The sequence below is a fragment of the Agelaius tricolor genome, unplaced genomic scaffold, assembly GCF_023055355.1.
Source record: "Agelaius tricolor isolate 1412-34295 unplaced genomic scaffold, bAgeTri1.0.p SCAF_8, whole genome shotgun sequence".
NCBI lineage: Eukaryota > Metazoa > Chordata > Aves > Passeriformes > Icteridae > Agelaius > Agelaius tricolor.
Window position 1 is genome coordinate 32349471 of NW_027269268.1, and position 288358 is coordinate 32637828.

Genomic DNA, 288358 nt, shown 5'->3' on the forward strand with positions numbered 1-288358 from the left:
ACATCCGCCATCGCACTTCTCAGGCACATCGGCATGCCGAGGTCCAAAAGTCGTCCCCATTAATCCCTTGATAAATGCTCTGTGCGTTGAGATGTAGAATTTAATTCCAGGTCTTTTTATTTATGATAAATTATTTCTGTCCTCCTCGCAAATAATGCTAACTAGCTTCAAACAGTGAACCCTTAAACCGGTTTCCAAGGGTCAGCTTTTGGTCATCTCAGGTCGTTTTTTTCTTGTCACCTGCGCTTACCCGATGTCAAGATCTCCCAACAGTTGAAGAACAGCACTGAGGTTGCCTGATGAAGTGATGATGTGTTTTACACAGTGTGAACCAACACATGTTGCAAAAACCCTCCCCCAAAATAACTAAAAAACTGTGAGCTTTTTAAAACTTAGTCATGCTGTCTGTTCCACATGCTAAGCACAAGTAAAATATGGCTCACCCTTCCATTCTACAGTGTTCCAGCATGTTGCTTTTTACAATAAAATATATAAAATCTATTTATTGGTGCTATGCTACTGCACTGCTGTGCTGCCACAGCTTTTCTATTCTGCATCCACATGCCAGACAGGTCTAATGTGTGATATCCATCTCTTAGAGCTTTCTGTTGGAAATTGTGGTGGTTTCACCCCAGGCAGCAGCCAAGCCCCATGCAGCCACTCGCTCAGTCCTCCACCAGCAGGACTGGGGAGAGAATCTGTGTATATACAGATATACAGGGGGTAAAAACCAGAAAATCCATGGGGTTGAGATAAAGACAGTTTAACAGGGAAAGCAAAAGCCACACAAACAAAGCAAAACAAGGAATGAATTCACTGCTTCCCATGGGTAGGCAGGTGTTCAGCCATCTCCAGGAGAGTAGGGCCCCATTACACTAGCATTACACACAGGGCCCCATTACACTAGCAGTGACTTGGGAGGACACAGCCATCACTCCAAACATCCTCCCTTTACATACTGAGCATGCTGTCACATGGTCTGTGTGAAATACAAAGCTGTGTTTCGTGTCAGGCGCAAACAGGCGACCTGTGTATTTGTGAATGCGAAATGTGTGGACCCCAACAATGGGAGAGCTGTAAATTCTAATAATAACTGAGGAAAATAAAGCATGGAAAAAGGTCTTTGAACCTATCTTTTGTTGGCAATTAGCCCTGGTTGATTTAGGAGCATTGGAATTAAAGCGTTAAGGATGTTGCTTTTTGCTTGCAGTTAATCCATAAAGAGCTCTGCAATAATAACCTTTTGAAGTATAATTTTAGAATATTACTTGTATCCTTGAAACTGTAGCTTTGGAATATATATAAAGGAAATATGCTTATCTCACGCCTTATGGAAGCAAACAGCTTGAGAAAGGAAGATGAACATCACCTCAAGGATTTATGGTTTTGACCAAAGGGAAGCTGGACATCACTGTTGTTAGATTTATAGTCTCTGCAATTAAAAGGTGGACCCACATCTGGGGAGCTGGACTCCACCAGATGGGATTTGTCTTTCTTCTTTCGGAAACTGGACCGCCACCATCTGGGATACTCCTTTTGAGATACATCCTGAGAAACTAAGACCACAATAGTGTATAGAATTGTGATGTAATAATTTGGAATAAAAATTGCTGATGAGTAAAAAATTGGAAATAGAAACTGCTGAAAAAGCTGATGAGTACCCCTATAAATACCTGTAACCCTCAACTATCGGTGTGCAGTTGGAGGGAAAACTTCCCCCACTGTACCCAGCGCTGTATTGCTCATACTTTACCATATTAAACAATAAATTGATTGCTGCTTGAATATTGGCCTAGTCAAGCTTCTTATTCATAACATCTGGAACATCCCTTTGGTCAGCTGGGGTCACCTGTCCTGACTGTGTCTGCTCCCAGTCTCCTACACGCCCCCAGTCTGCTCTGCAGTGTGGCAGTACCAAAAGCAGAAAAGGCCTTGGCTCTGTAGATATTGTTCATCTATTAGTTTTGGGTGCTTTTTTGAGACATCTGGCAGTATCCCACACAAGTTCTAACACTCAGGATTTGACCTTCATTTTTTATTTGGAGGTTTAAGCAAGAACACAATTGTGACCAAACAGTCACAGTGGAAAGCAGAGTCATACTTTTATGTTGTCAGAAGAATGGGACATTATCCTAGGTGCTATATAAAATCCCCATTGTTCCTTTTCTTGTGTAAGTTCATAAATCTAAGAAAACTTGTAAATTTGCTTGCACTGGTTATATTTATCCTGTATATTTTCACCACATATAGTGAAAAATGGCAGCCAGGGGACATTTTTGGTCTAGGGTAAGAAAAAGATTTGAAGAAATAATTAAGCTCCCTGCAGCTGAGACAAATTCAGAGTCAAAGCTAAGCATTCAGGGCAGAAAATGAAAACAGAGAAAAGGTGGTATGATTTCCACTGGGAATAAAAAAATGGAAAAAAAAAAGAGGAAAAGGATGAAACAGATGGGAATAAATATCTGTGAAAGCATAAGAAATAAAGCCTGGAGCTTGCATAAGGAATATATAAGACTTCATTAGTTGTTTCTTAAAATCTAAATGGATAATATTCCATTCCACAGAGCATTTCATCTTGATACAGTTTTTTTAAAGATGCTAAATTTATGTCATTCCCTTTAGACTAAACTTTAATTTCACTTTCAAATGGGTTTATGATGCATAAATATCAATTCAGTGACTCCAGATAACTAATACAGTAACACCCCTTAATCTGTCACTTTCCAGCTCTTCAGTTTGGAGCTCTGTCATCAGTCATTTAGTACTGTGCTCTGCTAACCACTGTTTTCCTTTTGTTATGTTCTTTATCCTTGACTTAATTGACTAACATTGATTCATCTGAGGAAGATGATGAGAGCAAGGAAAATGTAACTATTTCAAAAAATGCTTACAACTTATTACCGTGCTGGGTGGTTGGCCACAGAGATGAAGCACCTGAGATCTTTCAGAAGGGAAATCTATTCAGAAAAGTTAGCTTCTAGAAGGTCAGGCTTATCAGGCTGACAGTACTGGTGATCCCATGGCACCCATGGGGAGCTCCAGGCTCCCTATCCTTCCCACTATGAATGCTTTTCCTTTTTGTAACATATAGGTTACATGTACTTCCTAAGCTACTGCACATTTCCCTTCTCTGCTATATAAATTATTAAGTGGAAAATTGCTTTATTTTTGATTAAACTGCTTAGAGCTTCACTTCTTTGGAACACAGTCTCAGCAGATTGGGGTTTAGCTGTACTTGGAGATTACAAAGAACTAATCAGATCCCTTAATGTGTTTTAACTAAAATTTGCCACTCTTGCAGTAGTGGTGGACATAATGTTTCAGGAAAAGCCAATGTTGTATTCAATCCTATGTGTTAGAAAGCTTATTGTCAATGATGCCCAAGCTCTGCTGTCTGTAACAATCCCTACACCACTACTGGACGTGGTGGCATTTACAACTATAAACTGCAAGTGACATAGGAATTTCCTTATTTTTTGCCACAATGCAGCTCATTTTAGAGTTATGTTTTTACTTTTTCTGCCATATTTTTAAGATCCTTTCCTCAAAATTCAGACTAATTAAAGAACATTTAAAACTAAGAATTCCTCAAAATAATGACTGAAATTTTCCTTAACATTTCCTTTGAAAATTTAAGGAATATTTGGGTTTTTATATGTATGTGTATATATATATGTATATACACAGATGCATATGTAGAGATATATATATATATATACATAAAAAGGTGATGCAGTCTGCTATTCAATATTATTACTTGCTTCTGCATGAAAACTATTTTCATTAACTCAGTTATATTGTAAATTGGCACTTGGAGAAGGTCTTTTTTTAGTCAGGTGGTATGAAAGGAGGCACATTTGATTCTTACTCAAGGCATTCTGACCTGTGTGTAATTAAAGTATAATTTAAAAATCGAAGGATGTCATAAATAATAAAGAATGACTGATTTTCCATCATCGTCCTGGACCAAAGAGCAGACCTGCTACAAGCATAATGACAACTTTAAATGTGATAAAATAAGCTGCTCTGAGTTCTTGTTTTGTATATGCTGTCTATCAAAAGTGATTAGCACAGTTCTTCACTACTGTCTAAAATAATTGAATAAATGAAGAAATTAGTTATTTTTAAAAGGGAAAGAAATGTATGTGATGCCACAAGACTTGGCTTTCAAAATTTATTCCTACTGTCATCTGAAATTCAAATGATAAGGCTATATGGGTCACAGAGATCTTCAAGATCATGCTATACAGATGGCATGGAAAATTTATTATATTTTATTCTTTTCTGACTTGATAAATGTAAAAAGACCAGGAATGTTCCTGTTCAAAAATGCTTTCCCCCTATCTTTATGGAATAAAACTGGCTCCCTCTGCTGGCAGACACAACATTCGTTAATTTTAACCTCTGAAGCTTTTGGACAATGGCGCTCAAAATGAACTCCGAACTACAAACAGTGCAATGCTGGAAGACATGTGTTGTACACAGTGAATACATATAGGTAGATATGCACATACTTTTTTTTTTTTTTTCTTTTTTATCCTTCTAAGCTTTTCAGCCTTGCTGTTCAGCCTGAGGAATGACATGACTGCTCCTTTCTCCTGCTCCGGATTGTCTGAGCCTGCTGCCGCTCCTGGCACGGGACAGAATCATCGGCAGGAGCATTAGCGCTGGGAAGGGTCCCTGCGGGAGCAGCCGGGGAAGAGGCGAAGCAAACCTGGCAAAACACCAACCTCGGGGGACTTGGGCACCCCCGCGCCGCCAGGGGCAGGCGGGACAGCCTTTATTCCAGCACCGGCTCCCTCCGCTCCCTTTTCCTCCCCGCCGGGGGCTGCCGTGGCTCGCCAGCCCCGGCGCCGCCCGCAGGGTGGCGGGGGAAGGCCGCAAGGGAGGGCCGGGAGGCCCGGCCGCCCTCAGGGGTGGTGGCGGCTTCTTCGTGCGGCCCTCAGAGCTATTGCATAAAAGCTACAGATCTGGCAGGATCAGAGCTATTGCATAAAAGCTACAGATCTGGCAGGATTTGTTGGTGAAAGAACAAGTTCAAGCTCAACCTTTAAATTTAACGTTCAAATTAAAAAAAAAAAAAGTCTGTAATATGATGACTTAGACTCTGCAGAGCGTTTGCTGGACAAGGACTTCTCTGGCTACGAAGGCAGGCACAGGGAAGAAATATCTCAAGGGAACGCTGGTGGGACATTCCCAGGCTTTTGGAATATAATTGCCTGGCTAGTTCAGTGGTGGGAGATGTTGAAGAAATTTGGGCTTTTTAATATTCAGTCGTGGGACTTGTCATTCAGTGCTGATGCTGGAAGTTTACACGTTTTTGTAGCGTTGGAGGATCGTAGTTCTGCAGACTGACAGAGACATTGATAGTTGTCCATTTGAGCATCATTTTGGTGGGCAGTTGCAGTTATGTAGGTAGTCCAGGTGGGGTCATGACTCTCATTCCTTAAGAATGGTAATGCTCAAGGTTTTCAGGGTCTCTGAAGAGTTCTAATGTGTTTTTGCAGAGGTACAAAGTTAGTGAAACCACTTTACACCTGTTGAGGGACAGCTGAAGAGTTTAGTGTCTGGAATTAGGCCAGCAGTATTACACAACACCAACAAACGTAAATCTTATATTTAGCTACTTACCAACTGAGAAATAATTTATTTTTGTTTTTAATTTTTGTGGCATCATAAGGAGAAAAACAAATTTTGGTTTATATATGCAATCCATAATTAATACAGCATAAAATCTGTCACTGAAATCTGTCCCTTGCATACAGTTTTGGAGAATTTTATGGATCCTATTCTATGATTAGTGACAAAGTTGTCTCCAGAGATGTTCAGTGCTCTTCTGTTCACTAGAATTAGAACCTTTTACTGGGAATCGCTGATAGAGAAATTTGCCCTTAAAGTTTTAGGAATGGCTTTTAACAATTACTGGTCTTGATCTTTGAGTCAGGGATTTCAGCTTGTCCTTAAGCTATGCTAGCAAATCAAGTAGGATTTTTTTTTTTTTTTTTTTTTGTTCTTATATTGGGCTGTTTTGTCAAAAGTAACATACAAAATGTTTGTTAAGTTGTAAGCAACCTTACTATACCATGAAAGGTTTGGGGGACAGCAGAAAGCATTTTTTCCAAGGAATGCAAGAGCAAGAAGGATGAACTAGTGATGCAAGAATAATTAATCATTTGAATTGAATAAATGTTAAATTAATTTACCAGTTCCTGATACAAGCCCTCCAAATTGTGGAAATTTCTCAGAATATTGCATCTTCTTTGTCATTGAGGATACAAACATTGAGAACAGTGAGTTCTGCCACTATACATGGCACAAATTGATATACACATCAGGTTAGCATTACCAGGGTGATGTGTGAATCCCAGCCAGGGAGAGAGTTAATCCTGTGGTATACTATCAGTTTACAGATCAAATAAAAGTTCTAAATAATGAAATTATAGATCTACCCTGGAAAAGAACATTTACTTGGAAATTTCTTCATAGTACTTTCCTGACTGTTTATGCTATCATGGGGTTTGTGTGCAGTGGAGACTGTTCTTAGTTTATCTGTGTTGTGATCTTCCTGGATTCCTGAAAAGTCAGTAAGACAAGGAGGGATGACAAGAAAAGCCTTCTGGAGTTGTCAGCTCCTATTTGCTGTAAATAAACAAGATGAGCTCTTTGAAAATACCACAGCTTCCTAAATAAAGTGTTTAGTCCCATATTTGAGACAAACAGGGAATGGGTATGGGATTCTTCACCTGAAAACATAATGGAAGTCTTGGCTTGAAAACAATAGAATCATTGCAAAATTCAGATGTACATCTTTATCTGAAAGAAGACCAGTACATTGCTTTGTTTAGAAATAAATGACATTGTGCATTTCATTTTCTATAAACACATCCAAATATCGACCCATGAGAGACCATTGGTATTTCTTCAACAAAAAAATAAATGAAAAATAATGAATATTCTTTTTTGATTTCTTATGAAATACATGAAAATTGTCCAGTGCAGAAAGACATTCCAGGAAGTTAAACACTGCACAAAATCACAGAAAACAACAATGGGACTCTTAGTTAATAGTCTGAAAATGAAGAATTGGTTTAGCCAGTTTTAGTTTTTTTGTGTTTTAGCAGCCAGTGATGATTTATGTAGCTGTTTTTCCTTCTCTCATGAGCTCTTTCCCATAATATCATAGTTTTCTGTTGTTAACATAAGGACTCATCCAATTTGCAGCTCCATTACAACATGCTTCTTATGGAAAACCACCCAAAAATATTTACAAGAGATGTGGAGGGAAAAGAAACTGAAAACCAAGAACAAGAGTAGATGAAAAACAGTAGAGCAACACTGTGCATCAGAAAATTGCCAGAAATTTAGCAGTAAGTGAACAAAATTCAGGAAGTATTAACAAGTAAAATGAGGAAAAGCATAGAAAGGATTCTGAAATGCATGATTTGTTTAGTGGCATCCAGTTATCTGAGTAAAGACAGGGTGATTAGTGATGAGATTGTATTACTAATTTTGAGGAATAATATGATGCTTGGGGAATAACCCCAACCCCCTAAAAGCCCATTTCCAAAGGGTATCAAAGTTATATAGCAGATTTAAAGTGTAAAGAATTTTTGAAAGATTTTCAGGCTGTTGAGCAAGTTTGGAAGAGATTATACACACTGTAATTCAGCCTCAGATTTTAATGGTGAATTGAGAGTAAAAAATGGAGGAAAAGTTGAGAAGAATAAACCTAAAGTTCACTTCAAAGATGCTCTTCTGGAATTTGCTAAACTTCATAAATTAAGTTTATCAGTAGTTTATTAGAAAAAAGGAAGAAAAAAAAATCTTCTGGAATATGCAAGGGCAAATTGAAGTTAAAATTATAGGGGGAATATGATAAAATGCCTGTAAGGAAGAGCAAGGCATGGACGAAAGAGAAGTAAAGAAAAAATTGTAGTGACCAGTTAGTATGGACAAGAGCAAAAACCACCATAACAAGGCCAGCTAACAGGGACAGTAAAATCTGTGAAGAGATGATGTCCAGCACCTTGTGTGATGAAGAGTATTTTGAGAGTAACTTCCAAGGACTCCCATTTGCTTTTGTCTCTTCTGACCTGGGGCATGCAGGCTCTTCAGAGCTCTTGCCAGACCAGGACTTCTCTGGCTACCAAGGCAGGAATAGGGAAGAAATCTCTCTGCAGAGCCCTGGTGGCACAGTCCCAGGCTTTGTGTATAGGTGGTGGAGGTCCCCTGTGTGCCCTAGAAGATGGTTTTGACATCAGTTTTTGAATGGGACCATGTAGAAGCTATTGTGCTCATGTGGGAACCAGAGTGGCCCACTGATCTCATTCCCCACTGCTATGGGCAGCTGACTGGATCACTTTTAAGCTGGAATTGCTGCAGCATTTTAGTATGAAACCTAATATTAAAGGTTTTGGTGAAAAAAAAAGTTATGGAAAGAAAGTTAATGATTCCTCATTTACTTGGGAGAAAATAATTTCTGTTTTCTGGATAAGTGAATTGGATGTGAAGGTAAAACGTGATCTTGAAAAGATCACAAGTAAATAACCTTTTTTTTTTTCTTTTTTAGAAGAAAAGGCCTCAGGAAGAATATATAAACCATAGAACAAATTCCAGTAAAGAAGAAAGATCAGTTTTTGGGGGGTAAGTTTATGAGTTAAGGCTTTATCTTACATTTTAAAAGGTAATAATTTTAAGGTGGAAGAGACATTCTCTGAAGATGAAGGTAAATTGTTTTTTCTCAAAGATATGAGGAGAATTGTCTCCCTTCCTTCCTTCCTTCCTTCCTTCCTTCCTTCCTTCCTTCCTTCCTTCCTTCCTTCCTTCCTTCCTTCCTTCCTTCCTTCCATTTTTATTAGATACTATTGTTAATAAAATCAGAACTGGCATATTCTTAAAAACTGCTGAATACGTTCTGAACCCTTAAAGTACTGATTTATTTTGCAAAATGCTTCAACTTATCTAATGTAAAGCTTTAGGAAAATGTCTGGCATTGCTCTCTCAACATGAAGGTTCAAGAGGTGCCAAGGATGACTCCTATTTTCCTTAATTGGTGTTTGACATTGACTGTTCCCTAAAGAAAGCTTTCCCAGAAAAAGTCAGTAACAGTTATTTGCTGACTGGTTTTAATAAAAGAAGGAAAAAGAAAGAAAATAAGAGAGACATATTCAGAAGCAGCCCATTGTTCTCATAACTTACAGTATCAGATGGCAATCTGCCTCGAGAGTGCATGACTCAGGTCTTTATAGCCTCATGAATCTTCTTAAAGAAATATGGACTGAATCTGAACAGCTAATGAAATTTGTCTGTGTCCCTCATTATGATAGAAATGTTAGAATCAGCTATGGGTACAGCTGCCACTTGTTGATTATTGTGAGGTGATCAGTAGACATGTTCCACCAACCTTTGAACAGGTGCAAGCTTGACAGGTTTATTGAAACATGATAGGAGCAAATATACAAGTGTGTGAGGCATTGGGATCTGACCGGGTGATCATAGAGACAAAATCCGTTAAATACTTGGAAATGTCAGTTTGATTCTCTAGCTGGAAAGGCAGTGTATGAGTCAGAGCTGGTGATGTAAATTGACCTCTCCAGCAATGTCTGAAGTATCAAGGGCCGAGTCATTTAAGGGATACATTCAGAACAGGATTCTGGTATCACCACTGTTGGCAAACTTGCCCATTTTCAAATAGGAATCTGTATGAGTGTAAATATTCATACTGTTCTGCTCTACTAATTATTTTGTACCATGTATCCAGCATGCTCTGTTATTGATAAATTAAATATAAAATTAGACACAACATTTTTGCCTGACACTGGAATTTTGGGAAAAAAGAAATTGTCCTACTTTTCTGTATTATGTCTTATATTGTGTTGAGAACATGAATTTGAGCCCTTTCAGCATTCAAGAGGAGGCTTTGTTTCCAGGAGATTTAATTGCCATGAAAAGCCTTTTGGCAAACAGCAGTGAGACCTAGTGCAACATTGTGTTCTGAATGCCTCAAAGGTTTTGCTTTTTCTTCCTTACATGCCGCAGTAGACCCATGATTGTTTTGACAGCTTGTTATTTGCCCAGATGTTACCAGTGTAAACCACATTTTACTCAGTCCTTACTGAGCCTAGAGCAGCCTAGAGCAGGACAATAACTGCTGCAATTTTTGCTAACAGACATCAAAAGCCCCATCTCTGTTTAGGCATGTTTTTCAAAGAAAAATATCATGGGGTCACTAAAACCTCATCCTTAATAAAGGAACTTACCTCGTTGGCATTTCTGTGGACATGTAAGGAAAAACAGCCCTGTGTGTCAGTGTGTAATTTCTGAAACATTACACTTTCATACTTTGTCAAGGGTGAGAGTAGTTCTGGATTCAGAAAGGCCAGTTGTTAATAAGCAGAGAAGAGGAAGTATGTAGGGAAGGCCATTACCAGGGCTGGGTGATGCATGTGCTCATAGAGAAGAATTTCATAACAAGCCAGAATGGAAACAGTTGGATGAACGATGAGTCAGAGAAGTAACAAGTACATGTTTTTAGAATTATACTCCAGTATTAGGATTAAGGAATCTTCTGAAGTTCCTGAGAATGTATAACCATACATTAATATATACCCAAGCAGAAGTTTAAAGAACTAATCCTGTTAATACAATGCAGGATCCTTACCTGGCTTCTCTTTTTTCCAATTCATTTTTACTTAGGGAAGAGAGAAATTGTTATGAGCCAGCCACTAATTGGATCAGCTGATAAAAGATCTTGCTGGTGTTTTGGTGTATGGCTAGTTTTTACACTCTGTGTGTTCTTTCTTTGTGCTGAGTGATTACTGTGCATTCTTCTCACTTTGCAATTCTTAAAGCTTCTTTATTTCAACTTCAGTCCACCAACCTTGTGTGAAAAAATGTTTATAAGTCATCATGCCATTTTTGCTTCTGTACTGTAACTACCTTTTCTGCTTAGTCTGAATTTTAAACTGGGGGCTACCAATTATTTTTAATTCTCAATACAGTAGCTGATAGAGTTGGACCATTTCTGCTTCTCAGTGATCTTGGAATATGCTTTCCTTGTAGGATGAGGTAAGGTAATCAGTGGAAGAATTTAATTTTGAAACAAGTAGAGTTTTCCTATATCCTGCTTGTGTGTAGTTTTGAACTGGCTTGCTGAAAGAGGTGCAAGAGATCTGGAGCAGTGAACAGAAGCTCTCTGTAAACATGACCATGATTTGGAATATAGGGATATTCTTGCAGTGAAATTAAAAGGAAATTGAGGGAATTTGCAACAGTAGAACAGCAGAAAGGAATGCAGTTCTTGGAAAATAATAGAAAGCCAGAATAAAAGTGTCTTAGTTAAGTGTCTCATATTTGGCAGTTTTATTCCACTCCCAACTTCCTTAAATATGCAAGATATGGAAGTAAAAATGTGAGAAGTCCAAATTGCACAAAGTAAAGAAGTGGTGAGAATTATTTGTGACACTGCCAATTATAACAGAGAAATTTCATTCAAAAACATGATTATGAAATAGCATTAATTTATTAATAATGCATTGAATAACTTCTACACAAATGGGATAGTCAATATATGAAAACGATTTTTTGTCTGTAATTAGAGTGAAAGACTGATTGTCATTTGTTCAATCATAGATTCTCTTTGGGATTTACTCTTCCTCACAGAAAACTACCTATTCCTATGCTTCCTGTGCACAGCCTGTGAGCACCTCATAATTACCCTGCAAAGCTGGTGCTGGGAAACTCAGATTCCTTTCTCATTGCAAATGAACTAGATATTTCTGTGCTTTGTGCCAGGAGTGTAAAGTGTTGCTACTGACACCCTACAGGTTTTGCATAAAATCAGAAGATTATTCTTTGTTGTAATATAGAAACTTGGTTCTGGTCTGAATGTGTAGAGACAATTGGCTGCATGTATTATTTTATTGCCATTGAACATATTATTCCAGTCAAATCTCCTTGGATATCTGGTCTAATTAATATTTAAATTTTTATAAGCTCCTATTTTTACAGGATAATTAAAAATTTCTCAAATCAAGAATATACTATTTTTAAAAATAATTTTACAGAGAATGAGTCATCTATATAAATCTGTGTTTGAACAGTAACATGAAAAGAAAAATTGTAAAAACCTTGCAAGAGATTTTTCCTCTCAGAATCCTGTTGGTATTTAGGGAATATTTTGTTTTCTGAGTAAAAGTAATAATCTTTAACTATTTTACAGCTTCTGTGTTTTGTGATTTATCACTGTAACACAGCTGTAATTTTGTCTACCCTGTATAAACCAGTATTTCCTTAAAGGTTCATTTTGGACAACTGTCCCCTAGTGTGCCAAAGAGAGTGTTTTTTTTCAAAGTAATATAATATAATATACAATCTTTCAAGACTCTCCTAAAAGCTTTATTGATCTTTGGATCTTGCTCTGGTGTGCAGAGAAGGAGGATTAGGTAGAGTGCATGTAACTACAAACACTCACTGAGAACTGTAGATCAAACGTGCTTTACCATATATAGAAAAAAAATCCTTTGTGAATTAATTGTGTAGATAACATTTTTTATTCAGCATATGCTGTGGAGGCAAAGATTTTTGTTGATGGTGCTGACCATAAACTGAAGACTTGCATTTTATTTCAAAACTTCATGCACTTACAAAAAGATAGGAATAATCTGTGTGTGGAGATTTCTCGCTAACAGTTTCAAAGAAGCTATCACAGTAGCTTGCTTGGATGGCAGGAGCAAAAAAGAGAAAGAGAAATGGATAAATCTGCAGAGTATGCTTGCCTTCAGAGAGAAAATTTGATGGATACATGCCAGCAAACATGTTTTATTTCCCACCATTTAATTTATAAATTTATGAACCCACTAGGAAAATAATGGTCTTATCCTTGTGAAAAAGATCCCTAAAATGGAGTTTAAATCAAGTACATGTCTTTTACAAGCAAGTCAAATCTATACCCAGCTGCAGAGTTATTCTCCTTGATATGGTTTATAGAAATTTGAACCAGAAATCTTGATCAAACAGCTCTGAGCTTTGAAACATCTGAAATCAGGTCCAATTTCTGAGACTGGATAAGCAGTCAGTGATTTAATTTCTGTTAAGAAGCCTTTTCTCTATGAAACTTGCAAGCAATTCTTGAAGCTAGGTGTGTTTTAAAAGGCAGCAAGATGCAGTAGGAGCAGATCAATTGGTATTGAGGCATCTGCCTTAACACAGGTGTCAGGCATGGTTTATTCAGCTCTAGTTTGATTCTATGGACTGAGTTCCCTTTAGTGGTTGGTGTGCATTAGCAGTGCTCCCAGATCACAACTTCTGGTTGAGTTTCATCCTGAAGGAAACCACTTTGTGCACTCTGATGTTGTGTGATGTGAACCAAAATGCAGTCCTTGGGAACAGTGGGGGGTTTGCATTCAATAGCCCACTTCTGATCTGAACAGAAGTGTGAGTCTAATTTTTTAGGTGATGAAAGGTAGTTGAAAAAATGAAGGAAGCTATTTATTTGATGGTAAAAGCAGACTCTTTTAGCTACTCTAGAGTACTTTCTAAGATTTCAAATTTTTTTGCAAAACTGCATTATTTAAAAGACCAAAGGCATTTGTCTTGGAAGAATTGATTCAAAAGTAACATATAAATTAATTTATATATTTTCAGAAGTAATTCTTGGCTTCCTCATTTGGAATACTGCAGTTTCTTATAAGTTTTTAATATCTCCCAGAACAGCCCTGATGTTTATGTGTCAGTAGCATAACTAGGGAAAGCTTTTCCCACTTGTTGATCAACATCTGGAGAGTTGAGATGAAAAGCATATGAGGTCACACTTCTGCCTTTTTCTCCAGCTAAAAATAAATGCCATGCCTGCCTTTGGCTTGTAATATATGTAGGAGTCCAAGCACAGCTGAGAGGCACAGTAGCATTAAGCTACCATCAGGATTGAGAGGCTACACTGTTCTGAAGCCAGCAGATACAGTGGGTAGACCTTTAGGTGGCCACCTTGTGTGCCAGGAACCAATGACACCCTATGGAGATAAAGAATTCGACCTTGAGGATGCAAGAGAGAGAATTGGTGTATCTTCCTCTCATATTTAAAACTATTTTCAGTTCTCCCAGAGTGAAGTGGCTGGGGTGAGATTTCCTACTTGTCTCTTCTATCAGGATCAGAGATTTCAGAGTCTGCATTAACTGAAATAAGGGTTGACTTGATGTTATAGTGTTGTACAGGTTTTCATCTAGGTCAGTACCTGCAATTAGATAGGCTTACCTTCTGATTCTATCAAAGCCACATCCAACTTCAAATCTCCCAAAATAGCACTACAGGATGATGCAATACCACTGAACTTACCCCAGAGTTTCAGCATCAGGACATGTTCTATGACTTCTTGTGTCTGTATGTCCAAGAGTTTCCCCACATTAACAATTGGTGTGTTTGGTGTGTTAAAAAGAGTTTTGAGTCTTTAGTTTGGAAAGCGCGTGATCTCATTCTGTTTTAGAAAGCCCTGGATGTGTACTCCAATGCCTAATATAAAAACTGTCTTTCATTCTTGCCAGGGATCTGATCAGTCCAAAGCACACTGCTCTCTCCGACTGAAATCCAAACCTCTGTTGTTGTCAGGTCACTTGACACTCACACTTCCTCATTTTCCATACCAGATGAAAAGAAACACAGAATATGTATCATATGTAGTAGATTTATTTTTACTTTTAGTTACCTCACAAAGACATAAAAATTAAACAAACATTTGAAATAATGAATGACATTTTAAGTTTGTAAAAATAGACATTATGCACACTTTTATTTTCAAAAGGATTTTCAAATTTATGAGCTTTATCAATGAAAAAATATTAATACTACACATTTCCTCCATGATACCTGAGGAGCAGAATTATATTTTGTGCCCAAAAATAATTCAGGAAGTAACCTTGAAAAGGGTGCAACGCTTTTTTTTTTTTAATCTCTGCTTTTGATATGGAAATGTAAGTAATAAATGCAGTGACACACACATTTTAAAACTTTTGAGTTCTGAAAAAATACTTTAAGACATTTTGAGAAGTCTTTGAAGATATGGACATTGTATTTAAATCTTTGGGACCTGTGAATTTTTAAAACAAATTTAAAGTATGTATAATTTATTTTGATTCCACATTCTACTTGTATTATAGGCTTACATTATAGAATGGGTAAAGTACATGAGATTGTTTGTCTCTGGGTTGTTAATTTTTTGCTAGTCTTGTGGATTTGATATAAAATTTTGTAGATTTTTCTACTTTAGAGCATATTCAAAATACCCCAATAAAGAATTTATGACTTGGTTTGATGTTTTCTAAAAGTGCTAAGTATGGTTTTCCCATTACGTGTGTTTATGTGGCTGGCACCTACCAGAAAACAATGTAGTCCTTGACAAGTTTCAGAAATTGATTATAAACCCATATTCCTTCAGCTTTTTGGTTTTTTATTCCTTAAGACTTCACCAGGCTTTTTAATAAAAGACCTTGCCTTTGCATATTTTAATTAACATTTTATTTTAAAGTTGTCCAAGCTTTAATTTATCAGCAATAAAGATATTGTGATGATATTTCCCCATTGTTTCTAGTATGGAAATTTAAATATGGAGATACAAACATCCACTATCATTTTCTGCAGGAAAGTTTTAAAATTTGTTTTCATTATGAATTCACAATTCTTATTAGAGTGTGAGGTTCTTTTTCCAAAAAACAATTTACATGTGTGCATGCCTTAGAACAATTTTCTGCAAAGTGATGTGAAAGTTGATATAATTGCAAAATCATTAAGACAATGTAGAACTTTTGCTTTGCTTCATACTAACCAGTCTTTATTATACTAACCATTTATTGTGTGATTTGACATTTATTTTTTATCACAGTTGCTGCATCAGAAAATCAAGGCACTATAACCCCAAATTCAGAGCAAAGTAAGCAAAACATGTTTGGGGCATACATTAATGATAGTTGAATAATAGCAGACATGAACAACTGCTTGTTTTGTACTAAACATGTAAAATTGCTGTTTTTCTAATCTGTCAAGTTTCTACATTTATAGCGGCCCAGCCTGTAAGACTTTGATGGTGTTGGTGTTTGCACAAATACCTAATTTAAGTTAAAAGTAATATCTTGCTTACAGCACTTATGTATATAATATATATATATATATGTGTGTACATAATGCTGTAGCATTCATGTAATACCTCGGCTGTTTCACTTTTTGTGTTCTGGAGAGCTTTTTTAGTTGATACTTCCTTGAGTTATACTGACAGTTTCAAAACCAATATTTTAGCAGAATTTTGGTGGTATAATAATCTATTGCTGGCTAACAAGGACTTCTGCCTCTCTCAGAATCCCACAGGGAAAGGTTTAAAAGCTGCTACTTTGGATTTAGGCAGAAGTCTTGACACTCGTACTGCAGTTCTAAGCTGGTAAAGGCTTTTTGTGTGCATGCATACATTTGTGTGTTAACCTAGGACTAGCATTTGGGGTAAACCGTGACTGTTTCGTATCCCTCTGGTGGCCTCATGCGGGCGCGGGCGTGAGCTTCACAGTACAGCTGGCCCTCCACAAAGAAGTAGCCTTTTTGTTTCAGGTTGAGATCGCAGTCAGAGCACACAAAGCACTCCGGATGCCGGTATTTATCACGTGCCTTCACCACTGTCCCTCTATTTGGAAACAAGGAAAAGAAAAAGGCCCAATCAATGAATACGAATTCAAAATGAGAAAAGAAACTGCAGCAACCCGGATTATTAGGAGTTGTCTCTGCCGATGGCAGGGGGGTTGGAACTAGAGGATCTTTAATGTCCCTCCCAACCCAAACCATTCTGATTCTATGATACAAGGTATGTTCTAGGTATTTATTTTAAGGCTTTACAGTTGTTCATCTTGTGGTTTTGGAAACTACTATATAATTTAAGGTTGGATGTTGAGTTTGAGTAGGTGACATGAAATGCTGTAGAGTTGATCACATAGTTCACAAGCCCTGGAAAATGAAGAGTTTGAAGAAACATGTTGGTTTGGTTACAGGACAGAAAGCACAGCCTAACTTATCAAAAGGGTGACAAAATGACTTTCAAAACCACATTGCTTTTTCTTCATGTGTGTGTTTTCTCAGTTCATCACTATCTGTGTTCTTTGCTGAAGTTAGTGATGTCAATCAGGTAGAAATCTGATAGTTTTAAAACAGGACTATAGAGCTTTCTGAATACTCCCACTGGGTTGGGAAAAGGATGCTTTGCATTAGCAAGAAATTTTTGGGAATTCACAGCCTGACACAGCACAGCATGGGTAGCTGCTGGTTTCATTGTGTAATTGTTAATAGTTGACTTGCAAAAGGTCCTGAGAAATCTCAATTAAAACCTCAGTGGTACTTAGTCAAAACTTATATAATCTGTATTAAAATTGTTGAAGGTACAGGTTATAATTTGACATTTGGAACAATGTATTTTTATATCTCTATTCTCTAGCAGCACTTCTGTAGTTTCCAGTGGTGTTTGAGGATGATATGTGCTTGAGCTGGGGATTTCTAAAACGAAAAATAAACAACTTACAGGATCCCACTCCCACATTTGTCACACTGTGGCACTTTCTGGACACCAGGCATGGCAGTAGGTATCTTTGTTACAGGTGCTTTCACACTTCTTGTTCCCACAGGGCGCCCATCTGAGAAACAAAACAATCCTGTTATGTACAGAATAATATAAAAGCATCTGATGCAGTTAAGTACTTTTCTGTACTTTCTGTACTGTATGTACTCTTCTGGATGTTTTTACAGGCTTTCACTTACATGAACAAACAATGCAGTCCCACTAGAAAAGTTTAGTAGGCCAGATTCCACCTCTTTGGAATCAGGAGAAATATTTTGTAAGCTGTAGCCAAAAGCAAGTCCAAAAGAGTTTGCATATGCAGTGCTCTCTGCCTCATGGACATCACCTAATTCTCTGAGATAGGTCTTGGATATAGCAGAGAGGGAGAAGGATTGGACTTTAACACAGAAACATGACATAATCCAGACCTATTGTCAGAAATCTTCTTATTTATATAACTAACTGTACAACAATTTGGAAAGATTAGTAACATGATATGAATACAAAATAATAGCAAAATACAAGAAAATGCTAAGTAAAATCCCACAATGATATATATGTAGACAATTGGATGACTTTATTCCTTCTCCAGTAAATATTGATATATAAACATTAAAATTTAAAATATTACCTTTTAGGTTAATTTTGGTTCTATTTTGCTCTTTATGCTCTTTTTGCTCAATATAATAAACTTGCTGCCTTTAATAATTTTATTTTCAAAATTTCTTCATGGAAATATGACTATAAATTATATTGTCTTCTTCAGTTTTGATTTAGAATGAAGAGGAAATAAGATTTAAGGGGATTTCAGGATTAGTTTAAATTCCTCTTTTCCTGGATGTGGAAGAGAGTGTTTTCTTTCTTGGTGTCATGAGTATAAGCATCTTGTCCCAAAAATGCTCACAGAAAAAACTTTATGTTCAGTTCAAGTCAACTTTGGATATGAAATATCTTAAAATCTGAGAGGAGATTCTGGAAAATGTGATCAGCACCTGCATTGTATTCACAGAGGAGACTGCTTGCTGTAGCAAGGAGGGGAAATGGCAGGAGACTGGTGTGGCAGCTATAAGGTCAGGAATTATTTGGGCTTTCAGGAATTCTTGTATCTCTAATCTTTCTTATTTTCTTCATGGATTACCCCCTCCCACAAACATTTTGAAAGTATTTGAACAGGTAGAATATGTTGTTATTAACCACCTTCCTCGGAGACTAAATTCTGGAGCACCTTAAAGGAGCCAGACTGGCGCGGCTGACTGGGCTCCTCCTGGTTGGCGTGCAGCATCTTGTACACGTCAGACTGACACACTGAGTTGGGAGATGGGTCACTGTGTTAAAGAAGGAAGAGCAGATAAAAACAGTTTATCAAACATAACTCTAAAGCAAGGTCTCTACCAGGCATAGAGTATGATTCAAGAAACAAACATAAAGACATGTTCCTACGACTATTGAGAAACTTTCTTCCCAGGTAGCATTGCTTTATATGGCCTCTTTGATCTAAAAAGTAATGAAAATAATTAAATCAGTGCAAGTGTTACAAAAATAAATCTAGAAACTCATTTACATATTTCCATAATTACTGTTTTGGCTCTACTGGCATTTGAGAAAAGGCCATTTAATCTCAAAGTAGTTTCATTCCAGTAATCATCTGCTGTATTACCAGGTGCTCTCTGCTATGGTATCCAGAAGTTCCCTTTTTGCAGCAGCTGCTCTCAAGAATGTTGTTAAAATCACAGCTCATGCCTTTACATAAGGTCAGCCAAAACCTAACCAGTCAAATCTTTTGGGAGAACATGACTTCTAAGTTAGCTTGATCACTAGGTAACGTGGTGATTATTTGGCTAAGAGAATTGTTATTTATTAAACATACAGAGATTACAAAAAGGAGTGAAATAAATACTGCAAAATAGGAAACACTGTAAGGTGAATACTGAAAAATGGATGTTCTATTTCTTAATTTAATAAAAATAAGACAAGGATTTCTTTTGCAATGGCAGTGTTATAATAAAAATATAAAGCAATTTATTGCCCAAACAAGAGTTCATGGTTGAATCTCAAATGATCTGTGAAACAAAGATTTTACTGAGAATATTTTCAGAGGCATTTTAAACTCTGCTGAATATTTCAAATTGTTCATGATAAATGGCATCCTAAGTAGTCAAGAGGAAGAGTAGAGGTCTATAAGCACTGACAGGAATTAGACTGAGTATGTAGCATTTGTAAATTTCATATACTTACTGGGGGTAATCAGAAGCATCCAAATTTACTTTGATGAAGTCTGTTATCTTACAGCTACACACGCAAATGTCCAGTTTAAATTTCCTGTTGCAACTGGCTTACTACTGTCCACAAAGAATTAGACTGGGTTTTTCTTTAAATGGTTTAGTTTGTTTCTCCCGGTAGCATCCAAGCTGCCAAATGGCCCAGTAAAAGCAGCAGCAGTTGGACAATGACCCCTGTTGTTTAAGTGAATTTTTTGATCTTCATCAATCAGTAGATTTCTTTGAGCCATCTTTAAGCTGGTGAAAAAACTACCAGTTTCTCCTGTGAGCTTTTAATGAATAGAAGTAGTGTAATTTTTACAATTCTTGGCAATGTTTAATTAAACCCCTGAATTCTCTCCTCTTTACTAAACTATTTATAAATATAAAGCAGGTGATAATGCAATTACATAGAAGGCAAAAACCCCAGACACAAATGTGTCATTTTACATTTCTTAATGCATTCATAGTGAAAACCATCCCAACAGCAAGAGACATTTCAAACCTGCATAGAGAGAGTAGGTGATGTCACAGGCAGTGTGAAATCTGATTACTTTGGGCTTAATCCATTATTTCACAATAATGAAGCAGCAAATTTTTCTTTTATTGTTCTCTAATTGTTCTGATTGAGCATAAATATTCGAGCAATAGAGTAACTTCACTCTGAAAAGACTTCATTAACTACAGTTTTCATTAAATAGGATGAACCTAAATATTTTTATATAGATATGGATTTTTTGTTAGCAGCAGCCAAATTCAGCAAGGTGCTGAAGAAGGCTCATTGGTGCCAGGGATTATTCTTATTTAAAATATTAGTACTTAGCTTTATTTTATGCCATACATATTATGAATTATTAACTTAAGTACTGTTGTAAAACAGGAAAATAGGTCACTATTATGCAAAGGTAGAGATAAAGCAACCTAAGTGGTGAATTGTCTCCTAAAAAATGAATAGTGCTTTAAATTTTTTTTATTGTATAATCATAATTGTTATCCATATACATAAGGTTCCTATCTGACTTTAGTTGTGCACTGAATAAATTCATAAGTCAGACAGGAATTGTAGGCCTACAGTCAATTCTGTCTCTTTTTATATGAGATTTAGTTGTACTGAATGAGTCTAGAATGGGAGTTAAGTATCTAGAATACTATAACCATCTATACTATTTCCTAATCTTCGTAACCTGAATTTCAACAGTAGATATAAATTTTATTTATTATTATTTTATGAATTATTAATAAGATGAAATGTTTAAATCATTATTAGATAAATATAACAGTTGATTAAAAAGTTTTAAATTTTGGAGTGGTCAGTCAGGCAGTAGTCCAGGCAATATCATAGTTTTTATTTATTAGCTGCAATTCTAAGATTATTACTTATGAAAAATTTATTTGTACATTCTGAAGGACTCCTTTAATACTTTGGGTTAAAACCCAGAAATGACTAATATTTTAGTGAGTATTGAATGGTTTTAAATTACTTGGTTTCTCTCTAACCGTTTTCCCCCTTTTCATAGGAACAGTGTGATACTATTTTTTTGGTATACTTTAAATTAGTGTATTTATAAATATTATAGATGCTGCTCTAATTACCTTATGACAGGTGTTTCCCCCAGAGCTGTAGAAACTTGGCCTTGCAGTGTTTCCATGATATTGTCATCTGAGTACAACTGCATAGGTGTGTTAAACTGGGCGTGTACAATCTTGACACCGGGAAGCTCCATTTCCAGGGGCACATTGGGGGCCATCTTAGACACCGCTTTCAGCTCCGTGGGGCAGATGGAGCTGACTGTGCTAATGGAAGAGGGGGTGCTGCGCCCACTGCCACAGTCCAGCCCCGAGGGAGTGCTGCATCCACTGTGTTCATGGCCACAGGGCAGGAAAGGGTGCAGTGTGCATGGGATTACAGAGAGTGAAGACAAAAGGACAGGGGTACGGTGATGTTAACAGCGCTGAAAAGCATAAGTGGAGCGAGCTCCGAAAAGCAAAAGTACAGAAAGTAGAGAAAAGCAAAAGTACGTGTGGTTATTGATGATAGTTTTCCTATAAAAAGTATCAAGGCCTGTTATAAAGCAGTCCTCAAAATTCTGGCATGCATTTTCTTTAAAGATAGTAAAAATCCTTTGATAGATGAAGTAATTCAGTATATAACATTATTTTACATTTTTAATGCTAGGTTTTATTGTGGAATAATGAAGCCTCCCTAAAATTCTCTGTTCTAAGTGAGTAATTCTCATAATCTATAAAAAGGGTAGGAGGCAAACTTTATGTAAGTTGTTCATGTCAGAGACAGAATAAACACCTGCAGCACTGGAAGAATCCTAGACACATCATTCCAGTTCTGTACCTCACAATTATCTCACTTCACTGCCAAAAAAATACTATGAAGTAGTGTAATACAATGAATGTGACATTTCCTAGTTTTACTTAAATTCTAGAGTAAAATATTTCTGTATCTTTTAAAACTAGTTTAAACAAATTTAAAAAAAAAATATTTGTTGATCATTGCAAAGAAGAAAAGTTAATAAAACATCCAGGCTTACTTTTGCTTTTCTAAATTACAGTGTTTCCAGTAGAATATAAAGTGGTCCTCCACAAAAGCAATGGGTTAATTCAGAGAATTAGTCTTATGGCTTTTGAAGTAGATGTTACATATAATTTATATATAAAAAATAAGAGGTACACTTTTAAAAAATATTAGTGTTGCTTGACATGACTGAAGTAACTGTACACCAATTCAACATACCTGGAAAAAGATTAGCAAAAGAATGTGAATACTAGACCTGAAGTCTTTTTCAGTATCACTATTTTGAATACTTCAATCTTGTCTGCATGGTACCTCAGAGGATTTCTTTGTTAAGGGGTATTTCTTTGGTGTTGCTGTGTAACAGCACATAACCAATTCTTTCTACAGTCATTGGTTTGCATTTATGTGATATTCTGAGCTGTGGGACAATAAATGCTTCGTCTCTGTCCTCCACCCTGATATCAGGGTTGTGGGTAGTTCTTTCCAAGCTGTGTAAACCTGGGACAATGCTCTGTTTCCCAGTTTGATAGTACAGAACTCTGCCCAGTAGCTACTCTTGGGTGAAGTAGAAAACCCAAAATTCTCCCTTTGATTCAAAGCAGAATTTGTGTAGGACCACTTTCTCAAAGTTTTAGAGGGAACTAAACATTTTTTCATCAAAGATATGTCAAACAAAAGCATTCCTGAAATAGTAGGCAAGCCTTAATGCAAATATAGTTGTGCATCATCACCAAGCATGAGCCAGCCAAAAAATTCACACAGGGCAACATACATATTTGCAGTATTTTCTTTTAGAAGAAACAATACCACCCCATTAGATCCTGCAGTAGAATAAGTTCTGTCAGTGCTAATAATGTTAGTAAATGGAATGTAGCAGGAAAAGACTAGAAAAAGCACAACTGTCACTCTCACTACATGAAGCCAAAGTAATATTAAAACAGAATAAATTATAGGTAAAAAATAAATAGCATATAGTTAAATATTAAAGACAATTTCCAGTTAGTTTCACCAGAGTGAAGTCCCAAATTCTGTCCAATGTCCAATCCATTAGCTCAAACCCACAGTCCACAGTCATGTCTTCTTATAGTCAGAGTCCTGTTTAGCCTCTGCTATCTGTTCTAAAGGGATATTTAGAGCTGAGGTGGTTTATTTTTTGCTGTGTTTAGCAGTGGATTAAGTCCAGCTGATGAAAATTAGTAGAAAAACTGTGACTACCAAGGTTTTGTAAATGTAACACCCTCTGTCAAAGATTCTGCAGTTTGCAAGTGCAAACCTTCCCAGTGCTAGAATTCCAGATAGACCTTGCCCAACTGAAGTTCTTAAATTTGTTGCATTGCAGTTGGGGTAGTTTTTGCAGTTTATCTTCTTCATTTTATATTCTGGTAAAAGGCCATTTACTTCAACATTGATGTCATTGAAAACACGACATCATTTTCCTTTCTTAATTGTGAGATTAGGCTTTTGATACTCATTTGATTCTTCATAAATCTAGGCACTTGTAAAATGGTACCTAGTGGTCCCACATACTGCTACTGCTAGAAAGGAAAAAGGATCACATCACAATATATTTCATCCCTCAGGCCCTTTTGAGCTTCCTTGTGGTTTTAGCCACAGAGCTTGCATTGGTTTTGTCCCCTCTGTAATAATGAAAACAGTAGTGAGGAATTTCATCACCAGTTAAGACAGAGGTTTATTACACTAAAATAATGGATCTAAATATATAAGACTTTCTGCTTTGGAACTTTACAAATCTGTGGCATCAGTTTTACTACTTTTAGCTCAGCAGTAGGTTGTCCTCTGGAAAGAGGTCTGCTGAAATGCAAATTTGAAATCTCTGAAGGGCCTAGCTTATAACTTTCTATCTTTAACTATCTTTTATTTATATGTAGGCTATCTTTTATTTATATGTAATATGCAATATATATGTACTATGTAGCTATGTTTTATTTACCATGTTAACAAATTACACTGTGTTTGGTCAGAAGAAGATATCATAGTGGCAAAGATCTGTAAGTGTACAAAATCTGGTGCTGCGCTGTAAACTGAATCATGGCTGCAGTTACTTCAGACTCTGAGCAGTATAACTGAGATGGTAGTGTAGATCTACTTTGCTTTGGAAAGAGAAATTGGAATTTCAAGCCTGAGTTCTGAAAGACAACCATTTAATTATTTTTGTTTGTTTGCTTTTAATTTCAGCATTAGACTGTCTAATACTATAAGTAAATTTCAAATGTATCAGAATGCTTAGTTAATGTCAATGGTGAGTATCCATCCATTAAAAAAATAACACCATGCATCAAATCCAGCACAGCACTCAAAGTTTATAACCTGCTTCGGCCTGAGATTATGAAGGGTTTGGGCCGAATATTATGCTTGTGCTCAAAGTAGTTGATATCCTGTAAAGCAAAAAGAGATAAAATAGCTTTCTTTGGCCTACAAATCCTCATTCAGTCATAATGCTTTCTAGTTTAAACATAGCTAGCAATGTTTACAAATTTTTACCATGAAGTAACCATGTTTAGTTTGTTCATTCCCGGTGCTCAAAATACAATCACTGTACTGTTCAGAAACATGCAGAGTAAAGTGCAGTTACAGGAGAGAAGGTTGGAAGGTAGTGTGTTGCAGCCCAAAGCAGAGGGCAAATTGTAGCTACCTGCAAGAAAGCTGAATGGATAGTTCTTGGTGTTGGAAAAAAATATTTCTTTGATCACCCTTTTTTTGGATAATGAATAATCTCCTGAGTCTCAGAAAAAAAACAGCAAGAGCTGGACTTTTAAATTGAAACCAGAACAGATAATGACATACCAGAAATGACGATGTATCGTAAGTAAATACCAATACTCACTTTTGAGCTGAGTTAGGAATGAGACCCCTCAGTTGTCCATGAAGCGCATCTTGAATATTGCCAGATGAATAGAGCCCAATTGGAGAGTTATAGGAGGAGCTCACTACCTGTCTTTTGTCATCAATATTTGCTGCTGCAACAAAAGGCTGGGCCCTTCTGTTGTGAGCTGTACCAATAGGCTTGAATTCCTGTACATGATAGGCAGACAAAACACACAGAGCTACAATGCACACCAAAGCTAGCAATGAGTAAATCTGACAACACCAGTATTGTTAATAACTGCATTTTTACTTTTGCAACTCTGTTATTTTTTAACTGGTGCAGGCATATTATATTTTTCCATGAATTTTGTATGTCCTACTTGAGCCATAAACATTAATTTGTCACCTCCAGGAAAACAGAAGGCTTAGAAGAAATGGGAGGGATGAATATTATAGTGATCTTTCATATTGGTCCCCAGATTTGACACAGTTTACGTTATTCTTTTAAAACATTAAATGTATGCTTATCTTAATTTCTTTGCTTTAGTGCTAATCTCTAGCTTCTTCATTTTCATCACATAGTGATAGATGGACTTCCAAAAGTATGATTTTATTGCAAGTGTCTTACCTAGAAAACACATAATTTTTAATGCTTATTTTAACTGAAATAAAATCTTGAACACACATCAGATTGAGGACATTCTTCTGAATGTATTTAATTTTTAAAGCATATCTGTGTATCAAAAATTTCACTGCTCTATAATTTAATGTGAAGTCATCATAAATAAGTAAAACCCAGAAATGGGTAAATTTGAAATCATTCTGCCTATGTGCCCATATTCTGCCATACGTTTTTTTGTCATCTACCAGGATAATTTCTTCAATTTGTGGAATTTGAAACTATAAGGTCTGGAAATAAAATCTCTGATGGTTTATCAGATATCTTAATATGTCCTTCTGTAGTGGTTGGCCAGGAATGATAAAGATATTTGACTGCATGAAAATTCACTTATTTGTGTTCTGCAAATTTATTACAGTGTGCTTTGAGGCCCTTCCAGCTCAGGTCCACTCCTAAGCCTCAGAAATAAGGACTTTGAAAAAAACTAATGTTTTCATCTGCCGAGGGTTTTTTCCCTTTTTCCATAGTTAGTGAAGGACATGAACTGCTGCAGTTCATCACCTTGTCCTGATGGCATGTGGCACTCTTTGGAAACAGTGCTGCGAGAGGAGAGCATTTGAACTTTCATCCATATGGAATAAAAAACTTCTGTTTCTAACAAAGAAGTTTCTATAACCTGAATTGCTCTTTTCCTTAGAAACTTGAACTTGCAATGTTCAGATAGCAGAGGTCATTAATACTTCAATTTTCATAGAAATTTTTTCCAGTTCTCCAGTTGTGTTTGGTATTGAGTACAATTGTTATACAACAGTTTAGGATCAGACTAAAGAAAAGTCATGGATATATAGAATATGCAACCAGAAAATGCAAACAGTAAAAAGCAGTTTTATTAAATGAAAATGTTGAGCAGCATTGCACTTTAAGAGGCTACTGAAAGCAGTAATCAGATAAATGAGCACAAAGCTTTTACTTGCAATTCCTTCTTTCTGCCTGATAGAACAGAGTTGCAGTTAATAAAAATGTATTAGTAAATGGAAATAATCTAATGGTTTAGGATCATGGCTACTTAATGAAAGATATTAATGTCAAAGTATTTAAAATTGATTCAAATCCATGTATGATGCAAAACAAACAAAACCAACTGTGAACATTGTAATTTCATCCCCATATTTCATTTCTTATAGAGAAATGAACAGAAGATGTGGCACCATAACAGCATGTTTACAATGTAACAGTTTTGAAACAACTTGCAGTTAGTGAGACTTAAATTCTACTTTCTTTATAACTCATCTATTAATATAAAATGTCAGTGACAGAACATACAGCAGCAAAAGTAGTCCAGCTCTTGTGTTTATTTGATATCGTTGAGTCAGTGAAAAGTCCTCTTTTAGTTCAAAAGCTAAATGAGAACTGGAAGTTGTTGGAATTTCAAAATAGGAATATTGGAGAATTACAGTACTTAATTTATTAATTATTTTTCCCAACTGACTGATTTTTTTGCAGGCCTAGCTACATTTTTGCATTGATACAGGTGTCAGGGATAGAAATAATGTAGCACCTGTAGAAATGCATCTGTCACAGTTTATATGATGGCATTCCTTGGGGTAATTGCTGTGACAAAACACAAATGTGTACGTTTTGGAGGTATCATGTGACTAAGATCTTGATCTTTGAATGCTGTTAGAAAGAGGGGTAAGTCTTTAAAACTAGCCCAGCACAACTGTATTGTTTCAAAAGCTGATTATAAATGGTAATAGACTAATAACTTCTTAGAACAATGGGTTGTGTTTTTCTTAGATTTTTATACTTATCTACATGCATAATATATCTCCCAGGAATGCATAATCTCCTTCATGGCCAAAAGTCTAGTCTGACTGAATGTTCAAAGTTCAAAAGCAAAGGTAGAAGTAAGAAAAAAAAGTTCAAATAAAAACAATTCAAGAAATTGTGACAATGAATACAAAATTATTTTCAATGAGGTTAAAGGGATCATAACAGAAAACATTTAGGAGTCATTAATCTTTTACATTGACAATACAGCAGAAAGCATTTTAAAAGTGATTTTATGATAAAATTTGCCATGTAATGGTTTTGTTTTCTCTTTCTACATATATTTGTTGAGAACCTTATGTTCTAAATTGCCTTTATGCAGAATACAATGTGATTGTACTAGTAATTCTTCAAGTGGTCTGCTATTTCCTATTATTTATCCATCACACTATAGGTTGCTCCAGTCTATCAAAATCAGGGGGGCTGTTTTTTTATGTGGGAATGTGTAGCTTTCAAGAATGACTCTCAGTCAGCCACTTAGTGCTGTGAATTAGAATTGTTGCCTCAGTTTCCTCTTCCCAGATTTAAAAATAGTGAGAAATTTTACTGTGCTCTGACAATTGCCTGTATCAGTCTCCAGGTACTTTTTGGGATATTCTCAGGCTAATATCTCAGGCTAAACCTTCACACTGTAGCAAACTTCTTAACTTCAGAAGTTTGCTACAGTGTGAAGGTTCCTTGTTCCATACTGTATGTGGGCACAGTATTTAATTATCAGGTTTCACATAGCCATCTCCATGAATCTGTAGAATAATTCTCATTCATTGAAGCTAAAGTAAGCATTCTTTGCCAAATATTTGGCCACATTGCTGAACAATTTAAAATAGGGTTTCCATTCATTTGTAAGTATCTTTTATTAGCTTACAAACTTGAATTAGATACTTATTAAGAAGATTGTGTAAGTCATCATTTGTTATTGTTATTTAGTTGGCTCATAATGTATTTTAAATAACTGACTTCTCTTAATGTTCTCAGTGAATTTTAAAATGTCTATTTGATGAGAGTGAAAAAAATAGATACATTTATAAGATCTATGACCTTTTGAGTAATTTCAGTTATTATATATATATAGAAGTCAGGGGTTTTCCATTTCTGCACACCAGTAAGTGTATGCAACACTTTTGGATAAAAGTTTTCTATATTTGAAGTAATACATTACTGCTTTTGCATTTTTCTCCATTCATCTTGGCTTCAGTGCCTATCTTTATTAGAATTCAGCAAACTTTTAAAAGATTTGGACAGCACAGGTTGTAGTTGTGCAAAAATTTGTCATCTGAGATTCAAGAAACTTTTACTGTTTTCTATACTGCTGTGTCTTGTGATGTGACTAAATATGCTGTAAAATTTCATATTAAGTTCCAGCAATTGTAGAAAAATAGGCTATATGTATTTTTTATTCCACAGGCAGTGGTGGACACTCAGATGGAAGAATTTAATCTAAAATGTAAAATGTTCCACAAATGATTTAGTATATTTGCTTGCAAGCATTGCTACTTTTTGGATGCCTACTATTTATGAAATATACTCAGTACTCCTGAACTTCCTAGGAATGAAAAAGAGATATGCTAAATGAAAATTCTGGCTGTTTAATGTAGGAGAAACAGTTTTTCTGATTGCCCAATGGAGGCTGCTTTTCAATAGTCTGCCAAATAGCACTTAGTGAAATCTTGTGATCTATTTTTAAGGAACTGTCCTTTTTAGGAATGCAGCTTTCATGCAGAGGGATTGCTCTTGTGTCATGCATGCCTGCATGGTTTTCTCTAGCTTTTGTAGTGAATTTGTTCCATTGCTAGTCATCTAATGTGTATCCTAGCACTTCCACAAGAATATGCATTTAAAATAGTTTTGTTTCTTCACTATAGTATTTCTGCTGCTGAAGAGGCTATATATTATTTCTGATGGAGTTTGCTGTATCACTTAGTTTTAGATCAGAAAGAAGAGAGAGAAATGTAACACTGAAATGCTGTATTCATGTTTGGGAGCATCTCCGTGAAAACAGAATTGGTGGAAGTATTTATTGCACAGGGTTTACTGAAATGGAATCTAGACTTACATTTTTTTTTTTCCCTAGGATATCACAGAATAAATACTTTGACATATTTGCTTTGAGCCTGGCCTTCCAGGATCAGCAGAATATTCTTCCCTCCCTGCTCTTGAGATAACAGCAAATGTTTATATAGGTTAAAGAGGAATGTAGGTTAAAGAGGAAAGAAATAAAGGATGAGTTGTAAGCAGTGGCTAGCTAATTTGCTATTAGCAATATGAAGGCTTTGACTGATAGTAGCTTTTCTTTTTTTGAGTTTGAAAAGAGAGATGGCTTTCAATTGATTGGATTTGCTTTAGTCATATACAATGATCAAGACTTTCCTAGTCAGAAGTGGTGAGTGATTTGCTTATTGACCTGTACATGGATCTTGTGTAAATATGTAAACTTCAGTTCTGTGGCATAGTATAAAAATGTGTGGAGGTAAAGAGATTCAGGATTTAAAGATTTCTCTGTTTAACTGACTACATCAAAATGAAGTTTGTGATCTGATGAGTTCATCACTTAGGTACTTGATATTTATTCTGAATGAAGAACTTCCACCTATGACGAAGAATCTCTAAAAGAGTTAAAGCAACTTGAACTGTATCAGAATAAGAGGACATCTTTTATTTCTATAATAAAACTATGGTGATATGTAGACTCTTAAAGGAAAATGAGAATTTGTTGTAGTTTTTTAATGTTTTGTTTTGGTTACAGCTGAAAAATCAAAAACATTGAGTCAGATAAAATGGTGTTCCTGGATGTCATAATCATGGTGGTTCATATGAGCTTAAGCTGGCCAATTATGGATGAAGTTCTAGTTTTAGAAGTTCTAGAATTTTAATGACCACAAGAGAGATTTCTTTGAGTTTAAAAAGGCAAATGAAAATGTTTGGGTAACTTTTCAGAGTTCATACCTGAGGTTCAGCTTCCAAATTTATCTTGAAGGGATGTGCTTTGCCATCTTCTGAAACTTGTGGGGACCATAATTTAGTTCCTGCCCTAGAAAGAAAGTAAGAGAGGCAGAATTTAAATAATTTGAATTCCTATAGAGTTGTGTATGTCCCCATAAATTATAATGCAGCTTGTAAATCTGCAGGCCTTTTCTATGCTTTTTAAGTATTTGACATAAAAATATGTCAATGATATGTAACTGATATCTATTAAATGTATTTACTTTAAAAAAATTATGTATGCTATTAACAATGGGAAATAGGTTGTTAATAGTTATCAAATGCAAAAGGAAAGGGAGATTAGTGCCATTCTGATCAAGCTAACCAAAGTTTTTAGTTGCTAGTTTTTAATGGTTGCTAGAATTTATGTTGGGTCCTCAGAATATTTTATATGAATAATTGAATATATTAGTAATAAGCCTAAACATCAATTTCTTTTTTTTTTAAGACCATAATTTCCGTGTCAAGCCTGCTTTTCAATGTTGAAGTGCAGTCTAAATATGCAAAGTATTTGCAAGGGGAAATTGAAGTTGCACAGATGATTCTTTCACTCATGTAGGCAGAAGTAACAAACATGAAAATATCAGTTACAGTTCTGTTTTTATTGACAAAGTGAAATGTGTCAGCTAATTTTAAAGTAGGGTAGTAGTAATGTTAAATATGAATCTGGTGCTGCTTGTTGTATATAGATTTATCACATCTTGAAACTGACTTCCCAGGATAGTTGTTAAATGGCATATCAATCTGTGGCAGAATATTGAATTAACAGAAGGAATTTTTAACTATGGTGTGTGCTCTAGTAATTCAACAACACTCCTTAAAAAAAAGGAAACACTTTTGTATTTCAAAAGAATTATTGAAGTCAGCTACCATAAAGAGCTGTGCCTCCTTGAGAGCCTCAGGTTAATCAGCCCTGTCTTAGTTTTGGAGACAGCTGAAAGAGTGTGCCAAGTGATTCTGATTACAGGCTGAGCAAATTCAGCTGGAGATGTGAAGCTGCAGGTTGTTTCTCTTCCTGGCTCTAGTAGAGAGAAGTAAGCACAAAAGTTTCTGGATTACTGCAGTTCAGGTAAGACAGTGTTTCTCTGTTTTGTTTTGAACATTGCTTTGAGAGTAATTTTTAGGCTTAATATGTTATGACCAAAGAGATCGATTGGCTTTAAACTCACTCCTTATGAAAGTGTGATGTGATGTTTTCCCTAACTGGGATGATGCAGTGGCAGCTTCATATGTGGTTGGGAGAAGGAGGCAGTGACAAGCACATGTGGCTGAGGGAGTGTTAGAGCAGAGAGGTCACTGAACAACTGACACTAGATGGCGGTTTTATTATTTCCCCAAAACATGAAGAACTGCTTGCTTACTGACAGTAAACAGAAGACTTGTGCAGTCAGCAGAATTACAGAATTACAGTGTGAATAACATGGGGGAAGCCATTCTTTTTGTGCCTACAAAGATGGGTTCTGGGGAGTCTTGCTTGATCTGGAGTTTAAGAGGTAGGCCTGGTACTTGTAATTTTAAGGATCTTGGAAACTTCCTCAAAATATTTTAAATAGTTGCACCATATAATAATTGTACTGTTGATTGAGTAATATCTTCTTTCAGAAATAGGCAGATGTGTACACGTACCTCTCTATTTTCAAAGAAAGCTGATGTGTAGCTGCTTTGATTCTCTCCTGGGCATCATTATGTGTCATGTTCTCTGTGCCTAGACCATCAATAGCTATAATAACATCACCAGGGCACAGGTTGGCGGCTGAAGCCTTGCTTCCAGGTGTAATCTGAAAAGACCAAAATGTAACTGCTTAATCACCATTCATGCCCAAAAATTGATAGAGAAAATAAACTTCATCACATTCCCCTATTTCCTATTGGACAGGGGAGGTACTTTGCCAAGGCTCTGCAGTTCTATTGTCAGGAAACCATATGAATGTTTTACTCATCATAACTCTGAATTAAAAAGAAATTATCTTCACCTTTCTGCATTAGTCTCTACTTTGATTTCTGTAATTACTGTAACTCATCTTTAAATATTATTGCTCCACTGCCATTGTAAATATAATTTGCTTGAAAAAAAAGTTATGTTTTCCCTTTAACAACACCAAGCAGTAGAAAAGCACTGGTATTAAATTGTGTTGCTGAACTCCTTAAAGTGCTTAGTTTTAAATCCCACGGCATTTAAGTACCAGTGGCCCTGATCCTTCATGGTGGTTTGTGTGGTGCAATTCATACCTTATGTACATGTACCACTATCTGTGACATTCACAGAAATAGCCCTAAACTTATCTTTCTATGCTTGCTTTTTTCTTTTTTTGTCTAGCTGACAAACTTCTATATGGTTGTGAAACTAATTGAAATGCAACATAATTTTGCTTTGAAATAACTATTGTAGAGAGGCCATGACCTTAGATGTTACTGAAGCTTGTTCTAGAATTACAGGCCTCTATTTGCAAGAGGTGACTTCTCCTGCCACTACAACACTTACAAATACCACATACACAAGAGGTCTTAGGTCACTGAGTGGGATTTCCGTCCCTTACGTATGTATTGCCATTTTGGGCAACTCTTGATTACATAGACAGCAACATGAAATTGATGCCTGTAGCACATAAACTTCTGAAATTCAGCTCTTAAAGAGCAGAAGGGACAAGTTGGGTCATGCAAAGTAACATTAGCTGCCTATTTGTAAGTAAATGAATCCCAGTGTGAAGGCAAAAAAAAAGTCAATAAAGTCTTATTTCCAAATGTAATTCTTTTATCTGTGGTGTATATTAAATGAAAAAGAATATTGGAGAAAATTTTTCTCAGTATGGGTTGTGCTATAGTGAAAGTAAGTGTTGTCTTGACTGCAAAACAAGCTATGGAGACATTATTCAGCTGTGTTGTTTCACGGTTTTCTAGCAAAGGAAGAGAGTAAGCTGCCCAGTGTACTTCCAGCATGTTCTGAACCCCTGCTTTGGTGAAGCTGGAAGACTTGTCTCTGAAGGGGACACTACTGTCAGCATAAAAGCCAAATAGAAATTCTTTTTACTATGAGTTGCGCTGTATTAGTGTTGAAATAATGGTAAAAATCAGTGGAGTAGTTCTCTCCTCTTTCCATCTCCGCTAGGGCAGTCTAAATGATCAAAGAGATTGTTTTGTGAGCTCTTTTTCTGCATTCCCACATGTAAACTTATTTTTCATATCACTGCAACAAACTGCAATGCATGTGTTTTTATCAAGTCAGGCAAATTTTTGAAAGGGGTGCTTATGGCCAGCTTCAGACTTTTACACCCTCACCCTTCAAAAGAATGGACTAGTGTATTGTGTGCTTAACAAAATGTTCAGGTGCCTGAATAATCTCTTTGTATATGAATTGAGGAAGTTATAAAGTCTAAGTCTGAAATCTCTAAAATTGTCTACTTCTCAAACTTCAACAGCTGCAAGTGTAAATGATCAGCATTGAGACCACTTATACCACTATAATAAGACAGGGGTTAGAGGTATGATCATTCTTCTTCCTTCAACATGGAATTGCTCCTGATTTGGCTTAGCAGGTTTGAATATCTCTGCAATGACAAACTGCAGCAGAATTCCTCGTGTTCCAATGTGACTGTTGATGCTTTAATACCTAACTGGGCAAACCAACCATTCTTGGTTTCCTCTCAAGAGTAACTTAGCTTGTATAACCCTTATGGAGGTTACCCTGCAGCTTATGTGTTTTACACATCACAACAAATCATCTGCTGTACCTGTGACATACTGCAGCAAAGCCCTGAGATAGTGATCCTGCCTTATAAAGTAGTGTGTCTGCCTAGCACAGTACATTCCCCTGCAGCTCTGCTGCTAGCAGAACATGCCCTGCTCCCTGTTGCTCCTAAATCCCTTGGGTTTTGTAAGTTGTCAGCAGCTGCAGTGATACCACATAGATGTTTGAATGGGGTTACCATCGCTTGGTAGGAGCAAGGAGGGAAAGGCACAGGAGTCTGTATTTCCTATTCCTTGGCTGAACTGATCATTGCCAAGCTCCTGAGATTTCCCTTGGGCCTTAACACCTTGATGGGGGTTCTGTGCTCTACATGCCCAGGCCTGCTAGGCTGCAGAGCAGGCACCTGCCCTGCAGACTACATTTAGTAGGAAGGGACCACGTTGTGCAGTGCAAGATATCATGGGTATGATATTGACATTGTTCTTTGTATTGACATGATATTGACATAATTTAAGTGGTGCTGTTTCTTAAGGACTTACTAGTGACACATTATCTGTGTATTTTGAACACTTAGAATTGTGTTGTGACAGTAGTGCTTTTGCTTGCTCACCCTGGCTTCGTGAGGTAGATTCTAGTCTTGCTTTGGGAAATTTTTGCCTTGCTTTTCAGGCCATGTCTGCATGGTATGCCTGTTACTCCTGTATCCTGGGCATCTTGGATGTGGATAAATACAAAAATATGTGTTGGTCATTCAGATGTTACAGACTATTTAGACACATGAGGGTCAAATGTCTCCAAGGAAACTCTGAAAAAATTTCTCTGGATCTGATAATAGACTTGTAAAGCTTATCACCTTACACCATCATAAATATTTCAGGCTCTGTGTTTTTTGAAGAGCGCTATGAATGTCTACAGACAGAGTGGCTAAACATAAAATTGAGTTAATATGAATACTTGCACTGTGATTGGTAAAGGTCTATAAAATAGAACTTAAATCTAGATTTCATAATATTTTACCATTCTCTCCAAACTGCACAAGTTTCAATTGTTCCTGTAATCAGTTTCATTATTGCAATTTCTTTGCATCTGTACAAAGTTCCAAGTATTCTAATGTTTTCAATCTTTGTAGTTAATTTATTGTTTTTGACAATAATAGAATTTGAATATGTTGATTTTTACTCCCCTCCTGTGTTTCCTTTTCCTCTCTTCCAGTGATCATGGCCTGTAGGTTTTCATTTGCTTGAAACAGTCAAAACAACAGAACAATTTTCACATGATCTTTTGAAGTGACATCTGTTCTTTAGACAGGTGGATAATGATCTCTTATGCCGTCTGTCTCTCTTGACAAGTCCTGATAAAAGCTGTCTCGTGTTGAACAAGGACTTAGCCAACCAGTCTTAACACCTGTCCAATTATTTTATTCAGAAAAAATTTTAAAATAATTTCTATTTATTTAGTTTTTCTTGTCAGGACAGTTAAACCTAGTGTGAATGGGCTGCTTATGATAACCTTTACAAAAGGAACACCTAGACCCCAAGAGGCAAGACTGGTGAATCTTTTGAAATGCTCTCTATTTCTTAAGGGGTATTGCATGAATACTTTATGAGGGACTCTTCTAAATGTGTGCAGTGGCAACAAAAATACTAACTTTAAACAAATTTACTGTTAATATTCTTAAACCTGAGCTAAGCAAATGTAACCTTTTTTTCCTATATATATGTATTTATATATATAGATATATTTAATTGTACTACTTGAAACGTGATTTTGAGCATTTCTGCAATGGCTTATGTCTAGTGAGGCATTTGGTAGGTATGAGTCAACTGCAAAGTAATTTATTCTTTAGAAAGTTATATTTATAGTAACATCCTTTGTTATTGCAGTTTTAAACTTCATTGCACTTAATCTAAACACAAAGAAAATACAAACCAGACACCGCTAAAATATTTTTCATTAGAGATAATGGAAACTATTTTTCTTTTAGAGGCCCATAAAAGGCAAGGAAGGCCCCAAAACATCCAGAGATTTTTTTTTTTTTTTTAATTCAATGTTTCTGTCTCCTCTTTCTCCAAAGGCTTTGCTATATTCTATGAGTAGTTGTTATGTAGCTTCATTCAGTCAAATAATAGCTTTTAAATTTACTCTATTTAAAAGAAATAATTTTTTAATGCTTTTATAAACCTGGAATGAATCACTAGGTTAATTTTTACTAGTTACTATGTGAAAAGATGGTCCTTAAACTTTCTATTGATTCTTGTTTGGAAGCATATTTACTGCAAGATATCACTAGTGGTATCCATCCTTCAAGGCTTTTGACATATACTCAATACCAGGCAAAGTGTATATAGTAAGTTGTAGTGTAGGGCTTAAAAAAAAACAACCCAGAAAAAATGAAACAAAAAACCCCCGTAGCAATTAGGAGGCTCGTGGAACACGTATTTGGTGTGTCTAAGGTCCTGAAAAGCAGCAGAAATATAAGGAGAATGAATTCTAGTCTGCTGGTCATTGAACACAATTTTGAAAATACAGAAATTCTCCAAATATGTACCCTGTATTTTGAGCACATCCACATCTGTAGATGCAGGGCAGCTGACAGTGTGTTGTATGCTACATTGATGAGTCACTGGTTTCTTATATTGTAGCTCATATCTCAAAATCCATGAAAAAGAATCAAGGCTCAAATTCTTGCCATTTATTGGGGGAGGGAGGGCAAGGTAAACTTTTAGTTTCTAAATATGGCAAAACCCACCAAATAACCCACCCTATTTCATATGCAGGACTGGATAACTTTCTAATAACTCACTTTTTTAACATTCATGAAAGTGAAAACTTTTCGATGTGTAAAAACAGTTATTGTTGCCTTTGCTGGCAATAAACAGAACTTGGTTTAATTAAATAAGAGTCAGATTAATCTGCAAAGCACAAACTGCCAGGCATGAGGAGCTGCTGCCAAGCAGTTTTCTCCCCTAGTGATCAGAGAGGCTAGTTGTGGAAAGCATAAAAGTGAGGTCTTGCTTTTAGTTGGTTTAAATGTAATTTTGAAAGCCTAGGAAATAATGCCAAAGTTTTTCTGCTGCCAACGCACTTGAATTTAATTTTGACACCTAAGTGCAGTTAAAGTCTCTTAGACCAATCACAGAAACATGTCACACAAAACTTGTAAAAACTCTTAGTATTCAGCTGGCTTTCCTCAGAACTAGCAGCTACTTTTTTATCAGCTCACAGCTTTGTCTGCATCTCTGAACTCCAGAAAAGTAAATGACAAAAATCTACAGCAACTATTAAATGGAATAAGTAGAAAGGAAATTGAAAGAGTACATACCCTGGTTATGATTAAGGGTTGGTTAAAATCTATTCCTCCTGAGAGCCTGAATCCCCAGGGTGATGGTCCTTGGAGAACAACATTTTGTGGCATTGTGGACGGATTTTCCTTGTTACTGTTCTCGTTTCCTTGGGTCTGTGTGAGGAGCTGAGCTGTAGGAGGAAGGCTGCTGTCAGCAGAGCACCTGCCAGACAGGGCAGCCGACCTTTTATACCTCCTAAGAAGTTTTACTCATTCCAAAGCTGTGGGCACTGCACTTTATCCCTGCTCTTTGGGTGACGTCAGCCAGTCCCTCGGCTTCTCCACCCACAGAGGGGAGTATCAAACTCGGACAAATAAAGCTTGAATGCTGGAAAGTTTACAACAAACGCATCAACTTTATCTGCTGCTTCAGCGTCCCCCTCAGCCCGACAATCAGTAAGCTTCAGGATGCAGCGTCCTGGTTTCTTAAAGCAACCTTGTTGCTCACTTGATATCTCGCTGTTTATGTTGCTGGTGTTTGATTCAGCTTTGCAATGCAGTGCTTTGATTTTGTACATTACTCTGGTTCATGTAAACAGAAGTACTAAAAAGGAGATTTCCCTCTCAAGGTCTTGTTTCACATCTTGTCTTATTTGTAATGTAACAGGGTATTGCATTAAAAAGTCCTTCCAGCCCTTCAGCTGCATTTTTTTAGATAGTCACTTGAGACCATGGCATGCACCAGTCCTAATGCCTTGAAAAATCTGGACTGACGTCATACATATTTCTCATACTGTAGAAGAGAAATGCGGTATTAGGTGATGATGTCTTTTTCCCTTTGTACAAATCTTAGCTTTTTAAAGACAGTTGTCCTTTGCTTGTGACTTGCTAGTAAATAGTAGTGTTCATCAGAGGTTTTTGTAACTGTGTTCTTGTCAAGAATATTTGAAAGATATCCTCTGTTATTAAAGTATAATTCACATCCTGATCAGAATGAAACACATAGTAGTGGCTCTTTGAAAGTAAACCATCAGAAAGGGTATCTGTATCACAAAGAGCTTGCAGGGTGTCAGTCAGCTGGTGGGGGCACAGCTTTCATTAGGAATGTGAAGGAAGATAGGCACATTTAAAGAAATAAGGCAGGTGTTTAGGTTAGTGGTGTATCAGTCTTGGTGGCTGAAATACTTTTGTGTATTTTGAAGTTGAAGAAAAGATCCTCTCATTCTTTCTGAGTGGTGTACATACTCTGGTACATCCTAACATTTTGAGATTGGTTCAGTATATATACCTTCAAAATATTGCCACTATATAGTTCATCCTGTCAGAGTACACTGTGTGTGTTCAAGGTCAGAACTTATCACCAAGTAGTACTTCAGTTTCTTACCTTTTATCCTCTTCCATGATTATCTGTTTTGAGTGAAAACACCTTGCATATTTGGTACTCTTTTGTTTTCATTCCTCTTCTGCTAGTGAATGTAGTGTGTTTTGATTTGTAGTGGGAAATGAATAAGATATTAGATGTATTTATTTAAAGAGTTCTTTCCTGTGCAATTTGCATTATCTTTTTCTCTGAACACTGGCAATGTCAAATATTAGATTGCAAATCCTGCAATGCGCTTCAGTAGAAAATGATTCTGAAATATAGGAATTTCAGTGTCAGGTCAAACAGTATAATCAGGCTCTGAGTTTCCTGTGTCAAAAATTATGCTTGTATAATAACTTGTCCACTGGGGAAATTCCTTCCAAGTTCCCATTCTTAAGTTACTGATTTATATCTTAATGTGCAGGTTTACTTTCTGGGTGTGGGGTTTTTTATTTGGTTGTTGTTTGTTTTTTTTTAAGAAACCCAGGTTTGTGATTGCTTAAGTGTCTGTAAAGTTTGTTCATGTTTCTGTACTATACTGAAATTTGCTCATATGTCCCTTCTAATCTTGCTAGATATATGTGAGGGCAGGGTGGTTGCTAGGCAAGTGATAGCTCTCAGTTTCAGTGGAAATCATATGCATCTATGAAGCTGAGCTCTTACTTAAAGAATAATTTTTTTTTTCTGCCTGGTTTACTGGAAAGGTGACTTGCTCTCCAAGGTGCTGTTGCTCTGGAAAGCAATTGTGAGATCTGGTTTTATTGATGTTTCCCAGGTTCAGCTTTTTTTTTTTTTTCTTTTCTTTTTCTTTCCTCTCTCTAATTAGAAAAAGGAAAAAAATAACCAGAAAATTGGAAAGGCAATACTGACTTGATGCTTGTCACATAAGGCTGTTTTGTAGTTCCTTTTCAATGACTGCTTTTAAGAAACTCCTTCACCCATTTACGTAGTATGTGTACATTTTTTGGCTTATCTACCTAGACCACTTCTGTTTTTACATACTAGACCAAAATGACCAGCTGAGCTGGATTGAAGCCAGAGACTTTTATCCACTGGACAAAGGTATATTCCTTTCAGTAAAGTAAAGAACATGTTCTTTTTCTTGTCTGGTTTTAGGGCATCATATTTTCTTTCTTAATAGTTGTAACTATGAAAATAGGTTTTTGTAAATATGAAGCAGTGTGCTACTTCCTCTTTTTTCCCCCTTGTATCATTGAAACTTCCATATAATAAACCAAGCATTTTTAATAGATTTTTAATAGATTTTCTTGTTTTGTACTATGGGGTCACTAGTGTTACAACTTTTTTTACTTGCAAATTCTGCTGTGAATTTATGTATAAACTGGCCTCCCCAGAATAATAATGTAGTCTTTTGGTTTATAGTATGACTACCCAAATGTTTGAAGCAGGCTTTTGCTTTCCAGGTTGATATTTCATTTGATTTTTGTGCCAAATGTTATTTTTCTATCCAATACAACCTGAAAGTATAACCACCATTTTCCACCCGCTTCCTCCCCCAAAAATGGAAGGTGGGGGGAAGCTGTGTCAAATTCCTTTGTGTCACTCAATTTGTGGAGATTTGGGAGCTGGGCTCTCAAATTAGGTATTAGAGTGGTAGCAAGGTACACAAATCTGTCATTGCACACCGTGACATCTCTCTAGCTTTCAAACTCCAGCAATCAAACTCCTATGCCCATGGCATGGCATTGTTTTCCATTTTGCTAGCAAAAGGCGAACTTCTTACTTCACATCAGAATGTTTTGGATGCAATTTTCTTGTTTCTTCTCCCAGTATGTCCCTGCCTTGATGGAAGAAAATGTTGTTTTCCTTACAACTTGGCAGACTGAGAGTTGAAGAAAAAGGTTTTAAGGAGCAAATGTTTAAAACCAATTCATCCTTCTGTAAACTCATGGAGTGCTCTGTTTCAGCTGCAGAACCAGAATAAACCCTGGTACAGGCAGAAACAAACAAAAAACCCCCAAACACTTCAGAGTCCACATTTTATGTCATAAACCTTCTGTTTTACTTCAGAGCTTAGTCTATATCATAATAAACTATATTGGACTTTACTGTTTGTGAAGTTTAGACAGTAAGAGTCTAGGATGCTAAATGGAGCCTGAAAATCACTTGCACATGTGGAACAGCATGTACTGAAACTGGCTGTCCAGAGGTGAAAGGTCATAGTGTTCCAAACAGCCTGTTTTCTATTTCAAAACTCATGGGTATATGAGAAATCTTTTTATAATAAATACTACTTATTTTAAAAGAGTTCCCAAGGCAAGAAGACTGATTGTATGCAGATTGTAGTTTTTCCTAATTCCATTGTTTGAGAATGATTAATAATTTGGATACTGGTGAACTTTTCTTATCAGCTTTTGGTTAGTGGATGTCTGACAAATTAGCAGTACCGTTAGTTTTTCCTGGCAAGGGAGAAATCCTCTCTTCTTTTCCTAGGTGGTATGAGAAGCACCTCTGTTATTCTTCTCATGCATCTGGCAAGTAAGGGGGGAGTGGAGGTCTTGTACTTTACCCCTCTCCCAGGCATTAGAAATTCCTAGGCTGGAAATACAAGTGAGGTGGAGAAGGACATTCCTACAACTCCTCCCTCCCTGCCCCAGCTTTGTAGATGTTTTTAAGCAGTGATTTAGGTCAACTGACCTCTCATTTTAAACCTTTGGTTATCATTTTTACATAACTCTGGTACTTTTCTCTGCTGTTAAGATTCTGAGTAGTAAACTGAAACTGATAAGTATTTTCTTAAAATTTTTGTATGCAGAGGATTTGTTCTAAATTAACAAGCCAATAAGTGTAATTTTTTTAGTGAAATAGTATGTTTCAAAGCTGTTTCATAAAACTCTAAGCAAATTGAAAATAGAAATTGAAATATTTTATTTTTAAAAGTTGTTTAATTACCGATGTGCTTGGTTTTCTTCTTAACTGATATTTGTGCACTGATTTTTTTCCCCTTGGTTTTTTTTTTATTTTTAAAAAAATGTAAAGGAGGAGTTGGGGATATTTATAAAATAATGACAAATGTTTTAAAAAAAATCTAAGGAGTATATTGAATAGAATGAGATGCTGATGTCACATTAAGGTATTGAAGTACTGCTTACCTTAATTTTGAAAACTCGTGTCTATACCCTACATTTGCAGCTCTGTGTTTGCAATCTATGCATGTATTGACTTTCAGTCTGTGTTGCTAAGACTCTGATTACTGCACTGGTTTTCTGAAGTGTTGCTTCTGTCATATTAATTCAATTTTGCCTGTTTTGCCAGGGGTTTGATATGGTTATGACTAGGAAAGGAATTTGTTGTCCTTTATTGGTTTCATTGTGAGCCTGATGTGTCAGCTCATTTTATCATTATGACTCCCGGCAAAAAAGTTGCAAAGCATTTCTCAGATTTTGTGCTTAATCGCTGCATTTCTCAAATTTCACAATTAATTTTATGGCTGTTTTTTTCCTGTTGTGTATGGAAAAGTGTTTGCCTTTATGTTCTGACAGCCTGTGGAAGTTCTGCTGGAGAATCTTAAAACTGAGGAAGGATTTGTTTTTCTTTTCAGCTCATTCACTCATCTGTGGTTCTGCTCCCTTTAATAGCTGCAGTCAAACGTCATGTCCAAATTTGGCAAGCTGATGCCTTTTTTGTTTAAAGTTAAAGCCATTTTGGCATTGGAAATGAGATAAGCTCATTTCAAAGAACTGAAGTTGGAATAAGTTAGCAAGGCTTTGTGCCAGCAGATAAGTCCATTATGCTTCATAAATTAACATGCTGGCACTTACATAATTTTTGAACATAAGTTGGCTGTTACACAACTCTCTGATGTGTTTGCCATTCGACTTTACCTGAAAAAATAATGCACAGCAGTTGTTAGATTTATAGAACCTCTTTCATGAGACATATTATACTGCAGCATTTAGGAAATAGTCCAAATACTTCATTAGGTGTGCAATGACACGTACCTACAGAAAAGATAACATGCCTCTTCAGACACCCAGCACTGCCTCTGTTAAAGGCCAAGTCTCACTTTTCATTTCTACAAGAATTAGTCCTACTTCTTGATTTCATGTGTGATTTTATGTGTTTAGCTATGTAATCTTTTATTGCTACATGGAAATTAACTGTATCTTTTCAAGAGAAAAGCTTATTTTGCTAAAGGGATAGTGAAAAGATCAAGTGGCATCAAGACACTTGACTCTTGTTCTTTCCAAGCCTTAGGTGTAAAAGGTAAACGTTTACCACTAGATTATTATTGCTTGTGTCTGTGTAGGCTAAAATACATCTCTGATACTGTTAGTATGCCAGTGGTGGCCAACCATCTTTTTTTTGTGTATCATGGGTTGCATGGTACAAGTCAAGTATTGGCAGGGCCCAGAAAAGAAGACCCTGGAGGAAATAAGGTGATTAGGACCAGGGAAATGGGCAGTGGAAGTGATGGAGGTAACGTGAGGCCTTCCAGAGGGGTATGTTAAATTGTAATTTAGCAGATAGTTATTTTAGATACTTAGAAGCTGTTGGCCAACTGTGTTTCAGGCATGACCCAGTCAGCTTCTCCTGTGGACATCTTGCTTAGACATTGCATCCTTTCTTTTCAGACATGTATTTTTGAATTGCTATTCAGGTCTCATTCATGGGATATGAATTACTGTATCCACGCAACTCATAGACCAAAACTGGCACAAAATGCTGTGGTATTTCCCTTCTATGTTAGTTATAATTAACCTTTTTTCTGCTCCTTACCTAATCAAGATAAAAGGTTATAGGCAAGTGAATGTATTGGGATTACATATGCTGCTGCTGGAGAAGGAGCTATTCAGTAGCACTAGATGCAACAAAAATTTAGAATTTTGCAAAACTCAAGGGTAAGAATAGATCCCTAGTACAGCTTGTGTGACTACAGGAACCCATCAGGCAGGAGGGAGTAGCAGTGCTTTTTTGGATTGCATTTTGTCTAAAAATTAATAGATGACAAGAGAGAGCTCGTTCTTCTCGGAGTGGTAAAATTGTCAATGAAGATCCTGTCTACAGTGTATGTCCCTCTCTATGGCAACGCTTATGTGTATGTATGTTTTCTCCCTTCTAATATATTTTTGTCAGTGAAAGTTATATCTAGAAAAACATCTGAAGTGTCAAGAAAAGAACAGTGATTTCTTGGTTAAAAAGAAAATGCTTATCCCTGTATGGTTGTGATTTGTATTTTATTCCTGCTCCAAGATTTTAAATTTTTTCCATATATAGTTTTTAAATGATTATTATTGAGAATGTCTTATATTGTAAATAACAAATAATAAAAGTCTGGGAATGCTATGACTATTTACAAAATACCTTTAGGAGAGGCAGAAATAAAGTGGGACGCAAAGCTGCCCATGCTGTCTGGATCTTCTTCTGAAGTTTCTCTTAGTTTTCATTCTATGCAGTTCTTTTTAACCACACTTTTATCCTTGGCTGTAAAATACTGCTTTTGCGTACGGCTCTTTGAATATAGCAGAGCAAACTGCTTATATGCAACTGTACTCCAAATGAGTGAATGCCACTGAGAGTGTGTCTGGTGTTTCCCTGGGGCTGGCTACAGGTTTTTTGGAGGCATGTAGGTAACAATGAACCATAAGGATTTGAACTGTGGTCCATGGTGGCTCATTCTGTATTGCTGTACTTGGCAGGTTTTTCTGTCAACCCCTGTCTGTGAGCATTTGTGTCTATGAGAGAAAGATATCCTTGGGAACAGGTATTTACAGTTGTTCTGTGTTAGTCTACTGATCCAAGATTTCTATCTAGGAATCTTAGGAAGAAGGGAAAACAAAAGTTCATTCTGCCTTGAGCCTGAAAAAATATATGTTTTTTTTTTCTAAGTACAGAGCAGTCAGGTGTTTCTTCAAAGCATGTGTCAAACTTCTAGATCAATACCTTGACCTATTTTGTGGTCTCCCGAGAGATAAGACTCCATACACAAACAAATTATGAGATCACATGTGAGATCACATGGTAGGTCATAGTCACTTGTAGTCCTAGTGCCAAAACTTGTGGGTATTTTTCTCTTAGAAACAGGCATCAGAATGTCTTTTAATATACAATTGTTTTCTTATGTTCCATAAAGTACCGTATTCAGCATCTATTTTTCTTTCACTTTGTGGCTTGGCTTCAGCATTTTAACAGCAGTTGCTATGGCAGAGTTAGCCATGTTTATTGGGTCATGACAAACGGCAACAGCTGAAAGACAAATATCGTATTCTGTTTTAAGTATAAGGTGGGCCCTGTGCCAGAGATTAGCAGCTTCAGAATATAGCTGGCCACAAAGCTGGATCCTCGGGTCCTGACGCACACTCTAGTTACTCAAGCAGAATGCTTGAATGTGGCTAGATACTGTAAATATTTTCCCCATTACTATCTCGATTAATCTCTTTCTGCTTGTTTAAAGGACACTGGCAGCTTGTTCGTGTCCATGAATTAGTTTTTTATCAGCAAAAAAAAAAAAAGCTAAATGAAAGTAACTAATTATGTATTTCACACTTTGCTCTGACTGGAGTTTTTGCTTGATTCTGTTCAGTGAATGTAGGGGTAAGTGCACAGAATTGAGAAAACATTTGCAAAAACTGGCTGTATTGTGAAAAATGGTGAACTGCAGCAAGGATAAAAACAGCAGAAACTTAAGCAGGACAAACTTCTCATTTTATCAATCACTTTATATGAAATGGTAGATGTGAAACTGTCAGATATCTACAAAGAGTCTTAAAACTGGTATTCATATATCCACTATTGCTATATCCCAGCATGTGGAGAGTTAATGTAGTTCGTACCATAGCTGGGAATTTTTGTTCTTGAAGTTTGCTGGTATTGTGGAAATCCAGGCCGGAATTTGGGTGTAATTCCTCTAGGCTTTTCAAAGGGTAATCCTCATTCTACAATGTGAAGTAAATAATGGTATTTACAGGTAGTGCTTTGAAATGTGAGTAAAGTCTCCTAACAAAAATCTCTCTGGAAATAAAGACCTGAAAACGGTTTTGCTTGCAATCCTTTTTACTGTCTCCCTTCAGCTAAAAAAAACCCCACCCAACAAACCAAACACCAAAACCACTGAAAACTACAAACCTCTTCAGAAATGCAAAAAAAAGTCTCCCTAAGACTGATTTTTTTATCCGCTCTTACCTGACCATTGCATTTCAGCAATTTCTTTAGCATTTCTCAGAGCTTAAAAGTAACTTGCTAAAGTTCTCTTGTTTGAGGGAATGCCAGAATGTTTAAAGTCAGGATCTTCCAGCAAGCTCCAGGAAATGTGCTGTGGGTGCTGTTAGCTAACTTAGGTTTTATGGTCTGATGCAGGTGACCTTCTCATCTTTGCAAGTTCTGGATTTCAGCAATGATGTCAAGTTGCTGAGGTCTTTTGGTAGACGTCTGGGTAAGGCAAGAACCAAAGTGTGAGAGCTTGAATGGAATAAAACAGAATTGCAGTAATTTGCAGTAGTAAAATGATTCATATTCCATAGATGCCTTTCCCTCAATAGTAGTTTTGCCTCTGGAGCTGACAGGAAGAGGAGTGGTAGAGCAGGAGGAAAAAGTAGGGTAGGTCACTCATATGTGGGGGGGTTGAGAGAGCAGCTGCATGGTGCTTACTTTCCAGCTGGGCTTAAAACCAGGACAGTCAAATTTCCAGCTGGACTTAAAACCATTCCCTTCAGGGTGGGCAGGCCCATACAGCCTGAAGGATTTCTTTGGGTTTGCTGTAGCTGTTAGTATCTCCCCCTGTTGATCTTACTCTTGACTCTTTTTAGTCTGGTCTGACTATAATAGTTACCATTTTGTGGCTTTCCTGGGGAGCTATCATTCATGGAATCACAGGATGTGTGTGCTGAAGGTGATGCCTTGTGAGGCACCTAGAACAGAGGCTAGACAGTGTTAAAGGAATAAAGCAGGTATTTATTACAAGGCCTTCAGAGGATACACCTTGGGCAGTACAAGAGCCCGGCTGTGGCTCCACCCAAGATGAACACTGATTCATGAGTTTTCACACTTTTATAAGTTTTGGTCCATTTACATATTGGGGTTAATTGTCCAATTACAGCTTCAGGTTATGAAGTCCCATCCTCCCAGATTGCTCTCCTCATTTATCTGTTGTTTATCTGTTTGGGCCTGAAGCTACAACAGTGGCCTTTGTTCTGAGGCTAGAAAAGGATTGTTTTGTCTAACTAAACTGAAGAGAACTTGCTAAGACTTTATATGAAGTTCAGAATTATATATACTAATGTATACAGAATCTGGAAAATATGAAAGCTAAAACTTAAGGCATCAAAGGAAGAAGGCTGACAAGGCTGGCTCCATAACATGGCCAGGTATCCTGTTTCTAGGGCCTGAAACAGCTCTCCCTGGTTTTGTCTGCCTCTGATGTCCCAAATACACTGCTCTTTCTTCAGTAGTAGCCACCCCACCTCTCTGGTTTTGTTGTGTATTAGGGGTTTTTTTTGTTTGGTTTGGATTTTTTTTGTGTTTTTTTTTTGGGTTTTTTTGAGTGGAGGACATTGAAACATCTTCTCTTTCTGTAACTGAGGTACAGATGGTGAATGTATGTCTGTAATGAAACAATTTATTTTAATTTAGTGCTGTTTTTCCTCCTGCATTAAAGCAATGGTTAAGACCTCAAAGGACAAGGACATCTTTGCATGAATGCTGTACAAATAAGTTGCAGGTTTTCTGCCTTGAGAATTCTTGTCTTGAAGCTTGTGCTGTTTGTGACCCTGAAATGAAATAGATAAACAAAGGAAGTGTGTGTTGCAAAGAATGGAGAAAGTTTGGATAGTTAGCAGTAATTTTATGATTCTGTGCACAGAATTTATCCCTGGTGTGTGCAACTGAAAAGTCAATTTTCTGTAACAACTCAAACTGCAGAAGTTTTGTAATTAAAGCTGCAATGGTCAGAAGTTATGTGATGCTGATATAGGTTTGGGACAATTTCTTTCTTCCAACACTCTCCTTTAAAACTCATTTTGACTGAAATGGTAGGTACAAATGTTTTGCACCCCTACGTAGCAGCATGCCTGTTTCAGAATGCGAGTATGCATTGGTGACTAGCAGAGGGGCTTCTTGTGCGTCCTTGGTGTTTCCCTGTGGTTTTGATGGCACATGACTTTCATACTTTGTGCTTCAGATTGTCTCATGTGCTGCTTTATGTCTTGTACCTCAGAGCTGGCTGCAGGAGCAGTTGAAATGAATCTATAAATAGTTCCTTGAACTCTTCCATGGCATATAAATATTGCTCTCTACTACCCCAGACATCCTGGGCACATTCATTTGTCCTCTTTTATGGTGTAAGGAGGGAAGGGCTCATTCTCACCTGTTCAAATATTTCCAGTTACTTGTGAAAAAACCCCCTATCTTTAACAGATGAATCTGTGGTAGTGTAAGAAAAGCCTCTGGTGAGTATTAAGCCAGCTGGTATTTGTACATGTTTCACATTACAGTTCAGAGCACTAACCCAGGGAAGCATGAGTTGGGTCATTGCATGCTTGGGGTTTATCTAGCAAATCACAGTGACAGAAGCGGTGCAATGACCCACTTAGAACGACATGTTCAGGCTTCTCAGTGTTCCCCATCTGAAGTGCTGGTTTCACTTATATGCTTAACTCAGGAGTGAGGAAAAGAATCACAGTGCAAAGGACTGAAGGCTTGATTATTTTATTGAGCAGTTTATTTCTTTGGTCCTTAAGTGGCACTTGTAGAAAGTCTTGAGATAACATAACTCCATTTTATATTAATGTAAGATGGCCAAAACAATCTTAAAGGACCAGATCCTTTAAGATATTAAAATAGCAAATTTCTCTTCCAGTTGGTTGGAGCTAAAGTTTGGACCCCAAAGTGGACATAGGTGAATACTGGGCCCTCTCTTGCAAAGGGAAACGTTGGCTTGTGAGAGAGAAGTGAAACCCCTCCTTTTGGAGGGAACTATCAAGAGCCACTGCTTGTAACTCTCTGGTAATTCTTCACTGATAGAAATAAATAATTACATTATTCTTGGGATGTTTTTAAAGTGGTTTACTGGTTTATCTGATGGATGGAAAATGTAGGAGGATTACTTTGCTATTTGTTTATGGGGGTGATGAAATAATGGCTTCCAAGTTTGTTATTTGTGTTGGCAGCAAGAAACATGAATTGTTGAGATGTGAGTGTCTGTACTGAAGATAGCAACGCATTTTGTGTTGTCAGTCAACACTTCCCCCCCTCCCTGCCCTCGTGTCACTTGTGATGTAATGCCATTCTGATCTAGTGGAACCCTCTGTGCTCCTGATTTGTAATTAGATGTGACATCATGATTTAAAGGTAGCTCAAAAAATTGGTATGGGATAGTTGTTATAGGCATTAAAGCTATTTTAGTAAGAATGCTTTCTGCTTTTTTGTGGTATAAAACAATTGGTTACCACAAAACTTTGCTCTTTTGTGACTCCTGAGGAAAGAAAATCTAAATATCAAAAGTCATCTTTCTTAATACATTATATATGGGATTCTCATTGATGCAAATGAAACAGGAGCTGGGAGTCCCGGGTGCAGCTGCACAGTGTAACTATTTGCATCACATTTGCACTAGAAGTTGCACCTGCAGGATTGTTCAGGTTCTTCCCTGGTTTCATCACCACATAATAACTAGAAGCTTTTGTTTTTTTTTTTTAATGTTTCAGAGGTGACATAAAACCCATAAATGAAAGCCTAGCAGCCACCAGTATCACTTTCTTTGGCCTAATTAGTTTCTGACTTAGGGAAGTGCAAGCAGGAATTCATTGTGGATTTCTGTCATATTCTGCATAGATATGTGTGAAAATAGTTTTAATTTTCAAAGGAATGTGACTTCACTATATGGATGAGAACAATAGATTCTATTGGGCAATCTTTAGCTAGGACTTGGGAACTTAACTATCTGGCCATTACAGGGTGGATAACAGTAAAATGGCAATTTTTGCATCCAGTCAGATAAATGGCATGATGTTGATTGATTATTGATAGACTTTCTTCTTGCAGAAGAAAGTCTTGTTAAATTCAGCATCCCTATTTACTGTGTATGGATAAGGTACTGATTTCCTTTGTGTTGGTCTGGCAGTTCCCTGCTGTGTAAAATGGATGGATTTAGGTGTTGGTCTGATTGGTATTTGCTGGTTGTAACAATGGATAAAAGAATTTTTTTTTAAGCTAACTTGTCAGTTAAGTACAAAAAAAGGGAACTCTCTGCTCTGCTCTGTGTGAATGGTTAAAGAAGTGGATTCTGGTCTCTGTGTGCACTCACACTTTTCAATATAATAAAACCAACCCAAACTGGATGTTCAGTTGTTCTAGTGATTCTTTCTTATGCAATTTATTTTCATGCTAACACAGAAATTATTACCAATACTGTGAGATTTCTTGACTTCAAAGGAGCTTGCTATTAACTGGAGCAAAGGCAGGGTTTCACCCTGTAACTATTAATGCTGTAAGAGACTATACTTAGCAATGACCTAAGGTCTTTGTAGGGCTACTGACTTCATGTTTCCAGCTTCCCATGGGCTCATGCACTGCTTTTTCAAATGCACAGGAAGCACCTCGTGTTCCTGTCCGGGTTCTGTATATCAGCATTTAAAAGGCAACTAGTAAATACCAGGCATGGCAGAATGACAGCGTGCTTTGCTTTGGCACGGGTGACAGAATGTGAGACCTGCTAGGGTGACCCTTTGCTTAGTTTGGGATATAGATCACTACCCTGAACTGCTCATGCATTAGTCTCCCTGGCTTGTTGATGTGTTATGGGCTGTCTTGTTTTAGGAAGCCTTTCCTCAGCAGCAAATACTCTCTGTAGGGTAGGGACTGAGATCAACTGGTTTTTTGGGATGCTGTGGTTATATTACCTGTTTGTCTGTAATGTGCAACTCTGCAACGGACTTCATTTTATTGCACTGGCACTGACTTTTCTTAGTCTGCAAATCCAGCTGCCAACTCATAGCATTAAAGCAAATCCTAACAGAAATCAAGAAGCATGCTACATATGCTGACAAGAGAAAAAGAATTTGGTTTGATACATAATTTTCCAGAAAAATCAGTGAATATCTGAAGCTTTTAATTGATCTGTTCTCATCTTTTCCTAGATATTAAACTGGCTGGCTTCTAATTGCCCAGACCTCTCTTGCTCTGGCTTTTTTTGGATGAAACACCAAAAAAGTGGTGATGGGGTGGCCTTCTTGGTTTTATAGGGGCCTATCCAAGGAAACTCAAAAAATCCCTTTTTTTTTCCTTCAATAGTATAGTTGGGATTTCAGCAGACTTAGCAGATTGAGTATGTTTGGTTTACCTGGACATACTTAAATATTTATCTACTTTTTGATGAAAACATTAAGAACTACAATCTTCTCCTGAAGTGTCAATGGCTTGCTATTCTCATTAAAACGGCAAATATTTTCCCTGTTTTCATTCACTTTGCAATTAGCAGAGGATTCTATTTCATCCCTTAACCACTCAGACCCTTAACAATCCAGAATTTCTTTATATTAATGAGACTATACTAACCAGCTGATGTTACTAGGCTAGTTTTTATAGAAGACTATTAAAGCACAGCACTGCCTGTTTCTGACAGTTCTCGCAAGTACCTGGCATAAAGCAGGACTTCAGTGATGCCCTAAATGCCATGCTGGGTCACCCAGCAAACAGAAAGGGCAAACCAAACCATGTTGCACTGCATATGCTAGAATTTGGTTATTGGGCTGTGAGAAGAGATGCATGGGGTGGGTTTAAGCTAAATTAGCAGAGGAAGGGAATGGTCACTTCAGTCATACAGACTAAATCAGGCCTTGTCCTGACTGAAAGCACTCCCAGAACTGACAATTATACTGATGAAGGAGTTTCTGCTGGAGTTTAACAGCAGTCCTTGGTCTTAGCCGCCCTGTAGACAGCTATCACTTTCAGCTACATATTTATTATTTATTTAGAGATTTTGGTGGGTTTGCATTTTCCAGCCCAGCAGTTGTGAAGACAAAACAGCATACATCAGACTTGAGGAAATGGATTATTCCTGTCCAAAGGCAGGTTGCTGCTCTACTGGATTCTTTAGTGGTAGAAGTAAACCATGCACAGCATTTGGGAAGAAGCAGTCTGGCAGGAATGGCCAGTGTGGCATGGTGAAGAAGGACTAAAGAGCTACTCTGAGGCTCCAGCAGTATCTGTGTGACCAGGCAGTGAAAAAAAATTCAACAAAAAATCCAAACACAAGCCCCCACCCCAAACCTAGAACCTGCTTTGCTTCTTGCTGCAAGTTTTTTTGGACAGTTGTTGCCAGGCAGAGATGTCCCAAGTGTAAAATGTTTCCCAAAACCAGTGTTTTCTTCAATTCTCGTTCCTATGCTGTCATTTACCATGGGAGTTCTCGTTTTGCTTTTGTTGAAGGATTAGGATGTAAGAACTTCTGGCATGTATAAAGGGTTTATACATTGTGTTTCTCTGTGAAGGGTGGTTCTGGCAAGAGAAAAATCATCTCAAATTATGGACTTTCTATGCAGAAAGTCCATAATGTTGCTTTTGCATTCAGGTGTTTCAGGCATGACACAGAAGTGGACCAAGTGAGAGCTGTGTGGGCAATGCTAGTGGCACATATATATAACTGGTGTAGGCTTGATGGGGGGTGTGGGGGGTGTGTGTAAGTACAAGGTGTACTAATATTTGCATATAAGCTTGAAGAGTTAAGCACTTTGCAATACTTAAGTGATAAGCTACTTGTATTTGGAGAAATGATGGGGGAAACAGTTTTGTACTCCAAGCAAAATTTATTAGAAGTCTATTCAAGAAAAAAAAAACAAAACCACAGAGACCTTTTGCTTGTAGGAATTCAAAGTCAGTTACCTGAAACTCAGGTATGAAAAACCTGCATTTTTCTAAAATCAGATACAGAGTAGAAACAGTACTTTTTAAATATCACAGGCAACAGATATTTAAGTCCTCAATCATAAATGGCATCAAAGATAGTATTAATCTCACAGCAAAGCTGCATGCAGATCTAGTTTAAAATTGAAAGCCTTTGAATATAAAGCTTTTGCCATGAAATCTGCAATAATAAAGGTATGCTGCACAAAGATGTTTCTTTACCTTTGCCTTAATGACCTTTCTCAGTAATAAAGACATATGTACATTTAGATTTGGCTGGTAAACCATATTTTAATTAATAAAATTTTGCATAAAAGGCTATCTTACAGAATTGCACTATCCAGATGTGCTTATGGTAAACAGAGAAAGAAAAGAAAAAAATGCATTGAAATGTTCTGTATGTGAAGAGGGCAAATAAGAAACTTAATTTTTTAAAAATCAACAACCAAATGGCTCTGTACAAAAAAGCAAAATTATGTACAAAATGCTACAGAGACTACATACATTTTGATAATTTTGATCCTTTATCCATGAAAAATGCAGCAGAAGCTTTTGCCATCTATAAGGTGCCAAAGAAACCAAATCCAAATTTTTATTTTCATAAAGCCATAGTCATTATCATCCTGTGCCTTAATTTCATTTGCTATTTATGCTTACCTTTGCTTATGGAAAATGTATGTTTTCAAACACTTGTTCATTCAGACAAAAAAACAAAACCCAACACCTCTAAAATATATTTGTTTTAATACTTGTGACTTCTTTTTTCTGTCTAAATTCCTAAAAAGAATGTGTAACTTGGGTTTCATTAACATACATACACATATATAGTGAAATAAATCAGTACATGATGCTTGTGAATATTTTTCAGGTGGCTATGTTAGGAAAGAAAAAAACCAAAATCCAACAACCCTTTGCACTAACACTGTTTACCTTCCTGCTTCTTTAATTTCCTGATAAGTAAAAACACTACCTCTTACACTTCATGTTGCTTACTATTACAACATTTTGATTACAACCATTTAATATCAGACATCAATAGCAGGTTATTATTGTCTATGCTTACAGCACTGTCTTGCTCTTCCTTAAATCCTCTTTCCCCAGTCTTTGTGCCTTTTGCACTTCTTACTTTTTAACAGAAAACACTACAGGTTCACTACAGTTTTTCATTAGGGAAAAAAAGATAAAAGATTTAGCCAATACCATTGCACCCGTTCAGAACACTTGCAGTTCTTCCATTTTTCACTTTGCTTGCTTGAGATTTTACAATCACTGTGCATTTGTTACAGCATACAAGTGCAGGCAAAAAGTCTATATTATAGTTTGTCATACATTGTAAACCAGTACAATAGGCAAACCCGTGACACAGCAATGTGGAAGCAACAAATGCTACCAAGCTAATAAGAATGTGTAAAATCAAATTTTTAAAAAATAGTAAACAGCAACTTTCCTCTGTATTACATGCATGCTGAAAAAATCCCACCAGACTTCATGGTAGTACCACAAATGTTCAAAATAAGAATAATTTTTTTTCCCCCTTCCCCCCTACCCCCCCATGGCAACTCATTTATGTACCTGTCATCAGGCTTTTTCCTATTGTGTTTCACACGGAAATACTTTAAACCAGGGAGTATTTAAATGTTGAAATGCTTCCTCTTGTCTCAGAAAAGCTTAGTTATTCACACTGTGGTCGTTGCTGTAATACTGCTGGGACGGTTTGGCGGGTGGGATGGGATGAGGGTGAACTAGATGGCCTCTATTTGAGACTGCAAGCGAGAAAACAGAAGGCCAGCGTAGCATGTTTTCTAGCAGCTTTATGCAGATGTGTTGCAGAGATGCAGCATAAATAAGTAGAAAAAAAAAATTTCACAGCCTCTTGACATAGTTTCCAGGGAAAGTACCAAAGAATTTGGTTCTTCTTGAAGTTCCTGAAATTAGAAGCAATAGATGAAAGATGGGAATAACAACAGAAAATCACTATGTAAGCATGGCCTTAAAATTTTTTGTGTTTAATATTGCACAAGCAGAATGATCTAGAGTTCCTTATACTATATATTATTTGTGAGGTTTAACAAAGTGTAACACGGGAAGCAAAATGCAAATGAAGAAGCATAATTGACTAAATTGTTAGGCCTGATTAAAAGCTGTGCTAAAATTCTTGGTACATAGAAATAATTTAATTTCATCAACATAAAGTCTATGAAAATAATGTGAATTTTTTAAGTATTAAGAACTTGTCTGTTGATTAAGTTAGCTGCTGTGTGCATGAGGGTTTATGAAATGATTAGGTCACCATATCTAGGCCTGGTCATGAAATCATCATTTGATCAGTAATACTTGGGTTTCACAAGTGGTCAGTGCTGTGGATGTATTCCCATGAGAAGGTTTTAAGGTATCTGGCCTTTATAAAGAGAGAAGTAATACATTGTCCATTCTGTGTCACAAATGGCAACAATGCTGTACAACAATCAGGAGCTGTGTGTCAATTTGGCATCTATCAATTTTAAAAGAGAAAAGTGCAAAATCACCTGCTAATTTCAGTGGATTTTGGTTGGGATTTCTCCTGATAAAGCCAGGTTCAGATTTATTACACTAAATGCCAAAAATCAAGTTGTTTAAAAGACACTACATGAAGAGGGCAGCACAGGTCAGGGGGAAAAAAAAGAAGAGCAACCAAATCAAAACATACCCACAAACCATCCATCATCACATTTTTCCATCACATCAATGACATCTCCCTCTCTGAGCTCCAATTCATCTTCGTTCCTAGGGGTATAGTTATATAGAGCCTGAAACCTTAAATAGGACAAATGAGTCATTTTAAAAAGAAGTAAGAGTTCCTTGCACTTTTGCTCAAGTAATGGAGCTGGTTCAAACATTAAGAAGAAACACTTCTTGCAAATAGAGGGGAAAAGGAATTCTTTTTGCCTAGTGGACTTGAGGGTTAGGAACTTATAGTAAATAAAATCTTCATTAGAAAGGCAACTCATGAGACATTGAAGACTGGGTTTAAAGGCAAGTCTGATGGCTCCTCAACCACTTGTTTCAAAAGCATTTTTTAAAAAACATTTTAGTGTTATTTTATAGTTCAGTAACCTAACAGAGGACATTTAAAGGAGAGTCTAGATGCGCTAGCCATGGTCAGCACTGTGGTTCTGCCTTTAAGCTCCAGAGAAGGCAGTAGCAGCACAAGTGAGGGTACCCAGCACAGCAGCTCTCACACGCTGTCACTGGGGCTGGGGGAGCTCCCTGGGCTCTTCAGTGGCTACACAGATAAGCCATCTGTGAGAGTGAGGGAGAGGCCTGGATCAAATCAGAGGACATAGGGATGGAAACTCAAACAATATTCAAGCCCTGAGCTATGCTTCTACACCTGGCCAGGGCTGCAGATTGCAGGATATAAGTGGATAAATGGCAAGAGGTGTGCAATTACTAAATACATTGTATTTCATTCCTTGCCAGCTTTTAATTAAAGTTTTTTGAATTGAAAAAATAAACTCTCAGTAGGGGGAACTGAAGGTTCTTGGGCTGACAGTCCACAGGAAGATTGTTGTAAAAGCCTTTGAATCCTATATGGTCAGAATTGGCCTTTTTTCCTAAGCAACCGTGCCTTAGATATGACTGACTGTCTAAATGAAGCAGGGCAAAACTGCAGAAATTGGGAAAAGGATATAGTTTTAATTTCAGATTACTGAAGCAAAACATAATTGTATCCATTCTTTTCTCTTAGAACAGTTCACTGAATTTTAAACCTTATTACCATCATTACACTTTCCCCAGTACTAACAAGATAGGTTGCTCATTGATGTTTTTATCATTCTGGCTGAGTTTTCATGGCTTAAATAAGATGTTTACTTCAGTAAAAAATTCCTGCTCCTGAAAGGCCAATTTGAAAATCCTATATACAGACTGGTGCTAGGTTTAGTTTCAGGATGTTTATCTTAAATAAACTACACTTATTTTTCACATTGCTGGTTCAGAGATTAGAAAAGAAGAAAATGTTCCAAGAAAAAAAAAGAAAACCACCTTAATTCCTTGTCACTGGCAGTCATCTTCCAAGCCCCAAAAGTATCTTTTTGTATTTTAATTAACAAAATGGAAAGAGACTAGTTGTTTAAGCAATTACCTTTGGTAATTTGTATAGCAGTAGTAAGAACAATCTGTGCAAAGAGCTAAGTGGCAATAATGTTTTCTGTTATGCTTATCATCATTCCAGGAAAGCAGAGCTATGGTGATATTCCAAAAAATAATTAAATGCAGCTTCCAAAGGGAAAAGCTTTGCAGATGCAATGTGTCATGAATAGGATTCAAGCCAATTACTTACTCAAGTACAGTAACAAGAACTTACCATGAGCTCTCTTTGTACTTTAAAAATTGAATCTTAGTAATTTCTAGATAATCCATCTAAAAAACTCCTTTGTAGTAATTTCATTCTCTCTATGCTAATCTAAGACTTTTATAAGTATGAAAACTCTACTGGCATTTACAATACTGACAGAAAACATATTCAAGAGAATTTATATATAAATTTAAATATAAAATGAATATATTTATATTTTTAATTTTAGGAGCCAAAAAATTTAGTCATGAACTACTTATGATATGTCGAACAAAATGAATTAGAAAATTATTGCTTTCAAAACTGAGTTAGGTGCTTCAGTATGCTCAACTATAGCAACAGGAAGTTGTGGTTTTAGTGAGATTGAATATCCCAATCTTATTATGTATTTGTGGTATATCTATCTGGTAACTTTTTGCCCCTCTTTTTAATCTTTAAATGACTAAGGAAAACTTAAAAATATTTTTAGACAATATTAGAATATATTAGGTACATTTAATGAAAAATTATCTAATAGGGCATATACTGAAGTGCTCTGATGCTAAAGGAAGAATGGCTACTGGTTTCAGTGATCACTGAAGTAGGACCTGAGTGCAAGGCTGGGGGGGGGGGGGGGGGGGTGGAAATCTCAAGACAATCTTGCATTTTAACTGTCAGTACTGAAATATCCCAAGCACTTCAAATAAGACTTGAGTTCTAGGTTCTTCTCCAGTTTTCAGAAAAGCTTTTCTTGTATCTCATATTTGAATTGCACTTGTAAATCACACCAAAAAGTGTGAGCCTGTGTTCCTGTGATCAACATTATCAAGTTACTTTTTTTTCTCTCTATTCACATCCTGAACTGTTTCTGAATAATTGTATCAAGTCAGTGAAGCAGATCAGTTGAATCAATGTTGAATCTGTAACTGTCATTTTCCTGAGATGTAAAAATGGAGAGAATAAAAAAAGTCAAAATCTCTTCTGTAAGTACAGAAAACGGAGAGCTGTTAAGTTGCCATGTCTGGCTGCACTGAATGTAAAATTAAACAAATAAGGCTTTGCCCTCTGGGACATTCTTGGCTATCTTCCTACATCATGCAGTTATCAATAAATCTGTGAAATCTCTTCATAATTGTACTTGGCAAGTTAAAAAATTATCTGATGATGTGCTGGCTGTTACTTAAACGTTAGGTTTTGGTTTAGTAGACAAGAATTATACTTACGGTTCCCCCCCACCGTGTATATTTTCATGAGAAAGCACAGGGCGCTGTGGCTGAAATGAAATGATTTGAAATGTAATAAAGATTTGCAGTTTAAGGTCCAAATAGTTGGATAGGGGTGTAACACATAGTTGCTCAAGAGTCCATATTCTACCTTGTGTATAACCATGGCCCGTTATGCCCCCCTTCCAACTCACAAGCAATCCTTAAGAGACACATCAAACAACTGAATCTCAGCACGTTTAAAGATCTGATTTTTGGAGGTCATAATAAAAACTAAACAAAACTGTGAACTTCATCAACAGTCCATTCTATTTATAGCATAGTACAAAGCTGGAATAGAACCCTGCTGCCTCTTCACTGTGAAACAGAAATAACATTAGAAAAATCAGATGCAACTGATGAACATCATACATTTTTTGGGTGAAATATATTTTTAGATAAGCAGATAAAATCTCCTATACATAATGGCAGAATCTAGAATATTCACAGACGAACAACATACCAATTTACATTACACACACAGAGTACTAACTTGGCAGGCATAACATGCTATGCTTTAACTAATTCTGTTTCATCTCAAGCCATGCAGGCTATTGGGAGGCAAAGAACAGAAAACAATTTTGAAAGAATACATTTAATTGTGTGACTATAACAATTATCACTTCAACAGAAAAAAGTAGTCTGTATTTCCAGTGCAGAACTTTTGAAAGGAACTATGTTCCTTCTTAATGGAGCATTACTGAGCAATAATATCCAATACATCTGGATGCATGTAAATGAAAAATACTAACCTTCTACAGAAACCATATCCTGCTTAGAAAGTTATTGACTTATACTGATTATAATCTGGCTGGGGCCAGAAAGTGCAGGAGCAGCTGCTTGGAAAAGCTCTTGATATGAGCAGGGATCGTATTCTCTGTTGACTGAGGATGCCCTCTGGTCACTCTGTAGAGACAAGTCTGGGAACCATATCTGTTTTGGGAATGTGGATATCAAACACTGCTCATAGCACTTTCTTTCATGAATTGAGTAAACTGCAACCTGATCTTTAGCCATGGAATTTTTCTTATTGCCCCATGGTTCTCTCTTGGTTTGACTATTTCAGTCACCCTTGAAGATGATACAGTCTTCCAAGAGAGAAGGCAGCCGTAAACAATCCACAGGCTGATGGCAAAAATTGAACAGAAAAACACGGGATGTAGTTTGTTAGGTTTCTTTCCCCTCTTTTTCCTCTCAGCATCTCCAGATGGAATTAGTTAAATTTCTTTTCAGCAGTTTCTATGAATATGTGCAGAAAATATTGTGAACAATCTGTACTTTACAGTCTATAGAGTATATCTTTTAAAAGGTGCCTAAATTTGCAGGCAGGTAGATTACAGATTTTTTTTTTAATTCATATTATTGAATGCTAGGTGGGAAATAGATTTTCAAAGTAAAAAAAAAAAAGTTTATACTCTTTACTGTCTTCTCTCCCTCTTAACTCTGCCTCTGCCCATGTACAAGATGGATAATTTTTACTCAAGAATAAACAGTAAAGATTACAAATTAAACAGTTCTCAGTAAACCTCCTTCAATGGCTGGCTTGTCTAGCAAGCAGAGAATAGTCAAAATTCTTTGTATTTAGATTGAAATCTGCCCTGATTTGCTGCTAATCTTTCATCAGGTCTGTAACTGAGCTGAATGTCAGAGATAGAGATGCAAAAGAACTCAGCCAAGGTTAAGGACTTCTCCTATAAACAATGGAAGTAAAAGTCCTAAACAATGCTACAAATGATTTAATGCTTTGAACATAATACCAAGCCAGGAAGAAACTGGGTAGGTTAGTATTATCATCTTTTTCTGCATACGCTTCATAAGAGGTTCTATTGCTAATTAACCACTGTAGAAATAGATAAGAATCAAGACTCATGATTTAACTCTATGTTATTGCTGCAGAGAAAACAGTCCGGTGACAAAATTACAATCTTGGAGAAATAAGGTGAAGTGATTGGTGGTATGTCTGAGCAGGGGGACCTTGGTGCTTGCTCTCTATTTGGAGGCATTCCACAGTAATACCCCAGCTGACATCCAGAAGCTTTCTCCCTGTTTTCTTTCCCTAAGCTCTCATTCCCATATACAGCTGTATTGGCTGGACAAAGGACTGTTAACAAAGATTCCTAGTTTTCAACTGCAACTCAGTTTACCAGACTGTCCTATTTCCTGGGAAATATTGCAGGACCTAATCCCAAAAACATTAAGGAGTGTGCAATCAAGTCAATGGTCCCAGCTGTAAGCCTGATTTTCATGCATGACTGATACTGCACTTACATATAAAAGTTCTGTAGCATCCTAAGAATGCAAATTAGGTGCATGATATGTGCTCTTGTACTTTTGGAATTAAAGTAATAAACACTACACATTAACCAATACACTCCTCTTAATATACTGGTTACATTTCATTCATTTGGAGTAATGTGCAAAATTGAAATAGGGCTTAATTCCTTTTTTACAGCTCTCATTCCAAGTTGGCCTTTGTGTTAGATGGTATTTGATTGCTACTACAAGAATTCTGGCCTTCCTAGGATTGAACTGTCTTTCTTCATTAGTGAAGAAAACGCTGTCCCCTTAATACCTGGAAGCAAACAGAGGCCTGCCAAAAAGCAAAGACTTTAGAAGTTACACAAACCTGCCTATCTTAAACTAAGATTCAAATTTTAAAAAGGGAGACACCAGAAAGATGATCACCTAAAATCAGCAGCAACAGCATGGAAAATAATTAATCCCATTACCAGTTTTAAGACCTAAAGTTAAGAAACCAATGCGAAGGACAAATAAATCCTGGGCTGAAAGTGAAGCATAAACCACAATTTCTCATTCTCATATTGTTTAGGTTGAGGGTGGGGTTTTTGTGTTTGACGTTTTGCGGTTTATTTTTTTTTTCCCTTTTTCATAATGTAGATTACCTTTTTGAGCAAAATCCATGCAAATTCGAAACAACCTGACTTTTTGGCTAAGTGAAAAAATTAGAATTGTGTTACAGTTACATTACAGATAAGAAGTGAAAGGTTAAAGAGTATTAAAATCTGGAATGCTTGGATAAGGAGGACAGTATTGAGTGAAAAAAAATGTAGCAGGAGCAAAACATTTTGAAAAGAAGGATGTGGATTCAAACCAAAAAATTCAGCCTGTATACATGCAAAAGCCTGTATATATGAAATAGAGAATAATTTTTTTTCTGTTAGAAGCTGTAATTTTAATAAACTAAAAATACTTTGAAAGAGACAAGTAATTTTAATAGAACTAGACTAACTATAAATAACTAAATATAAACACCTTGTAGCACTGGAAATACCATGCAGTACTGCAGAGATGCAATACACTAGTGGATTTATATAAAAAGTTCAGGCACACACAGACCTGTTGCCTTTACTCAGTCATAGCACAGAAGCACAACAGGAAGAAAACACAGCATACTGATAGTATTGAGACACTTGGATAAAAGCAAAATACTGAAAGACTAGACACTGAGCTCCTTGTCCATGGAAAAGCTGTTATTGCACACTGGGCATCCAGTACCATACCCTGTGTGAATAGCTGTGACCTCTGACAGGTGAGCTGCAGGATCTCTTAGTCATCACTGGGCTACGAGGAGGTTTACCCATAACAAATAGCTCCCTCTTTAAATTAGCCTAGAAGAACCACAAAAACTTTGTCAAGCGAGAGTTTAAGAATGAAGCACCATGGGATTTTTGTTGCTTCATTCCTACATGCAAGTCAGACATGCTTTTCCTGATAACAAAAAGCAATTGTTACAGGTAGGAGGAGTACTGTTAGTACACAGTATTTTCATTGCTACCACTGTATCTTTTTTTCCCAAGGGTTTCCTGCTCTGGTACATGCCCTTACATGTTACAATTATAAGATGAATCGTGTATAGCATATGCAATTGGAACAGTTATTGCATGTGTACCCCCTGAAGTAGCTCAGATAATAACACAGAAAAGCTCAACAGCATAGAGCAGAAATGCTACCTTAGAAATACCAATGGTGAATGTAATTCCTTGCTGTTAAACAGAACACACCCCCTGGATTTGCATTTAGAAAGCAAGTAAATACTTGGTGGAAAGTACTTCATGGAAGTATCCTCATTTTGTTAGCATCCCTACAAATCAGCTTCATGTTTGTCAGAATTCAGTTATTAAGGAGTGTGTGTGCAGCCCATGTGAAATCTCATGGGCAGGAGTGAGCTGGGGGGAATGTGAGGAGAGCAGAGTGCTATATTGGAAACCTTTTCTTAGGTATTTCTGACTGTCAGTAGAATGTGACTAAACAAAAAAAACAAACATCCCCCTCTTAGGAGAGGGGTGAATAAGAACAGCAAAAAAAGATACCAAGAGAGGCCAAGGAGGCAGAAAAATGTCAGCATTTCTCCTTATGATGTGTCTTCAGACTTCTTTTTTTGGAGGACACATCCCTCCCACCAACAAAATGCAAAGTGACACTTCCCACCCATAGCTCCTTGTATTCCATTTAGTTTTAAGCCACATAGCAAATATATATATATATATATATATGTGTGTGTGCGTGTGTGTGTACATATGTATTTTTAAATTAACAAAAGTTACTGAAGTATGCGTATACCGTTTCAAGAACATATATTCTTTCTATGTATTTTCAGCTTGGATTAACACACCTTGCTCAAATAAGGGCAAGGAATATACAGGTCACCAAAAAGAATTTCAGTGTAGATGAGGAATGTTCTTAATTTTTCTGGTTAGGCTAAGCAAAAGCACCAAAAGCACTCTACCAACTGCTACATTATTAAAAGCTGCAGACACAAGAGCAGCACTCTATTTTACTCTTCTTTGAGATGGAGCAAACCTAAGCTCATGACAGATTCATGCCCTGGAAAGAAGCCTTATGTCTCTTCCCTGCTTCAGAAAAAAACCCTGATTTTTCAACAGATTTGTTGATCTTAAGACTTCTTTAAGTCCATTATGTCTGTTTTTTCTGTGAATGCACATTGTAAAATGGGGTAGATCTTAAGAAAAGAAAAAAAAAGGAGGGCATTTATGACATAGATGTAATGATGGAATGATCACTTTTCTAGGATAGTTTCTCTTTACGTTACTTTTTCTCCTATTCATGAGCAGACAAATTTTCTGGAAGTTAGCACTGCAAATTAACTTTGTCTTTCTAGAGCAAGTTTTCATTTTTCTGCCACAGAGCTTCAATGCTGACACAAAATGTAGTCCTGAAGAGGGAATAATCTTTGTCAAGTCCTTGACAAACAGAATTGGTATTTAGAACATGACCCTCAGCAGTGGTGCTTTCCTGTGAAATTTATGACTTTTCTCCCAGGCTTTGGATTGAAATTGAAAACAGGAACACAAATGTTATCTAGTTTCTGCATAGTTGAATACAGTTCTGTTTCATTCAAGTAACTCAGTTACACTGCTGTCTTAGTATGAACCTGAAATTGAGTAGAAGGCTTTCTGCTTTCCTATCATTGCTATCTCCTTAAACTATTGAACTGTATCACAATGGTTATAGCTTTACCTTGTGTTTCACTTGAAAAAGGCCTATCAATCCTCCATTTCTTATGTTATTTAATATTAGTAGAGAAAGCAGTACATCTGAGAAGATCAAACTCAGTGTTAGCCTTGCAGTTATTTAATAGACACGAAGCTTTACAACAATCCATATTCAAGGGGTGCAGTTACCTTTAACTGTAGTGAGTCTTTCTCCTGCTGATGTAAGGGTTTAGAGAGGAGAGGAGCTGAGAGGGAAGCAGTAGACAGGGATATTGTAGGAACGGAGTGGGAAGTAGGTGCCTTGGCAGAGGGAAATGGAAGATTAGAGGAAAGATGGAAAAGAGGATCAGTCTCTTGATGTTCCAGCAGAAAGCAGAGCTGGCTTAAATGTTTAAGAAATATGAAAAGTAGCTCTGCTATAAAACTGTGTTCCAAAATCAGCTGAAGGATGTCAAATGCTCAGTAAGGGGGCATGTAACTAACCTCAACAATCACAAATCTCACGCTAATCTTATTATTAGTCATCTACTTTTCTGGAAGACATCTCTTGCCTCAGAAAGCATTAAAACGATGCCATTTGTGGCCATGGATTTCACCTCTATTCTTAAGTTTTTCTTTTTTGTTTTTCAGGTCATTTAAGGGTAGAATGTAATTAAAGGGCAAAATGTAATTAGATAGTTTAACATTTGGTCTAAAACATATTGTCCTAAGCACCTGACATGCATGCTGTCAGTGAAAGCAACTACCTGAATAGTCTGTTGAAGTAAGTGCTGAACAGAAAAAAGAGCTATGCCTGGGAACCACACAAACTGTATAGTTACATTGTGGCATTTAATGGGCAGCACACACTTGGGATAGCTCAGTGATGTAGGGTCCCAAAGAGGAACAGGGAGGGCTTGGGGAGGAAGCATTTGTGTAACTGCCAAACATAATCTGATCTGTTACTGTTAGTCAGATCCTTGTAACAGAGCCTGCTATAAATACATCAGCTGTGAGCTGACACATGCCAAGCACAAACCGCAGAGTCTCTGCAGCAGGCACATGTCCCTCCTCTGGAGGCTGCTGACAGCATTTGCTTGCTGGGGCCTGTCTCTCAAAAGGGGCAGCACGCAATGGGCTGGGGAGGGAAATGGTTCACTGGCTTTTCACATCAGAAACTCGCAAAGAGCAAGGGCAGGAGGGAAAGGACAATTGATACATCATAGAATTTACAATAGTGCATATGCCTGCTTCTGAGAAGGGACTGCCCCCTAACGCTGACAATTTTTAATCACAGAATCATAGAATGGTTTGGGTGGGAAGGGATCTTAAAGATCATCTAATTCCAACCTCCCTTCCATGGGCAGGGACACCTTTCTTCTTAAATCAGCTTGCTCAGAGCTCAGTTTTATCAAATGCAATTATATAAAAGTGTGCCTGTGCACAATACAAACGTGTAGATACAAGGCAGAGAACAATTACACTAAGTTATCTGAACACAGAAGTCAGGGTTGTCAGAAATTAAAATACCTTAAAAATATCTGGTGAAGTATATCCTTCATAACAATCCATAGAATCTTCTCCACTTGCTATTGGGAATTCTAAATTGTCATGTACCAGATCCTCCTCTATGTACAGTCTAGTCAGTTCTTCTGTTGTGTCTTGTGCTTCTCCAGAGAAATCTGATTCTTGAGATTCTGACTGATCCCCTTTATTAAGTGACAGGTCTGCAGTACAGATTTCCTCTTCGTTTTCAGCAGCTAGCACACTGGACAAGGAACCTTCTTCATATGGCAAAGGGATGTTATGCATAGCACCGTGTTCACCTTCTCTTGTAGCATCTGACAAATCTCTAGGTACTTCAATAATTAAAGGATCAATTATGCTTTCTAAGTCTTTATCTTTTCCTGATTTGGTATTGTTGCTGACATGCTTATATGTTATGTCATGAGATGAGCTGGCTGAAGATGTGACAGAGGGAGATACAAGAGAGGACAGAGGGAGATCTGTAGGAGAGCTGAGAAACACCTCTGTATTTGGCATAAAGTGACCATCCTTAACATGGTGAATGCTATTACCTGGGGGGATTGCTACAGTCTGGGAGGTTGCTAATGCCAAAGAATTGAGTTCTTCTAAGTCACAAAGAAAACTGTCTGGAACTGATGGAGAAGTTAAGCTGCACATGCCTGAAGGTCTTGAGAACCCAACAGTCCTTGAGAACAAGTCACTACAGTCAACCTGGAGACTCTTTTGATCAATGTGTGACCAAGATGACGGAAGTTGTCTGGAAAGTGGGCTCAGTGCTTGGGAAGGCAACTTCAAAAATAAGAAAAACATGGGAATTGAAATAGATAAGCATGACAGAGAATTAGGATATGAGTAAACTGGAAAATAAAAATGTCTGTGCCATCATCTGGATTACAGGGTACAATTTCAGTGACCATGGGTGTCTGAAATCACTACTATATGAATCAGAACAGCAGGAAAGACATTTGAAACATGAAACTATCAGGTTCTGGCTTAGGGCATAAATGTCAAACATGAAGACAGATCTGAATCATTACATTCATGAAGGCAACTGCATTTGATCTGCTGAAGTTATGTTACTCATGGTGCTCTGTTAGTGAGCCTGTCACAGGTTATTAAATCATACAATTAATAACAGTAATAATGAATTTTTCCCAAACCATTACTCTTATTTTGAGAATAGAATTTTCAGAAGTACACTTCAGGTATTATTAAATACTTCTTTCTAAGTACAACAACCGAGGTAATTTCTAATTATTAAAATGTTAATACTTCTATTTTTTCTTAGTACTTCTGAGTAAATGTTTAAGAAACATCTTTAATACATTGCATACTTTTATTAAGGCATGAGCTGCTGCTCAGAATGAATGAATTTGAGAATTCAGAATGAATTTTTTTTCAAAATTAACCCCATTAGTTCAAAATTATGTCAACATTTGTGAAAGGTACATTCAGTTCAAACTGGACATAGGCAGTCAACAATGCTTTTGAAATAGTGACAGCACAGTACACAAGAGTATGCTTTGAGTACCATTGCACAATATTGATTGAAGTATCCTTCTGGTAAAAGAAACGTCCTTTTCTAAGAACGAGAGACTGGTGAGTCATACGTACACAGCATCAGTAGATATCCATTGCTTCAGTAAATACTGAAAATGCATTTTTATTACTATAAATCCTCAAAATTAAACTTGAGCAAAAAATATTTTGATCTCATCGTTACAACTATCCAAAATAATTAGATGTACACCTCTAAGTTATCTGGACTACTACACACTTTAATTATTAATGTAGTAGAGAAAAAAAAATTCAGAAGTCTACAATAATGTTGCAGAATAGGGAGGTTAGTTTACTTACCTTCTGCTTGAGTTTTCTTGAGGCAAACAGCTTTATATTATAGTTAGACAAACCTTTGTTACAGAGTCAGTCTTCTGTACCAAAGTAAACAGTATAGACTGATACAATGCAGTCTGCTAAACAGAGCTAAGCTGTTACAGAAATACTCAGTCTCTTTCCCTCATCATTCCTCTTAAGCAAGGGTCCCTAACCTGTGGTTTTAAGGTCAATAATACTGCTGAGGAGATTTCACCATTTTTACTTTCCCATGGCTATAAGCTGCACTATATATCTATATCTAAAGATATAGATGGATTAGGCCAAGTTACAGAGAGCAAAACTTGCTCACAACTTGTATTGCTTATTTATCTTACTGCCATTAGGTCAGAGAAGTTTAGTACAATTGTTCTAGCAACAAGGAGGGATATGTGGTAAAAATCTCCAAAGGAGTAGGGAAAGTGGTATCAGAAAGTGTGGTAAACTCTAGAACACCTTCAGGACTGATGAAATTCTTCCAGGTAGCCAGGAACAACATGTCTTCTTCATGGTATTGCCATTTCTGAATACAGCAGAATCCAGAAAAAAGATGTCTGTTTAAGAGTCTCAGTGGAAGGTGGTTTTGATTTTTTTTTTAAACCTGATTGTTGAAGAAGTATCCTATGTTAAAAAGAAGGCTTCTACTAGTTTCCTTCCCTCATGAACTAATTTAGTAAAAACTAACTTAATAATAGCAGCAGGATACTTTTGTAATATGGATGTAAATGCTGTGAAGCATCACCTGTGCTCAACAAGAGCTACGGAGCTTTGGCAGGATACCTTAGAGAGAAGCCTGCTCCATAGAAAACAGGGAGAGGCATCTCTGGAATAGGGAGCACTTAAGCTGCCTCATAGTCTTGACTTGCCTTCAGGACCCTCTGGAGTCCTGTAACAATAAGGAGCCCTGGCTTATTAATACCTCAGTTGGCAGCTACAGAATTTGATGTTACTTAAGCAGTTTTGTGGGAATAGAAGAAATAGGATCTAGTTCTCTGTTGTGACACATTCTGAAAAACCAGACAAGACCTGTTCTAGCAACTGTCCCAAACTAACTGATACTTATTACTAAGAAATATTTTCAGGGGCTACTGTTGCCTATAAATGACATCTTTGGATAGCTTTTTACAACCCCAAAGTAGTTAGTAAATGTGGAACTTATTTCAAAGTTGAAGCATGTGGATGATCACCAAGTATGGAAGTAGATAGAAGTAGAAAAGAGGATAAACCCAAATAAAACATGAATTAATAGCAGGACAAAGAAGTTTATAATTACACACAAAACTCACTGCCCACGCTGAAGAGATAAACAGCAAAGGTAAAGAGGAAGATCTAGAAAAGTTTCCATCTTGAATGTTCAAAGTAATTGATAGCAAGTTAATTCTTAGTTTGTATGCAGAAACTTCCTTAGTTTTGATCACTGCCAAAAATGTTATGTTCCCCACACAGGTGAGTGCAAAGCCTCACAAGTGAATGATAAACCAGAACACAGGAATCTTTCTGCAGCATCCTGTAGTATGGTTTGTGGTGGTTATCTAGACTAGGAAGGAGAACAATTTGGAACCTATGATATGCATCTGGTGTGAAAAATATACAAGCATAAAGGTCTGCATTCAAGTTCATTGACAATGTGATGACAATCATCTCACTCCTAAATGAAACAATACTGTCAGTTTGTACCCCTCCAAGGAATGTACCAACATTCTAGCCTCCTCATAGACTGTGAATGGTAAAAGGAGAAAGGTTTTGGTACAGAATCACTGGCTGTTCTCCTTTGCTTTAAAGGTACAGAACTGGTCTTGGCAAGCTGTGTCCTGCATGCTTATGGAACCGTAGGCTTTTAGGACAGCTGTGTTATGGGAATGCCTTCAGATTGTATACTATTAGAAATCTTCTAGACATACCCTTAATGCTCAAATTCTTGCTAAGATTCCCAAATAAATTTTTCTCTGTTGACTTGACTTTTCTGCCCAAATTTCACCTGTCTCTACTAAAAATAATGTAATAGCCAATTAAGAACAGAGCATAAATCCTGGCAGAATATGACACACTTGTCTATTAAAAATTATTTACTAACAACATAGTAATGCAATTCTACCTGTGCGAGAAAGAAAATGTTGTGTACTTAATCCCAAGTTATGTATAATGTTAACAAAACATTACAAGTCCTCCTAAACCCACTCTAGGGGTGGCAGCTAACATCAGAAAATCCTTACCTTAGTTGAACTTAAATGATGTATTCTGTCACTAGAATAGCTTTGGGGTATTGGAGGGTCAGGATAGTCATCTACACCTTTTGATGGATTCTTTTTGATGACTTCTACATAGGAGACAGGGAAGATGCCTTGTTTGTTGGTTCCTGGTATTTTACCTTCATACCAGTTTTGATCAACTCGCTTAAGAAGAATTACTCTGTCTCCCTGAAATGCATTATGAAAATGAGTTATCGGCACATACATTGAAAGTTAATTTTGTACATAACAACTATTATTTTAACACATAATATTATCTTCCCTACAGTGCTGCTTCTGATCAGTCTTGAGCATCATCTCCATTTTCCCATTTTTTCCTCCCGTTGATAACAGCCATATATAAAACTATCATCCCAGTAAAAGGAGGGGTTAGGCATAGACAATAAATGCTGTTCTTTTACTGGAGGGGAATCTCATCTAGTCCTTTCCTCTTGCTTGGGAGATTAACATTAACACTTTTCTTTGGAACATAACCTGTTTTAATTGTTGGCCAAACCACTAGCTAATGCCCCAACCATAGTATGCATTGACTGATATGCCCATTTTTTCTTAAGAGTGATAAAAGTTCAACAGTGAAATCCGTGCAAGTGCTTTGTCATCAGTAGCAATTCGAGTAAGTGAAGGTAGAAAACTAAAATATGTCAGTCTGTTGAAAATATGAGAGAAATAAGTGTTTTTCCTATGTAAAATAGGCAGAACCTCACTGTTTTTAGGGACTGTAGAAATTGAAATGGGAAACATCAACCTTATATTCAAAGCTTGTACTTTACGTGCTAGACCCTTCTTTGGTTTGCATGATGTTCTTTTCACCATGTCTTTCTGAAACAAATCCTTGCCTATTAGTTTTGCATTCTTTTGGGTTTCTTCAATTTTGTTTCTGTAGCTGATGTGTGGAGTTCACTACAATTGTCCTTAGTGAGATGGAACAAAGGAAAACCAATGCAAATCAGCTTTCTAAACAAACCAAAACTGGGCCATTAAGATTATGATCACCTCAATAAACACAAAAGCTAATTTTAGAAAGAAATAAGACCCCCAATTATCCCCAACCTCTGACTTCTCTAAGTTCCACTTCCTGGGGTTTTTTTAGACCTCTCTGACTTTTACAAATTTCCAATTAATAAAAAAAATCCATTATTTTCAGTAGTGCTGGATTAGGCTGTAGGTCAGCAACAAACATCTCTATCCTTACTTTTTTGCTTAAAAGAAAAACAAACCACTGAAAAGCTTCTATGAACTCTAATTCTTAAAAGAAAAAAAAAAGTAAGGGGCAGAACTTCCCAGTGGATGAGAAGTAACCACTGCTTACAACTAAGCATTTAATGTCTGCAATAATAAAGTTTTTCTACAGTATTAATATTTCAATGTCTAACAAACTTCAAAAATTAAACAGTTATTTTGTTCATGTGCAATTCAGTATAGCCAATAGGATATGCATAGGAAAGATAATAGAACATTATAAACAAAGAGCTGTTATTAAGTAAAATATTTACATTCACAAAAATATCTCTGAGGCTTTTTTTGGTATCTTTTATCTTGTGTAATTTTCTATTTATTCTGCATTAAAATCCTTACTATGATAATTGTGACAGCCAGAAATAATTTAAAAAAGGAATAGATAATTGAAGTGAAAACTCAAAATTTATCTGGGCAGTTAGCAGCTGATTGCATATGCTACTCTGCCACAGTCCAAATTAAAGGCAAAACACATTTACAGTATTTTCAGGTAGCTGAGACAGACTGCAAGGCAACAAGCTATTATGTTAGTGTTTCCTACCATGGCACTGCTTTGTGCATTGCAAATCTAGAATGCAGAGTGTACAAAGAGCAGTATTTACCTATATATTGATTCTGTGTAGCAGGAGACATTATAATGGTATTTTGATGGAAGATAGTTCTCAACTGTACCTTTCTAAGTGATAACTCCACATTTGTGTCTGCACTGAAATTATATTTGGCAACAGCTTCTCCAATCTCTCCAATCTGTGCAGGGGGAGGTGGCCTGGCAGGCTGTGCTTTTTCTGGGGGAGAAAGTTTCTAAGGAAAAAAAAAACACCGGATTTTCATCATTCTCATGTGGTTTGTGGACCTATTACCCAAATTAATTAAAAGAATTAAAACAAAGAACAAACCTCAACATAAGAAATTGGGAATATTCCAACTCTTCCATGGTGCTCACCCTCATACCAGTTTTGATCAATTTTCCTGAGGATATAGACAGTATCTCCTTTCTTAAAGGACAGCTCTCTGTAACAAATTTATTTATATCAGATGTTTATAGCTTTACATTTAACTCTTCTCCCTGCATGGTTCCTGAGATCTTTACAGTTTGGAACTTAAACAGAATGTAACAACTAAACATTTGAAGAAAAAGTGTCACAGCTATGGTACATTTATCAGTTGATCATAACATATAAAATCAAATGACTTGCATTGTGAATCCCCATGAAGTATCTATAGGTTACAAAGGCCTGTCTTACATTGTGATTTCAAGGAGGCATTGCTGGTTACCACCAGAGAACTTAGTATGATGTGTGCATGCAAGTATGATGATCTTCATGGCTTATCACTACCTTTCTGCAGCATAAAGCTTGGTGTGCTTCTGCTCTACACATTTTTTCTTTCATAACATCTATTCAGAAGCATGAAGGACACAGGATTATGTTCTCACCATTTCTCAATATCAGAGACAGTGGGTTGTTAAATGTTGGATACCAAAAAAGGGACTTTAACATCATTAAGAATATTTTCAGATCCTGGCTTGGGAGATCTTTGCAGTATCATCCATTTGGTTTTTCAAGAGCTAATGTGCTGCTCCGGTAATTTCAGTTGTGACTTTTGTCCTGACACAGCTAATGTAATTCTACTGTCAATGTTTGGTCATATCTAAAGACTGTTTAAATGTCTTGAATCATTAGAACAACAGCAGAACTTAATTGTAGACATTCTACTTTGTCTCATATCCTAAATTAGTGGTTCCCAATATTTTGCTATGGACCACTGCTTTTTGTGTTGGTATGTGGCACGTTACATCCTGCAGAAAGCCTGTGTGTGTTGAGACAGACAGGAAGAGGCTGAAGCATTATACAGACTTTTGATAAACTCATTATCTATGACTCTGGTTTTAGCAATTTACCCTCTGTCACCTAAATGTAATTCACAACCAAGAGCCTTCACAACCTGTGCTCTAGAAGGTGGAAGATGCACAGCTATTCATGTGTTCAAACAGATACAATGGAGAATATAATAATTTAAGATAATTTTTTTACAAAGTAACTTCTCACACAGTTTGCAAGTGCAGGGACTACTGTGGCAGCAAGCAGGGTCCTCATGCCCATGGCATCCACTGTTGAAACTGGCTCGAACACCACTTAAGTGGTAGAAAGAGTTTGCTTGAATTATGAATTCTTGAATGAACAAAAGTCTAGTACTTACTTAGAAGTCTGAGCTTTAAAGTCATATACAGCTCTAGCTGGCAGTTTCTGAAAAACAGGTGAAGTGATTAATACATTCAGGTAGTATTACTGTATGATAAATGTGTTTCAATTTTTAAATGGTGACCAAGATCCAAAAAGAAAAGGATGAGCTTTACAGTGGTTCTTGAAGAAATAGGCAATAAAATATACATCTTTTTTTTAAGGTAGTTAGGTGTTTGGGACTTAGTGTTCTAAAACCAGAAATAGCTAAATTTTAATGCAGACTACTGTGCAACTTGATGTTTAAGAGAAGTACCAAAGTAAATAAAAAAGTCACTTATGTCAATGTGACTTGTAGGCAACTAGATCTCTAGGTACAACATAAATACACATACTTAATATTCTGTAGTATTTTAGGTGCCTTTAATGTAAACTTGTTATCTGTAGGCTAATTTCAATTGCAATGATGCATGACATTTATATATATATATTTATATATACACGTATTCTCTGACAGCTGGAAATGGTTGGAATATTTTTAATTTCTATAATTACATTCATAGTTTTAAGAAAGCACAGGACTGGAGGTGATCTGGGTCATCTGTGCAGCTCTCTTGCTATCACAGGCAATCACATGATAACATTTCTTTCATACATTTATCAAGTTCTGTCACCAAGTACATGTAAGCTCAATAGGACTGTCTGCATCTGACAAGTAGCCAGCACCAGATACTTCAGAGGAAGTGAAAAGCAGAACCACATGAGGGCATTTGTTGAAGTGATTTAGTCTTGCTCTGCAAGTACTTGCACAGATAAGATCACCCCATTCTAATAAATTCCTCTCTAGGACGTCCTAGTGACTAGAATGAGCTGATTATGCTATTCTGAGAGATACTATTTGTCATGATGTAAAGGTGCACATCTTTTTATGACAGGAATAAAAAGGGACACTTGTAAATTTTACATTTTAGCTTTATTCCAGGCCAGCTGTTCTTGACTTGGTTCTCTCTCTTCTTGTCATTTTAAGACTAGCAAATCTAGCACACCTACAGAATTGTCTTCAATATAATAAAAAGCCCCTGAAGTTATTATACGGATCCTGTCAATTTGAATTTTGCCGTACTAATACAATTTTTATTACAGATCTTCTTCAAATAAGATAGCCTAAATTTAAAAGCATTTTTCTGTTCCTTGCTCTTATTAAAAACAGTCTCTTAGACAGGAGGGGATATTCATATCAACATATGATTCACATCAACTGTAACTAAGCCCTATGCAGTCTTTCCTGATTTTGGTACAGCTGGTATTGTAACTCTTAAAGCAAATAACAGAAAAAGTGGATATGAAAAGAACAGTGGAGCTGTTTAAATACAAAATACTTTGAAATGTACAAAACATACTGGAAATAGACATGCCTTTTCTCTTTAACATTTTTAAACTTTTTAAAACGATCTTAAAAATGTCTTGTAATTTAAGTATTTTATGTATTTTCAAATTGAAAGATGATTTTCCATGTCACAGGATTCTTTAAAAGAAACATACAATATGGCTCCTATGGAACTATGGAACTCCTATGGAACAATATGGCTATGGAACTTCTTTAGACTGTATTTTGTAATGAGAAATCTTTTTTTTAAAAAAGCAGACTTTTAATCAAATTGCAGAAATATAAGCAAGTCAGTGGGGTATAAATGGTTCTGAATTCAGTTCTAACCATACCACCATTTATCAAGGTGTATAGCCCAGACTAAAATCTTATCTATTAGCAATTAAAATATAGTAATCTTTTATGTTGTTTGGAGAGCATTTATAGTTCTAGACCTATAAGCATTCTTAAGATACAGAATAATATACGTTATTTTTCAATATGTACTTTTCAGTGATGCTTTGTGTTACTTTAAAGGTGGTACACTTCCATTTTCTGGTGGCCTGCTTCCATTTACTCTTCCAAAACATAAAAGCAATCAGTACCTAACCATAATCACCAACTGCTACAGATGTTAGAGACTCCTCTTAGGATAACTGGTTTTGTCTAATCCACTGACAGCAGTGGTTTGCTTTCCAAACAAAAATAACAGTGAAATATAGATATTTTGTATCAGTTTTGAAACTACCAAGGTAGTTTCTTTGTGTAATACTTCGGGTTTCTGAACAGCCTTTCCCCAGTCAAGTCTGTTATTTTTCTCTATTCCAAACACACACTCCAATCAGTTTTGACAGAGCTGATCAATAACTAGTGAATTTATGTCCATTTCTATTTAATAAGGAACAAAAGAATGCAGCTTATCTTACAAAGCCTGATATTATTTTAACTTCTTGAAATACCAATCTCCTTAATGAAAAAGGAAGATGCTGTTCCTTTGGTCTGCATCATTATATAGTCTTAAAACCAAGACAAATCTTGTCTCAAATATGTTTCCAATTTTCCATATGGATATTGCTGTGTTATTTATTGTTGTTTCACTACCTCTTTGTCTGTAGTTCCTCTTCTCTCCCTTGGAGTACATCGTCCCACATCAGTGAAAGCAGAAGAATAGCTTCCAGGAGACTCCTGGTCTACTGAAAACAGAAATTATGTGAAACTACGATAAACAAAACCATTAAAATCTGTAATGCTGCTTGCTTTCATTTCGGGGGGTGAAGAGATATTGAAATCTATATTTTACATTTAATAGAAAGAAAAGCACATGGTATGATGGTTAAGAGCACCTTTAAAGGAAAAAAAAAATTACTAACTTTAAGGAAAGGCTAAGGCTGTCCTCTGATCCAGAGCAGAAGGAACTCTATGACTGAGGATCAAGAGAGTGTATTTATGCCTCACTGTGAAAAGGGATGCTCCCCTGCTGGGCCAAGTGGAAGACATGACAGCAGGTCTCAGACTCCACCAGGTTGCAGGACATTGTTTGGAATGCCAGCAATGTAAACACATAATTACATGCACAAGACATGATTCAAGCATGCTTCAATGAGAAAATGTGAAGAAACATTGTTTCCTCCTAAGTGATCTAAGATGCATTTCTACTTTACCAGGGGCACATGTTAGGCAGCACAAGGGAATTTAAAAGGATGTTACTTGATAAAAACAATTTTGTTTTAAGAGATGGAATACAAATCATATTAGTCACCAATCTATGTGGCAGACTTTTCTAAAGCACAGTTTGCCAGTGTTTATTAGAGGATGGTGAATATTTTCTCATGTTTTGATAAGGATAAAATCAAAATCTCATACACTCTATAGCTCTGCAAGTTGCAAATGTGAACTGAAAATAGAACTATTTAATGAACTGTCTCTTAACTTCTAGAAGTACTGTTTTAGTTTCCTACTACCACAGTGGTACTTTCTAGTGGAAACGTGATTTATATTTGTCTTCCCTTGACTTCATTCCCACAATCTGTTGTTACCAACATTTCTAAAGAAATGCAAGTGGAACAAAGAAAAGAACTGAAAGCATCTCATCCATTCTAATTGGTTGTTGGCTAAGCCACAAAAAATTGAGGCTATTGATAAATACAATGGAGGTAAAGAGATCATTTTATGATTTATGCCATTGGTTGTAAGCATGTCATTCCCAATAAGTATATCCTAGCCCTAGTTCTGGACAGCTTTTTTGATACGGCATGTGTTCCTGAATGAGGATGTACACCTACTGCATAAACCTAAAGATACAATGAATGACTCCAAACACATCTATTTTTTTTTTCTTAAATTTCTAGCAGTAAGAGAAGGATTTGGAAAGGAGTGAAGATGCAGAAGCTTTAGGACAAAAAATTCTCCTTTTCTCCACAGCTCCTTATGCAGTCAATACTGGTAGCTTTGAGTCATCTGCTATGACCTTCAGGTCTCTGTGTGGTTCTAAGAGATGCACACACATCCAGCAAAACACGAAAACTTGATTAGAAGTAGAGCTCAGCTATGACTGGTGCTGATGGAAACTAATTGAATATTCTGCTTTACTCGTTCTCCATGCTACTTTAGGGATATTAATGTTGACAGAGTGTATTGCTTTCCTCATGCCAGGCTCCTTCATAACTGCAAAAGCTAATAGAAATCCACATTTACTTTACACTATGGATTTCCTTATTTTCACAGACTGGAAAATTCTCATTTAGCAACTACAATATGTGAAAAACACATTTTTCAACAACTTGAGTCTCATCATGTAGTACTGTGTGCCAGGGTTAATTATGATCAAGTATGACTAATTAAATTCTAAACTGCATTTTATAGCTGTTTTTTTACCAAATTTTCTATTCTAAATATGCCTGTTACAACTAGTTAAGAAAAGATGGTAATAAGTTCAATTCTGATTTCTCTTGAAATACATATTTATTATTGTGCTACTTGCAAAAGTTACACAAAAACATGTGAGAATAATGATAAGATGGGTTTGATCAAATATTGCATAATTTCTATATTAAAGACATTCTCTCTTACATCCATTTGGGATTTCAAGAATATATTTTAACTATTTTTTTATTTTTAAAATTGAAATAAAAGAAATATCAAAAAAAGAGGCAGAGCAACAAACAACTCAAAGCAGTAACTTTAAAAACAGATTGGTCATACGTACCCTGACAATTTCATTCTTGTTTTGATTATTGAGAAATTCCCTTCTAAGAAGACAGGAAATTTCTCAAAATTTATTTTGAAATTCTATGGAAAGAATTAGTTTGGCTGCCACAGAAATTGGAAATTGTTTGAACAGTGGAAATGGAAACTTCCTAAAATGACCTTAATATCTATTCACAAAAAATAACACAAAGTAGTGGATTCATAAGAAAACAGAACCATCTGTCTATGATACTGGCAGCATTAACAGCATTTTTATCACTTATATTTAATAAAATTATATAGTAAAATATATTTTAGAGTCACATTCTTTTTTTCTTAGTGATAAAGAAGAAACCAATATGCAGATAATCCTAAGTTTGACCAGCATCTTATGATGCATGAATTCACTGCTTAATAACATCATTATAATTTATAGAACTAATTTAGTTTCAATTAGTTGAAATGCACTGCTACTTCAGTTGTCCTGGTTACTGTATTTTGTGAATAGACAGCAAATTTATCTATCCTCAACACCTAGGTGAAAATGATGTCCTTCACTAAGAATTTTGTGGGATGAAAGCTTCTTATAGACAACACAAAGTGGAATGAGAAAGGGTGGGAAACACAGGGAGTAAGGTTGGATAAGTCAATAACAAGGATAGAGGAAGAAAGTAAATCCACCTTGGAAACACAGTGCACTATCATTGTTGTTAGTTGCATCCATGTCTGGAAAAGAGGCACTAAGAGGTAATCTTCCACAATCATTCTGGTACAGTGGACAATGGATAGCACCATCTTGAGGCAGTGGATGAAAAGGCTGGTGCGTGGGACTCTTTTTCAGAGCTTTAAGAGATGAATTCCTTTCTGGAATGTCTGGAAGCAGCTCAGTAATAAGTCTGTGTAATATACTGTTGTCGGGCAAGCTTCCCCGCCTTTTTTCAGCTTTAATTTGGTCACAGATGTCTTTAAGTGCAGAATCTAGTGCTTCAAACACAGATGACTTGCATTTTTTCTTTTCAGTTTGTTTTTTAGGAGCTGCACTTTTTTTCCTCCGGAAAGGCACTGGACTGACGAGGAATGCTATCTTAGACAGGCCGGATTCAACTTCCTGTCTCCTTGGATCTTCAGTGGTTTCTTGCTTAGCCCTTTCATGTTTTAGCATGGTGGTGAAGCGGGTGTAGGATGCTGGGCATCGCCCTTTGCAGGAGCTGATGAGATGCCTGTGGTGGTGGTGATGGTGGTGGTGGTGATGGCCTGATCCATAGAAGCTTTCAGATGAAGTGAAGGAAAAGTGATCAAAGTCACTTTCACTACAAAAGGATGAACCCTCTATCTGGATAAAGTCACTGAGATCAGAAACCACTCCGTCTTGATCGCTGTCTGAAAAATCTATATGTGATCGTTGTGGCTCATCACTGGTCACTTCAATATGAATTGGCACCAGGGTTTTAGACTTGTAGCTCCGTTGTACCTGAGAGGGATGTCTGACTGGAGTTTCTTCTTCCAGCAGGGATTCGATAGAAAACCGCCTCTTTGGACACAAGCCATTTTTAGGAGGCTCTAATGTAACTGTTGACAACATGTCATCACCAAGGTTCGGCATTGATTTTGACTTCTGAATTAACTTTTCAAATTCAGATATTCTGGTTGGCACCATGTCTCTGGGCACCTCCTCAGTAGATGACTCTCTCCAGCCTTGAAGAATACCTTTGTGCTGTTCTTTTTCATATTGCAGTATTCTGGACTTGACAGAACAAATCACCTCAGAATTCATCAAGTCCTTGCGATTGATGCGGTGCATCTTTTTGTACATCTTGAGGAAACCTGGAGCATCATGCGCAGATCTGTGACGAACTCTTGACCTACCACTACCACGGCCCTCAGCGTATGGGGAGTTCCAGTTCATTGAGCAAATTTCTTTGGAGTCCTCCTCACATAACAGAGAGCCCATGCTTTCGGCCTTGGCCTGTGCATCAGGATAGCTATCATGATCATCTGTCAACAGGTCATCACAGCTACGAGATTTCCTCTTTGGAGAAGCAGCTTCCTCTGTGCTACTCCAGACTTCTGCATTTTGGCGAGTCATTTGCCAGCCATTCTTGTAGCTGGTTGCCCTTCTTGAATCATTTGGAACAGCTAAATGTTGTCTGTAAGTGCTACAGTAATCTAATTCATTTGAGGTGTTGTGGTTGTGCACTGAGTAACTTAAAAGGGATGGATATACTTTGCTAATATCCCCACCTTTATAATCCATAGAGCAGCATGGTAAAAAAGAGACATTGCCAGAAATTAAAAGATTCAGAAAGTTGGAATTAGCATCAGTAAGTATTAGAAAGACTAGAAAAGAGATAGTAATTAGTGCATTTATCAGCTTAGGTCAGTACATAGTTTGTTACAGACTAGGACTGCAGAGTTAATTATTAAGTTATTTTCCAGCTGCTAAAATGCACTCATGATAATCTGAATAACAAAAAGAATTCCTTATTAATTATAGAGATGTTATCTCCTCTACAACTGCTGCCATCAAAACAACATAAGAAACCAGGCATTAATTTGGGATTAATTGGGATTTTTAAGCAGGTCAACAGACAATAAAAACTGCAAAGTATTTAAAGATGAAGTCACACAACAAATCTAGACCTCAGGGTAATACTGACTTTTCCAACGGAGCATTCTGAAAAAGTTGTTTATGATTTTTAACCTGTATAATACCCAGAGTTCACAGCATCCACATATTCTAAGATAATTAAAATAAAGATAAATCTTTGTATCAGATCAAATAGGAAATTTCTCCCTGTTATTCACAGGTAGTCTGCTCCTTCCCTGTGTGGCAGCACTGAAGGGAGTAGTGTTTTGTACAGCTTATGCAGGGCAGAGGAAGGCAGCTCAGGAAGTGCTATGCAAGTGTAAAGGAAGGTGTATCAGTTTACTGAGCCTAACCACAATGTAGAAGTAAAAATAACCCTTAGATTGACTTCCATAACAAAAGCCTGATTTTTCAAGCTTTAAGACATATTTTTATGTGCATGGTAGATCTAGAAGACACTACAAGACAAATCTGGAACAGTGGTCTTTCATAATTGTACTGAACTTTCAAAAATAGTCTCAAGTGGCAACATTCAGTTCAGGAAGATGCTTCAAACAGCTCAGTCTGCTTTCTAAAAGAAATGGAATCTAGATCTGAAACTGAAACACTTGAGTTCAAAATTCATGGTGATCAAACAGTTTATAATGTGCTCCTTAACAAATTGGTTAATTTCAAGAAAAAATTAAAATTCTACAGGGGTCATAATGCTGGGACAGAACAGTGTCACCTTCTGAAAGGTAATTGGCTGTGGAAGATATTCTTAATGGAAGGATTTTCAAAAACAGGAAGTGTTGAAGTCATGCTTAGTACTTGTTATTGGTGGCGGAGTCAAAGGCACGTGCAGGCAAGTAGAATCTATTAACTTTTTACTGCCTGGCCTAGTAAGCCAAATGGATGAGTTATTCCACTTTTAAAATTACTGCTGTAACACTTTAATATTTTAAATGTTTAAAATACATTTGCTTTTCAATCACTTCACTCTCAATGTTCCTCACTGCTTTTCTTAGACACTTTCTGTTGCAGTCTAGATATTATGTTCTTTTCACTGTGAATTTACTGTTACAAAAATTTACTGATTAGTTAGTATAGCTACAAAACAGAGCAATTAAGAGAATAATAAAAATAATAATTCAAAGAGATGGAGACATATTATATTCAGTATTATTCTATATATTACTTCCATTTTATATTTTACTGGAAGCTTTTTTGTTTTCTAGAAAAACCCATCCAAATCTCCAAAAACCCAAATAAAGAACTGACTCTGTGATCTCTTTCCTGGAGAGACATGGAAAACAGTAATAGGATGGTGAGTTACTTGCCAAAAATAAGCTAATTAGATTGCATCAGCTCTACTAAATACTACCAAGGATTTAAAAAGTAAGAAATCAGACTATGGATGCTTTCTTGATTAAATAATGTCCTGATAACAATGGATATTTTCTTGATTACATTAGGTCCTAATAATGGACAACTAAGACATCCCCTATGGATTTAAAAGGTCTACTATCCTGGACATACATCTTTAATCTTACAGGTAATTTGTCTCAATTTACTTTCTCAATATAATAAAACTAGCTTTAAAATCACAATAATCTAGTAAGAGAGTAGTAGAGTTAATAAAAATAATAGGGTTTATGTATTGTGGTAGAATTCATAGTCTTCTTTTAGTCAATTCTCTTTTGTCAGAACAAGCAGTTGAAACTGGAAAATCCTTGTTACAAATCCAGCTTTCCAGCTTAAAATTACACCTGTAAGAATAAAGAAGTCTGCCTTTCAGGAAAGGCTCAAAGCTGCTGACCAAGCCGCAGCAGGCAGCTGCTACCCACATGCAGTACAACACATCAGCAGCAGTTTTCTGCTAGCTAACATGGCCTCCTCTTACCTTTAGCTCGTGATGGAGAAGAAGGAGATGAGCTAGTTAAAGGCTTCCTAAGGGTGGAACATGAGCCCTGTGTGTCTGTACGGCCCAGGTTAGGTCTGTTGGCGTTCTGGTCACTGTGTGCCCTCTGGTGACTCACAGCGGGCTCTGACTTCCTTCGCTTTCTGTAGTCACTCGCAGTACTTGCAGAACTACAGAAAAATGCAGGATCAGTCTGACTCTGAGATCAGAATTCAGGAATTTAAGAAGTAAGGTCATAATTATAATATTGGTTTATAGATGAAAAACACATAAAGGGAAGAAGCACTCGTCTCACATATCTTACAGCCTATTTCCCAGTGAAAAGATTAATTTGTTCTTAGCCTGGTTGTTTTAAAACTGTACACAACATTACTATGCCATTTTCTTTGAAATAAATGCATCAAGATATGTTAGACTATTTTTTGGAACTAGAGTTTAGGTGCAAAGATATGAAAAAGATAGAGACTGAGAACAGTCAAGGTATCATGCTTAGGGAAACAGCACTGAATACAATGCAGGCAGTAAGGGTAAAGAATAAATCACTGCTGCTGAGAGAGAAGCTCAGGGATGTTAGTGGAAAGACCCAGAACACGGTGTGATTAATTTAAATGCAAACACTAAGTCCTTGTAAAACTAAAATAAAATCTACACATCAGTATCAAAATCAACACTTCAAGCATCTAATTTGCCAGTAGCTCACAAGGTGAATGTTAAAATCTGACTCTTCACAAAATCTGCTGGTGTCAGGTCCCAAAGAAGACCCTCAGGCTGGATAATCTGTGTCTGCTGAAGTATAGATAGTGCTTCTTACCTGGAGGGCCTGTCCAGGCCTCTGTCTGTTGAATAGTGATGATATAAGGAAGCCTGTGAAAACAAAAACATGGATTGTTATGTTTGTATTTGAAGAAAGAGTGACAATTTTTTTTATCATATTTGATGACTCCTTGTTACTCTGTGGCAAATCCTATAACAACAGCCCATGATAATTAACATCCTGAGCACTCCATCATAGACACAGCAACATTTCATGAGAATAAATTATGCAGCTTTTAAAAAGCATTGCTAGATTTCATTACCTATTCTACTTCAGGAATTTTTTTCCTTTAAAGCACTGTTACATAATGATCCCTAATCATGCTTTTTTATATACTTTTCAAAACCAGTCACAGAACAGCTGAAACAAATCTTTACTGTAAAAACAGAAAAATCTGAAAATTATTCTTTTATGTATATGTGAGGTCTGCAAAGCTTCTCTTCATCCCTCAGTTACTCACCAAAATCCTACAACCAATAATAGCCAGAAGCTTTTGTCAATCCCATGATGTTTGTGGTGCACAACTGGCCTTATATACCTGGTAAGAACAGTTCTCATCACAGAAAATGAGTCATTGCTTATGGAGTTACAGATGCAGCTACTGGGAGATGGAACTTCCATAATTACATTATTAATTCAAAGTCAGCCTTAAATGACTACTGATTTTAAATCAACCATTTTAAGCCTTTAGTCAGAATTAAGTAATATTACAGTTCTGGTACCCAGGTATGAATCTAGAATGAACTGCTTGGTTCCTGGGGTATTTCTTCATGGGTATAAAGCAGTCAGGTTCAAGAATTGAACTTCTTTCAAGTTCCTGCCATGTCACTTCAGCTTTCCATAACCCAATGGACTAGAAATAGAACTATCATACAAGTTTCTAAGGTGCAGGAAATATTTTTTCCCTTTATAGAGAGCCTTCTTGGCTTTTTCTGTGCATGGAAAAATCTTTGTCCTGAAGGACTGCTGAAGTAATGCCACTCATGGGCTGTACAAATCCTTTCTTTTGTTGGATTTTTTTTTTCCCCAATGATTTGATTTGCAAGCTCATGAACAGAACTTCACCCAGATCTGTTAACTGACACTTAGGTAGAGAAGTCACCAGTAGTCTTAGAATATTTGGGAACAGATTTTTTAGGACTATGGGGTGGGGAGAGCCACACAAACATGCCACAATATGAAACAAATGTTATCTAAAACTTGAGCTATTTTCACATAGTTCATATTTTCAAGTTTTTCTTTACACCCTCTGAAGGCTTATAAGTACTTTGTGACGATTGTCCCATCACTCTCCAAATGCAATGATTTTAAGATATATATCAATACTATGAGGTCTATCTGCAATAAAACCATAGAAGCCAGACACAGCGTTGCTCACACCACCAGCCAGTATAACCACAGGACGCAAAGGCCTCATGTCTGTGTGCTTCCCTGCACTACCCATAAAATACACATTCAGCCTGTCCTGGAAAACACTCGAGTCTCATTTCAAAACTGGCCACAACCATCTTCCTTCTCTTGACCAGTCACTGCCATGGTCTGGAAGCAGCCAGGAAGGACACTCAGGACCACGGGTGATCTCTCAGAAATGTTGCACAAGGTGGTGCAAACGCTGCAGACAAATTTTCATTGAGGATGAAATGCAGATGCATTTCAGGTGCAGATGCCAACCACCTCCACTTGCTACCACTGACCACATCGGAGGGGACAGTGGCCAAATGGCCCTGAGGCACTGCTTGCTTCCCACCACCTGTAGTGGCTCCATGTCTGTACAGACCATGATGTCACTCCCAAGGGTGGAGCAGATCCTCACTCTCTCCTGTGGAAGGCTATGGGATCACACAATGGAAATCCCACCAGAGGGAACTTCTTTTCACAGCATTCCCCAGGCTATACACAGATGGCTAGAAGTGCCTATCATGCCAAAATTGCTTGCTGGGTTACTGGCTTTCACTTTACATCCTTTAAGATTCTTTTACCACCTTGAATGCAACTTACCCTTTTATCCTTTATTTGATGCTGGCTTTAAAGTTTTTTCTCTATGACAGATCCTGTACTTTGCCCATTCTACAACACTAATTTCTACTACAGGCATATATTATTTTATAGATTGTGTGGAGTTTATACCTTCTCTCCACAGGAAGAGCTTCATTGATGTGACATATAGAGGAAAGGTGAAAGTAAATGCTGTGTGTGGTTGTTTTTTACTACTTGTTTTACTGTTTGCAGCTGTCCTATCAGCTCTTGGGTGTTTATTGACCCACTTTTAGATGGCCCAACTGAACACATCTCTCCCATCCCCAAAAATAATTAGCCATCTTCCACAATATTCAACACTGCTCTATATGAATAAAGGCAACTTGAAAAAAAATTAAATACTGGAGATGACAACTCCAAATCTTTTTTGAATACTTTGATTTGGTTTTACTAAAAAAAATGATATATTTATTTAGAATTTATCCAGTATTTTAGCTGTTTTCATGCATCAAGGCTTTAATGCTGATTAAAAATGGAGCTAGGGAAAGTAGGCAAAAGTAAAACGAAAATAACAAATAGGCTTGTTTGTACGATGGTTATAATACTTTATCAAGTTATTTTGAATAGTCTCCTCCTTTGGAGAAGTATTAAGTTGCTGTCATTTTTGAACATGATTTATCATATTTAAAGATTACTAAAATTTCAAAATTAAAGAGAGGACTTTGTAAATTAATCCAAGAGAAAACCAGTGATACTTAATAGCCATTTTACCCAGACCTACTGAACATGGGAATATTTCAAAGTCATGTTAGGGCTTTTAAATTGTCTTCCTTGATATATTGAAAACCAACAGGAATTAGAAAAGGCCTAGAAGCTTTTTCTTTCAGAGAACTGGGCCCAAATTTCAAAACTATGAGCTTTTTCTAGATCTATAGAGAGCTTAAAATCAAACGAGAGTAAATTGCAAACAATTAACAATTTAAGACCACAATTTAAGTTTAACTTTTGGAGAAACTACAGAAGATGAGAGTGAATCACAAATATGGATGAATTAAAGCCACCATATGAAGCAAAGTTGCCAGTAGAGAGGATTTGCTGACTTTTGCCCTAACGCTGTAAAAAAGGGGAGGGAGTGGAGGAGGAATGAAAGCCTGAATCTCTCCCACTCAGAGTAGGGCAATGTCAACCCACTACCTGATCTTGATTAATTTTATTTGCAGTACTGACAGCAACTGTCAACCCTGAGTTATAAATTACAAAAGTACTATTAATTGCTGTTTTACCTGATGAGCAACCTTAATTGGAGCAATGACAGCTTAGCCACAAAGGCTTTCACTTGACAGATAGAATTTGCAGTCAGATATTTTAATAAAAAAATAAACTGTGCTGATGGATTAATTGTGCAAGGCACATGCCCAACTCTGAAAAGTGGGAATTTGTCAGTTAGAGACGTATGGAGTGTTGTGTAATTCTGGGTATTAATCTCTGAGAAGTTTTGGGTATAAGGACTCACAGTTCCTAGGATAATAAGATCAACATCCAAATGCACTAGTGATCTGGAAAGATATGAAGACAAAGATACAATGATTGTGAATTAGAAATGTTTCATAGCTATCAGAAGGAAACCACTAAATTTTAACAAACCAAGATATAAATGGTGAGCATTCCAACCCTTCTTCCCAAGAGAATCATCTGAAAAAGAACCATTCATTTACCTCATTGGAAACACCAGAAGAATTGTCTTGAACATAGTCCAAAAGCTTTTTAGGTGGCTGCATCATAAAAGCAGAAGTGTAGAGATGAAATGAAGGAGGATCAATGGCAGCAAGGAATGAAACATGTGGAAAAGGTGACACAGTTAGAAATTAAGTGTTGACAGCGTCAGATACAAAGAGTGACACACACAGGTAGAATGGAAGGATAAATGTGTTATTTTTAAAATATCTTAATAAAATGTTAGTAACTTTAGGTGGTAAAATTTACAACTGGAATGGTTGAATAAATACCAGCAAGTTTTAACACTGAAAGAGAAAGGTCTAAAGCATCACAGTTATGCTCTGCTGGAGGAATTTCAATAGATTTTATCTTAAAAGCTATTGTTATCTGTAAAATATTGTTTAGATATGGTTAATCAGAAGAATTTATCTGTACTGTTTCTGCCCACATAGAAGGAGAAATGATAATACCACTTGAAGGGCAGGATAATGGAGATAAAATGTAATCCATAACAATGTGATAACAATATAGACCACTGCACAAGAAATTAAACCCAGATATATTTACCTTTATTATTTTTTAAAATTTTCATGGGATATTCAATGGGTAATTTTTAAAATGCTATGATTAAAACATTAAGGTTTTAAAAGAGTGTATATCATTTGCTTTCTCTTCTGCTCTCCCTGAAGCAACAGGGAGTTTTGATTTTGGCTTATGGCTACAGAAAGGGACTAAGGTGCCTGGTTCCAGGGTGTTCTCCAAGGCCCTGTGTCTGTGCTCAGGCTCCTCATGTAGCTGGCATGTCACTAATTAAAATTCTGATAGGCCTCCAGAGAACTGTTGGATGACAGGGAATGAAAAGAATGGGGATATTTTAAATCCTGATACTCTCAAGCTCATGTCTTTAGATTTCCTGTCTGTGGCCTGTGGCTTCTGCTTTTTAAACTCAAAAAATCTCGGGGAGGATCTTGGGGAGCTATGAGAATGCTTAAAAAGACTGAGGGAGTGCTTAGGTTTACTTCCCTCCTTTTTCTAAGGGGATTTTAACTTCTTTTAATTTTCTGCCTGTCTGAATATTGCAGACTTAGACACTCTTTTGGGATGAGGATATTTGCTATCTTTTTTCCTAAAGATGTTAGAGTGTACAGGAAAGAATTGGAGCTCTGTGGAGCCAGACAGGGAGTGTGCAAAAGCAAGAGCGGGTGCATCTCCAACCGAGTTGTTAAGGCGTTGTGCAGGGAGGAAGTGAAATCTAGTTCTCAGTCTTGCCTCAAGGACAGTGTTACTGTTTTACCATTGTAAAAAACATACAAACAGCCTTAGGTGCTTAGATACAACTAAGCCTATGGTATTTGCAGAAGAACTGCACGTGCTAAGGAAATTGAAGGTGAAAATTTGAGATATTTCTGATTTTTAGGTGTTTTGGCCAGATGCAACTATTCAGGTTTATAATTTTAGACGTAAGTGCTGGCAGCAGGTCTAAACCAGCACCTGTTTGCCAAAGCCCTTGTTTTGGGTAATGGCACTCTGTGAAAATTGGAGCAGAACTGAAGTCTGTCAATTCAAACAGGTGTCCAGCTTGAAAACAGAGCAAACCCATATCTCTGTGTTCAGGTAAAAAATACATATTCTGCATGTATGCATATAAGATATGAAGAAAAGGAAAAAAAATTCTCAGTAGTTCCTGCTGTAAGAAATTTGTTTCTGGCTTCATACATTTAAATTTAGATCTGGTCCTTTAAGTAAAAGTTATGATCTGTAACTTAGCTTCTCTAATGCAAACTGTCATATTTTTCTGTCCTAGAAGATTGTTCAAAAATAATCCAGCCAAATGAAAAATTTGAGAGAAACCAGCAAACATCCCTGTTTATAATGGAATTTGTCTTGTTATTAAATACTTACACACTACTATTTAGCTAATACCTACTCCTTATTAAAGCTATTACTATAACTACTCTAGCAATTTAAGAGTCTATTTGAAAAAAAAATACTTATATTTATGGGACTTTACTGCCTTTCCTCAAAAAAAACCCCTTATATTAATTTTACTGGCTTATACTTGGTGAATTTGGTAATTTAAATTCCTCATTCTAAAAAGATTTTTTTCCTAAAGTGGAAATATCAATATTCTGTCCTCACTTACCGGACGTCCAAACTCCAGCTCTGAAAAGAATTTATACCAGGGTTCGTTTTCTAAATCTATGTCATCTGGGGTTATGCGATCAGTCTGGAGCAGTTGTGAAGGAAAAGGGAAGGAAAAGGCACACACTGAGCAAAGTGCTAGAAATGCTGTATCACTTTAACAACAAACACACAGACATAGAACAAATATGGGGAAATAAATGGAATAAAATCAAAGAATGAAGATGGTATTTAAGATAGAGGATATTCGTGTTCAAGAGCTGTCATTCACTGGTAGCTTTAATACTTTTCTTTTGGTTGATGTTCTTCCAAGGACTGGAAGATGTTAAACATTTTAAAATTACACTCTTAAAGCTAAGAGGGCTCTTCGACCTTTTCTTTAACATCACTGCATTAGTTAATTACATTTAATGCTGCTAAAGATTCCTTGTTAGGAAGATGGTTTAAATGATTGTCTTCTCCAGCATAGGCAGGAAATTTCCCATCAGATCAGCAATAAAGACACAACTTTATCTGTATTGTTTTTGGTCATTCTTTGTCTTCTCACAAAGCATGTTAATTCTGAATCTTGATGTCTTGAAGCAAGCACTGAGCAGAGATAAGGAATATGCATCATGCAAGCATCACTATGTTAAAAAGCCACTTCAGCCTATGAAAAGGAACTGATGTATTTTAAATCCTATGGTCAAAAGATAGGGAACAAAAAATTATGCATTCCATTAATATTTGTTTCAGCAGTACTGTGAAATGCTTTATCTTGCATAGCCTTGTTGACATAATGAAGCATTTTTTTCGACAGTGGAATACATTGTTTTCATCTGAAAATTCTCACAACCAAGGGATAAAGCAATTGAAGATAGTATTAAGGAAATTCTTCAGTGAACAGAAGAATAATTGACAGATTTATTCAAGCAGCATGAAAACATGATGGTGCAAAACAGTACAGCTCTCAATGGGATATCTAATCAACTGTAAACTTGGCTGCATAATTACTTTCTAAATAGCTTCAGTTTCTTTGTAGCATCTGATGTAGGCTTTCATGCAGCACAGAATTACAGTGAACTGTTGGCTTAAATATCTCTGAAACAGAGAAATCCTCTTGTTAAAGACATTTCTGAATTTAAAATTTGCTTCTCCATAACTGTAATTATCAGAACCTAGACACTAATTATGGTGTGCCCTAGAAAGCAATCATCAAAGAAGACAGGGTCTTGCAATAAAGAATGACACTGGTGATCAAGTATGTGACACTTTTTCCTCCAGTTGAACTGTCACCAGTAGACTGGAGCAATCACACACAGCTATTTCTGTTTTCTGCAAAATATAACACTGTGCTTTTGACCATTTCAGGTAATTAAACATCTTACAGCACTTTTCTTGCTGCTTTTGGTGTTACTGGGACAGCCTGCCAAGACTGCTCTATTGAAAAGTCAACAATCCTTCAGAACTACCTTGGTGCTCACATATCTGGGAGCTGTTCATGCAATATCTGGACCCCAGCTGTTGTTTTATACACTTATCTTCACAATGCCCTTTCAAGTAAGAGAAGTAGTATTTCTGTGAATGCAGAGGGAAGTAAATGTCACTGATGAAAAACTTGCTGTGTTCCACAGAAGGGTTAGGAAGTGAAGATCCTCTGGAATTTTGCCCTTACATTTCTACCAGCCACAGCTGTACCTCAGCAGTACAGCTTGAACTCAACTATAGAAACCCAAGTCTTTCATAGAGAAACACTACTGAAATTAGTTTCATGAACTGACTACTAAAATGTGTGAATTTAATAGAGACTAGGGCTAATTTAAGAAAAAAACACAGGATTCTCTTCTACAGAGATAAAAAGGCATGAGGGCAAAAAATGACAAGATGCAAAATGCAAAAGATAACTTTATTGTATATCAACTTGATATACAGGAATTATAGGAAATGCTTGCCATATTTAGAGGGTTTTTTTGCTTATCTTAAAAAAAATTCCACAATTTGCATCTGAATAGTCTGAGAAGACATTACTAAACAATTATTTTCCATTCTTTCTCCGAACTAAGTTACTGTATGTTGAAATATTGCATGTTTTTATCTTTATATTCTATAAAAAAATTAATTTTCCCAGAAATGTTGATATCAACAACATTTCTGTGTATTTACAGAAAACAAACAAATAAATAAATAATATAAAATGTATATAGGGTTGGAATTGTGGAATTTTTTGCTCTAGAAGTCCTGGCCTACTGACATTGCTCTGAGCCTCAAGGTGCCCTGAAGAGCCCCACACCTACCCAGTGATGGAACCATGTCCCTCCTTGCAGGGAGGCAGAACACACTGACAGATCACCTGGGCTCCCCTAAACCAGCCAAGGAGATAAAAATGAGAATGGGAGTTGCCTCCCTTTTCAGCTTCAGGATACTCTTGCAATTAGCTGTAAGCTTAAAAACCCTTGTGTTTCTGCTGGTAAAGAAGAAGCTAGAAATCATGTATTTTATCTAGTTTCTAAGTTTTAATTTCTTCTTGGGTAGCACATAAAACGAGGCTGTTAAAAAGTATGTAAAGCTAGCTCCATGCAGCCAAGTCCACTTTAATTTACAGCTTCAACCGCAGAGGGCAGCAAACAAAAAGAAACTGTGCACTAAAGTCTGCAAATTCCCTGCTGCTGGCAGTTCTGGAGACGACTGCAATCCCTGTTCTGCCAAGATCAATACACAGGCAATTGATTTTGTTGGGCTTTTGGATTCAGTTGTGCTGACAGAGCTTTTTCTATTATCTCCCTTTCTAAGAGACTTAAAATGAATGAATAATTTTGACTTAGAAGCTGCACTTGGCTTAGTCTCACAAAGCATCTCCCAAACTACTGGAAGAGAAAGTAAAAGCAATAAGGGAAAATCCCTTTTTTCGACTTGCCAGTCAAATAATGTTCCTACAATCTATCCTTCATCTAGAAATTTAGTAATATTTTGGTTATTAATTGAAAATATACTACTGAAGACCACTAAGTAACTTCATTCCTTTCGCCTTTTGCACCAGATGGTCAACACAACACTGCATCAGCATACTCAAGTATAGAACAAGGACAATGAGCAAAATTACATCTCTAGTATTACATGTAGCTTTGCCTGTTCTTGGTTTGATACACAGATAGACATCCACAGGTAATAATCAAAATATATATAAATATATATATATATATATATATATTTATATATATTTATATATATATAAATATAAATATAATATTAATATATTAATAATAAATAAATATAATATATTTATATATATAAATTATATATATATATATATATATATAAAATATACATGTAGTATATTTATATATATATAAAATACATGTAGTATTTTGCATTTGCAAGTTCAAACACCAAACTGAAGCCTGTCTGGAACAGAGGGCTGAGATACCTGTTGTAAATTTGGCTTTGGCACTTTATTATCTCTAAAGAATTTTCTTTCACTTTTTAAAATTTATTTTTGGACTACTTTTAAATAGCTGTGGTAACTCCAAGTCTACTACAGATGGACTTAGTATATTTCTTCATGAGAAGAAATATTTTATATTGCCATATTAAGAATATCAAGCAGAATATTCAGATAACCAGATTGAGATGTCAAAAGCAACCAAATATGCATGCTCTAAAGAAAATTTCCAATTTTTCACTACACTAAAAACCAAACCAAACAAAAAACAACAGATGTACATCATGGAACAAGCCCAGTCTATTTCTGGTATTTGACAAAACAGTAATTTAGAAACATTTATTCTAATCATGAATTCTTCTTGAATATAAACTCAGTACAAAATTTGTTTGTTGAACAGAGATTAAAAAAATGTAGAACTAAAATTTAACCTCACAGTTTTATTTGACTACCACATGTATACTTTTATGCTTAGAGTAAAATAACTAATGAAAATAGAGGCATTGCATATACGAGTTTTATGAGGTCTTTTTTTACAGCAACACTGAGATTTTTCCTTACATACTCTACTGCAGAAATAGATATATGTACATGTATGGAGGAATTGCTTCTCATATATACAGGGCAGAAACTAGTAAAAACAATTAATTTCATTTACACATGAGTAAGATTAAGTTGTTACATTGCCATTTAATTATTAATGGAAAGTAAATATTCATTTTAGGAAACAAGTCCATTGTTTGGATGATATTGGAGAAAAAGAGGAATATTTAGCTGAATTGCAGACACTGGAGATAGAAACACACATCAAAACAACTTTTGTACCACCCTATCAGTGGCTTCTTGAAATACGACAAAAAGGAGCTGTATCACCATGTCTGGTAAGACTATTTAATGCCTTAATATCACAAACTTTTACTGCAGTCTCAAAGTACTCATCCCAAACCTCTCCTTTATGCTGATGTTTTATACTCTTACAAATTCAAATTATGGAAGAAACCACACTAATTTCCTGTTTCATGGAAGAGGATACTACACAATACAGCAGTTTGAAACTACAGTCATACTTCTGCATCTATAACAATTAGTGATCCCTAACCAATCTATCCATTTCATGTTTCTTACTAGGTCAATGTTTTAGTTTATTATTTCTTACATTGTTTTGATTAATGCAGATTTTCTTTTCATCAGTGAGGATCTGCTGCATAGTATTACCCACTAAATGTTAGCTTCACACTGAATCTCAATTTCTTTTATTGCTGTGTTCTCATCTCCCCATTAATCAGAACTAAATTCCAGTCTGCTACCTACACCAATAAAGGGAATGCTAATCTCTCAAGTCTGATTTGTCAGACTTGACAGATTATGATACAAGGCAGCTGTAAATATTTTATATTTTTAACAGATTACTTTGCCATCAAAACTACAATCTTGTAGACATGGAAATTATTTAATTAAAAAATTGGAGATTTAGGGTGTTAGAAAAACTCCCTTTGGTTTCTTTGATTTATACAAAACTAATAAAGTATGACTTTCTAGTTCAGACACTATAAATGTCTGTCTTTTGCAATATTAATTTACCACATTTATTTTATATTCCACATTTTTATTACTACTTTCCTTCAGTATCATAAAAAAAAAATTCAGACATTAGAAATAAAATATTTTGAGATTATTAAGATAGAAGATTTAATTCATGCAGTACTGATACGTTTGAGAATTTGGAGTTTTCATCTGAATTTGGAACCAGTGCATTATTTTCAGAGGTCAGCTTTTCCTACACACAATGAAAAGAGCTTTTGACTTGCTTTGCTGATCATCCTTTAAGAAGTTAAGTTTTACTTTCTATATCCCATTCAGTGAATACAAGGCGAGCAAATACTTCAGTGAAAACAATTAATTTCCTGTTAGTAACATGGTTCAAAGGTACTATGTTAATTATATAAAGCTAAATAGCATCTTTATCAACAGTAGACATTCCAGATTGATGAAACTGTGATAGCTTCCTAATTTTTTCAACCATGTTACACTAGTGTCAGCAAAACTTTAATCTCATAATAATTTCCAATTTTTTACAGCTCTGAATCATACATAAACAAAGAAATCTCTCAGTTCTGTACATGAATGTACTTTCCTCAGCTTTAAAAATTTCTTATACAATGAGATGGTTCCTTGTATGTACATCGGCTAAGCCTAAACTTTTAGTCTAAGCTTCAAGATGGCAAAGTATGACCTTACCCTTGATGGATATTGCTTAGTAAGTAACATGACTACAACATGACTAATGCTTTTCTGCATGAAAATATTTTAATGACCAAAGCTCAAAATTCCATCTCTTGGTTCAGATTAGCGAAAGTAAAATGCATAAGCAAGTGGGAAAAAAGATTCAGCAACAGTCAGCAAACCTCATTTTCTTGTTATTTCATTAGTTTGCTAGAATTGAAAAAATATAGCTCTGAAAATATTCATCAGCACTGCAATGGTTATATGAATTATTTTTGTTCACATTACATTAGCAAAAAATATAATTTATTAAAAAAGTGAGGCCATTATTGGAATACACTGAAATCAGTGTAATTTTCTTATGTTTAACTTGAATCTGCTATTACACTTTGGCATTGGGAAAACTGGAAAATTACCTCAGTGTTTATAATGCAGCCTTGGCACTCAAAAAGTGCTCAGGAAAAATGACACTGCCATTTAGATAAAATTATTTGTTAAGTTCATCTGCACTCAGATACTAATTATATTTATTCATTACCAGTTCCTACAGAAATGCCCATTTCCTCTTTGAAAAGCACATTGATTCTGCAAGAACTCAATTTCACAGAAAAAGAGCTTTGTGTTTTCTAGTTAACAAAAAAATAGATTCCTGCAAAGACCAGAAAAACAAAGGAAAAGGTGCTTGGTTCAGGTGTTTCACACAGTTGATACACTGCATATTCTGAAATTCAGTCATTTCCTTAATTTGCTTTAAATTGGCAAAATCAATTCTGTGAACAAGCATGTAATACAGAAGCAAATAACAATCCAGCACTCATTTCATAAACCTCTTCCTTAAAACTGGACTCCCTCAAACATTTCAACCTCAAAGCAAAAGACCAAGAAAAGAAAATATCACCATTGATACATAACAGCTTTTCTAAAATAAGAAAATGTTAAGATAGCACAAAGTTAAATAAGAAGAGCTGGGTGAATGTGCCTTTCAGCAAATGAAAACTTCTGTTAATTGTCATTTTGCAAGCATTAAGCATAGCTTTATTCCACAATTGCTATAATTATTCAGAAAGCAGGAATAAAGACTTCTAATTACATGTTAATGTATACTCATTCATAATGTACATTCACTCAAATCACAGAGTATTTGAGGCTGGAAAAGATCCCCAGAGGTCATCTAGTCCAACCTCCTGCTAAAGGTAGGAATAATCATATCAGTTTGCTCCGGGCTGTGCTCAGGCAAGTCCTGTCTGGGCAACCTTGGCCAGTATTTGACCAAAATCTCCTTAGCTATACAATTCAGCACATCCTGAAAATGCAAATATCTTCTTTTTATGCATTAATTATTCAGATATCATATGTGCTGTTAACACTACTGAAAATAAGTGCTGTAGATGCACACCATTTAGAAAAAGCAGTTTCCATCTGTTTTGTCTATCATCCATGAGGTTTGCATGGTGGTGATTCCTTGGAAACACCAGAAGATGTAAGTTAAGCAAATAAGCCAAACCAAATTTTTCCATACAACCATCAGATAAGAGCAAAGACAAATTGCTGCAAAATTGTATTTGAAAAAGGATCTTAAATATTCTTCCAAATAGCAATTATTAATAGTAAGTAATAAAAAGATAAGCTCTTACCAAATCGCTTACTGTACTACCCATTTCATTTGTGTGTCTTACCGGTCGTTCGTGCTCAAGGATCGATGACTTTCCCGGCTCATACTCAAAAATACTTCTTGGTTCAGAACGGAACTTGCGAGTATCTACCTTTCTGTCAGGAGGGTCCCAGTCGTTCCTAAACAACAAATACAGGTAACTGAGCTAATTTACTGTCACCACCTTGTGGTTTGCAGCCCTGTACAACAGAAACCTGCAAAGCCAGATGATGTCCAGAACAGCTCATATTTCCAGATCTCAGCTGTGGCATTGCAGTGTTTTACTGTAACATCTTAACCTGTTTACAGCAAGTATGCTCAGTACAGAAGGAAGAATACTAGAGATGTCCAATCTGTGATCACTCATATTTTTCTTTTAACTAGTAGAGCAGTTTAAAAACTACCCTGGCATACCACGTCAAAAAGCATGCAAACCATTGCAAATAACTATACATGTTTTGTGCACTATACTAATATAGGCAAGTGGTAGATATTTTGTCATCACATAGTATGATAATAAGGCCATATTGAAAAAGTTATAAAATTTTCTGAGGCAAAAAATGAGGAATTATTTTAAAAGACCGCGTGATGATCAGTATCCTGATCATTGTAGAATTACTTCTGAAAACCTTGTAAGCAGCATATTGCTTCTCTGTCTTGAATAGATACACAAGAGGAAGAATTTTGCAGTTGAATTTGGAATAGAAATGTAGCCATTTTCTCTATAATTACAAATTTGCTTTCAATTTAATAATGCTATGCAAAGAATAAAAAGTAACCCATGCTACCATATTTTTTCAGTCATTTATGTCATATTACTAGGTACATATACATTTTGGGGGAATACTTAGCTAGTTACAGTGGGAGCTACCTTTGCATGGCAGTTCTTGTAGTACCTCCCTCCATTCTACTTGGAAAATTGTAGCTCACACATATTTTTATTTAACTCTGTGTAAAATGACCCACTAGTAACTCAAAGGTTGGAGGAAAGGGGAGGGGAAATACTACCAGCTATTGTCTGTATTTGATAAGAAAGAGCACACACTGATTAAATTTTATCAGTTCTATTGGTCTTTCTGGCGTGACTTGGTTTGATGTGACCTGACATAATAATGCACATGTCATGTGCCTTAAAAAGATCTATGGGGTAGCTATTGTTTATAATATGCTTGCAAGTGCATTTCAGGGACACAGACATCTCTATTTATAAAATGCCCTACATTTAAAGGGAAGTAGTTCTACATGGCTTTATTGTTTATTTTCACTGAGGAAAAAATTATTTTCAGAGCAGAAAAGGTTACATTTTTTGAGAATGAATAGGAAAATGGAAATATTCGGATGAAGTTGCATTACACTGTAAGCCACTGAAGAAAAAAGGATGCTACTGAAATTCTGATTCACACTCAGTTCAACTAATTTACAGTTTTCAGCCTTTTACCCTGTAAGGACTATATTTTGAGCTCAACCACTAATGCAAAACATATCTTGCCTCTCAGGTATAAAACATGTGATATATGTGGACCTAAGCCTCTTAGGTGAGATTTTAAATACTCTGGCTTTCTAGGCAATTAAAAAAAGAATCTCCCAATGGCAGGAAAAGATTGATGAGCTATAGCTTTCAGCAGTGGGCAAAGCGTAGCTAACGTTTTTGGCATCTCTTGGCCTGGAGAACACAGATTTCCACTGAATGTTGCATCATGCAGAGATTAAAAGGGGAGGTTAAATAGCCAAATTCAGTGCTCAGCAGCTGTTTCCAAGCTTGACAAGGTGCACTGCAACAGGCCTCAGTTTCTGTGACCGAGGCATTTGGCCTAGCACAGGACAACAACTCACACAACTTCAGAGATCAAAGCTAAACAACTCCACATTTTGGTATCCTGCTAAAAAAATCTGCACTTCTGTATGACCTGCTAACAAACCTCAAGCTTCATGGCCTCTGTGAGGCAGCCCAACTGTAACCTTTAGCATTTCCTCTGGACAACCTGCCCTGCCCTTGGAAGCCAAAATCAGTAACCATCAAGCCATCTCATCTTCCTCTCCAGTATGTGTATCTACTGATCTACACTTTGGATTGCCACTAGCGAGAAATTTTTCAAAAAGCCATAGTTGTGTCTTAATTTTCAACACTTAGTATGGTTTTTCCTCATAATATTTTATTCAAATTGCTAATTAATTGAACCTGTTTAATATAATTACATTTCTACATATAAATATGTTTACAATATCCAAGCTGACAGAAATGGCCAAATTCTCTTTTGTTGCTTGAGTGTAATCAAGAGAGAGGAGCATGTAGGCACAGATGAAAGGAAAAATATTACTCTTTTAGTATATAATATATACATAGGCACACATATAGATTTATAATAGCATATTATTATATTAACAGGTAGTATTAATTAATGTAAAGAAGATTTTTTTCTTGAGCTAGAACCTACAGACATGCTGAAGTCAACACAAGAATTTGTGTGCAGGTCTCTTGCAAGTATCAAAAGGGTAAGTACTTCTTTCCTGAGTTATTTATTATTAACTTTTTCCAGACTGAACTCTAAACAGTGGGACTTGGTTTTGTGCAGAGAATTTGGGTAGAGAACTATGAGATATCCAAAATGCCTCTTTAATCTGTAAACACTGCCTTGGTCTACCAAAATAGAGATTGAAAAAAATGGGGGTATAAAGCACTTCTGAACTCTGGGGAAATGTGGGTTGACTTCTATGCTCTTGTACAGCTTTGCTCTCCCTTGACTTTTGAATTACATCATCTTTTTGATGCTTTCTCTTTGGTGCTGGATACAATAAATGGCTTTCCCTACTCAGAGACTAACTATTGAAGACAGCTCCTAGAGCACAGACTGTTCTGAAACTCAGCAAGCAGGACAATACCACTAATGAGAATAAAAATCCTTAATGATGCTCATGGGTGCATCATGAATAAGAAAAAATAATGCTTTAGCACACTGAAGAAATGAGAGCACTATGCATGATGCCTGGACTCCTGGCAAAGATCACCCCTCATCACCTGACTGGCCCTTGAATAAAGCCCTTGAAGTCATATTATTCTAGAGCTGCTGTTTTATCCCATGTTATTTTCTGCAACTGGAGTACTGTACTTATCAAGAAGACCTTTTGAAAATGCACAAACTTACTTTTCTGGTGTAGAGCGTTGCCTCATACGATGTGGTGGTACTGGTGGTGGCACGTGGGGTGGCAAAGGGGATGAGACCTTAAAGGCATCGGAGCTACTGTCAGAAGCACTTTTGGACAGTGGTCTGTACGTCTGTGTCTTTGCAGCTGGGTGTGCCTGAGCAGAGAAGGATGGACTGTAGCTACCTAATATAAAACAAAACCAGAAACAGTCATAACATGAGAGTAAGTCTTAAAAAAGCACAACATGGACTGCTACAAGAACCCACAGTAACTCCATAAAATGGCAAGATTACAAAAACGTGCAAATGAGTTTTAAAAGTACATTGCTGTGTATTGTGCAGCTCATTAGAGAGCTTCTTATACATTTTTACACAAAATTACAAAGACATAGGCAAATTTCAGTGCAGTTAAAATAAATTAATTTGATGGAGAAGTTAATGGGTGTATACATCCATCACATCTGTTAATGACAGCCTGTAATTAATCTCCAGGCTCATCCTGTTGCTCAGTTGTTCCATGTTCAGAAGATAGAGAAGAGGCAGGAAACACACCTTTTTTGATTGTTTAATAACTATTTGATTTGTTATGATGAGGCAATAGCATATCTTGAAGAGGATCACAAGAGTACAAAGAGATGCCAAACCACTGACCCACAACAAGTCATCTGAACAGCACAGAAAAAGGCACTATTGAAAGCATGTTTAATGCAACAAAAACTGAAATGGAAAAATTTTGAATGGCTGTTTTGCAGAAGGCACTATAGCCTTTTTGCACATAGTCTATTCATGCTTTCATTTTTGCTTTCTTTGGAAATAATTTTACCATATGGGTATAATCTTCTTAAGACACAATGATTATATCTTAGATGAGTATGTCTTTTCTTGTGGCTAAATTATGTCAACATGAATGCCTATAACAAAAATGGAAAAGTTTGTAAAAAAATCATTTTTATTAGGCACTCTCGCTGCATATTTTTAAAGTGTATTCAGTACATTATTTTTGTCTTTCCATGTTAGTAATTAGTATTTTCATTTTCACACAGTAGTTCCCTTTCCATTTCTATAAAGGAAAGGCTGTGTTACTAACAATCACTAGTGAAAATAAATGCAATGTAATCAAGAAACCACAGTGTTAAGTGTATCCCTCTACAGTAAGAGGTCCACAGCTGCAATTAATTTCTGTAGTAAGAATGAAACTAAAACTTGTTTCATTTGGGGAAAAAAGGCATGAACAACTGAGATCAAACGAGACACTAGAAAATGTGTCTACAAGCATTACAAAAGCGAGCGTGAAGAGTTAACTACACCATCACTTGCTGACATTAACAAAGCATCGTTTTGAACACGGAGTAATTCCTACCAGTATTGTATGCATATGCAGTATTATACAAGTCTGTGTCGTCATCTACAAAAAGAAATACATATGTTACAGTAGTGCCATACATGCCAGTTCATCACAGAAAATGAGCTTTGTCTTTGCAAATACAAATCAAAGATTGGTAAGCAATCAAGCACTGTATTTCTTTTCCTTGTCTCATAGGTGCTTTTGGAAAACTCTGTCTTCCCATTATACTTAGGCTGTTTTTACCATCTTATTGTGTTGTATCTTCTGGTCATGTCACTCATATTGCATACTTACTAAGTTAGCACTAAACTGCAAATTACTTTTTGTCTGATCTTTTCCTCTTCCCAGGCTTGATTCCTTCCTTTTGTCAGCGTTCCTCTGCTACAGACTGTTAAGTTGTTGTTCCTATCACAAAAGGCAATCCTAAATATCTACTATGCGACTAGTGTTCAAGTTAGAGCCTGTAAGCCAACATTCTCCTGCCTACATTTCTTATTCTCCCACTAACATTCTGTGTGACCATACTGAATGTTAGCTCTACCTGAGATGAGTAAAGTCTCCTTCCTTCTGGAGGTATAATGAGCATAATTGCCATTTACACAGTTTCCTGACATCATTGGGGCAAATCATAAAGGACATTAAAGCTAGGAATGTCACCAAAGCTCAGTTTCAGCAAAACCAAGTAAGATATTCTATGACAATAATTAAATTCAGGCACAAAATTTTTCCTTAAGCCAGCCTGTTTACTAGCCCACGCTGTTCTAACACTGGAGTTCTCCAAAAGAATGGCAGATGGTAGGAGATCTACAGTAGAAAATTTCTCATCCCTCAAACTGGACATGAGGAGAAAAAGACAAGAACAGACTCACCAGGCTTATGAACCATATGGATTTGCTTGAACATTGTCTTGTACCAATCCTTTGGCCTGTCAACTGTCTGAAAAAAATACAGTTTTAACAATTAACAAAAAATAAAAATACCCATGTGTACAGATCGAATCAGACATTTAATGTTCTGTGGAAAGAAATATTATATGTTATTCCCTATTTAATATAACAGTTTGCATTTATTTTGAATTAATTTATGCATTTTATCATGGAATTCCTGTAACAAATTCTGGAAGACACTGAAGACTGAGTCTGTCTTGGACTCTGATCCTGGGAAGGTATAATGGTTCAGAACATTGGAATTATTGCGAGATCAACAGTTCATCACCTTAGTGCTCTATATCTTACAATGATGAATGCTAGATTCTATACAGAAAATAGAAACACCTCAGCAGTTATGATTACAAACATGTAAGAATGCTTTTTTTGACCCCCTGGCAATTTCTGGCTTACATGACTTTCTAAATATAATTGTTAAATAATGCAGAAAAACTTTGTAATACTACTGAGAAAAGAACTAAGACCACACTATATTACAGACTTAATGTTTGGATTGTTGACGAAGAGTATTCTTTTTAACAGTTTTAAAAGCCCTTTCCAGACAACTTTTTTTAACTTATTTAATATTCACTCATTAAATTATATTTATCCTTACTTTTGCAAACTAAGTAATCCGAATCCCAAGGTTCCCAAACTCTGTTCATATTGACTCCTGCTAGTGCTTCTTTTTATCTTACCCTTCTGAATTTTCTCTTACTGCAATTTTCTTTGAGAGGATGATAATATTCCAGGAAAGGATTAACACAAAGGCAAACAGTATTATCCTTCTTAGGTGCTAAAATTTTACTTGTTCCACAGTAGCCATAAAAGCAGAAGTTTTAGTGCAAAGAATCATGGAATCATAGAATGGCCTGGGTTGAAAAGGACCTTAAAGATCATCAAGTTCTAACATTCCTTGCACTGACAGGGACAATGTTCACTAGGCCAGGTTGCTTGGAGCTCCATCCAGTGTGGCCTTGAACATCTCCAGGGATGGGGCATCCACAAAAATCACTATGTTCAAACCTCATGGTACACAGGGAAAATTCAAAGGACCTCTCTTGAAGTGCATTATTTTGCACCAGCAAATACCAAATTTGCAATCACTTTGCTTACTCCTCTTTAGCACAAAAAGCAAAAATCTATGAATTCTTCCCTACAGAATACTGGACAGATGTGCATGTGTTCACCATCTTTACTAAATCCCACTTTTGCCATGATTACTTGTTATCTGTACATAACTAATATGTTTTGTTTACAATGGTGAGCTCTTACTATGAGGGACTAGGCATGTCTGCCTAGTCCTGTATTCTGAGGACTTATATTGAGTTCTCATAAAATTGCTACTATTATTAGAACAATGTTTAAAATAAGAGCAGACAGTCAGTTCCCCAAAGAATTTGGGGATCTCCTGGGTAAGAAAAAAATAAAGCAGAGTTATGCTTTTTACCTAGGCCTGCCTTGCAAGACAGAGGTAAAGGAGGTTCAGTTTTGTCTCAAGATAAAATAGGTCCCTTCCCCCACTTACCAATGTGCTGAGTTCTGCCAAGTGTAAGCTATTCAGAAGCAGATTTGGGTCATATTCATATTGTTTCCCAAAAGGTCTTAAATATCTACACTAGTGGAACTCTGATTAGAATAATTTAGCTGGACTTGAAACAAGTATGCTGTTTAGTGCTCCAGGATGATATATGCTCAAAAGTTTACAATTCCAGGAAGTCTGACGCAATTCACACTGATGGACATAACCTCCCTGCTTCTCCTCATTTCCCACAGCAACAGTCCCATGATATTGTGCCTGCCTTTCTGATTGTATTAAACCAAGGAGAGTCTTCCAACCAGTGGTAGGTGAACAAATCACAAATAATGCATAAATACTGCTGCCATGTCCCTGCTGTTTGTCAAGCATTGTCAGGTCCTCCACAAAGTCAAAGGAGGCTCCCACACAGAGATCAGGTATGAAGAAGCTTCCATGAGTAGAGAAGGTTTCCCAACATCCTTCTGGGTATTTGAATGTTTCTTTCTCTCATCATCTTCCCAGCAAACCCTCCTAGGAGTTTCAGCCTCAGCCAGTAACTTGGCTTTATGTTATAAACCAGACAGGATTAAGAAATAGAATACATTAATTTTGGAATTCATTTTCTCAATTTATATTCACTAATCCCACACACCAAAATTGTTTGAGGAATTAAGAGTATTCACAATGCACAAAGCCATTCAGATGCCATCCTGCTTTGCATATATTACAGCCGATGCAATTAAATGTTGGAACACGGCATCATCGTATGTGAAAAAAACAATCAGCCAAACAGCACGTAGAGGACATAAGAAGTAACTGCAATTGCTCCTTTGGAGAGTCCGTAATCCCTGCACTATTGTAATCATCCATCAGGAAGTATGCAATTAAAGGAGGCCTCTCTGACCCTGAGATTAGTTCAGCTGGTGGGAACAGGGTGCTAATAATGCTTGCATACCCATATGGGCTATTCACTTAGAGCTGGACTTGATGATCCTTGTGGATCTTCCAACTCAGAATGTTCTGAGACTTTCAGTGGACCTCTGTTTTTTTGTGGTTTTTTTCCTGAGCTGAAATATTACACCACTAAGTATGGAAAAGAAACCTAGCAGGACTTGATTTTTTTCCGTCTTACTAAGTAGAGGCCTTTCAGTCTACCAATTTATTTTTGATAATTAGATATAAATATTCATTTTGGATGGACTGAAACAGTGTAGCGTTACTGCATACCATGAATCTGGCTTTTCCTTTCCCAGGTCCCCATCAGTGGTAAATTGTGCTATATTTGACTGAATGCTGTTCTGATTGTACAGAATTTTATCCTCTCTTTTTCAGGGACTTCATTTTTAGTGTCTTGGAATTTTACCATCTTTGGGGCAGGGCTTGGCACAAAGGCAGAACCTAACAACAATCTGAATTTTCAGACTTGGCATTTCCCAGAGCTACAAAGAGCTAAAGTGGCACAGAAGGAACATGTTAACATGGGATAGGGGTTCTGAGTGAATAAAAAGCTTTATAGGAGTCCTTCCCTTCTCAGAAGCCTGATACAAATGGGTTAGCAGGAATAGAAAGAACATCTTTCTGTTTTCCTTGGCTAAACAGCTGTCTCGAACCATGATCTAAGAGTAAAGACAGACTCGGAGGAGACGATCACATCTTGCAAAATCTCTTTACTCCTAAGAAGCACTCAAAATCTGGAACACAGATGCTCCTGAGTTCTTAATAACATGCTAAACTTCGAGCAGCACAGCATTTTGGAACACAGTGAGTGTTACCTATCACCCCTGAATCTTCATTTACTGCTTTTTCGAGAGACTGTTGCCATTTTTGCAAAGAGGGAAGAGTGAAACTTCTAAACTTTATGTGCAATGATAAATTGAATTAATTTGAAAACTTCTCTCTTCAGATGGACTGAGGGTGAACCTCCTGGGAGAAGATTCCTATTTGGATTGCTCACTCACCTTGGAGAAAGGGCAGGTGATATACTCTACCTTCTACTATTAATGGAAAATGCAGTTTTAGCAGTTTTGCAAGGTGCAGCATATTTGAGTCTTGCTGACAACTATACCAACTTTGTTCTTGCTCAGCTGGGATACACAGGGCTCAAATATACTTGTGCACACTTATAAAGTAATCTCAAATAAGTATCTTGAAAACAAATTTACTACCAGCTATGCCTTAAGGAAGCCGAATAAGGATGCAAAATGGCACATCAGATACACTCATACATACACACGCTAGCATAAAGCTTTAACTTCTATCTGATTGTGAGAATTATTTCTATAATAGCAAGATTACAGGCTATAAGATTTCTTGAAATTGAAACACACCAAAAATCAAAGCAAAACCAGCAGGAAAATGTCCTAATTCAAACTGAATTATATTTTTAGGAGAAAATCTGAAAAACTCAGATCATACAACCTGAAAGTTAAATATAGTTTGGCAGATTGCCAGCTTCATTAGGCACACTTAAGGGGGATTTCTGTTATAATCTTATATAACTGATATGCACCCTATTAGAACAATCTGCTACTAAAAAAGCACAAAACCAATTACCATATCCAATATAAAGCAAAGGGACTACTTAAAAAGAGGACAGAAAGCTAGAGTACTGCTGGAAAGAAATGTCTTCATTTTTAAAAGATTCTGATCATATAACTTTTTAATGTCATAAATAAAGCAAGAAATGCCAGAGTTTCTCCCCCATTCCTATAAAAATTGTCCCCATCTTACCACTTATCCTGATTTTTTCCTAGTGATTTTCTCCATTAATTCCTGGTTTCCCCTCTAATTTTTCAGTCCCTTGAAGCAATTCTTGGCAATACAACATAGCCCCCCGTATGTCAATATTGGCAGACAGGATACATCCAACAGCTGCTACATCCCTGCACCTCACTAAGACTTCACCTGCAAGGGCTCTGCCGCTTTCATCCTGGCTCCCACTCTTCTCCCTTTGTCCGTCCAGCACAGCAGTTCTTCTCTGGCTGGGGAGGCCAGCAAGTGCTGCCTTTACAGACCTAGTGCAGCTGCCTCTGCGCTCTCTGGAGCGGCCAGAAGAGGCTGCCCTGACAGCAGAGTGGAAAGAATGCTTCAGCATAGTGAAAACAAAACTCTTCAGTCTGACATCCTGGGACCACTCAAGCAGTGACCAGTGGCAGATGATTAGAACGGGGCTGCACAATGAAAGGGCTCCCCAGCTATTCGCTTATGTGTCACTCAAGGGCACAAGGATTATTTACTGCACTGTCACAAAAATGCTGCTCCCTTAGATTGCCAGCAGAACAAAACTGCACATTTCTACACTACCCTGATGACATGAGAACACTGCCCCAAAAAATGCAGAGGTGTAAGATTTTTGCATATACACACAGATGTACATATGATTATTTGCACACACACACACACATATATACATATATATATAGTATGCATACGCTTTATTTCAGAAATAAACCAAATGCAATTACCGTGCATCTCCAAAAGGCAAGAACTACAAGAGACACAAGAAAGACACAAAATTTTGGCTACTTCTAATTAAAACTAGAAACATGAGGTTGCCCAATTATGCTCCCATCAGCATTCTCCTTTTCGTCAACACACAATATTATATTCACAAGGCTGCTGATTACACACGCTCTATTCCAAATTATATAAGAGTAGAAGAATGTGAAAAACCCATTACCAACAATCAGTTCATTGTATGAGTTCATACACAGATTTCCCAGAATTTCCTACCGTTCTAATTGCTGTAGGGATTCCAGATTCATCTACCGGGCCAATCCCTGCATAATGTGGAGCTTTAATTACTGTAATTTTTTTTTCTTCTTCTGAGGATCTACAGATTGGTATTGTACTGGTGGTGGTGGTGGTGCCAACATTCTGAACATGCTGTGAGTATGTCTCTGTGGACTCTGTAAAGATAACATGACAGAAAATTGTGTAATGACTCAATAATCATACTTGGCAGTTAAAACATACTTCCCCATTTCAGTACACTGTACAAAGGCTGACAATCTTAATCACATACATATACATTTTTTTAAAGAAATATCATCTTAACTCGGGATTTGCACTACTTAATGCACTACTTTATGCAGAATTATAAACTTATTTAAGGACCAGACAAACTTGCTCAATAAAAAGAGAAAAAAGCCCCACAAACATAGCAAGATCTGTTGAGAAAGGTGCAGCAGCCCTTCTCCTATAAATCAAACTTTTGCACCTTTTCTACCCGTTCCTTGGAAACCACTGACATAATTTCAAAACTTCCACCCACCAAGCCTAGCAAACTATAGAAATTGCTGCTCCCTAAGCACAGAAGACAGCCTTGCACAAAAACTTATGTCATACATGCTAAGAAACGTGAAGTTTTGATGCATGAATATTTTAAAGCAAAAAATCCTGACATATAGTGTTCTCTTAACATGTGTTGATATGTTTATGGGACTACATGTATAATCCATAAAAATGGTTTTTGTAACCCAGCACCTGTAGAGCAATCTGATGATCCACCTACAGTAATTCAGGTGAAGTGTTCAAGCTGATACTGTTTTATGGTGACCTGCAATATTTCTACCCTTCCCCCTTAAATCTTCCTTTATAACTAATGAAATTAATACATCACTATTACCATTTCCTTCTAAAATGCAGACCAAAACTTAACAAGAAACACCTCAGTGCTGGGATGTGACATGAAAATTTGTACTTCTGCAGACAATACACTCTTTCCTGTATACAGGAAAAAGAGCCCTCCTCCTTCAAGCAGCAGGTTTCAGTAAATTAGTGGGCTGCTATTACAAAGCCTCTATTTTGCAAATTCAGGTAAAGTGAGATGTTTCCGCTGCAGAATAAATGAATGCAGGAAGTAAAAATATATGTTCTATATATATATGGTGACAATAAAAATTGACTTTCATGTGGCATTAATATCCACTGATTATTCTGAAGAAAAATATGAGTTGCAATATGAGCCTCAGTGACTCCTCAGTAAAAGGAGCTCCAGTGACTGAAAGCTCTAATTTTAATTTGAATATTTCTGCTCACTCCCATTGCAGTGCTGGATTTGGCATGGCTGTTTCAGCTGTTTACTCAAGTCTGAAATCCTGTAAATAATTCAGTGCTACACATATATGGCGAGGGGCAACTCTGTGTGGCAAACGTCTGAATATTTGGAACTTTTTCCCAAAATGCATGATGTTAAATTTAGAAAACATTTTGGATTTGATCCTTCATTCTTCATAGGCCTCAAACTGAGGCCATCAGGGGGATTTCTACATGAGCAAATAGAATTAAATCAGGCTCTTACTGTGGAATACTGAACTTCAGCATCATACAAGAGTGAAAGTCTTGGGAAAATACATATTTTAAGAACATCCAAACCAGTACTGATAGATCTTTAGATCAGCAAACTGGAAGCACTCAAAAACTCTAGAATTCTGGGATTTGGAGTAACCCATGTATACAGTTTTTGTACTTATCACTATGATGACAGCAGCATTTGTCTAAGATGTCTCAGAGCAAGAACTGTCACCTAATTTCCCTGCAAGCACAAAAAAAAATGTAAACTGTGGGACCACATTCAAGTTATTTTGCATGCATAATCTTTTCTAAATATGCACAACACTGGTAGAAAAAGCAAGTAAATTATTCTCTTGGCAAAATGGGATAAGACTGGCAAAGAGCCTAAGGCTGATAGTACTTGGTTTGTGTTTAATTTTTACATTAAAGATGCTCTAAAAAAATACATAAACAAGTTTGAGATTGATGTGGCTTTAGGTTTTTAACAGCCCAGAGCCTCTCCCTTTGTTGACAGTATTTCTGCTGAAGAATTAAGGAAGTTGTAGGGAGGAGCAAAGTACAAAGTGGGCCCTCAGTTTCTTATGGCAATATCTGAAAGGGCTGGACAGGTTGAGTGATTTGGATAGATGCCCTTTCCTTGGTAAAGCCAGTAGAAAATTGGCAAGAGGTTAGCTCACACACCTAGGTTATAAAACTTAACAGTAACTCCAGTTCAGGATCACTGCTGTACCTAACAATGAATGCTATTATGTTTTTGCATTTACTTCCCAAGGTAGATGAATAGACAATACCTTCATTATGGACGTGAAGCACTCTGCAATTGTTTGCAGTCTTTACCACATGAATCAGAATTCGTTGTGTAATGTATAAAGCAAACATTCTGTGTGAGGCTTACCCATCATCCTGCCATGCTGCATGATAACAATGTTGGAATTGAGTGAAGCTGGTGGAGGGTAAGCTGAAGAAGGGGAAAAAGGCCTTTGAAAGTGACTCACTGGGCTGGCAGCAGTGCCAGAATTCCCATTCACTGTGATCTGAGCCTAAGAGAGACAAAACAATATCCCATTAAACTACACACAAAGCTCTCCAACTGCAATCCCAAAGAAAGAGTGATGCAAGACTGTCATCCACGCAACAATTCCCAGTTGTCAGGTACACAGCCTAATCGCATCTGCATTCACTGAAACACAAAGCTTATCACAAAGGGAGCAGAGTGTGGCCCTTATATATCTTGTACCTCCCCTCTTCCCTCCTTGTGTGTGCTGGCTGTGACGCATGCTGTTTTGGGAAGGTGACAGAGATCATGGTCAAGGCAATGAAGATGGCACAAACAAGGTTTGCAGATGTCTGACAGCAATATAAAATGAAGATGGCAGTAAAAGCTCCCAACACTGTGTGACAAAGGCTGTCTGCCACAGATTCCTCACACCAAGAGACATATTCCCTTAGTGCACATACTCAAGCACTATGGATATTAATGGGAACTTCTGTGCAGACTGAAGGGAAAAGTCTCATTAAGACTAGCTGAGAAGAATGAAAAAAAATTCTTTAAAAAATGGAACTCAGCTGGAGTGACTGTGGCATGCTGATATGTAATCTATCACAATAAAAATAAATAGCACCAATTAAAAAACCAACAACCCACAATCACAAAATGACAGAACAAAATCAAAATCAAAAGTGGGAGAGCTAAGCAAACTGGAAAAAGCAGAAAGCACGTAAAGCCATTTAGGCTTTAGTCACTAGAGGCACTTCACAAGAGGAAACTATCTGCCCCCAGGTTTAGAATCCTTGCACTGGGGCTGCATCACTTTTACAGGGAGTATTGAAAGAATCAAAACTGAGATGCTGAGAAAGCATTGAATGAAGTAAGAGGGTAGTGAATATTTCAGCAGAAAAGCAAGTGAAGCTCTCTGCAACATCTCCTTTAATGCAGAACTGTTCTTTAAATCTGAATTAGAAGAACTACAAAATTGGCTCAATTTTATATAACAAATGAACTAAAACATGCTGCAGATGTAAACAAGAGACTACCTGAAGCAGCAAAGCATAAATAAAAACATATTAAAATGCATATTATTTTTACAAATAAAAACTAAAATATTCATGACCCTCTGTATGCATTTGTATTCCGGAGATTACTGAATTGATTTGAAATTTTTAACATCTTGGCCTCTCATAGCTAAGGGAGAAAAACCATTTCTGGGTCCTATGCAGACATTATGTGAACTCCTAGATGCATTCAGGGGTTTGTCATTTTAAGGATGTCTGTTTTCAGAAATGAGCTGAACAGTTTCTGTCGTGGTGATGTCTCCATTGAAAGTTTTGTGTGTAAATGTTTCCTCTCTTAATAAACTCCAGAACCAAAAGTAAGCTGGCTTTTCTTCCATGACCCTCTCCTGCAAAAAAACCCAGCTTTGGAGATGGAAGAATAGAAAAGCTACATAACTCAAAGACAGCATTTCAATGAAGGCATGTTTTCAGATAAGTTTTCAAACTGAGGCCAGCTATCTCTCCTCTACTTCAGGGGTTCACCCATTCTCTTCTCCTACATATTATCTTTGGGAAAGCTTGTTTCTAGGGAAGGCAGGGTGCAACTACATGCAGAGCCTTACACCCTCTTACTTATTTACCATGGCTTTTGCTTCTCTGAGCAGAACTGGTGTGAGTTCTTTGCAGACTCCTATGAATTTTTGTAATAAAAGACTGAGATATTCCAGAGAAGGACTTTACCAAATAGCTCAGTTAGACAGCAAGGCATTTACACTAAGTAGTACAAAATATCATGAAAATAGGACCTACACAAGTAGTGGAAGGACATCAGTCATATATGTGTATGTGGCATGTTCATGACATTTCTGGGTTTGCTTCTGAAGGTCTTAGATAAGATCTCAGCTTAATTATAATTTTTTAGTTTCTAATGATTTTCTCCTTGAGGAAAATGTCTGTGAAGGTGGCTATTTCATTTGTTCATCTGCTGCATCTTGCACGGTTTACAAGGTTAGCTAGAGAAGACAGTTAAACAAAATTTCAAAGGCCTTTTCTTCCCTTGGAATAATTTGGTAGTTAATGACATTTCAATCTGAGAATGTGACACTTTAGGTCCAGGTGACAGAGTTTATTCCCAGATTTTACAAGGAAGTAAAATCCTTCAAGATGTTTTTCATTTCATGGATGCATTTTTAGCCATCTGGACTTTCTCTACAGAGAGTGGGAGATGATGACTTTTCTATACTGCAGAGTTGGGTTTTGCCAGCAGTTTAATTTCTGTGGGGTTCTTAGGACTACTTGGTGATTTTTGCTCTTGGGTGAGTGTTTTTTCATTTGGCTTTGTCCATTAACAGTGAATAAACATTATGCTCATCACTGCCATGTGTAAAAGAGAAAGTGATGGTCAGACCTGACCATTACATAGCCTTCTACTGGGACACTAACCCAAAAAGAGACAGAAGGACCAACTGCTCACTTTAGCTTGCAAAAAATGATGCTCAAAGAAAACAAATACAATTAGCTGACAATTTTAGAAGTAGGCTACAAGAAAATATAAACATTCCATGCTTCCCATAGCTAGTAAATGGTCATGTGGTGACTCTGTCTGACCAGTCTATACTTATTATGGTATCTTTGGCTACAATTACTGTGTTTTATGCAGATTCATAGTAATGATTCTTAAGAAACCCCAGTGTTTTCAGAGCTGTGTTACAGAAGTTAAGAATTAAAGTTTTTACATGACTGCTATTAATATTTTTTAGCAGCATCCAGAGCAATGACAACCAATCATTGGCTTTCCAGGTGACTATGTGCAAGGTTGGACTCAAAATACTTTTTATAAATTATACACAAAGCTTAAAAAAATATATATACTGTTTGTTCTTTTCAGGCTTGAAAATTACTGTATGCTGAAGAATTTATACAAAGTTTGAACACTGCTGTGACCCAGTAAAACTTTGGATTCAGAACATCTCTCTGTTTTGCAATTCAGCAATGAATTGCTCAATTTAAATGAAGGCTTTGTTCTGACTCATTTTAATCATGTGGATAATCTCAAAAGAAATCAAAAGTGATCTGGGTTTGACCCAGATTCCATACCTTCTTTCTCCCCACATATGAGTATACTAAGGTACAGAAAACTGAATGTATCTATAAAGTGTCTAACTGCATACTGGTTTTTCCCTTGACTTCACCAAGAGAAAAGTAACAGTACACTTGAATAGTTCAAGATTATTTATGCAGTTCAGTCCTATAAGAAACTGTATTTATGAAAGGAAAAGGTTAATTAGAGGAGAGAAAACCAGTTTTGTGCAGTCATCATGGCTGGGGAAAAAACTGCATTAAATACTGTGAACATTTACTATGAATTTACAAATAACATTATTGAAGTCTGCATCTCAGTGTAAGTCAAAAATGGTGGTAGTCCAGACTCCAAAAACCTGTAAACCGATAACAATATTTTAAACAAATTTCTTCAAGCTCCATGGAATGCTTGCTTTCAATACTTTGGAACAAGTATTTCTTGAATTGATTTTTTTTAAGCAAGGCATTTGATACACCTTAGCTGACCACTCACAACTGTGCAGCAATCATTTCGTACTCCCAAATCTGCTATGCCAATGATTTTTTTTTTAACAACTGTTACAAAACACTGTCAGACTGTGACCATGGAAAATTACTACCAAAATACTTGTCTGTGTAATGGGATAACAGACAAGGTCGAACTCTGTTCCCCTCTGACAACCTGTTTGAACAAAATGGAGGAGGAAAAAAGGAAGCATAATTACATGAGAGGTGGCAGCAGTGTTGGTTAAGGTGGTGCCATCTGACACAGCAGACATCTGGCTCAGGGTTGGGGAAGGTGTTTCAGAGCAGTCAGTGGTATCATAGCTACAAGTCTGCAGCTCATCTAGGATGGCAGTGGAGCACTCGCTCAGCGTGCGCGAGGAGCACTCGCTCATGGCAGAGTCTGTGCTCACAGAGGCTGCTTCGCTCCTGTTCCTGGGGGCAGCACTGGCAGCAGCCAGGAACGGGCATTTGTATGGACACTGGGACAGGGCTGGGCTCTGATCAAAGAGGGAAGGCAAAAAATCATCAAGCGTTGGCAAGGAATATGGTACTGGGTGGGTGCCACTGTCTGGTGAGAAAGAGGCTCTGTTAACTGGTACCACAGGAGAAGGAAGAGGCAGTGGAGAAGCTTCTGTTGCTGTTTGTCTGTGTGTCTGTGAAGCATTTACCTCCATCACAGGGGCAGTTACTTTCTGGTTTCCAAGCTGAGATTTGAGGGAAAAAAAAATAAGAAAAGAAACAGATTACTTAATGAATAAAGAACTTTTCCCTTTGCCTCTTGCTGGGTGTAGGGAGATTACAGAAGTGTAAGGTTTTCAGCCACCCAAGGAAGTTCACATTTACAAAGATTAGGAAATAAATCAACCATGCTCTATATTAGAGTAGGACAACATGAAAGAAATGAATGCATAAAATACTAGTGGAAGCAATGCCAGAAACCATAGTGTGCTGAGGATGAATATTCATAATGTACTGCAATATTAATGATCTCCATTGTGCATTGAGGGGGTCACACTATTTTATTCTTCACATATATATGAGGCTAGAGAATGTCATGTCCATGTAGTTTTCAAAGTAAAAATGTATCTGCAAGTCTGATCTCGGTAAATGTGACACTTATTTTGTCAAGGATAGGCATGATTTTGAAATTAACTGTAATATAAAGATGAGCAGGACTGCCAGATATACAGGAACACACTTAATGACTATTCATATGATCTGCAAGTAATAGCTGGTAGAATTTTTTGCCTCTTGTGACTGAATACAACTTCTCCACTGCCTCTCTAATGAAAATATTTGGATGATCTTAGAATTTCCAAGCACCCTGGAAGCACCCTGTCACAACCTACTCTATGAAGTGTATGCATAGAAGTCTTTTCAACATTAGAGGACATAAGGATTGTTAGGGTAACTGGTATAAATCTGGGGAACAAAGACTGGGAACACAAGAACAGGACATACTGAAACAAAACATGCCAGTTTGGATTCAGCACAGTTCCTTAAAAGTAGAAGGGAACAATCTCCTGAGAGTGCTTCTGAAAACTGCCACACAATGTGTGAGCTTTATGTTCTGTCATTTCAAATCAGTCACAGGCCACTCAGTTTAAACTAGCCCTGCAAGTGGCTTTTTGCATCTGCAACTTCTTTTTGAACTAAAGCATGTTGGCATCTAGTATTTGTTAAACAGCTACACAAATCCTTCTATACTGCCTATTAAACCACAAGCTTTCCATTAATTCCTAAGTATTAAAAATGCTGCCTACTTCAGCACTAAGGGTTTCACTGTTGATAGGGCTGAGGACATCTGGAAAAGCTATTGGGAAAGATTGTTTGGGATTTTAAATTTATGTAAAACAGAGGACAGTAAGACACTATATGTAGTAAATACCACTATAAAAAGAAACATTCAGTCATCCATATCACCTTGTTATCAGTAATATGGATATTTCCTATGCTTAGACTAGGCAGATGTCTTTAATCATTCAAAAAATGTTTCAAGCCATCAGATTAAAATGCCATTTTGGCATTTTAATCCAAAATCTGAAAATATCTTCTAAAGCCCTTGTGGAAGACTTGGAACACAACCCAGATTATGCTACTTACAAGAGGTCACTGGGGTTCCAGTTGCATAATTCTTGTTGAGATCAACTAGAATTTACACAAATAACCTTACTGAGGTCAATGGGACCATCCCTATAAATAAGAGTTACAGAAAATAATCTTAAGTATGTGAACAGATATCTATTACTATCAATTGTTCCAATTGATTAAAAATAAATCTTTGGCATCATTGGATCTCTAGGGTACACAACAATAGGCAAAAGCTGCTGTTAAAATCTGCAGTCAAAACAGTGAAGAAACTTAGTCAAACAGCTTAAAATCCAAATCTTATTCACAGCAATGTTTCAAATCTACAATTGAACACCCCCCAACTTAATCTTTTCATAGAGGAGATCTGAACAGATTACCTCTTAATTAAAATAATCAATAACTGAGTGTATGACTGTAAAAGGACACAGTATTTTCATAGAGAACTAATTTGCCAATGGAAACTTCAACAGAACAATGGACTACTATTAAAAATGATGTCATGAAAAATTAGGATGATTATGCAGCATAATATATTTAAGATGTTAGCATTTACACACACATATAAGAAACTGCAATTTCACCTCACAGGTACATAAAGGGGAGACAGAATCATCATTCATGATGATTTTCAACATCTATGTCATCAGATAATCATATCAAGATCTCCAGCAAAAGACAAGAACCAGATCATGCTGTAATTATGAGGCAGAGCCAAAAAGAAGCTCTGAAGTTCTTGAGACCACTTATCCTCTCAGCATCCCCAGAAGAAAAGTTACATATGACTGAGCCAAAATGTGTAAATTAATCTCTATTTGTTAAAATAGCAGGAAATCTTGGGGAGTTGAGAAATCTAGTAAACCGTCTGGCTCTGAACTGAGGAGATTTCTTGCATGCTTGAGAAAAGAAGGGATAGACAACACAAGGACAGATATTCAGGGTGCATCCAGAGAGCTAATGAAACTGAGATTTTAAAGAATTTAATTCGTTGTGATTGGCAAATAATAGCTGATTATTTGAGCCAAATTCTAAAAAAGAATATAAAGTTGTTATTCTTACAATGCAGACAGAAGGAATGCAGCAATTCTAGGAGCTGATTCCCAACATAAAGCTTCTAGGCTTTATAGAGTAGAACTTCTATTCTGCCTGGCTCTAGAATACTTTCATATATATAATCATCTCTGTGGGAAAGAGTGGCTGAAATTGTGATTTAAAACAGCCTTGTTTTTGAAAACTGATTTAAATCACTTAAAAAGACATGGAATGTTGGTAATCTCAAACACATACAACTGGCTACTACTGATTCATACTTTTCACTGTGCATGCAATCTCAGCTATGAATCATATTTTCTTATATTTTTCACTGTGAAAAATATGAAAAAGACAAGGCTGAAGGCATTTCAGAAAACTTTTAATACTGGCTCCATTCAGCATGCTTCAGATTAGATTTGTTATTGATATAGCAGCACAAATGCTAGCAGAAGTCAGGCAGATTAAATGCCCAACAAATACTTAATCAAATGATGAAAAACCAGCTAGACTGTGGCTGTCTTGGGTTGTGGAGCAACACTTGAGAGACAGATAAATGTCATCAGTCTTGATGTGAATTGAAGGTCTGAAGAGCAGCCTTTGCTGCCGACATCTGCTGGTCCTTTGAAATGCTTCTTTTCCATCAAATAGTAAAATGTCAGGCCTGAAGAGCACAGCTGGTATCCAATTCATATAAAGTAAACAGGTGACCCTAGTATGGGTCTCAAAATCAGTCATCTCTTGTTTTAATGCAAGATATGTGGGGAGTGGTGTGAGATTAATGACACCAGAGTCCTGGCCTTGCTTCAACAGTCAAGACACAGATAAGGAGACTCAGAGATAAGTGAATAAATTCATTGTGTTAATACATAGCAGAGTTTAGTAATCAACAATCAAATTACACCCATACATTTGCATAAATGGGTAAAAATACCTCTATTTTTAATTATTAAAAGCTGATTTCAAAATGTCCAAACTAATGCTGCAAATTATATTCCAATGCCCATTTTTCTACCTAGCCGTCTTATTCTAAACTCAGTATAAGGAGGTGTAGTTCAGCCCTTGTCTAAAGCAATACTAGTAATGCAGAACTTAAAATGAAAAATACCTGCCAAATTTTCTTTACTTCACATCTGTCCCCAGAATACTGAAACCAGTTTTCTCTTTGTTCCATATCACTCTACATATTGCCAATACCTAAAACTCAGAAATGTACTAGATGAATTGATTTAGATTTTTTTTTTAATTCTGAATTTATTTTCATTGATGCACATTTCTACAGCTATAAGGCTGTCAAAAGAAACACTTTCATAAAAATCTGCTATAGATGTTTTACTCGTCCAGGACATCAGGATTAAACCAAGTGTTCAATTCATCCGGGGAATTCAAATAACAAAAAAAAATGCTTTGCAACCTCAGTTTCAGAGAGTAATATCTAGAACACCAGGACACTTAGGAACCCAGGAACAAAATAATTAAAAAAAAAGAAAAAAAAGGAGGTGATTATTTCTGAAGATGCAGTTCAGAATTCTTCATCAGTTTATAACTTCTTCTTATAAGAAACTTGGACAATAAAATTTACCTCTACTGGTTTCATACTAGGAAATGCCAATTTCTCTGTTGAGATGGATACAGTCATTGCTCCTATCTGCAGTGTGGTGCAAAGAAGCAGCATCTCTTGGGACTGTAATAATATAACAATATTGAGTAACCTGAATGCTTCTATTTTCATATATACTTTTAAGGGGTTTAACCTTTCTCTGAGTAGGAGTGTTTACAAAATGTCACTCAGTGAGTCATAGCACACTTCTGCTTGCTCCTAAAGTTTCAACAGATAAGCACTGAAATTCAGTGCAAATGGGAGCACAAACAGCAAGATACATTAACCTGGACCACACAAGCTCCCTCTGGGCTGTATATTTCCATACTTTGTGACAAAATACAGTTGTACATGTTGGCTAGACACAGATAACCCACATGCACAGTATTTCTTCTTTACTACCTCTTAAGAAGAGATAATTACCTGATCTTACCTCATTCTCCTTCACATACATAAACCCAGATGCAGAGGGAGAGTTGCACCTTTCTAAGTCTATTTGGTTTTTGAGAGTTACTCTGGCAACTTTAAACACTGCTGACAGGCCTAATCTACAGTCTGAGAGCATCCTCTGAGGACAGAGCTTGACATACAACCTATAAGCTGCAGGTAAAAAAGTATTTTAACTCCTACACAAAGTCCTGTAGAGCTTACAGATCTAAAATAATTTAAAAAATGAAAATACTATCCTGCATGAAAGTTAATTTTCTATGTGAGAGAAATTGTGACCTTTGCAAATACTATGATATATAGCACTAAAGGGATCTTAATATTTGGCATTAGCTAGAACAGTTTCAAGGTTTTAAACTGAGACCTGAGTCAGAAAATAAATATTTTTTAAACATATAGCTGCAGCCTTTATTTCTAATCTTAGTTCATGGCATCTTCATTTTTGGAACTCGCCTGATGCACATTTTTACACAATCTCACATGCTGATTTGTACTCTAGTTTTTGGTATGTATTTTAGCAAGGAGCTACAAAAACCCACTGGCTCCACCACTCAATTGTGATGCCAAATACGCCCCCTTTCATTAGAATTTATTTCAAAATTGAACACCACAGAAAATGTCAGCTGCATTTTGCAGATAAGAGATCCATAAAGGGATACAGCTTGAAAAGATGGCTACATGACTTAATGATCTCTGTGATCAAGTGAAATTTTTCTCCTTTTATTCAGAGCAACCCAGTCACCAAATTTCTGATAGTGCTTCCCACATCCTGAAATCAAGGAGAAAGCAGAAAACTAAGTGCAGAATTGCCAAATAAGCCACAGATACTTTTCTGATTTTACAGCTTGAAGTGAAACTAAACAAGATTCTAAATTAATGTGATTCTAAATTAATGCAAAATGTGTTTTGACTTTTAAAATTCCAAAATAGCAGCTAGAAGATGAATTATTTTTAGTTTTTTTGATTCAACTTTGAGTATTATTCTTAATCATAAAAAGATATTTCCCCTAATCTTTATTAGCGATCATACTTTCTGTTTGAGAGATTTATCTGCCCATATATAATGCATAATATTCTAACAGGCTGAGCAACTATTTTTAAGTGAAAAGATAACAGATGCAAAAGTTGAATTGGCCACACCTACACCTGTTCTGCTGTTTGACAGTATCCTTTGATACCCATATTTAAAAGACTTGCAATATCTTCATATCTACCCTATCTAGCAGAAAAAGCTGTGGCTCAGCTTTCCTTGCTGTTTCTGACATGGATTCTTTACTTGGCTCTTGCTTGAACTGACTTGTCTTACCTGACAAAAATCACTGAGTAGCAGACTGGTTCTTCTAAAGGGTAAAGCAACTTGTTTTTTCTCAAAATGTTCTAAATTTTATGCAGTCTAAAAGAAGGATTTAAGATGACAGATTTGTGTCTAGTCTTGAGGAGGAAAAATGTGGTTATTGCTTCTGTGCTCCTATTTTTTAATGGAGAGAATTCAAAAGGAGCATTGCAGACTGTTGCCATATAATTTAACAGAGCTCTGTTCTGATTAAAAATTTTGCTTGGCATTTGAAGAGGGAGACAGACATATCACAACTTTAAAACTACCCTGTTTTTAATGCAGATACTTATGTCTTCCAGAGTAGAAACCTGGTTAAATGTGATGCTCTGAAAGAACCTCAGTCTGGAAAAGCAGAGGTGTTACTATTATTGACAACAGGGCTGTAAATGGACTTTTTAATTTACAAGATAGTGCTGCATTTACTTCAGAGTAGCCTCAATGATTCCAGCAGAACTAGATGAACACAAATATGCCATGATGGGATTTTCCCTCAGACAAAGCTTTGAGGCAGACATGCCTAGACCTACAGCAATCTGTACATCCATTTCAAACACAGATAAGCTGTTATATTGGTAGATGTACTAGAATAATTATCTTTTTAAATAGAAAAACCCTAATGTGGCTAGGTACAGCAGAGTAGAAATTAAAAAGCCTATTCAGAGCTCTTCTTTTGCCTAGTATGTATTCACTGCTGCTTTCTTGTGCCCAGGCTTATTTTATTTGACTCAGGCAGTTTCTGAATGGTGACAAACCCTGCTCAGCCTCCTCTGGTCCTACACTGTGTGTCTGATACTCCAATTCCTCCTAGGTGAGATCAGCACAGTTAAAGAATTTTCATTTCAGTAGGTGTAAGGTATAGGGGAAACAGATGGACCTAGAAGTTCAGTGCCCCGTGATGTTTCATATGGAGGTTGTTGACAAAGAATTTACAGACCCATTTTCTTTAAAAAGCTCTTTTGCACAGGACACATAGGAGATGCCAGTGCCCAGCCTTGCAGAAAGCACTGACTCACAAAATTTACTTTTTGTGGCCCTAGAAATCTGACACAGCTGCATTTAAGATCCCCCCAACCCCATCCAACCCAACCTTACTTGATCCTTCCAGCATCTAAGGCAGCATAACCCTCTAATGCAATCCTCTCTAGGAAGAGCCACTTGAGCAGATGCATCACCTACAGTACACTAATTTCCTATGTTGCATTTGCACTCTGTAAAGTGCTCACAGATGAATAAAGAAGTCTGCCTTCCATCTCAGCTAAGTTTTTTTTTTTCAATAACCTTCCAAAACCTTCAGTTTTTGTTCATTTCTGTTTTGGTCCACATGACAGGTAGTTTTACCCAGAAAACACAAGATCTAACTTTGGTAATGTAAGTATAACTAAACAGATGGTTATTAAGTGATTCATGAAGATCTAAAATAAAAGATGGAAAAATTAAATATACCACATGGCATTCTGCAGCCTGTGAAGAAGGAAGAACTGTAGACTTTTGTCCCAAATCCTTTGAAGACATCTTTGAAGTGTCTGGAGAAATACTAGGTGGATGATCTTGGATTTCAGGCTCTGCTTTATTGTCAGGGGTGGGAACTATCTGAACGGAAAGAGATGCTGTGTGTATCTCAGGCATGGGGTTACAGGCAGGTGAGACAGGCCTCTGTGAAAACCCTGGCTCTTCAACAGGCTTGAGCTGTTGCTGTGAATGACAAGGAATGCTACTTGCTGGGTCACGTGTCCGGGTTAATTTCAGGGTAGATATCTTACGTTTTTGAGACTGCTGCCTCTGGCCTTGATGGAGAGTGGTGCTAATGCCAGCTACTGTGCCTGTGTCTGCACTGGAGACTGAGGGCAGGGGTTTAATGATTTTCTGTGCATAGGACACACTTGTGTTAGATATTTGAGAAGACATTGTCTCCTGCACAAATGTCTCACTAGTGTAATAGGCAGTATCTGAGAGGAGGTGTTTAGCTGGGCCAGCAGTTCCTGCCTGGAGATTAATTTCGTTCTCGGGATTAGTTACTCTTGCTTTCCGAAAGCTTTCTTTTCTAGGAGGTGGCAGAGGTGCCTTATTTGCCAAAAGCATCCACACAGAGCAAAATAACATTGAAGAAGAAACAGAAAGAAAGTAAATGTTAGTAGGAGATATAGTTCAGTTTTACTTTTATATTTAAACAAAGGAACTAGCAAATTAAAGGGCTTCATCTCAACATTGCTAAAGTCAATGAACAACTAAATTGGTCAGGTTCCCACCACCATTTCCTGTGCAACTTCTGTTTAAAAAGCCACATGTTCCGTTTACTCAGACCAAAGTGGGATCAGAAAGGATCAGAAGGAAGCCCACAGTCATTCGTTTTCTTTTAAAAAAACAATTCTTACACTGAAAAAGAATTATTGCTGTGAAAGCATTCAGGTATGTAAGTACTCCATGATCTTAGATAGCAAGCAATTATTCACAGGTAACACACATATATAAAACACAGAGCCTCTTAATCTTTTGAATTAAAATAGTACCAGAGAGAGTATTAAAATTGGTATGCTGATTTTTTTTTTGACAGATAAAGATGTTCCTAAGCATGGAGGTGGTTTTTTGTTTATGTTGTGTGGTTTTTTGGTTGGTTTTTTTTTTTTTTGTTTCTGTTTTTAGTATGCTCTAATTACATTGTTCTGCAAAACAGGCAGAAGCATTTTCTACCATATAATTAATACATCTTAATCCTCAGATATTTTGATGACCGGTGGATTTTTCCAAATGTAAACTGTTAATAAATATTCTTTGAAGTCTGGGAACACTCCTAGAAAGCTTTTACTTGTGTATGACCTAGTTTTATTTAGCAGTCTTGCTCACTGAAAGCAAATTCTGGTAATTAACCTGGGGGCACACAGCCTGTGTGGGGTATGCTTTATCTATGCAGCAAAGCAGCCTTTAGTGACCCACATGAGCAGGTGATTCACACTGTCTGCAAGACATCAGGCAATGTTTCATAGAGGTATACCATCCATATGTGCTAACCCCCAGCAGTGGTGTAGCATTAAATGTGGTGTGTCCAGTTTTACCTGAGTTGGTGATTTTTTATCCTGTAGGTTTGGCCGCACGCTCCTGAAGCCTTTTGCTGAAAGAGATGAGCTGCTAGCATCTCCATTCAGGGTCTCTCTGCTGCCATCATTGTAAGATCGCCAAGCTTTTGCAAATAGAAAAGAATGAAACCATTTTTTGGGTGTGATTAGTACATCTGCACTGCTCTCAACATAGCAGCCCACCTACTAAACAAACTGCACAACTGACAGTGATGCTGTTTTACCATGGAAGTTATAAGAACATGGCTAAAGCTGCCACTCTACAAAATATTAATCTTTAAAAGTTCAGAAAATTCACAATTCATTGACAACAGTTCTGGTATTGGGCAGGTAGACATCTTCCCACAATTTTCATACAGACTGTGGATTTTTAACCTTGAGAGTCCTTTTGAGGTGCTGGTGCTTCAGCCCCTGTATAAATCAGGCTCAAGTTTCTTCACTTTCAGATTACATTCTTGAACTTCATGGCTGCGTTAGATTTTGAAAAACATCTCAACTCATGTAAGGTTAGCTGGTCATGGCAGTTTCAAAAATTTCACCACAGTACCCTAGTTGTCCCAATAGTGTTCCAATCTTATTGCAAAATCTAAATTACACCTCTATTTTCCTGCCAACCATGTTTTTTTTTTTTCTCCATCCTCAGACCTGGAATACCCTCAAAGCGTTGGCCAAACACAGAGGGAGATGTTGAAGACAAAATACCGTAAGAGGCTGGGAACAGTGACACATTATGTGAGCAGGCTGCTAAGTGAAGGTGGGCAGAACTTGCAATCCTGAGTAAGGCACTAAAAAGGAAATAGCAAGTACCACTGAATGGTGCCACAGTGATGAAGCTAAAGGTGGCAAATTAGCAGTCTGGTTTTTTCCCACACATTTCATTTTTCTGACAACATATTCTGTGTTACATGAAATTACTGCTTTCAAATGAGCCCTGAATTTGAGGTCTTAACCATTAACAATTAGAATTACCTAATTTCAGAGGTGCTTCCCTTGAAGAATGAGGAAGTATGGAATAATGAAATCAAATAAATAGAAGATTATTGCAATTAATCCACTTACATGGTATTACACTGATACATAAATAATACAGTGTTTCATTTACCTGAATCTGGAGACTGAGAATCAGACCCTGAAAAAGAAATATCCAATATTAATTTGTGTTAGAAATAAATCAAATTTGCAAAAAACACACAGAAGTATTGATAAGATGCAGTTCTGCCTGTCTAATGAATATTTAGTATGTTTTACTTGTTATGAATATTTTTAGGTAAACAATCTTCATAAATTATTTTTTAAAACTAATCTAGCTTCTGACAATCATTTTAAAACAACACTCAGATTCCTTTCCTTGAGAAGAGTTTTTAAATCAAGTTTCAGTAAAAAGTTTGTAATAAGTAAAACGTCTTTTTCATGCTTTGTTATCTTGAAAGAAAATACAGGGGTGTGAGACCCAAAACACAGATCAAAAGCAAAATTAATTTACTAATTTATTAATTTACAAATGTAATTAATTTTTTCCTAAGTATTCCTGATTTTTTTCATGAATGACTACTAAACATAGGCAGAGAGGAATTAAGAACACTTTCTAAAAAGCACTGTAGAAGTAATACATCTGTCAGTGTGATGGGAAATAGTGCTACCCTTCTCCTCCTGGCAAAGTAATATGGCAGAAATGCACATTAGCAGAAAAAAAGCCATTCAGCAGTTTTTTCTCAGTGGTTGGTGGTGATACCTGAGGCCAATAGGTTTGGAGAACTCTGAACCCTCTTCACAGCTGTTAGTGTGACAGACATTGCAGCACGTTTGCGAGCACACCCACCGCTATCTGGAAGCACAAAACAATACAGACAGCAGCCCCAGACAAAGGGAGCAAGCACATGCAACACATCACACTGTGAGATATGCCAAACACACATGAAAATAAACATGCAGTTAAGGAACTGCTGCAGAAATCTCTGAATTTGCAGGTTTGGCAGATTAGCAGAATACATAAAATTTCACAGGCTTTAAATAACGATAAACCTCACAGAGAATAAGTGAAGAAAGCTGTGTTTAATACTTAATCCACTAGGGAAATATATACACTCTGTTACCTGAAAGACTGCTTAATTACAGCTAATTAGCAAAAGCAAACAAGTAATCAAGATAAAGGCTTAAGCATTTCAGAATAATATTAATCAATAATCTGCACTGTAAAATAATTTCATTGTAGGCATTAGAAAGACACCATTCATAAACTAAGCTCATGTTTGATCAGCTGACAAAGTACTTTTGTTCCTTTTGGATCTTTTATGCTCCAGAAACAAAATTACCAGTGAAGGCATAATTTTTTTTTTCATTTTGATGAAATGAACTGGTTGTCCCTCTTCCCCTTTTTTATCTAATGTAAGTTAAAAAAATAAAAGAAATATATATCTGGAACTGAATAACATTCTGAGGAAATGACTAGAAATCTAAAATAATTTTTAAAAAATGAGGTATAGAAAAAAACCTTCCTTCTGGATCTTGCTCAACTCCCTTCTTTATTCTACTCCTCTCTCACTGGAGCTGCCATTACATTTTATAAATACTCTCTTATTATTAGAAGACAGAACTTAGCTTTTTAGCAACTCTAGCATAGTTGTAAAATAAACTTAATAAATATTCTTTGCAATTATATTTAACTAGAGTATTTTTCTGCTCGTCACTAAAAGAATTATTTTTAGTATTTGATACTACTGAGATTTGATTTAGTGCTTCAAGGAAGTCAAAAACTACAAGTATGATAAATGCCTTTTTATTTCTGTAGCCTATGACAGGGAGTTTTATAAAATTAAGGTGTTTATGAAGACCTGCAACCTATTTGCAGAAAGTATCTTCCATAATAGCAGTGATTTGAGCCACAGAGTCATTTCTAACCCAGGTCTGCAAGAGAAGTAAGCTCCTGGTATTTCTTTGCTCATTCCAATATCCCCCTGCTACTTCAATCTTTCCAATACTCCCCTGGCCACAGGCCCTGTAGGATATGCATTAAGAAGTTGTTAACATTGGCAAACATCAGAGCCACTGCCTTAAAGTGGTACCAAAGACTCATTGCCAATTCCAAGGTGCAAGGCAAAAGGCCAAATCATTTCAGCCAGCAGTAGTTGAAAGCACTACATTACCTGCCATTAATTATTGGCATTGTACGTGTGACACAAAGGCAATGGCTATCAAATCTGTACATGTGTTTTAGTTTGCTTACATAAATACAGAATGGAAATGGTAATTGAAATTACATTTTCCCTTCTTGTATTCCTTTTCCTCCACCATTGACATCCAACAGAGGTAATTCCAATGAGATTTGGTGATGTGTCAATACTGGGGTTCTCTTCTAATCTGAATATTGGCAGACTTTGAAAGCATACACTTAATATAAGCTAATGTGCAAAAAAAAAATTTTATACTGTCACAGCTCTTATTCAAATTCAGTGGCAATTTATTTGTAACTTTTCAAGAGATACCTTCCTGAATTTTATGATAGAGAAAGTGAAGACCATGACAAAATGACTACAAACATTTAATTATTTTAACTTCAGAAAATTCTGCTTCCATTTAGTTTTTAATGTATACTTCATGGACCCATAATCTAGCAAAGTGTTTTACCTTCATGCAAGAGAAATAAAACAGATTTTAACTGACTACATACAATATTTACCCCTATATATATAATTTATATATTTTCACAAGTCTGTTCCTGCATTATTTATCAGTATCTGTAGAAAAAATAATGAGATCTAATTAGCATTCAGTTAAGACATAACCTCACATTCATATGATGTTGAGTTGTGCAAAATTTCTAGTAGAATAGGAATGTGTGTGGCTAAGCACATATTGATGCATGATGGGTTCCATCCTCTCATCTCTGTTCAGGCCAGGCTCCCATTAAGTGGAGTGTGGAGTATTAAGAAACAGTAAGGAAGACTGAATTAATGATCTTCTGCTCATTTCACTTGCAAACTATAAGCAATTATATCACATAGCTGTTACTTAAGGAACAAATGAGGTTATATGAAACATTCTATACAAAACGTTTGCATATATAAAAAATGTGGGCACAAATACGCATACACACACTCACAATTCCTTTGACCTGAAAAGTTCTTCAGGAAGGAGTCCTGTCTAACTAGAAATTGCTTTAACATTGAAGCAAAGGAGACCCAAACCAGCTAAGGTCTGCAGGCAGTGCTAGAATATGAAGTCAGGCAATAATTCACAATCAAAACAGCTGCCTAAAATGTAATCGCAGCTTCTTTTTCTCTTTCTCTCTTAATTGTTTCCACATTTAACCCTTCCCCCTAAATTCACAGCCCCAAGAGCTGCTCCCACTAGAGACAGCATCATCCTCAGTGAGCTGTGTATCTGTATTTGACAAATGGTCTACTGGTTGGGTCCTGCCCCAAAGCGAGATGGAGACGATTCAAAACACCACCATTTCATTTGTAAGAGCAAGGGGTGGGTTTCTTAAAAAGACTGTTTTGGAGAGTTAGTAAAAGCAGGGGCATGAACAAAGAGGGCAAAGACGAAAGGATGCTGACCTTGTGTGAAGGGGTGAGAGAGAGCAGCCAGGGGCAAGAAATTTTTAATAAGCTCTTAAAGCTTATTAAAGAGAAGAAAAATGCCATCCAAACATTAGGTTTGCTGATTATTATTCTATTCACTGAAATTGCGAATCGTATAATTTTTCCTTTTGTCTGCACAGTGAATTCTAGTTTAGAAGTCTTTAGAGCAGGGCTTCTTATTCCTTACTTGCATTCTGACCTTTTGAGGTAAAAATATAATGCTGGGTCCAACCGTCCAGGACAGACCAAGCTGCTGCCTCTTTATGTCCCCAGGTCCAACCAGGAGGGAGATTGGAAATGCCTTCCTAGCAGACAGATGTACACACCACATCCATACATGGCCAGACACACAGCCCCAAGCCCTCACACCAACATGGCACAATGGCCTCACACCCTCTCCTCTCTGGCTGAAGCTCCAACAGGGAGAATGGCACATGTGGACAGAGTGGATCCTTCCAGCAACTAACTGGGCTCAAACATTGAATCTGCCACTCATTCCATGCCTGCTCTCCTGGGACAGCCCTGGACAAGGGAAACCCTTTGTTCCTTGGATCACCCTAATTCGTGTTCTTGCCTGCCCTTGTGTCCCTGTGCTCTTCCAGGCTTATGGAGACAGATAGGCCTTTGATGGCTCCCATGATGGGTCTGGGAATATCCTGGCAGGGCAGGCTATTACTTGGGCTTCTACTCCTTCCACTCTTTATCTGAATTCAGTTTTGCATGTGCTGATGAGTTTTTTACAACATAATCTACACTGACAGGTAAACTTATTATTTGGTTCTTTCATGCTGCTAAAATTTAAATTTTTTGGAACTCAAGCCCACCTAATTTACTTCAGTGATTTAAAAGTGGCTTAATAATCTGCTCAGGAACTCTACATGGACCCAAGAAATTATGTTCTTGTCTCCCAGACAAAATGTAAGAGAATAGTCCATGTAATGACTTCCATTAATAATTTTAACAAACAGATAATATTAGCAGTCCTCCAGAATTGAATACTTTTCACTCTTGGCTGTTCTTTATGTGCTTCATCTAATGCAAACAGCTAACTTGTTTAACAGCTTTAAAATTAGATGCATTTATCAAGAATGATCTGTGTGAAATTCAGCCAAAATATTTACAGATGAACACTAAGAATCTGTTTTAACTATTAACTTCTATCCATTTCTTATTCCTCAATGCAACTACCTCTCCTCGCCATTAGCTATGCATGCACATATGCATAATGAACAATAAGGACATCTATCCTGTGTTTTAATCTGATGTGAGTTTCAGGGGCAGCTCATATTTTCTGTGAGTTAGTTAATCAAGCAACCAAGCTAATGATGTTCATCAATCTGTAAAATACTGAAGACTTATTGAAGAAACCCCCTAAATATAGGTTAAAATATGATTCTGTTGATGATTGCTTACTCTGGGTTTAAAAACACACACAAATTCTATGAGACTATTTTAGATTTATGACAACATTTGAACTCCAAAAGGAAGCAGAAGCCAAAGTACCCTTGATACTTCTGAAAAACCTTATCTGTATCCTACCTCTGCTTCTTTGCTTTTGCAAAAATGTTTCATTGCTTTATGCTGCTGAATATTCCTTCCTAACATGTGGAACAGAATTAACATCAAATGCTAAAAGATCTCTCCCATATATGGTAGAGTATTGCAAACCAAAGCTCTTCAAAACATTTTCTCTGTAGACAAAAATATCTTCCGGAGGGTTTGCTGAGACAGACTGCCAAGTCTGCAGCCACAGGGAAGGAACTCTGGATTAGAGGAACCCAGTCTAAGCAGTAGATTTACTTTTTATTTTTAAAGCTGCATGCACATTAGCTTTGCCACTCCACCAGTTACTGGCATCAAACTAGAGAGCTCATTTATCGGCAGGAGTCATTGATGAAAGGCATATTTTTTAAAACAAACTAGTGGCAAATCAATAGCAACTGATAACCTACAATGGCACCATGTACAAATTTCTGTTATAAAGCAGTGAAATAAAAAAAAAAAACACCAACCCCAAACCAAAGCTGTAGCACTCATGTTCAAAAGACAGCATACTGTAGAAAGAAAAAAGGTAAAAAAAAAAAGGAAAGAAAAAACAGAAAAAAGGAAATAGCTAGACCAGAACAGCCCATAGAACAGCTTCCACCTGAGTCACTCTTTCTTAATGAAGTAATGCTTTAGATAGGTGCAAGGATAGGTGTAAAACATCCACTTTTACACCCTACTCACATGTTTTTAATTTTTTTTACAGTCAGAAAACAATCTACCTCAATAAGATAATTGATAAGAATTGCCACATTTTGTCAATACCTTCCTTTCAGTGCAGCTGATAACATGCACATTAATATCAAGCACATAGAAGATGAAAAAAATGTTTTCACTGTCCAAGTGCAGAGTAGATTAAAGTTCAACCTAAAATCATGGTATCTTTAGGTAACTGGAGAGGATTTCAGGTGTGTTCAGGACTTTAAGGTCTGTTTTTAAGGCTCCTGTCTGATCAGAAGACTCCCAATCCCCAAGAGAAGTCATTCAGCTGCAGATTATTTAAATCTTATTTCTTCTCTCTTGAGATTTCATAACTTACATAAAAAATCTTAGTACAGCATCGAACAACATCAAAGTCATAACTTACATCAAAAATCTTAGTACAGCATCATACTTTGGGGCCACAGTAGCACAAACTGGCAATTTACCTCTTTATTCATATTTTTTGAAGTAGAAGCTATAAAATTACCTCTATCATGTGATTTTGACTCATATGATGGCAATGCACAATGTAATTATAGTATGATGATTAGGAAAGTTACATCTGAAATTACAGTTCCGTGAAACGAGTCGTATTTTAGTACTACCTGGATTATGCAGACTGACACATTTAGAAAAGACATCTCCACCAAAAATGAGAAAGGTATGGGAAAAGTTTCAAATAGTATTTTTATAAATTAAAAATACACCACTTTGATTAGGATTTGAAAAACAATTAAGAACAACCAAAACTTTGGGGAACAAAACACGCTCAAAACACACTCAAACGAGAAACTTAATTTCTCCTGTTTATTCTATTAACAAATGTAGTGGTTTCAAGTGAACCGATATATTTTAACTTTGAATTAAAAAATATGCTCCAAAACTGGATCCTACTGAGTTTCAGTTGTCTGAGACAACAGGAAGCCATGAAGCTGGATTAATACAGTGATCTAGATAATGGCACCTATATCACAGAAAAGCTAATCCCTTTGACTTAGAGCATGCTGCCGAAATTCAGACTTCAAAGGTAGTTCTGGTCCTCAGGTCCCACATATCATGACATGGTGAAGCACTGTGGTTAATGATAAAGCCACTGGTTTGGAAAGGATGGATAGGTCTGTCCTTGTACCACACTTAATCTGCAAACCAGACAGCTCACCTATGGAGCCTGAAAGAGCTGACTCCAACTGAAAATTTACACCTGAGTGAGGCCACAATTTCAGCAGTCTGCTTTCAAGAGGCATATTCCCTCTTCCAGCACAAAGAGCAGCGCTATCTTATTGGCTTCAGAAGTTCAGGAGCAAACATTAGTATACTGTCATAGATCATGAAGATAACTTTCTATAGAGTCCTTAATTGGGTGAATACATCTGTTACAGCAACTTGAGAGAAAATACAAAGCACTCTAAGTATAACACATCCTCAAGATTATTCTCAGCTGATATGCAAGTACAGTTTACAATACAGGGATTATATGCCCCTTAATTTAGTGACAGTACAGAACAGAAATAAGGGATTTTCAAAGCATGTGCATTTTCTTAGGAAAACGTGATGATTTAATAACACTTTTCCACCACTGTTGTATCCTCATACTATGTATTTTCACATAAAACACACACGCACAAAACAGATACTATTAAATTAAGCACAGAAGTCTAAGCATGCACTTTTATGTATCCATATATGTCCATACATAGAAAAACATGTATGTAAATTTTATATATGGGATACAGATACACATAAGCAGGCATACTATTAAAATATCCAGCTTATTTTGAATTCAGCACCAACTAAAGTACAATTTGTTTATGAAAATTCTAGTAAATTTGGGATCTTCTCTGCTCACAAAAACAACACAAAAAATCTCACAGATGCAGCATACCTGTGTTCATTTTGACACTGGAGGATTTGCTATAAAAGTCTTCAGATTTCCTGCGGAAAACAAAACGATCTATTAATTTGCACAGGACAAGAATGTGTGGTACAAAATGGCAGCAGAGCTTTTTGGAGGGGTGGAGAATCACTGTGATACAAATGGCAGTCCTATTTTAACACTGCTTTAATTAAATTGGTATTGCTTGTCCTTCCAAAGTTAAAGATGAGCTGTCACTTCCATTATAAGTCACCCTATCTTCAAGTGTTTAGTAGCTTTCTTGTAAATATTTGCTGTAGGATAAAAAAACCTAGTGATTAAATTCCTGGTCTTGAAACTATAAACTAAAAATATTTTCCATACGGGAATGTGGAAATATTTTCAAAAGCTGCTTACAAGGTTTATTCACTCCTTTGCGCAAACTAAAGGATGTGAAGAGTAGATCTCTCCAAATATTTTCTAAGCAGCCGAAGTTACCAAGTCTTTTTCAACGATTTATAAGCAGATGTTGTTGTTTTCATCCAGTGATTTAATATGTCTACCCAGACAACACTGACATTCCTAATCTTGCTTGATGTATTTCTATGCACAGAATCAAGACACGTGTCTTGGCACTCACAGGAATCCTTATGAAAACTCCTAATGGAGCAGTGAATCAGGTCACTTTTTACAGATAATAACTTGCACCAAAATAATGTAAAGTGCACACGAAAGTTGAATCTATTTAGATATCCCAACTCTATACATTACTTACAAAAAAACAAATAGTAAAACACAACCAGCCAAACTACAACTGCAGAAATCTCATAACATGCTATATAACAGCCAACTTTAACCCACCGATGTCATGGGACGGAGCAGACACTATTTTCCACCTACTGCCAGTTTATGTCACAGCTTTATCTCAGGATAAAGTGGGATCTGCATACTAGGCATCTGTATTGTCACATATACACTGTCCAACAGAATCTACTTTAGCAAACGTGCAGACACACCAGAGGCCAAAATACTGAGGGCTAAAAAAAAAAAAAATTCTCCTACTGCCTTATTCCCACATCAAGTCCAAGATAAAATAAAGGTAAAATCAGATTTCGTAATGTAATACAGCTTCAAAAAATAAATTAAAAATATAAACTGCCTGGCTATGTTGGAGTAAGTTGGAATGTATGCATGAGGGGCCATTTTTATGATGGGAGATTAAGGTACTAATTAATACAAGTAAACAAAATATCAAAATAATTCCAGTTTCACTTCAACTCAACAGGAAGCCTAAATTAACTGTACCTCTAAGGTAATATGTATATTGCCATATTCCCTTGTATTCCTAACAAGGCCAGACATTCCACTGCTTGAAAAAATTACTGTTTTTCAGCAATGATCTGATCTCTGCTGCTATTATTCAGTCAGTTTTTTGACAAAAAAATATGTATTTTTTTGAGATTTCCTGATTTTTTTTTTTTTTTTTATTTCTTGAGATCTATGGAAATAAACAACGGGCAGTGAATGAAGTTTTGTTATATTATTTTTATGCTGCAGTTATCAGTAAACTACTGCTGTGAATTTTTAAAAGCTCTTATAAAAACTAAGAAAATTTTTTCTTTTTTTATATATGGTCTCTGACTGAAATGTTGCATTTCTTTCACTGCTACAGAACGTTCTTACAGCCTCAAATTCCCACTGCATTTTCAGACTGCTAGCGGAGACACCATTTCCATGCCTTCTTTTAGCTTGGAACTGAATTGCTGACGGTACCACATATAAGATACAAAATGCAACATGATATTTATTTTCAGACCCAACAAGTACAGGACTCCAGGAACACTGCAGAGCTAAAATGATTTCTAGCAGGTGGCTTTGATATATTTACCCAAAGCATGCTTAACTCTTACTCAAGTTTTAACAGACAAAACTCAGTTTGAGCACTACAGCTCTGTACTCCTGACAACTTCTATCTGAACAGTTTAGGCCACATGGCTGACACTCACTGAGGGGCCTCATACAAATCACTAATTTTTCCACATTAATCTAATTTTGCTGAAAAACAGCGTAGTCCTGCATACCTAAAAGATATGCATGTAAATGAGGCAATCCAAATCTGACATATGCAAACCACAGGCCTTTAGTATTTAAAACTAAAGTAATTTTGAATTCTCTGCTTCTAAAGAGCTAAAGCACCATTCAAATACTTAATGATACTGGGGTAGAAGCCAAATGAATGCAATGAAATTAAATGCCATATGCCTGAAATAATTTTATTCAACATTGTTTCAATCAGCCTTTAAGATCCTTGCTTCGAGAAGGAAGTGGTGGGGGAGGAACAGGGAGCAAAGGGCTGGTTTTGTTGTGTAATTCAACTCCTTCTTAATTTCCTCCTGAAAATTGTTTTTTGGGAATGGGTTTGCCCCTGACAGAGGCAATGAATGTTGCACTGGAAGCATCAGACACTTCAGTGCCAAGATGCACACCCGATGGCCAACTGAGATACTCAGCTCTCAGCTAGCCAATGCTGTGGTGGAACAAAAGCCTGCAAGGGTCTGTGCACACAAAGCACCACTGCAGTGAGGGAGATTTCAAAATCAGTCACCTGGATTGGGCTCACACCTCATCTTTGATGCTGAGGTAAAAGAACACTAAGTTTAAGCACAGTAGCAGGCCTAACTTTTGCAGAGGGAAATCCTGGATTAATCTTCATGACATTCTTCTATAGTTAACTTCATCCGGAAGAGCTAACGCATCAGGAAATGAATGACTGTTAACGCACAAAAATGGGTCTGTTGGGTTGCATACAACTGTAGTTACCATTGCTACATTTAGTTCCACTAAATGCATATCCTTGATAATATTACAATGATTAACAGCTCAGAAATTCTTTGCATTGCAAGAGGTTACTGAAAAGACTTGTGGGAATCTCATTGACATCTGCTCTATTTTCTCCAGGAGACCCTGATATCTACTTGTAATTACTTCTGTTCCCGGTAAGTTCTGCAGTGTGGGGTGCTGAAGGAAAACATTCTGTCACCCCTTCTGTTCCACATTCATATGGAGCTATAAAAAGGGTTAGTGAGAAGTCAAGGAAGGTTTCCCCACCCTCAGTTTATTCATGAATCAAGATGCATGACTTGACTGTTGGGATTTAATTCCATTCTTTTTCAGATCTTCAAGCACCTACAAACATTAAGGCAGAAGAACCATTTAGACGCAGTTCTGTGCATTGTGCTCTCAGATGACCTTGCCTGAGCAGGAAGGTTGGACCAGGTGACCCAATGTGGTCCCTTTCAACCTTACCATTTTTGTGATTCTGTTATTTACTCTTTGACATTTCACAAAAGATATTATGAAAAGCTGATTTAAATGTAATTTTCTGATAGAGTGTTGTTTTTATTAATTCTAAATCTAATTCTAGTACATGCTCTTTACAGTTACAATCCTTTGTATTGAATTCTACTCCAAGGACCTTTGGTGAGAGGAGTGACTGATTTAGAACACAGAGTGCAGATGGATCAACAGCAGGATAGATAAGTGTGTCTGGCTGGAAAATTACAGATTTTCATTTTCTTAGGAAGAGAACAGTTCCCAGATATTTGGAGAGGACAGGAGCTTTCCTGACTTGCATGACAGGGAGTGTCAGACTTTCATTAATGGTGCTTGCCAGTGTCATAGTTTGAGCTTGAGAGAGTAATCTACTTGAGAAAATATCTGCAAAGTTAAGGAATCGAATCAGTGGTGAATTTACTACAAGGATTGTTTATTCAGTCAGTTTAAACATTGCAGGTGATTTATAAACACACATTTATTACCAGGCAGGATCCTATTTTGCAGGAGGCAGTAAATTCTTTTAATGCACATCATTAAGACTCTGCAGAGCATTCCTGCTCTGCAACGAGTCAATATACCTCATATGCCAACTCATACACTCAGTGATGGAGGGTAAAAAAAGCATGAAGCTTTAGTTCTGAAGGTATGGTGAAGCTGACTATTTTATTTCTCTCCCTATTTAAAAGAAATTCTTTCAGATGTTTACTGTTAGCAGGAAAATGATGGCAATAAGAATGCAATGAAAACTTGATAAACCCCAAGTGTTTAGATTGTGACACCAACACTTGCACAAAGGAACAGCTGTTCTGAGGCTTCCTTGCTAGAAGTCTCTTTTGCTGAGCCTATATAAGCTGGTAGAAATCTTATATGGAAATATACTCTTTGTATGAGAAAATGTTTGATGGAGCACAGGCAGATGATGCCTGCAATGAAAATGGCTCCCCCATGTTTCAGTTTTATTAACATGCAACAAGAAGTCCCCAAAATGGCAGGGGATCTTTACTAAGATCCAACACAGCAAGGCATATGCTGAGTATATGCTTTAGTATGTGCTTTATGAAACCCTCACAGAAATATTTTTATGCTTTATGTTAAACACAAGCATAAATACTGTTTGCCCTAGACCACACTACCTTAGCCTACAAGGATCTGAATACTCAGAAGTTAGAAGTCTAGTTCTAATTAAAGTGTTTTCAGATAGATAAACAAAGAGAAAAACATAGGCAGACAATTGACATCATAGTTTCTGTAATTTTAACTTTAAAGTTTTTCTTAAAAGAAGAGATCCTCATGCTAAGTGCAGTGCCATTGTACATATTACACATATGCATATTATCTGGAAATGTACTGGTCAGATCATTAAACAATTGGGATGGTGAATAATTTGTACACGGTCATAAATTTCTACTGGAACACAATAGAGAAGTCACATTGTACTCAGCAGCAGTAAGTGTGTGACCAGGGAAATCTCTACAGACAAAAGTTCTGTTTCCTGCACCATCTGCAGTCCTACAAACAAACTATCTTAGGCTGATATCTAACTTACAGCAGATCAGATATTTGAGCCTATTCCTCAGCAAATACAATACTAACATTGTTATTCAGTATACTGAAGACTTGGTGTTGGACAATGGCAGTTGGCTCTAATTCCCATGTACAAATGTACAAAGAGTATCTGTACAGGAAAATCCACCACAGGAGTCTATGGCTGATCAGTCTCTCTAAGCACATCAAGATTGGATGCAAGTGGAGGAAATAAAAGCCCTATTAACCATTTAATGTACCTTAAATGCGAGTTGAAAATCATAAGGTAATTTCTATTCATGAGAATCATTAAAGTCTGAAGCACTTGTCAGGAGTGATGTGGTCAGACTTAAGACTCTTAGCTTGTCAGATGTAAGTGAAAAATGTGACAGTCTAAATGCAGGGGAATAAATCTGATGACACAGGAACTTCTTTCCAGACACTTTTCCTAATGTAATTTCTCTGGGAATGCTATAAATGCAAGATTAAGAGAAGCTGGTATCATCTTTTCCCATGTTTCTTCATGCAACATAGAAAATTTATTAATTGTCTGATAGGAAAAGCAAAGGCTACATGTTTCTAAACTGCAAGTTTCTAACAGCAATCTTTGTGTACATAGCATCAGTAGAAAAAGTTCAAACACTTGCATTTAAATTGGTATCAATGTGAGTCTCTCTCTCTAGAGGAAACATATGAAGCTCAAAATTTTGCCTGTTTGTAGCATGATTTTTACTAGATACTTATTTTGACTTGGTATGTAGTGAAAAACAAACAAAATTTCTGCACTTGGTTCTAAATAGGCACTTGCTGGCATGTCAAAATACTTCTCAGATACTTCAGTAGCAGAACATTTTCCTAAAATGACAGTGCAGCTATACGAGGATACCAAGAAAGTTATTCAAGCCGACAACATTCTGTACATTTTACTGGTTATTTTTACAGCTGCAAAAGGAACGAGCAGGACAAACTGCTGCTCTTACATTCTGCATCTCCTCCTCTACCACTACAGTAAATTTAATTAATAATTCCAGTCATGCTTGTGGTGTTTATGAATTTTTTTTCACTAGTTTTACTACTTCAATATAAATAAAGAAGGAGAAAGGTTCCATTAACTGAATAAAGGTTAAAAGAAAAGTTCCATTAACTTGCTGACTCCAATTCACATTTCTTACCCTTTTATCCAGGCACCTACTACTGTTTTTAATACTACCAAATTTTAAATTTCTAGCTTTTAGTGGTGGTTATTTTTGTTCCCTGCTTTTGTCTTCCACATCTGCTGTTGTTTTACAGGAACTGTATTTGATCAAATAGAATCTTTCCATAGACTGGAAATTATTTAAGATTACTGTATGGGAGCATGTCACTGAAGTAAATATGCAGTGGAATGGTGTGCACACATGTAATTACAAAAAACGCCACTGTAAGACAGATGCCTTAAAGGCATTCTGCATGTTCTTAGTACTTCTTAAAGTTTTCATTTTATCATGATGAAATATTTGTCTTTTAGGAAATACAATTTTTAAACAATGGAACCCAAAATTCACCTGTCAAATCTTTTAGACAGCCTTTAAAATTTTATTTAAAATTTAATTTCCCAGAAAATACAAATAATCCCAGAATATCCAACTATTTCCCATCTTTTTCAAGACAAATATCATTACAACTATGTTCCTGTCAAAAACTCATCATTGAAGGGTTAAATCTGGATTCTTTAGATCGCAGTAACTACCAAAGTCATCAGGAACATAAGACACTTTTAGTTTAATTTCCTGAACTTTGCAAATTACTGGTCACTTGAATCTTCAAGTATTGTCTAATTTTCTGTTTCTATACAGTATGACAAACAATGCATTCTTGCTCTTGTCTATTAGGTATGTAATATGTATCAATTTCAGACTAAACATGCATAAATCTCTACCTAAATTAGAACTCATTACAATAGGGCTTTTTTTCCCCCCATGAGCCAATACCACTCCCTATAGAATCAGTGGAAATAGTGTCAATTCAAAAAAGAAAAGTCCATTTCTGTTTGCTTCTGTTGGTTTTGTCTTAAATATAAAAATATGCTTCCCTGAACTACTGGGTAATGTCACATATAGCTAAGAGAGTTGGACCAGTGGGTGAGGTGATACAAAACTCTTTAATATATTCTTTTAAGTGTGCTGAAGGAGCAGCATTTTGCTTTAATCTTTCTGTAACCTACACATAAAACCAGAATGAATAACTATAACTTAAAAGACTAACTAAGAAGATACCAAGTGAAAGATTTTAATCCTTATTATTTTCTAAGATATTAATTTGAAGGGACTGTACAGGAAAACTTTCGGTACCCCTCTATTGAGTGCTTAAAACTTGTGACCAATTTTGGCTAAGCTTGACAGAGATGCAGAGGTCTTGGGAACATTGAAGGCTTACAAGTTCCATGAGGAATTCTCATAGAGAATACAGACTTTACCAGAGCCAAGTGGGAAACATACTCTAGCATTGTTAGATAAAGGTGAATTCATACAGGAAGGCAGACTTAGGAGCTGTAGATGGATAAATGCATAGACCTTCATTAACCCAGCCACAAAACTCTCTCCCACACAGCATCCAGTTTAATTTGCCTTCTTAGGCACGAGGAAGACAACAAAAACAACCAAAATATTTCTGCTGTCAAAAAGGTGAAGAGTTGAACCCAAGATTTTTCCATTACATTCATTCCAAGCTCTGCATGGATTGATGACTAACACAGTTGGAACTCTGAACTGCCTCGGTGTGATTCAATTCCAAAGGGTGTTTCAGCCTTTGCAAGCAGAAGGAACTTTCTCCAGCAAAAGGGTAAGTGTCAAAGCCTGACATCCACACAGGGGCTTGACTTGAGGTCAGCTCTACTCTGGCCCTGCAGACCAGAATCAGAACTACAGACACACCTACTTCAGTGTCCTCCTGTCACAGGAACGATGTGAGGCTCCTTCCTTGAGCCACATCTTCCAGTTTAGGTTTGTTGGTACATCTGCAGATCTACCCTATGAACCCAAAATGACAAATACTAAAGAGCAATAAAATGGGGGAAAGAAAGATCATAAGATTTTAGTTTAGATTAAGGAGCTGTGAAGCAAAATGTAGAGTAAATTTATTCACTGTTGGTCTGAACAGACATATGGCTTCTTCAGTTCTGCAGCACAAGAAATACTTCTGGACTTTCAGTCCTCCTGCTGACTTACAATGCCTCAATCCCTAAATGACTCATCAGTGACAGCAAGTCAAATGCTATAAACTTCTATCTTCTATCCCTGCTATAAAGCCTGCCTTATACCATGCAGTGTATCTCATTACCTCCTAGCACATTTTGCCATTTCTCAAGAATCATAGCACTGCTTTGCATAGCTGTAGTCCCATTGGAGACTTAACTGTTCAGAGGAAAGATATTTAACAGCAGCAATACTATTGTTCTCTCAAAACTAAGGGTAACTCCTTATGTACAACACACAAAAACCAGAATAATCAGCCTTGCAAGCTTGAATTTGAATGTTTTGCTGATACTGCATTTTCCCCTGGGGCACAATCATCAATTTTCATTTCTTAGAGTTTCACTCCTCCAGATAACAGACATCAAAATAATGCCACTGCTACTGTTTACAACACGAGTATGGCAACTGTACTGTCAGCTGATTTCAGACCTCCAATAATGAAATCCAATATGCCTCAATGCTATATAGAACAACAACAAAAAAAGCTACAATTCTTCCTAATATAAATAGCCAAAGAAAGAACTACCAACCATTACGGCTGGGAGTATAGTTAACTCATGTAAATAAGGAGTGTTAATACTAACTATCTGTACCTGCTAGCTGAATTACAAAAGTTCTAAACATTTGGTAAATTTCAGATTGTATGCTTATCCTTCTCTCTCCCTCTCAATACCTTATTCTTCACCAGCACATTTAAGATTTCTGCTAACGAGCACATCCTTTACTGATTCTAGAGCAAATCAGAAACCGTCAAAAATTAACCTCACAAAGATTAAGCAGAATGTTATTGGAACAATTGTGAGATGGCACAAAAAAAAGGTTCCTTCTTCACAGAAGTGTTGAAAGAAAACACCAGAGGTTTGTGCCAGGCTTGCAGCAAACATGGGACAAGGTTAGGGATCACCTGAGAGGTGACTGCGTGCCTGTACAGCACTGCCAGGTGTGGCCGTGCAGAGCATGGTCTGAGAGCTTTCTGTGCTCTTCCACAATAATGTTCCCTTCCCACTACCACAGGAATAAAAAGGGAGAGGCACAAATCAGCATGAGTTTTCACTCTTTTAGTTCCCTACTACCAAAGCAAACTGTGCCAGCAAATGGAAGAAGCACCCTGAATAGCCTACTACTGACTCCATTCCTTACCCCAACCTTCTCTCACATCCCATGAAGAGATCCAGTTTGTATTTTGGATGAGGCCACAGATTTGCAGAAACAAGTGATAATAAAATGATTGCAAGAACTACATCCACACAGAGGGAACAAGCTGAAGCAGTACAGGTAGCATCAGCTGGCATTTCCTACCACAGCCTTCACAATGCTAAGGTAATTCCTTTGCCCATCACCCTCTAGATTTTCTTTCCTTCTGAAAGAAAGGGGAAATACTGAAGTCTCATTATCTGGCACAACAGGGACACCCAAATCACTTCTCTAGAGCCATTGGACAAACATCTGCCTTCTAAGCACTCAGCCCTAGATCCCTTCCTAGCCAGTCTTATCTCTCTTAACTCACTCAATTCCCAGCTTGTTGCCACTACTCTCCAAACCAAACTCCTCCTTCCCCTGCCAAAGGTAATTTGTCACAGTCTACTGCTCTTATTCCCTCAGTCTTCAAGCCAGGCAGCCTTGTCCTCTGCAAAGACTGGTCTGTAGTGGGTCTGAAAGAATAGCAAACACCAGCATCTCATTTTCAGATTGCTCTAGCATTCATTGCAGTACCAACTACATGAATAGTCCCACTCATTGCGTATACTAGCCCTGGCACTTAGAAGCATTCAAGTACTCAATTCTAATTTTCCATTCATGTGCAATGGGAATAGGTTTTCAGATTCTGCTTTTGCCAAATCTCTACCGAGCACCTGCAAACAGATTTTTTGGTGAATTTTTGCAATGAGAGGGAAAAGTCACATTCCTATCAAAGCTGTGTTAAAGTTTTTCACTGTATTCCAGCCAGTGAGTCCAAATTTAGCTAAACTATAGGTGACCAGAATTTTTAATGTAAACAAACATTATATTATATTGTAGAATCATGATCTCTAACTTTTGACAAGAAACTTGAAACAGAATCTTAAATGAGCAAGTTATGATAATAGTTAAACAGACAATGGGTCTGCTGCAGCTAGTTAACAGAGGCTACCAGTGCAGTTCTAAACAAAATGATTGAATATTTTAGTTTTAAGACAAGGTTTGTTTCATTATTACAATGATATATGACAGTATATATACATATACAAAGCCTTTTCTGCTTTCTAAACCACCTAGTGACATCTTGCCACGGGTATGTTCCCAGGAGCACTGATGGCAACAGGATTGAGTGGGTTTAGCACTGATTCCAAATGTGTTACATTGAGGTTACCAGATTAGTTCAAATGTACCTGCAGCAGCCCCAGCTCTGACACCACCACGAGTGCTATTTAGGGCTCATTGTTCTGCTTGGTGTCACTCAGCTAACTCAGGGAGTGCCTGCACATGGGATGGTATCTGTTTCAGGAAAACACATAGATCAGTTACATGCCTTGCTGTAACACCAGCTGTTCAACCTCATCAACTGCGGGATGAATAACAAAAAGGGGGATAGATGACATAATGCAGCATGACAGAATATCTTCCTTCACATACTACCCCCCAGATTACTTAATATAATTATTAAAATAATGGTCTCATCTTAATCTGGGGTACCCAGTATCTTAATGTCAGTTTTACAGCACTAGACATTTTTATGTGTTTATTTATTTTAAATTGGCAACAGTAAGTGCCATTCCCTTAGCAGATGTTCTCAGTTCCCACACTCTTAATTATAGTTTTATAACCACAGCCACCTACCATACAGTGCACTGAAGCAGTGTGTCATTTTGAAAGCCACTGTTACTTGCTCATTAAATTCCCCTGCTTTGTAGAGCACAACTGATTTCAGCTGAATGCCAACCCACATGCACCTAACAGAGACCAGGCTTCAACTCCAGCACATGTATTTCACGTGAACGTGCACAAGTTAACATGGAGGCATGCTAATTTTGCTTAGGAGTGTTCTGAGGAAGAAAATATCATTAAGGTAAATGCATTTTATGATTTTAATTAATACACTACACTGATTGTTAAGTGGCATAACAAGCTACAGTAATTTTTTCACTGAAGAGGAAATTTATTTAAAATAGCTTGAAAAATGGAAATTTAACTGTAAACAAATCTTACTATCAACAAACTAGACAGAGAAATGTGGATAACACTGTTACCTTTCTACTGCTTTCACTCACCACTGTATGAAAATCTAGAACTTTAACCAGGATTCAGACCTCACACTGAACAGTGATGGGAACAGTGTATGTTCCAAAACTGTCATTGCAGCCTGTAACCTCCTCCTTTCAGCTTAGCCATATGAAAACCCACAAGGTTTTTGTCAGGAAGAAGTGTCAGGGTGCTCTGTCAGTTCTTGGTTTTCTCAGCAGCTTTCTGGGATGTTTTTCAGCACTCAAAAGTTACTTACAAGCTACAAGCAATAGCCCAGCAATCCTCACAATGGAATACAGTATCTTTAAGGTTACCATTTCCAGAGTTTTCTGCCAACAGAAGAGTCTGCAGAGGCAATTGGTAAATTTTAATTATCTTACAAACTGCAGTCCTAAATAGTAGATTGGTAAAATTTTTAAATCTTTAAAAAATCAAGGGGCTATAGGCCTGAAAATATACTAACTATGGAATCCATCAATATCTGCTTTGTAAGGATTTTTATATTTAATAGTCTGGCTTATAGCAATATTATTTAGAACTTGTTATTTCACAATCATTCAGATCCAAAAAAGTATAATTAGTCACATGAAACAGTAAGAGAGGACTGTATGGCAGATGGGTATAGAAGTAACTGTCTTCTTCTTTAAAAAGATTCAACATTTAAAGGACCAACATTAAATCAGATTTAAGAAATTTATAGTGACTCAAATTATTGATATTTCACCCGAACTTTCTGAATGAAAAGGAGGAAGGCTTAAACTCGCACTGGATTTTTAAACATGCATCTTTCTCATCCAATAATGAAATTATGCTAATTAGTCTTGAAATTTCCTGAAGTCATGAAATAGCTATCTGTGAAAAGCTGTCAAATTAATAAAGTTAATGAACTGAAAACACAATTGCTTTTTCATTCTTTACAGCAGTTACTGGAGCTGCTTACAAAACACACTGCAGAAGAAAGCAGAAGCCTAAAAAAAGGAATATTTTTTAAAATGCAAAAAGCTATTTTAAAAAAAGCCATCACCTTAAATTGGTCCCAGGAGATGTAAATACCTCCCCTGAAAATTTGTAACATTTGAGGTAGTAAGATGTTCCTTCTCCCATCTAAATGAAATGGTATCAGAGTTCTTCCAATCAAAAGATGAGATAACCCTGAAGGTCCTCACATAAACAAAGGAATGTATGTAGGAATCAATTTGCCTTTAAAAGGAAATTTTTGACCAGGACAGATTAGTGTTCTGATTTCTATTTCACATAGTTAAAAATTATATACTTGAGAAACTAACAGTTTTAGAGAATAAATGACCTGCATTATTGCTGATGCATGTCAATTTTTTTTCTTTCTATTCTACTGTCTTCCTGGAATTCTCTACTTCCCTTTTACAGTACTATAATTCTTTTCAGACTCAGTTGTCACCTGTGTGTCTAACCCCACACAGTCCCACTTTCCTGGCATCCTATCCTCATTTCTGAAGGTGATCTAAGTTAATTTTTCTCCTCTCCACTTGCTCTAAGTACTATCAATGTCATAGATTCAGAAGTTCCTAAATTAACTCCTTTAATTTCAAAGGTATGGCTGTGAACACCTCTCTGCTTTCTGGTATTTTGGCTGTAATTTCATCCCATTCTGTCTTACCTCTTGTCAGCCTCCCTCTCACTCAAAATCCCATTCTGAAGCACTGCCCCTGTTGCTGAGGCATGTGCACATCTTTATAGGGTTATTGTAATGAACACTATGTATGAACACTCCCTTGTAAACTTGATGAGGTTGAAATTACCACCCAAACACAGCATTTTGTAGGAAAATACTTTTTCATAGAAAAATGTTCATAGAAAAGAGTAGCAATTATGGAAAATGCTGCAGAAGTTGCAAAATTGTTAAGTGGTCCTGTTTTGCTTCATTTACTTGTAAGCTTTTTTCCAAATTACATGTTTGATTTTTTGGCTAGTCTAAGCTTTTATCTAAATATAAGTTAGTTCACTGTAAATTGGCTCTGACGAGCAACACAAACTAAATGTTTCCAAAAATTATCTTAATCTGAATTTCCACTCACAGAAATTTGACATTGATGTTCAGGTTTTGATTTGCTTAGAGAGTCTGGAATACTTTCTGTAATTTCAAAACAATCTCTGTAAAGCAAAGTAACAGTTTCCTATGTAACTCCACTCAGTTCTTTAGCTCTGCCCTATGATTCACCTCAATTTAACTACTGACACAGCAACAGTGCCTTGCCTTCAAGCATATTTTAATGTAGTTTTAGTTACCTTAAAGAAACCACAAGGCAAACACCAGATTTAAGTGAAGATAAGATTCATCTTTTTCTCCTTCTCCCTTCTGCTATATAGCTATAATATATGAATTCTGCTCTTATTTAGAATAATTTATACCTCCTTGAAACCAGCCATCTCATGATATCATGTTCACATTTACTCTTTAAAAACCTTCTATACTGCTCCTACCTGTGATACACTGTTTAGAATTAATTTCATTGATATAGCACAGTATTTCATTTTGATATAGCACAGTAATCTAACTCGTTATTTGCTTAGGTAAGAGATGTCTGCTTATATGTACTTTCCAACTCATTTCTAAGCGTCTGTCACACTGTTTTTCAGTATAATTATTTTATTATTTCTTACTACTTTACAAAAGTGGCAGTTTCAACACAACCACTACAATGAAAGACTACAAAAGATAAATCACTATTGATAGAAATTTTTACATCACATGGCAAGCCAATGCTAATACCAAAAAACATTGAGCATTTTGAAAATCCAACTGTCATTCCGTGGTTCTGTAATTCTGTCTTCCCAAGTCACTGTTAGACATGAAGGGTCCCTGCTCTCCTGGGGATGGCTGAACACCTGCCTGCCCATGGGAAGCAGTGAATTCATTCCTTGTTTTGCTTTGCTTTGCTTGAGTGTGTGGCTTTTGCTTTCTCTATTAAATTGCCTTTATCTCAACCCACAAGTTTTCTGTCTTTTACCATTCCAATTCTCTCCCCAGTCCTGCTGGTGGGGGAGTGATGGAGCAGCTGTGTGGTTAAACCACAATATGCACTCTTAGTTTGCTTTGACAACAGCCATCAAATTTGATCCATTAGTAAAAGCAATCAACACTGCCGAATAAAATGATTCATGAGGTGGGAAGCCTTTTTATTGTAAAACATCAAAGCCAGTAGAATAAGTACCAAATAAAAAGAAACAAACACTTTGCAATTGTTCAATATGTTACTATGATGGTAAAGAAGTATACTGTACAATCAGGACAATCAGTGTCTAGCAATCGAGGGTTCTTGACTATGACTTTGGTTTGAGAATTGCAGACTATCTTACTGGGAGAAGAACTACGTCAAAAACGACATTACTAGACGTGGTAACAGATGTGATTACAGGCTTTGTGGATGGCTAAAGAAAGATATAAGCTGCATCTGTTCTCTAGTGCAGGACCATGCTGCACTGTCTTTAGCTGAGGGACATCAGCATGAACAAAACTTAGAGTGGAAGATAAGGCCCTATGAATGTATCAGCAGTGAATTAGTAACTAAGGCCATGCCATCCACAAACCACTGAATTTTTATGAAGTGCAGAAACTCTGAAACAGCAAATGCTTCTGAATATTAAATGAACCAGAACTGTAGGTTTCAAAAATTATTAACTGTTCTCTCGTGCCCTTGGTACTCTTATTTTGTATTGAATGTCCCATTGTGTCTCATGGCCTCTGTGCTGGCTGGCAAAAACCATCCATCACTCTACCTAGCATTTTTAGAAACTGGAGAATTTGCTTCAGTTTAGTAGATTTTAGCAATAGTGATACCAGATGAAGCTATGGCCTGAGCTAAAGAGCCATAAAGACACGAATCCATACCTCAGTCACATCTACCACAATTCAGTGACTGTAGACAGCTGCTCTAATGTACCCCATTTCCAGTGGGTTTCAGGCACAAGTCTTCCAAACACCTGAACTTGTACAAAAGCTGCCCATGCATGCATAAAGCCTCTTCATTTCCACAAGCATACAGAAACTAAATGCTACATGTTATATCCCTCCAAGAAGAAATCTTGCACTTAGTATGAGCACAAATTCCTCAACTTTTCTGCTAAAAGCAGGGAAACTGTGCTTAAACTTGATGACCTCTGAAGTTTTGTATAAGTAGGGTATCAGCTTCATTTAAATGATACCAAACAACTACTTAAATTAACTGAAAGTAAAAGGTGAGTCATCAGAGTTAATACCTTTTTGCCTAACATTTGCAATGAAAGTCCTACTCCAAACTAAAATGTACCATTTTCTGTAACACTTCATAATTTTTTCTATTTGCCCTCTGGTCAGCTCTTTTCTCTATCCTCCAGTCTTAGAAATAGTGAAGAATGCAAATACTTCCTGCTATTTCCTCTGCTGTTATTAACCAGTGAAGTTCAACTGAGGTCAATGGTGCCCTTTTACTACAGCTTAGGACCCAGCCCCTTAATTATTTCACATTTACTAAAACCTGTTTCATACAAGGAAGTTCTATGTAAACAGACTACAGACTATGGAATTTCTTCCACCACTTAAAACATCAAACACAATACAGGCTTTCTTGGTTTGTTGTTTTTAATTTAGAGACTGTGTAAATACAAACTACTATTATGCATTAATAAGTCACCCACAAGTAACCACTACATTGCTACACTTAATGTGCAATAAATCACAATTTGTATCGGCCTGTACACATTAATGGTCAACAATATATACTGTTGTATTACCAAACAGCAAATAGAAGGGGACAGAACAACTACTACGATACAAAAGTTTTGCATTTTGCCTCTAGAAAACAGATACAGAATGTACATGTGATAGTTGGAATGCTACCATATGAGGACTTGCTTGCAGAAGCACCGCAAAGCAGATCTGTTCAGTGGCTCTAAAATAATTTTAGGGCTTTTTCATTTCACAATTTTTGTTTTGTGATAGATACACTTACAAGAGACCAGCAATTCTGTCATTTTTTCTTCCCTATGCATCACTTCAGTTTTTAGTATTGTATATAAGAGAAAAATTCATTGCACATAGTCATGATTACCATACCATCAAGGACATGTAATGGCTTCCTGACTTCACAGCATTAAGACAGTCTGATTCAGGGGCAAAATATTTTTGTTTGTGCTATCTCAAAGGAACAAAACCTGTCACTCCTTTTGGCCCATGAAATATATAATTACACAACTAAAGATTTCTATTCTAAAAGAGCACCCACAGTGAACGCTGTTGTAGAAATAGGTATTGAAGCAAATGAGTAAGACTCCTGCATTGACTGAGTAAGATTCCTACATCAACTTCTGTGCTTTGAAAACCTGACAATAGCAACTTACGTTAAGAACTTCACCTTAATGTTTAAAATACAAAATATTTCCTTTTAAGAGTTAAGCATTACCAGCATATTTGAACCAGGTGTATTGAGGACTTCACCATTACAAACATTATTTTATTGAAGTAACCAAGATCAATGTTGTCACCTACCACATAAATATCGCCACATACACAAGTAAAAACCACATTTTATTTTCAAGCCTTGTTTCCAAGACATGGGAGGATGAAGAGCCCTCCTCTCCACCGATCTCAGTTTTTCATCTGAGAATTTTTGTACTGTATATGAGCTGATATGTTATTCAAGAAAGTCGCTGTCAAAAAGCCACACACTATCTACCAAGCTAGATACTAGAGATGTTGAGATTCACAGAAAAGCAGGTGTGCCTTTACTAAAATGATAATTTTGAAATTTGTCTTATAAGAAATTATTCAGCACAGGAGTTTGTAGTTCATCGACACTCTGTCCAGAAGGTTATCAAACCATTCACTTCTTTCTCCAAGAATGCTAGGCTGAGTGAATAAAAACCTAAATTACAGTGAACTGCCACACTCCAACACATCTCAGCTAATTATGTTTAGCAACTATTTTATTCCACAGAGTTTTGCATGTATGGCTCACACAAGAAGATGATGGGCATTAACACCAGAAAGCTGCGTTGTTTTCAGCCACTACCGTTCAGCGGCTGCAGAGCCTTTTACACCCCCCTGTCCCACACAGACTTCCTTGAGGTATGACAACAGGAAACAAATGTGGGTGTAGCTGGACAGGCTGTAATTGTTTTGAGCTTCCAGTGGATGTAGAGTTAGCAAGTCACTCAGAGGTCAGAGCTGTCACAGCGTCCCACTGGCTGAGCAGCGCTGCTCTCCATGGAGCTCCTGTAGCTGCTGCCAGGCAAACAGACATGGGAAGAGTTTAATAACAGAGAAAGCAGGCAGTGGTGTTGTAAGAGTAATTTTCTCTGCACTGCTTTTGACAAGTCTTTCTAAAAGGAATTTGAGAGGAGCCTGGAGAATTCCTCCTGGGAGGAAAAAGTGGAAATTTTGAGACATGAACTAACTCACAGTAGCCACAATGGACACTGTGGAGCACATGCTAATGAACTTTCTGCTATATTAACTTAGACTGCTAAGGCTTCCTTTAAACAAATAATCTGTAAATGACCTCAGAGTAAATTAACCATATGGTTTTAGGTACTGGACTGCACCTCAGGGCACTTGGACTCATTTCTCAATGTGAGAACAAAGAATCAATATGAACTCTGGCAGTATCATTTTGTTAAATAAATGAAACAAAATATTCTGTGAAGGAGCGAGAAAAAAATGCCTGCCAGGAATTTTTGCATTGAACTTTCTGAATTTCATGTACATTTGGCACAAAAAGACAGGTTACCAGACTTATAAGTTTGGCTCCTTATTAAAAAAGTAAACATTCATTGAAACAGTGCATTTTATGGGTCATTAGTACCAAGCAAATTCAAATTCATGGAGATCACCAGCCTTGGGAAGTTCCTGTTACAATGTAGGGACTCCTCAAGTGCTGGAGGAAGAGGCTGATAGGAAACTCATGAAATTCACCAGTCTTGCACCAGGGATGAAATAACTCCAGGCAGCCCTTACAGTCCAAGGAGCAGCTCTGCAGAACAGGACATGTGAACCCCCCCAGAGGAACAGAAGTGGATTGCATGCCTTTAGAGCAATGACGGCCACCTGCACAGGAGCTGCACTAGCAAGAGTATCACAGGTATGTCAGGGGTAGCTACAGGTTGCCTCTGCAGCTCCATTTTAACTCTTCCATACATTCCATTTTTGTACTTTGGAAATAGCAGTGGACAGCCTGTCTAAACTCAGGCAGTTCCAGAGTTTCCACTTTGAATGCCCTTATTTTTGCATATCAAGAAAAAACATGCAGTGGTGAAAGGGGCTCTTTTGTCTTTTATATATTAAAAAAAAAGCCAAAACAAATAAAAAATAAATAAACTAAAAGACCCAACACATTTGGGTTGGGTACAGGAGGAAATGACATAAAATGACCCTGATGAGATCACCAAGAAAATGATGGTTAGAAATAAACAGGCCTGGGAAGAAGAATGGGTTTAGCTGTTCTCTGGAGTGCATCTTGATCAACAAGCCTTGTGTATAATCAATAAAGTGAGTGAACATTGCAGAGGTAAGGGAGAATTGCATTTTCTGTAGCTCAGCTTTAGAAAAAATAATGTACCTGTTTAATCTACAACTAAATGTACTGAGTTCTTTTTATAGTGTGTTGACACAATTTTATTATGCACAAGCTCATTTTTGGCACAAGCTTAAACTTACTGTAGGTAAAATGGTGATTTTTTTTTTTAGAGCTGTTTTTGCATTAGCCAACAAAAGTTCCTAAAGAGGTGTCCATGAAAAATCATTATACAAGTAAAGACTCAAGATCTGTAATTACAGGCTAACTTTTTGATAAATTATTTCTGGCCTCTGCCACCTGGACCACTCTAAGCATTACAGGAATTTCATATTTTAGCTTTTTAGCAGAAAGCTCGTACAGATGTATACACATAATCTATCCATTACTCAGAGTAAATTAAAAAATATTCTCATTTTACCCCATAAAGAAACACAAATGCCTTAGCCATGCTAACACATTGGCAAATAGCTTTTGAGACTCATGTTCCACACCTATAGCTGATTTATTACCTGCCAAATCTATCCCATAATGTAAACAGTTCCCAATGCAAGTAGTAACACAGAGAGGCAAATGGCCAAGGATATGACAACTGTCTTAGCTACCTTTTCACTATACGTTTTCACTAGGCATTTGTGATGAAAGAAGTTTGGTTGATTGTTTGTAGTGACTATTTTACTATTTTCTTAAAATAAGTTGTGAAAAAACCCCACCACCTAACCACAAACTGGTAGCTGAAAATGGATACAAAGCTTGAGTCAAGGCAAAACATGGCTAAAGCACAGGTCTGAATAGGTTCTTTTCATTTCCATAAACACATCTAAAGCACTTATTAATTATGAAGCAAATTTTCCTGCTTTTTATGGCAGATGTGTTGCATTAATTTTTTCCAACCTGTTAAAACAACGTTCCAAAAGAGGCTATGGGACAACCCATCAGAGGTTATCACGTATATCTGAAAGCATCAAGGACAAAAATAGGTACTTCACCTATTTTTACTTTCCCTCAGTAGAATTGTCCAATGCTTTAACTCACAATTCCGCACCCTCCCCAGCTGGGATCAGTTTTTGCATCAATATTTGACCCAGTTTGGAGTTTTTATGGGACCTATTTGCTGCTGTGAGTTCAGTCTTTAAATTTGTGTTCTTCTGTTGCGACTGTCGCTTTTCTGAGAGAAAAATTATCATCCAAAGGCCATCCCGAATCTTCCTGACACCTTTATTTTTACAACTATATTTTGCTATCTAAAAAATGGTGGAAGAGCCAGCAATTGCAAAGACCTGCATTCCAAGAAGTAAAAATTATACATACCTATATTAATTTGCTTCTTGTGTTGTAAAGATTACACAAATACCCTCCGAGGATTTTCTAAAGCTCATGAAAGTTGACATGAATGGCAGCTAGAAGGACAGGCACCTTTAGGACATCCCAGTGTGTGGTTATATGACTCTTGAGCTAATTACAGATCTTGAAATAACAGTCCCTGTGCATTTATAACATTTCAGAATAAACCTTTGTGAAATTGCAAACATGGCACAGACAACTATCAGTAATTCTCAAAAGATTTATTCTGTTCTTGGTCTGTCTTCTCAACTGCTCTTCCCAACAAGCACAAAATCATGCTTGACATAAGTGTACTGACCTTTGCACAAGGATGTGCATGTGGCAAGAATCATCAGCTGTCAGCTATTCCCTGTGAAAGGACCAGGAGTTCTCAGGTCCAGACTCTGTCCTCCTTGTGACCCCCAAGCCCAGCCCAAGCAGTTCAGTACTAGGTCTGTAACTTGCTATTCCTGTACCAGCCAGAGATGGAGAATTGTATATCTTTGCTAGGTCCAACCTGCAATAACCATTTGACTGAGAACTTCTACAAACCACAAGCCATGTATTTTGTTTTTCTCTTCCAGCCCTTGCTAAGGCCTTGAGAAGCAGATTTAGTTTCCATTCTACAATTTTGCTGAATATACTTTGAAATCCATTTGTCATTCCTCAATCTAAGGTGCCCATTAAAAATTATTTCAGTAAGCATGCTACACACTAAGCAGAAAGAAAATGTAAAGAGCTCAAACATATTTAACAATATTCTCTAAAATTTCTTTCTTCTTCATGGTATTATTACGTCTTGCAAACATCTCACAACATGTAAGGTTTGTAACCAAACACTTTCATCTGTGCATGATATCTTTTTCTCATTCCCTTCATAACTAGGCTACAGCTAAGACTTTACATCTCTTCCTTCTTCATGCTGACCAAGAATAATGGATTATTTCAATGTAGTCTGTATCCCCTACACTGAGCCCCTCTATTTTTGCTGAAATTCACCAGCAGCCACGGCAGCTACTGCAAAATTGAGCAACTAAAAAACCTAAAACAAAATGTAGGTTCCATCTAAATTTTATGGTAAAAGTAACCACTCTGTTGGTTGCTCTCCAATTCTGACTGAAAATGTGCAAATGCCTCTTTACCCAGTTATAGTTACTCACATTGATGTTACCAGTGAAAACAACTTTTAAATTATTTCACCAGCATTTTCACAGTAACACTCTGCTGGGTTTTTTACACAGTTTTTTTTTTGTTTTTTTTTTTTAAAGAAAGCACATTACTCCCACCTAACACACAAACCAGGCATTTTTTGGATCAGTTCCTGGTAAGGGGCATACCTGAGTGACCTGGTGTTCTCTCCCTTCATCTGCTTTTCACACAGCTGAATCCAATAGGGTGATGGTAGAGAATAAAAATTCCTAGAAATCTCATCTTAAGAAAAAAGAACATTTGGACACTCCTGGTAGTTGTAGCACACACCTAGGTACTCTAGTTATTAACTAACCAGATGTAATCTGTCATAATGCATGCAAAATATGAAATAATTTATCCATGTATGCACCAAACACTCAATTCTACCAGGATCATCAGATCATAAAACTATAAGCAAAACACTGTTTTGAATCTTTCACAATTCCATAGTCACTGCTGGCATGATTAATTCTACTACCTACAAAAGTAAATTCTTTTTCTATTTTCACTCTATTTAGATCTAGATCTCAGAACCTAATTAAAAGCAGGAAAAAAATTTAAGCAAGGTTTTAGAAAGACCTTGTGCCATGCAATTATCTTTTTAATGGAAATTTTCAGCAGGGATCCCTTGTCCTTGTCCTGTGAGTACTACAAATGCCTACTAACACCATGCATGTCTAATTAGATGACTGTGGGTCCTATTTAGAAACATTCCCAGCCCATATACATGAAAATAGCTTTTTGTATATAAACAATTGTTTCATGAGATTCATTAAACCTGTTCATTAATAGCTTTTTGTATATAAACAATTGTTTCATGAGATTCATAAAACCTGTTTCATCCTGCTTGCACTAAGAGGAAATATTCAGTTCATTCTCAAGAAAGGTGTATCAGAAAGCATGTAGTCCTACATAATATTAAAAGTTCATTTAAAATAAAAAGGATAGAAGCCTATTTTGAATTTTTGCTTTCTCATGAAAGAAGAAAATAAATCAATGTAGGGAAAGGCCACAAGGAGCCAGAAGCAAAATGATTAGCCATGATAAGGTATGTAGCCATATTTTATAACTTGCTTTCCTTCCCAAAGTAAATACTGAACTACAGAAAATGTATTAAATTCCAAGTCCTACAGAAACTATGCAGTGACACCTGACCTTGCCTGAAATGAGGGAATAATTTACAACATTATAGCAATTTCCAGACCTTTTTGTTTCAACAGCTTCATCAGACATTTTCCCTAAGTGAGCACCGACCAAGCAGTGCAATGCTTTCTGACACGCTGGCCAAGGCAGGTGAGCTGAATGAAAGGCAGCAACATTCTGCTCCTGCCTCTCCTCCAGCCTGCATGGCTCAGGCAGCTCAGCTCCTGTCAAAGGCATGAAGTCTCAGCTCATCTTAACGCTCTGTCTTCAGTCATCTTTGCTGAAAATAAAGCCTTCCCTAATAGCATAGGTACACAAAGAGGATGCTTTGAGAGCTGGATGATAGAAAAGCCTGAAGCAAGTTTCTTCTCCTGTCTTAAGACAGATGAGGCTGTTACACATCTCATAAACCATATCTGAAGCATGCAAAGGTCCAAAAATAACCTTAGATTTTCACAGGTTCTCAAATGAGGACACTTGCTTCAAGGCTTTGTACTAATACTGTGTCATGCTGCTAGGATAAATTATGATGCCACAACCTTACAGTATCCCTACAGCACTGAGGATGCATCAGCTGTGAAGCAAGGAAACACAGGACTGTCTTGGGCTTTGCACGTCCTCTGTTTGGTGTTTTGGTCCCACTGCAGATACCAATTATTCAGGCACAGTATGTGGAATTTGCACACAGAAAAGGAAGGCCAAGGGTGAGCTCTGCTCCCAATGTGTTAAATAGAATCAGCAGCCCAAGAACTGCCTACTTATCAATTTTAGCCTTGAATGATAGCATTATTCCATATGATACAAGAGTTTTCTGACATGAGACAATCTGCAAGCTGAGAAATGATGGAAAGCAAGGCAGAAAACTGCTGCCATAATAATAATTTTTTCTTCTACATCCAACAGTGTTGATGTATTCCCTGTAACAGACATTGCTATGGTGTATTTCATAGACACAAATCTGTGCATATTGTGGAGAATTTAAACTTTCTGATTCGAATATCCAAAGCTGTAATTACGGCTAATACCAGGCTTGTAGTAGGATTCCATTCCTAGCTTTCCCCATTTAAAAATATTAGGACTCTGAGTCAAAGTCTTTAATATATACTCACAGAATCCAGAGCATTCTTTGAGATCTAAAAACAGGCTTTTCTGGATAAGGATGGGATTATTCCCAAGCTACAACTAACCATGCACTGTAGAAATCTGCTGGATTAAGCCTCAGAGAAAAAAAAAACCTCACATGAAACAGATTTTTAGCACTGATTTTGCATACTAGAAAGCATACATTTTCTACTTGCACACAGTTAACTGAACTCAGTTAGCTTATATTAAAAGCAGCCTAAACAATTTTTTGGCTACTGTAAGAACTGGAAAAGCAGCTTTAACTCTGCAGTTTTGCAATGCAGCAAGTACAGGGATATTTTTATGCTTTCTGCTTTTTCGAACTTTTTATAGACTATTTCTTTTCTTTAATTCATTCCAAAAATGTCCCCTCCAAATATTTTTTCCATATCTAGACACAAGATGTTGTTTCTTTTCTAAGAATACACAATACTTCAGTTTACAAAACTGCCAGTCAAACTCCTTGACGTGAACATATCTTTATATAGTAAAAGCATCCAAAGCCTTCTTGTGTGGTATGTGGTTACAAAGGGACAGCCCTATTAGGTGGGAATCTATAAGGTCAGATTTCCCTTCCTACCTGATTGGTCATTCTTACAGAAATTTCCAGTGGAAACCACAAGATTATTTGTCTTTTGCTTCTTTGCTCTGTTTTTCCTGTTTGCATTAAATGAGAAGTCATGCATATCTTTGGCCTCTAATATACTGAATATTTTTGCTCATGTAAAAGAATCCTGATTACATCTCGTTGAATTTGTGTTTCCAGCTCTGGAGGCAGAAGAGTCATCCATACTAAAAGTTACAGCATCACATATAGTGGGGGAGGGGATTTGCAAATTAGCTGTCAAGTTGAATACCAATATGAAAAATTTAAGAAGCTGACAGTTACCATTTGACACTGAATTACTGATCATGCCTTATGGTAAAGATTAAATTATGTTAATATTGGAAAAACTGCAGCTACTGCAAAATTGAGCAACTAAAAAACCTAAACCAATCTATTCACCTCTGAATTCAGAAGGTTACAAGTCTTTCTCTCAGAATAATAAAAATGTTAGGAATTAAAAAATTATTGATGTATTTTAATGCTATCAAACATTTGACACAAGGAACAGGTTATAATAGACGGTTTCTAAAGCCAGATTATTTTTGTGTTCATAGCAATTCTCTACTGGAGAACAAACTACAAGTAGTATTTTTATAAATTAATAATTTAACATACACAGTGAAATAAAGAAAAATTATACTAAATTTTGTGTGAAATAAAGAAAAATTATACTAAATTTTGTGTAGATTCTTTTATTAGTGTATTTTTCCCAGCACCTCTCAAACACAAAGCCCTTTGTTACTGGTTTGCATGGTTTTGCCTTACTTCTGCATTATAAAGTATATGAAAGGTTGTATTTATGGTAATAGGAAAAGAAGACAGCAGGTCTAGATAAGGGTGCCTCTCTCACTTGAAGAGCTGACAAAAAAATCCAAATCATTTTCTTCAGAACCTACCCCCACCTTATTTCACACACAAAGTATCTGCAATACCAAGAAGCTCACATCAGTGACAAGGTGACAAAACCTTAGGGCTGAAAAGGCATGGCTTACTAAGATTTAATATTCTCTGCCTTTGATAAATTCCAAATGCCAGATTTTGTTGATGCAATCACTTTAATCCAGCCTCTTAATTTGTCCTTCCTATCCTACATATAGGAATTGCTCATTATACATTTAAATGCCATTAACTGTATGTTGACTGCTATTTTGAATTACAAAATGTGAGCAGTAAACATTTCAGGAGAGGAGAAAGCATCTTGATGGCTACAAGAACAGACACCTTCCCATCCCCCTCTTTACCCTCTGCAATGGGTTAAGTAACAACACTAATAAAATATAGATGATGGAAAACTCAGCCCTTGAGAGAACAAGATGAAGGCATCATATTTGTGGGAAGAATGCACATAAACAAAGCTCATTCTATATATTCAGTATTTTTATATTGCAAACAAGTATTTCACTGGCTGCTCAAAGAAGAGAAACAAAACTGAAAATTATTATTAATTTTAAAAAAGGAAAAATACCTATAAAGATAATAAACATTTTCTTGGGTGTTGGCTTTTCAAAAAATGGGATGTGTGACTTGAGCTTTTATATATCTTCTTTTGGTGCTGTTTTCTGTAACTGATGAATGTTGTGAATAGCAGATATGCTTGGGAGAGAAACCAAAGGGAACAAATACACAGACCCCTGCAAATCTCTACTGAGTAAAATCAAATTCAGAACACAACTGCCAACATGAGTAAACAGACAAATATTTCACTAAACTTTTACTAATAGTAACTTAGGTACTGTGATATCTGTCAATGAGACAGAGCATGCAGAAGGAAATTCTCCTTAACAAGAGATGTATGTGTGAATGCCAACACCTGCTATCCAATTTCTTGCAGAATTCCCAGGGAGGCCATGCATGTAAATAGAGAAACACAGAATTAGGATACAATCTTTAGATTGGGATACCAAGCTGACTGAAAAACCCAGACATATAACAATCATACTGCTGAGTTTAGTATATCCAGCTTTCTAAGTGTATGTTTATAAAATTCAATTGCCATTGCTTCAAGATCCCAAGCTGGCATCATTCCAAACTTCCAGGTTTCTAAAGCATAGTACAGCACAAAAGAAAATTTAATCCTAAGAGTAGCAAGGGTCCCACATTTTCCCACACAAATCTTACAAGCTCAGGTATGGTGCCACGTTTTCATGTCTGTTCTAGAACTAGCACAATTCTGCACTGCTTGTTTGGGTTATCTGAATTCTCATTGCACATACACTGTCTTCCACAGGCCCTGAAGGAATTCCAGGGATTTCAAGCTCACTGTCCTATCTAGGTTCCCTGTAGAATACAGAAGAGTCTGAATTTCTAAACTGAAGTAAACTCTAACTGGGACCCTGGTTTATGATGTTTTGGAAGCAGTTTGTCCTATGTCATTCAGGGAAGCTTGCTTTTTGTACTTTCCCCAAAACCCTCTGATTTTATAAATTTCCACAGAAAAGTATCTCTGTACCCTAAACAGTCAGTGCAACCCAAGAGGAGAAAGCATGCAAATGCGTCACAGCTTAATTGTAGAGCTCCTTTTTCTCTTCATTTACATTTTTTGTTAAGGCTAATGATGCAGATGTTCAACATCTAGCCAAATTCTCTATTAAGCTTGTAGCATCAAAGGCAAAGTTATGAACTTGGACAAGTGTTTCTAAAACAATCTAAATCTGCAGCTCATTCATCTTCTCACACTGCATGACTTCTTGAAGCAAGCAAAAATTACGCATCTCCCTGCATACAGCAGAAACACCAAAATGTGTGACAATGTAAACAAACTCTGTTGGATGATTACATGGATTTGTAACAAGATCTCATCTCAGATTTTTTAATTAGACTTCTTTGAAAGTATAAATGTGTTTAACTATACACAATACCCACTGTAGTTAACTATATGACTACTGCCTCCACGTGCACCCTGCAACTACAAGTATATAAAACTTCTATAAACATTTTACAAAAGAAATGTACATATAGACAGTATAATAAATTGACATACAGCATACCAACATCAGACTAGCAGGAAAGATTAGGACCAAGGTCATGGTTTACCTACTAAAATGCATCTGGTGTTCAGAAGACAAAGATGCCACGTATACCACAGTATTGAAGCAAAGAAACAAAACTCCAGTTTCTTTCAGAAAATCTCTGGATACAATTATGAACTCTAAATTATCTTTTAACACTTTTACAGGACAGAATTAATTGACATGTTTCATATCTTCCAGAACAGGAACAACACACAATCACTAGCACCTGATGGTTTCCACTTACACAACAGCATCCAAATCCCCTGGTGTGGTTAAACCTGGGACTAACCTCACTTTGCCCCTAAAATGCTAAGAGTGATGAATAATGTGGTGAATAATGTGAAAGCAACAGATCACCTAATGAACTGGTGAAACAAGTAAGACTCAGTTTCCACTGCTTTTTCCAGAAAATGTGATCTCAGAAAGACAAATAGGAGTAGGACCAAAAAGTTTGCTGAAGAATAAAAGAAATCAGCAACTGGAAAAGACAGATAGTTAGAAAAGGGCAATGAAGCCCTAAAACAAAAAGATGACTGGGCAAAGAGCTGACAAAGAGGCCAGGCCTGCAGACATTTTGGCCTGATTGGTATATTTTTGGGCTACCCTTGCACCCTACTGAGATTAGGAAACATTTAAAAACCTTGCATAACAGAATGTAAAAAGAGTAGTATAATGAAAGCCTTGGTAGAGCTTGTTGCAGTAGCACTCTCTGGGAAAGCAACAGAAGCCTGAACAGTCATCCCTGAGCACTCATGTGCATCCAGCTAGGCAGAAGAGTTAAAGCCAAATCTGCCAAGAAAAAGTACAAACCTAAAGCTTATACCCAGAAGGCAGTGAGAAATAAAAAAAAAGTAAAATAATAATTATAATAATAAAATACAACCGCAAAACCAACACACATTACCTATTACTGTAACAAGCTCCACGATCTCAACAGCACAGCTAAGGTCAAAGTACACATCCAATTCTGAAAATGGGAACAAGAAACACACAGAAAAATAATGGCTGGATTTTTTTTTTGACTGATCTAGATTGTAAAGGAGATAAGAATCAAAGTCATTGACACAAACTGAAGGGAGGCATTTAAATGGAGGCAAGGTTTTTTTAAAAAAAATTTGTTGTTTGTAACTTCTTGAGCTATGTAATTTTTGACTGTTAAGAATTTCACATTATTTCAACTATAAACTGTAGTGTGGTGTCAAGAATTTTATTTAAAATGACATATTTCCACTACAATTAATGTATTAAATCCTTGTCATTCTAGGAACAGAGACATACTTCAGAGGTTAAATACATTTTATTTTAAAACTATCCATATAATTTGCAAGATATTTTGGAACTGAACTTGGAAAAAAGATAATTTCAGATTTAAAGTTTTACAATGAGACAGCAATTTCTCATGAAAAATAGAAATGAAAAGTTAATGCACTACTCCAGAGCTGCTCCCATTGTTTGCTGTAGTTATGAACATAAGCATATAAGTTACATATATAGGCCTCAATTTTCAACATCAAAGTTACTTTTTTCCCCCAAATTTGAAGCAACCTTCTTTGAGATGGCCAGGAAATTATCCCTCAAAGACAAAAGGCATTTCAATGAGCTGTATCTTTGTCAGAATCATATCTTACTAGAATACCTAGCATATTATTGCATCTGTTCCACTAATCACTTGAAAAGAGTGTCCAATCACCTCAATGTAAACATAGCTTGTCAACAAAGGATATTTTGTACAATAGGAAATGGAAATGTACAGCTTGGATGTATTAAGAGTGGTAAGTCACTATCTTCAGCTTTTACTTCTCTTTGTGTTTGGGAACATAATGTGCATTTACTCTGTGACTATATGGGATAAAAAACTGTGGTCATTTCCTATCGACCACTTCATTGTGCAGCTCAAAGAATGTCAAGGTCATATTTTTATTCCAAGCCATAGTTATAGCCCTGAAGGTAGCATGCAGTGCTTCATTAGTCACATTGAATTGTACAGAGCATTACTAATACCTAGATGAGCAATCTGCTTTAATCAATGCAGCATCTGACATACTCTTTCTGTAATACAGAAGAGCTGAGAAAACACAACTTAGTGTGATTTGATCACACTAAATATTTTGCCCAATAATTTCATTCATAACCAAAACACATATTCTTTCCAAACTAGAAGTGTTTGGTATGATTTTGGGACAGCCTTGACTCAGCCCACAGATGAGTACAGCCTGGTGCAATACAGCAGTGTGCCCTCATCTTTTCAGATGACTGCATGTGAAAATAAGTGAAAAAATTTGCATATGCACAAAGAAAAGTCACATGTAAATTCCATAGCTGGGTAAACATGAGGACCAGCATGCCAGAAATTATGTATGCAATTAGTATCACACACATGAAATGGTGCGGATAATTATGGACCGAATTTGAAAATGCATCCTGTGTCATCTGTACCCTGCCATGCTCCCCATCTACTCACCAGGATCTCAAGTGCTGGGCTTTGCACAACACTAGGCATGAGTGTCTGTATTAACTGCTCCAGCTGTCAGGAGTGTTGCCTTCCAGCTATCATTCTCAGATGCTCATCAGACATGCTTATTCCAACCCAGTCTACAGAGTGAGTGGCTCAGCTGCTGTCTGCAGAGTGGAGTTTTTAAATAGCAGCTGTTGGGGAGTCATGATATCAAGTCCATATTTCTAATGGACAAGACATTCTTGCAGAAAAAATGACATATCTGCTTTTGGTTTTACAGAGGTCTTAGTTCTCACATTTTTCTGGTACTAGAGCTGCAATGCCAGAAACTTTAATGCATACAATTCCCACAAAGAAGGCAGAAAGGTATGTTCACAAATGTGGAAAAGACTATTTCCTCTTAATTTGAAACAAGGCATATAGTATTTGTTTGACTGTGCAATTCCAGTAAGAAATTTATATTATTTTGACAGTTAAAAAAAATACTTATTACTATCATCTACTAAAGGACACTTTCACCATAGTGACAGGCTCAATGTTATCCACCTGTATATAATTCTATTAAAAGTACCCAAGTACTCTTCTGACACTATTTTGTGATTTTTTTTCTCCTTGGTTAAAACTGCAGATTACTCACATTCTCTTTAAAGGTCAATACAATTAAATCTAATTATAGGATGCCATATAGTAAGTGTATAAGTCTGTAGCTAAACTTTCTTCTGAATTACTGTCCCAGAGATCATCTCTCTGATCACAACAATTGCAACTCTGCTACTAAATTTCAATTGAAAGCTTAATTAGAAAGAAACTGTTTCCAAAACCATTGGCTGGAGAATTGGAGGCCTCATAACCAAAAGTTCACTAGAAGAAATGAAAAAACTGCTAACCAACATAATTGACACAGAAAAAACTCATTAGAGTCACTCTGGTAAACATGAAACAGAAGGTAAATCTGGCTGTAGACAGCACTAGGCAGCCAACAACCCCAATAGGAGGAGATTCCAGGGGCACTCAAAAAATGCTAAGATTTGAGGCATCACTTTCATCCCAAAATCAAAGATGATAGACAGGCCACAGGAAACTTCAAACTTCTATGCTTCTGTTGCCAAGTCCAGAACAGCATAGTAAATGGAATTCTTGCCATTACCAGTAAAAGAAGCAGGCCAGTTAACCAGTAACAGTACTGGTCTGTTTTGACTGAATTCATAACATTGACAGATTAACAATAAATTCCTGTTTCTGCACACATATCTGCTTTTTGGCTGTAAAAGTAGATCCTGAGTTTGACACCAGGAGCTGTGAAATATTTGCCTAGGCTTGGAGGAGGTGGCAAGCTTCAGAGTAACTGCTGGTTTGTATTACCCCAATGCTATCCCCAAACACCCCCAAATATCTGCCCTTATTACCGTGCAGCTCCTGAATGTTCTTATTTTGTCTCCTAGAGAAACTCACAAGCCCTGTTTTGAGTGGCATCACTGCTAAGTTACAAAGTATACATCTGCTGTTATCTCAGGTAGAGTTTTCCAAGTAGAATAATATTTGTATAGAACTTAATAAAATATATAAATATTTGTATAAAGCTTAATAAAAACATTTCCATCCTGTGACAGAACACTTTGTGGAAATACCTTTTCTTCAACAGCGACCAAAATTAGCAATTACCTTATTTGACCAGGTTTAGTTCTGAGGACATCTTCATTACACCAACAGAAGTTTACAGAATATTCTGAGTTAGAAGAGACCCAGAAGAATCATTGACTCCAGCTGCTAAATGAATGGCCCATATGGGCATTGAACCCACAACCTTGGTGTTCTCTAACCAACTGTGCTCATCTCAGTAGGAGAAAGTTAATACAATTAACTGGAAAGCACTCAGGAATCGGGCACAACGGGACAAAGGGCACTATGCAAAAACTTGGGTTGGGGTTTCTTGACCATTTTGGAACACCCAATTAAAAAAGGAATCCTCAGTGGCTAACACTGCCAAGCCCTTTTGTTGTGGCTTGTTCACAATCACCTTCAGCAAGCAGTATGCCTGTCCCTGTGCTGAATCAGTTGTCAGGCCCCTACATTTGAGGGATCTGAGTGCAAAGAGCTTGGCTGCTGTGACAGACTGCACAAAAATTTTCCCCAGTCTGAATGATCTCAGAGTTTGTGTGCATTGATCCATTCAAAGACAGCAATTACAGTGCCCTGACTACACCTGAGAAACTGCAGTTTCTTCTCACTTGTTGCTTAAATGCTGAAGAAGGCTGGCCATTGCTGGGGCCACCACTGAGCAGTATGGGCTGCTGACAAACAAAGATGTTACCCAGAGATCTTAGCCCAGCACTTTGGTGTCTTTCATGTGTGGATCCCCCCATTTTCAAACTCCTCACTTCATTAGCAGGGATAAAACTACTCCATCACATTTTTTAATGACAACTGAGAGACAGGAACTGAAATGCCATCAACATGCTGCACTCAAAGCCATGAGGCCACTCTCAAACAACCTTTTCCTTCCACTGCTCCTTGACAATTTCAGAGAGCCAGAAACTACTGCTTCCTACAGTTTCAGTAGTACACTAGGCACCATTAGAAAAATATATCCAGAAAATGGTTGACCTAATTCCAACTCTTACATTTACATTTAAAGCTTTGAAGGAGGTGCCACAGGCTACAGTGCTTAATTTTATCTTCATTAGTTTGCAAGGATAATTTCTTTGGGGTTTAGAGACTAAGTGCAGAAATGAACTCCCTTTGAGCAGTGCTTCTTGGTTTTGGGAAAAGGCCAGCCTTAATTTCAAATTTTTTTTCTAAAAACAAGTCAGATTACCCTATCAGAGCTTACTGTTATGAATCTTGATAAACTGTTCTAGGATCGAGACTCAAGAAAAAATTGATTGTCATTCTTCCTTCTGAAATCCAGTAACATAGGTAAAGCTTTTGCATCCACCTAGAGGTCATACAGCTGATAAATAAGTCCAGACCACTGCTACTTAATTTCCTCCATTCAGCTTATACATACCATCTTGTGCATTTACACTTAGTTTTACCTGTTTGTCTCTACTAAAGACAAAATACAGCACTGTAGCTTCAAAATGAGACAACTCTGAACCTGAATCATAAAGAAGGTCCTTAGAAAACATTCAAAGTTGCACCTTTAAGCTACAGAATTAAGTTTTTTATTCTCAATAGTGACTGATTCCCAGTAAATAAAGAAGAAATACATCTCATGGACAGGCCCAGAATTTAGCCAAAAGGCTGTAATGCAAAAGGCCTAGGCCATAATTCATATTCTGTTTTCTTACCTGGGTTCTTGTTTGTTACATTATCACAGAATAGTAGACTCAGACACTAAAAATGCATTGCACAAACTCTTCATGGGTTTCTCATCATGTCACTTACCAAATTCTGCATACTTGCATTTGCTACAAGTGAAAAATGACACCTAAGAATGTATGAGGAGATATAATACCTTTAGGAACCTTAACCTATCAATTTAACAAGTGAGGCTTCAAAATAAATTTTCATTCAGATATCTAAGAATGATGGAAAAATCATATATATGTAAATAAAGCTGCTGCTCTACAGAAAAACAACTCCCTATAGAAAAGATCTCTGTGCAGATTTATTCAATCATGCATGCCTCATGTGTTACTACTACAGCAAATTACCCAAAAACAATTTCTCTGTTACTGAATAGACTCAATTCATCTACCAGTGCTTAACAAATATTTGATCCTAATTAAACTTAATGATTTTCTCTGCTTCTGAGATGGTGCTGCAGATCAACTCTTTTAGAACAATACTTGATTTAAAAGCAAAATTCTGACAACCTGGTGTGAATTCTGTTCAAAGATGAGTTAACATGGAAAAACTGTGTCTTCTCTACCAAGAGATTCTAAAAGTGGAAAGTTGATTATTCAAACTATGTTGCTTCTCAGATAACTAAATTAGATACATTCCTGTCACCAAAAACTGCTGATAATGAAAAGCCACTCAGGACTCCAAAACCATTGGAAATCTATTAATACATAAAATAAATAGTCAACATACCCTACACTTGATTACACATTTACAACTGAAGAGATAGCTTGTTATTTTAACGTGTTTTGCCAGTTTGTTTCCTTTAAATAAGGAAGAAAAGTTAGAGTCTGCATGTTTATTTTTGTGTTCACTTGAAATTTCAGTGTTCTGCTCTATCAGGGTATTAGGGAAGTCATCTTTTGAAAGATTTCTACCACTGCATAAAAAACATTATGAATTTTCTTTAAAACTAGCACATTCAGCAACTTTTTTTGTTTGTTTTTTAAATTAAAAACCTTGTTCCAACTTTGTCAAAATTCACCTGTTATCCCTTAGGAAGACAAAGCTCATTTAGCCAAGCCATGCACACAGGATTTAGGGTGGCCAGCACTGATTCTAGAGACAGCAGTGGGGAAGAGAATTCCAAGGTCTTTCTTCTGTCAAAAGAAATATTAAGTTTTGAACATCTCCCATGGATGGCACTGGTGCCCTGAAGTGAAATATATTCCAAATAAAGTATTCTGTCATGTACAAAGCTAATTTCACAGTAATTCCTTTGTTGTCATTTTACACCTCACACTCAGGTTAAGAACTTCTCATTTTAAACAGCTACTGTTACCTCCCTCACTTAGGAGTACTCATAATTTTTCAGAGTGCAGAATGGAATTGTCTGTGCATAGCTTATTTACTAGTTATCAGAAAAAGCAGAACTGCCACCTTATTTGGCACTAACTGGTGGCCTCAGCACAGAAAGGATTTTCGTGCTTGCCTAGACAAAAAGTCTCCCCTGAGACGTGCTCCGTAGTTGTGTCATGCCAAGGGAAACTGAGCATGTGCTTCTGTGAATTCTGGTGTTGCCCAAGAAAACTTTTATTTTTGGGGACTCAGTCTCTTCCAAGAATGTCTATTTCACAGGTTTTCCTCCAGCCATGCAAGGAAGAATAGCAGAGGCAAACATTCCTCCCTCAAGCTGAGCCTATAAATGAAAATTAGAATTGAAATCACTTATGTAAAGTAATACTGGCAGGAGTGGGTGCTCAGAACTAGTTTAAACTAAACATTCTAAATTGTTTCATCAGACACCTGCAGGAATCCTAATTTATTTTAATGCATGCAATTTAGCAGTTGCAGAAACACTACATTTCAGCAGTATTGACAGGATCAGCTATTTAGGCCAAGGCAGTTAAAAACTTCAAAATAGAAATTTATAAGGAATTAAAATGAAATACTCTATCCTCTACCTGGAGCTAACCTACTTTTTAATTTGGGGACAACTAGAATGTCTTTTCAAGCTTTGGGTGGATATTTCAAATTTAGGCAAAGTAGAAATTTTTAGGAGATACAGAAGTGAGACTTCATGACACACAAACACTTGTGCATAAAGTGAGAAGAGATGGTAAGAGAGACTAAAGGCCAGAATCACTGCATTTACTTAAAGTTGAATAATTTCTTTTGGAAGTCCTATTTACATGAGCAAAGCATATGAGTACTTTCAAGGAGTGATTAAACCTATTCCAGATCAAATTTCCTTCTGACTAAGCTGCTGTTGACTCCATATGGAATCCCAATTCTGGCACATTAGTGAAGGGCCTAAAGTTCAGTGGGTCCAACCCAAGTCTTGTGGAAATACTGAATTTCAGATGTATTATTTTTAAAATGTTACTTCACAGGACTCTCAATCCCTTTCTAAGGAGCATCTTTGCTCATTGTAATGGTTTGAGGTACAGGTTTAGTGCTTTTGAAGCTCTGCTGTACATCTGCCCCAAGCCCGAATGCATATTATCATTATGACCTGACTTGAAGAGTTTACATTTCTTTGAAGTGCTAATGCAACAGGTTTCAAGTTTCTACATCACTTGAGTACTGCCAGGTTTCCAGCAGAATTTGAAGTCTTCACCTTAGTTCTCTCCAGGAACACCTGTACCTTTCTAAGTGAGAGTAAAAAATATTTAATGGTACCATCTACGTCACTATTTCATTTTCCTAGACAGACTGGTTTTTTATAACAATCTAAACAAGTGCATGGTTGGTTTTGCTGATAATCTTCTGACAGAAATGCTGGACATGGATAAATGTTAGGCTAGCTTCCATAGCATAGGAGAATCCAGATGCATTTGCCTCCTTGTGCACTGGGAATAAGCTTGTTTTGTGCCTAAGCAGCTCGACTGCAACAGGAGTACACACATAAGATGTAGCTTTCAGAATTGTGAATTCTGTTAACAAGAGCTCAACAACAACATAACCACCTAAATTCATACAGGAAGGTATTTTGCTAATAAATGGAAACAATCTGAAAATGTACTCTCTAATTAAAAGAAATTCATAAGGTAGAAGCTATTACAACATCAGTAGTGCTGCTGTTGACGCATGAAATGAGGTACTGAAATTAAAAAAGTAATGACTAATTATTTCTACTTACAAAACCAATATGAAGAAGGGAGGTATGTAATTAATTTTTAGCCTTTAGAACACAGGAACTATCAAAAGATTAAACTAATTTTGTGAGACTTCTTTTAAGACAATGGCTGAGACCATCTCTTGGACAATAATCTAAGTGTTTAGAGGCCAAAACACATAAAAAAGAGGTCTTGCCCCTAGTATATTCACAACATGTCTATACAACAGAGTTCCAATTTTTCTTTTTTTTCCCAAAAGTGAAAATTAAAGCTAGTTTTCACTACACAAAAACCCCTCCAAAACTAGTAATGTGCAGATTGCACAGTGAAATCCCTAATCTATTCCCTCTTGCCAGATACAGCTGAGATCCTGATGGGATACAGATAAATCATCATGGATACTGCTCTATGGAGAATTCAAGGAACAAGCTAGAACAACAGTGGAGGAATTCTCTTTCCTTAGAATCCTTATGATCACAGAACCACTATGTTTGGAAAAGACCTCTGAGATTGTTGAGCCCAACCGTTAACCTCGTGCCACTGTGCTCATCACTAAACCATGACTGCAAGGGACACATCGACACATTTTCTGATTACTTCCAGGGATGGTGATTCTAACACTTCCCTGGGCAGCCTGTTCCAATGCCTGCCCACTCTTTCTGTAAAGAATTTTTTTCTAATGACCAATCTTTAGTACTGCATTAAATATTATCAACAGTGCCATCATCTTAGGTCTTTCACCTGCTTGCAGGACCTGACAGATTTCCTACTTATTGCATCCCAAGTTTCTGTACTCTCCAGGATTTAAGGCTGCAGCAACTATGATAGATATCAATAAGCAAATTCCATATGCAAAGTACAAGTTTTAGAAGTTCTGATTACCAGGATCTGACATTAAAGATGATGTGTGAAGTCAATATTTGAAGATACTTTAATGTTTAATGAACAAGGCAAAGTACAGTAAAACTTGAGATGCACCCAATATAAGGGGTTATGAAAATTCCATATAAGCTATGAATATTTTATATTCTGGGAACACTCTTGATTTTTAAAATTCCAGTGCAAAATTATCAAACCAGTAATTTGCATCTGTTTGTTCTCCAGTTTTTGCTGTATAGTAAAATTTAATTTGGGATTTGAAGTGCACTACTATCTCTGTGGTTTTAAGCTCGTATTTAACTGATTCTGCTTTTTAGGGTAGAAGGCATGGGGATGAATTTTTTTTAAAGAAAGTAATGGCTAACCTTATGTCATGTTAGTGAGCTATTCCTCAAGAAACTATACAGCTAAAGACCGTTTTTGCATAAGTATTTTAGGATTTTATCCAAAATCCAGCTAAAATCTTGTTGTTAAGGAGGAGCATAAGAAAGTCACATTTATGATTAAACAGAAGCCTTTTAAATAACTTATTATATATGGGAGTATATGGTTGCCTAGACAGAAGCAGAGATGGATACTTATCTCTGCTCAGGGGACTGGGAGAGCTGACAATCATCTGCTACCTGCTGTGATGAACATCCCATTGCTTACCACATGCCTACTCATTTTCCAAGTGCACTGATGTAAGATGACTGTCTAGACCAGGTTTTCTTCCATCATATTAGTTCGCTCCGAGTTCACCTGAGCAGCTAAAAAAATGCACTTCATATTAAATAAAATCACTTTAATCACCCTTAATTTACAATTAGAGAATTAAAAACAGGGCACCTCAAGAGTATGGGAAGATATGATTTATTTAAGAGATTTCTCTACTTCAGTGTGCTTTTATTGGCTTTATGTAATCCTTTACCTCATGACTGCTTGGGTGCTGCTTGTACTGAGACAGAGAAAAAAAATGGTGTGTGTGGGCCATGCAGTGGTATGAAGGTAAAGTAAATCAGCCTAACTTTTAGTGATGACAGCTTATTTCTCCATATTTCATCCCTGTCTATTGAAGGATACCAACCAAGCTTTCTTCAGAAGGCAATGACAGGCAAATATCTGAACCTGCCTGGGCCTTTGACAACACTGATCTGTCACACGTTAAAGCAGTCACAGGGAATGGCCCAGGAAGGCTGAGTTATCATTTGTTAATACCACCCTTATCTTCTGCTCTAAAAGTTAATGGTATGACTTGTTTAAAAATACTATTGGAATCTATTGGAAACCCAGAAAGCAGATTATGTAAAACTGTACATCTCAGAGGAATCTTAAAATAAACACTCATGTCTACTCAATGTTATATTCAAAGGTAAGACTACTGGTCTGGAACTACTAGGGTATATTACATTTGAAGGCTGTGTACCAACCAGTCATTTTTCTCCATTTCCTACAAAGGCTACCAAAGACAAGTTACACAGTTCTAAAGTTGGTTCAGCTCAGTCTGGGATCCTGCCTTCACCATGAAAGGTGCATCTCCTTTCCCTGTCATTTCTGCTTTCCCTGAGTAAGGTCCACTGATCACTTGACATGAGATAAATGAGAACTAATCCTGCAACTAGGATCAAAAATAATGCCTGGTTTTGCATACACATTTTCAGTTAGGTAGGTTATATTGATTTAAACATTATTTTGAAAATGTGAGCATAGTCGGCCTGCAGTTCATAAGGAATTCATGTGCAAGGTGCTTCAGACTAACAGTTCACTGCCTAATGTCCTTAACTGGTCCACTGAAAACAAGCAACTAGTCAGACAAGCTTATCTGAGACCTGGTATCAGCTGCAAAACTAGCACCTCTGTCTAGGCCAGAAGAGTTAGCACACTAAGGAAGCTAAGGAATGACAACTGATTAACCACATTAGCTGCATTACATGGTGATCTAGCACTGAATAATTCTGAGTTTGTCTTAGTATTTCTACTTATACCATTTCCTGCCAGAACATTCTGTATTTTTTTAAATACTATAATGTTTTGCAACTTGTAGTTTCAAACAAACAGTAAAAAAAGATTTTGCTCTTAGCTATATAACCTTTATATAGCTATATAACCTTTGCTCTAGACACTAACATCAATAATATTCCTACTACTATACTATTTTGTAACAGCAAAAGGAGAAGATTAAGAAATGGCCACAAAGGTGAATGATGGTATTTAAATAAATTATGGCATTAGAAATAGGGACAAAATAAATTACCCATTCTCAGAAGAAAATGTCATTTCCAAAGAATGGTCTGTCCATTTGTAACAAACACTATGCTTTGTATCACAAGGGCAAAGCCCAAAAGAGTAACAACTGTTAAAATTATCTATTCAAAGTTAGTATTGATTTTAAATGTGCCATTGCTGCATTAAAGCTACTCCCAGTCTCTAAAATACAGTAACATAAAATATAATAACTTACCATATAAGAGACAATTTAAAAGGTAATTTGAAATTTACTTGCAGTGTTAGCAGTACAGTATGAGTTCATGTACACTGCCTGGTCTAAACAGAACTAATTCCTCACAAGGACTATTTTAATTCCCAGTATTAAGCATCTGTCAATGTGAAAGGGAATACTGCTGAAAAAAAAAAATTTGTAATAGAGGGCCAGGCAGAAAAGAGGGATGTTACACCTGCAAGAATTTACACTGACAAAATCTACTTTGCAACAGCATCTCTGTTCACCCAAGCTTTCCTGAAGCATGTGAAAAATTCCTTCAGATATAATATCTTGTCTACCACAAGGCTGAAATCCCCTTACTTTCAGAAAAGTAAATTCAGTCAAGACTGAAGCTGCCTTAGGGTTTATGTTCATATAGAGTTAAATGCCCATTTGACAATCGCTGAACTATTTGCAACATTAAAAAAAAATGAGACAACTTCCTGCTTCCTTCCTTTCCTTCAATTAGGCTTTCCTCACACATAGCAAACTTCACCCTTTACACGTACTGATGGATTTATAGGAATGGCTCTTGGTATTGCCATAAGGTGATGTGTGAGGATACACCTGCTTCCTGAGCACAGCAGCAGCTGCCACGCCGCAGCCACTGAGGGAGCTGCCCTTCCCTCACCTTTGCAGAGCAGCTTGTAGCATCCCAGGGTTCTCCAAAACACAGCCCTGGAAAGCCACTCTGAAGCTTTCAAGCTCACAGGCAGAAAACATCAGCAGAGAAAAACAGATGACTGTACCAAAGGTCTTAATGAACCCTTAGAATTTCTCCACCCTTTCAAGCATTGAAATTGTATCCTAGGAAGTAATGAACAGAATGTTTGACTCTAGCATGACCTTGGTCTACCACATTTTAAAAAAGCTAGCAGTAACTTTTCTGGTAAAATCCTTTATTAAAGCAGTATATTTTACTGGGTTCCAAGAAAACGTTTTACTGGAATCTTAGTAGGCAGGCACGAACAATAACCCTGTCCTCACTTGCAGCTGAATTGCAAAAAGCAATGTACTTGCAATCCAACAATTGAAATTGTCACTGAACATTCAGCAATAGTGCTGGGAGAATATGACAAAGTCATCACTAAACTCAGGACACTCCAGACTAGAAATTTTATAGATGTAGTTTGACCTATCACAGCCCCTCAGCATGATCACAGACTAACTATAGAAGTTCCAATATGCATCTCCAATGTAGATGAGAAAACACAAAATAGAGTTGAGTAAGAATATTTTAATAGTGAAAAAATTGCTCAAGTTCATAATTAGTTACAAAAACAATTTAGGAAAGTTTTTTAAAGTTTTATATTTCACCCTCATGACTGATTTTCTATTTCCTCTATTTCTTTAGCTAACCTATCTGTGGAATGATAAATATCATGCAAACAGCTGAGCCTTTACCACATGCACTCACAAAGTTATGCCTTGTTATGGCTCCAGCTAGTCAAGTTATTTTCAGCAAAGGTCATCAAGTTCTGAAATCCATTTGAAAGCAAGAAAAACAAAAAAATTAAGTTTTATATTTATCACAGCCATCAAGGCAGAATTATTCCAAAAAGACAAAATTTGATAAGCAGTGAATTAAGTTTTAAGGTAACACTTTAACAGATTAAGTCTTAAGACTGAATTAAGTGTTAAGGTAAGTCCACTACAGAGGGAAAATATTTTTGTTGTTGTTACAGCTTGTTATTCTTTTCTCTTTCCATCAATTCATATCCATAGCTAAGTCAATTATATAATTCAGAAATCAGATAATTCCCATTCAGGTCATTATGGTCCCAAATAAGCCTATTTTAAAAAGCCAAAGACATCTGGTTCAAAAGGAGGTCTTTTGTACCACAGATTTTGAAGTATGACACATCAACTTAATTCTTTATACTCTATCATTAACTGAGCATCTTCCAATTGAGTGCTAACCTAGTGTGAAGTTTTACCTAGTCACAATTAGTCAAACACCTTTCTTGCAAATATGCCCTTGAATTCTGAAATATAATTATGCCTCATATACTGCCTAGGAAAAAAAAAAAGTAAACCAACCAGTACTTATTCCACAAAAAAATGTTTGGAATGAAGTGCAAAACCAAAACCATCCTAGCGTCAATTGATAAATGTATCTTGGGCTGACCCTGTAGTGACAGAGAGCTAGAGCTGGGTAAATGTTTTGCTCATTCCAGACATAGAAGAAGGCAGGCCAGACTGGAACATGCAAGGTTTCATCTCAGAAGATACTGCTTTGCCAGCAGAGAGCTGCCTGTGTCAAATGGACTAACGCATTTCACTGACTTCACATAGACAAATTTCTGTGACTGAAAGCCATGTGTGAATACACCCTGCACAGAAGATAGTCACAGTGACATTTACTGATGCCAGTGTGACAGGCAATGACACTTTGCCAATAAAATGGAGTAGCTGTCAGAGAAGTGACTGAAAGCCCAAGGTTTGACATGTCACAGCTCATGTCAGTAGCACAGCTGTATCTGAAGGCCAAACCAACTACCACTGTCTTAACTCAGTGGTCTTACACCGAACTTTGAGGTTTTTTTCTTTATTTCACTTGCCCACAGCAGGACAGTGATTTGCATGGTTACACTAGCAATCTTGGCATGGAGTTTTAGCATGGACGGGTAGACAGAGCTTGTAGCAGTGAACAGACAAGTATTCTGCAAGTGCAGAGCTGTCTGTGACAGTTCAAAGGCTCAGACACATACGCAAATCTTTTAAAACCTTAAGAATATGAACAACCTTTGTCCAGGCCACTCTGCTTTGTCAGATAATTGACAGACAAGTTAGTAAACTCAATTAAAAAACATGTTGTAATAAGTAGTTCAAGCAGCTGACTCAAAAGTCTTTCAAACTTACTCTGTTGTGTTTGCTGGCCTATAAACAACTTCCTCAAAGGAGCCCAGATTTCAACTGGAAGCAGCTCTCCAGCTCTAAACTAACATTCTGGTCAAGCACTTAAATATTACTGCTAAGAGTAGAACAGACTGCAAGTATTAGAACATTACTGTCACACTATTACTTTTCACTCTACCTGTTCCCAAAGAATATAAAGACCTGAAAATTTAACAAAAGCATCTCCTTACCTATGTCATATAATGGTATTTTCAATCTGAAGTAAGCTGAATGGTTTTGTTCAAATTCTGATTAGAAGTCAGCACTCTGTTGATTTCAGCCGTTCTACCCATTCCTTATTAATAATATATGTATTTTAATACTTATAAAAAAAATGTAACTTTTCTTCATGGATCATTTGGTTTTACAACCAAACACTTGGCACACCTCACTGCAGAAATCTAAGCACTCTAAATCATTTGGATGAGACTTCCTAGACTCCAGGAAGACAGATCAACACCATGCTGACCTGCCGCCTGTCACTTAAGTGTTCTTCTAGAAAATCACCATGCAGTCAGCTGCTACAAAGCAAGAAACTGTACAATTATTTCCAAGCCACTGGATTTATGCTTATCTATTTACATAAAAGAGGGAAATCCAGATAGGGGTGGAGAGGTCAGTGTATAGCAACCTTTGCACCAGCATACACAAACTACAGAGGACCTAAAGGTCAAAATAATTCAGACAGCCCATTTGCAATACATCTTTATGCCTTTTAGGATTCAGATGTTTGCTTAGTTATGCTTTTCAGCCTTTTAATTCCAAAGATTTGGGGTTTGTTGGGGTTTTATTAATTTGGTTAGTCTTTGGATTTGTTTTTAAAAATGGTATTTGATAACAGTGCTTTTCAGAAGTTTGGCCCTCAAGTCAAAACTGAATTTCAGTTCAAACAGTAGATTAAACTGTACATCTGCTCAATTTTAATAAAGAATCTTTCCTTTAATGCAAAGCCATTACTCCAAAATGTTTTGTGTGAACATATTATTGAGGTATCAGGAAGAAGTGGTGATACAGCTTTTAACATCCAGCTGTTGCATTGCAGGGAGGCTTTTAGGAGCCTGCCTGCAGATGAAGTCAAGACACACTTTAGGGAAGATTGTTCAGAAACTTTCAACACTAGCTTAATTCTGCTTACAGAAGTTTCAGATAATTTTAAAACACTGTTTCTGTCACAGTAAAAAGCAGAATCTTTCAGTACATTAGAATGTCCACAGACTTTAAGCTATAACATCTAAATTTCTAGTTTAAAGCACACATATTTCATATCCTTGCTTTTAACCAAGTCTTACATGGGTTTTATTCTCACTTTTAAACTATTACTTTGGGCCTGTGCTGTAACATTCCTAAAATCAGCCATCAGGTTCCCTTTTCAGCACTGGAAAGCTCTGTGCAGGACCCAGAAGGGAAGTAGGAACCAAAAGGTGATTTTACACATTTAAAGATCCAACAGACCTCTAAGAGCAAGTTCCAAGTGCCTTTATTTGACTAACCATCCCTGTGGAAAGATTAACTAGCTAAATCTATATATTGAAGGCTGTGAAAACTCTTGAAAAATTCCATCCACTGGTCAGAACTTGACTGTTCTGAAAGACTAAATCTTATCAAGACAGACAACTCGTTCTCCAGATCAACTGTCCCTTTACATGAGCAACACAGCTTACCTTCCCATTGGTACCTCCTCTGCTTCCTTCCCTCCCAGGAATTAAATAAGACACTAGGACATTGTTAGATACATAAACTGTTTATATCTGTGGATCTTATTTCAACCTCTTTTGACTTCAGAAAAGAAATCTACTGCTTTCCAGGAGGCCCAGAGGCCTCACAGAGATTCAGGGTCACACATACAGCTCTGCTGCACTCAGCTGCACCTCATGCCTTAGCTCACTAGATCCATCCAGATAAATCACACAAGTGAGTGAATCCTATGCAGGTGCCTCAAGGAGCAGTTTCAAAGTCAAGAGGCTCCTCACATGGCAACTTGGTGCTTGGACTTTCAGCTTCAAAAGGCTGGAGCTGATACTGCCTTTTTCACCTGTTCTTTTTGCACAGACTAAAAGTCTCCTTTGCACCAGGACAGTTCCTTTCTAAATGAATTTGTACTAAATGAGTGTTACAGGGAACCTTTCTGGGAAACAAGTCATTAGCAGTCTCAAGTGTGGAAGGAGCTGGGGTGCCCAAGTCATGTCCAGCACTAAAGATGACACAGGATCAAACATTCTAACAGCATTAAACATTTAGGGACATATATCACTAAGGAATTATACCAATTCTTGAGACACTAATATTATGGAGACAAATGCAGTCTTACAAGTATAAACAGATAATGCCTTATGTGAGCCACTTGAAAACAGATTAAAGCATACTTATTAGATTACTTAGGAAGAGAAAGTGCTTAAAAGCATGCTTTTCTCAATAAAGTACAACCACACAAGTGGAGGGATTTTGGACCAGATGACCTCACTGTGCTTCCTTCCAACCTTACCCATTCTGTGGTTCTGTGGCTAAAAAGGTGAATTCTCTGCCATGTATATGCAACTTTATTCCTAAACCAGTACTTTTCTAACTTATACAAAAATTAGAATCAAATGAAACTCAAGGCTTGGAGCAGAAGTGAAAATTATTCATTGTTTCATATGCAAAAGTACTTGCTTTTCACTTGCAACTATTATTTTTTTTTAAGATGGAAAATTAATACTTCTGAAGTTGCAGAACATGGAAAATGTTTATCTAAAAGACAGTGGTTTTCTTAAAAAAGTTAAGCAACCAAAAGCTTAGACATTATAGTTAAAATTACTAATTCTTACAGAAGATGCTGACTACTGTACTTGAATATTAATAAAGTGATTAATTTTACTCTCTTCCCCCAAACCACAGATTAATGATGATGAGCAGAGGCTACTGTGAGAAGCTGGGAATCCTGCCAGCTCCTGTTTCATTTGGATCAATCGAAAGGTTAAGCACAGCCAAAGCTCCAAAGCCAACAAAGAGGCATTGCAATTTTGCACTGCTGCAGACACGAGATAACCAGGATGCCATAAAAATTGCAGCCCTCTATAGCAGCTGGTTACATACAGAATCACATCACAAACTTTTTCCAGAGCTATGTGTTGCTATCTGAAAGTACCACATGGCCAGGTAGTCCAGTGCAGACACAGCTCATAGATGTCACATATGAATGTTCTCAGCATCTCCATTTTGGTATATCCCCAGTCTGCAGTTAATGTGAGGAAGAGATGACTGCACCATGGCCTTTTACTCAGATTCATTTACTTTATCACCAGTTCTCAATTTCAAGTTTTCAAAACACCTTTTTCTTCTCCAGCATTGTCATATATTAAATCCATGCACTTTCACCACATTACCATGCTCTGCTGTAATGCTTAGATCATAAATTAAAATCCCATACAGAACAGTTCCCATAAAGCTCCAATGCCATCAGAATGAACAGAAGACCACACCATAGAAGTAACATCATGACAGAGCAGCACATTAAGCTAAGGTCTTTCTCAGCACAAAGCTTTTAACAAGAAATCTAAGTTACCATTATCCTCTGTTTCTCAAGGTAACAGTTCAGTAATATGATATTTTGTTTGGATAACACTTATTTTGGCAAAAAGAAAATATTTTCTGAGACACTTTGATAAAATAATTCCATCATAAAATGCTGATAGATACAACTGCCTCCTACCCTTATATTCAAGCTCACAAAGACACTAAGGAGGGAACACAGTTGTGTAACCAAACTGCACTAACTGAGCCTTTTTTCTACATACACAAAAAGTTATAAACAGTGGTGTTAGGCCATCCCAGATTTAATGGGTTCCTTGGGACCATTAAATTAAGTAAAATGAAAAATTCAAATAAGAAAGTTGTTGGCTTTTTTTTCAGTGTATTTTGACATCCCTTTTGGGAAGTGAACAAAGACACATTGTCAAAAGCAGAAACGTGCACAAAATGTTACCATTTGTTCCCCATGAATGCTAAGGTATACTTATTCAAGGAAAGGAATTCCACTGCTCTCCTGAGATTTTCTCTCTTATGTTCAATTTTGTGCCAAGTTCACTCAGCTAAAGTTTGGGATGTGCTAGCGTGCCAGATACAAGTTCCTCTAAGTCAGCCCTGCTATTCACTCAAAAATTGCAAGCAAAATATACAGTAAATTCAAACTTACATGAATTAAGAAATTACCATTAACAGACCATCACTGGTCCTTACTTTGAACAGTTCAAGCAGTGTTTTTAATTGAAAATAATTGGTATATATTTTTTTGTCTATTATCCAGCATATTTATGTGTAATTTCTCCTCCAGCTATGTCTTTGGACATATTAAGCGATCACATATTTCTAAATTTCTCAAAGAGTAATTGCAGCATGGCCTCTGAGGTGTCTTAAGTTCCTTCAGAAGCTTCAGCTTTTTGAGAAGTAATTCTCAGGTGAAAAACTCCTTCAATATGAAAACCATCAATGTAAGACAACTAAGATATTTTTTATGGAATCTAGACATCCATTCCAGCTTTCCTCTTTTTATCCAAAAATAAGATGGAAAACTTCTTACTAAAACTTAAATTAATTAGAAAGCCTCCAAACAGTTTCTATGTAAGAATGTTGATCCGTTTTGTTTGGTTTTTTTCTATGAAAAGATAACTATCGCTTTACATTAAATATAACACTTATTTTAAATATGACATTCGGTTTTCAACATATTTTTGGAAATAAACTGATGCCAGGGCTATAGCAAAGCCTGCAAAATGAGCTGTGCAGAGCCAGGGCATGCAGTATGTAAGTACACAGTAACTGTGGCAAGCCAAAGCATTGCAGCATAAGTGATCAGATGGACTGGGTATATATAGGGTGCCATCTAATGCCAGCCAACTGCTTAGAAAAACCTCAGCACAGAGAAAAACATTTTCTGCTCTTCCAAGAATTTCTTCATTTTATTGCAATAAAGAATAAAAATAGAAGGTAGAGGACAAACTTACTTTTGTTTGGGTCAAACTCAGTTAATACTTCATAATCAAAGGAAAAAAAAATGTTTCAAGCTGTACAATCAAAACCCAGGGAAGCTATTATACATAAATACCTTTAATAGAACAGTTACAGAATTATATGATCAATTAAAGACTACTGATAAGTATGCTGACTGTCCCATGAAATAGGCACATCAAGAAAAATAAAGCATTGTACTTAATAACATCAATCTACTTTATCTAGAAGAGGTGAAACCAAAAATCAATGAAACATGAATGAATGTTGGGAAAGTTTATTTTTAAACTCTGACTTGACACTGAATATACTTTGCAACACACATTCTTACATTACTTTATGAAATGCAGAACATTCAAACAGGTAAATCCAGGAGAGAATAATCACCACTTTTGCTTTAAAACATTTAATGCCTTCATTATAGCAAAATTAGAACAAAGCACTAGATAAATGATTAAACCACATGTATACCAAAGTGCCATACAGAATAGATACTAATAGATACTATTCTGAAGTTTGTAAAAGCAGCTCAGAAATGCCTTTGGAGCTTGATCTTTGTACTTCATATACAGAATGCACCAGTACCACCAGGAAGCCAAAGCTGGTTTTCTCTGAACACTAATTAGAAACTCAGAAATGCAAGTCATAAGGGTGGGAAAAAAGACAAATCCTTAAGAAAAGTATGACTTACCAGACAGACGAGTTTAGCTCTGTCTCAAATGCAGCAGAAGAAAGAAATTTCTGTGTATGTAGACCTTGTTTATTTAGCCCTTTATGAAGGTTTCTCTCAAGAAATTAACTTAACTCACGTGCAAGAGTCTGCAAAAGAGAAAGAGAAAGAGTCTAAGCTGCTGGCTTTTTTCCCCCTAAGAACATTTGAGCTATTTTCAGCAGTAATGGGCTTGCCTACTATCGAAATGAAAATGTACTACAGCACAAGCAGCCTCCCAACCCAAGCTAAAAAAATCAGGAAATCCATAGCAAAAAAAACTTTGTTCATTGTCCAATTTCTTATTTAAAGAAACAGAAGGAGCGGGGAACAACCACTGTTGATGAAAAAAACCAAACCAAGCTACTGTTAAAAGGAGATCAGGGACCTTGAAGATTATAACTTTTAGCTTGGACAGTGAACCACCATGGATATTTTTCAATGTGAAGAACACCTTTTGAGTTTGGTTATCTCTGAAGATATTTGGCCTTCTCTACACAGCATTTCATCTGAGATGGGAGTAATTCTATTTGCATTAAAGTCCATCATATCTGACTGGTAAACACATCCAAGGACAGGACAAATCAGTATACCAAGATTGAAGGCAGTAGTTTGTTTCTAGTCTGCATCTCAAGTTTCCAGTTTCAGCAACAGTACTATTCTGGAAGCCTAGTGACCTGAAGCTGCTGGAATTCCATATTTTTTGACCAGGGCATTCACTGACATGATAAATACCTTCCTGTCCTCCTCTGTCATGTTGCAAACCAACCAACTTTCCATCCCATAATGTAAAAATACTGGAAAACAGAAAGTATAAATACAAAGTAATGACTCTAAGAAAAGACCCTGAACAGCTTCACAGGTACATAAAAGCTAATTACTTTGAAGTTTAAGAAAACACTGATAAACTGAGTCAGTGAAAAATTATCACTGTTTAATTTTTTGCAGCCTCTTCTGGTAGAGGAGAAAGCTTCCATCATATCCCTCTCTATAACTTCCCTCTGTATATCTCAGCAATTCTTGGTTTTGTTTCCTCAGAAAAAGTTCTCAAACATCACCACACTGTTAGGTACTGCCACTGAAAAATTTTGTTACTTTTGTTCAGGGAAAAGTTATGAGACTTACAGTTACTTTCACAGCTCAAAACCTAGAACAGGCTGGTGTGGTAAGATTGCAAAATGTTTCAATATCTGCTACATTTCTAGTCACATCTACTTAAGCACAATGATTTGATAACATTTTAGAACACCTTAATTTCTGATTTATTCATGAACAGTAGCTGTTTGGAAGTTATATGCACACATGAAACAGGATGCCAGACACAAGCTATTTATTAAACTGTTAAATGAGTAAATCAATGCTCATTGTTATAAATAAACATGAAAAGCACATTTTCTCCTGAAGACCTGCATAAAAATCATTAGCTATAGAACACTTAAAACAATAACAGAAAAAGCTGCCAAATGTAAAAATATAGCACAAATTCCTTCTGTGTTAGCTCAAAAGCATCCTTTCCATTTGATCTCAGCTATTTTTAGTGTTGCAGCAGTTAAAAGAAACTACAACAAAATCCACAAACTCTAAATACCAACCTGTTAAATTAATCATTATTGCTACTTCATTCCTGATGTCTAGTTTAAGACCATAATTTTACCACAAAACTAGTCCAGCAAAGATAAAAAGCTCAGTTTAGATTTGAGATTCATGAACAAAGATATTCAAGGACTCCAATAGCTTAAATTTCAGATAATGTGTGAGTTATAGCCAGCTTGAGAGCTGTAATGCCAAGTGGAACAAGCAGTATAGTTTGTAAATAAATACAAGACCTGTATCTTGCAGACCACTAGTGTCAGATTCTACATTACCTTGCCATCCATAATGCTTTCATCTGGTGGCTACAAGCTAAATCAATAAATATCCACATGCTGAATACTAATGCTGCACAAGTACAAAACTAGAAGTATGTGTTAAAGTCATTATTGGCAGTATCAATTTACTACTGACACAATTTAATACACAACACTTGGCAGCTCAGCATTTCTTTTCAGAGGCACCTTCTCAGAAGACAGATTTACCTTAGCTGCCTCACCATCAGCAATTAACCTATCTTGGTACCTGGTTTCTTCACACACTCTCTGCAACTGTACTTGTGTAAATAAATGACAGTTTACATATTAGTATTTATAGCATTTACTAAACATGATATAAGCACTGTTTCAATATATACTAAGGTGCTTTAGCTACTGCATACAAATCAGATCATCTTTTATCCACAGGAAACATGAGATGTCAGAAATATCACATATATCATCTAGGTCTCAAAGATAAATGTACATGTATGTTTATTAGTAAAACAGACAAATATGTCACTACTACCAAGACTGTCACCTTATGCTTTTAAGGGACTGACAAAAATCTCTTTCATTTTATGGCTATTAGCCATACTAAAATTAACAATATAATTTCTTTAGTGACCCACTCCAGTGTGATTTAATCAATTTTTAGCAAAATTGATTAGAACTCAAACACGACCAAGAAGTGTACTGCTCTGCTGCTGCTGTAGGTACTTGGTGCAAGCCTCCAGGACCTCTGTAGCCAGACACTATAGGGCAGACACTACAGAAATTTCCATAAACCAGAGGAAACAATCTTGATTGGTAAGAGATCCAGAAGGTTGCTCAAAATACTGAAAGAAAATTTGCATACCTGTTTCACTGCACAGATTCACATAAAGGAAATCTTTATTTTTCTAAGCCTAGCCTTTCAAACACAGTTGAGTCACTGAAGTCACTGCTCACAGCTTCATATGGAAGGGCTGCATGAGAATAATCCTTTTGAGAAGTGTCCCTGTACATTTCAAGATATGCAGGTGAACACTGCACAGCCAGGTGTAATGACTCCTTTTCCTTGTATTATTCTATACATGAATCTATTAATATACTTTAAGATTGCTGGAATACCTTTGAGTAATACGACAGTATGTCTAAATGAATTGCATGTTACCTGCCTCAGGAAGAAGCCAGGAGTATGGATAGGATTTCTTTAATTTTTTTTTTTATTTCCAAATAAAATTTGAATTTCATTTGAACCATGACAGGTAACATAAAATGAATTTAATATTAGAGAATGGAAGTAAAATGGATGTAACTGTTTTCAGAAGTCTCCCTTGAGAGTGTTCATTCATAGAACTGATCATCTCAATTGCTGAAATGAGTATTTTTTAGAGTGCAGGAAAAAAAGAAATCTACAGAAGGAAAGCTATGGATCACATGCTTTGTCCTGGACTTCACCTAGCCTCAAAAGTGTTTTAGACATACAGGAACTTGAAGGATCTTACAAATAAGATTTATTTTTCAATGTCACGTGTGTTTTCAGTAGCCTCCACTGCTGAAAAGCAATGGAGCTATGAAGAAGGGTGGCCATGCTCCTGGACAGGATGGAATACCTTGCTACACATAGGTCATATACAACATTATTTGTGGTTAATCTTGCATAACGTAACATAAGTAAAAATGCACGAACATGTGTTAACTGAACGTAGTGCCAGGGATGCCTATACTCAAACAAGCATCAAAGCAGCTTCCTGAATTTGTCACAGAAGTGCTCTACAGATAATTCATACATTTGAAAGACAGGGATCAAGATAGCAAGTAGAAAGAATCACACTCTCACGTTATTAGCATGAACTGGTCTGCAAAATGGCACATGGTTCACAAAGCATTGGCTCTGCTGTTGCTCTGCAGAACAGCAGACCTGCATTCTCTTTAAGAGACCAAGTGTCTTTAGCTATATTGAGGTCTCATTTTTGACTTCAAATTTATGTTAGACTGAAACCCTAGCCATGTTTTGTAAGTCACTTTACAGTTATAATAAGCAGCTATGTTATAATTTTTAATATGTTTAATAACACCATTATATCACACAGAATCCACTAAAAATTATTATTATACCTTTAAACCAGCACCAAATAACTACATTAAAACATAAGGATACTCTCAAGTTTGAAGTGAAATCACAGGCATTTAACACCCTCCAACTATTGAAAGCACATTATCTAAATATTTAAATGCTCTTAGTCACCTGTTAGAACCAATTCCAATACTTTAGCCAGTTCCATATAACTGGGTGCAAACCATGTAACTGCTCTCATAATGATGTGAAAAATGACTACAGCCACTACAGCTATCATTCTGAAACTGGACCAACAGGATAATATGCCTGCCTACTTTGTTAGTAAAACTAACTTCCTCTGTTCCAAGAGCAAACAGTTAAAAATGAACAGGAAAATAAATATGAGAAGGCCTTTTCAGGAAACGGGGAACAGGAGCTTATTGTTAATCTCACTCTTAATATATATTGTTAGGCCATTGTTTCAAGAACTTGGTACAAAGTTCTTTGTCCTTCAGGTCTGTTTTCTGCTAGACTGTGCTTAACTCTTGTGTAAGACTGTAGTTGGTTTTTGGGAGGCTGCTGGGGGCATTACAGAGTGGAGTTTTCCTAAAGGCCTAAACCTCAGAAATGTAAACAAGCTAGGACTCTCAATCTGGGATTTACCAATGCAAGTAACAGGGTCTTTTGAGCCCAAACGAAAAGGGGCAGTTTCTAAAATACCCATTTTATATATATATATATACACCCAAATTTCTAAGCATCTGTATATCTTTTAACAGTTAGCTAAAATTTTCCTCCTGAACCAAGCAAGAAAAACCTTGCCTTAATGAAATGACTGTGGGGTGACCACTGTCCTGTGCAACCTTGTGTTTTATCAGTCTTAAATCTGAGGCACAAGTATGCAAATGTTCTCAGGTTTTTTCCACTCCTTAGCAAAACCATGGAAGATGATGTTATGCCACCACATTATTTTTAAAACCACTGTACTGATGGACATTAGAACATCTGCCACGGATATGGAAAACCTGGATTAAACTTCCAGAAGGATTTGCAGTCACATCTCCCACTTCCGTGACACAATCCCAAGCCTCATGCTATTGTCTGGTCTTTTGAGGACATTGGTCTTCTTTCACAGAGTAATCACATACTTCATGTGGCTCACAGAGCAAGAATTGTGAGTCATAAGCTTAAGAAAGGAAAAACTTATCTAGAAAAAGGAAAGTTTGAGCAACTGTTACTCTGAAATATTTACAGCTGAGCCATATACTCTGAAACATAAACACCTTCCCAAAGTTATCTATGGATAAAACTGTGCTCACTTCTCAAGGGAGAACTGCCACCACCAGGCTCTGGGGCCATGATCCTGTGTGCAGCTGGCACTCTCAAGCTGCTGCTCCATGTAAGGAAAAAAGAAATCCACAGAAGTAACACAAGTCCCAAATCCTTCCTTCCGCTTCACAAAGACTTACGTTACAGAGCACACACGGCCTAACACCATTCTGCTTTTTCTTAAACCACCAGATTATGGCCAGGCCAGCTTTACACCTCCACACTCTGTACTGAGCTTCTATTCCAATTACCAGGACTAAATCCACAAAGGAATTTAGGCTTCTCAATAATTAACACAATGGTTTTCTGCCAATTTGCTAAGCTGCCAGGCTAGTAATGAAAAAACAAGGGACCTATATGAAAAACAGTCCTTATTTTTATCAATTAAGTAATTTTAATGTTTTCTGCTACTCACAGCATAGAAGGTAGAAAACAGCTGAACTGCTGCAGCAGAAGCTTTCAGGCACTGAACCCTAGGGTGAGCATTTGCCACCTCAAATGAGTACAAAACCTCTCACTACAAGGCAAGCAACAGTGTAGAGAACCATCTTTCCATCAGTGGTCCTTTAGTCAGTTTATTCATTTTACTACTATGATCCACCAACTGAAAACACACCCTAATGAGATAGTTCTTCAGCATTTTAGAATACAAAGTAATACTACCAGAGTCTAGTATTTTTATGACATCTCTTTCTTTTTACCCCCATTAGCCAGATTTCAAAGGCAATATTTGGTTTTCAGCAACCCAACATTTGTATTTATGTTTCCTACCTCTAATGGCAGCATACAATATTGACATAATAGAAACAGCTGAAGTTAGACAAAGCTCACCAAGACACAATTGCTTTGGCAAACTCTTTGCTGCTCACAGTTTCACATACTCATGACAACTATCAGTCCTTCAGGCTGCAAAGAAGGTAGTTGCTTCAAGAGCCCAGGTACATGACACCAGCAGACTGAACCTACTTGCAGCTATACTGCCTCCACCTTTGTCCACCTTCATGTTGCTTATCAGCAAGAAAAGGTGCTGCCAAAATGCCTGAGCCTACCAAGCCCGTTCCTGCTCCCTACAAAACATCTCCTTTCTGCAGTATGATGTAGCACACAACAGGAAGCTCCTAAACCAGAAAACTGACCCCTTCCTGTTCAAATCTCTTTGTTCCTGAAGATCATAATTTCCCCAAAGATTGACAAATCCTCATACAGTAGCTTGGAGGGAAAGGAACTCCAGGAAAGGTTTCCAGGAAGTCATACAGCTCCCAAAAGCAAAGTTAAAGCACGAAACCAACACCTGCCAGTGGGAATGGCTCAGGAAATCAGTGCTGAGCTTGTGTTTGTTTTGTCTTCTTGTTAACAGAGGCACATGATAATGGAGTCATCTATCATGTATTGCTTCAGCTAAGTGAAAATGAGAGCTCTTTCACAGTTTTTGTTTGCTGTTTGTGTTCTTTACAGGACTATTAATTGCAGAACAGGCTATTAGTTTGAAACATTTGTTTGAACTATATTCATGTTTTTCCTAGCTCAGGAAAGTCAATTTGATATTTGCTGTACTCAAGGCAATGCAGGATGTTACAGAGGTGCTGCCAGTTAATTGCTCTGTGTTGAATTATCTGTAGGTCAGAACTAATTTTCCAGCTAACAGAATTTACCCTCATTTAAGTGGCAAATAACAGAGACAAGAAGAGCATAGTCACCATGGGTGACATTACTTTAAGGATTTTTAGAAATTTCTAATTCTTCTCCACCAGTAATCTTCCACTGCTGATCAGTGAATATCAGTAATAAAGAATTCAAAACTGCAGCCATATTTTCCACTGCAAACTTTCTCCCTGAATGGAAAAATTCTTCCACAAGGAAGGGTGTCTACAGACACAACTCTAAAATAAGACTTATTTGCTATCTCTGTTTTTAGTAGCCAGTATGACTACACATTTTATGAGATGCAGTGTATACTCCTTAGGAAAATTAGGCCATTAATGAGACCCCAATTCATATGACAAAGGCCAGTGCCACCCAGGAAGGTGGAGAGAAAAGATCCTTAAAAATATTCTTAAACAGCAACAAACTGAAAGCTGGAACAACATGATGTACATATTTTCCACATTGGGTGGAGGAAGGAGCACCTGTCATACCATAAATGTAAGGTGGCTGAAGTTGCACAAAAGAAGGTTGGGAGAGGGGTTCTGAAGATAGGTGAGAACTGGAAGTCAAGAGTAACATAATCTGAAGTAGATGTCCTATTTTGTATCCATGAAGTTTTACACCTATTAGGTAGTTTCCTCTCTTTGAAAAATAAATACTTGGAAAGGTGGATTTCCCTTCCTAGAAATTGTTTACTTCCTCAGAACTTTAACATCCTCTGTTTTTCAAATTCCTCTGCCTATTAGTAATAACAACTCAAAAGACCCTTCTTTCCCCTCAATGCTGTTTACTGTTCATCAGCTTGATGAAATGACTGTTCAAACCAGAAAATTTTATTTTTAACCCTTAAACAATGATCACTACAAGCAACAATAGAGTTGTGCACATTTGCACTTAAAAAAAAAAACAACTGAAGGATGAAGTCAGTGACTTGTGGTATCCTCTGCTTCAAAAGCGGCTTGAAAACTTAACGTAAATGGAAAAACAAAATTGAAAACTTGAAAGATAAATTTTTTCTACAAAATTTATACAGAATAGCTAATCACACAGTTTTCTATCTTACTTCCCAAAAGAGATGGTAGAGATAAAATAGTTGTCAAATTACAGCCTTGTATAAAGCACATCAAAAGCAGACAGCAGACGTATCTTAGCACAAGTTTAATTATTACAAATTTAGTGTCCAAAAACACATCAAACTGCTTGTGTTCTGTTTGCCCTGCCTTCTGCTTTGAACCCATTCACTTAAAATTTAAGCTCAGGCACATTTGATTCCTGCAGCAATTAAACAAATTGCTCATAATGAGAACATTGGAAAAGCATTTGATGATATTTTTTGTCAGCCTTTACATTCTGATCAGCAGGGTGAAAAAAAATCACATGTGATTGACAGTTATCTGAAGACTAGAGTTTGAAACCAGAGAGCAACAACAGAGGGGGGAAATCACTAATAGTTTTACACAGTGTCTGTACAGCTTTTGGTTATTTATAACAAAATCAGCTTATGATAGATGGGTGGCATGAACTAGAAACATGTGAGTTAAGATCAAAGTCTAAACTGTCCAGAAGTTGAGCAGTTCAAATCATTTTAATAGTGCTTTCAAAAAGAGAAATAGCATTGAAACTTAAAAAAAAAAAATCATCAAATCTCTATGCTAACTTTTATGTGATCCACACCTAAAGAAGTCAACACACAAAATCTTTTTATGATGCAGCATTGAAACATTGCTGCCTTTGAAATGACAACACAAAGACATCTCTATTTCCTGATTCCTCCTCTTCATGAAACTAGTGACCACTTAGCCTGGTTTTGATAGTGACATTTCAAACTCACAGGTGTGTCTGATACAGTCAGCACAGAAAGTACAAGATGAAAAAATATCACAATTGCACTGACCTCAGTTTGAAAATCTGGCTAGCATTTGCAGGATTCCAAGTTGAAATGCACAATTTGAACATAACTTCTGATGTTCATCAAGAGGCTGGACTATTTACTCAACAGAACATCTCCAAAATATGGTAAAATTTGTCTATATAAACATGTGAAGCTATTTCCAGTAATAAATACACTGTAAATAAGGTTAGCAGATTCATCCAAGATGGTGTCAACCTTTTCAGCCCAGATCTTACTAATTATAGTAAGACTTAAATGTTGATGTAAGTAATGACAATCAGAAAATCTATTATATCAAGGTACAAAAATAAACTTTGTAAAGAAATAAGATTTATCTTTTAGATAAATCTTTCCAGTATTCTTCAAAAGAAATTTATAGGCACTTTGGGCTGAACCTAAAGTTAGAATAGCAAAAAGCTGCATGCTAAGGCTTTTTCAATGGTATTTTAAAAGCACACATTTACTGTAACTACTTTTAATTAATTCAGGGAGGATTCCTACCATTGCATTCAAAGAGAGAAAACATCGATAAGAGCTTTCAAAAATACCAAAGTCTATAATAATACCATTTGTAAGTGTCATTTTGCTAAATTCCTCTCTGCCCTCTTCCAACAAACCTTTAAATGAATTCTAAGTTCCTTGTTTAGAAAATGTCTTGGTAAAGAAAACACCCAGGTTTAAAATAAGTCACAGAAGAACAACTGCCTTGAAGTCATGCCCTTGCTTTTAAAAATATTATTCAGATCGGATTCTTACAAGGCCAAACTTGAATCATCATTTCAGCACTTAACAGCTTAAGATACTAATTTAGGATTATGAGAAACAGCAAGTCAGATTTCACAGTTTTGCAAACATAATGGTAAGAATTCTACAATTGTTTATTGTACCCACCAAAAAGGGTGGACACCTCAGAGTATAGTTCCAAACCCACCCCTAAAAAAGTTCATTAAAAATGATCTGCTTCTGCGCAAAGCAAAGCTAAAAATCCTTTTAGTTCTTTAAGAAAGTGCTTAGTAAAAACTATCCACATGTCCTCACCAGAGAAAATAAGTCCAGAATTCAAAAGAAGTGGTTTATTTTATGAAGATTTAAATTATATATATTATTAGATTGTTTTGACAATTTTAGGTATTGAATGTGAAATTTTCAAAGCATTATCTGCAATTAGTTCAGAACCGCCCCCCCCAACTTTTTAATGACCATAAAGAGAAGCTGTTCCTAAACATGCTGGAAGATAAAGTCCATAGAAGTCTAAATACAATATATACAATACTGAAGATGACAGTAGAATTACACAGATTTGACAGGACTACACACAAGAAAGCTTGCAATATAATTATTCTTTCAAGTCATGTTTGAACTCAAGCCACCTCCAAGTTCCAGCTCAGCTCATCATTTTAAAACCAAGTAACACACTGAGAAATGGACATTTTCTATAAAGACATTTGCAGTCCCAATTCACTTGTGTATAAAGCAAAACACATTAATTACCCCATGAACATTCTAACAGACTTTGTCCCAGTTAAAACAATTTGGTGCAAAACCAAGGGACAGAAATTAGAGCTCCTTAACACCTGATCTCACCCTCAAAACTGCATTATTCCATTGCTGGTGCAGGACAGCTAGAAAGAATCCCATTTCCATAATGGGTAATCACATTGAAAATGTAGACTTCTAATGCTTCATCTAAAGCACTTGTGAAGGGACAAGACTCATTCATCTGGGTCTCCCAAGAATAAAATACAACATGAAGAAAAAAAACCCACAGAAGGAGATCAATTTGTTTTCAAATCTGAAAATTTCAATTGGAGTTACTATGTGTGCAGATGAAGACTAAAAATCAATTTAAAAAATGAAATCTGTAGTTTGCCCTGGCACACTGTGTATGGGCTGGAGATTTGACTAGAATGCAAATATGACTTTTTGGTTTTGGTGTTTTTTTTGTTTGCTTGTTTTGTTTTTGTTTTTTTAAATAAAAACCCGAAAAAAACCCTGAATGCTCAGGTATGTGAACTCCTCAAGGAAGTGGCTCATGTTTCTTCACACTTGTTTCCCCTTCACTCTGAGTATGTGTTGTAGCTTTTCCTGAGAGGATTGATTTCTCCACAGTACTTTTGAAATCTGATTTCTAATTTTGTTTTGGTCCCCCCATGAGGAATGCTATTGTTTAGGCCTCTTGTCAACACACAATTTAACCACAGTATCTGAACCCATGGTTTTAAGTAACACATTCTGATCTATGCAAGATGCACCCCATGAGACCACTGTAAATTTTTTTTTCTTTGAAGCCTCTGTAGCTGTCCCTGCCCCAGAATAGAGGGCACATATAGATGGCTCGTTGTCTTGTCACTGCAGCAATTATATCTATCTTTTCCTTTTCAAGCACTTTTGTAATTCTTTTCCTGTCACCTCTTGCAACTCCCAGAAGTCTCTTCACAGTATCTGCTCAAATTTCCCCACATACATTTCATCCACTCATAAGTAGCAGTAATCTTTTATCATAAGAACACTTCCCAAGTTCATCTACAAAGCTACTATTTGCTTCTTCCTCAGATACCCTTTATATTTTCACTTCTGCTGCAGGAAATCAAGAAAGCCACTGGTGTAGTCAAGCAGAGGTCAAAGCCATGAGCCATGTGTTAATAAACCTGCTTTTCAGTTTACCTTTGCATCAAGCCTGCTCCATCTTTCACATTCAGCACATATTGCAAAGAGAACTTGACCCTGCTGTACTTTCTATAGCTCTTACTGACATGTTTATTTTCATTTGTGTTCTTTATCTAAGCAGTGACTGATTTTAGAGAATTATGTTTAAGATAATTGCACCACTAAATACAACAAAAAACAAATTCACACCTGAATTAATTTAGCACACAATCTCTGCAATTATTATTGCCTTGCTCATAAGAGAAGTACTTCCTCAAGCTGGAAGGGATCCTCCTACTGCTTTGTATGTATTAATTATAACAGGTACTGGCTTTTCAACAAATTCTGTAGAGTTTGCAATCCTGACAGTTAAAAGTGTGTCCTGAATTTGGCCTTTGCTCAAGACCATAAATCAGTCATCTGTGAATCAAATGCCAATGGCAAAAACATGTGAATGTGTAAATCTACAGCTATGCAAATAAGGAATTAAAAAGCTCTCTCTTGTACATGTTTAGAAGTAGAATGATAATCTGCAAGGCTCAGATTACATGATCCGTATCTGTAAAGTGACCCTTATAGAAGAGGTCTCTTAAAAGACTTGAATTTGCCTGATTATCTGAATGTATGTCAAAACAAAGCCTTTGGTTTGGTCTTTATTCTACTGTCAAACCTGTCACCCTTTCGTTTGCTCTCATACAGTAGCACTTCATTTGATTAGCCTCTTTCATATTTTACTTATTCAAAGTAAACCATTTGATTGCACCAGTCACACTGAAATAATTATTTCCTTCGGATTCCTAACAAATACAGATTTCTCCAAAAGAAAAACTGCAATTACCATGAATTTGATTATCTGGAGAATGTCACTGCTTAGAGTTCCCTGTTCATTAGAAATTCACTAGAAACTAAATTAAATTAAATTTGTGCTGGCAACTGCTGTCTTCTGTCAGGATTTGCTTATTAAAATGTGTAACTGTATAACTGGCTGGAAGGAGCAGTGTGACGTACCTGATCAATATATGAATTAAATGAAACATAAACAGTGTTTTGCACTGGCAACCCTTTGGGTTGCTACTGCTTGCTTTTCTTTGAAATCTTTACTGTTAGTGGGAAGAAAGAAAATACAAGGTTGATGCTTAAATCAAACAATAACTGTGCAAGATTTTAACAAGTGCAAAGCACAAAATACACAAAAGTCAGTAGTGTGTGACCTGTATGTTCAAAAGGGGATTATTTCTTGGATACTTCAACTAGGCCAATCCCTAAAATTTAGGATTGTCTCAAAGGCTGAAGCAGTTTGAAATTCAAAACTCACATGATGTTTACAAACAGCAGCTGAAATACCAACAAACTTGGGCCATCTAATCCATTAACCCACTCCTTATGAAGGTCCATGATGGTTGCTTTATTGGACACAGCAAAATATCCTGTGCTGGAGATTTACTTAATAACCTTCATGAAATACAATTTTTTTGTAATTCTCACCAATCAATAATTGCCTCATACCAATTATTTACTCTTCCTTATTTATCATAGTCCAATGTACTAGAAAAGCTCTCATTTCAACAGATAAGAGAATTTGAAGTTCTCAAATGAACACAAAATTCAGTGAGAAATAGGCATTTAGTACCTTTAAAATGTCATTTTGCACCTGCTTGATGCCAAGATGTCAGATTACATTTATGTTTTTATAAATGTTTATACATATTTATGTTTAAAAATGAAGATATTTTTTATTTTATAATTGTGCATAATTTTTTGTTATTAAGAAAAAATGAGTACTAAAAGAAAAAAAGTCAAAGCACCCAATTTATCTAATCCATGCTTTGTTCTATTGCCTGAATCACTACTTTTCACTTGTAGTCACTTCAAGCAGTGAAAGTACTGTTCCTATGCACAGAGACCCTCTGTAATAACATGTAATTTCTAGTTCATGCATTTTTCAGACGTGAGAATTGATCCAGATAACTGAATCTTGGACAGCCTCCCCCACCCCACCATGCTAAAACTAAACTCTGACAAAGCATTAGTTTCCAGCAAGTTAATCCCAGTGAGAGATATGTGGCTTTATTAAACACTACAGCTCTCAAGGTGCACTGTGGTGACGAAGCTCCATGTTCAGGCTATGGTTATTAGGAGTCCTCAGAACCCATGGCATCATGCTGACAAGAACACTCTGTGGCTGTCCTGCTCTTGACATAGCCCCTACCCCTTCTAATCACAGACCACACCATCCCACCTAAGCCTCTTAGGAAGGGTTACAGTCACCTTTCTGCCTTGTTGCCTGCTTGAACTGGGATTTCACCTATTGGTGCTGTTCAGAAAAGAAAAAAAACAAAAAAACCACCAAAAAACCAACCAAATAAAAAAACAACCAACCAACCAACCAAACAATCAAAAACCCCACAAAACCAACAATACATTAAGGAACCAGACATGTTACTCTTAAACTGTTTGAAAAAAACACAAAGACCCTTCTACCTATTTTGACCTTCAGTCACAACTACTGATTTCTGAGTAGCATAACTCATCATCCTACAACTAAATGCAACCCTTAGAAATCAATGCATTTTACTATTTTCACAAACATCAATGAATCTGATTTTCAGCTGTGAGAACTGCAGTTACTGATTCCATTTCCATTTGGTTTCATCATGCATTCCTGCATATTCTTTTGGGTCCTGAAGAAGCAAAAAAGTAAAGCTGCTACTCTTGTGGACAAATTTAGTTGATAAGCCACTGCTGCTAAACTAAGGATAGCTTTAGGTACCTGACAAACAGTTCAGTTGTACACTGCTTTGACACTTGTACATAGAGTGCAAGATGAGTACCCTTAAAAGAAGTAGAGCTTTCATTATTCTATCTCTCAGCATTATTTAACAGCTGTTTTATGAAAAGGCTAATGAAAAAGCTTGGTGTATAGTTTGATCATAGTAATGATTGAGAGGAAGAATGTTTGCTTTTCCTTTTAGTGTGTTTTTCCCACTATTCTCTGAGACTCACGACCTTCAGTATCACCTCTTTAAAAGTGCACTATGTTACTCAGGTTACTTAAGAACACAGAACCACATCTGTGCTATTCAACCCCCTGATGGTGGTTGGTGAGGTTTTTAAGGGTGGATGAGTCAGAACACTATCTGTATTCAGTACAGAAAGACCAAAAAAATCAATCTATTTAGGGAAAGAAGTTAGAAATAACAGAAGAAACGGGTCTGCCTTTGGAATTTCCTACTTCACAGCAGTATTAGCTATGATGTACCACTGTTATGGAACAATACATCTGAACAGAAAAATACATTACATGCTTCAAAAACACTGAAAGCAGGAGTAGATCTAAAATGTCGTCATCTAGCATGCCTTTACTCAAAGATACATGCTGCCCTTTTAAGTACTTACTTCTCTCCCTTTTCCCTCCCATACATGAACTTTTCCATTACATCAGTGCCTTTAAAAGTCTTTCTAGTTTTTGTTTTAGCTTTTAAATGTTAAGAAGCTTCATAATTTTAGAAAGGTCAGCTTTTGTCAAAACACTTTCATGAAAAGACACAAGACTATTTGAATAAAAATGAACACAGGGCATCTATGGCACAGTCTTCTCTCATATAGGAAGCTACATGCTACATACAGCAGTAAAGAAAGGAAATTCAGACTGGCACCAGTAACATGCTTAATCCAATAGGAAATAATGACATGAGAAATGACTGGTATCAGAACAGTAGGACACAACAACAGAGCGTGCATTTGTATAATTCTAGTTTACAAACAGGTAGAAATTGACAATTTTTATTTCTATTTTTGTTCAGACAGCCTCACCGGAGCAGAAATACTGTTCCAAGGTCACACCTGATGGAGGCTGTGCACTCCAGACACAACCACATAATTGATGCATTACATTCAATACCTGATCCTTCAGGTGCAGAAGTGACATTCAGCCATTTCACAGAGTAACATCATACAACGTACCCTAACTCCATAACTGTTCTTCCCTGGGCACATCCCTTCTGTATTGCTGTTCACAGGCTGGTCATGTCTGTAAGTACACTGAGAAGAGTCCACAGGCTGAGGACAGACAACACATTTCCACACTAGCTCTTGTAAGGTTACTGTGCTCTACACACCCCATGATCAGTTGATGCTTATCACTGGTTGCTCAAACCTGATTATTTTTAACAAACAGCATACCAAATAAGCTGTCACACCACTTCATTTTACCTCCTTCAGTCATCCTGGTCTCTTATTTCTATTACTGTTTGCACCTGCTACTATGACACTGCATTTTAGGATTAATCTGCCTGATTTTGCTTTGTTGGTATTCTGTTTAAGAGCTACACATGGACCCAGAGTCACCTTCTAAGGTCATCTGTCTAAAAAATGTTTGAAACAACTGTAATGTTAAAGCACGACAGCAGATGTTATTTACATCTCTGCTGACCAAGAGAGAGCCTGACTTTGGATAACCTAGAGGCTTTCCAATAATGCATAATCACCTCTTGATAAAAACCATGGCTCCACTGAAACCTGAAAAACTTCTAGACTTAAACTAGAACTCTATGTTACCATTTCTAATACCAGGCTTTCCGATTTGTCCTATGTCATATTATTGTCAAGGTCTTCTTGTAAACCTTCTGTTGATAAATACACTTCAAATCATCATGAGAGGAAAAATGTCCCTCTCCATGCATGCCCATTTAATTTCTACATCAGTGACCCAATTCTAGGCCTTTAAAACTTACATGATGTGGAATTAGTTTGCACTGGATACGCTCATTACTTAGTTGCTGTTTGTTACCTCTAACTCATTTAAATTCTTCCTCCACATCAGATTCTATTGCAGTACCTCCATGACCACTACTGACAGTCACCGATTTGATTTACAAATAGCTCTGATGGGATCAGATGTTGCCAAAGAGACAGTAAGGAAGCAGAGGGAAGCTGGGAATCGATATGAGAAAAATAACAAAAGGAGAAAAGCAGAATGGAAAGAGCACAGAATATTGGTTTAAATAATAATGACTAATAAGATGCATCTATCAGCACCTAATGGGTGCACACTGTTTACTGATTAGTCATTGCTAGTCTTCACTTGTTTTCCTCAAACCATAAATTCTTCATAGCGAGAAGAATCCACAGTGAGAATCAATTCACCTTGAACAGCTAGATCCTTTACTTTGTATACTGCTACATCCATGTTTCTTATCGTTGTAACAAAATCTCCCTCTTTGTTAAAGACTTACCAACATCTTAAATACTATCTCTGCGTGTTTATAATTTTCCTCATAATTACAGACTCAGTCATAAATATAAGAATATAAATATTCATGCAGTGCCACACTGTAAAGGCACTTCCACTTTATAGATCACAGATGAAGGCGCCTCTCTAAACCACTTATTGTGTGACCCCTGCCCAGAGGCATAAAGAACTTGGTGCGTGTGCATTCACCAAAAAACAGAATCCTGAAATGGCTCAAGTAAGATGGAGCTTTTCTCAGGGGAGAATACATAGTAGCAATTCAATTATATACTGCTGTTTCCAAATGCAATGTCTCACTTGAGGGACAGTTGCTGATCATGCTTGTTCAAATGCCTTTGCAGGATATATACAGAAACAACACTGGAATTTGGCTCCTAGTTACAGAGTGCTGGTTACTAATTTAACTATAAAGATACCAGACCTCAAATTCTTGATTTCATGCCCACTCAACTGTCCAAACAAATGGCTCATCTCAGTGGGACCTAAATCCACATGAATATTAAAGAAGGCTTAAAAGCAAAATATCATCTTATTTTCTATAGATGCAAAGTGAATCACAATATTTAGATCAGTTTTCAGAATAATATAATAATAATGCATTTCACTATAAGAGAATTCAGAAATTGTATTAATGCATAAGAATACAGTTGGTAGTTAGGAAAATGCTACTTTAAATAGAAACGTTATCTGTCCTGAGGGATTGAGGTTTTATTGACCCAGGTTTAACTAAAGCAAATGTGTTGTGATTAATAGCTACTCAGAACAATTCATTTTGCACTGAAAAATCTCCAGCATTAATACACAGTCCCTATCAGAAGACCTCTCCCATTTCTACTAGTTCCCGGTATACGTCTTGGTGTTTTTATTGTCTGTTCCTTCACTAGATTATCTCAGAATCCCTGGGATTGTTCAATAAAGTTTAACCGTCTTGTGCTATTAATGTGCTGGTGCTCCATGTGGAGTGCTCGTTTCCTTCCTTTTATTGAACGCCAAACGGAGGGACACAATGGGTGTGTTGTGCTCTGTCTAGCACGGAATGTGTGATATCTTTAAAAAGGAGGTGTGAGCTGGCTTTAATACCACTGCTCTTAACAGCACAAGTACCACAAACTAATCAACCACAGCACTGGGGCATGCAGTCCATTGAAAGCTGGTGAAAAAGCTGCTTTTTATTATGACCTACATACTGCACAGCAGCAGTTGGACAATTTAAATCTAACGCTGTGGCTGAGCACAATGCATGGAATCTACTAGTGATGAACTCCGTGATGTAAGGCAAACATGCTCACTAGTTCTATAATATTGTATTTCACCCACGCTATCCTGATAATAAAAAACACAATGACAATCCAAACAAAAATATAATCCTTGCCTTTCAGTAGAATTTTCTGCTAAAATAATTATCATCTATTGGAAGCATCCTTCTGAATCAGCAACCATATGGAACAACATTCGCATCGAAACGTTTAAGGACAACGGCAGTCAGATCAATGAATTCAGCAACCACCCTAAACCAGCCGCTGACCGAAGCCAAGGCACAGGCACTGAGAGCAGCTTGTTTCCCGCACGAAGTTGTGCCCAGCTGTGCCACAGACCCGCACCAGCCCGTGCCCAGGTACCTCTCCCGCAGCAGCCGAGGCGCACAGCGCTCCCTTTTGTGCCCGGGTCCGGCGGCAGCAGCTCGCCCGGCGGGAGCAGCCCGGGAGCCGCAGCGGCGCCGGGCCGGGCCGGGCCGAGCCGAGCCGCACACCTGCTCCTGGCAGCGCCGCGCCCGGCGCCAGCCGCGCTCCGAGCGGCGACTCCCCGGCCCTGGATCCCGGCTGGGCTCCGAGCGGCGGCTAGCGAGCTGCCGAGACAGCAGTGCGGAGGAGCCCTGCCTTCACAGGACAAGCCCCCGCTCCGCCGCCTGACAGCAGATATGCAGCATTATCGCCCCGCATTCCGCCTCCCCCGAGCAGCGGCGGGAGCGGCAGCCGCCAGCCTGTCAAAATGGCAGCTGGCGAGCCCGCTCCGCCGCCCGCATTACTCACTAATATGCCCGCTTCTCCTGCGTCCCCCGACGGGATTGTTGTTTATTCCCCGGTATAGCACAGCAGAATATGTCACATTGTTTTCCATAAGCAAAATGGCTGGTCCCCTCGGCACCGCCGCAGAGCGCTCATTGGGCTCCCCCGGCTTGCCGGAGCCATGGCAACAGCCAACAGCGGCCCGGCCCGCCCCGGCGCTCCGGCCCCGCCGGCACCGCGCCCGCGGAGCGCCCGCACCGAGCGGGCACCGGGCAGCGCTCAGAGCCACCCGCGCCCCGGCGCTGCAAAGCACCGCGCGAACGCGGCCGGGGAAGCGCCTCGCTGCGCCAAACCGAAGCGCCAAAATTGACAGGGAACTGTGTAAGCACTCAGGGTAAATAATCGTCCTTACCTAGGAAATAGACATTAGGGATAGCCATTATACAATAGTCAGCTGGTTTTTCAACAGGAAAGCCTAAGTCCCCATTCATTCACAATAACCTAACCCCTGACATCAAAATTCTTAAAGGTTAAAGGTTGCTGCTTGTAACACAACTTTCAAAGGTTGCACATTGAAATTACCATGTAAATCAATTTTATTCTATTTAGAATAACATTTTTTTTTAATTTTCATTTTAGTTAGAAGTAGGAAGAACAGAAGACATTTGTGAAGAATTTAAAACTGCTCATAAAAAATTCTGCTCTTCAAGACCTGTCATGAACATGTATCTCAACTGCCTAAGGAGTCAGGAATATAAGATAGAGAGCACAAGCAACATCCATCAGCCTAAAGTTCTCAAAAAGTCACTTAGAAGCATTAAATGTATCTAAGCAAGCATACTGCATTTCATACCCAAGAGTTCTGAATATTGGTCAGAACTTCCCAGTTGTTAGCAGGGATTGACTTAATACATGTATGAAATAATTGCATTTCCTTGTTCAGTTTTACTTTTCTAGGGCTACAGCAGATTTTTTGCCTCTGGATACAACTTGTAGACAAAGCTCTGCTGCTCCACCCCTCCAAGTGAATTTGCCCCTTCTCAGGATCCAAGGGCAGTGGTGTCACTGTGGAGTCCTGGGCAGAGAACCAAGGTCCACTTGAGTGGATTTTACACATTTCTTCCTTCAGCATTCTTCACCCTCTTTTCCTTGTGTAAATTTCTCTGAAAGTGAGTACTGAGCTCTGTGAAAGTGACCTGGGAAGGGCTCACAAGGAAACAAGTAAATAAATTCTGTTTAGAATTCTGAGGTGTTGGAGCTGAAACATTCCAGTATATTTATACAGGTGCTTCAACACAAATGCTAATTTAGGCTTGTTTCTTTGTCTCGTAGCCTTCTTAAAAAAGATGGGTGGATGTCCACATCTCTCAAACTGCAGCTGGGGCTAAGAGTCTGTTCTAGAATGTGGTGAAAGTACTCCCTGCTCCCATGACTCAAACACATACTTTTGGTGCTATGACTACTGTTCAACACTCATTTTTGATCGAAAAGGGATGTCTGCTGATTAGGCAACCCAATTCTGAAGCTTTTGCCTGGAAAACATTAAACTACTGAAGTAATTATTTACATACTAGGTAATAAAACAAAACCAGCCTGCATTACAAGAGCACTGTTTCACCATGATTGGTTCACTAACTTTTTTTGTTAATAAGCAACATGAGACAGACTTCACATCCATCTTTCTTTTTAATGCATTGATACAGTCACTGACTTTTAAAAAGATTAAAAAAGCTCTTCAGTAAGGGAAGACACAAACAGGTTTTCTATCACTTTATTGCACTAAGTGCAGTTACTATCACAATACTGTCGACAGACAGGCTAAAATAGCTTTTGGAAGGCTATGAGTTTTTAAACAATATGTTACAGCTTGGAAAGGTTTCAGGAAGTTTGTCCATATCTCTGTACCTGAACATATGCAGGCACCTGAAAGTACAGTAGAAATACATCCATTAAAATGTTTTTGAATTTTTCTTTTTAAAGAAAAAGCTGTTTTAAGATTTCAAGTTCATAATTCAATATTTAGGGATCTAGAACTCTGTCTGTAGTGCAGGCACACTTTTAGCCAGAAAAGGTGGATGGAGCTTTTTCCTGCAGTATCTCACAGGACTTCACAATACACATGTACATGCAACTGTTCCTTCTCTGCAGTTTCATAAGTGATTAGGCAGAAATTAGAAGAGGCTTAACCCAAGTGCAGATTATGGCTCCAATTCAGCAAACAATTAAAGCACAATTGTGAGAAGCTAACCTGAGTTTACCTAAAAGCTCCACAGAAGTCCTTGAAACAGTTTCTGATGCATGCTCTGTACAGTCCTATAATTTCTTCTGGCAAAACCCACTAAAACCAAAACGTCAAAGAATGTGAACTGGACCCAGAGTGAAGCTGTGAGACTGAATAACCTCTGGTAGTCCCCCCCAGGCTCAGTTACACTGGTATGTCTGTGCTTCTAGGAAAGCTCCAGAACCAGGCAGCTGAAATTGGGGCTGCTAACATGCTCCCCTTACATAAAAATGCAAGTGCAAGGCATAGAGTCATACTGACCCTACAATGAGTATTTAAGTGCTTAAAGATAACCACTTGCCTGCTGTATTAGAACAGAGCTGAAAATAGAACACATCATTTGGTATCTTTGCTCAAATCCTACTCCCACGTTAATTCAAATGAGCTTCCTGATCTCACCTCTAGTACCTGGAGAACAGTTGCTCATACCAGAGCAATCAGAGCTTAAAGAAAACTAGTATTCACCAATTCTTACCAGAACATTGCTAACAGTCTTCAGTTTTGGGACAGAAGTAACATTATTCTCAGCCTTATCTCTAAATACTTGTATCAGCATATCATTCACCACTGTAGTTTAGCCTGTCCTGCTATTTTCCTTCACAAACTGGTTTGCAGCTGTCTCAAACCAGCTCCATACAATATAAAATATATGCCTCCATCAAGGCAACATTTAATTCTTAAATCAACTCAAGAACTGTGATTTGCATACAATTCATTAAAATTCATTGGTTTATGGATAATTAATTTGCATTCTAACACTGTTTTAAAAGCATGAACAGTAACATATTAAAAGGCATTGTCATTCTTGGACAGGAAATGTCAAAAGAGTAGATCCTAAGAAGCAATTACTATATTAAAATCAGCATTTCATTTATTGAATGGCATTGAAATTATTCCTATGGAAAACACCTAGTGTTCAGCCATCCTGAATATCATTAACAATTACCCATCTTTCTGACCCTCATTCAATTTCTGTAATCACTTGATGGTATATTGAAATGAGAAAGACTTGTAAAGGCAAATTGGACTGTTATAATCATAAAGCAATCATCATCTATCAAAGTTCTCAAAACTAAAGAGACTGATTTTTGGCTTTTTAATACTGTTTGGTCAGCTTGCTTGAATGCAAAGCAGTAGATAAAACAATGAATACCTGTAGGTGGGCATGCTGAAGTACAGGGTAGTTAACATTGTTTTTCCAAGGTACCAGGTGAAGACAAGCCTATGAAAAAAAGCACTGATAGCCAATTCCCAAGACATTACTATAATTAACTGCCTGAGACACAACCTGTAGACAAGTAAACTGGAATTCAGAATAAAAAGAGTTCATTTTATCCAGGGTCAAACTTGTTCGCAGCTTCTCCAGCTATTGAACACTGAGTGCAACTCCAGTTATTGGCTTTGCATTTTCAGGTTCTCACCAATAACAACTCTGATGAATTTTTCTGTGCTGTGGATTCAATGACATACTTGGCAAAGATGCTGACAGAGAATTCTATCTAGATTAAATAGAGCAAGGTGTTGATTTAAGTATTTAAGGTGTGTCATGCATTTAAATAAAACAATCACAAGAGCATTGCAGAAACATTTTCCTGAGTCTATTTGGGAAATTCTTATCACAGGAAATATATTTTTTTATTCATAGTTGCCTTTTAAGACACATTCCTCACCACATAAGTACAGCCATAGAAAAAGCAGAGAAGAGAGAACTAACTTTGATTTTCTTAAAAGCAAATATTTAAAAATTTTAAAAGGAAACCCTGAAGCCCTTTTGTAATTAATTAGAGATGAAAGAGTCTTAACCTAATAAGACTAGTTCCCTCATGTTTTATACCAGGGTTAAAAATACTAGTGAATTCCTAGAGCAATTTCCACACTATTTCCTATCCTACATTTAGTATTTTACTTTCTGATGTAATTTAGTAAAAAGGCAACAGTGAAAGTATAACTGCCTCAAATACAAAATATTACAAAAATTAAATTAAGGTGCTTTTTAGCTATTTGGACATACAGTTTTGGATTAATTTCTGCTGCTTTTCAAGTAAGATAAAAAAGAATATAAAATAGACTTTTATTTTTCTGTTTGCTTGGCTATGAAATTGGATTATTTAATGCATTATATAAGTTAAAAAGCTATCCACATATATATATATACACACACACTGTAACACATATATAACTTTGTTTCCATTAATCCCAAGAAAACACCTCAATTTTTACGGTATTGAGCAGATTTTAAATCAGGAGAAGTGTAGTATGGATAAATATTCCATTTTCAGATCTTTAAGATGGTATTTGAGAGATTAAATGTGAACCTGAGCTCAAAAAGACTTAATATTCAATGTGCTCCCAAAAATGAATGCTTAAACATGCAGTTTTAAGAGAAAATAGCAAGACTTCAAAGCAAAACTAACACACAGAAAGGAAGTGTCTTAAGTGGCATCCTCAGAATTTTGGAAATAGCACCAAGAGGTCAACTGTGACCTAAAGCAAAACAAAAAATGAGAAACTGCTGCTGAAATGCACTGTGCTTTCAGAAAATGCCAAGGATATTGTCAAGACAAATAATAGTTTATCTGGTCAATTTGTAATTGAAATATTTCCAGTCCTGATTGTGTCATGTACTAACAGTTCCATTAAATAACTACATTAATTCATAGCCCTAAGCAAGAGTTCAGATGAAGTCCTGAAGAGCACCCCAGGCCACCTAGTTTCCAGAACCCAAAAAAGCAAGTTTTGCCTCTGTTATGCACTGGAGAACCCTACAAGCCTGAGTTCCTGTGAACATCAAATTCCAGACTCAGTGCAGAGGCCTGAATTGCTGACAGTGCTAGAAATTTTATGCTTCCCACTCTATTGGAAAACCAAACTTGGCAGCATACATTATGAAGTCTTATTGCACATTCTACACTTGTGTAGAGAAATATAAACTTGAGATTGATAGCTACATAATGAAAAGGAACTGTTTTCTCATCTTTTCTCCAAGAGTAGGGCAAACAGAATTCTTAAGTGAAAATTTTATTAACTTCTCAATAAGAGGTTCCTCACATATTGAATTTATAGAGGAAGCATAATGAACAAATATCCAGGACAAAGGTTATTCCCCCTGCTTAGACACCAACAGCCAACTCCTCTATGCTGAAAATTTGTGAGTATTTCTCAAACATCACTTTCAGATATTTAGGAAGATAAGCTATCAGTCTCCAAGCTTCCTTTTTTCTCCATTTATGATACATACATCTGAAACTTTTACCCACCTCTCTATTGTTATTCTTCATCACCCTCTCCTTCCCTCAAACCTGAAGCCACATCCCTGGGCTATTGCCACTGTCCTGCTGAACTGCACCTTCTCCACTGGCATCACTTCCTCTTCCTTAAATCACTGCTTCAGCTTTTAACTCCTTGAGAGCAGCTCCAGTAAGCCTCAGGCCCTGGTATTCCCAATTTGCTGTCCCTTCATTTCAAAAGCTTGCTTCATACCATTTCATGGGCTGTTCTTTCATACTCCAGCAATCAGGATATGCATTCCTCTCCTCCATTTTGAGAAACAATTCTTAGCATCTAATCACTACTTTTATACAATATCAATTGTAAGAAATGAAAATAAAAAATGGCAGGAAGAAGAGTTTGTTAGTGGAAAAATGGGGCAGGAACATCGATTTTCACATGCTGCCCACAATTCTTGAAAATGCTTTGCAAGAGACTTTTACAACTGACCTAGACCTCCCCATGAATCCTGCCTCAGGTCTGCTTGGCACAAAGACCTAAACCAACAAGAATCAATTCAAACTGTTCTATTTCTGTAAAACTTGAACTATCTAGAGATAGCTGAGTCATTGCTAATAATTAGGATGGGGGTTGTTACGCTTTTTTTTTAAAGATTTGTTTGTCCATATCTATATTCTTTTTTCCCTATAGCCTCAATCTCTTTCAGCCACCTGCATTTTGTGTTCTTTTCTACCCCTTGCACTACTACCCAGCAAAAAGTAAGTATTCTTCTTAATATACCTCTGACTAATCAAATTTCATTCCATCTGGCAGAGGAAAAACAAAGAAGAAATTAAGTAACAAAATCAACCCCAAATGATCTCTTTCCAGCTCCCCCACCCATTACTTTCAACATTGCACAATGCTGAGAATCAGCTTACTAAAAATAGAGAGCACTTCCCTAGACATGACCATACTTGTGGCTCTCATCTCAAAAGAGTTGTTCTTGCCCGATTAGATTGGCTTATTATGTGATAGAGAGCATGTTGGGCTAGTCCAATCTGTCTCTGACTCTCCTCAGAGCTAACCAGAGAATATTTAAAGATCTGCCCTTCATTGCAGTTAGACTCCACACACCTTGAATTCAGCATTTTCTTACCTTCACATTTCCCCCTGGAAAATTTACTATTTAAAACCTAAGCTCAAAAGTATCAGAAAGAAATGCCAGTACCTGTGGTATTTCAGATTATCGTTTGTTAAAAGCAATAAGATTTGGAAAGAGCAGATGAATGGGAACATCAGAGCAAATAAGTATGATAAAGGTAGCAAACCACCTTATTTTTCCAAGTTCTTTGAAGACAGGAAATTTTAAATAAACTTGGAAAGGGGACTTAAATTTTATCAATTCTGAGAACTTGGCAGCATCTCCCTATGCCAGCTGAGGTCACAAATCAATCTTAAAACACTTCTGACAAAGTGTAAATGCCATAGCAGGGTATGTCTAAGTCACACTAACATGTCTGGCTGGCATAACTACAATAGCAGAGTTGATAAGGTAGCAACCAGCTTATCCACTGCATTCTTTTCATGAAGAGGTCATTTCTTCTTTTGTGCTAGGAAGTGAAACAATGCCAAAGCATTCCAGAATTTCTTAAACAAATAGCAGCATCTACCTCCACTTAGAGGTTAACAGTTTGTACTTTTTTGGTAGCTTATTTATTTTCTCTAGGGGATAACATAACACATTAGGAACTTTAGCAGACCACCTGCCAGATATATCCTTTATTCTAGAAAGTGAATCAGCTTTTTTGTTACAGTACTTCTAGATTACAATTGCCTTCTCATTTGGTGTGGCCATGGATTGACTTCTTAAACTTAATTTAACACTCACTTCCTTTTAACCTGAACTGACTTTCAACTCTGTCTTAAGTTTTGGTCTTGAGCCCTGTTCAAGCAATAGGTATAAAATTACAAAACATGACTATATTAAAAAGTCTGCTGCCAGTTTTCCATCAGGTACCTCACTTACATTAAGAGTTTATTATAGAAACTTAATCTAGACTTCACACTAGAGTGAGGAAAGGTGAAATATCCTAATAGGAATGTGATCCTTCTCCACAGTGCTGGTGAGGCCAGCACTGTGTCTGGTTCTGGGCTTCCCTGTGCAAGGAGCCTTTAACTCCAGAGTTAGGGACTACTGCATGCAGTAGTATCCACGATCAGAGACAACAGGCACAAACTGAAACATGGAAAAGTCTGTCTGAACATTAGAAAACACTTTTTTAATGTGAGGGTGAGTGGGAACTGCCACAGGTTGGCCAGTGGGTGTTGCATTTCTGTTATAGACGAAATTCAAAAGCCTTCTGGATTACACCCTGGACAATTGACTCTAGATGGTCTTGCTAAAGCAGGGGGGTTGGATCAGAGAATCTCCAGAGGTCCCTTCCAACCTCAACCATTCTGTGATATAAGAAAAACCAATTGTCTAAGTTTTTGTTTTTCAATTACTATAGATATTTATTACTCTCTGGCACAAAAATTTAGATCTTTGATTTCTCCAAATAGAATCAGACTCAGATCAGCAGAAACACAAAAAGTAGTATCAGAATCTCGGATATAAGAATGGTTGGATACTACATACTCCCAGCATTTAACTTTAGGGAAGCAGCAGATAAGAGTTTGGTCAGCATCACTTTCTGAAATAAGCTGCAGATTTAGAGTGGGAGGAAAAGAACCACTGTATATAAACAAGAGGAAAGAAAACAAGAGACTCAAATGTATTCAAGATTTAGAAGCTCACAACACTGATGTTGTTTCCATAGCAACTAATATACTTGAAAGCAGGGAAAAAACAGGGTGAGGATTTTAAAGAACAGCATCACATACAGATTAAAAGCAGATACTGCCCACCCATGATAATCTGAGGTTTGGACTGATGAAAATTACAGATTTTATAACAAGAAGTATCACTTTTTAAGGGAGTCAAGTCCAATGAAACTACCCTACTGATAAAATAAGAGTGAAATAATAAAAACAGCACAGTGAAACACCCCTGGTACTTGACAGCCTATCTTCCAACTCTTTAGCAGGCTAAAACCAAGACAAGCAATACACTCCCAGTTAATGCAGTTGTGCCTTGGGCACTCATCACTCACTGTCAAAGGTGCTGTCCAATGTTATTTCCTTCATTAGTCAGAATAAATGACCTATGTGACTCCAAGAAAAGACAGGATAAAGTAGATAAGGAGAAACATACATTGCACTAACCTGAATCAGATGATTCAATTGGTTTGCAATGTTTATGTTTTTATATCTTCTTGTCCATGCAGTTGATGGCATTGATATAATTACCCTTTTCATAAAAAAATACAAACAAAGAAGAGAATTTATACTTTTTGAGCTTAGGGAAGACAAAGGAAGACAATGTCAGTTCTAGAAATAATATGTAGTAGTGGAAAAATGCTTGGTAATAAAGGTGCTATAATTCTGCTGGATCAAGGCCTTTACTGGTCTCTTTTGCAGCAAATACTAACAAAAGGCATAAAACCCCTGAAAGAGGAAACCCCTGTATACAATTCTTCCATTTATCAGCACTTCTGAGAAATGCAACAGCATAAACCTCTAATTTAAGTGCTGTCTATGCTCAATAAATGGCTTTTGCATCAGAGGCAAAAAGCCTTATGAACTGTATATTTCTACACTACATCAGGCTACATCTGATATATAGCACAGCCTCAGAATTTTCAGCTGCATAAAAGTTACTTGGAAAGCAAAATCCAATTTCAAGCTAATTAGCCACATAGCACAGCTGCATGCAGTTTCATCATCACACATGTCCAGGGACACGCTCCAAAGGAATTCTGAGTCCCTAGTGCCAGGCTCCTACCCTTTGTAACTGACTTTTCAGGAGCAGGATCACAAAGGCATTCTTGCTTATCAGAAACAGGGAACGTCATGGAAAGATCAGTCTGAAGCAAAGTTTCAGAAGGTAGTTAACAGCACTCTTGGGATCTTCAGAGCTACGTAGTTAATGTCTATGAAATGAAATGAGTTCAGTGTACTATTTTCAAGTACTTGGTTTGGTGTAATAAAAATTTTCAAGTGTTCTGCCAATAATCAACAGGTAAAGTCAACATCTACCCAAGACCACTTCAGTTGATTTGTTCCTCATCTGGAATTTCTTTCAAGTACTTTATCTTTTTAGAAATCAGTGTCCTAACATCCATAAAAGAGGTAGAATACATAACCAAACAAAGTCTACAGTAGTTTCCCACATTGATATATTTCAATATTCAAATTATGCAGAAAATTCTGGCACTGGATCGCTAAAATTTACTTTTGTTCTTAGAACAAAAAAAGGAAAAAAGCTTGATTTTTTTTCCACCCCAGTGGTGAAAAGGATGTAGGTGGGGACTATAATTGACACTAATTATTTGTAGGAAAGGTCAGGGTTACCTTTTACCGACACCGTAAGGCAGCTGATTATCTGCCACATCTCTGGAACACAGTCACGAATTTGTCAGTGACTAAAAGACAAACAGGCTCTGGCTAGCAATCAAACCTGGCAACGTTCAACAACACAGCACAGCAGATGTCTTTTTAAAATAGGTAAATGGTAAGGCACTAGATAGTGTAATGCTAGATAGCTGTAATGCTGAAAAAACCTTGATAAAAGCTCCTGTTTAAGCACTTAATAGGTGATTTGGCAGTATGAGGTTCTCAGCATTTGAAGAGCTAAAAAGAACAACTATATCACAAAATTCCAACTCAGTTTTGAACTCCCTCAGAAAGTCTTCAGTTTCTACAGGACACGTAATTTAATTTATTTGATACATTGACACCATTTTGAACAAAAACTGCGCATAAAAGGTGTAAGACAGACAGCTATGTCAATATATCTGAAAAAGAAAGACTAGATTGGGTTGTTTAAAAATATACAGTACCTCAAAAATTAGGGAATTTTGTCTCAGAGTCTCAGGAAATACCCCTTTAAAAACTGAAAATTATCATCCCATATTACAATTATTATTGTTGCTGAAAAATCCAACCAGAGACCTGATACATATTATTTGATAACTGATTTGTTAACGGGATACTCAGTGCACCAAGAAAAATGTTGTTTGTTATTTAGTATGTCCCTGGAGAAGTTTACTGAGCGTTAAGTGAAATGAAAGTTCCACCACTGAGATCCTCTTACTGGCTTTTCAGGGAGTGGAGTTTACAGGGATGAGGCAGCCCATTTCCAAGAAGCATTGCTTCAAATTTTAGTGTCAGAACCACGAGAATGGAACAAATCCATATGCCCATGCACTCCTACTTAACAAGTTAGCTTTTCCAAACAAAATCCATAAATGAAACAGTATAACAAATTCAGTGAGACTTCACTGTGTGTCATTTTGGCTGTATACGTTATAATAGCAAAAACCCCTTGTTTTGTAGTGATTACCAGTCCATAATTAAGGGTATGTATAAACTTAATTTTTTTGGAGTAAAAAGAGTTCATTTACAGTTATGCTATGCAGTTCTGCAGCAGCCAGTTTAAATGCCATCAGCTCCAGCTTTTGCCTACAGCTACAGACATTCAGCAGTCAAACAATGCTGAGAGACTGCAGTGGAGAAGACTCTTCTTGATGCTGAGGAATGCTACGTCCAGGGGATCATTACACTCATCTGGGTATTTCCATTCTCTGAAATTCTTTAAGAAATACCACAAAATTTCATGCCAAAACAGCAGTTCTGGGGAAAATTTCTGATTTCCTCAGATGTTTCAGGGTCACATTTCTAAAAATGAATTTTGATAGGGAAAGAAATCGATCACTTGGGCTCTCCAGATAATGGTAGTTTTGATTAGTAAGAGTTTAGACTAGCAAAACAGGGAGAAAGATAATTATGCAGACTGGTAGTCCTGGTGCATAGCAGTTGTCAGCTTTCCTTCCTTTTTTGCCCAAGAACACTGCAGAATTGTGCTGTTCAAGCTTCACAAAGCACACCAAACCCTGGCTCCTGGTTTTGCAGAAGTTAGTAAGCAGTACTTTGCAACATGATACTTCCCAAGGGAAACACCAAAACTTTTCTTAGTTCTCCTCACCGGAGACAGAAGGATATTTGTGAATCAATCCAAAAGCATTTTGAAGCACAAGTGTCAATGACTGCAAGAAGCAAACTGAAAAAAACCTAAACTGCTTTTAATTTATAACTGACCACCTCTCGCTGACAGTGCTTTGCTCAGTGCAAGCCACAGGTCTCTCATGCTTATCAGGTAGAGTGACTACTTTTAATTCCAGTGCAACCACACTAAAGCTTAAAAGCAGAAGGGTTAACAAATCTTTCTGACTGACCACAGAGCAATGGCCCAGCATGACACTACTGTTTTGTGACAGGCCTATAACTTTACCCATAACTAACTGTAAATGTCATGTTTTCATCTGGTTTTTGCTGATTGTATCTGAACAAGGAGGATGTTATTACGTCTTCTCTCCTCGAGGAGTGAGAAAACAGGACAAGAAATATGAAAATTCTAATATCCTTTCTGAAGGATAATCTTTTATTTAGGAATAGAAAAATGTCTCAGTGCCAAAAATAATAGAAAAACCTGACTTAAAATTCAGAGATGGCAACCAGGTTTTGGGTGCAAGGTCTATAAAACATCTCTAGGATTATAAAGCTGGCTGTTTTTCATGCAATTCACCAGAGTCAGGCTAATGTCAGTAATACTCAATTTACCAATCCTATGAAAGGGTTTCACTAGATGTGCAAATGTATGTATCTACAACATACTTATAGCTGTCAATGTCTGGAACTCAATTTTAACATTCATTCAAATTTTTGTGTTTACCTAGCTAATATTAAAACATCTCAACTTTTCTAGAGCCAAAGATTTTCAATGACTTCAAAGTGCCTGAAGCTGAAGAAAATCTGAACAATGTTAGAACAATGAAGAAGCCCTTCAAAGATAAAAATACTGCCACTTTTGAGGTAGGTAAGCAAGCATAGACAAGCAACTTGCCCCCAAATCATCTAATGGGCCAATGGCTACAACATCAAGAAATTTTACCTTCCTGCTTTTTTCACAATTTTTTTTCTCTCCAGCTTCCCAGACATACCCTATGATCTGACATCACACCAGTGCCAACACCAGTTCCTCCATCACTCCACATGGTGAGATACATGATTTTCACTGTCATTGGTCAAGGCCTTAATCAATTGGTGCACTTGCTTTCCTTTAAACCAATCATTGATTCCAGTGGCAGCTTTTTGAATTTTAACTTCCTACATGGAAACTTGGATATACAGTCAATTAGCTTGACTTTAGATTCAACATGACTAAAGAAAATAGTCAGGAACAGACAGGAGAAATCTTATTGCATTTTGGTATGAAGAAGAATTCCTAATACAGTCCTCCTTTTTAATGAGTTATCAGAAAACTTAATGACTTATCACTTTCTTGTTCTCCAGTGGCATATATTTTAAATAGAGAAACTCTGAATACACTATTACATTTACGAGTACCAAGCTGGGGATTTTTTTCATTGGCCAAGGTCAAAACTGAGGAAATGTTCAAGCTTCTAAGTAAAACAAGAGCCCAGAGTTTTGAAAATGTGTGAGGAGACAAAACTGGTATTTCTAGTGTACCTGTCCAAAATGAAACAGAATTCCATTTCCCAGTTAGGAGCACAAAACCAATTTTCGTTTGCTCAGTTGACTGTAAGGTGCAATCCTAGCTCCAATTCCACTGTGCAAATCCTCACACTACTAGGTTCTGGCTCTAAATTCAGGGATACAGAAGAAAAAGACAGGGCACGCTCTCTGTCCACCTCTAGCCTGTGCAAGTCCTTTATCCATACACAGAAAACACAAAACATTTATTTGTCCACCTTTTGTGAACATTCCAGAAGGGGGAAGAAGAGAGGCATCATATAGTAACTGCTCATCCCAAATTTGGCAGCCAGTTCCAATCCCAAATACTGAGTCTTCTCTCAATGGCAGCAGCAAATCACATGACAGTACTCTGTCACACTGCCCCTTTTTTCCTGCAAAGACACAGTAATTACCAAGCTAGCAGTACCTTTGCTATATCACAGCTTCAGGACCTGAACCACAGCTTTACAGTTCCAGGCCATTTACTGTTAGGCCAGGAAAGCCCCAAAGGCTGATGACCAGAGCCAGAGCTACTCTTGAAGAAAGAAGTCTAGAATGCAGGATGCACATTGCCTACCCATATTTATCATTCTCTTCCCACTTATTAAATCCTAATCTACTAAATTGCTCCAGGCCAGACCAGATCATCTGGTCAATGTGCTTTTACAGAACAGCTATGCTGACATGTAAGCTTCCATTATTTGTCTGAGTTCATCCAGAACTTATTTACAAATGTAAAGACCTAGTTACAACCATGGAAAACAAGCTACAAGAATTCAGGAAAAGTTAAAAAATCTCCTGCTTTTAAAAAACATCAAGTAATCTTTTTGGAGCAGATTGGCCATGGCTCTGTCAGAATAAAGAGATGGTGGTGAAAGTTGAACTGTTCTTCAACACCTAGTATTCCTGCTAAGAACAACTTAATACACAACTGGAAAAATAAGACATTATTAATACTATGAATTATTAGGAAATGAAATTCAAGTCCAATGAAAATTTTATTCTTTATAGAATGAGTCCTGGGATTTGAATAGGGACAGATCTCTGTTTTCAGTTTATACACTCTGTGGTCAGACAATTTAAGACCTGTAGTATCAAGAAGTGGCAGTGAGTCAGTCTCACAACACACAAAAAAACCTCCACAACAAAATTCAGTTTATCCATTCAGTATAGTTTTGTAGATTGCAATGAAAAACATCTTTCACAGCCAGTTGTTTTCAGTGCTTCTGCTCTGGAACTTTACTTACAGCTAATTACTAACAGAGGTTTTTTTGTTTAACAAGTATTTGAGGTATACCTTGAGGTACACTTGAGGTTTCTGTTCTGACAGTAATCACGGAGTCCCCAAAGAAAATGTAGGTGGAATCAATTATTTTTATTGAAAGAAAAAGAATTCTTTGTTACTAAAAGGATCTGAAAAGCATGATTCACAGCAGAGAGAATATTCAAAATTATACTATGGTGACTTATTTCACAATGAGAAAAGCAATTTCCAAGAGCCTGAAGGAGGTAGAAGTTCACTGTATAAAGCTGAGACTTCCTTCTTTCAGATTTAGAATGTAGGCAGAGTTTTGAGGGGGGAAACAAAATATTCCAAAGTTGTGCAGTGTTATCAGATCCTTAATTTAATTAAGTTTTCCTATTATAATAAAAATTTCAAGCTCCAAAATCTTTAAAGGGTACACCTTGGTAAATAATCAGACAGGCTTGGCTTGGACTCTTTTTGTTTTGGTTTCTTTTTCCTTTCCTAAATTTTTCATTACATTCCTCAAGCTCTAGTCATTTGATTTCCTGAACAGTAATAAAATTATATTTTAAAAAGTTCCAAGAAAATCCAGTAGAGCATTCAGAAATCACATTGGTAAATTTTAAGCAGTAAACTCATTTACTGCTTCACAGACATTTATTTTCCAACATACCTACTGTTGGTAAATGAACAGGTGCACCTACATGTGTCACTATAAGGTAGCATGTGAAAACAAAATTATGTGGGACAAGTAATGATTTTCAGGATTCTTCTCTCATTTTTTATATTTGCCCTTATATTTTATATACCTTTATTAATCAGAGACAGCAGCAGAAATAAGTGAAGTGATAGACAGAATTTACACTAATTTATAATGATTGTCATATCTGATGAAAGAATAAAAAATAAATATTGAGGTATTTTCATAAAGTATATTTATGATTGAGATATTTTCTCAAGAATTTGTGTTCCTTGAGTAATAGAAGTGTGAACTCTGTTCAACAAGAGTAGCTGTGTGAACTTTCATAGCTCTTGATTATACCTGTTAGTCGTCATTAGGAGCAACAATGGAATTACTGATAACAACTCTGGACTGAGAAGTTATTCTAATTCTGCACAGCTAACACCTTTCAAGGGATGACTGAGTGGGTGTATGTGTATTCCCATGCTCCAAATAAAACTCAGCCTACTGTTCCATACTGATGCAAGACAATTTTCAAAAAACAGGAAACTTGCACTTCTCTCCTGTGCAGCATTTGAAAACAAATTTACAAGACAGTGAACTACCTTTGCCAGGGAATGCTCTACACAATTGCACCACAGTGAATTATCAGGGAGCTTTCATGACTACGCTGAAGCATGTAAAATGTTTTGGATAAAGCCACATCAAAATGGTTTGTTGTCTATGGATTAGCCATATCCTATCCCTTAGGACAGATAAATGACAGGAGAAAGACCTCACACCAAACAATAAAATAAATCATGCTGGAAAGAGATAAATCTTTTCATTTGGATGCACTCATAGGAAGGCCAGGGAAGTCACCGTATTTCCTAACATGAGCTCTTTGCTCCTCATTTCCTGAAGAGGAACAGCTAGCATCACACCCTGCCCAAAATGTATGTAGTGTGGATTCAGCCATCTCATCTCTCTCTTTCATATCCTACCAAAAACACAATTGTGCCCTTGGTACCACCAGCAGGGCCCCAGTGGCCAAGCCTGCCTACAAGCATCTGCTTTGTGGTATTGAAGATTTATACTGCAGTAACGTATACGCTTTGAGAACACAGCCAAATACCTGTGGGAGCACAGCACCTAGCTGCCCTTCCAACACTTCCACTGAAAGCTGGAAAATATGCAGAGCTACTTTCTTGTCTTTAGGACTACAACAGGCATTCTACAATGAGGAAATAAAATCTGACTGATACTGTATGCCTTCTTTGTAAGGAACTCTAAATCTTTTACAGGGGTCTGATCAAATGCAAAGCTCTAGTGTTTTAGTGATAGTACATTAAATCTAGTGATAAACATAAGGAATTTCCAGGGAAGCCAAAGGAAGTCTAAAGTAAAATTCTAGTCTTCTGAAGGGCTAACTTAACTGAATAATTTATTTTCTTATCACTTGCTGTAGCTTGATGTTATTTTAGAACACTAGCTACTTATGAAAACATCCATTCATTACTGGCCACATCCTGAGGAATATGTGTCCATTACATCAGCTGAGCTAAAACATGTCCCTGCTTTCAAGCACTCAGACTCTAGGGAATAGCTACTTCTTTAAACAGTTTCCTACATTTCTCTCCTGAAAGTCCAGTGCAGTCAGAACTTAGTTTCAAAACTTTATAGCATTTTAGTTGCCAGAATCAGACATATTCAAATGCATTAAAGCAGTTTTTGTTTATAATTCTACCCAAAAAGTGCTAAGCCAAATAGTTAATCTAATCTTTGATATTTAGGGTATTACAAATAGAAATCATAGTCAGGAGTATAGTTTTTTGGTTGGTCATCAGTGATGTTACCAGTCCAGGAAGTTATATAATCACATACTGTACATTCCAAAGGAATGAGCTGACACCTAGCCTTTTTAGCTGAAAAGTTACATTTTCACACTTTGTCAATGAATTAGCATCCATTGAAGGTCTATAAACAGAGTGATATATACATTTCTGAGACTCATCAGCTTAATTTATATATAGTCTGTTGAAAGACTTGCTTGCTAAGAGCATACTTTAGAAGAGAACAGAAAAACAACTCAGCCTCTTCTACTGCCTGGGCTCCCACCTACAGGAGATGCCAGAATTAGCACTAACATTTGGTTAAGTGGTAGGTAGGAGCCCTAACTCTGTAAGTAGCTAGCTCAGTGTATGGAAAACTGTATGATGAGAAGTCAGTGTTTGATATGCTGAACTCAAAGGAACCTATTCTGAATTTCTGCAAGTCTTGCACTAGTTTTAGTGGCCTCTAGTTTCACGCACTTCAAAATTGTATTAACTCATGCTTATCATTAAGATCTCACAAATTTCCTCTTTCATCAGGAGTAATCAGGGTCTCCTTTTACACTTTCCTGTAAGTTTTCCTGATACTCTAAGAGGGTACCATCATATTTGTCTTTCATAATGTCATGCTGATTTACATATCACTGTAAGGATACTTATACTGAGTTAAACAGCTGATGATGCAGTTAAGATTCATTCTGCTAGTTACTAGAAGCTATTGAAGAGTCTGCAATCCTTAATGACATTGTCTTGCAGTGAACTGATGGTAAAAAGGAAACTTCAGTGCAGAAAGGCATTATAAAAAGAAGATTAGCCATAACAATACCTTCTCACAGTGTCTTGTTTATTTTAATGAGAATTTGGTTCCACCGTAACAAACCGTATAAATTTACATCCACACAATTTCCAGCATTTCAAAGCTTGCAGAAAATACAGAAACATAAGCAGGTATCTTACCAAACTAACAAGTCTTGCCTGTTTGTTTTGGTTGGGTTGGGTCTTGAAACAGAAGGGAACAGATGTCAGAGCAAGCAGTCAGCCTGAAGAACTGGTAAGAGCACACTAACATTTCCCCACCTATGTCAAACTGAGCTAAAGGCAGCCAGAGAGAAAGGACCTCTAAGAACTCTAAAGCTATTTATCTATTTTAAAGGAGTTATCCACATCTCAGTCTACTCATTTTAAAATTTGCAATTACAGAAAAATTTGTCCAGTCTTTTACCTCTCAGGGGAGTTCTGATATCCTTGAAAGCAGCAACACCTCTCCTGCCTGCACTATATATGGTCTGTAGAGAGATGTAAAAATACTGATGGTATTTTTGGCCACGCTCTCTGCATTGGCTTGGTCTCACTTATTTTTAAGTGTTCTAAAAAACAGAAGGCTGATTTCTTTCTAAAGAAATTATACACAGCCTTATTATGACACTCTCTGATTAATTTTTTTGTTTGTTTGTTTTTAATCAGTCCATCATATTCTAGTTATTTGGTTGTATAAGGTAAGACAAAGCACAGGGTGGCAACTTGTTGCAGTGTGGTTAATTATAACCACCATATCAATATGAGCTGCCATTCAAGTTAATCAAGGTATTCCATTATTTTTATTATCAGGTTAAGAGAATGAGATCATTAGCACAAGTCAAGCTATAAAAAGCTGTGGCATAACTGAAGGCTGATGCAATCCTAAAATAAACTTAGAAAGAAGTTAGGCTTTTTCCAAATAGATCATTTAATTCTCCTAAATATCATTACATGCACACTTAAAACAGTTATAGTTTTATTTAAAAATATCTGGATTGTTAATACAATGAAAAAACATTCATTGGATATCCAGTCTTCACAAGAGCATGAGTTATTAAAGTGCTTGTAAAAATAACATTGTAAAGCTGTTTTATTTTTCTGGATGACATCCACCCCATTTTACCAGTAAATTTCTTTTCTAAAATGCTAGCTCTCATTTTACAATGAGATTTGAAACTACAATTATGGTCAGATTCACATGATCATAGAAAACATCCAACAGGCCCAATACCATCCCAGTCCCATCTGTGCAAAATCCCCACCCTTAGCCAATGCATTTACTCTTTTCTTTTTTTCAATTGTGTGTAATGAGAGGTACAATTTTAGGTAGTGAAGTTGGTCTAGATATTACTGAATTCAAATGAATCAATTGATCTAAGATGCAGAAAAAATTCACTCCCTCACAACACCCATAGTTCAATAACAATTGTAAAATGGGGAGAGTGTTGAATCTGTATAACAACTGCATAATAAGTATTTACTGTACAAAAATAGTGTATGAATATATTAGATCAGAAAAAAGTAATTCTAAATGTATTAATAAAGCAATGATGACGTGTACTGAAACATCACAAAACCAGATAAATTAATAGCTTTAAATCAGTGAGTGAATTTAAATTTGTATTTTTAATCTCTGACCTGCTGCATAAAGCATCAATGCTTCATTTTTAGGAGAGCTTACACACTCAGAATGAGATGAAAATAAACATTAAACTTCAGATCTAAATTTAAATATTCTCTTTAAAACAATTAACTAATTTTCTTGCTTCCCTGATCTTCTCGAGAGGAGAGGTCCCAACCCTTAAGAGAAGACATATACTTTTAGCTGTATGAAATTACTGAGAATTTGAACTATAATTTTTCAAGTAGTTCATCAGCTGTTAAGGTTCAGAAAACTAAGATGCCACAAAGATTTTACTATGATGATTTCTAGCACAGCAAATAGGTTACCAAGCAACATTAATATATGGCTTTTTTCTTTTGTATGCACTCTACTGCTCCGTGCTTCAGGGAGCAGGATATGTCTGGGAAAGACTAGCAATAAACCTCTCTCCTCTTTGAAAAACTTTAGGCATAAAGGTAATTCACCCCCTCACTGATTATTTTGACCTAGTTAGTATTGAATCTAAGCTCAAAAAATACATGTAAAACATGACTAGAACCCCCCTCAAGTGTGCAACTACACATAGTCCTGCTAAAAAGGAACTCTCCAGAGTTCTGTCTTTCCAGTGTAAAGAAATGAAGCAACCATATGTCCCCTCCCATGAGAAGAAAGCTCCATCTTCTACTGACTTGAGACCTTACTACAGGATTCCCAGTATTATGATTACAGATACAGCCACACTGGTACAATCATCCATCATAAAGCTATTTACTTAGGATTTTCATGAATAATTTTTCCTGGTATTAAAAAAAAAAAAAAACAAACCAAAAACCCCTATAAAAATTGAAAAAGCCTTTCCTATGCTGGAAACTGCCCTGACCATGGATTCTTATCTTCACTCATGTAATTGGATTACTGAAGGCATAATTTCTGGCAGGTAGCTCTAGCCAGTGATTATCATAAATCATGGCCAAGAGCCCTTTGTTTATGGCTTAGCATCATAAACTGGAATCCTGACATAACAGATGTTTGGCAGTTTCCTTATACAAGATGGATCCTTGTAGCCCTCCTCCACTCATGCTGATATTTTAAAAGCTTTATTTAAAAAGCAATGCTTTAAGAAGCATTTTCTAGTAAACCATAGCTGCTATTTGTAAGCTAATCTCATTAAAAAACATTTATACTCACTAACCAGCCTCAGCAAACTTCCAATGATGAGTGATGCACACAGAAATAAAGCAGTCCTGAGGGCTTTCAGTAATCACTGCTGCACAATGACATTATACCACTCAAAACATACTTTTAAAAGAATTTTGACATTTCATAACACTGAAATACAAATAGTGCACTAAAATCTGTTAGCTTATGCTCAAGCAATCATGTATATGAACACAGAGAATACCTATTTTGTCTTGAGTAGAACCAGGCTATTTGAATATTCGAGGTAAGATAAATATCCTTTATACCTAGAGAAGTTACAATGAATGGAGGGAAGAGAGCACATACAGAGAAAGACACAATAACTTTATAGGCCAAATTTAAATGTGTAGAATCCAAAGGTCCATTATTGTATCCAGCCTTTTGACAGAGCATCTACATTACACTATTTCATTTTGACTATTGCATGTTGCATTTTCATGTGATAAATATTTAAGTAACTGACAACTGGTATTAGATGGCTTACTACAAATTCTTATCTGAGTTAATCTGCATCCCTTAAACACAAAAGAAGCTTTTCTTGGGAGTATATCACTATGCTGGGCAAATCAGCATTCCTGGCAGAGCAGCTCATTCTAACCACTCTTAGAAGCACAGCTTTTACAGAAGAAGTTCCATGGATGAAGCCAAATGCATGCCAGATTTCACAGCAGGTAGTCAGTGGCATGGCAGCAACTCCACATCTCTACTCCCAGTCCTGAAAACACCAACCATATCTGAAATACCCTGAGTGTACTTTTTATGTGCAATTGCCTCAGTGATAATGTGAGAAATTGAGCAAAGGCGGTTTGAATAACAGAAGATGCAGTGGACTGCATTTCTCAAAAAGTAAGAATACTTGGTTGTTTCAGCATACTAAATCCTAATTCTTCTTACAGAGTTATTGGATGTGACAGCATTCACTTGCACCAAAACAATATGTTAGATTGCAGGGACAAAATACATGAATACACCAGCACACCCATTTTGTGATCTGCTAGGTCCATCTCTGAGGTTTTCTGCAGTGATACAAGTTTTCTGTTTGCTTTTAGGTTTTGGCTGTCATTTTTATACAATGTATAATCTCCAAATGTACTGCACCCATAGCACTTTGGACATGAGCATTGCAATCTTGCAAACTCTAAAGGACTCCAATTCAGAAAAAGTATCTATCTCCTGGAGTCAGCATTAGAAAAAGTAGCAATGGTCTTCATTATGACAGTGGATGAAAACCTTAGTCTGCATTATAGCACAGGCATTGCTCTCAAAAACTCAAAACCCTTAACAGATTAGAGGTATTGCATCATAAAGATGAGGACTGTGTCACTGATATAAAATGGTCAGCTGAGCCTACAAGACAGAAAGCACTGCACTGGAAGTATTTATTCTGTAAGAGACCATTAAAATGCATACATGCAACATGTGTGGTTTTGAAAAATAACAAGTTTAACCTTGCTAAGTATATGGTTTCAGCGTTCCTTTCCCTTGTCTTAGTGTCATCCAGTGAAAGAACAATAAAGCAAAAAGAAAACAAATTGAAACAAGAAAATCCATTTTAAAACTTTACTGTGATTGAACACTGGAGGAAGTTGCCCAGTGAGGTTGTTGAATCTCCAGTCTCAGAGATGCTCAAAATCTGTCTGGACATGGTTCTGAGTAATTTGCTGCAGCTTATCCAGATTTGAGCAGAGTGGGTTGGACTAGACAGTCTCCTAAATCTTTTTAAACACCAGTTGTGTTGCAATCCTGGAATTCATCAGGTTAGGCAACTAGAGCATAGACAGAAAACACACCAAAGTTGTGTGGAATGCTCACCCCCCCTGGAAAGCCCTGAATCTCTGGTGTCCCCTCAACAGCACCAGAGGACTGCCTTATTTTCTGGGACAGTGAGATGTCAGACAAGGCCTGACAAAAAGCAGAAGGTCTATATAGTTTTGACCTTTCAGGCTAATGGATACCCACTATAATTACAAAAACCAAAGGAATTTACTCAGCAGAGGATTCTTCATAATAGGAATATATTGCAGTTCAGAGATAAACAGTTAATTAGGACTTGTAATTTCTGAGCACAACCTTAGTGTTTTAAATGTGAAAATATTAATTTGCTCATACTCATAGGGTATGCTCAAATGATTCTGAAAAATGATAAAATGTTCATTACTACTTGTCAGGAATCCACATTAATAGCAGTGTCCCCATGATAAGTGACTCCTGAGTGCAGGATTAGGGCACTTGGAACACTTTCATCATTTATACCCTTCCTGTACTGTCACAATAGAAATAATCTCAACAGAAGATTTGGTAAGGATACCTTAACCCAATTAAGGAAGAAAAAGCAGAGAGTAAAACAAGATGTCTAAATCCTAGAAACCAGACACAGGAGGGTTTTGGTTTTTTCCTAAGAGAGAATGTATAGTTTGCTTCCACTATGTTGAGTTTCCACAGAACTTTAGAATATGACTAAAATGTAAAAAGATTTTGATTTTGAACTTCAGATTTATTTTTCTTGCTTTTTCCCCTCCTGATCACCTAGATTCAAGCAAACAGTAGGAAATTTCAAAAGGGTCCTCATGGTCTACAATCAGTTTTCTGTTCACATGCCTTATAAAATATGCAGGCTAAATAAGGCACCATAAAGCAGGGTAGTCAGACACCAGAGATATCACACAGAATCATGGAATCAAGTTTGGAAGAAACCTTTAAAATTATCTGGTCAAATTGTCGACCCATACCAATATAATCAAAACCATACCCTTGAGAAAAATTCTGATATTCTTTGGTGCTACCAGTTGCCCCTGTCCTCAGTCAGTAGAGAAAATATGGTTAGACTGCATACTGCAAACCAGCATGGTTCAAGCTTATGAAAAAAATGCCTTGGTACTAGCATGGTCTGAACCTAAGTTCACCAGGCTCAGTGTCAGAAAATTTTACTTGGTCAGGCTAGAGATTAATCTGCTTATCTCACTGATCCTACAAGACATCCTTTAGCTTGTACTGCACATCCATCAATCCTCAAGAGCACAATTTGAGATTCATCACAAAGTTTGTGAAAAATGCTATATTGAGCTGAAATACAAGACATTGGATAACTTGATGGCTTCACTCAACAGATTAATAACATAAAACTGCACATAAACTCAGTCCCTGTGTTAAGTACACTGCAGTGACAGCCAGCCTGGAAAGAGGTGTTCTCTAAGGAATCCCTGTTAGAAGCAGCACAAAGTTCCTTCCTGTGATCTATGGATCAGAGGGAATGAGCAGATTCACTTAAGACCAAGGAACTGTCAGTTCTCCACAGAGAATAGGCAAACTCAAAAGCATTTAAAAGGCTTCAGTACATATCTGGTATCTTTTACTGTACAGTTCCTTTTAATTAAAACAAAATACAGCAAAAAGGAAATATAACCTTGGAATTAACTATATTACCAATAACTCTAGCTGAGGAGCTCAAAACTCAGTTTTAAAGTGGCTTGTTTCTTAGGATTTTGTCAGATTTTCTAGGTCTCATTTTAAGATCCACCACAAAGTACAGAAATGAAAAAAACACTACAGAAGCTTTGGGGCTTTTGAGTTCAAAACTGAAAACATTAAATTGACATAACTGATTAATGAACTGAGGACAGGATTTATTTATTTTTTTTAATGAAAAATAAGCTCAAGTGGCTAACACGAATTTCAATTAGCTGCACTAATCAGCGTGAATAGTAGCAATGAAAGATTCTCTGAATTCTCTGAACTGTGGAAATAAAGCTGCCACTTCAGACAAATAACTGTAAAGAAGCATCTCAGAGGAAATACTGGGTTTGAGCAAACACCTGCCTACTCCCAGGCTATGGAGAGTAGAGTACATGCAGCCAATATTCTCACTCGAGTGTGCAAGTGTGTGCAAGAGCCTGTATGCAATCTCGGCAGGAATATGAGCAAACACAATAGAAATAGCTGCCTCACAGGGGAACCATTCCAGCCATTCTCAAACAGAAACAACATTTGATAGTTAAATTTTCAAAGTCTATTACATCCTTGCTAAGCATTTAGGATTCATGAACTAGAAGCAGAACTTTCCTAGAAGGAACACACATAGTACTACTGAATTTTTCAGTCTATAACTATACTTGTTCAGATGACAAGTACAGAAAATCCCACTTCTGTTAAATCCTAAAGAACTGTTTTTATCTCATTAGGAGCAGGAATATAGATGGCATGTAGTATGTTTCTATTTTAAATTAAAGTTTTGGAAAATTACCACAGTTAAACCAGATTTAGTTTTTATACTTTTATAGTTTTCACAGCCAAGCAATATAATCAGGCCTCATATATTAGGAGATCCCAGCCCAAGAGAAAAAAGTGATGACAGAAAAAACCTGGAAGGCATGAGGATACTTATGTCCCTCCATTTTTCACACATCAGTATTTCCTTCCTAGCTGTTACAGAAACCTAAGAGTCCACACAGGAATTACTGCCTGTATGTAGGCTGTTACACTTCATCTTCTGGGAACTGAGAAATGCTATTCTTTTAAGGATAGACTAGGCAAGAAAAACAGTTGGGAGTTAAAGTAATTGTGCATAATTACTCAGTGGCAGAAATGAGAGATCTAGATTGTATTTCCAGGAGAAAGCATTTCCTAAGTATAGCAGCAGGGCCACCTTAGAGACATCTATACCCAACTACGTTTGTTAACATATGAATACCTTTAAAATTGTACTTTGTAAAATTAGGAGCTACTTAAAGAGTGCAGTTGCTGTGCTGAGCATGTTTGCTGTACAGAAGGTAAATTCAAATTATTTATTTCTATCCTCACAAGTGCTCTAAAATAATTCAAGCATGAACATAATTCTCTTGCCAACTGTTCTATACATGAATCCTTAAAGATTATTTAACTTTTGGTTTATTCAGATTACCAGGTACTAAGAACATGCTTGTTATTGTACAAAACAAATTATTTGTGCCTTCCTGAAGAGGCACACAGTGCTGCTTAGAAATACTAACATAATATATCAAACACATTGTCAAAAATACGTATTGGTATTACATTTTAAAATTTGTTGCACAAATTCCACAATTGGCTTTGGAAACTGGAGACAACACAGACAGCATTTTCTTGACACTCATATGCACTGAAATAGCTAGAAAATGCTAGACAAGACGATTTGAGAACATGAGCTCAAAGGAATAGAATGCTGAAGAGTGGTTTAATATAGTTTTCTGTTCAATAGCAACAATTTTGCTATTGAACATTCCTTCAGTAAGCCCACAATTTGTCTGAGCTGAAAAAAAAAATTAGCCAGGAGCATACTCTCCTGCTACAATTCTATTGTTTTAAGGATCGACTTTGACATCTTTAAATTGCAAAATTCCAACATAATATGAAAAGTTGGTGTAGAAATTTTCCTGCAATGACTTTAAGTATTGTAGATACAGTGATGTTTTGTGGTTACAAGTGTCAAATATTATCAGGTAGTACATCCCCAGATGAATACTGGAGTATTTTATTTATTCTCACATCAGCTGTAGTAATTTTGTTTCTACCACAACTAAGATTGTGAGCAAAAGAAACTACAGGAGCAACGAGATGAAAGAACTTCACTTTAATGCATTACATTACTTTTTAGTTGTTTTGCACTCCTCTTCAACCCCAAGGATGTCTGTAGCACATTCACATAATCACAACAGCAGTGGGGTTGGAAGGGACTTCAGGAGCTTATCCAGAGCAGCAGCCTGCTCAAGTGGGATCAGCTAGAGCAGGTTTCTCTGGTCTGTGCCAGTTGGGTCAAACAGTTACAGGGATGGAGATTTTCAGCCTCTAGAGGCAATCTTTTCCAGTGTTTCATCACTCTCATTACATAAGTTTCCTTGTGTTCAGACAGAATTACATGCATATCAGCTTGGGGCTAGGGACAGTTGGCTTAGTCTGATATACACAGGCACCCAAATCCCAAAGTGCAGCATGATAGCACTGCCTCCTGAGGTGCCAGCCCATAGAGAACAGCTCAGACACAGGCTCTGGGACACTCCTGCTTAGTGTGTGCATTCTCTCAGGTGTTCAAGGCTACAACATACACATAGCCAGCCCTTCAACCAGACTGAGACCTGGGACTGGCCCTTCCAGGTAGGAACCTTTGCTCTTGTTCCTTCACTGGCCTGTGGAAACATGAAAGGACATCTCCCTGAACACAGAAAGGAGAATTTGTCTTGCAGAAGTCAAAACACAACAATTAGAGTATTCTGTAAGACAAATCAGGGAACTAAAACTGAAGGCAAGGGGAGACTGAGTCAATTTCTTCAATTTGCTGATATTTTATCATGCTGCAATACAGGAAGGAGAGGTTCTACTATTCAACTGAAATGAGTTAAATGACCAATAGCAGAAAAACCCATGTTACAAACATGGAACATTTCTCTGCTCAGAAGTGCAGGGAATCAAATATGGTCCTGCCCTCAGTGTTGTCCCTTGGGTAGCTCTTCCTCATTGAGGAAAACTACACGATTCTTTGGCTTATAAGTATCTATTCTAGCACATGCTCTAGAATTGACTTCAGTATGTGCTTAGAAGGAATTAAGTCTTACTGTCTGCTTGGTTTCAAGGTCTGTCTTGTTTTGCTGACCCTCCTGATGCACCTCATTTGTGTTACAAGCTAAGGAAAGGCTGCCTTTCCTCAGGCCTAGATAGAACAATGACACAGAAAATGCTTCTATTATTTGCTCTGTTGAGTAAAAAACTGACCTAGAAAGGCTATTCCTCTTCCTTAGATGATTACATTGATCTGTACACAGAAGAAAGAACTAGCCTTAATAAAATCCAGTTTTTCCTAGAAATTAAGAATTGCTATTTCTCTGACCAAGGGGTTTGGCAATTGATTCTTGTAGCAGTGTAGAAAAGACAGTCCTTCATTAGAGAAATCACAGCTTCAAGAAAAAACCTGATTTACATGCTTCTTTAGGATACAGTCTTACATATTCAGTATTCTTGAACAGGCACTGAACTAGCAAAACTGTAATAAAATTTGAAAAATGGTTGTAACATTGGTGGGATTTCTGAAATTACAGTATTGATAAGAGAAAGAAAACTAAGAAAACTTTTGTGCATATAATTTACTCCATATTATTCCATAATAGTATGAAGAACAAATAACAACCTCAAGATCGAGTTTGATTGATTAAATCAAGTATGTCTAATTGAGTGATCAAATAGGAAAAATTGAGCTGACCTTGTCAATTACAAGCTGTTAAAAAAGTTCTAAGGTTGTGTATTTTAATATCCCAGGACCACAATTCTAAACTGCTATGTGCTAGAAGAAGCAGTATGAAAATGCCAAGGTATTTACAAAAGTCTCATGAAAGAATTATGACTACGTACATTTAAATTTTTTTAATATTTAAAATCTAAAGCATAATAAAAAATAACTTTCTCTTCTGATCTGCCCATGTGGAAGATATTTAAAGGACTGTTCTATCTTGATGTAAACTTTCTCAATTAGGTAGTACCTTATGTCCAGTAGGTGGTACGTGTAGAAAAGTATAGAAAAGCAGTCCAATATATAGATGTTTGTGCCTGGTTTTATCTAATAAAATTCATTAGATAATACTTGTATAAGCAACTATGAGTTTTTTCTTTTAGTTATCAATTGCAAACAAAAGTAAATGGAAGCCTAATTTTGCAAATTATAGCCACCTTCAAGTTTCATTATGTTTGTCACTAAGGTTACATTTCTAATAACTGCAAAGGAAGGATTAAGACATCCCACAGTTTTGCTGACTTTTTCACTTAAGATTTTATGTCAGAAAAAAAGAAGCAGAGGTGCTTGCTGCCAAAACATTTAAAAAGAGGAATTTAACCTTCAATTCATTGAATTTTTGCATTATCCCATTATACATGTGATATAAAACAGGAATTGTTGCTATGACAAAAGCTTCTATGTATTTAAATAAATCATAATTTAGTCTTAAGTTCCCTCTTGCCAGCAGCATAAGCAACTGGTCCACAGCTCCTAACAAAGACATTTAAACATGACTTAACACTTTCTTCATGATAGAAAATTTGATATCTGCATTTTTGGTGAGGCCACTATCAGGTATTTTCATATTATTTTGGTATGTATATAGGTTCAGAGCCCATATATGTATACAAATTCCCTGAGCCTAGCTATTACATACAGGCTCTGGATAAGACAGAGCTTCATCATATCCCACTTTAGCAGTAGGCTTAAAAACCCTCTTGGAGGAAAATCTTTGTTTGTAAAGCCTGTTAGTTACCTCTTCACATTCAATTGTTTCAGAAAATGTAGTTCTTTGCAACGCATAGAAGTAAACCCATCTGCTACTATCAGAATCTAAAAGGAGATGAAGATTTTAAGCACAACATTATCCAGGGAGTTCATGTTCTGGTCATTATTCATCAATTATTCATCAAAAGCCCTGATCCACTTTCTAGTCAACCTGTCAAGTGAATATTTTTCTTGATGTTTTTTATAATTTTTCCTCTTCATCTGAGTTTGTGATTTGACTGCATTAAAACATGATTGAATTCACTCTCATTTTATGAGAGAAGCACTCTCATCATGAGTAATACCACGATGAGATTCAAATTAATTGAATTCTGACATTTAATATACAGAAGGTTTTCTGTTACTCCCTGTATAAGTAAAAGCACAGTGCTGTGATACCAGTAAACACATGTAATCTGGATATATTTAATATTTGTGTTTCAGGCAAGTAATTGTTAATTTTACAAAAACCACAGCAAACAGCACACAAATACCTTGTAACTTACGATGCAGCCAAACAAAAAATTGTATATAAATTACAGTCAATATGACCATCAAAAGTGTAAATAAAATTTTGTATAGAATCATGGAATCATTTAGGTTGGAATAGATCTCCAAGATCCCAACATCTTTGAGTCCAACTTTGGAACAATCCCCACCTTGTCTACTAGGCCATAGCACTAAGTGCCACACCAAGTGTTTCTTGAGCAGTTCCAGGGAAGGTGACTCCAGCACCTTCCTGGGTGGTCAGTTCCAATGCTTTACAACCATTTAGGTGAAGGAATTCTTCCTAATGTCTAATCTGAACCTCCCAAGATGCAGCTGGGGGCCATGTCCTCTTGTCCCTTGCTGTATGGGAGAAGAGGCTGACTCCCACCTGGCTACAACCTCCTTTCAGGTATTTGTGGTGAGCAATAACATCTCCTCCTTTTCTCCAGGCTAAAATCCCCCAGCTCCCTCAGCCCCTTCTCATATGACTCCCTCTCTACACTCTTCACCAGCTTCATTCCCCTTGCCTGGACTTGCTCCATCACCTCAGTGTCTTTGTTGCAGTGAGAGGCCCAGAGCTGGACACAGCCCTCGAGGTGTGGCCTCATCGGTGCTGAGTACAGAGGGAAAATCCCTGCCCTGATCCTGCTGGCAACACTATTTTTGATACAATCCAGGATGCCATTGGCCCTCTTGGCTACCTGGGCGCAGCTGGGCACTGTCAACCAACACCTTCATGTCCTGACTCTGATGTGCCACTTTCCATCTACTCTGCCCTCAGCCTGTAGTGCTGTAGGGAGTTTTTGTGATCCAAGTGCAGGACCTGGCACTTGGCCGTACCCAACCTCATACCTCTGGCCTCAGCCCATTGACCAAACCTGCCCAGATCCCTCTGCAGAGCCTTCACACCTTTCAGCAGATCAACATTCCCACACAACTTAAATGTTGCCTGCAAACTGACTGAGGGTGCACTTGATCCCCTTGTCGAGATCATACATGTAGTTGCATTTTGGAGGCATTATAGTCAAAATTCCAAGACATGGAACAATGTAAGTACACGGGAGTGTAAAGAAGTGGGATATCCTGCCAAATAGCTAAGAAAAATGACTGAAAAATCCCCATAAACAAGACTAAGAGCAGGCAAGATCCTCCTTTTTGAAAGGGTTGCAAGAAGGATAAAACTAAGAATGAAAAGGAGAAAAAGAAATACACTCTATTTTTGAATTCTCTCAGAATTAAAGCCTGATGAGCTCGACCACCTTAAGAGCATGAAAGACAACTTTCACCAGTTCTAAGAACACAGCTCATCAATTCTCAGATACTGTGTACTTGCAGCTAGCATAAGGCATGCTTAAAGGCCAGTTTTGTGCATACTGTAATTGCATTATCATTACAGGCAAAAAATTGCTCTTTTGTTAATGCTTGAATTTAATAAAGTTTTGTTCTGAAGTGTGAAGCTGGTCTGATTTAATAGTTTCTAAACTCTCCTACCCCAAAACTCTCTAGTTCATAAACTGTTTAAAGGTTTCTGTTCTAACACTAAAATTCATACGCTCCTAAATAAGAACAGGCTCTCTCCAGTGTCCAACTGAATCCTTAAAAAGGATTGTCTGAACAGAGTGATGTCACTTCCTATTTCCCTGTCAGCATCATAAGTACAGGGATCTGAACTTGTCAAATACTACATGTATGCAGGTTGCTATTAAGGCCAGGGTCTTTGTTTGTCTTTCCATCACAAAGCTGCAGTCTACATGAAAGTGGGCAACTGAGAGTCAGTCTACCCTATTGGCTTAATTGAATCTGTCAAAAAGGAGTTCACTGCTATGTTAAGAAAACTCTGCCCTTCTTGATACTCATGGAAAAGCTACAAAAGCTGGGATTTTATAATTGTAAGCAGGATAAAGAGACCAGTGTTTTCCATATATGTACCTTAGTGGGTTTAGATTATTTTGTTTTAAGGTCTTTTTAATAAAAAGAACTGGATTAATAAATGTGAGCCTTATGCTGTGACTCTTGGTTATCTTTGTAGTATATTTGCTATACCTGGCAGAGTACATCCAAATCAATTTGTCATCAGTGCTCTGGTTCCCATTGTTCTCCAGGATTATTTTAAGAGCTGAGCCACTAAAAAGAATCAGCCTTATCAAGAAAGAGTAATTCTCCATGCAGAATGCGACCTCTGGTCTTGGGTACTGTCATCCCCACATCTGAGACAGAAGAGTTTTGCTACTATCTTCTCTATCTTTCCTAGGATCTGTCCATTCTAGGATCGGTCCATTCTATCTAAGAACCATCTGATATAGTTTGTGGCCGCCCTTGGAAAATCACCTCCAGTATGATTAGACAAGAATATCTCAGCCCATGTGTTCACACACTTAAAATAGCTGCAGATCAAAGTCCGCATCCTTAGTTTTTTAGAAACTAGACTGCATTTTGATGTTATGAATTATTCCACTACTCTGCTATATGAACTCATAATTTTGTTCCACTATAGGCATACATATGATGCAAAGCATAGGCATGTCATAGTTGGAGATTATTACATCTGTGAGTGTTACTGGCTTTTCTTGGAGATAACTCAGATTTTCAGAAGCTATAGGTAAAATTTTTCCTGGAAGGAAATTTCAAAAGCCTTCACCACTATAGAAGTCATAAGCAACTGATGATTCCATGCTGACCACCTATAGTAGCTTTAAAAAACTGTTGACATGAACTGTAAAATCTATAAAACTGAAATCAGTGCTAAGAAAAACTACAGTGAGCAAATATTTTACTCAAATACCAGTAGTGCAGCTTTCATACTGCTTTCCCAGAGATTTTAGGACAAACTAGGAAAAAAAAAGTGATAGCCAGAGAACTGGTAGATAAAAGTTTAGCCTTCTGAATTTAATTAAAAAAGCCAAAGGGAATATTATAGTAGTGTAGAAACCACAGATGAAAAGAAAGCTCGCCCATTTATTTCAACAAATGGGAGGAGAGAGCACATAGACCATTCAGGCTGGAATAAAAGAGCTACAGAGTGCCAGAAGCAGAGATGTTTGACTTACGATAAAGAACAAAGTGTAACTTTGCAAAGTTTAGTAAACACACAGAATTAGTTCTTCAGAAAGAAAGTTGGGACAAACTATGAAGTTAAAGCTTGTAATGCAACTAGCTAATTGAAATTCAGGGTAGTCAAGCATGTGGCATGATTAAAAGGACAAGAGTCATGCTTAATATAACAATTAATGAGGAATTAATATAAGAATACTTTAATCTACATTCTACATTCCAGTACATTTTCCAGTTGTTGATGCATATAATCTCCTTCTCTCTTTGTTATATCAACCACTTATACTTCATCATACATATTAACCCAACCAGTACTGTCCCATCTCTCAAAGCTTTATTCACAAAGCTCAGTGAAAGGGGAGATATTTTGGATCAAGACAGCAACAACATCCAAAATTTATCTCCATAAAATGTCCTTTTAGAAGACTTTCCCCCAGTTGAGAATGAGGTCAGTGTTTATTACTCAGCCAGAGATTCTCATATTGAAGAATGCAGTAAAATATAATAGTATTTCACTTTTTAATCTTCCAGCCACTTAATCAATTCACTTGACTTTTAGGTAAATCCTCAGCTAGTAAAGCCTCCTGCCCTGCCCTTCCAGGGCAGGATCTACAGCTTCACATTTCCTACATTTATATTTTTCTTCAGCTAAAGAAGGTTATCTAAATCAGTACTAACTCCTTGCTGGGCAAAGAGAACACATTAGTCTGACCTGAATAGTTATGACATTACAGCACAGAGTTAACTGAAAGGTTCAAAGTCCAGAGTAGCTGAAATATTTTCCTGCAGAAAGTAATAATGCAGAAAAACAGGAGATTTTTTAGCTGTGGAATATTAATTTCAGATGATGCTATGAAGTGATTCTAGTTGAAAGAAAGATTAATTTTTTTAATGCTGCTTATAATGAACTTAAATTCCTTACTGCATGTTCAGAGTGCTGAACTGTAGAATTTTATACTGCAGTTCAAGTGACCATAGCATTGTGGTGCTGAAGAAAACACATTTATGCTGTTCAGCACCAATTATCAGGATTTGTTAATATTACTAGTTCTTTAATATACCCTCAACACAAAGTCTGTTTAGAAACATGAGTGTACTTTGCATAAAGCAAAAAAGTGAATTTTTTGCTTTAGGTCACTAATCTTTTGAATAATAAGCCTTAAGAACACATTTCAGGGAAACTCAAGTGCTACAGGTTTTTTAGGGGTAATTTTAATTTCCTTCTCATTGCATCTCATGAATTTTAAAATTCAAGTACTGTTTTTACAGAATGGCTTTTGGGATACACCCCTAGCACACATCATTTATTATGACACTGTTCTGAGAGAGACTACACACATGTATTCCCATATCAGGGTGGTAGAATGGACTAGCTTACATCTACACTTAAACTACCTACAACACTGAGCCACATGCACAGTGGTAGCAAGTTTTTGGTGAAATCATCTTGTCCCCTGAATGTTTGGATGAGGCAAGAGCTCTCCCATTGCATCTTGTGCATCCATATTTCTCAGAAGTGCTTGGGCTCAGTAAAACTGTCTTTTCCAATTAAAAACACCACAATAACCTTAAAAAAAAACTAGGAAACTGGAACCATGCAGCAGGAATACAATGCAGTAGTAATGGTCTTCAGGCCATATCTATATAGTGACAGATTTGATGCAATATTTGCATGTAAAATTTTTGAATACTTGCTTGAATAAAATCTCTGTGAGAGCCTTATTTTGCAAAAAGAACAATATGTATTTCCTCAATTATTTAATTTCCATTAATAGCCACTTCCCTTTAACAGTTTCTTGTATCTAAAGTAGAATGTTGAGTGCTCTGCTCTATTTTCTTGCTAAAAAAACCACTGATGGACAAACAGGAACATGAACAGTGGTGCCTAAATTATACATCATTATATTTTTCTTTATATGTAGCAGTTGAAAAGTTCATTTTTTTGCATTGAAAAAGTCAATGTGCAACAGGAAAAATGGAAAGGACTAAAATTAAAAATTTAAATGAAATTACTGCTGGGAATTTTCTCAGATTTTGAACTTGATTAAACATAGGTATATTTCCCATTCTGTAAAGGGTTTATATTCAGTACAAGTTCCATATGCTTTCCAGCTTTCAACACATATGCAAATAAACAAAACTCAATACGGAGAGTGAGAAGAACCCCTTGAGTCTTTACAAAAGGGTGATATTTTATGAGCCTGAAATCATGCACTATCTTCCACCTCACACATAAAACACTCAGGACAAACAACTAACTGAAGTACAGCAGAAGTCTTCAGTATCAAAAGAACCAAGACTGAAGCATGCTGTATTTTTGTCTGCAGGAGCAGTGTTCAAGCTCATCATCAAAGTTTTGCTTGAAGGGCAACAACTTTTAAGCCAAGTGCTCTAGGAGAATCTAGTACAGAATCCCACTGAACTACGTCATAAGATACAGTCCTGAATATTTTGCACACTGGACATTAGTCCTTATCTGCCTGTCCAATCCAAAATTTACTACATCATCTATTTCATCCCATCCAGAAATGGGAAAGGTAAAGACAAAGGAAGCATGGCAGTATTCATGGTGCTGCTGGGTAGTGACAATATACATTTTGTAGTTCTGTTTCACTGTTAAATATCTCTGTCATCCATTGTTTTGCTTGAAGATGCATAAAATACAAAGCAAAGAAATCTTGATAGATTATTTTTAATCTTACAAAGTTACTATGATTAAGATTCCTCTCAGGACACACTTTCTTGGATTTTTAAGTCAGATACGATTTTCAGACTTCACTGCATGAGAATAAAAACTAAGACAAGAAAACACTGTAAAGTTGCTTAGAGCTACTACAGAAAGGATTCCTCACTATTGAATTAGAATATCAAGTAACCCTACTATTATGTCACAGAGCTGTTTTATGGATCTGTCCTCACTTGGTGTAGTGCTCAAACACAGGAAAGGCAAACTTCCAGTTTGGTCAATCAGTGTTCTACATGAAACTTCTTGCCTACCTGGCATTTTTCTTACTAGCTTTAGTGGTCCTTTCTTGCTCCCAGACTCCCAAAAGCCCTTTGTACCAAATCCACACTGAAACACTTGGTGAACAGGCCTAGATTGGTGTAACTGGTTCCTTTACATGTTTTTATTTAGAAGTTACTTTCATTAACCAAATCACTACTCCTAAGTGAGCAAAGCTTTTTGTTCATTCATTAAGCAGAAAAATTCCTCAAGTATACTGAAAATTAAACCACTTACCATATGCTTCACAAACATCTAATTGCTTAGAAGAAAAATTCAGGCAATTAGCAGTGGTAGTAAATAGAGGACATCTCTGCCCCTCAGCAGAAGTTTCCCTTTTTTAAGGGCTGTTCCTTCTACCCATACTGAGAACTCTGATCTACATTGTAAAGACTTGTGCATTTGCAATTTAGTTGTCTTGCTTGAAATGAACTGTTTCCATAAGATATTTGATAGGATTATTTTCTTCCTTCCAATTTCCACACAAGCTGTAACAGTGCACAGCTGGGTCAACAAAGCCAAGAACATACTTTGACCCACTGATTATAACAGCTGCCAAGTTTAGTGCATAGGAAGGAAACAAACAATTTAACTGAAACTGGAAAATTGTCCTTTCAGCTTCATACTTTAGGTTAAAGTAATTGTGCCCTAAATCCACAGCTATTGAAAGCTTCTACTATTTCTACTCTGGATTACAATTCTACAGTAACAGAGACCTAGAAATCTGTGTCAAAGCTTTTCTAATTATGAATATTTAATTTTCAATAATGAAAAAAGAAAAGATATCCATGGTTTCATAAAAGCATTTTCAAAGATTCTACAAAAAGTGCTGAACATTTCCATCAATGCAAGAGTTATAGTTAAGTGTCTCAGAAGCTTACCTATGCCAATAAATATAATGATCACTTGGTGGTGGAGGAGACTAAAACAAAACAAAAACAACAAAAAATCAAAATTCAAGTAGACTTGCCTTTTTTGTCTGTCAAACCTGCCTTTTACATGCTAGGAACTTTGAACTGTTATGTAGCTTTCATTACCTAGAATGTAACTGTAATGTAGCCATATATTACATTTCTATTCAAGTATAATAAATGAAGACATGGAATGATGCAAGCAGAAATACTTTCTTATGGTGAGATGTCATTTCACCTATAAAGCCATCAAGACCTTTATGATTAACAGACCTCAGTTCCTAGAGCAACACAGGGGAAATATTAAGTCTTTTTTTTTCAGCATAGAACTAGTTTCAGATGCATCCAGCTGTGCTGAAATGAAACTCATTTGAATAAGTAGTCAAAATTACAGCAGAAAGTCATAAGTTGATTTTTTGCAAAGAAGCAAATGGAGTTACATTAAAAATTCTACATGACTCTCCACACGAGATTAAGTTCTGGACAAATTACAAAAAGCTTATAGTCCTTGCAGGAGATGTACTATAAAGAAAGAATGAGAAAAATACTTGTTTTAAGTCCACTGTTTTATATAGGTGAACTAATTTACAAAGATGAGTAACTAGCAGTTGTCCAACAATTATCCAACTCAGGACTACGCTTTCCAGAGTAAGTACTACATAAAGCAACATGTAAACTCCCAGAAATAAAAATGTCAGTACATAAATGCAACACACTGGCATTCAAGGATCCCTTCAAATAACTGTTTATAAACAGGTTTTATGAAGGTAGAGTGGCTCAAAGGTTTCCAACGTAGTTCCTTACTCAAAAATAATAGATGCCTCAATATCTGGCACTAATATTTTGATTTTGATGAACTTTCTCAGATCAAAGAAATCTGCCTATGTCCTTACCAGCAGCTGTGGAATGCAGATTTCTATTCACTCCAGCCAGCATGAGAGCTTGCATTCTGCTCATCTGGAAGAAGAGCCTCCTGATGAACTTTTAATTTCCTAACCACATGTAGCTGAGAACCTGGTGACTTGGGAGCTTAGTTTTTAGGGTTTCTAGTTTATCATTCTTTAGGGCTTCTTTTTATTCTGTTTTGGGAGTCCCAATATAGTTCAATGCTTTTCTGGGAAAGAAGAGCTTTGTTTTCTGTCATATAAAGTATTAAAAAAATAAAATTAAATATTTTCCTTTTCGAGGACAATGTGAATTTAGCCCTTTGTTTTGAACTGGGAATACTTAAAATACTTTATTCAAGTGGAAACGGGTCTCAATCAAGCTTAGGACAATTAGATAATAAGCAAAGAAGCTTCATTTCAGGAAAGGTAAGTCACACTAGAAGCAGGACAGATTTTTGTCCTAAAGGCACATTGATGCAGCCACAAAAAGCTCCAGATGTTTAGCAATAGGAGAACCAACTGAAGCTGCTTTATCAGAGTTGTGCAAAAATACAGCAGAAAAATCTTTCAGGCATTACTTAAGATGAGGTCAAAGAAAACTGACAGACATAAAGGACATGCTCCCTGTTAAGCAAGATGGGGTCATAGACATTCAGATCATCCATGGATAAACAAGGTCACAGAAGACATATAGCAAAGATGGAATGTAGTAATGAAAATAATAAAAACCAACAGAAAACATAAGATTGAGGCTGGCGATTAATTTGAAGATTCAAGAGAAGGACACGTGCTTAGTTATAATTATCAGTTAGTTAATACCTGAAATAATGTACCATTGATGAGACATTTTATTTTACAAATATTTATAGATCCCATTTTGCTTACTGCTATGGAAGATACAAAAGAAATCATAAATTTGCTGAAAGTGTGCAAGTTATACAAGAAAATAAAGCCCCTTCCCTCTCTTTCTCAACAATTCCATGTTCTCAATTTACCCAGACTTTGTCCTCTGGGATTTGTTAACACTAGAAAAATGGGGAACATTTCAACTATTTCAGAAGCATTTGAACCGGGAGCAGATTTTCAACCTTTTGCCTGACAACTTGAATACTTTTCACTAGGAATTTACCTTATATTGAAATCACTGCATGAAAATTTACTGAGAGGGGAAAGGCCATGCAGGTGGCTGCCACTGTCTCTATTTGTTTTCACAGATTCTGCTGTATTTTCATCACCACCAATGTCAGCAGCTGACAGAATCCTGAAATAAGTTACTAATAACATTAAAGCTCACTCTAACTTTAATAGTTACATTTTTCAAGAAGGGTATTTTAAAGATCATCGTCACAATCAAGTAACCATTTGGGAGAGTGTGCCCAGGGGGAATAAATCTCATGACGCCATTGATCCCAGATTTCTTTAAAGCCTATTCTCCCTAATTAGTGCTGAAGAATTCTGAATTAGCTTCCACTAGATTCATCTTTTGCATGTAATTATTAAGGTACACATGTCCTTGAAATAGAAAACTAGAAAAAAATGAGAGGTGTTTTTTTTTGTGTAGACTAACTTATAAATCACAGCTTTCTTGGTGACACACCTGATGTTGAAATTCTGTAAGGATTTACAGTATTGCAACTTATATCAACATATATTCTATTCCTTTGTGCTCTGGGGATAAACAACTGTAGATATGCCACTTCTGTTTTAAATGTTAAAGCTTATGTAAGACTTAATTATATAAGAAATTAGGGTGTGCTGTATTTTGGTACTGAGGTGTGATACTGCACTTAAATCAGTACAGTGATATTATTCAAAAACCTGGAAACAAGTGGATGCTGCAATGTGCAGCTAATTAGTATTGCTGTAATTAAGCTAAGAAAGAGCTACTGAACAGCTTTGCCAGGTGTATTACATATCAAATTACAAAACAGTCCACATTCCTGGCACATGACTTGCACCAATAAATCTCAGTAAATACAGCCTTCCTACAGTGATATCCTAATTCTAATAAAAAGTTCCTGACACAAGACCTATACAGCTAGAGTAAAATTTTTAAAAAGTGATTTTGATAGAGTGAGAGCAAAATGCAATACCTCAACTTCTCTATCCAAAGACAATCCTGAAGATTTCTCCCTTGCAGAGAAATCTGACTCATCAAAACAAGTCCATCACATGTAAACAAAGGTCAGCTTGAGACAGCAGACTGAGCGCTATACGCTTTGGTTTTTTACACATAGGTGATTTTACCTGTTGGTTTAAATAATTTTAATGAATTCATACAAGTAGGCTTTGAAAAATTATTTATAAAGCTTTCTTTTAAAAAAATTGCTCACTTCCTAAAGTATTTGAAAGTTGGTCATGCTCCAAATTTAAAGACTATTAGTCAGCTACAATGACTACTTCTAGTAGTCATCAGCAAGTAAAACCTCAAATTACTTCCCACTCTAAATAGGGGGAAAATAGTTGGGTTTGATCTGATTAGTATTGGATCTTAAAGAAAAGCAGTGAATAACTCAAAATTAGTTATTCATATATATATCAAGTATCTCCAAAGTTATTAACCTGACTTCTAAGAGATACTCCTCTTCAAGAAAAGGATACTTGATATCTTTAACCCTCCAATACAAATCCTAAGCAGCATATTAAGCTAAAACTGTCTTGAAGCCTGCCATTCTTCTGGAACAGATGGGCATAAAAAGCATCTTCTGCAGTTTTCCTGTGTTCTATTGAAGGCATAAATGTCAGACTTAAGCAGACTGATTCATTTTGAAGACTACCAAGTTTTTTCAAATAACAGCAAAGACAAGTACCACAGTTGGGCAGGCTACCTACAGGTCTCTGCAAGCTCTGTCCTTTTAAGAAGCACATCAGGCAGGCAGGATTTTCTCAGGCACGTACACATTTAAGTTCCAAGTTCTGCAGACTTGGATAGTGGCTAGAGCAGCAGGTGCAGAGAGTCCTTCATAGGCTCAGTGTCACACATGAAGAACCTTCTCATGCAGTCCAATTCACACTACTTTTGTATAACATTGGCATCACCAGTTTATGTCAGTCCATATATTACAGAGCAAGTTTAGCTGCTAAGATGGCACATACAGTGCTCTGCAAAAACTCCATTTTTAAGTACTGTTCAGTCTCAACTGAATCTTTAAACCCTTCCTGCTCTTCAGGCAGATCTCTGTCTAAAGCAACTCCACATCCATGTCCATGACACTATTTCAGATTATATAGGCTGACTAAAAAAATATGCAGACGCATCTTTTTTTATCAATATAACTGAAGTGATATTGATATGACTGTTTCTGCAATGCTTCTGACTTACTTTAATCATGGAGTGACATACAGAACCTCCTGGCTCACCTGACCAGATACCTGTACTAAATGCTGAAGTTATTGTGTATAAAAACTTTCTATGTACAACTTCAGCAGGCCAGGATTAGACACTAGGTGTTTAAAGATCTTTACAAACTGCAGAGCTATTACATACCATCTAATATTGTAACCCAAATCCTGAAAAGCAGTTATTTCCATGAGAAGTATCTTGCTCATCCAGCTCCATGAATAGCCTAGTAGTCAGGCCAAGCTATGTAGTGTTTGAATTAGTTTCTATGACTTTGATGTATAACTGATATGGTGCTTCTGTCAAGCCCTCTGCACAGAGACCATGCTTAAAGAGATATTACTGCACTGCAACTCTTCACCTATGGGACACTGTTCTGAAAAATTCTGCAGGCTCCAATAACAACTGCATTTCTACATGTAGCTATACATGAAAAAAGTTGGTACAATTGGAATGCAGTATCATTAAAGACCCCTTTTTTAATTATGCTGGCCACACTATTGCTGATACAGGCCAGGATGTCTTTGCCCTTACTGTAAGTCACTTATTCTCTGGATTGAAATAATTTCATGTCTTAAGAATGCTGCATTAAAAAAGGGCCATGCAGAAAAATACCATTAGAAATACCCAAAGCATAATAAACTGGTTCTCAGAAGTCAGATATTCAGGGACTAGACACAGTGGAACAATGTCCATAAGACTCATTTGGCTAGCAAAAATGCAGCATAAATTCTGTTTAAATGGTTCTAGTTCTGTGTTAGCTTGTGTGAAGCTAAGTCAGTTCTCTGACTGTATCTGAATGCTAACGTACGGCTAGAAGAAGATTGTGACCATCAGTCTCAAAAGTATGTGTATTTTCATTCAATCATCTCAATTCAAAAAATCTTTATTCATGTTTTCATACTTTCAGAGTAAGCCATTACAGTGCATATAAAAGAGTTTCTCCCAGTCCACCCCTTTTCACAAAATATGAATAGACCAAAAGAGAATCCTGAATACAAGCCAGTTCCCACAATTTCTGATGTTAGCTCAGGTCTGTTCAGGGGAATAGTTTAATAGAAGCTCAAGAATATCAGTTTACTTCAGCACACAGTATCTTCTATTCTGGGATCTGTGTATTCATTAGCTTTCCACCTTTGCAACATATTACATAGCTACTTAAAGTAATCTGAATCCCCCAATTCACAATGAATTGAAAGCAGCAAATTCTTCTCAGCCTCAGCTTTCCAATATGATCTTTCTCATTCTACAGGAAACTGCAAAATATTATTTCTGTTGAGCCTTAAGGTAAAATACCATCGAAAATTACAATAGTTACAACTATTCTAATTTTAAAAGGCAAGTGTAAAATTTTCAGGTGTTCAAAAAATTTCAGAGCAACAGATAATTGTAAACCTAATCAGTTTTACAGGACATTTAGGGTGTTTTTACATCAACTCATTTACAGGATGCAAAAGTTACTCATTATAGGTAAAACCATTTCTATTAGGCCTTCAGAAGAGGTTCCTATCTGTTTAGTTCCCACAATTGCAGACCAGTTTTTTGGGGCATACCTTAGTTCATGGGTCAAGATACCCTCCTATCATCCTAGGAAACACTTAACTAATACTTCCAGGTACCAGCTCAAGGTGTTTTCTATGTTAGTTCTAAGGGCCCAAATTCTCCTTTATACTCTGTGAGTTAAGACCAAGCATAGTGTACTAAATGTAATAGCATTTGAGCAAAGACTAGGGTGCCCAGTTCTAAGTAACAAAGGCCATTGCAAAATTTTAATCCTCAATGGTTTTAGGTCCAAAATTATGTGGTGGAGGTAGAACTGAGCTCTCTGTTCTTTATAGCATTATTCTAATCAAATCTGTCATCTAATGAGATCTCACAGGACCCTCAAGTAGGTAATTTAGGGTAACTGGCTGACATGCATTTCTTCTTCCAACAGAAAAACTGAGCATTACACATCCATATTGTTTTTAACTATATTTTCTAAGCAAAACTAGCAAATTCTAATTAAATCATTGTACATCTACAAAGTATATTCTACCTTCTTTATTTTCTGATCTAGTATCTCAGCCAAATTCTTCACTGAAGACATGTCATTATCATCCTGCATGCATCAGACAAGATCTACAAGTGCAAAAACACTCTATACCAAAAGCCATGCTGACATTATGAAAGGAAAAGAACTTAAAATTCTAGTGCCTGTGCACAACCTGCATGCAGCTATGCTGCTCTGCATAAAATGTATTTGTATTATCTCCACATTTATGACTACCACACTGCATCACTCTGATGTTATATGTAACAATATGGCTGAGAAGACAGGACATTGCCACTTAATTTTGTCAGCCTCTACTTCACAGCAACTGGTAGGTAGTAGCCCTCAGACACAGATGATTTTTATATTTTTGAACATACCATAAGGAAAAAATGTCTTCTGGAGAAATGAATAATAAACAATATCTTCTGGGGAAACATAAAATAAATGATAAAAAAAATCTGGTTATTAGGATACTTTAGAAAAGCATTTTCCATTAATTTGACAAGACGTGATTATATTCATAGTATGGAAAATGTGATGCCTTAGGTGTTTTGCTTTTATATTTTTAGATTCTGTACTGCTTAAGTGTGTAGTTCTGAGCTTCGTATCAAGGGATGGTAAGCTCTCTTCACAGAGTAGGTAGACAAAACAATTCCTTTCCTAGCTGGGGACCAAGGACAACTGATCCAAATTTTAGGCCCAAGAGCATAAAAATGTGGACTGAAGAGAGAAAAACAAGAAGGATGGGACTTCATAGCCTACAGTTATAATTGGACAATTAACTCCAATATGCAAATGCACCAGAACTTACAAATGTGAGAGACCTCATGACTAGTCACCCATTTTGTGACCATTTTGGGTTCATCTTGGTTGTAGCCCTGGCTGGGCTCTGGTGCTGCCCAAGGTGTGTCCATTGAGGCCTTTTAACAACTACCTACTTTATTCTTTAACTCCATCAATCCTCTGTTCTAGATCAGCCTTGACAAGGCATCAAATGAACTATAAAAAGTATTATAATTATATGGTACAGGTTCAGCCTGTTTTAACTTTTCTCAGCAATACTGCAAGGATTGTGGCTACTTCAGTGAAACATATTTCAGCTGTATCCAGAGTGTGAGCTAATAAAGCAAGCTAAATCAAATGACATTTTCTCATTTTAGTGGAGATTAGCAATTCTCTTGTTGCAGAGCAGTGAGGTGTATATAGAGGGACTACACACCCTCTTCTCTGTCACCCCTTCCCCCTCAGTTGTTGAAATCCACTATAAGCAGCAGTTTTCTTTTTCACCAGGTTATGGCATTTCACACTTGAGTCATTCCCCACATCACTTATAGCTCAGAATAAACTCATCAATTTTCACATGGGAAAATTGAAAGCACAGCTACACCATTCATCAGGAACATCATTCATTCACTGGTTCTCCCAAATACACTTTTACCTAACTACTCCTAACTGAGCAAAGTGATCCAACAATTGAGAAAAATTTTTAAAATCCCTAGACACAGATAATTTTCTGACCCATACTGGCAAGATTCCTCATAGTTTTACCTCAAGTAGAACACAGAAATTGCATGGATTACTAAAGCAGTTTTGATTTTCTAGATTTCAGATTATTGTCATGATGCATCAAATTTTTCATCTGTACAGTGGATAGTGATATCAACACTTCTACATTATTCCTGAGAGTTATTCTAGAAACTAATATTGAAGACGAATTCCTTGATATCTAAATGCTCTTTTGATACCTACTGCACTACAGAGTTACTACAGTCAAGTGAAAACAGGACTTTATGAAAAGACTCCCTGAAGCACTAGAATTCTAAGTCTATATAAATATTATTCAAATAGTTTTATGAAGTATTTGGTGTGTTTCACAGACTTTCTGGCAAGGGCTTCAAGCCTCTGCTTCCCCATGTCTGTTGCTGAGAAACACAGAGCCCAGTTTTCAAGCTTTTATAGCACAGTTGCAAGCACTACCTTTATATAAAACCAGCTTGGCATATCTTGTAAACCCATCAGGCTTGCAGGAAAGCACATTTCTACTGAAAGGGAACATGTGTTCAATACCCAAATTAGTATACACAAAATGCATACATGTCTGTAAAAAACACTGTCTGCTTTTAAGTCTAGCAAGCAAAAGAAATTAAAATGTAAATTTTGTAAAAGTCTGGTTTTACTTTATCTGAGGAAACACATTTCTGTGATAGCCCTGAGGCATTGATGATTATGTCAGTTTATCCTTCACTTCTCTATATAAAGATTGACCTATCCCCCCTAACCAGTAATAGTTAAATTACTTAAAGACCATATATTTTCAAGGAAAGCATTTAATAGACTAGTCTGTCCAACAGCAGCCTACTCAAACAGCTGAAATCCAGTAAATATTAGGAGAACAAAATAACTATCTGGTAGTTCTTAATTAGCTATTTTTAATTTGATTACACAGAGACTTTCTAGTATTTCTTTTAGGTGATGTTCTAGCTTGTTAAATTTAAGTAATTGGTACTATAAACTGACTTTACTCTCTGATACATCAGCTTAGATGTGTATATATCAAGATATGAGTAATAATAAATGTGAAGGCCTACACAAGTGAGAAAACATACGGAAATCTAAAAAGTCTAATTTTACAGAACTCTGATTACTTATTGTGTGATGTGGTCTGAAGTCTGACTTTTATCTTTTATTAGCTATATTGACAAATATCCCTCAAGAACACAAATTATGTGGGGTTTTTAGTGGTAGATATACCATCTTGGTTCATTCAGTCTGGGCTAGCTCTAGCACGATCCTGTGAAGCATTTCCACCCTAAGTGCAGTGTGGATAACAGATCCATGGCACCACGTATTTTACAGATCCATCTTGTCTAACTACATTATTTGTTAATGGAAACACCTGAAGGGCCTCTGTATATGATTTTTTATGTGCCATTAATAGAGGGACCTTAAATTTGCATTGATATTAGCTAGAACTATAAAGAAACATTGTTGGTCCTCCTATTTACACATGAAATAGGAACAACTGCCTTGATTTTTCTAAAGTCTCTTAATAAGTCTTTAATAAAGATATTCCCATGCTTCCTGCCTCCCAGTCTGTGGCTGCAGTATTATAGCTCTCTATCTTCTGGGAGATCTATAGGAAAAGGAGTCCCTTTTGGTGCCCAGTTATCACACTGAAACAGTCTGTGAGCCGAAGAAGCTGTATCTGGAAAGACACACTCATAAGATGGTGGGAAATAATCACTTACTATGGAGTGTCCTCCATAAAACTAGTAAAAATTAGTGCTTAGGGTCACCTCTAGTCCATTAGTCTTTTCAACTTTTCTGGAACTAACTTCTCATGAACCTTGTCCCGTTGCAAAGAAAAAACTTTTGAAGATAAATGCAATTACAGAAATAAACTGCATTTACTTTTGTAAGTGGTACTGATACTTTTGTTTATTTTCTCCCATTTGTTCTTTTGAAGAATTCATCTTCACCCTTACCCATTCACCCCAGGAAATTAGTCTTCAGGCTCATGCACACCTTTTCTTAATGTTTATTTAAGATCAGGTTTTCCCTTTTGCACTGCCAAAGGCATGTGATCCTCAGAAAAAGTTGAACACTAAAAAAAATTTAACATTTATTTAAAGCAAGTGCTTTTCTTCCATGTAAATACACAGTTCAAAGTTAGTTAACCACAAGAAATTTTCCTCCAAGCACTGCTTTTATGAAGTGTAAATCATTGATGACTTTTTTAATTTTGCACATAAAAAAAGCACTGAGTACCTGCCCAATTCTCCTGTTATCTGAATATATATACTCATATATATAGTTATATTCATATACATGAAACAGAAATACTCCAAACTGCCCCAGAACAGCTGGAAAAACACTGACTTTTTTTCCTTATTTACACTTAAAGATATCTGAAGGAAAGCAATTGAACATCCAGGTTTCACTATCTATATAATCTAATTCTTAAATATAATCTATTTGAGGTCCTGTCTATATCTAACTCCTCATACCTTTTAATTACTATAATGACAAGTTGTTGTTTTTAATTTTTTTTCTGTAGAGAATCCACAAATCAAAATATGTGCAAAGCACAAAGCATTTAAACATGAGGAAATGAATAGGCAGCTAAAGTAAAGCAGAGTAACAAAAATGTGTGATCAGAGTATTGTCAGAGAAATAAATAAAATTGCCTGTGTTTAGTGGTTCATCTGAGAACACATCATCTGTAGATTGTACAGCTGTATTGGAGAGTATACTTTTGTTAATTTGGACACCTTTGAAAGAAAGCATGGCATCAGGAACTGAAAATCAATCATCAAGTTGGTGAGCTTTTCACCTATAAGGTGTTTGACCAATAACACAAGATATAACCTGCATCCACTGAACTTCAGATAAGCCAGTGCTTTGGTGAGAATATGAACTAGCTCAAGTTGAGAAAATTACAGACACATGCAGTTAACCAATTTGTTCCTGCACATCATATCAGGATATAAACTTAAATGAGGTTTGAAGATGCAATCCCAGCAAGTCAACAAAGATCAGAACTCTGATATGTCCCTAAATTTTCAGGAAATTCCATCAGTTTCTGTATTACACTTATACATGCTACCCCCCATGTGGCACACATGGACTGACTTGATGTAATTACCACGTGTCACATTTTATTTGTAAACTCTTACTTAAATACAATTGTTGCTACTTTCCAGTATTGCAACAACAGAACTATCAGAACAAGAAATTCCAGCCTCAGTTTAGAAGTACAGTATTTATTCAAATACACTACACCTATCTGTGCTGATAGATGGATGCTATAGACAGAAGACAAAAGATGACATTCACTGAGAGAAAAAAACCACCCTGCAGAGTTTCTGGTCAATTAAATTTCTCTATATCTTTAGCTTCAGCTTATTGACCAACAAAAATATTCAACATACTAATACCTGCTTTTTATTATAACTCTTAACTTCATTAATATGATAGCCCTCGAGTCACTAATCAGTATTATCATTGAGCATATTTCAAGCACTCCACTTCCACCAAACTTCCATCTCCACCACTGTAATCCACTGAACAGCCATGGTCTGACTCAGTTATTAGTCTGCAGGTTACAGTCTCCTTTCACCATTCCTTAACTATGCTCATGTAGATCATCAATAAGATATGCCTTGTCACCCCAGCAGCAGCTTCTTTCCAATTCTGACTAAATATTTAAGTGCCATTTGTTTCACAGCAATACACAAAACCAAGTTATAGAAGCAGAAAAAGGCTTCTGTAAATAGCCATCTTTCCCAGCTTATTTTAAATTTCAATATATAAACTATTCCATGGAGATCACTTACCAAGACATGCAATTTAATCACTTAAAAAAATGACAGTCTACATTAAAAAAGTGCTTTCTTGAAATACATCCTTTAACCTAATGCATCAACAGCCTAGCCATCCCAATAAACCTTCTATTTTGAAGGAAATATTCAATTATAATGAAAATATGAATACCTTAAAATGAGGACACTCCAAAAAGGGTTGCAGCCAGCTTGCCAGAGTGTGTGCAGGGTTATAATACAGCATTTGCCTGTACCCTTGCAGTGTTGCCCTGTCTCTGTCCTGCATGGCAGCCTTTCCTACCCCACGAGGCATTTACGACATGCGTGTTGCATTCACACACAGGCAAGAAGAGCAATCAAACATGCTACTTGTTAGGAAGCATCCAACCTTTACCTCCTTGCCCATCTGACAGGATGGCTGCTGAGCTCACTACTCACACCTTAACCTTCAGCTGGGCTCATTTATTTGCCAGGAGACACATTCAGAAAACCGAGAGTTACAGGAACAGTAGCAGGTTAGCAGAGCTTGCCTGGGGGAGGGGAAATGCCAAACCAAGAAAAGCTTCTCAAAAAAGGTTTATAGCTTTCCAAGCTTACATGTAGACTAAACAAGGACAAGCCTAATAAAATCAATTGCTTCACAATAGCAAGCTTTGTGTTTACATTCTGAAAATACTGTAAGCTGTATCTGCTTAAAACAATATTCAATGGTCAGGTGGTTTGCAGTTTTAAAGCATGTTAGCATAATCAGCCTTAAATTAAAACAGATGGGAATGACAGATATGTTAAGGTTATTAAAGACCTCTAAAGGATAGAGTTAAATAAGGTTACCTAATCCATCTTAGAAGGGTATTATGAATTGCATCACTTAAGCAAGAATAGCATTCTTGTATCTATTTTTGATTTTACAAGACTAAATGAAATTACCAACACAATTTAGCCAATGGCGTGCACAAAATATATGTCTACTTGTCTCAGCTTTTGAGTGAAAAAACAGGATATTTCCTGATATTGAAAGGCAGATCTTTTAACAATGAAGATGGTAATTCTCCTTATGTTGCAGTTCATAGAGAATGCTCACCAATGAGCACAATACATCAGCAAATAAAAATCAGCATATACTATCTATTTAGGGAGAATGAGAATTCTACCACTAAAACCCTTAAATATTGTGGTACAGACTTTTCAGATGTTCTTTTAAACAAAACTCAAAAACCCCCAAGCCCTTCAAAGCTTACAACACATTGCTATTTTCGCCTGTGTAAAGTGTGTAATACAAATGTAAGTTAACAATCTTGCCTTCATATGTGCAACAGCTATTAACTTGCTTTTTAAGGGCTTGTTCTTGCTACCATAGCTATGATAAAAATGTCTGTGATACCTCATTGTCTGGTGTACACAAGTGGAGTGGGAACCTCGCCTCAAGCTTCCACTTCTGTACCGATACCATGTTTTCTTCCTGTAAAACTTGTTTCAGCTCAGTAAAGAGTTTTCAACAAGCAGCCAAACTAGCTTAAAGCTTTCTAGTCATATACAAATGAGGTGGAAAACATGGTTAAGAGCCTGCTCACATCAGAGGGAGAAAAACCTCAACCCACACAAGGTAAATTCCTAGCAGCAGGCCATCATGTAAAGGTACCTTCATGCACCTTCCCTGTGGAAGACAACAGGCTGCTCAGAAACCCAGCCAGGAAGCAGTGTTAAACATGCCTTCTGAGGAGAGGTGCCAGAACCAGCTTCCAGGCAGAAAAAGGGTTTATGCATCCTGTTTGGGTTTTGGTATTAATATGTTGAGACTTGGTGTTAATATGCTGAGACTTGTCAAAGCTACAATGCTATCTCAGTATGTAAAAAAGCCATATAATATCCTTTTTCAACCTTCCCTGCCCCCATCTCTACAATCCCCAGACTAACAAATCCCAGTTCCCAAGGTTAGCTGGAGATTGAGTAACAGCACTGGCTCCCAGAATCACTTTTCTGAATTTAGATGCCTATATTGAAGTAAATCCCATTTTGCAAACAGCTTAGAAATTATTTTCAAGGGTTTCCAACATCAGGTACACGAACCGTTTAATCAAACTGGAGCACATAAGATCTAAAGTTCTGTTACTGTAAACTACATTTTGGAAGTGTGACTGAGGCTTTTCAAAATCTTTCAATGAAAGATTTCAATACTATTTTTGAAAGTAAATGACCTAACACCTATTTTTAATTTACAATTTGCTAATAATTTTGACATCTTTATTACTTTTGCTGCACCAGAAAATACAAAGTGATCAGAAATCAACTTGTCTACTTCATGGCCTTTGTAAGATTAAACAAAGCATTTTATTCAGCTGCAAATTACATTCAACTATTTAAAGAGATCTACATAATTTAAGTTTTCCTTGTTCATTTATGTATAATAACAGAGCTGCACTAGGTAAACCTTCACCTACTGAAATGTTCTGCTACATTTTCCCAGCTGCAGGGCACTTGCAATATCTGGGCACATTCTAACCATCCACCAGGATTTAAAGTGACTGAACTGAAATCTAACAGCAGTATAATTCACTAAGACCAAATTCAATCAGCACCCAGAAGGAAAGGGGATTAGAATTAGCATTCTAAATCTGTGTTTGGTAGATCCCATATACACTTTCATTTCTATTCAGTAGAGAAAGTTGCAGTGGAGAATATAAAGTGGAATCTTTGCTAGTCACAAAACACATAATTCCAAGGCAAATATATTATGTGAAATTAAAATGCATAGCTCAGATAACATCATCTATAGAACCAGAAGAAAATTTAGACTCATTAGTTTCATTAAAGAGATCAAACATCAAGACAAAAGAAGAGCTTTATCTGTAAAAGCCCTCCAATATACCTTAATATAGAGAAAGCTAGTATATTAATCTCACTACACTGCTATTTTTCACTATTCTACTTAAAGGTGTTTTTCAAGCAGTTTCACATATGGTAGAAGTTTTGGCACAGATATTCTTAAGGCATGATGGATATATATCTGTTTGTAAGTACCTTAAACTGACTTCTAGGTGGCTTCTGGCAAGTTATACCAGAGTTCCTCATGAAATTCCCTTAAACAAGAACAGTGTCTTTTCTTAAATGTGTCTTTAGAAAATGAATCTAAAAGGTTTCATGTAAAGTGGATTTATTTTTTTTTTTAAAGCAATATTTTGGAGTACAGCATGAAGAAGTGAAGACAATGCAGTAATCATAACAGATCTTGGAAGAACACAGGAAATGTGTCTCAAGTCACAAGAAATGCATTACAGAAACAAAAAAACCCCATGTGCAACAATTTAATTTTCTTGCATTATTAAATAGAAATCTCAACATTAAAACCAAAGATCAGGTACTTACCTTTGCCAAACAGGTCAAGTTAATAATGAGTGTGCAATAACCCCAGTCTTTTCACCACCTTTGCAGTGCACTTTTGTTTGTTTTCATGAACTAGAAATTCTTTTTTAAGATAGAAAGCAAGACTGTCAAGTGTCATATGATTCTAGAAGCTCTGACTGTTACAAAGCCAATTGCTTCCAGTGAAAGCAAGATTATCAAAAGTTAAAAGGTTACTGAGTTGAAACAAACACTGATCAAGTAAATGTTACAAATATTCAATGGAGTCAATATTCCAATATTTTTTCCTTGAAAAAATTTATGTTCTACTTGAAGGACACTTGAAAAATACCAGTTAGTGTGTTAACAGGCTAAAAGCTACTGACACTGACATGCTGCTGTTATCTGAGGCATTACAGCAAACTCATTTCTGCTTAGAACAAGCCCTTATTGCAGATCTGGGGCACTCCCAGAGCTAGGAGTGACAGAGGCAGTGGAGCTTCAGGAAAGCACAGTCAGATTTATCTGCAACTAATGGAGAATTTGTTGCCTCCTTTCTCTGTGTAGCCATCACTTGGAAACTCCTTCCCACAAATAAATTTGATCTCCTGTATCTTAAGGCTACCAAATACTGAGCTGTGTAGTTCTTAAATGGGGAGTTCTTCTCAATAATCCTCACTTATTTTCATAGCACCTACTATTCAAACAGGTAAATAACTAGTGGAACTAGCATCCTGCTACTAAATACAGTTCTTCTGTACATTATTCACGGGACCTAACCTCAAAGCACATGATGTACTGGCGGCCAGATTTCAACACTCTGGAATGCAAAGCCTTGACCAGAAGTCAGTGTTAGTATCCTATGTGTCGAAATGACAAATGTCAGAAAAAAACAGCAGCTGCTTCAAAGAATGAATAAAAAGTACAGCTATAAGATTAAAGAAAAAACCTAGGAGGTGCTCACATGCTCAGGGGATTGGTATTTTCTCCAATCCCAGCAAGACTCTTCAGTACATTCAAGTACAACATACAGGCCTATGTAAGGCTACACTGTAGAAAGCAAAACTGACAAAGATTTTAATCTCCATTAGAAAAGCTTAAGAGCACAACATCCATTTATTTAATAACATATGCCACAGTTTTACAAAGTCTCAATAAAAGGGCTTTCAGAGTCTACCAGGCAATTTGGAAGGCTGCTAGGACATTATGATAGCATTCAACATCTGAGTTCATATTGACAATGGCACACACAACTTTACATAATATTATTGTGCCAGTTTCCAGTTGTTCATTATTTCCCCCTGCCTTTAGTCACAGCTGAGTACTGTAAGGCAGAAGGCAAGCAGCTGTCTAGGGGAGAAAGAGCATCAGTCTTCACTGCCCACTTCAAACTTGACAGAGTCTTGGAAGTAATTTCAAACTTGTCTGTGAGAGAAAAAGGAGAAAAGAGTCTGGAACAGAATGTTACACTATAGTAAAACTGTGTAATAGAAAAACATCTTTACCTCCCAATTCACAACTCATGAAAGTGGCAGAAGTGCCAGACCCGACACTTCCTCTCCTCCCAGCCTTGCTTCTACTATATGAGTTTTCCCTTATCACTAAGAAGCTCTGGGTCAATCTAGATAAAAATGCCCTGGAGTTAACAAGGAATGTAACAGCAGAATGGGCAACTACAGGAACAGCAGATAGGACTACTTACAGCACTTTTCCCTGGTTAAGAATATATTGGCAGAAAAGTAGTTGAGGTTTGTGGCCAGTTGTGTTGAAATACTATTTATACTACAGTAGATACTTGGCATTTCTTTCACCCAGAACTGTATTTCCTTCTCAGCGATGTCTTAAATTGGAAGTTCCTAGGAGACAGGTGATGTTCAAAAGGGATAAATGAAAGCAGTATATAAGATGAAATTATTTCTACTATTTAGTTATATTGTTAAACAGAAGTGGACTACCTGAGGCAACCAGTACTGCAAACTGGGCTTTGTTAGCAGATGCTATGGCAGATTCCAAGACTTAAAAGTAACTTTTTATCCTATCACCTCTAATGAGAACAAATTTCACCACTGTCATTTTAAACCTTGTTGCCTCCAATCCTCACTGTTGATTGCACCCAGACAATGTAACTCCAAGACCCTTCTCCCAAGTGCAAAGCAGACTGACTTTGTTACAGCAGTATGTCTGTAACAGCACTCTCAGTGAAGAGTTAGAGAATCTTCAGTTAAGCCACACACATGCAGAAAAATCTGAAAATCCCTACTCTGAGTGCTATTACAGAGTATTTTAACTTATCAGTTGGTTTTTGAAAGGTCACTTTTACATTTCTTGTAGTAAATGTAGCTGTAACTATAATTTATTTTGGCATCTAGCTGGTATTTGGTGGTCTTGATATTTTTACACATACAGTACACTTCAAAAACTTCACTGAAACAGTTCACTGTTCCCTTAAAAATGAAAATATTAAAGATGTAAGACTCTGAAAAAATACAAGTTCTGTTCCTCTGCCAAAGTTGATAGTTTCCATAAAAAGCAAACTCCCCTCTAGCCTTGCACTAATAAAACTGTGCAAATAACTCCAGCTCATATTCCACTCCACAAGAATTCAGCTGCTTCATAATAAATGGGTTACACTCTAATTCTTGTGATCTGCCCAGCAGCACTAGGCAGAGGGGTTACATTGAGATCAATTGTGTGGCTAGCTTCTACCTTAATTTATGAGCCAAGCAGAGTTTGAATTTTCACTAACTTGCCACAGCAAAACAAGTTAGTATTCTGCTAATTTTCTCTCACTTCTCTCAAAAGCTCAGGAGCCACAGGCACCAAAAAAATCACTTTACCATCATTAATCAGCTAGTTCTTAAAGCACACTTGCCATAGAAAATACAACTAGTTCATAGTAGCAAAATGAAACTCCATCTACAGATGCTTTATCCAGGGTGAAGACAACTTAGGTCTTATTCTAACTTCCACTATTTCTTGACATATTACAGCAATTTTGTCAATACTAAGTTTTTATTAGTGTGAAGCTTGGTCATGTTCTGTGCAAGATGGTTTTTATATTTGAATTACTGTATTTTGCTAAGCATACAATTAGTGTTATTTTAGTTGACTCTGCTTTCCTTAATCCAATATTATGAAAGCAATAAAAGGCTTGGAAAAAGACTAGGAGAGATACTGAAGCTGTTCTTCTCCTCAGTAGTAAGCATAAAACACTTGTTTGTTTTGTTGGTATTTTTAAAGAAAATGTATCTTGACCATGTTCTCAACCCAACTCAAGTCTTCTATCACTAATTCTATTCAGTACTAAAATGAAAACTCACAAAAATAGTTTCTCAATGAGTAACTTAATAAAATATATGAAAGTTCAGTAGGTGACAATCTACCAGGGCCAGCAAACTAAAAGCTTAGTATAGAATAAATTTAAATTTCATGCATAAAAATGTTCTCCTTTTAAGATAAAATAAGACTCTATTCAATGTCATAAGCAATGTAATTAGGGAGGTGTGTTAAAAAGGAATAAGGTAAAAATCACACATCTACATAATTTGAAAAATCTTGAAACAGGAGGGAACTGGGCAGAAACAAGCCTGCCTCATTCACACCACAGAATTAATTTTTAGGAGGAACAAGATTTTTAATCATGCCTAGCATTCAGCCCCAAGGTCCAGAGCTTCTGTGGCTTGAAAACAAGATTTCATAGCTATTGGTGCTCCAAAGCTCGTGTTCTATTGGGTAGATATTACAGAAAACAGTTGGATCATTTCCATGAGGAAAAAATATTGCCAAGTTAAATGCTCTGCTTTATGGTAGACTATAACAGGTGTTTTATTCTAACACTATAGCAACATTCACTACATTCTCACTGAGAAATTCAATTTCTCTAGGGCTTAAAGTGTTCAACTCTTGCTTAAAAATACCAAAAGTCACTTCCCTCATCTTGTAGGAAGTAAAGGATACAGTTAGATTATAGAAAATGGTGTGGCTCTTTATCGCAAAAGATATCTGTATGCTATATTTCTCCATATTTAAGTCTCTCACAGTCTTAGCCCCCCCCATTTAACTACTAGATTAAAATGTTTAAAAAATTAGAAAATTATTGCTTTCTAACAGAAACATTACAAAAATTCAGCACATTACTGCTGAATAAACTGTCAAAAGGTTGACAAGGGAAAAAAGGATATAAAACAAAGCTGTATTGGAACCTTTCTAGGAATTAAGTAAAATACTCTTCAAAACAAGCCTTTACTTGACTGTTTTTTATAGCTATTATTATACCTAGTAACAGTCATCTACCCATTCCACTGTAGTTATCAGGTATGGATTAAAATTTTTAAGGGGGAAGTGTGAAACATTAAGAATTAATCATTAGCACCCCAAGAAAAGCCAAGAATAAACATTTTTGTCACTTCTCATGCTTTTGATAATGACAACTATTTTGCAACTGTACACACAGAAACAATCCTATGCTGATCAGCATTTTGCTCACAATTGAAGTAAGTTGTGGAGTTAGAGAAGTAAGAATATGGAATGGAGAAAGAAGGCCTTGTGCAGGAGAGGAGGGTATGTCCTGCAGGGGTGGGCAGGAGCCTTCTTAAGGATTGGCAGAGGATTGTGTGGGTGTCACAGGTGGGAAGATGCCATGGCGGGATTCCTAAAGTGAGGGGATGGCTTTTGGGCAGGCTTGCACCCTTGTGAGACATGAACTGCCAGGAGCAGTGCAACTTCATCCCAGGGTGACACACAATAGTGAGCAGCTTCTGCTTGCTGTGGGACCAGCAGGAGTGAGGCTGCAGTGGTGTTCAGAGGCTGAGGGTGTCCTCTGAAGCAGATTTTTGGGCCTGTGGAGAAAGTACTCACTGCATGGTGTTGGGAGAGGTTTCCACAGGAAAGGTGCAGAGCAGTCTATGCCTTCCACAGGAAGGGTGCTCACCAGAGGGTGTTTGCCAGCAAAGTGCCTTGTATAAACACTTGGGTGGGCTTGCAGTCTATGGAAAAGGGATCAGGCAGGGGTGATGGCTGGTAACAGATGAATGGATTTGTCCAGAAGGAAAAGATGCCTTTGAAGGTGGCAGGATGAGGTGTACCGTGGCAGCATGGGTCCATGGGCTAAGGGATTGAGGAAAGCATGTGGGCTTGTGAGCAGAGAGTTGCTGGGGGAAGGACAGCCTTGTGAAAGACTTGCACATGCATGTGTGCAGCTGCCATATGGTGTGAAGGTGGTGGGGGTGGCAGGAGAACGCACTGATGCTATTCATGGGCTGAGTGCCTCATGTTTTGGTGGGCTTGTCTTCCAAGAGAGGACCTGTTATGTGGGGGGCCCTTACCCATGAGTGGAATGCCTCGTGTTTGGAGCAGGCTTCCAGCCTTGGAAAAGTGGTTGTTTGGAAAGCAGAAGACACCATTGAGTGGGACAGAAAGTCTCGAGAAAGGACTGGGGATATGTAGGGTGGAGCCTTGTCTAGGGGTGACAGGGGATTGTGAGGCAAGACATGGTGGGCAAAAGCTTGCTGTGGTGATTGTGAGCAAAGTGCATCCTGTTAGGGGAGGCTTATAGCTGTGCAAAAAGGGGACAAGGGGGAAGCCTTATTCTGGAGTGACCACTGCTTTTGTACAACTTTCATTTGCACTGTGGGCCTTGTAGGCAACAACAGTGTGATGAGTGCAGTGATTTATGCTTGAGGGAGTCTCATCTTGAAAAAGGCTGTTCCAGCAAGTGGGCATGGGTGCCTGTGAGTGGCAGATGCCTGCAACAATGACAAGTTGCATGAGGGATGACTTGAAGTTCTGTGCATGACCTTCTTAGTTTACTACCCACCTCCCTTCCCCACATTTTAGGTTTATTTACAGGGACAAAAAACCAACCTTAGAAAAAGTTAAAATCATGTGTTATCTTACCATCTATAGACTTTTTTAGTACTACTTTTCTTAGCTGCCTCCTTAATGCTTACACTGACCACCTTTCTTTGGAAAGACTTGATACCCACTTTAAAACAAATTCACAGAAGACTGCTGTAGCCCAATTCAGATTCCAGCTTCTACTCTGACTATTCTCTTCTGACTCCCTGCTTTAGAACACATGCTTTTTGGACTATTGCACTTTAACATGTAATTTCTTTTTCCCATCCTTCTCTGCTTTATTATTGTCTAGCAGAGACAAGCTACCCAATGCCCAGCCAGCTCATATCCCCTCTCAGCACCTACCTGTTTCCAGTCACCTCAGTTCATCAGGGATTTTTGTTTGCTGTTGTCTTAATGCCCAATCCAGATGGAACTAGAAGGATCAAGCAGTGCAGTTAGGTTTTGCAGGGTGATTCTCTGAAGCTCCAAGTGCTTGTGGTGCCTGGAAGGCTCTACTGGTGTGCTGCAGCTGGCTATAGCTCCCAGGTTAGGAATCCCTGACATTTTTCTGTCTAATGCTGGTGGTCGTTTTAGAATTTGGACTGAGGCTAGTATGGGTTATAATTTAACTTGATTGGTATGAAGCTACTTTCATTCCAAATACTGCTGGCTGCACCAAGCACACTGCTATACCTGGGGAGCTCAGAGACAGGGTAAAGGTGACTGATAATGTACAAATTTTTTTGTTTGCTGTAGAGGAAATAGATGGTGAGCAATAATTGGAATGAAGAGAAGGAAGAAAATCTGACAAGTGAGTATGGTACTCTAATACCTAATTAGTGTTTACTTGAGATGTAGGTTATAGGCTCAACCTTCTGAAAACCTACCAAGAGTAATAGCACTAGAGGAATTACTATGAAGTGTCTTCATGCTGAATGTTGCAATTCATAACTGTATGGATTTATTGGTTTTGAGAGATACTGTGTGTGCTGTCATAGCAGTTAAAAGATAATATTGTTTTAAATTAATTTATTTCTTATGGCTATTTGGGATATTCTTAGGCATAATTAACGTGTTGGTGCTTGGCTGCAGCAGCAGGTAAAGATGGGATCTGTCACCTGTTGCAATCACTGATTTTTAAGTTTCAGTGAGCACTATTTTAGAGACTTCTCTTTGCTGGGCTATTGCTCAGCTATGCTGTGTTTGTAGAGCTAGATCCTGCAATGCAGGTACTGGCCCAGTTTATTGAACCAGAGAAGTGCCCTGTGAGGTGTTAAACTTGATTCTGCCTGGTGTGGTGCACTCTGGACTGCTGTGATTTTGGCATGTACTGCTAAATTTTTATTCCAGAAAAACCAGGTTTATCTTTAAATGCCTCAAGGTAGTGCTTCTGGGAGCTGTGATTGCTATGGTAATCCTGCCCATGCAGTAGGCTTGTGAATACACCTACACTTGGGCAACTTCAGTGGCTGCAGATATAGTTGGTGACACAGCAGTCAGTAGGAAGAGTTGCAATTGTTTTGTTTAACATGGATTTTTAAAAATTGGAACAGATTGCTTTCATCATCCAGAGCTTTTTATCTGAAAAGGAGCTGAGTGAACAATCTGTTGCCTACCCTTAAAGTTTTCACTGGGGGAGGCAAAAAGCTGTAAGCCAGCCTTGGAGGTCTGCTCTTGCCTGCTAGGAAGACAGCAGTCTGTGAATGACTCAGTTGGGAACCATAGCAAAATGGAGCTTATGTAAAGGAGATATTGCTGCCATCAGCCATCCTGTCTGGGTGAATGGTTCAGAAGTGAGGTCACTGTGTAGTGCTTCAGACACAAGATGCCTTCCTATAGCCATCAATGACTTGCAACAAGTACCCCTTCTTTGTGACCCAGCATAAAAATATGCAAACAACATCATCTTTCCTGGGGCTAGGATGAAGCATAAATTACAGAGGGCACCTTATAAACATGTTTGAGGCAATTTAGACATTTATGCAATCTGTTAAGTGTCTTTCCTTCTCAAAGCAGAACGTTTTTGTAATTCTGTTTTGCTACCATTTTTACTTTACTTTTGGTAAGAAAATAGCCTCTCTGCTCTCTGTTTTGGTTTTGGTGATACTGAATAAATTTAAGAATTTAAAATTGTTACAAAAAAGGTTTAAAATAATCCTTTCTGAGTTGGGTAATGTAGATTTAGAGAGTCTTTACTTTGCAGTAATATAGCTTCCATAGAAAGCTGCATTTGGGCATCTCCTGTTTTAACTGAAGGGTCTATTGTGTTCTGTCCTGCCTAATCTTTTAGTAATGGTTGGATGAAAAGGATGATTACCCTCAAATGTATACTTTCATCTTGACAAACGTACTTTCAGCTTGACTTTTTCATACCACCAGCAGTGACTCTTCTAAGGAGCAATAACTCTTTGTATAGCACTGTAACAAAGTTTTTGCCAGCCTGACCTTTCAGCATGTAAAAGATTGCAGGAGCCAACAGAAACAGAAAGTGAGGGACAAAATTTGGTGCTCATAGTTACAATTGTTTTTGCTTGATTAAAGGTATTTACACTACAATTAAATAATATTTTGGTATAAAATTCATAACAGAAAGGAAAGATTCAGTGGTGTGTTATAATTACAGATCAAATCTCTGGAATGTGTTTAGTTACATGTTTAGAAAGCAGTGGACTCTGCCTGTGTCTCCAGATAACTTCTCTTGCTTTTGCTAGTAGCTGCAAGGTAATGTGAACAGTAACAGCAGAGATAGTAAGACTGTAAATGTGTGTAAAGAACACACCAATTTTACCTTTTTGTTGTTGTGCCACTTCTTTACCAGAATTCCTTTTGTTGTACATTGCTTTTGAAAGACTAAAGCAGACATCATAATGTTTACTTAACAGCTGGAGAGCTGTGTTTGCTAAGGTGTACCTAAAAATGGTGCACCAAGGTTCAGAGATTTTTTCATAACAACAGTGACTGGTGGCCACATATTTGAAGACAATTGGCCTTCTTACTCTGAAAGATGAAGGTGACTTTGCTATAAGCACTTTTCTGTATAAAACTTTCCTATTGATGATGGATTAATCTTAAATGGTGTCTTGAAAATGTCCCACTAAAGAATGATAGGAGAATTTTTTGTGACTAATTACATTATAATTTTTCCATTTGTCCATCTTGATTCAATTTATCAGCTTCATTTTCTTTCTATAGAAAACCAAGTGGGACTTCCATATTTGATGCCTTCAATTCTGTAAAGCATGTCCTCATAACTCACAGTATAATTTGAGAACAGTGTCCTAAATTACTGTCTAATTCACAGCTGGGCTTATTATCCTCAAAATATTTTCCAGAGTGATTGTTGGCACAGAGCAAAACAAGATTAAGTGTTGTTCACAATGGGTTGCTTCAAAGTTGTTTTGATTTTTTCAATGTGTTTTGTCTTGTTTTCAAAGCCAAGCCTTGTGGTTTAGCCTCAGTTAGCAAGCCAGTGCAGGCACCTGCTCACCTGAAAGGTGGAGCTGAACCACTCTGTCACCCATAAAACAAAACAGTTTGTAGGACTTCTAATACCCTGAAACTCAGAGCAAGTAAAATTCGGGGTGAGATACCCTGTAATATACATATTTATGCATGAGCAATTTGTTTCCATGAAACCCTTCATGGGCAAGATTTTATCTAACATCAAGCAGCCTGAATGAAATTCTGAATGAAATGTGGTCATGTTCAAGGACAGAAATAGCAGGTGAAATATGGTAATGAAGTAAATGCGTCTTCACATGTTTTGGTTAGGAAAGTGTTTTTGATTTGAGTGTTTTTTCCAGCACAACACTTAATTTAATAAATTCTCTTTGTAAGGAAACATTGAAGTTCCCTAAGAGTAATGGAAAAGAAAAAAAATTTCATAACCAGTAGTACTAAAATTTGGAATATTTTATATAATTTGGACAATGGAAAAATATCAAAGCTCTGAGTCCAGCAAAAGGGAAAGATCTTGTTAGCTTTTAGCAGACTTTATCTATGCCCAGGTGTTTGCTTGTACTCCCTGCATAACTTTACACATAGATAAATATAGTGATGTAATAGTTTATGGACCATATCCCAGGCTGCCAAGGTAATTCACCTGGCTTTCACCCTGCTTTTGACCATCCAAGAATTTCTTGTCCTGGCAAAGGATGAACCGCAGGCCAAATCCATATTCTGATGGTAGCTGCTTATTTGACAGTCTTGACCTCCTCTCCCTGCCAAAGACCAAAATGAAGTAGTGAAGAGTTTTACAATCTGTGCGGTAAGCATATCTCTTCTGAAAATGTTCTGTAAATGTTCTGTACTGTACATACATATCAGTTTGTGACAGGATAGGAGAAAAACTGAGGTGTATTATTCTAATCTCCATAACTGGCAATTTTAGCAGGAAGGTGGATTCCTTTTAATTACATTAAAGACATGTTCATGATAAGGGAAGCTACCTACACAAAACTCTTGAGGTGGGGAGGGTGTAGGGAAGTTATGCACATCTTGCAGTGGGATAACTAACATTAAAAACTTTCTATTTAGACTAGAGTGTTATTTTGAAGCAGATTTTCAATTTGCTTCTATTTGACTATCAGTGTCTGAATTACACCATAAAATTGAAGCATTATTCTTAATCAGGATTATAATTAGATAGATGCTAGGGAAAGGGAAGTTTTGTTAATGAAGGTGAGAAGTTTTAAGGCCAAGGAAGTTGCTACTGCCTTTCACCTAAGTCCATGCACCACTAATAATGGCTGATGAGGATATAAATCTAATTTCAAGCTGTGTCCAGGGATCTGGGATGTTCAGGATCAAGAATTTCTGCTGGAAATATTTAGTAACTTTCCAGAGGGAAAGATAGTTCTAGGACAAGACATGGGGACAAACCTTAGTCAAGTGAGGTGCATAGGATAATCCCACTTTGTGGAAGGCACAGGTTGCTGTCCTCGGTGATGCAAAAAATTGCAGGTAGGCTGCTTCTCTGTCTGTCTCATCTTGTTTAGACTTCCTTTCCCTTAAAGACAGAAAGTCTGATTTATGCTTGAGCTTAGTGAGAAATTTTGGAATATAAAATACAAGACATGGCCTTGAAAGTTAATGTTTGACGGCATGCCCAATTGCTTTGAGGATTATCATGAAAAATGACTTCTACTGAAATTCTTTGTAGTATTGTTTTTAAGCAGTAGTTTGTTAACTTTCCAGACATACTTTTCATATCCACCTGGCTTGTAATAATTTACTTGATAACACATACTGAAATGTTTGTCAGGCTTATTAGGATCTTGGTTGGTTAGTTTCAAACAAATACAACTAAATATTTATAAAGCTTCTTGCTGATAAAAAGGAAATGGTGCAATATACACACCATAATACTGTAGCTGCCTTGTTGGTCATCAGTTCCTTCTGTGCTTGGAAGTGTGTGCATTTCTTGAACATGCTGTAGCTCATCACTATTCTATATTGGTGCAAATTCCTGAAAGTCAAGCAAGCATGCTTTTTAAACAGAATCCTTGGCAACAAGAAGAAAGGGGAAAAAATCAAAAGGGCTTGTTTTTCTAAAGACTGACAGAGGCTACAAGTTGAGAGGTGAATCAAGTAAGCTGGATAATGTCCAGAAAGTGAGATTAAGAAGAAAGGAAAGAATCCTAGGCTCAGGCAGCAGAATGATAGAGTAATTTTCTAAGACTTAATAGCGTGACATCAGTGGGCCTTTTAGTTCTGTCTGCCAGTGTATTTATTTCCTTTCTAACTTAAGTTCAGTTTGTTTTACTTTTAATTCTGTTCCTAGCAAAAGCATGAGTCACCTCTTGCAAATAGATCCATGTTCCTGAACAGTGCAAGTTTTTATACATGAACTGAACGGTTTTCAAAGTCAAGAGAATGCAAAACAAACAAGTTCTTTAGAATATACTTGAGCTGCTGTTGATCACTAAATAGTTGCAGACAGATCCTTTGCTGATGCAAATGGGTATAACTTCCATTGATTCCAAGAGGGCTGTGTTGGGCCTTTACAATACAATAAGGAACTGGGTAGAGAGCTGTTACCATCCCACAATCAGGTTTTGTTGAAAAGAAGTCTTGCAAAGTTTTCTCTTGAGGCCCTATAGAACTGCTTGTAGCAGGCTTCAATAAATGCTGCTGAATGAAGGAAATAGTTTTAATTTTCCTCTGCTCAGTAAGAATTTTCAGCCTGGTCAATACTGCTAGTCACTTGAAATGAGGTTCTTCATTTACTGGAGCATCCATGAAGTTCTAGAGCACCAGAAACCTAAGAAAAGCTCTATTTCCTGTACTTTTACTCCCAGGTCCAGCATGAAGAGTCAATAGCTAATATCAGCTCAGAAGAGTTGGAACAGGAGACATCCATTTCTAGACTGAAGACAAAACAAGTATTAGATTCTTTATGCATGTGTTGGCTGTTTACTGCTGTGTGGTAGAATGGTCAGAGTTAAAAATTTGCTGTTGATAAAGAAGACATCATATTGCATCTTTTTGCCTGTGAAGGAGTTACATTATCATTTTCTTTAGACAGAATGAAAGCATGTAAAGAAAAGTTTATAGTAAATATATTTCCTTCTATTGAACAATCAGATGTCTAAAGTTCAATAATTTTTTTTGGCTTGGCCAATATACAGAATTTTATTCTATTGCATGATCATGTTTTTCCCATATGTGCATCATTTGGGATATATGGCAAGTATATTTGGAAGAGTGTCAAAATTAAACATGTCATTTATAATTTATTTGAATATATTTGCTATCTACAATTAAAAAGAAATTGCTTTCACCTACATATAAGTAATAAAAATCCAGGAGTCTTCTAATGCTATAATATTGATTTACATATATTAATTTTATGGTTTACTATATAGTATCAGTTTCCCTGTATTTCAGTTGAAAACTAAAATGATCAGTAAAATGACAGTGGAGGAAACCTCCTTGCTCCCTCACCTTTTTCTAGTGCACAAGTATTTACAGCAAGAAAATGACAGATATTTTCTGTAACTGGTATTAACTTTTATGTTCTTAAATATTTAATTTCTTGAATGATGACTCTGAAGACATCTACATGAGGGACACTGTAAGACAAAGCATGCTAATGAGCTTGGCATTTGTACTCAGAGCTGATCAGAAGCTGCTCTAGGCAAAGTAATCTTGGACCCAGCACTTTTAACAGAGAGAACAAGCAACAGAAGCCCTCATTTCAGGACATTAAGAGTATTAGAAGCTTTGGCTAGTTGAATTGAAGTACTATATAACTTATTCTCTCTTCTAGATTATGTAGAGGCCTGCAGAGCTGAAAATACCATGCTTTAGGACACATTAATAATTCTTACCTACTGTCAGACATTGAAAGAGGTATTTATTTCTCCACCCTTGGCTATCAGTGGAATACAAATGGGTTACAGCAAAAATTCTAGACTCTGTTGGAGCAGATGTTAAATGCTGATTTAACCCCTGATTTCAAATGAACCACTATACCCTGTTCCTGGTGGAATAAGACTAACTACATTTAAAATCTAAATTTGAATACAGCGGTAGACTACCCCTGTGCACAAATTCATTTGAATTTGCTGCACTATTGCATAGTCTACACTATCTCTGTTTAAATGCATGCTTATTAATGCTTAAATGTATAAATAAATACATTGGCATTGGCTGTTTCAGTTTCTCAGCAGCACCCTGTAAAGATCTCAGTTAAGGCTCATGGCTTTCTAACAATATAATCAGCAAATATTTTCCTGTATCACATATAAGGTAAAGGGGAGTCTTAAATTTGCTATCATTATAAGTGGTACATTTGGTTCTTTTCTTTAATCAAACTCAGATTTGACCAAGTGAAAACACATAAAAAGGAAACTAAGTTGGCTTTGTCTCTTTGGAATGGATTATGTGAAGTCATAGTTGAAGATGGAGGAAGGACCTCTGAAGACTATTTAGTCAAAGCTCTGTGCAAAGGAAGGTCATGTAGAGCAGTTTGATATTAGCTGTGTCCAGTCTGATCTTGAATATCTCCAAGGATGAAGACTTTATAAGCTCTGAAGCCTGTTCCAGTGTTTCATCACCCTAAGCAAAACATTTTTTAAACAATTTCCAGTATTCCCATCCTTTCTCTGGCTACTACTGAGAAGAGTATTGTACATGCTCCCATCAGATACTTCTTCAGGCTGAACATTCACGGTACTTTCAAACTGCAATCCTTTAATTGCTTTTGCTGCCCTTGCTCTGGTATGTCTATGTCTGTCTTGTACCAGGGAGCCCAGACTGCACACAGTGGTCTCAGCAGTGCTGAGCCCAGGGAGAGAGCTGCCTCTGTCAGCCTGCTGGCCAATGCAACTCAACATGTTGCCAAGTTCTGCTGCACAGGTTGGGTTCAACTTGCTTTCCATGAAGATCTCCAGGTTTTCTATCATGCCACTTTCCATTCAAATGCACCCCTGTGTGCCTGGGTACTTGGGGTTATTCCTCCTCAGATGAAGGATTTTTGCACATCCCTTGCATTAAAAATATTTCTACTGAAAGACTGTGTTTTTCTTAGAGATTACATAAAGCTTCAATAGCAAAATGTTTTGGATTTGGGTAGGACTATGAGAATCAGAAAAGCAAATCAGGACCTTGCCAGCTCTAAATACTGCAACCTTAAATCAAAACTTGTGGGTAAGTACAGATGTAAAATGAGTTTATATAGACAATCATTTTATCCTAATTTCACCATGTATTTCCCAAATACTCCCTAGAAAATGCAAATTTGCAAGTGAGGGCTGGTAGTTTTGTACAAAGTGCCTCTTCCAGATTTTATTTTCTAAAACTACTTGTGCAGTGCTGCATGTGGGTGGCACTGGTGGTATGTACTGTTGGAATTTTGCCTTGACCCTGCCAAAATTCATTCAAGCAATGATCTTTGAATACTTCTTTCCAAACCACATGATGGGCTTTTGGCTTCTGCAAAGGTTATGTTTATCCAAAATCACCCTTAAAATTCAGTCCAAAAAACTCCAAATGTCCTGTTTAGGATATCTAAAATCAACTTCTTGTGATTGTTTTGTTTTTTCATGCAGCCATTGGTTGTGAGCTCAGGCTATGCTTCCAGTTTGAGTGATTAGTTGTAATGTCACTGTTCTTCTATCCTTGCTGGCCACGTGTGTATGTGCATCTATAAAGACATTTTTCCTTTTACTAATGCTTGATCCAGAGTAGTAATATAGTGAAAACGTACTTTTAATAAGTTAAAGCTTTCTTTTCTGTATTTCATTGCAATAGCATTTCAAGTATCAAAATGAAAATTAAAGAACTTAAAAGCCAGCTAGGTTGCACTTACCACAACATAGGTATTTGTTGTGATGACAGATTTGCAAAGGGATCTTGTGTAGCTGGGGAAGACTTAATATGGTTTCATTGCTATCAAGAAATGAGATGAGTGTTCTTATCTTAGGGCCTTAAATTCATTTCAGTGTATTGAACATTGACAAAAGTATGATAAGTTTGGTTAAACAGCAAAGCTGTGGAAAAACTTGCTGATCAATTAAACAATGGAGTAAAAAATAATAAAATACTGTACAAACTGCAAAGAATTGGATTGTTATATTGCTCTGTCTTCTGCTGATAAACGTGGTATCAAACCTCTGTGAAAACACCTTTTTTGAGACATTCTAAAGTAAAAAATAATAATTAAAATTTAGGGTCTGTAACTCCACCCCCTTATTGGACTGTGCTTGTAGGAGGGCTCTTCACAGCACAACAAGGTTGATAGTGAAAAGAGGTGGTGACAGGTTATCTTTTAGCATCTCAGGGATGACTGAATGCAATCCCCATCATACTCAGCCCTGGAAAGGTTCTCTGCTCCTGGTGCTTGGCAGTCAATGCAGCGAGGCAGCACTAAGTGACACTCTGCAGTGTGCTGAACCTTCTTTCCATCAGGCATGCTCACTTGTCCTTCAGAAAGGAACCTCAGCACATCTTCCACTCTCTTTCCAAAGGATTCTGCTTCAGTCTGTCTAGGAGATACAAACATAATAGCTCACACGAGAAGTAAAGTACGTCAAAAGCAAAACATCCTGGTAAAATGTCAAACCCCAGAAGAAGATACATCTCTATGTGTAGGTTGAAGTAAACTTATATCCAACTGTGCCTTTAGTGTCTAGCTTTCTTGCTTCTTTCTTTTACTGAAACTGAATATCCACTGCAGTGGATATTTAACTTTCCCATTCAATGCAATTTGACTGGAGCTGAGTGAACACTTGTGCCATAATTTTTTTCCATTCTTTAAAGAAGCATTTGAAAGTAATTTCATAGGGATGAGGGACTTAAGCTGGTAGTTTAACATCTTCCCATGACTAAATTAGTGAATTTATTATGCAGTGAAATAAGGACCATAATGTGAATACTGAGGTGGCACAGTCAAATTCTACTTTTGCTCAGTTCCAGTTACAAGAGCAGGCTTTGTAGAAGAGTACTGAATAATGAGTTTGTGCTGGGGAGTGCCCACGGCTGCCCAGCATTTGATGCACTGTCATCTCTATTTCCTATTTCACAGCTATAAAACTGCCTTTTATCTTGGCACATAAATATTTGGCAGACTTTCATTATTTATGTTTATCACAGCCCTTATGCTTTTGCATAAATCATTATGATTGGTTTTTAATGTGACCTAGATAAATAGAATCTCATTGTACATTGCAAGAAATTTTAACTTAGAGTCCTGTTTCATGAATACCTGTATTCATAAGCTACATGAGTACAACATTGATGCTTGTCACACTCATTGCTTTCATGTTTCCAAAGACAAGTTTGGAAAGGTATGCATGAGAAACCTACTGCTGAGACCTGGGGTAGCAAGTTTCCCATAGCATTCCTAGAATAACAGAGGAAGAAATATGCAAATCACTTCAAACCCAGACACTTTGGACACAGCTTACAAATTAGTCTTTTTGGCATAAATCCTAGTTCAATAGCTTGATTATTCAACTGTAGTTTTGCACTCCTGCTACAAAAGGAAGGAATTTCAAGCACGTTGTTTGTGAGCTGCTTACAAGCCCTCCCCTATGAACCCTGGACCCTTTTCTTAACTGCAGCAAAGCAGGCTGAGAACATACCACAGAGCAGTGTGCTGGAATAGTTTTTAAATGTTAATGAATAATATGATTACTTTATTAGAGAACCCTTCTGTGATGTGTTTCCAGGCACTGTTCAGGAATGTATTTGTGCACACAGTGTTTTATTTGCTTAAGAGAACTAGTAATTTTTTTTGATATCCTTTAACCTTCCCCCCACTCCCCCTTTTCAACTTTTCAAGTTGTTGATGTAAAACTTCTGTGAAACAAATCAGGGTAACTGGCAGAGAACAGTGTTCTAATGTCTGCTATAAGTATTTTTGAAGAGTCACGATCTATTCTGTACCCAAATGATTAAGGAGATCGTGTCTATGCAACAGCATTAATCACTCCTTCAATTATGTCCCTGAACTGCTTCCAGAGCTCTGATATCTTATTTCTTCATCTCCTATTACATGTGACAGGAATGAAAAGAGCCTGTAAAAAAGAAGTGGGCACTACTTCCTATTCTAGTTCCTGGTATACATAAAACCGCAATCCTACTTATATCTGGCATGAAAAATCTGGATAACATTCTACTTGTGCAGAGAATACTAAAACAGTGACAGGAATAATTCAGGCATTTTTCTTTAAGCAGGTTGTCAGCTTGAAAAACTGTGCTGTAAATTTAAACAGCTCATCCAAGCAGCTGTAAATTGCATGACTAGCACTTACTCAGCAAATGACTTCCTGTGGACCTCACTGACCTTGTCAATATTGTGAGGGGCATGGCTTCAGATGGAGAGAAATTGCTTTTGAATAGTTACTCTGAGAATGTACAAAAAATTAGCTCTGTAACAAGGAGGCATGAGATAACTTAAAAATACATGAGAATTTTTAAAGCATAGAAAGAACATACAAAAATTTTCTATATATTTGGTGTTCCTGATCCACAGCTTTCTTGCTTGTCTCATTATTTTTTGTTAAAGTTATAATTTTAATAATAGTTCTTTAAAAAAAAAAACAAAACCAAAACCAAAATAATCTCAGCTTGTTTGGAGGGAAGGTTATTCATTAGCTGTCATATTTATGTAAGAGCTTCCAGCTGTCAACTTAATTGGACTAACATGCAAAATAAAGCATTCTCAGCCCAAAGTTTTACTCCTGATGTCAGGTCAATTTCAAGCCAAGCTGAGTTTTTCTGAGAATCTAAATTATGTGTGTGTCATGGTTCCAGTTGGCAATATTGGTGAGATCTGCTGGTCTGCACTAGATTCCTTTGTGTACTTGTTTAACTTAAAGTAAATATTACCTATTGAAAAGACATTTTTTCAAGGCATAACACTAGTTTTTAGCTTTAGGGACCTGGATTCTGTGAAATTTATTCTTTTTTTTTTTTTTTTCTCCTAATAACTGTTTTTAGCCAAAAATTTATCCAGGTAACTCAATAGACAATTACAATAAGATTTGAACCCCTTTATTTTTAAACTTGTAAATATTATTTCTCCCTTCATAATTTTTAATTTTTTTTGCAATCACCTCTGCAGTTGTCTACAAAGTAGACAAATTACAGAACTGTGTTGTGAACTCACTTGCTTCTTGACAGAAGTGATTTTATTTGCAATTTGAAGGATTTGCTGTCTCTTACCTATTGTTTCCTGAGTATCTGCTGCAATGGCCTTGGTAGCAGGAAGTGTTTGGAAGTTGAACAGTATAGCTCAAGGAAGCACCGTTTGACTCAAGCAGTTTTGCTGTGTGCTATGTCCAGCCATTGTGACTTAGGTAAGACAGCTCAGTGCTGTTGCACACTCTGAAGTGTTCCTGGGCTACAGAACTTGCAAGGAGTGTAGAACTTGCATTGTGGATCTTTTGCAGATTTTTTGACATTTCAAAATGGGATCTTTCGACCAGCACTAACACTATGGTATTGTCCAGAATTTAAGGCTGTCAGGTGCTCTATAAATTCAGATACTCTCTGTGCTAAAGGACTTAATTCACACAATACCCAACTGCCTGTAAGAGTCATTTCAATGGAACAAGAGAGAATGGAGAAAATAGCAATACAATAATCTGCTTAAGGAAACTGGTAAGGCCTTGGATTTCATGGTCAGTTCACTTTCAATACAGGTGGGAAAAATCTCATGGAAGGAACTGATTTGGAAAACCAGTTCAATTCTAGGCTGTTCATTCCTGGCTGCACACACAAATACAGCTGATAATATGCAGTATATCCTACCTGCAGGTGGCCATGTTTGCACTAAAAATTGAAACCTAATTTAATCTCCACCTATAAGATAGAGAAATTGATAAAAGGGTAGTAAAATAGCCAGCCCAGGCTTTCACTGTAGGGGAACATCAAAGGACAGAATTTCTTATGATCTGCATACTATTTGCAACACATTTTGCCCTTACCCTTATATGAAACAAAACTAATAACTTGACTTCCTACTAAAATTATTTGGAACAAAAGTATTAAATCAAAATTATTCATCATATCTGTCTTCAATTCATGTCTTCTTAGATACAGTTACCTGTATTGAAATTTAAGTACAAAAATGTTCCACTACATATGCTTCCAATTTAAAACAACTTATCATCACCGTGTAAGAATAGATTTCATAGCTGGCTTTGATGAGCAGTGCAAAAGTCTAGATTCCAATACCAAGTGTTCCTACATTGTGAATTTTCACACTTTGTGTTCAGATCTGCTTGCTTCTACAAATTAGCACAAGAATTCAGAAAGAAAAGCCAGGTCAAAGGCATTTTAGTAAGGCATATATCCTCACAGCAGGAAGTAAAGTAAGCTGATAGAAGAGACACTTAGCTGAATCAGAAGAGAAATTCTCAAGTGTGTTGTCTGCTGCAAAAAAACCCCAACTTTACAAGTGCTTTCAGCTTTCTGGTTTGGTGTTTTGTTGTTGTTTGTTTGTTTGTTTTATAATTGTAATTAATCTACCACCAGAAAATCATATGAATAGTTTGTGGGCAGACTTGGGAAAGGTTAAGGCTTGTATCTTAGGACTAATAAGCCATGTATTTTAGGTATCTCAGCACTGCCACACCTCTGAATTTTACAAGACGTAGTCTGTTATAAAACTGTTAAAGTGCAGTTCTGTCCATATGTTACTCCTCATGTTATTTGGATAAAATTCTGGTAAATTCAGTAGCAGCAGCAGGCGGCTTACAAGTAGTGATTGCAATACATATACCAGATTCCACAGGCTGTGGTCCTGGCTATATATATATATATATTTTTTTTTTTTCTGAATAAAATGATTCATTCTATGTATATTAAATGTTCAGTTACTTGGGATAAGACTTTGCAATTTCTTGTAATTCTAAATTTAATTCCATAAATGGCATCGTGCCAGTCATATAGCCCTGATTTCTGAAGCAGTTGAAGGATCCGTTTTCCGTAATGAACTTTGGACTTCATGAGCTACTTTTAGGGTTTGTGTCGGTTTCTACATAGAAACCAACCGGTTGGTTGGCATTTTGCAGAAAGTTACTGCTGACATCTAGTGGTGTTCTTTGGGAGTACTAAACCCTGACAGATATGAAACCTTCAGTAAGTGAAACTGCTAACTTGATGCTTCGATGCTGCCTTTTCAAAATAATACAAGGTGACACTTCCTGTTATAAATAGCTTTCTTTGGTAGGGGTGGGGTGGAATATGCCAACAGCACCAATTGCAGCTCTATGCTTTTGAAATTATCTTACTCTCATACAGAAAAGGGGATTCAATGCATTTCTCCTAACTTTCTTATAATAAAAGTACCTAAAATATTTCTCATAGTTCCATTATTAGGTCAGTTGCTAAATAATGCAGTACAAAATAAGGTATTCAGGATCCATTATTTTTGTATCAATCTATTTGTATTTCAACTATTAGTCATAGTAAAGCAGTGACTAATAGTTTCAGGTCTAAAAATCTCAAGGAATTTCAAGAAACCTATTCAGTAATTGCTTACATATTTGGCCAGGTAGTACTATATGAGATCAAATCTGCTGTATTTACTACCTCCTATAGTTTCTCCAAATGAAAAACTCTTTTTTGTTTCAGTGCTTTTAATTTAAGGTTTTGGTTTGTTTGGATTTTTTCCCTGATACCAATAACAAAAGTAATTCAAATCAGAAGAGATGCATAGTATCCACTGTTTCTACAGTAAAGGAGATCACTTCCAAAGTAGATTCTTGGCAGTTAGAGAAACTTCAGTTATGTAGTTTGGAGGATACAAATAACAGTTTTGAGACACTCTGGTTGATGCTATATACATGTGCATTTGTTTTCACTACAGGCACAGATATTAGGTATATAGATTTAAGATGCTGAACTTCAGTTGAAGAGAAATTAATTTGATTTATGGTCATGTTTATGTAGATACATGAGCCTGATTTTACAAAGTATTTCCCAGTGTGATCAGGAGCTGGGATGAAGAACATAAAACCATACCTAGCTTGTGTGGTGTAATTAAAAGTAAACATTGATGTGAAGTGACTTTTAGACAACACAGCCTTGTGTACTTTATTTCCCCAATATGGATTCTACTTTATGCTTGACATAGCCATGCATCCTGAACTGAAGTAGGCTACTTAGATATGCTGAGACTTCATTCCTCACTTAAATTTCAAGATGTCCAAAACATTGGAATTATTAACTAGACAGACACATACAATGGTAGAATTATAATTCTAGACATAATCTTTGGACAGTTAATACAAAATTCCTGATGAATTGTGTTTATTCACTTGGGTAGTATTAGGGCAAGGATGCAAGAGGCTCCTACTGCCTAACAGATGACCTTCAGAAGGTCAGCCTATGTTTTAAATTTAAACTGCCAATGATCTTTGCATGCAAGTCTTATTTTCACATGTGTATATGATCAGAAACACTATAAACATGGGAGAACAACATTGTGAAGTAATTGCAGTAAGATTGAAGCAATCAAAAAAGGCAGTACTCCAAAGGGAAGCTGGAACATAAGCATGGTGTTTTGGCTAAATACATCTTCTGGGTTTACTTTCCTCATCTTCAGTAGTGATGTCAGGGCAATGAGCTTCAGGCAGGTGAAACCCACCAAACCTTTCTCAAATCTTTCAAGATTCATGCAAGACACATGCAGAAACTGCTGCTTCAGAAGGCTTCTAGACAGTCCAGAAATCACTGCTTGGCAAGTTCCCCCTTTTTTTCCCCACTGTGTATTGCTTCTAGAGACTGCAATGCTACAACATTAATGTAACAGTTTTTCACAAAAGTTTTTAATGCTCTTCTCACAACTTCCTCTTGCTGTCTGTCTCTTTACACTTGCTTTCTCCTTAAGCAACTTCCAAACTACTAGCCCTGCTGTCATCATCCAATAAGCAGAAGACAGAATTGAAACCTTAACAAAAAATAATAAACTGAATAGAGAATTTTTTTTTTCAGGCTATCTTCACATCCAGAAAAATATCAGAGTGTTAGTTTTTACTTGTTTTCTGTTGGCAAGAAGCCAATAAACTTCAAATGGCAAGAAGCCTATAAACTTGTCTTTAAAGACAGTTTCCAACTGTGCATAATGTCAATGACATGACTGCAACCAATAGAACAACGTGTTACATGTTTGCATTTTCCTTTTTGGAGAAACAGAAGACATGGATTTTAAAATCTCCCATTCTTCTGTTAAAAATAGATTTAGTTTCCTGGAAAAGTAATGCCTTAATCTCTGTACTGCTGAGCAACCTAGCAATTCAGATTAGTGTGTGGTATAATATCTGTAAACCATAAGCAAGCTATCAGTTGACAGGAGGCAATGTCTTGTTTCATTTGACAATTTCTCTTACAATTCTTTGCCCTGTAGATATTATAGACAGGTCTACAACAAATTTTCTTATTGTGGGATGCTACCATTGTCAATGTATGCTCTCACTCCTGCACTTTTCCTGTGCAATATTCTCTTTGCTTTTCAATTTGTACTGCAGGTTTGGGGCTCCTTACATTGTAGGTAGTGTTTTGTGGTCTGTGACAGTGGCCTGTGCAGAGGTTTGATAGATCCTCCTGATCTAGACTGTCTGTAGAAGCAGGAAGCAGATCCAATGGATCGTCACCTACAGGTTTTATTTGGCTGTGTTGCTTGGCAAGATTTTCTGCAGAATGTAAAATAACCTCTTGAAGAATCTTTCTAGCTCTCGGTATCTTTTTTTTTTAATTAACAATGATCAGTGATTGGTTGCATAACACAAGGTTTCAAATGGATATTAAAAGCTAATTAGATTTAAGTAGTCTCTCTGCTGACCTTCAATCATCAGGTCATTTTGCATATTTCCTGTGTTATTAACAGTGAGTGATAAATCCTTACTTCTGGTAAACTAGGTCAGAATTCACCCAATGTAACCTGCTGTTGAGCAAGCTGCCAGTCTTAGATGGAATTTTCCTATATACTCTGTTCTGAGCCCTTGTCCTCAGGCTTCTTATGTTTCTGTGTGCCTGGGGCGCTCTCATTACTGCAGCAAGGATCCATATTTTAAGGATGCATTTTTTTTAAACACTATATCTCACTTTCTGTTGTTTGCATAAATGCACAACACACTGCAGGATTTCTTCTTGTCTTTACTGCCTATTTATATTATCCTCAAGCACCCCCTGATACTTTAGAAAATAGAAACCCTAGCGATAACCAGTTTCCAATGTTACAGGCATGCTGCTTTAGTTGTGCTAAACAGAGTGGTGACTCACACTTCCTTAACATTGTTCTGCAGTTTTACTTTCCCTAATGCAAATTAGTCTGAACGCTATGCTGTTATTCCATTAAATTCCCCACTGTGTCAAAATTAAAGCCAAGCTACTGGCATATTAGGTAATTAAATCCATTTATCAGGATGGTTAATGGAGAACAACAGAGCTATTACCATGCAGGGGAGCATATATGCAAATGCTTATTTGTATTTACAAACAAATGTTTCAAAATTTATTTTGTATGCTCAAAGCAACAAGCTGTAGGCAAGAAGAAACTGACCTCAAGGAATGTATTTTGTGCAATACAGCAAAAAAATTGTAATAATCTCTAGCTTCAACACACTGAATCAGGCCCAGTGACTTACAATTTGTTTTTAAAATATTTTCTTGAATTTCACAAATTTTAATAGATAAACTTTTGTCCATAATAGCAGTACTTCCACAACTTGCATACAGCTTGGTATAATAATTAAATTAAACTGTAAATGTGTATCAACTGTTAAACCTAGTACTTAGCCAGTTACAATAAGACCCACTTCTCTATTTTTTGTGCCCTTGTTCTGGCTAGGAGAAGGAATTGAAAGATACTGTTCCATGCTTTATTTATAGATAAGAGTTTTCACATTCTTAATCTTAGAAAAACAACAGATGTTTAAGGTCTGCAGGTGAATTTGGTAATAATCTAACACACAGGACCTCATATCTCAATCTAGCAATATTATACTTAAAGCCTGATATTTTTGCCGGCAGTTATGGTTGACCTTTCCTTTTTTTTCTTCTCTGTGAATGATTTTCTAACTCTCTCTGTTAGTCTTGCAAAGAGAGGGCTACAATGGCACTGTAGACAATGGACCTAAAAAAGCTGTTGATTAGATTAAAATAGCTTTTGTATTCACTTGGATTCAAAATGAAAAATAGAATTTTTAAACACCTGTAGAATCAAAGTTTTGTTCTAAGAACATTGAATCATGTTACTTCATCCTATACTTCTCCTGAATTCATAATTTTTGTGTTACACTTGTTACATTTAAAATTACACTGGTCACATTTACCACTGCTAAAATAAAATCTAACATGAATGAGGAAGTTGAAATTATTTGATATTTCTTCAAAAACTTTGTCCAAGTAGTTATTCCCCAGATACCAGAATCTGGTTTTATAAGGACTGTTACAATTTCTTTGGCTATCGTGCTCAGCAACCTCAAACCTGTAACTAAAATTGTATTATGTTTATTTCAGTAGTTAAAAGAAGGCAAATTAAACAAAGTTGTGTTGGGAGAAATGTGAGAATATCCTTGAATTTTCACAATAAAACAAAGCATTTCCAAAATCCCACACAGTTAGGTAGAATAGACAGAAGTAGGATCATCTCTGTGGAGTCCATGTAAACAATGATATTTCCACAAGGTTCATCATCAATATTCACTGCATTTAAAAGCATGCTCATGATTTGATTACAACCTTGTAAGGGAAGTTAGATGTGGCAACTCGTGTCTATGGCTATTGTGATACACTTCAGAAACTTTTCAATACCTGGCAGCTGAGAGTGTCTCCTTTCATTGCACTGAAATTTGATAGGGTTTAAAATATACTTATTTTCATGAACAAAAAAACAACCTAAAGAGTAATTCATTGCTACTGTTTCCATATTTTCATGAGAGACATTAGAAAATAAGTGTGGACAAGACATGTGCTCGGGCCATTGAAAAAAGCAATTTTGGATTTGAAGTCAGCTGTCAGCACAGCCAAATTCCATCCTTGGATATCAGGAATTACAAAGTGTGGACTATCTGGCTGTTTTCACAGTTTTTTCCTTTTGTGCATCTTATCTTCTGTGAGCTCAAAGGGAATCTGAGTGTTTAGGTCTTTGAAGCTACAGTGATTCCTCAGGAAAAAAAAATCAATGAAAAAAGATATTGGATAGAGATTTCAGTAAATGGAAAGCTGAAATACCTGTGGCTCTTTTAGATACAGGTTACCTTCAGATTCCAGAGATTACATTGCCCTAAAAACATAGTGGGAAAATATTTCAAAAAGTGGTAGGCTTGTCCTAATGTTTGCTCTCTGTGTTGCAAGCATGACTGTAAATCAAATGATGGAATTTCTACTTTATTATTAATGTTTGCTGTATTCACAGTGAAACCACTTGGCATAGGAGCCACTGTACATGACCTGAATTGGGGTATAGATTTCCTGTTGGAAATAGACTGCAAAAAAAAAATGCATGGCAATGTGCCAGAAAAAGGGGGAACAACAAAAAAGGAAGGGATTCTGAAACCAGATGATTAAATACTGTGGGGAGATGCTGTTAAATAGAAACTATTGCAAATAAAAAATATTTAATATGCATGCTTAATTGAGAAATCTGGGTAAGAATAAGATTTTAGGAAGGCTGTCACCTTTTGGGGAGAATTCTTGGAGGTACAAAAATACATCCACAACATAAGAATATCTAAGTCCTAAATTCTAGCTTCTTTACTACTTCCTTATGAAAAAAGGCTAAAATATTTAAGAACAATAGTTATATATACATTAATCCAGTGCTACAAACATGAAGCATTGAGGGACCTCTTTTATAAAATAGTGGCATAATGAAATGAAACATTTTGACCTTCTCTAACCCCATCTAAAAGGTTAACTTAAAAGTTAGTGACTTCTCCTTTGTCTGGCTCCAGGGTCCTCTTTTTGGGGTTGGAATTCCCTGGATGAAAAGTAAAGGCATTGACATAATATATGTGCTAGTATTGATGTATCCTTGCTGGAGCAGCGGAAGATGCAGTGAAAAGGGTTCCAAAGCCTTTGAAACTGTCCCAATAAAGAGAGGAGAGGTAGTGCTTGAACAGGAATCCATCCCAGAGTTGAATTCTCAGTTCTCTAATTTGGCTCCTGGCTAGGCTAAGTAAAGCAACCTAACCATAGTGAAATGAACTTTTGTGAATGCTCTTACAAGCCAGAGTATTTCAGATACCTATTCTGTTCAGGCAATGTGATCTATTCTGCAGTAGCAACTGATCTTTACAGTAAGTGCAACACATCAGAAAAGTGTCAAAGCTAATGAGTCAAAGCTGTACTTTATCTCTGCATATTCACTGGCATTTTGAATGTTACTTCCAGGTGAAAAACACTTTAGTCAAAGCCACTGCTCTTGGCTGGCTGCTAGATATCTTAAATCCCAAACAATGGCTGCAGTTTTCAGCTACCTGCCCAGGTCATGTTCCCAGATTTCATTCACAAGCACCTTTTTTATTCCACAAGAGGAATTAAACAAAGAAATGAATGGAAGTAAATTCTTCTGTCTTTGAGGTTTGGGAGGATGCTAGTGAACATATTCTGCCTGTGAATCTCCACATACTCTTTTCCACTTTTGTGTCCAAAAAAAGCCAATGTAATTTAATTTTTACAACTTGTAAATTAGCAGTATTGACTGAGCAGCATTAGAAGAACTATTGCATCTAAAAGTTGTGTGACCTGCTAGGTATTTCAACAGCACAGTTAAACTTTGCCAAATTCATGTAATCACAAGAGAAGAAGCATCTATTCTTGTCTCAGGAGGCACATCCAGGCTAACTCTGTGCCACACTATCCTCCCTTCTAGCTGCCTTGATGTTGCAGGAAGTCCCCTGTCAAGACTTGACTCAGATCTTTAGCATGCAGGTCTGCTCTTTCCTGCTTTTTTTCTCCTGGAAGCTGTGCTCACTTCCAGACATCTTTAAACTCTGTTTCCATGAACCTGTCCATTACTGCATAGGATATCTGAATCCAAGCACAACAAAAGGAACTTTCACCTTTTGAGTGGCTGATAGTCATTGAAATGTCTGCATGTGTTCTCTCAGTTTAGGTCTTCTCCCTGATACTTGCAGTGTGACTTGCGGTTTACAAAAACACTGAAGTTCCACTGTATTAACTGGGAACCATGTTAACCCACGTGCTAAGCTAATACACATTTTTGTATCTGAGGATGAGGTAAGATGAGTAAACTTCCTTTTTCCTAGGCTCAGTTTTTGGTGGCTCTGGCAGTGTTCTGTGAGATACTGCACATACATCCCCACCCTTCTGCATTTATAGACCAGATCAGCTTAAGCTGGGTCTGTGCAGCAGCTGGTTACACTGCTATTAAACATGTAAGTGAAATGGCTGCATCTCCAGTATTTTGCCTGACTGTGTTTTGTCACCATTCAGAACCACCTCAGTCAAGCTTACCCTGACCCCAGTGTGAGAGCCTTGCCTAATCTTTGTGCTGCTTTTTTTCTAAATTATTCTCTGGACATGTGGATTGCTTAACTCTGCCCTCCATTATGTGCTGTCATGTTCTTTCCAGCACTTGAAAACATAAGTATAGGGTAAAGTAGGCTACACAGTGGTTATGGCAACTTGGGAACGTGATGAGATTGCACACTGCTGAAGTAAGCACAAATGTATCCACTCTGCTGCCTACCAACCATACTTGCTGAATCTGCAATGGTTCTGTAAGCCCTAGATTGTAAATTACATGCAAAATATTTACAAGAGCTTCAGTGCTTTGACATTTTCTGTACTAAAATAAGTGTTCTTACCCCCAGTGCAAGAGCTCCAAAAGAGTGGAGATTTTGACCACCCATGTGCTGTTGTCTCCCCGAGCCCTGGATATTTTTGAAAGGCTAGAGTGTTGAAAAAGCCTTAGTGAAAAAATTAACAGTTTCAGCAGCATTAGATGGTTTTCCTCCATTGTGCCTGGGACAACTGTAGCTTCCTAATAGTCTCTTATGTGTATAGGGAAGAGAGGTTTGAGAAGCAAAAAATTGTGAGGTAAGATCAAAGACTACCTTTTATCTGTAGTTATGAGTATGGTGTAGGGAGAGATAAAATACCTGAGAGTATTGCTATGCTGGAATAGTGATCTACAAAGGTTGTTAATTACTATGTTTCTTACCATCAATGTGATCTTCTATGTTCTAAAGCAGCAGAATAACAACACACAAAGCAAAAATTCTCTTCAGGTTAACTTAATGTGACTTCAGCTGGCTGTCCTTCTGATCAAATGACCTTATCCTGACACTAGCACACTGGACAGCATGGAACAGAAATTTACTCTTCCCACACCAAGAAGAAAGAGAGGATCAAGGTTTTACTGTAAAATGGGAATGAAAGGCTTTAGACCCTTTCAACTCCAAAGGATCTTGGTTCTGGTCTCAGTTTGTGTCCCAACTCCAAGAATAAACATTAATTTCTATCCAGCAATTATTGAAAGAATTCAGAGAACAGAAGTAGGAAGTAAGGGCCTCAACCTCATTGTTATCCAGCCCATCTCCCAGCCAGCCTCCTCCACAGCAAAAATGTTGGTAGTCCCAGATTTAGGGTAGAAACCAGCACAAGCTCCCTCTCTCCCCAGAGCTCCTGATGGGCAGGCAGTTAACACCTTGCCTGCAGGTTATAATTTCAAAAACCTCCAATGACAAATTAAAGCCCAACTTTATTCTTTTCTGAGTTAGTGTGCAGCTACCCAATCTTCACTTAAGAGGGGACAGCACAATTACTTAAAAATGTCAGGTGACCTCAGCAGTTAATGTGCCCTACATATAGCTGGATCAGTTCTGCAGAATATTCATGAATGCCAAAGTAGTTGAAGCAATGGCATCCTGTCATGTTCAGAAGGTGGTACTGAGAAAGTCTCCTCCAGGAAACTGATGCTCAGGTTCTTTGGAAATTAGAGGCACACAGATTCACAAACAGTATTAAGAGGACACACATCTGAAAGCTGTACCTGAAACTTTAACTTGGACTTAAAAAAGAATTGTTGTTTTTTTTTTTTAATTATTAAATATGAAATATTTTATTTCTCTCTTAGAAATTAAATATATTACTATGTCACATAACCAAATTCCCTTTTAAAGGGAATACTGTACATGGCTCTGTAGGAAACATTGTTGCTGTTTCTACTTTAAAAAACTAATATCCCTATGTCAGTAATCTATCAGTCAGGATATTGGCTTTTGGGATATGCCCTTGAGGATTTTCAGACACTGGAAATAGCCAGGAATAAATTCTATCTGAGTTTTAAACAGGATCATGTGATGCTGCTGCTCATCTGTGAAAAATCTGTGTGTTTCAATCCGTTTACTTGTGGTCAGCATCCACAAGCAGCAGCCGGACTGTGAGGTTAGGAGCTATTGCCAGCCCTCAACACCTCTGAAACCTTTGATCTCAGGAGGTTCGCTGCGGATGGGGGAGCCGCGGCTGCCGCTGCCCGGGGATGCTCATCCCGCCGGCTGCCGGAGCCGCCCCGCCGCTCCCTGCTTCCCTCGGAGCGCCTGGCCGCGCTTTCGCTTTCACTTCTTCCGGCTCTGGGCACAGAGCTTCCTCATGGTTTTCGTGTGCTGAGAAACTAGTGCAGAGGTGGGATGCTTCCAGACCCAAGGGGATAAAGCCCGCAGAGGTAAGTCGGTAAAATCCTTCACTTCATAAAAATAAATGTGAATATTGGGGTGCAAAGGTAAAGCTCTGCCCAGGAGTTCGGGTGATTTCCTTGATCCTGGATTTTTCTTCACTTGCAAGTTAGCCAAGTCAGTGCCAGTTTTTAAAGTTCTTGCTCATAATGTTAAAACTGTATTTCTTTCTTTTGCCCATCTGAAATGCTGTCTCTGAAGTTTGATAATGGGTGTGTGCTTTCTTCACTGGACCCCCCAGGCAAAGCTAAAACACCTAAAGTTGGTTTCAGACTTCTTACAATGAAAAATCCAGGAAAAGGCAGCCCATTGGGCCTCGCTGGAAGTCAGCTAAAGAACCTGGTTTGTGATTGCGCAGTACATTTCTTCCGCCTTTCAAACTTAAAGGTGAGCCTGGCAACAATTGCTGCTGCACCCAGCAGCTGGCTGATCACCCTAAAACTAGCCCTGAGAATGATGCAGACCAGGTTGCAAGCTTCTGTCACAGATAAACTTCCCTTTTGTTTTCCTTAGTGTTTCCAGCAGTTGGGGTGCAGAGGAAAGAGGTAGGACAAGTGGTCCTTCATTTTCTCAGCTACAGGGACACGGGTGCTGTGCTTGGCAGCAGCTGTAGCAGGCCAGGCTGTCTGCAGGACCAGGAGTTTGTTGTCCCCTCCTCCTCCCCATTAACCAGTGGCAGATGAGTGGAGAGCCAGGCTATAAGAGCTGCAGGATGTGGGTCAGCCTGATGTGCAGTATCCAGCAGGGAATTGTTTTTTCATGAAGGTTTATTTTAACCCATCTTTTGTAGTCCTTTGTGTGTGCCTTTGCAATGTTTTATGTCCCTCTATCCCTTGCTTGTACGCCCACTCCCACTGGATTATACAACTGTTTCCCCTTAGATGGCCAGGTTGCTCCCAAAAAGGCAGCCATGAGATTCCCCTCTGGCCACTATAATGTGACTTTTTGCCACTGGAGCAGTCTTAATGCATGCCCTCTGACAAGGCAGGTCAGCTATGGAGTCAAACTCTCCTGAGGTTGACCTGCTAAGCTCCTGTTTGGCTGCACGTTGCAGTGTCAACTCCTTAGAGTGTTTTGTTATGCTAGTGGAAATTTGTCTCTTTAGAAAATATCAGTTATGAAGAATTCTTCCCTTTTTCTATACAAATGTGCAGGTTTAATTTCTCTTCTAATTTCTTGTTTCATTGTTTGCTAAAGTGCGATACTCTAATGTGCTCAAGGCTCAGTCATATTAATTAAACACAGCTTCCTAGCAAAGGAAAGTGGGAGCTCTAGAAGAAAGAAAGCTCACACTTCCCATGAGTTAGTCTTTTGAGAAGCTCTTCTAGCTTCCTGCTAAGTCTAGGCAGGTTTATTCCCATCTATAGCCTGTTCTGTACTGGGGCCCTAATAGCCTTCTCTGCCTGGGAGCCCGTCCTGCCGAGACTGAACTAATTGGTAAATTGAGGTTGGTAGGTAGGTTCCAAGTTTGTTGGCAGAAGGCTATACAGATAAGTGTGTATCAAGACTGTGGAGACACTGTCACACATCAGGGTTGAAAGTATAAGCTTTCTATTTTTTAAAAAAGAAAAATATTGAAGACAGGAGCCTAAGCTTATTGTCCTGTGCTACAGCATGGAAAAAATATTCTGACAAGCACTCAGAAAGTATGTTCTCCCTCTACTTAAGATTAATTCTGTAGAGAATAATATGGAAGATACAAAGGACTCTTCTTTTGATTAGAAGAAATTCCATTTAATTAGGCAAGCTCCATGACTCAGAAGGCTAGTAAAACCCTTGTGAGCTCACACAGCTCTGTTCTGATCAGAATTTTTATGGAATCTATTTTCTTTCTTTGGGCAGTAAAGTTTCACTACAAGATCACCAGGTGAATTTAAATCTAATGGATACTAAATGGAAAATGAACAAAATATGAAAAAGCCTAAGATTCATTAGAAATGTAATGACAAAACAGGTATAGCCATTGAAAATTAGAGTTTCAGTGTTGATAGCCTAATCTAAATGAACAAAAGATATGGGGTGGAGTATATAAATTCTTAAATGTATAAGTTTTCCTGAAAGTATTTGGATAAATATATTGAATCTAGGGGCAGTGTCTCCTATACACCTTGGCTGTTATCTATTTCTTTCTCTGATTAGGTTGGTACTGATTTATTTTGTGTGTTCTTACTTTCTCATATATGTTTCTATAGCCTGGTATTCCTTCTTTCTCTATAAGATGGAAAGACAGATAGAATTTTGTGTGATTGACTTGTAAAATAAAAACTGGCAAGAACAGTAAAAGAAAGAAGTGGTATATTATGTATTTTTACTGCATATAACTGTAAATATTTTAGATATAATTAAGCTCAGAGATCAGTTACTTATGTATAATTTGTCATATTTATTGCATTTTATGAATGTTAAAGCAATGCCAAATTAATCAGAAAAGAGAAAGCAATTGAAAATTTTCATCCATAATATATAAAGTTGGTAGCTTTTTGAACATACCTATTTTTGTCTAAGACAAAATATTGCTTTTAAATAAAAGTATTTATTTAGAGCAATTATTAGACATAATTCTTCTGCAGAAGTAAATGCAGAAAAAAATCATGGATTAAAACCAGTGACTGCTTGCTCACTATGAAATCACATATTTTTTAAGCTTAGCTTTTCTTGCTTAGCCTTCAGCTGAAGACGCAAGTCATCTCAAAATGATTGTAATTTGCAGTGTTCTTTTTGCCTTTGCAGATAGAATGAGGAGAAACGCTATTCTTTGGTGGAGCAGCTTATGTGTCAGACTGATGTTTGTCTTCTGGCCGTGTGCATCAGCTGGAAAGCAATGTCATATCCAAAATGAAATGGCTGACTGCAGTCACCTAAAGCTGACTCAAATTCCCTCTGATCTTCCAGACAATATAACGAGTTTGGACATTTCTCATAATCAGCTAAGACAGCTAGCTCCTGCAAATTTGACCAAGTACAGCCAGCTGGTTTACTTGAATGCAGGCTACAACAGCATCTCTAAACTGCAACCAGAATTGTGCCAAAATGTGCCCCTGTTGCAGATTCTGAAGTTAGAACATAATGAATTATATAAGCTCCCTGACAGAGTCTTTGCTTCCTGCACCAACCTGACTGAGCTCAATCTAGGATACAACAGACTAAATATAAAAAATCATCCTTTCAAAACCCTGAAGGTAAGAGTTAGAAATGCACCTTCTTATGTAAATAAAGTATAAATGGGGATTTACTGTATTTTCCAGTGTTATACAGAACTGCTTCGTTGGTATCTCAAAATACTCAACATATAATCTTTCACTGATTTTTGCTGAAGAAGAGGCCTTGTGGCTTCCTCTATTATAGCATGTTGGAGTCTCAATCATCTTTGTGAGTGAATGCTCTCCATTCCTTTTTCTGTATTGCATCCCTTTGAAGCATCTCTCCCATGCAGGATGTGTGCTGAGCCAATAGCAGCAGCAGCAGATGATGAGAATATCTAAGTGGATGCTGTGGAATCTGAGCTGCCTGGGTAACTGGCAGCCTCAATTCTCAAGGTTGAGGTTTAAGTATTCAAACCAGGAGGGCCAGTGCTTAGGCTGAATGTAGTGTCTCTCAGGACTTTAAGAACTGAGAAAGAGTAAAAATGTTTTTACTGTACCTTTGCTTTCTCTGGTAGTTTACATGTGGTTAAATATTCGTGTCTGTAGCAGAAATTGGGGGACCACCACAGAAAGCAGGAATGGACTATTTCACTGTCTTTGCCCCAGGCAGGATTCATGCAAAAGGAAGAGCCTAAGGACAAAAAAAAGTAAAGTAAGGACAATGTGTAGGTACTAATTGTCACTCAGTGTTCCAATGAGTATGCATGTGGTCTTGAGTAGGTCTGAACTTCCCTGCTAAACTCAGTATTCCAGTTCAGTTGCATGAAGTGTACTTGCTTGCACTGTCGGTCTGCTGGCACAACTAAATACAAGTGAGTGCAACCATCTTCCATGTTGGGAACTTCACCTTCCTCATTCCATTTACGGGGCTGGACCACGCTGAAAAAGCACGGAATGCAATGTCTAATACTGCAATAGTTGTAACTACAGCCACCTGTAGGCTTTTGCATTTATCACTTTATATGAGTGAGGGCCTTCAGTGAATCAAGGAACTTTAACTAAATCTGCTTTGGTTTGCAGTAGATACTTTAACAGGTTAATATCATTAATACCATGAAAGTTACTGGTGTGAAAAATACAGAATACTTCTTTCAGCAGGAGCTTGAAAGCTGCCATTTCTGTATTGCAAATTTATTTTAAGTGTAGTATTGCAACTAATTTCTAATCAGTTGTACTCTTAATGAAATATTTCTAAATTTTTTCTGTATTACATAAAATAAAGATTAAAAAATAATTTTATACCTTTTTTTCTTGCATATTGTCTCCAGAACTTGAAAATTTTGGACCTATCTCATAATTCTTTGAAGTCAGCCAATTTAGGATTGGAGCAACAGTTGGAGAAACTTCATGAACTCATGTTGGGGAGCAACCAAATCACTGAGTTGAAAAAAGAAGACTTCAGTTTTCTTAGCAACACCTCATTAAATAGTCTTGATTTGTCATCAAATCCACTAAAAGAGGTAGGAAGTATTTCAACAGAAATTTAACAGGTGTAAGTATAAAATGGAACTATCCTGATTTACCCTGTATGGTTATATGGCATTTATATTACAATTTTGATCCAGGGAGGTCCAAAACCCATTCCATTTTATACAGCATTCCTCCTGACCTCCAGCAGTAATTTACAGAATTATTGTTTTGCCACTGAAATCGGCACAGGCTGGTTTCATATGGGCTGGTTCCATGTAGATCAGAGGTCTCAAGCAAGACCTAAACTGAGATGCTCTTAGAATCCTTACCAGGTATTTTCTGTGCAGAACTATTTTTGCACGTGCTGAAGGGGAAGGGCTGACACACTTTCTAAGTGGGTATAAAGTGTGGTACTATGCATGTCTGGTTATACAATCTAGGTTTCACTTCTCAGTTAATCAAAGAGAGTAGAGTGTTCAACTTGTGGCTATGGGAACATCAGAGAAATAATCATTCCAGGAACATATACCCACTCCTTTAAAAAAAACCCACATGGGTGCTTTGTCTTCCATATGTGCTCTCTGATCTGCTTCTCAGTGTTTTGATTCTTTGAAGAGTGATGATTAAGTGTGGCAATTCTAAATATGTACATTGAACCTACAAGAATATTTTAAGGTGGTGTAAGTTTGTATCCATGCTAAGAGTGAATCCCTCCATCCTCTTTTGCTTGGCCTCTTCATCCCTCCCTCTTTCTGATACCAGCTTTTATGAGGCTATGTGCTGGATCACTGAGGAAGATCTACAGGTGTTTTGGCTTGGTTAGCTTGTAGTCACACTGGTTCCCTACCTGGTTCACTGTGTGACTGCAAGTGGGGCTATTCTGGCACAAGGGTACAGGGTGTAGATGAGTAAATGGCACTACTCTTTTCTTGGGCACTGCTACCTTGTGCCACTTTCAGCTACTCTGGTTTTACAGTACTGCTATCTAAAAAGCAGCCTTATGCATTTGAAGAATTCTGAAAAATCCCTCAGCTGATGTGTTAATCAAGATGAGGGGCTAGCACTATGATAAAAGCTTGTGATCCATATTGTGAAAGCAAGTATTAGGTTTCATATTAGCTTCAGTTTGCACATAGAAACTGGGTTTCTTCTTGTCTGTCTGCAGACCTAATAACTAGTAGATTAGTATACCTAGCAGATATCAATGAAAGAAAGCTGAAGAAAGATATAAAAATTTTTAAGATACTTCTAGAGAAGGAGTTTTGGTTGTTGGATACAAACTTGCATCTCACTAAGCCACTTTCTGTCTCCTTCTAAAATAATACTACTCAGATTTATGATAATCATGATAGAAGTGATAGAACTATTGTCACAAGAAGTGTAAACTCCAAAAAGTGTTTGAACTTGGCTGTGAAGCAATCTGAGTGTAGGAATTCTATTCTTGGAAATTGCATTTGAAAGCCTTTCCAAGTTTTCCTTTTATTGGTCAACTTTCTTACAACTTTCTTGTTTAGCTCAAGACTTTTTTCTTGTCCTTTCAGTTTCATACGGGATGCTTCCATACAATTGGAAATTTGTGTGGCCTCATACTGAACAATGTTGAACTTGGTGAAAATCGCACAAAGAAACTTTGTACAGAATTGTCAAACACAGCAATTCGAAACCTCTCACTAAGCCATGTGAAACTTTCCTACATTGGCAAGTCAACTTTCCAGGGACTGCAAGCAACAAATCTTACAATTTTAAACCTTTCCCAAAATTCTCTCTCTGTCATAGAAAACGACTCATTTCAGTGGCTTTCAAGTTTACAGTACTTAAACCTGAAGATTAATAATATTCATGTAACTTCGCGTTTATTTTATGGATTATCCAGCCTTAAATATTTGAATCTCATAAACTCACTTGCTGGGAAAATTGAAGATTTTTCTTTTCATTGGTTATACCACCTGGAGTACCTTATAATGGATAATAACAATTTTCCAGGAATTACTGCTAACATGTTCACAGGTCTGAACAACCTGAAATATCTGAGTCTCTGCAACTGCAACATAAACTTACAAAGAATAACTAATAAAACATTTTCATCACTTGCTAATTCTAGCTTACAGGTTCTCAACCTCACAAAAACCAGAATCTCTACAATAGAAAGCGGGGCATTTTCTTCCCTGGGACACCTGAAAATTCTTGATCTTGGTCTCAATGAAATTAGTCAACAGCTTACAGGTCATGAGTTTAAAGGTCTCAATAATATACAAGATATTTATCTTTCCTATAATAAAAACTTGACTTTGCAAAGTGAATCATTCATATTTGTCCCAGGCCTTAGAAAACTGATGCTGAGGAAGGTAGGCTGCAGTAATCTGGACCTTTCTCCTTCACCTTTTCATCCTCTACGAAACCTGACTGTCCTGGACATCAGCAATAACAACATAGCAAACATAAAAGAAGACTTGTTTGATGGACTTGACAAACTTGACATCCTGGATTTGCAGCACAATAATTTAGCCCGGCTTTGGAAGCATGCAAATCCGGGTGGCCCTGTTCTTTTTTTAAAGGGTCTTCCCAATTTGCAAATTCTTAATTTAAAATCAAATGGGCTTGATGAAATTCCAGTTCAGGTTTTCAGGGGTCTGTTTCAATTAAAACACTTGGATTTAGGCTCAAATAATTTGAATTTGCTTCCAGCAACTCTGTTTGATGACCAAGCCTCTCTGAATTCATTGAACCTTCAGAAAAATCTGATAACCTCAGTTGAAGAAAAAGTATTTGGTCCACCTTTCAGGAGCTTGAGAAGACTAGAGATGGATTCCAATCCCTTCGATTGTACCTGTGAAAGCATTGCTTGGTTTGCTGATTGGCTTAATGAGACCCAAGCAGATATACCTGTATTGAGGTCCCAGTACATCTGCAACACCCCACCTAAATATCATGGTAGTCTGGTTTTGTATTTTGATAGTTCAGCCTGCAAAGACAGTGCTCCATTTCAACTTCTTTTTGTGATCTCTACCACTATTGTAACGCTATTCATTTTTATTGTCCTTACCATCCATTTTGAAGGGTGGAGAATAGCTTTCTACTGGAATATTTTAGTCAATCGAATGCTTGGTTTTAAAGAATTTGAGAGACAACAGGAACAGTATGATTATGATGCGTATGTTATTCATGCAAGAGAGGACAAGAATTGGGTGTCTAAAAATTTCATGTCTCTGGAAAAAAATAACCACTTTGAAATTAAGTTTTGTTTAGAAGAACGGGATTTTGAAGCAGGCGTATCTGTAATTGAAGCCACAATTAACAGCATAAAAATGAGCAGGAAGATTATTTTTGTTGTGACTGAACACCTTTTAGAGGATCCCTGGTGTAAAAAGTGAGTAGGATTTGAAATTTTATCTGTAAGAGGAAAAATTTCTTAAGAGATATTTTACCAAGATAATTTTTTAGTTGTAATTTAATAAAAAATACCATTTAATGAAAAATACCAACTCAAAATCTACTTCAATATATTTACCTAATATATTGTAAGTTCAAAATAATTCCTAAGTTAATAACGTTAATTGTTTCAGACATACGATAGTGTACATTTGAATATCTAAGTCAATGTTTTAGGCATTTTCTTGGGTGTTTTTTGTGGGGTTTTTTGTTTGTTTGATTTATTTGTTTGGGGTTTTAGGTTTGTTTTTGTTGTGGGTTTTTTGGTTGTTTTTTTGTTTGTTTGGTTTGTTGGTTTTCTTTTTGCTTTTGGGATCTTTTGTTTTGTTTTGTTTGGTTGGGTTTTTTTTCCCAAAAGTCAGGCTGATACCTTTGCAGACTGCTTTCCTTAAATCACACATTTGAAGAAGAGCAACAATGAGTAAGACCACTAGGATTGAAAAGTGTTTTTTGTTTCCCTTTAAGTTAGTCTTTTCACTATTCTTATATAGTGGTCTCATAAAGAAAGAGATTTTGCTAAACAAGGCTATATCAAGACAGTACACTTAGGTTATATTTTTAGAGCATTATTTTATTTTTTTTTTAGTTAGAGGCAACTAATTTAAGAAAAGTAATAACCATTGTATATCACAAAATAGACACTAAGATCCCGTTAATCTTTTCTTTCTCTTTCACATAAAAGAAAACACTGATTTTTCTCTTATTTTTGCTTCAGTTTCAAGGTGTATCATGCTCTCCAGCAAGCTATTGAACAAAGTCGGGACTCCATCATACTGATCTTTCTTGATGATATCCAAGATTACAAGTTGTATCATGCACTTCACCTGAGAAGAGGAATGTTCAGATCTCACTGCATCTTGAACTGGCCAGCCCAGAAAGAACGAGTCAGTGCATTTCATCAGCAATTAGCGATGGCACTTAAATGTAAAAGTAAAGTGCACTAATTTTTGAACTACAGATTTGCATTATGGGGTCATTTTATTGTCTATTGTCTATCACTGGAAAACTAGCAAGCCTTCATGAAGGTCTGAAAATTGTCATCCTGTAAATATATGTAAGGGGGACTATCATTTAAATTTATTTGTTTATATTCATATTTTTGCTGATATTTTAATTCAGCTGCACTGAAGTGATGTTAAAAGGGATCATGGTGGATAGTCATTTCAATCAGTGTATTGAAAATGTGGTAGAAATTCTGAAAAGCAGTGAGAATCACTGATGTTCTGTGAAATTATATATAGTAGAAAAGACAGACTCTCTAAGGGGATATACAAAAGAAAATGCATTAATGATAAAACAGCAAAATCTTTGTAGAAGGTAGAGTGGACACTAGCTCTTGCTTTTGAAACATGGGGGATTCAGTGCCTCCAGCTGGAAAGCTTTCCTTGTGAAACACATTAAGTAACACAGAAAATTACTTCTGTAATTCAAAACAAGAATTTGCAGTTCAAAAGTGAGTTTCAAAGTGAGTTTTAATACCTTCGTGATTATGCCTTCTGGGGGGGCTAATACTGGTTGCTATCAAAAAGTGACTTTCAGACTGATGAGTCAACTAATTTAATAAATTTGATATCAGGAAAAAAAATTTAGCTCTTCTCTGGTGAAATTCAGAGAGCTGGCAGGACTTTAACACAGAGAGATGTCACCTTGATTCTTAGAATGCACACAAAACTG

At 36.9% G+C, this 288358-nt stretch overlaps 4 protein-coding genes across 27 annotated transcripts in view; 1 reads left to right on the forward strand and 3 right to left on the reverse strand.

The window, feature by feature from the left end:
• Positions 1-14664: 14664 nt before the first annotated feature.
• PDLIM3 (PDZ and LIM domain 3) lies at positions 14665-37931 on the reverse strand. 2 transcript variants are annotated; one of them, XM_071432219.1, is made up of 8 exons: positions 37626-37931; positions 32245-32396; positions 30583-30667; positions 25210-25397; positions 21431-21694; positions 18777-18904; positions 17544-17655; positions 14665-16658 (listed from the first exon to the last, which is right to left on the reverse strand). In XM_071432219.1, the coding sequence occupies exons 1-8, from the start codon at positions 37716-37718 to the stop codon at positions 16469-16471; spliced, it is 1212 nt and encodes a 403-aa protein (XP_071288320.1). In that variant the 5' UTR covers positions 37719-37931; the 3' UTR covers positions 14665-16468. The 2 variants fall into 2 exon arrangements, with proteins under 2 accessions (XP_071288320.1, XP_071288319.1); XM_071432218.1 differs by lacking the exon at positions 21431-21694 and having other exon boundaries at positions 37626-37925.
• Positions 37932-52689: 14758 nt separating this feature from the next.
• SORBS2 (sorbin and SH3 domain containing 2) lies at positions 52690-197919 on the reverse strand. Of its 23 annotated transcripts, none has more exons than XM_071432228.1 (25): positions 197628-197919; positions 178928-179055; positions 130949-130998; positions 123342-123368; positions 122219-122343; positions 120612-121229; positions 112887-113372; positions 109004-109148; positions 106546-106721; positions 101238-101304; positions 100384-100428; positions 99024-99207; positions 95906-96020; positions 82751-82803; positions 81922-82109; positions 78134-79693; positions 75368-75459; positions 72920-72966; positions 71617-71731; positions 71393-71521; positions 69449-69652; positions 61905-62012; positions 58345-58394; positions 55493-55599; positions 52690-54731 (listed from the first exon to the last, which is right to left on the reverse strand). In XM_071432228.1, the coding sequence occupies exons 3-25, from the start codon at positions 130956-130958 to the stop codon at positions 54670-54672; spliced, it is 4713 nt and encodes a 1570-aa protein (XP_071288329.1). In that variant the 5' UTR covers positions 130959-130998; positions 178928-179055; positions 197628-197919; the 3' UTR covers positions 52690-54669. The 23 variants fall into 23 exon arrangements, with proteins under 23 accessions (XP_071288329.1, XP_071288331.1, XP_071288330.1 ...); XM_071432230.1 differs by lacking the exon at positions 197628-197919 and adding an exon at positions 197348-197572; XM_071432229.1 differs by lacking the exon at positions 197628-197919 and adding an exon at positions 197217-197356.
• On the reverse strand, positions 62021-69442 carry LOC139592403 (uncharacterized). Its single transcript, XM_071432246.1, has 2 exons — positions 65367-69442; positions 62021-64157 (listed from the first exon to the last, which is right to left on the reverse strand). Exons 1-2 carry the CDS (start codon positions 66171-66173, stop codon positions 64014-64016), a joined length of 951 nt encoding a protein of 316 aa, XP_071288347.1. The 5' UTR covers positions 66174-69442; the 3' UTR covers positions 62021-64013.
• An 83518-nt stretch (positions 197920-281437) lies between the features above and the next one.
• The window catches only part of TLR3 (toll like receptor 3), a 7260-nt gene continuing 339 nt past the window's right edge, over positions 281438-288358 (forward strand). The window contains exons 1-4 of the mRNA XM_071432248.1: positions 281438-281881; positions 283114-283305; positions 284797-286622; positions 287400-288358. The exon at positions 287400-288358 is cut by the window's right edge and continues 339 nt beyond it. Coding sequence (XP_071288349.1) covers positions 281438-281881; positions 283114-283305; positions 284797-286622; positions 287400-287628 — 2691 coding nt within the window. The 3' untranslated portion in view covers positions 287629-288358. The remainder of the gene's footprint in view (positions 281882-283113; positions 283306-284796; positions 286623-287399) is intronic.

Excerpts from the sequence above, each read along its gene's own strand:
- PDLIM3 (XM_071432219.1), bottom strand. The coding sequence starts at position 37,718 with ATGCCACAAAATGTTGTTCTCCAAGGACCATCACCCTGGGGATTCAGG. Across the intron at positions 21,695-25,209 it reads ATTCCTAACTCAGCTCAAAA|TGGATGCAGCACTCCCTCGG; the intron begins GTGAGTATTGGT and ends CCATGAACACAG. Across the intron at positions 16,659-17,543 it reads AAATGTGGGAGTGGGATCCT|AGGGACAGTGGTGAAGGCAC; the intron begins GTAAGTTGTTTA and ends GTTTCCAAATAG.
- SORBS2 (XM_071432221.1), bottom strand. The coding sequence starts at position 124,032 with ATGTCTGTCACACTAACAGCTGTGAAGAGGGTTCAGAGTTCTCCAAAC. Across the intron at positions 121,230-122,218 it reads ATAAAAAATCACCAACTCAG|GCACCTCTGCCACCTCCTAG; the intron begins GTAAAACTGGAC and ends TTGGCAAATAAG. Across the intron at positions 82,110-82,750 it reads GGCCTGGACAGGCCCTCCAG|TTCTGCAAGTACTGCGAGTG; the intron begins GTAAGAAGCACT and ends ATTTTTCTGTAG.
- LOC139592403 (XM_071432246.1), bottom strand. The coding sequence starts at position 66,173 with ATGTTTTTCTTATTTTTGAAGTTGCCTTCCCAAGCACTGAGCCCACTT. Across the intron at positions 64,158-65,366 it reads CTTCACCAGATATTTTTAAG|GCACCTACTTCCCACTCCGT; the intron begins GTATTTTAATTT and ends CCCTCTGCCAAG.